Here is a 288,358-nt window from a genome sequence, read left to right on the forward strand (position 1 = left end):
ACTCAAGTTATAATTAAGTCAGTAAAAAAGAAATTATCCAGTGTATAAAAACTAATTATTTTTAAGATATTGATTACTGCTCAAGTCTGGGTTTAACAAATATTTTTTTTAGTCAGAAATATCTATCATTTACATCAGGTAAAATAATGAATTAGAAAAATTATAATTTAGTCGTAGTATGTGCGCGATTTTAATGAAATTAGGTAATAAATACCTTATGTGTTCTGTGGCTAGGTAACTATTTGTCAAACAAAAATCGAGCGTATAACGGGTTTGGCATTCTCAACCCCGTTATTAGGGTTAAACCTAATGGAATCATTCATTAGGGTTACCCTATCACAGGCTTAATCGAACAAAGGGGATTTCCTAGATTAGTACGCCGTTTCAGATATATGAAAAACCTTATTCCATTCCGGGACATCTGGGACTAAATATTTCCCATTTGTTACAAATGGGAGTAGACTATTTTGAACACTGAAACGGGTAAAGTAAACGCTAAAATATTAAATTGATTTTGTATCTCGATGCTAGCAGCTGTGTTACATATACTAACTATAGACGCCTTTTGTTATAATATATTAGTAAATATAATTTTAAGCAATAAGTGATAGTGTAAAATAACTGTGAATAATAATATAATTATGTAATAATTACTGTATGTTCATTGTGTTGTTGACTTTGTTTTTAATTTTTATTTATTGGGTATCCAATACGTTTATGTTCGTATTATTTTGAGGCATCGAATAAATTACAGATTTTAATTATAATTAGTATGGTCGTTTTCCTTATCCCACTTATCTCAAGCCCTATCAAGAAGTTAGGTAAGAGTTCCATATGTTACTTTACTCTGTGGCCTAAAGCTAAACACCGCAAGACTACAAGACACAGGTATGCGTTAGAGAGAGCTAGATAGAGCATTATCGGTTTTGTTCCACCGCATAATTGTGCCAAAGAAACAAAAGATAGGAGATAAATAATTATAAAGATTCAGGAAAATATACTCCTCCGAATTTGACAGCAGAACTAGATGGTGCAAAAGCCGCAGCTAATCATAAGGTTTTTACCGCGTTATGTACGGAACCTTACAGCGCCATCTAGACTAGCTATCAACTATCAAATTCGTAGCACGAATTTGTTTTAGGGTTTACATATCTTATACTATTAATAAATCTTTGGTTGCGTCTTACGACTCGTAGAAGTTAAATAATCTCCTTATTGATTTAAAGAAAACCAGGAAGGGATGGTGCTTAAAAGAAACTTCAAAATAGGCAAAATATATAATATTATATTTATAATTAGCTAATAGGTACATCCACACAAAGCAGAATCAAAGATAAAGAGCAACAATACATTTTTACGCACACGATAACGTTTATCGACAATCCCTTTCTAATGGACGAACGCTAGCAGGCGTGGTTTGTATGGAGCGGATGAGCGGGTTAGCGAAAAATAGTATAATATGAGCAACGATAACTGGCTCGGACGCGTGCGACGGATTTTACCTACAACCACAGAATAAATAATAGTACTAGGTACAGAATACTCACTATCTAACAAAACGCGTCTGTAATACGATCAGGACACATATGGCCGCTTGGTGGCGACAGCGCCACGCGCGGCTTGTGGCTAACCTGCTACTACGGCACCCGCGTGCGCCCGCTCAAAAAACCAGGCGTGGCTCACTCCGCGGTTTCGTCGCTTTGCTACAGGTACGTAGCTAAGCCGCGCGTGGCGCTGTCGCCACCTAGCGGCCATATCTGTCCTGATCGTAACAGACGGGTTTTGTTAGAGAGTGTGTCTTCTGTACCCAGTACTATTATTTATTCTGTGACAAGACGAAATCACGGATAGGTCGTTATTTTATCGCCTGTCGTGTTGGTAAAGTCGATAAATGCTACCATGACAGTTATGTTTCACTTCTACGTAAAAAGTAAAAAAATACGAGTACATCTTAATGTTGCTAATGGAAATTTGGACATGTGATAGAAATCGATAAAAAAGCAATTTCATAAAACATAGGAAGGTCAATCTAAAACTAGCAGCATTGAAGTGACTAATGAAACTGGGCTATAACCGCGAAAATCGAAGTTCGCAAATTGCGGGGATGTTTCTCTGTCACTCTACAAGTTGCCTCCAGAAACTCGCGAACTAAATTGACAGGTCAATGTACACAAATGATACCACAGTTTGGCCAGTGTTGTTCATATCGATATTTTCAAAAAAGTTTGAATTAGAGAATGTCGGTATTTCCAAAATTGTGCAATTTTATAGTACCTAATAGAGACAAGGATATTGAATAAACATATTGTAATTAAATAAATATTTTATTATATTTATTTTGTTTTATTTGTTAGGAAAACTTACAGCTAGAGTAACAATTAAGTTGTAGGTGATAACATAGAAAAAGTGATTTTGGCTCAAAATACAAAAAAGGCCGGCCCAGACAGGGAAATATTTCGTATAATGTGATTAATTTCTCATTTAATTCGAGTGGTGTGGATGCAAAAATTAAATCGCCTCGGTATCCCTATGGCTTCGATTGTGAAGACCAGTCCCTAAACTGGACGTTTAAGTTGACAATTAGGTCAAGATTTATAGATGGTCAAGCAAATCTTGTCAGTAGACAAAGGCGCGAAATTCAAATTTACTTTGAGACGATATCCCTTCGCGCCTTCATTTTTCAAATTTGCCGCCTTTTTGTACTGACAAGATCTGCTTGACCAAGTATAAATAATTATGGATTAATCTCATCTACCGGCCACATGTATAAAATTAAATCACCAATTTTAGATTTATGGCGACAACCGAGCTCTTGAAATAAAGAACGGCAAGTTGTTGCACACTAACATGACACTGAAATTTGTCAGTTTCTCATCCGCACCTCCTGATTTGATTGGTAACGACACAATCTTACAATCGAATTAACCACTTTTCTCGTCACATTCAAATTAATCGAAATCGTTTGTGACCCCTTTATAATTATGACATGGGTAGTAAGTGCAATATTATACTTATCGATATCATTTTATCGACATATACCCGTGACTATTTTTTCTTTGCTATTCCTGGTATCATTTTATTTGTCAAACTCATGTCAATTTAGTTCGCGAGTTTATGGAGGCGACCTTAATTACGCCGTCATTGGAGTAAAAGAGAAAGATCCCCGCAATATGCGAATTTCGCAACACATGCTGCCTGTTTAGTATTTCATAAATTGTGACTTTGACTGTGAAACGGGCTAGAAGATTGAGAGCATGTTAACAAAATCATTTTAGGATTAACTAAAATCTATTGAAAAGTTTAAACTTTAAAATTTTTACGGTTATTTATATAATTAAGATTATTACAATTATATCACTTAACACAGATAACGTACGTAGGTATACGAAAATAGGTACAAAGTACACCGCAGACGGCAAGATGATACGATAATTAATAGGCCTTGTACAAAGAAATATGTTCACTCTAGAGGAATGCCTTTGGAATGCTATAGGTAGGTAGGCCTACAAATTAACGTCATGTCTAATCCTCGATTATTAAATTATAATACGTAACTAGGTAATACAATTTTTAAATTAATTTGGTATTTATAGCTTTGTTTGACTTTAAAAAGTACAAAGAAAAAGTAAAAAAAAAGAAAAGTACAAAGCACACCACACAGGATCCTAAAGGTCTACCGTCAAAATCGAAAATTCGAAAAAACGTTATCCGCTTCTTTATCTTCAAGCGATAATGAGGCAGAGAAAGAAAAATCGTTTTTCGCGGTAGAGTCTCTTCACTCATGAGCGCCCTTTTTACAGGTGTTCTGCCCTGCCCTTAGACTTATAAAATTTAGCCTAATAAAATGGGGCCCGGGCCTTAAACGATAGTAAAGGACGAATTAATAGCACAGAGTTCATATATTATAGTTTCTTAACTTAATAATTAGCGTTACAAAGCAACTTTACTTTGGTAATTACAAAACATATCATATTCATTATAATCTAACTAAAGTAATTATTATTAGATCAGCAAGCCCATAATTTCATTTAGCGATAAATTAAAATGCTTTGGAGGACTATGATAATTTTACAAACATTTTTTCCTCAAACTAGACTATCTTAATAGTTAGTATAGATCGTGTCATTCACGAAGACGCATGCCTTGACTCGTATTGTCATGTTATTAAAAGTTGCCAGCGTCTACGGTACCTTGCCGAGGGGCGATTTTTTATTGTAGTTTAGGTTTTATTTTTATTTATTTAGTATAATTTTAGTTTATAAGTTTTTATACAACATCTATGTGTGCTTGTCTTTATGAGAATAAATAATAATCAATTTATTAAAAGTTAGATTTGACAAATCTGCGCGTCACAGTGAATGACACGAACTATAATTTTAACATGATGCCAAAACAAATAGGGTAATTCGTCAGTAAATGGCCACCTGTTAGTAACTGGCCACCCTAAAATAAAAATGAATTCTATTCACCTATAAACTGAATTCATTTTAGTAAGTTTGTATAAGGTTTTAATAACTAGCTAGCTTTCAATAACTAGCCACCTTATTCTAAAATGAATTCTGATTATAGGTGAATAGAATTCATGTTTAGTTTAGAGTGGCCAGTTATTGGCCGGTGGACAGTGACTGGCGAATTACCCTACGCATTTTCAAAAATCATGTCCATATATGGCCCATGGGCCTTAAAAATTGTCTTTTTCTAATTTTACGTACAAACTTTACAAAGATTATAGTATACAATAACAACTGCTTTTGCTTACAAAGCAGTATATAAAATAGCTGTTTATTCCAAGCGAGTGATTTATTATTCAAAGGTGTACAAAATCTACTGTTCACGTCATTGTGAGCAATAGTTACAATTTGAGCTTCAAACTTTACGTCTTTTTTTACTTTTAACGTTACAATCAAAACTTTTTAAGGACAAGAAACCAAAGATTTGTATAACACGTCTAAGGGTGGTATTCCATCTGTCCAATGTCATTGCGTCTCACTGTCTCATTGCAAAATGTGAGACGCAATACCTACATAGCGAAGATGTTGTTTTGTGGTAAATAAGGGCTCATTTAGACGGCGCGCGAACTCGCATGCGATTTTAGTTAAGTACATTGCGGACCATTTAGGTTAAAATTACAACAATTCAGCCGACCGATCAAATAACGCAATGTAATGAAACTCGCATGATTCGCATGCCAGGGCTATATAAACCGCGAAAATCGAAGTTCACAAATTGCGGGGATTTTTCTTTGTCCCTCTAATTACGCCTTCGTTGTAGTAAAAGAGAAAGATCCCCGCAATTTACGAATTTCGGTTTTCGCGGTAGCCCCTCAGAGCCGTATGGCGCCATCAACTAGCTTTCAAATCCGAAGCATGACTTTGTCTTAAGACTCTACACATCTTACACAATATTTCAATCTTTGAGTGGCAACACTGTAGTGTCGTCCCGTTTTCTTATATAAATTGGTTTGAAAGGGACGACACTACAGTGTTGCCACTTTTTAATTTCTACTCTTTTTTGCCCGACTGTAAATAAAGGACCGACCACACGAAACGTGCTACAGCGTTAACGGGTTTTATGCTTCACGTTATCGCTATACATTTTGTCCTATAATCGATGGATTACGTTTTTAGCTTTGGTGTGATCGATCCTTTATGTTAGACATGTTTTTTTTTTTATAAATTGTGGCCAGTACCGAACCACAACACGGTTAGTCCATTTGACATTTGTAAAATAACAATAGGTATAGAGTTAGACCAAGAAAAGTTAGCAACGATTTTGATAGCACACGCAGTGCAAGTGTTATTTATACGTCATAATTTCACAGAAGTTTGACGTTTAAAATAACACTTGCACTGCGTGTGCTATCAGAATCGTTGTAGACTTATTTTGGTCTAAATCTATTTACATTCAAGGGATATTATACTAAATCAATTTCTACGAGATCAAAGTTATAAATGTAAACATTAGTATGTATAACATGATTAAGTTGTCGTTGCAAAATTCGCTACTGAACCATTAGGAAAAAAACTTTAGAATAACTTATGTTACGTTATTATTATGTTTATAAACATAGCGACTTGATGCAACGACGAATGGCTAATATTCGTTGTTAATTAAAAAATAAAATAATGTACTTTGTGTATACTATTTCTGAAATAGTATTTCATATAGGGGGTTGTGCACAAATCACGCGAGGTATTCTTGACTACTTTTTGACCCCCCCTCCCCCTTGGTGATATTTGGTGAGGTTTGTGGCTACCCCCCCTCCCCCTACGCAACCTCACGTGTATTTTTTTCATTCGTCCTAATTTTAAGATAAATAGTGTTGTATTTAGAAAATATTGTTTATTTTTCTATTTTCGTTAAATACATTCGCTATTTTGAAGTGCAGAGTGACGAAACCGAGAAAAGGTATTTACTCATGTGGTTGGTTTTTTTTCTTAGTTTCGTTTACTGTAGAAAAATACACGTGAGGTTTCCTTATACCCCCTCCCCCAACGTGATCTATCGTGAGTTTTTCGTGACCCCCCTCCTCCCATCGAACCTCGCGTGATTTGTGCACGACTCCTAGGTAATTCGTTTTTTAGCATTAGAAAGAAGGTAAGCGATCTTGACAAGTCTTTTAATAGAAAAACGCTTTTTAAAAATCAGTAACTATTACTTATGAAAGCAGAAGAATATAAATGATCGTATTACATTCATAACTGTTACATATTTACTGTGAATTATTTTTTAAACGTGTTTTTCAATTAAAAGACGCATTAAGATTGTTTACTTTTTTTCTAAAAGACGAACTGTAGTAATGTAAAAGTGTATGAAACGCTACTTCCTGATAATATTTAATTATTTATTATGCTACAACATATAAACAATGATACAGATACGAAGATATCATATCTTACTGAATCCCTAATATAAAGCTACGTCAGCCAGAGTCATATAACTTAAGTCCGACATTTATTGACAGTCAATAAGGCGTGTGCGTAACGGCTCGATTCGGGAAATGAATTAGAGATTAACTAGATACGATATAGTAAAGATATGTGACGCTCCCCCTGCAAAAGGTATCTCTTATGGCGGCTGGCGCCGCGATTCGGGAAATGACTTAGAGATTCACTAGATATGAAATAGTAAAGACATGACGTTCCACGGCAAGAGGTAGATACCTTCTGGCGGTTGGCGCTTACGCTATTATTAACGGTCACGCTATTATTGCGGCGCTATGCGACGTAAGCGCCAGCCGCCATAAGGTACCTTTCGCCATGGCACGTCACAGTCTTTGCTATTTCGTATCTAGTGAATCTCTAATGCATTTCCCGAATCGCGCTGTAACTTACTTTCTATGCATCTCGCTCGTACTCGCAATACTCGCATATTAGTGCGAGCAACATGTATAGAAAGTAAGTTACGTAGACGTTAGCGAATATGTCAGTTTGACACTGGTAAGGCAGTCGTGGTAAGGCTACTGAACATCAGATCTCCAATTTGTAACTCTAGCTGACGCAAGAAGGCTACGTATGATTTATGGTATATAAAAAGGATTCTGGAAAAAAATACGTAACATAATACTGCATATTGCATTGGCAGATTAAGTTTTCTACGAGACGATATCCCTTCGCGCCTACATTTTTCAAATTCGCCGCCTTTTTTACTGACAAAATCTGCTTGACCAACTTTAAAAACATAATTCTGAACGTAACCTAATTATCACTTTTTCATCTGGCAATGTCTCGAATATTTTGACCTGGCAACATTAAGGTAGCCCGTGGAAGTCAAAGTCTGTGTAGAGCTGTTCCACACGGTTGTAGACTTCGTCGCAAGACGCGAGAGTCTGTGGCAGGATGGCTAGCGCCGCTGTGAGGCTGTCTTCGGAGCCGAAGATCTGTGGCAAGAAATAAAGTAAATTTTATGAAAAAGGATTTTTAATTTAATGCACGTTAGTGATAAGATTTATAGAGCAACGAAATCCCTCTAGTTAGTATGCCATACTATCATTATTAATTAATCCGGGCGTCTGGCAGCTGTTTACCGGTGGGTGCGGGAGTGGATGGACAACAAAGGTTGTAAAATCAATTAAAGGTCTGCAATTTATAGAGCTCTGTTTGGTGTGATATAATAACTAATTATGTATTTAATTCAAATACATATCAATGCTAGGCGTTTTATTTGGGTGACAAGTAGTGCCAGGTGATGACAGTACACAATCACTTGGCATAGGCCTGTGCCTATTTAGTTGCGACGTCTTTAATTAGCATTAACTTTACCGTGTCCGATAATCAGAAGCACTTACAGTTCAATTTACTGCCATATCTTTTATCAGCCAGTATTAACTCTTATCAGCATGAGAGATCGGCATACGGCGTGCGATATTATATAGGTAAGTATTTTTATTTAGTGTCACGATTTCTTTTTACTGCGAAATAACGGACGGTACTACTAATATAGGTACAACAATAAAATTATCGCTGATATTTTACAAATGTTAAAATGTAAAGGTGTATTCGGGTAACTTCAATTCGCTTTCGAATGTCGAGTAATTCCAAAACTCATCCATAATTTCAGAGTCCACAATCGGAATTTCGCGAACATCTGCCAGGTAGAGGACAGTTGGTTCCGTAAAAATTAGTGCCTGGTTTAATTTTCGATATTAGGTTTTCAAATCGGACCCGGAATTCTTTAGGATGCAACCGGGATAACGCTAAAGATGAGAAGGACCCATTGTCCAATTGCCGTAATTGATATAAGGTAAAAAGGTAAGTAATATTAGTTACTTTATATACATATAAGTACAATTACTATTTCTAAGCCATATTTATCTATGTCTTCCAACTCGTCCAAGGTTGACCGGATTCCTCGATAATATAGCGTAATTTTTGCATAAGCATTGCAACTATTTAAAAATATACCTTAACTCATTAAAATAAGGTTTTAAATTGCAACACGGTGTCTTCATTCATACGATAAAAGGTTGGTCACGATTTCAGTTTCCGTATTGTTGAATGTTGTTAGATGCACTTTATTGTTACGAGTATAAATATATCTATACGTACGTTTAAACTAACATTATCAAAATAATGTTTTGAAAAAAAAAGGGCATGGGCAGTGGGGAGACACTCCTTACTTCGGGCAAACTCGGCTCCGTCCGACTCAGCATTGCTCCGAGCAATTATTAGGGTTGACACAACTTGACGTCCCTTTGCGTACACGACCACAGATAAGATAATGACTTGAATTTTGACAACCCTAAATATCCGAAAGGGATAGTGCCATAAGTTAGAAAGGGATATCATGATTCGTTCCTGAATCGCTGTCAAACTTCAGTTTTGTAGGAAGTGTCCCTTCTGTACGGTAGACTATTACTTATTCTGTGGCATGGGTTTGTAACACTAATATAGGTACGAAACAGTTGCTTATAATTTACTGAATGCGCTGGATTGTTTCTGGTCGTCTCCTGAATCATGTAGGCATACCACGAGAGGAACTCCGCAGTCTGTAAGCGTTGAGTTGACTACGGTCTGGCATTCTGTACTGTAGGGACATGGCGGTGACGCGGATTAGAGTCAGCATTATTGGTATACAGTTCGAAGGAGTGAAGGAGCATTTTGTCCAGTCAGTCGCTTAGCACACTGTATAGTGCGCACATATACTTAACTAACTAGTACGACACCGCGGCGCCTGGTTCTGGTCCCATCCTTGTGTAAATATATTTTCGTAACCTTCTGAGATATTTGGAGTCAGAATAAATCGGTGTTATAAACATTAACTTTGTTTACCTCATCTCCTCAATAGGGTCACCCATACCTAAAGTACCTACACGTGTTATCTGTTAAAGTTACCTTCTTAAGTAAGTCGGGCCGGTTGGGCAACGCATGCATCGCCAGCGTGGCCGCTTTCCGGATGTACCACGGATGGAACTCGGCTAGCGTTGAGTTGTACGCGTGCTGGCATTCCGTACATGTGTTGACCGCGTCGTCCGACTCGCCTAGCTTTTTGAGGAACAGTCTTATAAAGTCTGAAACAAAGATGAGATAATGGAATATTTATAGTTGGTCAAACCAATTTGTCAGTCAGTAAGATCCAGGAAAACTATACACATCCTTTTCTTTTGCTAATTTCTGGTGCTAGTACTAGTGTAAGACAAAGATAGTATTATTCTCTATGTCTATGTTTGAAATGAGACAGTCCTTTGACAAACTATATTTCGCTTACAAAAACAATAAGCTGTGACATATAATACGTCATAGTATTCCCCCTACGGCTTTTTCATGTTATGTTAAATCTAACAAGAGCATGTTTAAGCAAAAATTTAAGAGAAGAATGGCTCATATAGCCATGGTCACTTAAAAATCGTAGTTTTCAATTATTTTGTTACTCACATTAGTTTTCAGTGCTATTTGAATGTTATTTATGTTTTGATGACTAAGATAACTTTCAGTATTCATAGTTTCATCTAATTTTATTCACAGAAAATACAGTCTGACGTGGTTTTTCACGCTAACGATTTAGAAAAACCCCTGGCAAAGTTTCAAAACATCCCACAAAAGAGAAATTATCTTAATAGGTATATGTAGAAGGAATATATCGAGTAATTTGTTTTTAAGTGACTTGAACTTGACCCAAATTAATAATATCGTATATCATATGAGTAAATAAATCTTATTAGCAATTGACACAATTAGTTGACTAAATTAATGACTTTGAAATTGATCAAACCTTAGAGACAAACTACTTTTAATAATACAAAAGTAGGTGACATGTAGGCCCCATTCGCACGGCAGCTTTTTACACGCGTTAAAAAAGCGTTTGAATGACACAAATAGATAGCCATGTATGTATTCACACGTCAGCGGTGGCGCTTTTTATCAAGCGTTGTTGGATTTTCCACTTTAAATTATGTCATTAAATCGAATTTAGAGTGTGGACAGATTCAAGCGCTTTTTTAACGCGCGTTGATAAAGCTGTCATGCGAATGGGGGCTTATTCTTTTAACTTACCTACATAAATTACTTCACAAGGCCATTAGTCTAGTTGTTAATGACTGTGCCTGGGAAGCTGGTGGTCTTTAATTTAAATCCCTAATATTGTAAATGCGAAATTGTCTGTCTGTAACCTCTAAACCGATTTAGATAAAATTTGGGAAGGCGATAGTTTGAGGTCTGGGAAACGACATACAACAGTTTTTAAAAACTTTTAGACTTCAATAACTAGCCACCTTATACTAAAATGAATTCTGTTTATAGGTAAATAGAATTCATTTTAAGTTTCGGGTGGCCAGTTACTAACAGGTGGCCAGTTACTGTATTTACCCTACTATTACTGCCTCTTCTGGAACTACAAAAGGATAAAAGGAATGCAATTAAAACTTGATTCACTCTGTTGTGAGATGACCCTACTGCATTCCACAAGCTCCATTATAGTGACCACTTATCACATTCATAGAGTACATGATGGTACATACATTGTTATTTCTATTGTGTGTGTCCAATAACCATGAACATGTTGATCCCCACACTCACACATCAAACTGCTGGGTTAGTTTTGTGATAGTGTAGTTTTTAGGGTTCCGTACCCAAAGGGTAAAACGGGACCCTATTACCAAGACTTCGCTGTCCGTCCGTCCGTCCGTCTGTCACCAGGCTGTATCTCACGAACCGTGATAGCTAGACAGTTGAAATTTTCACAGATGATGTATTTCTGTTGCCGCTATAACAACAAATACTAAAAACAGAATAAAATAAAGATTTAAATGGGGCTCCCATACAACAAACGTGATTTTTGACCAAAGATAAGCAACGTCGGGAGTGGTCAGTACTTGGATGGGTGACCGTTGTTTTTTTGCTTTTTTTTGTTTTTTTTTAATTATGGTACGGAACCCTTCGTGCGCGAGTCCGACTCGCACTTGCCCGGTTTTTTACTTAAAATATGTACATGGTATTGGATTTTTTTTTTACTAATAAGCATTACCATTTAAAATTATAAAGTTAATAATTAATAAGGCTTCCAGTGCCCAGGGCAGGAATCAAACCTTAGTCTTCAGCATCCTCACACAATAATCCCTAGATACTCGTAGATCTCATTTAAATCTCTCAGTATATGCAATCTTGACAATGTTATAATTAAATATCATTTATTATTATCAGGCAACTAAGGCCCTAAGTAATGGTTATGATTACCGTTTTTTTTTTTGGAATAATAGATTATATTTTTAGTTGATATAATGTTGTATTTTCATAATAGACTAGCCTTGTATTTTTGCCTCTTTTTCTTTCTTTTTTGGTCTTTGTATGTTTTTTCGCCATATATGTGAATGTGTTTTGCCATTTGTGATAGTAATCAATAATTTTTATTCAATGTTTACAAATATTTTTGTAAACAATCACAGCATAAATATAAATCATAATATTCTGGTATACTCATATGATTTAATGTCATATTTATTCAATAATAGACCTTATTCCACAGTGATAAGACCCCTCATTCTTATCAAACGAGGAAAAAGCAGTTAATATTATTTCATGGCCAAAATAATGTCAGTTATCTAAAATTATTACTCCAATTCAACACGCTTAAATACTCAAGTGTTATCTTGCAAATTAATTATTTCTGAAACCTCGTATCTCTTTAAACAATGACAATGCAATATAAGTTTTAACCCATTCAAATAAGGTCTATATTTGTAAGACCAAATGAGTGTGAAATTATTTTCCGAAAGTTATACATATAGAAACAGACAACATAGAAAAAGTACTGACCTAAACCTCTGTGGAGCCTCAGCATCGTTCTAGAGCCAGAGACGAACCCGCTTTTCTCGTGTAAGTTTGTTTCCTTCTCGTACTTCATCATTTTCTTAAAAGAATCATAGTACACAGCGTCTTCACCATCCTTGTGTTTATCCATCACCTTTATTTTGCTTTTGACGTCGCTGCTCACGAATGAGAACACCGAACCGATGAGATTTAAGAACCTGGACAAATATTCTCATTAATATTTTATAAGTAAACCAACTACAAAGTTTCATAATAAAGAAATTCGCTTACTTGACTAGTTCATTGTATCCATCAATATACGCTTCCACGACAACATCGTCGTCTTCTTTTAGGCTTCGTTGGAAGCTTTGGTGTACGTAGTGTAAATCCAAAGTGTTCTCGTTGGACATTTCTTTTAAAAATGTACAAAAATATAATTGTTTGTACTTGATGAGCCAGCTGGCTGCTTTTCCTTTCAACTCAGACTGATTGGATGAGGATTTTTCATTCATTTGATTTGACGCTGACAGTCCAGCCAGATGTCAAAATCAGTGTTGTCACTATATAAAAATGCAGGCGTCAATAATCGATTTTTTTTCAATCGATTATTACGATTTTTATCTTTACCGTGCACTTCATGAATGGGCAACTTGTTTGTTTGCATTTTTTTTACCACTCTGTGGCTTCCCCGCGGCACGTCATTCTCGGAATTTCAGCCCCGTACTCATATCATATGTTGATTATTTTTTGTGTATTTTGCGGCGTTAATAAAAATATTCTAGTGCATTTCAAACTAAATTGGAAGAAAGTGTCGACTGTTAGTCACACTCCGCATTTATTTACCTAAAACCACCGGTAAGTCTATAGACATTCATCATAACTAAATAAAAAATGTCAAGTGGGTAAGCGTTTCGCAATTTATTTTTAGGCTTATAAAAATATTCTTGCACTAGAATTTTAATAATAACCTCATAACTCTCTTCATTAGCGTCTAGGTGTTCAATAACGCCTCGTTACTGATAATTTGATACGCCGGTCTGTATGTAATTGTGTCGCAGTTCTTTCAAGTTTGATTATTCTAACGAAATTGAGCGATTATTCATCATCAATCATTATCTACGGCATTGAATTTATCTTATGTTCGTTACATACTCATTAAGGCTTATAAATTTGCAGTTAAATGTGTGAAAATGGCCTTGAATCCTGAGACAATTGAGGAAGACTCGTTTATAATCCTGGGTACTTCCCCCGGCACTAGTTTGGACATAAAGTGCAACGGTAATGGCATAGTGAGCGATGGGCCGCTGAATAAGTCGCAGATCGAGGATGCCATGAAGGACCTGTCTGCTGAGGCCAGCATGGCATTTAAGGCCACATTCAAACTCGGTGATTGTGTGAGTATTTTTACTAGTTTTCAAAGTGAAAGTTATTTTGCTGGTTTGTTTTGGGTATGTAGTAAGATTGTTATAGAAAATAATTTTGCATGCAATCAGGTTTTGTTGTAGTTAGTTGGTAATGTTTTTAACCCTGAAATTGTATTAATAGTATATGAAATACTGAACATAACCTTTGAATCTCATTTTGAGCGTAGTAGCGAACTTATTGAGTGTCAAAATAAGCGATAAATAATTTCATTTCAATATACATATTATTACGATATTATAATGTGTTTGTTAGCAGTGTTTTTAATTTGGTACTTGATATAAGAGCACATTATTTTATGCATTTACATGTTACATGCATTATCTGTAATGTTTGCATAACACCAATATTTGTTTACATAATTTCTTTGCTTAAAAGCCAATCACAACAATCTTAACCAAATATTGACTGATATATATATATATATATACATATATATATATATATATATATATATACTGTCATTCATTCATTCATTTTATATTGTGAAGCAAATGATTAGGCTTGTGCCTGCTCTTTCACTACAGAGAGTGCTCCACTCTTGGTCAATTGGTCAAAAGAACTAGTTCGGTCTTTTAGATCCTTTAGTTCAGTTCTATTATTGAAAGCCGGGAATGAATAGGAATCGGGTTTACATTAGTTTTGTTTTTCCAATCTTTGGTAACTGAATATAATTCAAGTTGTATGATATGTTGCTATTGAACATTAAAACACCTTAACACAATTAAAAAATACAATATGATGTATAAAAAAAATATTTGATTTTCCTTCATACTTTTCGGGCTTTGGCGTGTCACATAGTTCTTTCATCTCTTTTTATATAGTATGCTACAAACATATTTTCTAAAAATGACCTCAATTTTTTTCAATAGATATTTCAGGATTGGGAGAATTGGGACCAAACAACTTGATGTGAAATACACAATCAATACATTTCGTTTCTGTTTTAATTATTAACCACAACTAGGACTGTTAACTCAATCTGTTTAGCTCATAACTACCTCAAGCCTTCCAGAAAACATATTTGTCAACAAGTTTTGTTAAGTGGTCATTACCATTGGCATTCAATATTAATTACACACACATTCAACATTAACAGTTATTTTACAAGCATACTATTAGGTATTCTAATAACCAGCTGTTTGAAGGGGGTTATTACCGATGTGATAATGACAGGATAAGTCTGTCTCTTTCGTGTGCATCTATCGATGGTAATAAGTGACGTTTCCTTTATCATGCGATAACCGCATCCATCATGCGTCCGCAGATAAGATAAGATTATCGATCGCGATATATCACGCATGAAGAATCACAGAATTCATAAGATCATTAAGGTGGAAGATAGCTAAAGTCTGACCAGTAATATATGATCATTGTCAAGAGGGCGCTGTTACTCTCATGTATTGGGTGACAGTTGAAAAAATTAGTTCCAGTGAAATTCCGCAACATGGCGCGTGATCATCACTAGTCAGGCTTTTATAAGTATCTATAATGAATAGCCTCTGAATAGCTGACTATAAAATCATTCTTTTAATTCATCTCAAGAATCACTCTATTGATTGGTGAAAAATTGAAAACTGCATGAAAATCCGTTCAGTAGGTTTTGAGTTTATGGCTAACAAATAAACAAACACACTAACAGACAGACGCCGTGGGGGAATTTGTTTTACTATAAAGTGTAGTGATTAGGACAAATCCCTATCTAATATAGGTGTCTATCAGTGGCGGCGCGTCTAGATTGTTCGTAGGTAAGCCGTAGCTAAGTTGCCCTTCCTTTTCTTCATAAGTTTAAAGAAAATGGCCTAAGAGCCTGGATATCAGACAAGCCGATGGGAATCGAGTTCTATGGACGCTCCGCCACTGGTGTCTATCTAATACCTTTAAACGAGCAATTTTTGTTTTATATTTCGGGGATCTCTGAAATGGCTCTACGAATTTCGATGAATTTTGCTATATGGGGGTTTTCAGGGACGATAAATCGGTTTAGCTAGGTCTTGTCTCTAGAAAACGCGCATTTTTGAGTTTTTATACGTTTTATTTGTCTCCCAGATATTGATTATATTAGATCGTCTTAAACATTGTAGGCTTATTAACAAAACTTTATCACCTACTCATTCCGTATTAATTCCAGCCATCACCAGCCTCCCTAATGGTGGCCAGCACCATAATCTCCGAAGACAAAAGCACCGAAGAACTCCAGAAGCGTTTCGGAGAGATCCTCGACGAGAATGTGCTTCTCAAAGAAACGTTGAAGCAGAATAATGACTCCATGAAGGAGCAGTTCTGTCTGATAGCGTCGTGTCAGGAAGATATGATGAAGACGCATTCCCTGCACAAGGAGAAGTTTGATGAAACCAGGGAGCTGGTGGAAAAGGTTGGTTATAATTATTGATTAACATCAAAAATGAAATTTCTGTTTCTTTTTCGATTGTAACTCACAACGCAAAAAAAAGGGGCGTTAGGTGTATGTTTGACGCCAATGTCTGCAACATCAAGCTGACATCGTAGCTTTCCAGCGGATATACCGATTTCGATGCGGTTTTTATTTACGTGGAAGCACGTTTTCTTGCGGTGGTTCTTAGTTATATTTCAGAAAAATCGATCTAGCAGTTTGAAAAGTGTCAGCTCTTTTCCAAAATGATGTGACAATAAATAAACCCTAAGGTTTTTACAACAATAAATAAACCCTAAGGTTTTTTTATTGTTCTTAGGGGTCACATTTGGGTTAGGTTAAATAAGTATGTCAGGATCAGATGATAAGATCCTAAACAAATTGAGGGAGCTCTTGAAATATAGGAGAGATTCTTGACGAGAATGTGCTTCTCAAAGAAACGTTGAAGCAGAATAATGACTCCATGAAGGAGCAGTTCTGTCTGATAGCGTCCTGTCAGGAGGACATGATGAAGACGCATTCCCTGCACAAGGAGAAGTTTGATGAAACCAGGGAGCTGGTGGAAAAGGTAGGTTAAATATATATCAAAAATGGAATTCCTCTTTTGTTTTTAACTCACGACGCAAAAAGAGGGGTGTTAGGTATATGTTTGACGCCAATGTCTGTCTGTGGCAACGTAGCTTTCCAACGGATAGACAGCGTTTGATGCGTTTTTAGTGTTCCGTACAAAACTTTGTTTACGGAACACTTATGGGATCACTTCGGTCTTGTTTTACATGAACGCGAGTTTTCTTGCGGTGGTTCTTAGTTATATTACTTATATAAAAATCGATCTAGCAGTATGAAAAGTATCAGCTCTTTTCCAAAATGATGTAAGGCATGTTTATGCCTTACAACAATAAATAAACCCTAAGGTTTTTACAACAATAAATAAACCCTAAGGTTTTTACAACAATAAATAAACCCTAAGGTTTTTACAACAATAAATAAACCCTAAGGTTTTTACAACAATAAATAAACCCTAAGGTTTTTACAACAATAAATAAACCCTAAGGTTTTTTTATTGTTGTTAGGGGTCACATTTGGGTTAGGTTAAATAAGTATGTCAGGATCAGATGATAAGATCCTAAACAAATTGAGGGAGCTCTTGAAATATTCGAGAGATTCTTGACGAGAATGTGCTTCTCAAAGAAACGTTGAAGCAGAATAATGACTCCATGAAGGAGCAGTTCTGTCTGATAGCGTCCTGTCAGGAGGACATGATGAAGACGCATTCCCTGCACAAGGAGAAGTTTGATGAAACCAGGGAGCTGGTGGAAAAGGTAGGTTAGATATATATCAAAAACCGGGCAAGTGCGAGTCGGACTCGCGCACGAAGGGTTCCGTAACATAAAGCAAAAACAAAACTGAAAAAATGTAAAAAGATAACGGTCACCCATCCAAGTACTGACCACGCCCGACGTTGCTTAACTTTGGTCAAAAATCACGTTTGCTATATGGGACTTACCCCACCCCACTTAAATCTTTATTTTATTCTGTTTTTAGTATTTATTGTTATAGCGGCAACAGAAATACATCATCTGTGAAAATTTCAACTGTCTAGCCATCACGGTTCGTGAGATACAGCCTGGTGACAGACAGACGTACAGACGGACGGACGGACAGCGAAGTCTTAGTAATAGGGTCCCGTTTTACCCTTTGGGTACGGAACCCTAAAAATGGAATTCCTCTTTTGTTTTTAACTCACGACTCAAAAAGAGGGGTGCTAGGTATATGTTTGACGCCAATGTCTGTCTGTGGCAACGTAGCTTTCCAACGGAGTGACAGCGTTTGATGCGTTTTTTTACATGAAAGCGAGTTTCCTTGCGGTGGTTCTTAGTTATATTTCAGAAAAATCGATCTAGCAGTTTGAAAAGTGTCAGCTCTTTTCCAAAATGATGTAAGGCATGTTTATGCCTTACAACAATAAATAAACCCTAAGGTTTTTACAACAATAAATAAACCCTAAGGTTTTTACAACAATAAATAAACCCTAAGGTTTTTACAACAATAAATAAACCCTAAGGTTTTTACAACAATAAATAAACCCTAAGGTTTTTACAACAATAAATAAACCCTAAGGTTTTTACAACAATAAATAAACCCTAAGGTTATTACAACAATAAATAAACCCTAAGGTTTTTACAACAATAAATAAACCCTAAGGTTTTTACAACATTAAATAAACCCTAAGGTTTTTACAACAATAAATAAACCCTAAGGTTTTTACAACAATAAATAAACCCTAAGGTTTTTACAACAATAAATAAACCCTAAGGTTTTTACAACAATAAATAAACCCTAAGGTTTTTACAACAATAAATAAACCCTAAGGTTTTTTTATTGTTCTTAGGGGTCACATTTGGGTTTTTACAATCTTCTTAACCTCCTTAACCTTTTGAACATCGCGCGTATCGTGCGCGCCGCGTCATCGTGAACCTTGCTGGAATGCACGAAGGTTGATATTGGGCTGTAACCGCGCGCGTCAGTTGACGTCTTTGGCGGTCATAAGGTTAACCTAACCTTTTATTTATTCATTGTCGTCTATGTGGAGCAGGTATCTGCACACAATAATGCAAACAGAGGACGAATAGCCCATGGACCGTCCTTTAAGCTATCTTAAGCAGTTATTTCTAAACCACTGTGATTGTACATTTATAATATTTAAGTAACTATTTAAGCGTATTATGATTGTTTTAATTTTTGGATATTTTTCAATGAAATAAATTTTATCTTATCTTATCTTATCTTATTTGTGACGTCCCACGGGTAAAGGTACCTTATGGCAGTTGGCGCTTACGCTATTATTAACGCCGCTCCAATATTATTGCGGCGCTATGTGACGTAAGTGCCAGCCGCCATAAGGTACCTTTTACCGTGGAGCGTCACATTTATATTACGTTTATTACGCATATAATTCTCAGCATTGATCAGTTACGCCCGCCAAGAAATTGCTACGCAGTATCTTAAATTACTTACTTTGATAGAAAGTAGTACATAATTTCCTTTGTTTATGTATGGGCTATTTTTATACATGCAGAGGTCTTAGAGTATTAAATAACCGGAGTCGTCTTTAAGAGCTTTACCCCACTGCCGAAAACCTTGCGCAATTGTGCAAACTTTAATATATGGACTGACGTTTATCTGACACGGCTATTTGTACGTTGCGTACAAATAGCCATACATTTGATGTGCCCCTCCCCCGCAAAAATCAGCAGACTTTGTACAGAAATTGACAAACAAGGCGTCTCCAGTTACTAAATGCTCTAAGGCTGAAGTGAGGTATATTATAGACTAGAATAATATGGTTTATGCTTTTTCACCACACCAGCTCGGAATGGCTTACTTTGCACTTCAAAAACGGATTGCAAAGTTGCACTTTGCTGTCAGTAATTCACATGTGAGCCAAAGTAATACAATGCAAATTTTGAGTTGTTTTCGTATGTTCGCTGGTAGAATAGACTTTTAAATGATGATTTTGGATGATCAATATTTAATAACATTTATTTGAATTTGATTTTAGTTGATAATTTACATTTAATATTTGCTTTGGTTTTGTGTGGTGAAAAATTTTGTGTTCCACTTTCGTGCTTTGAAACCCTCGCAACGCTCACGATCCCATTTTTTCCCATCCCATCAATTTTGGAATCTTTCGCTTGCTCGGGTATCAATATTAGCACGAGCGGTTAAACAACAACTTTGGCCCCTTGTAAAACGAATAACTATTGCTATACAACTTATTATATCTCAACAGCTGCGCCAAGAAAACAAGAAACTCAAACAAGAGATAGTCCAGCTAAAAGAGACCAAAGTTAACACTGAGACCGGAGAGGAAGACAAAGTGAAATCGGGCCCTCCGTCCGCTGTGGAGTTCGTGACGTGCCCTGATGATGACACCATTAATAAGCTGACAGCACAGTTAGAGCTGGTCGAGAAGCAGCGACGTCAGGTACGTGCTGTAATCGTTTTAAAATTTGACATATATCTGTGGCCATACCACATGTAAGCCTTAGAGAATAACATATATACCTTACAGTGTAAGGTATGTATCTTATGTAAAGACCTTGACAATTTTTTTTATTGCAGGTAATAGTTGACAACGAGAAACTGACCTGGCAGAAGGAGTCCTTGGAACACATTGTGGACGCGACATCCAAAGAACGAGACGACCTTAAGGAGAAACTCAATAACGTCGAGGTATAACTGCATATTTTAATTATTTTACTACTCATTTGACCATTCAAATTTAATATAATAATATATTGGTTATCTTTAAAATGTATACGGTGTCACACACCTCAGTTATCACACCACCATTTAAATACCAGAATGCGGAGACACTACTGACTTCGGACAACGTTGGGCTCAGCATTGTTCCGAGCAATTATTAGGGTTGGCACCACTTGACGTCCTTGGTGCGTGTACGACCACGGTTAAGATAATCACTTGAATTTTGACAACCCTAAATAGCCGAAAGGTATAGTGCCATACATTAGAAAGGGATGACATGATTGGACTCTGAACCGCTGTCAATCTTCGGTTTTGTAGGAAGTGTCCTTTCTGTATGGTAATGCTATTATTTATTCTGTGATTATGCTGTAGTAAGGTTACATTCCCAGTATGTCGTAACGACAGTAATCGCACCGTCCTATACAGGTTGTCCCAGAATTCGACGTCAAGCCGTAAACGGATGATAGACCAAGTCATAACAGTTATCATAAAAATAGTTACAAAAAAAACCAACTCATGTTCTTTAAAAATTATGGCCACTTTAAAAATTCACTAAAAAATCCACACCCTGTAATTATTCAAGATTGCACAACAATAAAAAAATTAGAATAATTTATGGAATTTGTAGTAACAAGAGTTAAAGAACCATTACAGGGTGTGGATTTTTAGTGAATTTTTAAAGTGACCATAATTTTTAAAAAAACATTAGTTGGATTTTTTTTTGTATTTTTATGATAACTGTTATGACTTGGTCTATCATCCGTTTACGGCTCGAGGTCGAATTCTGGGACACCCTGTATGTGAACACCTCCGTTTAAATATACAGGCCACGACGCACGACTATCTGTCGTCAGGACTACAAAATGTAATCTTTTATTTATTTAATTTATGTTTTATAATATTTTATTTTTTGTAAATGTAATATGGGTTTTTAAGACTGATATAAATGTTTTTTTTTTTTAACTTTATTGCACAGTAATAAATATGTACAAATGGCAGACTTAATGCCATATGGCATTTTCTACCAGTCAACTATAGGGCAAAACAGAAATTCTCGAATATGGGTGCACTGAGAAAAATAATTCGAAAAACAACAACACAACTTTGGACAACTATTAATTTTATTTAAAATTGTTTTAAACTTATATTTTCAGTTGCAACTTTCCGGCAAAGACAGCGAGTACGCCGCAGAGATGCACATATTAAAGTGCACCATACAAGATCTCCAGGGCCGTCTGCAGTCTTCCAGCAGCATTGTGAGTGCAAATTTAAACTTTATTACAAAGGGACTGGGTCTATTTTCAGTTGCAACCTTAGAGCATTTAATTAAGGAGTCGCCTTTACGAGCTTACCCCTCTGCCGAAAACCTTGCACAGTTGTGCAAACTTTTGTGTGACGTTTATCTGACATAGCTATTTATACGTTACGTACAAATCATGTACAAATAGACATACATTTGATGTGCCCCTCCCGCAAAAATAGGCAGACTGTTTTGTATATAAAATGACAGCCAAGGCGTCTCCAGGTACTAAATGCTCTAAGGTTGCAACATTTCGATACAGACAGTGACTGCGCGCACATGTTAAAGTGTTCAGATTTCCGGAGGGTAGCAAAGATGATAATCGTCAATAGTACGACAAACCCCAAACTACGAAAAATCGATTCGATTGGCGTTTTCCATCAACAATTGACATCTTGGCTACCCCAGGTCAGACTGCCGTTTCCAGTAGCATTGTAAGTTCAAATATATTCTTTATGACTAAGAGGATAAGTTCTATTTTCAATTTCAACTGTCCGGTACAGAACACGTGTTAAAATGCACCAATCAAGACCTACTACAGTCTTCCAGCAATATTGTAAGTGCTGGTGAAAGGTTTAAATCTTAATACAATGGGATAAGATCTATTTTAAGTTGCATTTTTTCTGTAAAGACAGCTACTACACTACGACCGCATTTTGAAGTGTAAGTAAGTTAAGTGCGAAATAAAACCTTATGGCTGTGAGTATAAAGTCTATTTTAAGTTGCACCCTCACGGTAACACACAAACAGCCTTTGTCATTTGATAAATATAAAAAAAAAATGCTTTCAGACAAGTCAATCTTCGGAGGAGATCAAAAGACGCGACGCCTTGATTCTGCAGTTGGAAACCAAACTGTTAGCTTTGCAGAGCGAGTACAAAGCTTCGCAGTTGAAGGTCCTCGAACTGGAGAACGTTAAGGTAATAATGTAACTGGGTTGAGCAACATACAGGAACAGTGTAAAAAGTAACAGTGGACCGACGCCTTTGATGTTTGCGTGAATGCCGACACCGCAGAAGAACACAGTAGGGCTGTCACAGATTTTTGTACTCCAACACAAACATTTCAAATAAGATACGCTGGCCCTGTAAGTAGTACCGAGCTACTAACAATGGCGATGTATGCAGCTCGGGTGCTCACTCTCTCATTAAGCAAAATGTGAGACGCAATACACATTGGACAAAGAAATTGGAGAGGTGGAATACCACCAATTTTTGACATATATTGGATATTTAAAGGCTCACATCCGCGAATGCGGATGCGGATGTCAAGATTAGGTACTTAGAAAACGTCAAATATTACATTATAATACTTTTTTATAAAACGAAACGTTTAGTATTTGAGCAAGAATATAGGTGCGTTATATTTAATAAACAGTAACTTGGCCGACTTTTCTGGATCTAGACGACTTCGTTATAGGTAATGACGAAATTACCTAGCACTTACGCCGCCGGTAAGACGTTCCTGTACCGATTTGTTCGACATCCGCATCCGCATAAGCTCCGCATCAATTTAATGCGGATGCGGATATTGAAAATAATGCGGAAGTTCCGCGGTTGCGGATGCGGATGTTCGCAACATCCCTGAATAAAATATATATCATTCTACATACATTTTTTGTACATTTAGTTTTGTTACATATTCATGCATCTCTTTTCAATGAATGTTTTTTTTAATGAATGTACGTCATATTATGTAAATTTAAATGAAATTTTCATTTTCAGATGGAATTTTCGAAACACAAGTCCGGAATGGCCGAGATAGTGAAAATATACAAGGACCAAATACAAGATCTCCACAACAGGCTTAAGGATGCACAGATCACTGTAAGCACAACTCATTATCTAGTAATTAGCCTCCTTAATTTTTACATTAATGGAAGATTTTATGTTACTGGCAGGACTTGACCCGCGACCTCTGCAATTCGTGCATAGCTCTTAACCTATTGAGCTATGGAAGCCTACCAGAAAAAACGTTTTTCCTTTAATATGCAAATTATTTGTCTTCTCAATTTATTGGATTTCACTTTAGCTAATTATTGCCTTATTATTACAACTGGCATATTTTTGGTATTATCTTTTGAACGCCACAGACGGCAATTGACGTCAACGCAAAATCGTGACATTGACGCCAAAGACGGCATTTGACGTCGATCGTTTTTTGATGAAAATCTACTGAAAAACACCCTTAGGTTGGCATTATTTATTCACTAAACTAAATTTAACCCCCGTGGCGTCAGTGACACGGCAAATGGATGCGCCGTTTGGCGTTCAAAAGGTTAATATAGATTTTTGTCTTCTCTATTTATCTCTCTCTAGTCGGTAATGCCATCTCTCTCCCTCAGCTGTTCCAGCCAGTCCGTCTGTCCATCAGTCCGGACTCGGAGAGCCCTGGCGAGTTCAGCAGCTATCTCGCCAATGTCAAATTATATGACAGGACACTGAAGCATTTAGCCGAGCTGCTAAACGGCTTGGTTCATGGGTGAGTATTCATTTTTACAAATAAATAAATAAATATTATAGGACATTTTAACACAAATTGACTAAGCCCCACGGTAAGCTCAAGAAAGCTTGTGTTGTGGGTACTCAGACAACGATATACAATAATATATAAATACTTAAATACATAGAAAACAACTATGACTCAGGATCAAATATCTGTATCATCATACAAATAAATGCCCTTACCAGGATTTGAACCCGGGACCATCGGCTTCATAGGCAGGGTCACTACCCACTAGGCCAGACCGGTCGCCAAACAACAAGCTTACAAGCTGTACAAGCTTTTATCAAAGAGGATTTTTAATAGAGAGTTACTGTCATGGTAAATTATGTAGCTACTGTACATTTACTGCCATCTTTCAACGGACGATTAAAACTGTTAGAACGCCATTTGACTTTGATCATTATTCTTTCACTGATATGTGTTAACTTGTTAAATTATTATAAGCCTATACGGTGTCCCACTGGTGGGCAAAGGCCTCCCCCCTTGATTTCCATTCGTCTCGATGTTGAGCAATCTCCGGCCAATCGTTAAGATATGCCTCCAGGTCGTCCCGCCATCTCCGTCTGGGCCTACCACATCCTCGCCCATCTTGCGGCACCCATACCGTGGTTATTTTGGCCCACCTCTGTGGGTGCATGCGGCAGACATGGCCGGCCCAGTTCCATTTCAAAATATTATTTATTATATTAACGCCACGCCATTTGGAAGTCCTTCAATTATTCTTTGGTGGCTTCTGTATTTATTCGTAGGTATTTATTTTACAACTGTTTTACGTGTAATTATGACTTTAAATTGTTTATACGACAACGGTTTCACTCACTTGAATTTTTAGTCGCTATTGGCGACATGTTTCGGGCCCGTCGGGGGTCCTTCCTCAGGCTCGAGTGTAATTTAAAATGTGTCTCACGAAAGTTTAATATCGATTAATTATGACATTTTTAAACAACTTTTTTTTATAAATCCCCTGTTATTTTCAGTGCATCGGACAGCCTAGTGCAGACAATAGGCGTTGTTGCCAGCCTGCACGACTTCAAGCTAGAGCGAGCGACCGCCGACCAGGTCCGCGCCGGCCTGGCCGATGTCAGTCAACAACTGGACAAACAGTACAGCAACGCGCTCAACAACATGTCAGTATTCTATATACACACATATAATATAAGGCTACGTTGGTCACAGTGCATCGGACAGCCTAGTCCAGACGATAGGCGTTGTTGCCAGCCTGCACGACTTCAAGCTAGAGCGAGCGACCGCCGACCAGGTCCGCGCCGGCCTGGCCGACGTCAGGCAACAACTGGACAAACAGTACAGCAACAGTCAGTATTCTATATACAACATGTCAGTATTCTACATACAACATGTCAGTATTCTATATACAACATGTCAGTATTCTATATACAACATGTCAGTATTCTATATACAACATGTCAGTATTCTATATACAACATGTCAGTATTTTATATACAACATGTCAGTATTAAAAATGTGGCCTAAGATGTCACCCGCCATTCCCCAATATCGGCTTCGTAGTTTTGACGCAAAGGTAAAGTAATATTTTTAGTGTCCGACCGAAGGTTCGGTTTCGGTTTCGGTTTCGGCCAGTTTCGGCCAAAAAATCATGTTTCGGCTGTAGTTTCGGTTTCGGCCAAAAAACGGCCGAACCTTTCGGCCGGGCCGAAACTTACGAAATGGTACTTCGGAATAAGACCAAAAGTTGGGGAAGAAGTAGGACAACAATATTAATACCTACATATTATACTGATTCATGTATAGGTACAGAAATTAATTGGTTTATTATTAAACACGATTCCACTAATGAGGGCGCCACTGGACGGTCGACGCAGTCTTAAGAGGCTGTCAATACCTATAACGCACACACTGTCTAATTGTTTCGGAGTGAATGAGTGATTTTACCTCAATTTACTATTGGTTTGTGTTCCACAATCCACATGTCCTCTACTTCAGCTTAGCCTTTGGCCTCGCTGCGCCATACTCGGCCTGCGGTCTCGCTTTTTAATACAATGGACATTGGTTGGAGTCTGTGCTCAACTATTTATCCTGAAGCCTGAAGCACGGCTTTGACTTCGCATGAAAGTTCGCCTCACTGGGGCACTTCGGACTTTTAGGCCCAGGTGAAGATTGGTATTGGTGGGGCCTTGCGATATTGTCAACAAAAAATTTCGCGCTCGCGTTTTTGGTTTGTTTTTGGTTGACCCTGTATATACATGTTAACTTGACTGGTGAATGAATAGAGTTAGACCAAGAAAATTCTGCAATGATTTTGATAGCATACGCAACTAGTGCAAATGTTATTTATACGTCATAATTTCATAGAAGTATTGACGTTTAAAATAACACTTGCACTGCGTGTGTTATCAAAATCGTTGCAGAATTATCTTGGTCTAACACTAGTAATTTTCTTAAAAAACTGCTTAAGTAACATCAATTTCAAGGATATTGGGTGTTGACAGCCCCATAATATGTGTATAAAGGGGGTTTTATGACATTTTTTCAACGACTTTAACAAGTCTGCAAAAGTTTCGGTTTCGGTTTCGGTTTCGGCCGAAACTAGAGCCAAAGCCGAACATTCGGTTTCGGTTTCGGTTTCGGCAAAAAAACATGTTTCGGTCGGACACTAAATATTTTTCTAATTCGTTTTCGAAAAATCGGGGAACACACGAAAAAAGGTCCTGCCGTTTTGAATAACATCAATAGAAATCGACGACGAATTTCAACGAATCTTTCCTAATCTAAATAGCGTATTTTTTTTTATTTTTACATACTGTTGTAAAATAAAATAAATTTATACTTATTAAGAAATTTGGTGATGTATGGACTTTTATAATTTCAGTGGCCAAGTAAGAAGCACGTTGACAATATTTGAAGGCATCTTCAAAGACTACAACGAGTTGCTGAAAAAATCGGTGACAATGCAAAATGTAAGTAGTAGACTTAATATTGTAGAATTAATATTAACGCCATCTACTCGACTGCAAAGACATATGTAACTTCGTGTAAGATGAATAAAGTCTAAGGAAAAAACGTGCTTCGGAAAACTAGACAAAGTCATTCTCGGATAGATGCCGCACACACCTTCAGCCTATACTCGGCTAGATGGCGTGACGACACCTCATATTTAACAATTTTAACACAGATATCAGTGAATGATCATGGATCAAAATGATATAAAAATAATAAAATCATTTATCCATATATACACATTTTTTTGATAATTTTATACGTTTTCATTTTGAGTTTTAGTCGTGTGTCGATATATGGCAGTACTGTGACTACATACTATGACAGGACCCCTCTATACTATCTATTCTTTTTGTCGACTGTAAGCCAAAGGTATGGTGCAATCTTTTCGAGTGATGGCGCTATAACCTTCAGCCTACTCTCGAGCAGATGGCGTTAATATTAAGATTTAACAAGTTAACACATATCAGTGAAAGAATAATGATCAAAGTCCAATGGCGTTCTAACAGTTCTAATCTTCTGTCGAAAGATGGCAGTAAATGTACTGAAGCTATATAATTTACCGTGACAGTAACTCTTCTTTCTGCGTGCCTTTCCCCATTTCATTTGGGGTCAGCCCTCCGAATAATTTTTAGGGTTCCGTACCCAAAGGGTAAAACGGGACCCTATTACTAAAACTCTGCTGTCCGTCCGTCCGTTCGTCCGTCCGTTCGTCCGTCCGTCCGTCCGTCCTTCCGTCCGTCCGTCCGTCCGTCTGTCTGTCACCAGGCTGTATCTCACGAACCGTGATAGCTAGACAGTTGAAATTTTCACAGATGATGTATTTCTGTTGCCGCTATAACAACAAATACTAAAAACAGAATAAAATAAAGATTTAAGTGGGGCTCCCATACAACAAACGTGATTTTTGACCGAAGTTAAGCAACGTCGGGCGGGGTCAGTACTTGGATGGGTGACCGTTTTTTTTTGCCTTTTTTGCATTATGGTACGGAACCCTTCGTGCGCGAGTCCGACTCGCACTTGCCCGGTTTTTTTTTAATTTACCATGACAGTAACTCTCTATTTCAAATTCTCTTTTGCAGAAACCTTCAGGCGGTCCTAACGTAGAGGCGCTGACAACGGCTCTGCTCGCCAGAGGGCAGGAGGTGTCGGCTCTTACCCTGGAGCTGAATACTCTGCGAGAGCAGAAAGAGGAAGTCGATGTGCTGAAAGCTCAGCTGGATCTGTACAAGTAAGTTTTTATAATATCTTATACTTGGATAATGGTAATTAATGCATCTCTTGAACCGTGATAGCTAGACAGTTGAAATTTTCACAGATGATGTATTTCTGTTGCCGCTATAACAACAAATACTAAAAACAAAATAAAATAAATATTTAATTGGGGCTCCCATGCAACAAACGTGATTTTTTTGCCGTTTTTTGCGTAACGATACGAAACCCTTCGTGCGCGAGTCCGGCTCGCACTTGGCCGGTTTTTTCTTACAGTCACCTCTAATAACCTTTTCGATGCCGTGTCGAACACAAAAGCTGTCACGCGGACGCCACTTCACCCAAGTGTCAAAACTGAAATTGAACTTTATGCATATGCACGTAGGTCTAAGTTGCACTGTGGTCTGTGACCGATTAATCGGTCTTCGTCGTTGGACCTGCGGTGCGGATATATCGATCATTGGCGTCCAAAAGGTTAAAGATAGGTTGATTTGGATTAATCAGCCACTATATGTATGGTTCGTTTTTTTAGCAGTAGAAATAAGGTAAACAATCTTGATGTGTCTTTTCTAATACGATCATTTATATTCTTCTGCTTTAATAGTCTTTTTGATTTTTAAAAAGCGTTTTTCATTTAAAAGACATGTCAAGATCGCTTACCTTCTTGCAAGTTCTTTCTAATGCTAAAAAAACGAACTATATATGTAAATATGAACGTGTCAACAGGAGCGACTTCGAAGCGGAGCGCACGGCGCGCGAGATGATGGCCGTGGAGAAAGAACACATCCTCACAGACCTGCGCACCAGCCAGCGCCGCAACCAGGAGCTCATGCAGAAGCTCGAACAGGTCGGTACTGGGCTATAACCCCGAAAATCGAAGTACACAAATTGCGGGGATTTTTCTCTGTCACTCTAATTACGCCTTCGTTGGAGTAAAAGAGAAAGATGCCCGCAATTTACGAATTTCGGTTTTCGCGGTAGCCACTCTGAGCTTTATTTGTTACGAACACTTGACCCTTAGGGCTGATTTAGACGGAGCGCGAACTCGCATGCGATTTTAGTTACATTGCGGACTGTTGGTTACGTTCCATTCAACCGACCTAGAATCGGCAAACAATTCTGTGATACATATATTAATTTCGGGCAAAAAAGAAAAAATCATACATAAAGGGTTAAAGAAGTATTTAAAACAAGTACCGTAAAACGGGGTGAGTAGGTTTCGCGGGGAGAGTTGGGTTATGAATGGGGAGAGAAGGTTTGAGAGGGGGGGTGAGAAGGGATTTTAAGGCTACTGCTACAAAAATAATGTATTCCATTTTAAAATGTGGTAGTAATACGCATAATAAAAAAAATCGATCCAACAATCTTCCAAAATCACCTTTGTATGAAAAACCCTCTCACCCCAAATACGAGGCACTACGGGGTGAGGTGGGTTTTCCTCTTTATCGTCAAAGTTATGAAAGGGAACTACCCAAAATAAAATACAAACGTCCGAACCACTTATTAGATACACCATTCAGTTTTCACATGTAAAAATAAAATTTTATCGAGGTTTGAAAGTCAAATTTCACCCAACTCAGCCCATTTTGGTACCCTCGGACTTATTGTCGTGTTTTGTTTAGTTCCGCCGGAGACGGGGCGCCGCCGACCCGGATCCGTGCGACGTGCAGTAACGAGCGAGGCTAATATACCAAGTGACGTGGCTACTACCAAATTAACAAGAGGCGTGACAACATTACCAAGTTGTGTGGTACAAACTACCGCAGCATGGCAAGATTAAGAAAGGGGTTGGCAACATTACCGAAACTTGACAAAATCAACCATGGTCATGAAAAAAATTAATAAAAATTGGCGAAATCAACTGATTGACGTGGCTTGGACGAAAGGCAACTGGTATGGTGACAGCATAGACTAGGAATTCTCTAGACGGAGTTTAGAGCAATTATTTCATGAAACCGATATGCTGCCAAAAATACAGGTGCGGGGGACGAGGTGAGCGAGTCCCGTGCCGTGATTGGTCCGTTCAAAGACGAACGTCACACAAAGACACTTTGAGTCGAAAATGAAGTAAAACTACCGTATATTTGTGGCAGAGTGGTAGCGTGACTATGCTCAGTCTGGAGGATGTTTTGTCTGCGGGTGACAGTATCACTACATTACAACATCACCATAGCCACATCGAAGTAATCGAGACAACAAGTAATATTGGCAGCATACCCTTTTAAACGGTAAACTTTTGTCTAAAATTATACTTATTTAGAATTGGCATTATCAACTTATAACATGTCATTATTTATGTCGAAGCTTTTTACAAGCATCTTGTTTAAAAATGTGATATTTATATTAAAACTTAAAATAAAAATATTGTGTACTAATTTTATTTTTATTTCATGTTTAACTTGTACTTATAAATCTTATAATCCAGTGACGTGATCTTTTGTGATAGAATAGCATTTATCTCATTGAGGCAAAAGCCTCCACTCTTTTATATTATAACATTTATGTGATATTTACGAGTTTGCATTTTATGTACGGTCAGCCAAGAAAGTGATTGATAGAGTCGAAAAGTGGTAGACCACTTTCTTGGCTGACTGTACCTAATGAATATCTTCTTAAGGCAAAATAAACGTTATTTTAATTAATTGGTTTTTCATTTAGCATATCTTCATATAAAGTGCCATTCTATGGAACTTGCTAACTATTATGTAAACAAACCGCCATATTGAAATTGTCAAAGAATGATGAATTTACTAGTGACTTTTGTTTACATAGTTAGCAACTTCCATATAATGACTACCAACTATAGTGTTAAGAAATTAGTATGTATGTATGTATGTATGTCACTTTATTGCACATAAACAGGTTTACATAAAATAGACAAAAACAAAACAAAAATAAAAATGTTATGTACAAAGGCGAACTTATCCCTAAAAGGGATCTCTTCCAAATTAAAATTAGTAAGGGATAGGAGCTACGATCTCAGGCTGGTTCTTATTCAATCCAGAAAATATCTTTAGAAACATTCCATGACATTGTCTACCGTTTGTCCGGTACAAACGCGAATTTTCTGAAGATTTGCAGGTATAAGAGTTTCCTTTTCTATGACAAATGGTCAAAAATATGCACAGAAAAATAATCGCCTGCTTTAAATGCCGAAAAAAGTCACAACACAGGAAATAAAATGCGTTTGTACGGGACAGCCCGTGGAATGCTCCTTTAGCCTTTCTGCGTTGTATTATCACTAAACCTTATAAAACAAAGTCCCCCGCCGCGTCTGTATGTATGTTCGCGGTAAACTCGGATTTTCATGCGGTTCTTGAAGTTGAAGGGTCAGATGCTAGTTTCATTCGTAAAAATATGTGCCTGTGCCATTTTTAGGGTTCCGTAACTCAAAAAGAAAAAAACTGAACCCTTATATGATCATTCGTGCGTCCCTCTGTCTGTGCGACCATTCCCCTCCCTTTATCTCCCAAATTACTGGGTCTAAACTTTTGAAAAAAATACACAAAATAGTTCTTTACCTATAGATCACAGAAAACCTATTAGAAAAATGCAGTCAAGCGTGAGTCGGACTTAATTAAGTACTTCGTTTTTGATCCGACCCCCACGGGTTTTTTACAAAACATTTCATTCACATTCCGCATAAAAAAATACATTGTTAAAAATTGGGTAATGTACGCGTCGCGAGTCCGACTCGCACTTGACCGATTTTTGGTTTAATTATCAAATAAAAATTAATGCGTCGTATGAGGAAATTAAAAAAACTGGCACAAGAAAGAAATGAGTGGCGATTACTCCACCGACAAGAGCAAAGCTCTTAAGTTATGATGATGATGATGATATCAATTAATCGGGACAATTTAGTATGCAATTGCTAGTTAAAGTCAATTTACATTGTCAGCAGAAGCCGGCCGTGGCCAGCAACAGCACGAGCCCTCAAAACAGACCGAACACACGCCCCGCCGGGTCTCGCCCGACCACTGTCATCCGAACTGCGACCTCCAGCTCGCCAACTTCCATTTCTACGCAGGGCAACACTACCGGCAACATGGTAAGACTGGCTAAAGTGTCATTCTATTGAACTTGTTAACTATATAAACAAAAGCCACTACGCTGGCCCAATATTACATGTTACATTTTCAAAATAGTTGAAATTTGACTTAATGTCACTATGACAATGTTCAAATTTCAGTTCGATAAAAGTGAACCCTGTAATATTGGGCCAGGAACTAGTAAATTAATCATTCTTTGACAATTTCAATATGGCGGTTTGTTAACATAGTTAGCAAGATAACATGACACTGTACGAGCAATGATTCATTTATTAGTTAGTAGGTACCGTGTCACCGTGACAAACATGAATATCGTTAGAGGTCTCATAATATTGTCACTGCGACAAAGTACAAAATGAGCAGGAAATTAAATTCTTTGCTAAACATTATGCAGTAGTTCAAATACTTAGGGTCCAAAATCTATCTGTCGCTTGAACTTGTGTAATACTCACGGTCCGGTCCTGCATGAGACGGTGTTTCATAAATATTACCCTTACCCTTACCCTAAGTTACCCTTTTGGTTTTGACGGCTGCAAGCAGGATCGTGATTACAATTGTTTAAGTTTCAATTGCAAATAGAATTAGAATAATATATATTTATTTATTTTAATGTTAGTGTGCATTGTATTGTTAAGGATCATAGTATGTTTTATTATAGAAATGTGTACATTATTTATGTATTTTGTACATTCGATTTGTCATTAAGTATACTGATGGTATATTACCACGAAGGTCCGGAAAAAGAAGAAGCTATCGAACGAGCCACCAACGCCAAAGGAGCCTAAAGAAGTGACCCCGCCGCCGCTGCGTTTCGACTGCCCCGTCTGCGACGAGCCTTTCAAGACGCTCGTATTATTACAGCAACATGTTGAGAACTGCTTATTGTAGGACTTAAGCTTTGGATTCCTAGGAAAGCGGTGCCGTCATATAGCGGCCGTCATGTAGCGTACGCAAGAAGACGGCCGTCTTTAAAAGTAACTTATACATACTGTGCCTTAAACTGTTTTTTTGACAAGTTTTTACAGACAATAAAATATGCCATTGATGCATCAAGGCGGTTTGTTAACAAGGGCCTACCGGGAAAATCGAAAATCGAAATTAACTTTGATTCAGACCAAGAACAGTCTGCAGCGGATTTGATAGCCCACGCAGTGCAAGGGTTATTTTGAACGTAAAACTTCTATAAAATTATGACGAATAAATAACACTTGCACTGCGTGGGATATCAAATCCGCTGCAGACTTTTTTGGTTTTTGGTCCGACTCTATATGCCTCTTTATTGCTCGTCTATGCAAGAGTGATAGAGAGGTTAGATAACGATATTTCGTTACTAAAACTATTACTTATGAAAGCAGAAGAATATAAATGATCGTATTAGATTCATAATTGTTACATATTTGCCATAACTTATTTTTAAAATGTGTTTTTTCGATTTTCTTGTTTCGCGGTAGACCGGTTGTGATGGATAGTGGTTGTGGCGCCCCCTACGTAGAGGTTTCCATAATATTCCCTATTAAAGCACAGGCTAGAAGTAGTGAAGATTGACAACCCATAATGGACACCCACATACAACGCCGAGGAAATCGTCATTGTTCAAGATGGCTATATATGGAATATTTTTACGTTTTAAAGTTTGCATTTGTTCCCAGTGGTAGAAGGTGAGAATAAAATTCTCAGTTCTCAGCACTGGCAGTCTAGCATAAGTTGCGTTCTCGCACGCGAGCCCATACTTGAAGCCGCGCTTGATGTATGGAGTCGCGCGAGAAAGCAACTCATGTTAGACCGCTTGGTAATGACTTGGTGGTAACTAATGGGAATAACCCTTTTGAACCAACTTTATTGTCACAAAAATATAATTGGCAATACACTGCCATTTTTGTTGTCATTTAGAAAATGCATTTAGAAAAATATACACATTTATTATTTGTATATATTTATTACAAAGTTTTTTATACATATGAATTACTTTATAACAAATTATAGGTACATTAGTTAAATAAATGACTTTTAGATGAATCCAAGTAATCTTTATTTATCTATGTCGCTTATTACTTTATTTATATGATAATGGTGAGATTTTTATTTATATCCTTGAGTGTTTTAGATGTGTTAATCATATCTAACGTCGATTAGCAGACATAGGATTCTATGGGGCAAAATTTATTGACAACTAAGGAGCGCTTATATCGATAAACTCAATTATCGATGTTTCTCTTATATACTAGTGAACGCTCCAAGTTTTGTTTGTAAAAACATTTTTAACCAAAGTATTGACTTGAAACAAAGAATAACTAAATTCCCGTTTTCTTTATTTTAAAGAGATTCTTGAAGCTTCACTTATCGTAATTTTTTTTAAATCTAGTGGTCGTATAAAATAGGCTTTGTGTAAAGTTTATCATCGACCCCGAAATAATACACATTTACAAACGAAACTGAAGGCGGTCACTAGTACATATTAGGGAAAAGTATCCATAACTGAGCCGTGAATAGGAACTCCTTAGCTGTCAATAAATTCTGCCCCATAGAATCCTATGTCTGTCGATTAGTGCCTAACCTACTCAACAATTGCATTGCTGTGGACAATTAACATGTATGGTATGAATTATAAAAATGCATTTGTTTTTATGTTGATCTACACTTACGCGCAATGAAAACGGGATTTGTAAAATCTGGGGTCCCTTTGTTTCATATAAAGTTTTAAGTCATAATGTATTGTTTGTCATATTATCATTAGTCATAAAACTGAAACCACACCTGGACAGCTTCTAACACTTTACAAAGCTCAAGTCCGGTCGTGTATGGAGTATTGCAGCCACCTGTGGGATGGCTCAGCTAAATACCAACTCGCCGCTTTGGACTCAGTGGAGCGCAGAGCCAGGAGGATGATTGGCGACAAGAAGCTAACGGCTAAGCTTCAGTTTTTAGCCCATCGGCGGAAAGTCGCCAGCCTGTCGGTATTCTACAGGCTGCACTTCGGGGAGTGTGCCCAAGAGCTACATGAGCTTATTCCACCGTCCCCATTCTACCATCGGAGTTTTAGACGCACGGCCGGTTTCCATCCTTACATGGTAGGTATTCCACCAATTCGCACGAAGCGCTTTGCCTTATGCGCACTGTCAAGGAATGGAATTCCTTGCCGGCGTCTATATTTCCGTGTTCTTATAACCCGGCAACCTTCAAATCAAGAGTGAACAGGCACCTTCTGGGCGAGCTCGCTCCATCGTAGGCCACTTCTACGCCTCGGCTAGTCTGTGGCCATGAGTAAGCCCATTCATAATAAAAAAAAACCGTTAATTTTTCAGGATTTTCGTAAGGTTATCCTATAGATAGGTTTGGTTAGGTTTGTGTTATGGTAATCTTGAAATACTTATTTTATTACCCGTTTCTGAACCAAACAAATTATGACTAACGAAAATGCGGACAAACAATACATTATGACAAAACTTTTTGGGGAACAATAGAGACCCGTAAAATCTTCCTACAAAGGTTTGATAGCTCGTGATCGTAAATGCACCTAAATTCAAAATTGATGGACTAATTATCGAAATAATCGAAAATAAAAATTATTTGACCAGTATAACACTATAACCAATTGCTTACCGTGATTCCATTGTTGTAATTATGTATGTACCTACTCCTAATTACAAATGTGATAATTATTGAAATAGCCGCATGATTTTCTTAGGGTTCCGTCACACAGGCGATTTGTCGGGCGGGGCTTGAGCGTTTTATATATAAAAGCGGCGCGCTCCGCTCACGCGCCTCCTGGAAAACGCGTCTGTGTGAAGAAGCCTTTACGAAAATAACTTGGTGTGTTCGTGTGTCATAGTCATAATAGAGTGTGACTGAATAAACATTAATCTAATATTCTCTTACAGGTGTACAAGTGCCCGAAATGCCTGAGATTCTCGAGCGAGCAGTACAAAGCCATGGAAGACCATTTCGACTTCTGTTTGGACGACTTTTAAGTTTCATGGAAACTTCTCTCCTTCAAGACTTTTGGTATGTTGGCCCTGTATCTTCGTTAGGCTGCCTTCCCACTGCTGTAACTAGCGGAGCGGAGAAGACAACTAAAGCTATTGTAGTTGGATTTCCGCACGCCTTCTCTTATCTCCGCCTTAGTGGAAAGGCAGCCTTCGACGATATTTACGTTTTCTACGATTAGAAGAAGAATATAGGAATTAAAAAAAAAACAGTTTTACAAGAAAATAAGAAGCATTTAAAAAAACTTTTTCTTAATAATCGTACGGCGGAACATTTCTTAGAAATTAAATCGAGGTATTGGTTTTTCATATCTTTTAGAGACACAAATTTAAATTAAAAATGTGGGTACAGTAAGATTTACTGTGATTTATTCCATTTTGTTCCTTTTCGGTGCTTTAATTTTTGGCTAAGTATGTATAATATATTATTACCACAAAGACTAAAACACAACATAAAAGCTTTTGTTGTATAAAAAATAATATTTTTGTAAAAAATTTAGTACAAATCTTCGTAGGCAAAATTTATAAGGATAACCAATGGGGTTGGTTATACTTAAACGGAAGGATCTGATTGGTTGATAAAACGTGGCTGTGATTGGTTGGAAATGCCAACCTTTTCCGTCTGGTGAGATATCAAAAAGACAAAAGAAATGAAATTGTAAGTAATATTTAAATAAAATGTAGAAAACTACTTATATTATAATAACGTTGTAACCTCATAGTTGCATTACGAAATTACATTGTTTGATTATTAGTTTTATTTTAACCGCCTTTTCACTAAGTATGGCGTTTAATCCAACGTTTCTATGTATACTGGGAAGTGGAAAATAGGTATAAAATATTGTGATTAAAAAATGTTTTTACTGGTAATTTGGATAGAGAGGCTCACTTTTTCTTTCAATTATTTTATTTCTTTCTATATACATATTATTTTATTAGTGATAGAAATTATAAAATACAAAAAATAAAATGTATGTTAGTGAATCATGTATACGCAAACATAAAAAAATATTTTTATAAAACTTTTTTATTAACATTGTATTTTATTTTAAAAATGCTCTGTTGACATCCGTCTATATGTTGAGGTAAATCGTAATTTAGGAGGTATTTTATTGTTCTATTGGTAAAGTTTATTACTGAACATTAATTAGTTAGCATCAGAAGTTGCTAAACGGGCGAGGAGTTCAAAATAAACTTAACACAGCTTTATTATTTTAGACGACCGGTCTGGCCTATAATAGTGGGTAGTGACCCTGCCTGCGAAGCCGATGGTTCTGGGTTCGAATCTCAGTAAGGGCATTTATGTGTGTGATGAACACTAATATTTGTTCCTGAGTCATGGATGTTTTCTATGTATATAAGTATGTATTTATCTATATAAGTGTGTATATCGTCGCCTAGCACCCATAGTACAAGCTTTGCTTAGTTTGGGGCTAGGTTGATCTGTGTAAGATGTGTACCAATATTTATTTATTTATATATTTATTTATTATTTAGAAAAAAGTGCGTGTTCAGGTAATTTTGAACACCTCGCCTGTTTAACTACTTATGCTGCTGATTTTACCTAGGTATATGTTTGTGTTTAAGATGTCACCACATTGTAGACATTATATTGTAGTTATCATCAGTGCCATTATAATATTTTTAGTTGATGTGTAATTGTACCACTACAGACTTCCAAGATGGCGGCGTCATTCCCAAAGATTTCGATTTACACCTTATTTCATTCTAATAAGGTATTTATTCGTGTAATACATACCTTGTTTTTGCTGAAAATTAAGTATTAAAAAGTTCTTATTCCGTTGTGGTATCCACGTTTTAATGTTTATTGGAATTTATATAAATATCATTCTATTTCTAGAACACCCTGCCGCCAATAATTTTCATGACGCGGGCTAATTTTTACTACCATAGTATTTTAAGTTTTCGATATATGGTTATTTTATTATAGCGATGTAACAATATATTGACTTGTTAGCATTTAAGTTTAATGTGGGACTTATTTTATTAATTTCTGTAAGATTTTTATAACAAAGAGATCAAAGGAAGCAATATTCAGATATACAATAAAATAAATTAAACTTAAGCAATGACTCACGCTCGGCACTTTTGAAAGCATAGAGAAACATACTGGATGGCTCAAATATGCATTGACTAAAACTTTTTAGGAATATTTTTCTTACAAGTCCCTTATTATAAGTTTTGTTAAAATTATCGACTATATGCCACAGTTAAAAAAAGTACAACGTATTTTTGGGCTTAAGTATCATGTAAAGGCAAAAATACAGCTTGAACAGCAAATTTTAACTAAACTTATTAGGTAATTAGACTGGGTCATATTTTGCGTAAATATCTTAAATTGTCAAAGCAAAATTTTAAGTAAGTACCTAAATAAAAATTTCTGGTGTCGGTAGTTAGGTACACATTTTATTTTATTTTACACTCCTGATATCAATGTAATAAGATTAGGTATTTAGAAAATTGTTAGTTTAATCACACTTGTTGTGGTCTCCCAAAGACCTCTACACAGAACAAAATCACTTTATTATTGTAACTTTATCTGTAATTATCTAATGATAAATGATTATGTCCTTTCTGTGATTCGCACAATGTGTTTAAATGTGTCAAAATAGATTAATTGTATTGTTTATAATAAATGACTATGACTTAAATTTCGTATTTGTCATTTCAAATTATCTTATCTATTATTCCTCATGATAAAAGAGGCAATGACATTTCCAAAATGCATGTTTGGGAAAAGAGGCATTCTCTATCAAACTCTGTCTGTAGTTCGATTTTTTTTAGCATTAGAAAGAACTCCACAGAAGCAAGCGTGCAGTTTTTATCAGGCTCGTTAATTGTTAATAATTATTGAATTATCTAATGTAGCATGGTCAATACATATAATTTACTTCAAATTATTACCGCTAAAAGTGCCGGATTTGGAACCACAAGCTTACTTCTGCGAAGTTCTTTCTAATGCTAAAAAAACGGACTATAGGCATACCTATCTGATTACTTTAGCTATTTAATTTCTTCCATTATTCGTACCTATTTCATTGCTTCATTTTCTTCTATCAGTAATAGTAGATATATTTTATCATCTTTATAATATAAACACCAAACTACAAGTTTATAAACCAAAAAAGAAAAATAGAAAGATAGACAGCAATCCATTGGTAATACATATCGGCACTATGAAAAAATCTCGTATCTACTCAAAGTTGAAAGGCAGTAACTCTGAATGCATCACATACATACATATTCTTTTATATTTTTCTTTTGATTGACAGAACAAGATATGAATTTTTTTTCAAAGTAGTGCCGATAATAGGGTTCTGGGTTAGGGCTGCCCAGTCATTAAAGTCAAATCTATTCTGTGTCCCACGGATGCACATGCTAGTGGCTCTGATTATTGCTTGTAATTTTTGATTAAATGTAGGTGGAGGGATGGAGGTGAAAGGTGTAATAAAATTCACATATGATATTCGAAATGAAATATATTTCACGGAACCCGTAGCGTTTCTTGGCTGTTTTTATAAAATTAATACAAATAGAGTATACTTTACTAAATTTATATTCTTTACATTAATACCACAGGTCCTCTACATATCTCTAACCAATATTAACTACGGTTATTGGCACCTCGGTCCTACATATACGCAATGCGCAAATCTAACTATATAATGTATTTGTTGAGTTATCAATAAATACATTATTTTATTTATTTAGCTAATAGAATTAAAGTGAGATTCGGAGACACAAGCGAAAGTTTTGTTAAATAAGTATAAACCGCTGTATAGATCAGTATATAAATAGGTGATAGTAACAATTCAATTTCAGTTTGATTTGTTTAAAAATTAAAATGCTGTTTAGTTATTATATTTCCGCATAGTTAGCACCTTGTGAAACGAAATACAGGTTTTACATTAAAAAAAAAATATTTTTTAAATAATACCGATTAAAATACTCCGTCAACTGACATCTATAGCTGCATATTCCGTTGTGCAAATAAATAAAATCATAACAATAAATAGTTCGGAAGTATATAAAAATAAATCTTTATAAATACTTAAAACTAAATTAAATAACTAAATAAATTCAACCTCGCCCCCTTTAACACTAAACGGTTAAGCGAAGAATTTTATTACAGCGAAAAATAATTATTTCCAGTACAAAAGCAATAAACAGACAACAGTTTTTTTTTAAATACTTTGTGATGATTATAACGTCTGTATGGAGTTTATCTAATGTATTTAAATATAATATGGTATGTGATATTGGGACATAAATAATTTATTTTGTTCTTTATACTTATAAAATCTAAATTTAAATTGTAAGTTAGTAATGGGAAAATGTTGGGGCGTTAAAAATGTAATACCTAGTTGACAATATAAAATTTTAAGCCACATGTGTGATCCTTATCACTACAGCGTACATGTATATTAGGTCTATGTTTAGTCATTTAAACAGTAAAAAAAGCGTAGGATTTTAAAAATACTGGTTTTGGAATGCGTCGCGAATTCGTTCGAGTCAGATGGCCAGCATCGTCGGGAAGCTGTCAGACAGTACCTAGGAGGTGGACTGATTTATGTACTACTTCTTGGCTAAGCTTACACACAACACTTAATAAAATATACATTTCGTTTAATAAAATACATAATAATAAATGTCCTTAAATACGAATTATGATAACATTACATTAGTTGCAAACATAAATAAATTTATGCCGCATAATAGACTAGAATACGTTGAGGATAGAAAGCAGGAGGAACGTGACTTTCTGCTTCTGCGGTGGCGACCGCTGTGACCGCCGCGGTTGCGTTGACCGCAGTGTACGCAAGGTGGTAGCGTCCGCGCGGCCAGGGATTGCGATGGTGACCGCGGAGCGTGTGTGGTGAGCGCTGGTTGACCGCTCCGCGCGCTAGATGGCGATAGTGACGACGGAGCGTGTGTGATGAGCGCTGGTTTACCGCTCCGCGCGCTAGATGGCGTTGAGTGCGTTAGCGTCCGACGAAGTCCACCATTTGATCTATTTGTTCCTCCTCGTCGTAGAGGTACAGAGACTCCATGCAGCCCTTGAAGTAGGGCGTGGTGAAACATTTGGCCCTGGAACGGCAACGAAATATAATTAGTATCGGGATAGTAAGGTTTTTTTGGGTCTGGTTTTCTAATCACCGTTTTTCGTAACTTAAAAAAAATATTCAAACTTTAACGGACAGTGGACTGAAGACGAAATTTAATGCTAAAGATAGATTTTCGTTCGTCCGTGATGTATAAAATGCATTTTTAGATAAATAGGTACACAATAAATATAAATAATAAATTTGTATTGTTTATAAATATTTGTTACTTTACTCAAAATAATTATCATCTACTAAGTCCAATTAACAATTTAGAACCATGGTTATTCAGTAGATAAACAAATAGTAAAGTTAAATTAAAAATATCGGACGTTGTAAGAGTATGGACTCAAATGTAATAAGTAGAGTAATAAGTTCTTAAAAAGTAGTAGGTAGATACTTAAATGTATATTATGTAGAAGGAAATAAAATACTGAGAGCGAAAAGTTAATAAAAGGCTACAGAGTAGATAAAAGTTCAGCTTAATCAGAAAGGAAGTCCATTAAAGCCTACACAAGCTTTTAAGCGGGGCTTAAGGAAAGGCTTTGGTGAGATCAAAACGCCTACTCAAACGATATCAGTTTTAATTTTTTACTGCAAAAGGTTAACTCACATACCTATAATAAATTGGAGTTAATGGGTTTATTGTAGTTTGTTTGTAAACCAGATTAAAAGTTATTTTTAACTTTACCGTAAAATGGTCCTACTTTGTTCCTTTGTGGGTAACTATGCTCCAATTCAAAAAAAAACTTAACGGTTAATATATCCAAACATAATATATCTATATTATTATTTATATACTCAGATAAAAGAAATTGTATGTATTCTTTGAATTGCTACTTTGGTCATAAAAATAATTTACTTTTCTTGGCGGGACCTATTAATTTGGCGCACAATGTGGTAACTTTGCACCCCTGAGTGATCTATAGGTAGGAGCAAAAATACCGCCAACAATGGGTATCTTGTGCCCTTTATTCAGAGCTTCGTTTTATATAAAACAACATTTCATAAAGTTGATTTACCTATAAAATATGTCACATGAGATGTTCTTCTTCATATTCAATTTGTCTAAATATTTAAATGAACAGTTTAAAAAATATTCAAAATTTCCTTAAAGTGGAGCCAATTTTGGAGCAAAGTAGGACCATTTTACGGTATTTATGTAGGTACCTACATTATGGAGCTTATACAGCGTGTTAGTCTACTTATTGCCTGACCTAAAACTTTGCATGCCCGTGATATCGACTTGCCTTAGTCAGGGGTTTTTCCCAAACTGCTCAAACGGGACTGGAAGATGAATGTCCTAGGTTTTTAAAACCATAAATCACGTGGTTGCGTAACCGAATAATACAAACTTTATTCATTACGAAAGTACAATTAATTGGACTTTTAGTAAAAAGATCTTTACCTAAATAAAACTTAGATAGAAACAACTTGACGATTACGATTTGCAATAATCTTAGCATATAAATAATCATACTGACGGCGCCCTAGCGTAAGTAGGGAAGAATAATTAGTAAAAAAATTAAGTAGGTAGGTACCTATCTCATAGCTTAGTTAAAGCTAGTAAGGTTAGAGACATGCGATTAGGTGTGTTAGAAATAGGTGCTAGAAACTAGACCAGTGCAGAACCAGCGAAAGTGCATGCTGTTAAGTGTTAACCCCAAGAAGAAAAATAATTAGAAAAGGAAGCAGCGCCACCCCATACTAGCGTCTTTTGAGCGTCGACGTCTAGTCAGCGCTATGGAAAATTACGTCGCTACGCAATTGCGGCAACGTTGCGTCGAGCAGCAGCCATAGAGTTGACTAGACGCCGACGCTCGGGAAACGCTAGTGTGGGGTAGGCCCTTAGTCTTTATTTAGGCTGTAATCTGAGCGTTATTTCTAACTATGTCTCAGATTTCACCTCGTAGAGAGTAGAGACCCCTCATACTAGCATCTTTTGAGCGTTCGCGTCTTGGTAGCGCTATGGAAAATGATGTCGCTGCACAGTTGCGTCGAGCAGCAGTCATAGAGTTGACAAGAAGCCGACGGTCGGGAGACGCTAGCGTGGTGGGTCCCCGTAAGAAAAGGAAGAAGGAGAGGAGAAAACAAAATAAAATGTTCACCTAAATCCCTGGATCCGCCCCATGTAACTGTTTTATATATGTCTTGAAGAGCTCTAGCTGGTCTTGTTCTTGTAACACCTCGACGCACCCCTTGAAGTACTCTGTCGTGAAACAGTCTTGCCTGTTCCCCAGGAAAACATATTATAACACATATACAACAACATATTGATGTTTGAACGAAAGAGGATTCAATCAGGAAAAAAATCTAATGAGATAAACGTACTGGTGCTCGACGCGGTCCCAATACATGTCATCTTGAAACTTAAGTCATTGTCAATAGAGGTGACAGCAAGGTGTCATCTATTGGGCATTAGCATGTCGAGCACTAGTACATTTACCTTACAGTCACTAAAGTTTGGCCTGTAAATTAACCCTCTTTCGTTTTAAAGCTATTTAACTATGACTAATGTGGGTAGTAGTAAGAGCGTCATCTGTTGACACCTTTTTAATGTTGTCATAATATTTTTTGAGTTTGATTGTAAGTAACTAAATGTTTTTTTGTTACATAAAGTTAATCACAAAAACGGCACAACATTCACTACTCCCTGAGGCAATAATATTTGTTTATTTTTTATTAATGTCTCAAAATTGAAAGCGCAATCCGCAATTCAGTTACTGTATCGTATTACAGGTTGGGTCTATTTTAATATACCTAAATCTGATACACCAAACAAGGCTAGCTAAGATAAGCTGATAATGTTTAATTAAAAAAATAATAACTCGAAAATTACAATAAATGACTAGCGCCATCTATTGTGTAATTTGTGTAATTTAGTTACTATTTTCACACTGTGCGAGTGTTGACTCTGAGCTCATTTGATGTATCCTCGCTACCACAGACATAAAAATTCAAATTTCGAACACACCTGCATAAAGTATAAAGCTGCGCCTCCCTAAACAGATTATAGCAGTCGTCACAGATCCTGTCAAGGCGAGCGAAGATGGCAGCGTCATAGACGCCCTTGCACTGGAGGTTGAAGAAGGAGCGGCGGGCGACGTGGTGAGGCGTCGCCGCGGGGGGCGCGCCCGCCGCGGCGAGCGCCAGCGTCAGGAGCGCGCACGCCAATTGTACTGAGCTTAGATGCATCTGTAACAGAGAGAGAAGTGGATTAGTAAATGGATTTGACAGTAGATGGCGCTGCCGGATTAGAAATAGTAACCCACTAACTGCCAAGGGTACCAAATATTGTCTGCCTAAAAACAACCTTGAAGTTTTAAATTTAGAATTGATCTGAGGGGTTTGTTTCGCGATTTCGTGGTTGGTCCCATAGTAAAAGATGCTCAGTGTAATCCCAAAACCTCTCTGGCAACGGGAATGCACGTATCATTTAGCCACCCCGTAAACTCAACTGTACCTCCCTGTACAGTTGAATTTAATAGCTAAGTTATCTTATCAAGCGTTATCATACCAAACATCGGCTTTTCTGGAAGCCCCTGCATCGTATCGTTCAACCAAGTATGAACGCATATGAAGAAACCAAGAAGGCCTATGAAAGAAGGTCATATCATATGTTGCAAGATTGTTTATTAGACTCTTGTCTCGCACAAGGACTTTCAGGAATAATTATCATTGGTTAATGTTATTACCTAATTACCTAATGTAGCAGCGCTGGTTTACAAGTGACCACCTAAGTCGCATAAATATGGGATAGAAATGATATATCTGAGCAGAAAACTAATTAACCTAAGGTCCTATTAACTTGTTACGCTTAACGGTTACGTTTTAAACTAACTCAATTTCCTGTTGCCAAGGTCTAACCCGGCCCTAGCGCTAATCGATTTTATAATAATTACGTCGGTAAATCGAACATTCGATACTAAGACCGAGTTTAAGGCGCTTAGCGACTCCAAGCGAGTCTCGAGACCAGAAAAGTTTGAGCTAGAGATTCGTGGCAATTACGCGGTGATTGAGGAGTGCAAATATACTGGTTCTTTGGAGTATTCTACTATGTAAGCGATTGAAATTACATTGCAGTGTCGCAAGCGCAACTCTCCGCGCAATCGCCATCTGTCGGGCGCGAGCCGTCATATTTGCATTTATCACGTGCGCAGGAATTACAAAATTTTGCTGCGAATTTATGTAAAATAGACTTTCTGTGAAAGGCATAAGAGTGTTGCAGAGTCTTAGATAAAGTTGTTATCTGCAAGCTGTTAAGTGTGACGTGCATCAAGGGAAAATATACCCTATTACATGGGACCAGAGTGTTATTATAGAGTGCCAGGTAAAGTGATAACGACCTGTAAAATCCTACCGTGGTAAAGTATAGTGGAAACTTGTATTAAGTCCTTTGAAACTGGCAGCTCAAGTGAGTGGCTAGTGATTAAGCAAAGTGGACTTGTAAAGTGTTAATATAGTGCGATGGTGGTCCCACTAAGTCTGTTGGCCGATTATCTAGGAGCCGTGCAGAAAGTATAGGTGCAGTAAGAGGCTCTCTCGTTGACTTTTCGAACTAGGTTTCTCAATTTCACACTAGATAGCATTGATATCTCTTAAAAGGTATGCGAGATGCCGAGTCACAAATGAAAATGATACAGGTAGGTACTTTTTAATCGGTGGAACTTAAAGGTGATGTATTAATGCTCGCAAATCGCAGGTAGATACCTATCTGGTATTTTTGTCTTGTTATTGATGAATTTACAAATATCTTAAAGTGCACTTACTGTATAATTAATATAATTATCATACTTTAGAACTTAATTTTGTAGGTATCTGAGATTACAGAGAAGAATAACAATAGGATACTTTATAATTCAAATTCAGCATCTATAGGGCCTCACCCCAAAGAGATAAATCATGCTACGATTGCGAATTTTACTCGTACAAAGGCAGAAGTCAAAGCTATCGTTGAATGCTTAAACGTCTCAATTGTGTCTTAAATATGTAAATAATTGAATTGGAAACACACAACTCTTTTCATAAACAACAAATCATCCGTTAAATTGACGTTGACGATGAAACAATCGCAACGGAACCGTAACCCGTTTCGATTCGATTCGATTTTCACGATCGTAAAGATCGGTCTCTTTGTTCGTAACGAGCTTGAACTACCAACTTAACAAGGAGCCGAAACAAGCGATAATAGCCCGTTTATCCGTGGGATAAAAGCTTTGTTGTAGACTAAATAAGTTGGCAAATCTGAATGATGTATGTAATAAAGTTAGTCCTCGCATGAGAACCGAGTCCGTGTATTCCTTTAGAGCAGACGGTTCGAGTTCATAGAGCGCCAATGTAATGTGACCTATCGAAATTAGTATAAGCAGAGGGCTTACCGCGAACCACGTTCGACGTGTTGCCTCTTTATCGCACTTGTAAATTTGTCCGTAAGGTTGACAGGGAGGCAACACTTCGAACGTGGTTCGCGGTAGGCCCTCTGAATTGGGGTAGCATCGAAAACGTAGGAATCTCTAGTAATTTTGTCTTTTTCTAAGAAATGGAATTGTCAAAATGCCAGATAAGGACAAACGATTATAAAAAAAAATTCTCTACTAAAACGAAAAGGAATAGTCGCTAATCGGAAAGCAGTTAACCTACCACCAACCATTTTCATATCGCTCAAAAACGCAAGAGATTTTTGCGGTAGGCTCTCTGGGCTATAACCGCGAAAATCGAAGTTCGCCAATTGCGGGGATTTTTCTTTGTCACTCTAATTACGCCTTCGTTGGAGTAAAAGAGAAAGATCCCCGCAATTTGCGAATTTCTGTTTTCGCGGTAGCCACTCTGAGTCGCCTTGGTAAGCGTTTGCAACGACTCTGTTTAACTCAGCTGTCGATCAGCGGCCGACATTTGACTATACTTTTAAAATACGGGGAATTGCGAACGGCGGCGTCGTATATGGCTGCATGGTCATCAATTAAACATAAGATTCCACGGTTTCTATGTGCATAAGGAGTGAACGCACTCGAGTCGAGGCCTGTATCTACCGCAGTAGGGCAGTTAAGTCAGTAACGTGACTTAATGTCGGTTGCACCAAACTGTCTGACATCGTTAAAGCGTTCGCTAAATTTTATTGTATGGGAAGTTTCATAGATCTCTGCTGCGTGATGTTGATCAGTCTGTTAACTGTAGTTGGTGCCATTGGATGGTGCTTTATGTGAACATCAGAATCAGAATCCTGAAGAAAAATGGTACTAGTTCAGCGGTGCCACTCACAAATTCGAGCCAATCGTGCAGTCTAACGCAAGTAGTTGCGACCAATCGTGCGCGTGATGCGAACTATTCAACCAATCGCGTTGTAGCGGTGTCACACCGCTGTACTAACCCCATTCATGCCCCATTCTTATTGCCAGTAAGGCCAGTCCTTAGATATTATACGTCAAATGAATCCAATCAAAAGAGCGGACTGGGTTGTGAGGGGTAAAACTTGGAGACGGTGGATGTGCAGGTTGGGGAAAGTTCCAAAAAAGTGGGAAAAGTTTTCGGATATTTCGGGAATATTTAATAAGGAATTAAGGAAACTTGAAGGAGACAAATCCATACAAAAATATAAGAAGTTTCCGAAATTTAGTTGATCTACGGATAGGCGGCTTCTTTTCCGAACGTATTTCACCCCATCGCTAAATTCTCCCGTGTTTAAAGTGACAGTCCATTTCCAACGACATCAATTACTGTTGCGACGTTAGTCATTCATTTTGCTACGGAAATTGACAATAACATCGACGTGTCGGAGCAGTAATGCAGCTGCGGTCAGAAATGGAATGTTACCTTTATTCAAACAACGAAGTCAAATTACTGTTGAATGCATTCGCTGCGCCTGCTGCAATCTGTCTTGCGCGCACCGCGAATAGTAATCATGCAGGCTAGACTGCCCGGCTGCCACCCATGAGATAATGCCCCGCATTATTGAACGATTTATAAACAGGCCTTTTTAGGGTTCCGTCCTACGTAAAAAAACCCTAAGACTTGTAGGTCTTCACGTGATTGTACAAGCACAGAATAAATAATAGTACTAGGTACAGAAGATTCACTCTCAAAACGCGTCTGTCACGATCACAGATATGGCCGCTAGGTGGCGACAGCGCCACGCGCGGCTTATGGCTTTCCCCAAAATTGGGGCGGAACGAATGTACTTTCAGCTACCTGTAGCAAAGCGACGAAATCGCGGAGTGTGCCACGCCTGGTACAAGTAGGTATAAATTTAAATCGAATTGTTTTTATAACGACAACAGGCTAATATCACATCGTGGATGTTATGATTATGAATTAACCCTTATTATAGTCATGGCATGACATGGCATGAGATGATTTCATGAAATGACATTTTAGAATTGTTAGGCTAGGTTTGACTTTTTCATGACATGGCCAACCGGAGATGATAAATTATTATACATATGTTGGGCGTAAAGTAGTTAAACCCATCATAATTATGTATGTATAATTTATGTTATGTAATAGTGTGAATAATTCGTGTTGCTCGCGTGCCTAGTTTGTAGGTACTTACGTACTTGGTTACACGTAATGAGTTAACAAAACACTCCGTGAGAAGTTTTTTTTTTTATTTATTTATTATGAAGTAAGTTTTTAAATTAAACCTTATTACGCAGCTGACTGCATAAACCCGAGTTTCATAGTATTAGTCTCCAAATATTACACACCATTATACTGCATTTACATTAATATGTCGGCCTCACCGATAAAACGCCGAGTTTATTTTGTTTACACCAAATCGTACTTGCATTACTTGTATCCATGTCAGACGGGCCAGCGTAAGCTGATCCGCCGGTTACCTCAGACAGTTGAGGGCAAACACGTAATGGAGATCAAATTAAAGTGGTCGTTGAGGACAGACAAAACGGCACCACGCTCGTGCAGAGCTGAAATGCAGTAAGAAAGTTTTGACTTCGTGTGTTTTTAGGACTTTTTCGTCGTGCATTTGAGGTGACTTTGCCCATATACTTGTAATGTAACGATCGCGATTGCAAGTATTTTTCCGTCAGCCTAACGTTATTTAAGTACCTACAAGCGACTAAAACTTACACCTAAGATTGCGTGGCAATGTTGACCTTTTATATATTGCAAATCGTTTTTACAATGCATGGTTAGAAACCGCCACTTTTCCGTACAGATGGGAATGGAAAATTCGCCGCGAATTTTATATTCTAAGCCTCTCTCATTTCTGCCTAATTCCTTTAGAATTTACGACATTGCATGTAGAGATTTGCATAAGCGCAAATGTTGAATATTTAACACACGCCTGCGTTTAAATGGTCTGATATGGTTAACCGAATCACTACACCTTATAAAACAATCGCCCGCCGCGTCTGTCTGTCTCGGAACGGATTTTCATGCGGTTTTCACCTATCAATAGAGTGATTCTTGAGGAAGGTTTAGGTGTATAATTTGTTAACCCGCGCGAAGCCAGGGCGTGTCGCTAGTTTAGTAATAAGGCCTACGTTCACTGTAAATATTAATGGTATACATGATATCTTGTATAATCGTTGACCACTTGTCCATAAACACAAGCCGTTGAACAAAATGGCCGCCTGGGACAATGGATGGTATCGCACCATCTCGCTCCATTGTTGTAACCTTCGCGCGACCTCACGTTGGCCTTAGCGCGAATTCGGATATCGCTTCCTAGTTTCCCTGAATTGGCAGGTTTGCAGATTTATTTATGTGAGAATTTCCCCCTTTCATTAGCGAGTTTGAAAAACTAATCGTACCTATAAGTAGTTGGGTAACCCAGTCAGAATTCGATAAACGTTTTCCCTATTTGCTCACCGAGGGTTCCGTTCTTTTTAGTTAATATTTGTTGTTACAGAAATATACCATCTGTGAAAATTTCAACTGTCTATCTATCACGGTTCATGAGATGCAGCCTAGTGACAGACATTATAATTAAGCAATTAAATTTACAGTACCAAACCAACGTCCTACAAGATGTACTTTTGATTTTCAGTTGTGTAAACGTATGGGATTTTGTTATTATTCCGGCCACAATTTATTTTATCAAAATCGGATTAACAAATAGGGCACAATTTTGAAAAAATTGGCGCGAGTATTATCGTTCGATCTCAAACACAAAATGTAATTTTTGCACCTGATTAAGACAAATAGGTTTGTCAGACAATAATTAAATTCATTAATAACCCTATATAGTTTAAAGACCGACTGTACCTTAGGTATGCGGAAATAATTTGGGGTAATTATTATTTACTATCATTCTCGAACATAACATTTTGAAGCATAACAAAAATTAATGACTTTGTCAACTGACATTAGTATATATACGAGGGTTGCACTGAAAATGTCGGGAATAGAGAAAACTGTCGCATCTAGACAGTAAATTTTTATTTTAATGCATACTTAAACTCAAACTGACCACGCATATAAATTTTCTTTTGAAAGTAATCATTCTGTAATGCACACGGCTCATAATCCCAAAGTCCTTTTTGTATGGCGATTTTGGGGCCTTAGTGGTTTTGTATGAAATTCGTGGAGTAGCCAACGGAATTGAAGTTTTTTTTACATATATATGTATATAAAAGATTTTTTTACTGTTGTCATATGAATATTTAGGAATGTCGAAATCTGCCGATATGCAACTTTTTTGGCAGTCTTTTTAATTAACAGCACAAATGCGATTTTAATTTTTGACGTCGCTTTGGAATGACATGCTTCTTTAAGATCACCCATGGGATAAAATGAAAGTGACTTTCATATTTAATTTTAACTGCAAACGAGCGTACGATGAACTCTAGTTCATAAAAAAATAACAGAAGCCCTTTGTAACTTTTATTTGTTCGCTGAGGGCATATTGAAAACCGTTTAAAAATATGATCTGAAAAATCACTTGGTCAAAAATTCAAATAATGTTCGACATACAATTTTCAAATTGCCAGTAATTCTTAAATACAAATGACAACCAAATGGAATATACCTTAAAAGTTTTATAAAGAGTTACATTTTTATAAATTATATGCCTCTTTCTATTATGTTATTTCTAAGTGTCCCATTCCCGAATCTTTCAGTGCGACCCTCGTATTTGTGCGTTCCTCCTTTCCTTAATAAATGATTATTCACGATAAAAACTGCCTGTACATTAAAACAGTTCAAAGGTATGTAAATAGATACCTACTAAGCATTATTCAAGTAAAATTGCAGAATAATTGGCAGCAATGGTGCCAGCGTGGAAACCCGCCGTGTGAATTGATCATCATCCTGTTATCTCTACTAATGGCTGAATACTAAAAGCCTCCGTCTGCCTACAGAGTTGGCTGACAAGATCTTATTCTCGGGAAGGTATTAAGTAGGTACCTGTTACCTATCTCAAATCTCAATTACTCAAGTGTTTAAGTTTTTATTGAAGTTTACCATATCATAAGCTATTGCTTTGGTAATTACTGGTAACATTTAGGGTCGATTTTTAGGGTAGGTATGTTTGTTAGCAATAAACTCAAAAACTACTGAACGGATTTTCATGCGGTTTTCACCTATCAATAGGGTGATTCTTGAGGAAGGTTCAGGTATATAATTTGCTAACCCGTGCGAAGCCGGGCGGGTCGCTAGTATCTGATAAAATAGATATAAATAATATTGTATATCTCATTAAAATACCTTGTTTACAATATTGTAAACAAGGATCGGCCCTAAGAGGACTCAATAGAGTCAACGTTCTTGAATGCATCGGGCTGCATGCCATCGGCCTCACTCTTAATAGCACCCAACTCCAAATACATCTATACACTTTTGTATCTTATGCCATTGTAATAAGACGAAAAATGCATACATTTAATAGACTTCAAGCGAACTAATGTGCTATGCTAGTCACATAGTGCGATGTGTTGTATTGTACAGTCGCCATCAGATATATCTGAGCGGCCAAGGTGTTCACAATATCTGAACGCGCACTCTAATGCCTTGACAATAGAGGCGTGTTCAGATATTTGTGAACACCTTGGCCGCTCCGATATATCTGATGGCGACTGTATGTATGCATATTATCGTATCATATTGGACCTTGCTCTTGTTAAGTTAGTTAAGTGCCGACTAAATGCAAAGGCGTGGAAAGCTAGGACGTTCTAAATTTAGAAGGTTTCCTATTTCGTATGGAATGATGGTGGAAAACTAATTGAGCTCATTTAAACGTATGTTACACACTTTAGGTTATGAATTGGATGTATGTATACATATATGTGTAGGTACCTACTCTGAAGGAACTTACTACGCAGGACATACATTCCGCTTTAGTGGCATTTAATTATTAATCCTTAAATCACGCTCCCGACCGAAACTTCGGCCCAGACCCGAACCGTTCTAATCTGAGTCATCCTCTACTTGTCACTTTTCTAAATCGAGCCTAACTCTTTAGGTATTTTCTGCCTTTATTGATTTGATTTTCTTGTTCGGTCTTTTTTCTCGCCTTTCACTGGCATTCATTCATTACTATCAAGAGGTTCATAAAACTTTCTGGTTTTTTAAAGATATGGGAGGCAAACAAGCAGGCGAGTCGCCGTATGGTAAGCAATAACCATCGCCCATGGACAGCTGCAACACCAGAGTGGTGTCAAGTGCATTGCCGGCATTTACTTAAGGTTTGAAGGTTGTGTCGGTTCGGAAATACCGCGGGGACAGTTCATTCCACTGTTTAACTGTGCGAGGAGTGCTTGAAGGGCAAGGGGCGCGATTCAGGAAATGAATTAGAGATTAACTAGATACGATATATTAAAAATATATTATTTTCACTATTTCATATCTAGTCAATCTCTAATTCATTTCCCGAATCGCGGCGCCAGCCGCCAAAAGGTACCTTTTGCAGTGAAACGTCACATATCTTTACCATTTCATATCTAGTGAGTCTCTAATTCATTTCCCGAATCGAGCCGAATGTTGTAGTTCCTGGCATAGTCATTGTAGGTAGATTCCGTCTTATAGACATTAAGAGAGAACTAAGAAAACTAGCCAGAGGCACAGAATAATTAATAGAACAAGGTACAGAAGCTTCACTCTCTAACAAAACGTTTCTATGACGACAGATATGACCGCTAGGTGGCGCAAGCGCGAGCAGGCGTCCATCCTGTAGCGGTGCGCGGCAACTACTACCGCTAGACACCAAAATTGGTGTGGGCCGCATTTACTTGTAGCGACGCGATGAAATCGCGGAGTGAGCCACGCCTGCCTGATGCCAAATATAGTCGACAGTATGGGCAACTCTTTAGACATCATGTCTGCGTTCAATTAGCGGCTAGGCCATCGCGTGACGTCTCAACCAATGAGAGACAATTAACCACGTGTCCGCTGAAACTGGGTCAGCTGAAGCTGAAGTGACGTTCGTTTTGATTCGCGATTGTTTTATTGATACCAGTAACGCTACTCGGAATAGGTCTAATGGGTGCCGTGCGATTATTAATGGTTTCTTGTTACGTTATTATTAGTTTTCGATCGTTGATGCGTAATAGTCAATCAAAGAGCGATTGACCGAGTACTTTACTTCCTTTATATCATCTTTAATTTACTAGGAATGAGTTTGAATTAATGAACTGGGTTCAACTGGGTTGTGAGCAAAATGGCAAGCAGGAAAGCGAATTTTGGCAAATGCAGGAAAAACGATAGACAGAAGATAAAAAATGAGAAAATTAATATCGAACTTAGAATTTAGAATAGTCGCTAAGGTCTATATTGTGTTGTGGCATTATTAGACAACTATTATCCTTATAACGACACTATGCAACCTTTGATGGCACCAATATAATAAACTTATCAAGGTTTAAAAAGAATTACGAGTAGGATCGTTATTCGGTATCTAAATTACTGGTAACCGAAGAGCTGGCGGCTACCTCGCACAACGTATCAACATTACGATACGGCGAGGAAATGCTGGCGGCATCCTTGGTAAAATGCCTCAAGGGCCTATTTAAGATTTAAGCTAGTTATTAATTTCGTTTAGTAGTACCACTGTATATATTGTATGTAAATAAATAAATGATTAACTATTACATCAGCATGTCACCACGATGTCTGGCCGTCTCGTCGGTAAGGGTTGGTGCCAAAACTAAATATAACTTTTTAAATGTAATATCAATCAAATCCAAGACGTGTCGAGCGCGCTCATCGATTTTCTAAATAAATCAATTAAAATAATACATACGATTATCGAATTCGAATCGAATACAATAATAAATAGGTAATAAGTACTCGTAGTAGTAGCTCTATCCCATAAAAGGGTTATAAAATTTATAAAATTTATGGCATTTGTATTTCGCTCCTAACTCTTTTATTAATCAAAAATGCGAAAAAGATCTAATGCCCTTTGCATTAACCAGTTATGGTTAATCATAAAATAAATTGTGTAAACATATTTTCACCACACCAGCTCGGAAAGGCTTACTTTGCACTTCAAAAACTGATAGCAAAGGTGCATTTTATTCACATGTGAGGCAAAGTAATCAAATGCAAATTTTGAGTAGTTTGCTTATGTTTGCTGGTAGAATTGACTTTTAAATGATGAATTTGGATAAAAAATATTTAATAACATTCATTTGGATTTGATTTGGTTGGATTTTGTTTGATATTTTACATTCAATATTTGCTTCGGGTTGGTGTAGTGAAAAATTTTGTGTTTCACTCGGGGGCAAATTTTGTTTAACCCTCGTGCTTTGAAACCCTCGCAACGCTCAAGATTTCATTTTTAGAACCACTCGCTACGCTCGTGGGGCAATTTTGGAATCTTTCGCTTGCTCGGGTATCAATATTAGCACGAGCGATTAAACAACAACTTTGCCCCCTTGTAAAACAAATAACTATTTCCATAATGTCAATATACAGGGAGGAAAATGGAAACTACGTTTAAGCAGCCGTCCTCAACTACTTATGGTAGTGGACCCTATGATGGACGTGGAACCAGTAATGGGACAAAAAACCACAATTCCTCTAAAATAAGTATCTAAAAGTAGTTTATAAACACTGGACATATTTTTATCATAAATAAGAGTCCTAGAGCTGTTTATGTTTCAATTATTATTAAATTCGGTTATTTTTTAAGAAATGTGCGTCAACCCAAAAGTTGTCGTGTCACTGAAAAAAAATACCACTACGAATTCTTAACAACTTCGCTAAGAGAGGTGAGTTAATTTATAAAATTTTAATTAATTAATACTTGATGAAAACTAGAATGTGTTTTGTTTATTGCATTTACCATGAGATAAGGTATACAACACACTATGTTGTGACTCCACAGATGTAAAAAAATTGTGGTATTTAGCCCAATCCCATTATAGGAGCTGTAAAACTGCATACCTCCTATGATGGGACAATTGACATAATGATGCTTGCCATGCCATAATTTCATGTTTAAACAATACAGAAGTAAAATGTAGTTACAAAATATGTCAATCTGGAGGTATTCTCGGACTTCAGATAAATTAATATCGTTTTCCAAACTTTTATTTAACTTGCCCTGTTAGTTAGTGTGGGTCAAATCTTGGTAGCTGAATTTGAGCCACTTTTCGATTTTCGATTCAGTTGAAATTTTGTGTAAGTACGTAATTAAGTATGCAAATCGGATGATAATGCAATATTATGATAACATGGACCTGATCTGATGATGGAGACAGGAGGTGGCCATGGGAACTTTATCGCAATAAACCCTAACTAATTGTGTTTGGGTATAACTATTAGAATTGTCTCGATGGATCTAATACAATAATAATTGGCTGTGGAAAGAAAAATACATTCAGCGATAAAAGCTTATATCAAAAATTTATTTTTTTGCCATAACTTATTCCCCATTTCAATATTTTATACTGATAGAGCAATGTCCATTATAGGGGGCCCATTACTGGATCCACGTCCATTACCGGGGGCCCATTACTGGAGCTTTGGTGTCCATGACTGGAGAAAAAAAACATAGTTTTAATTTGTTAAGTATGTGGAAACTCATTGCAGTATCTTTGATACAACACGCCTAAAACATGAAAGACGGATAGGACTTTCATCTTTTAACACGCTAAGCGGTAGAACATTTACATTTATAAAGGAAATATCATAAATACTCCAAATTTCCTCTTAAATATCCCATGACTGGTGCTGTTACTATATCTCCTCAAACTGGGCATTGAAATGTCTGATGTGGAACAAACTACAGTTTGCACAGTCGTGCTTTCACTTCGTGCGTGGCGACGTATGGATATCTGCCTTATTGCTCGTATGCTTTTAAATTAAATGTCAGTTAAAGTGCAAGGTTTCGCGTAGAATGGTTCAGTGAAATATAAATTGTTAACAAACGTGTCATAATGAAATTAAATAATATAACATGGTAACTTTATGAGAAGCAAATGTGTTTTATTGACAGATTTTCTCATGCTTTATCCAATTCTCTAAAGGACAAATTACAATTGTCTTTGTTTATGTTATTGTATTGTTATTGTTATTTGTTGTAAACTATGTGAGGTGCAATAAAGAGTATTGTATTGTAAACTTTATATTGTCGCTTACTTGAACAGGAAAATGACACGATTCATGATTATAAAAATAAACAGAAAATTTTATCAATGTTTCAATATTTGAACAGTAAAATTTCACTAAATAATTGAACGCAATGAACTGGCAAAATACTTATGTATAGACAAATAGTGTACAAATTACGCGAAAGATAGCGCTATTCCCCGAATGTTTATCGTTGTTAAATTGGGACGTAAATAGAAGTTTATTTGGATATTGGATGTATTAAATTTGAATATCAGAATTCTGAACGCGAATTAAAATTCCGATGCTCAATGCAATCCTACTACAGGAAATATATAATTTTAAAATACTAAAAACAAATACAGCTTCGAAAACGGTTCTATGTAGTGATGGTACTTACTAGTAGCAAAAAGAATAGATAGTATAGAGGGGTCCTGTCATTGTCAATTTTGTAGTCACGGTACATTTACTGCCATCTATCGACAACCGATTAAAACTTAAAATAAAATTGAAAATATATAGAATAATCAAAATATGTTTACGGATAAATGATTCTTAATTTTTATTGTTCCCTACGGACCCATGTTCTTTCACTGATATGTGTTAAAATTGTTAAATACCGAACGGTGTCGTTAACGCCATCTAGCCGAGAATAGGCCAAAGGTAATGGCGCCATCTATTCGAGAATGACTTTTCCTTGGCCGTCCGAGGCACGTTTTTTCTTAGACTTTATTTATCTTATACGGAGTTATATATATCTCTGCTAGTAGTAAAAAAAACTCATAAACAAATGTCAAAATATAACCCTTCCTTCCTTATGTGAACCTAATATAATGTGATCCTAACGCTACGTCTTACGTAGGCGAACAACGCGCGAACGCGGCGCGGCGCGGCGCGGCGAAAGCGGCCGCTGCCGCGCCGCCTGACATTCGCGTGCAAATCGCGCCGCACCGCGTTCGCAACGAGATCGCTTACGTAGGACACTTCTATGGGCATCAAAGGATTGATTTCGCCGCGCCGCGCCGCGCCGCGTTCGCGCGTTGTTCGCCTACGTAAGACGTAGCGTAAGAGTAAGAAGTTAAGAACCCACCGCGCGCAGGGCCGGGCGCGAGCGTCAGCGCCGCCCCGCAGTCTGCGCGAGCGCACACCGCCAGTTGCGCAAACTAGGCTTGTGAAATTCGTTTCCCCTACTTATCATTTCATTATACGAGTCACTTTAAACCACCACAGACTACACAAACATATGTAACGAATTCGTTTACTTAAAAATTTAGTATTAGTTATCCTTTAGGTTAAAACAATTACTGTAAAGAATCGCACTGAACATTACAATCGTGGAGTCACGGGGCATAGAGTCTACCGCGAAATGAAATAATTTGTCACTCTATTCTATTGCTCGAATATGCTACTCCATGTCATAAAAAAAACAGAAGTAGTTAATAGTTTTAAATAAGTAGCACAGATGTAGTTAATTGAGAGACTAATTCACGTGTGTAAATAATTGAGAAAACCTTCCACATGCAATTAACTGACCATTTGATTAATTATACTGATTAAAACATACCGCGTAGAACTTGCGGACCTACTTCACGCTGTAAATCATGCGCAATTATGTCATTAAAATAGCTTGGGAACTTTAGTTTAGACAGTTATAAAACCTAACTACATACATACTAATAAGGTTCTATGTAAATATACAACACAGGTATACAAATAATTAGTACAAATTTTCACCACGGCAGAAATTTGAAAAGTTTAATTTGGTTTTGATGAATTTCGCGCCCTTTTCTATTGACAAAATTGGCTTGCCAGAGTAAATTCCACGTTCTTCGCAATTTGCCTGCGCTATTTAGTATCTACAATTAGCTAAACCTATTCAAAGAGGTCGAATGCATCCTCACATGTGTATGTGTGCGTGCTCGTGTGCACACGGTGCACTCGGTTTCGTTTTCATCAATTGATCATAAACGTATTGTGTGGTGCAACGCGATCGTGGTGCCGTAGACCCGCATTGCACTGTCACTATTATCGTGTGGTGTGTCAGTATTATCGCGAATTTTAATTTCGATAGGGCATTCAATCGAATTCAAATTTGAATGCTTCTGAAACGATTTGTTGTGATCAATTATTTTTGTTACTGTGTTTCTTGTATTTTTTTTGTTTTGATGAAGTACATCCAACTGAAATTCCATTTATAATGTGTCCATGCAATTTTACAATTGGCGGAACAATAAAGCATAATTAGCTTAATATATGGAAATCTGTCAATTTTAAAATACACATTTTGAAGAGCTGAAATTCTTAATTTTAAAAGATAAAGATAACAGAATCATTAGACATTCAGATCGGAATAAATATTTATTATTTAATAATGCGGTAAGTAGGTACTGGGTCAATATGGTAGTAACGCGTGATAATAGTGATAGTGTAATACAGGTCATAGACAACTTGATTTGCATTCAGCCAGTGACTAACGATAAAGGAATTCGTTTGGTAACCAATCGATAATCGATACAGATTCAAAGGCGTATTCGAATTAAAATTGATTACATTCCTTTTAGTCAGGAGTGGAGGAGTTTCTTAAAACTAGACAAGGTATCAAGTAAAGACCAAATAGTTAATTTGCATTCACAGTGTTAATAAATAGCATACAGATATTGAGAATTTGATATTGGGTAAATTCTCAGTTCTTGAATAAATGCATTAAACTGACAGAGATAGGTTATTAAAGCACACTGAATTGAATAGGTATTGTATTATCTATTGTACCCTGCTCATGAAATTATCCCTGAATAGTTATCAAATAAATTTGACAAATAATTTATAAAGGGAAGGAACTTACAGTGAAATAAAACGTACAAGTAATTCATATTTCAAGTAAATTATTAAACTTTGTAATACAATTTCACAGCATAAGTGTAACTGTAATTATTTTTACACTTTATGATGACATTTTTATTCTAGGCAGTTACTTAAACGCGTAGGTATACAAACCAGTCGAGAGTATTTGTGTAAAGTACTCGCAACCGGTATGCTCGATGTACTGGCAGGCAGGTAACCATAAAAAACCTATGAGGCCAACTATTGGAAAATTGTCGCTGAAGTACCTAGTTGGGTAGGAAAGCCGCGAACGTTCGAGAACGACTGTCGTTTACATAAACTACGCGCAACTCTTGCACATGTAGAACGATTGCGCTGTGCTAAATCTTCTAATTTACAGACTTGACAGGGAAAAAAGCAAAAATTAAAGTTTCCTTGTCCGCCCTTTCAATCCCCCTGAACATAATTTAAAATTGTCGGCTCGATATAAATTATTTTTATTTCTCTCATTACAATCCTGCATTATTTGAACTATAACATCTCAGCCCACCCTGAAAAGGGAATAAAAAAAGACAAGAAACTTCGCGAACAACTGGCATTAATCGCGGTCGTCCGGGCAGATACAGTTTAAAAAACAAAATTAAAAAAAATAAACATAAATGGCGCTTTGGCGGCAAACGTCATGTAACTATAGACCGTTGGTTTACATAAGGTGTACGTCGAGTTGGATATAATTCTTGGCAATAAGGTCGCGAATCGTGTGCGATTGTGGTTGACACGTGTAAATTTATATTGGCCGGTTAACCAGACGGACTGGTTGCGTCTAGTGCCGTTGAACCGCTCAGGTGGGCCTTGGATTACGAGAGATAAATTTAATACGGCATAATAATAGAGTGTACCGATTGATGCACTCGTGGCGCGCGACGAAACTGAGAGTTGCGGCACACAGAAAGGGAAACAACACTTGAAAATATTTAACTGTCGATTAATAAAAAAAAATAAGATAATAACTCTGTGGATTTTCAGTAACAAATTTCACATTTTATCGAAATCCCATTATGTAAAAAGTTTTTTTGTAAATAAAACGTACAATAACAAGAAAATCTAAGATGAAATTATTATAGATAGTCAAGCAAATCTTGTCAGTAAGAAAAGGAGCGAAATTCAAATTTTCTACGAGACGATATCCCTTCGGGCCTACATTTTTCAAATTTGCCGCCTTTTTCTACTGACAAAATCTGCTTGATCTCGATCAAGTATATATAGTAAGTGGAGATTGTTTACTATAATATTTCTTAAAGGCAGTCATAGACAACGCATGTGACGGAAGTGCTGCAAACAGGAAGCGGATGTAATATGGCAATTAAAAACACAAATGCTAATGTAATATGCCTCACAATATTACGCATTATAGAAACTACTACGATACCTTAAGTGGCTGAGAATATGGCGTACAAGTTGCTAATAAATACACCGAATCGGTTACAAATAAAAAAGTCTCAATTTACCCAAAGAAAATCATAACCTAATAAGGTTACGTTACCAAATCTTTGAAAGGAGAGTTTCTAAATATATCTACCATATCCACCGAAAACAATTTCAAACAACCTTTACTAAATATCGTGATTCGTCATTATAGGTTTATTTGTAGCTAAAGAGCGTTTTAAAAATACCTGTAACTAACCATATCCACAAGTCTTTTTTTCCATTTACTATTACAAGAAAATCTCTTACTTATTAACTTAAATCGCTAGTTACAGGAGAGATTTACAAGGTTAACCGAGTAAAATTTATACAATAAGCTTAACTACTTATCTGTATTATAAAAATTAAAAGCAATAACATGAATTTGATTAGGGATTTGACCACTAGATATTTACCACTTACTAGAAACTGGAAAATAACTAGCGAAACCAAACGTAGGTAACATAAAAATAAAACCGCTATAAGAATGCCAACAAAATCCATTTTAATAAATAATGCCAAAAATGCCTTATGTCATTTTGGAAAAGCGCTGATAATTTTCAACTCCTGAATCGATTTCTATGAATCATAGTTAAGAATAAGAACCACCGCAAGAAAACTCGCTTGTATGTAAAAAAAACCCGCACAGGTAGACATTGCCGTCAATTGATCTATATATAAATTGATTTTATACATGTCGGTACATTGTCCACAATAATATATGATGTAACTTATGACAATTTTCCTCATCATGAATGAATTTAAACAATTGTAGTGACTGTCGCGTGTCATTTACCTCAAGCTCGTACGAGGAAATTATAATTACATATTGTCTATGGTTAAATACCTACTCAGCACTAAAATATACCCCAGGGTCAATTTCTGAACACGATTTTTTTTCTGTCCGTGATGAAAATCGCGGGTTAGCATCAAATAATACTTACCATTTTTTTTTTACATAAAGAAGCCACACTTTCACACCGGGTTCCATATGAGTTCACTGATTAATTGGTTTTTAGAGTACACTTAAAAATACCTAAAGGCTCAAATTACTATTCCCGTGCCCTGTCCGGAATCTACTTTTGAGCATAATGAAAAATCCTACGAAAAATTCTACATTAGTATCACTAATTTAGTGTCAAATACTTAAACTAGATGATATTTACTATCACTGAGCACATACACTATTAACTTCATTGTGGTAAATAACTCGTGATCGAAGTTTAAATTTTGTCCGAGCGCGCGAGTAAAATTTCGTCGGCAAAACTCAAAGGGCTCTCACAGCCGACGTCTGTATCTGAACCGCCTCGTGTCCCGCCTCACCTGTACTGGCAATATTCGGCTGATCCTCAAAGCAAGCGGATGTACGTCAAGCCGCGGCATGTTCGAGCAAATCGCATAAGTATTTCGGAATCCGGGTGGGCGACAATTTTTTTCTAATTTCGATGCCCCTTATAAATTTTATTTCCCACATAGCTTTTCAAAAACAATTATCATATTTAGGAGCCCTTTATGTATCTTTATGTAAGCGATAACATAACAGTTTGGTTAAACACGATTTAAATTTTTGGCGAATTTTTTTATTACGAATTCTAATTTCCGTGCCCTAATTCCCATAGAATATTTACCTAAAACAGCTGATTAAGTGGCATGGGAATTAGAAAGTATTACATTTATTGTCAACAAATTTTTAATTGGGGGCACTGTAAGTTAATTGGCAATGTTTACGTCATATTATTATTACATATATATATATTGGCATTGAATATATATTATATGTAATAATAATATGACGTATATCTTTCTATTTTACATTTAAGGAAATCTCAGAGAATGCACAAAAATCTATGAACGGTTTTTTAGTATAAGTACTATAGTACATACTTACAGGGTGGACCCGAATAACCCGGGCAATTTTAATACGTAAGGTAAGGTGGGGTAAGACGACACTGGGGTAAGACTATCACTTGTATGGAATCCTCGTACTGTTAGTCTTGCGCCACCTTACCTTATTCATTTATCATATTATAATATTAAAATATTATATGAACATAAAACTATTTTTGGAATTATTACATATTATAATACCCGTGCCTAAGGTTACATGAAACAAAATGAATCAAATTTACAATGGTTTTATTTTGTAAATTTGACAGCTGACAGCGTAAGCCGTATAAAGTTTAAATATCTGGGAGACCGAGCTTTTCTCGGAAAACATATACCTACCTAAAAACTCAAAAATGCGCGTTTTCCCAGAGACACCCAGCTAGATCGATTTTTCATCCCAGAAAACGCCCATATATGATCCAATTTCATCGAAATCGTTAGAACTGTTTCCGAGATCCCCGAAATATATACAAGAATTGCTCGTTTAATAGATTAGTTGTTATAAATTAGCTTTTCTAATAGGTACAAAAAAAATTAAATATATCCTATTCTTACTATATTCATCATCATCATCACCATCTCAGCCTATATACGTCCCACTGCTGGGCACAGCTGCTGGGCTTACTATATTATAAATGCGAAAGTATCTCTGTCTGTCTGTCTGTTATCTCGTCACGCTTAAGCCGCTGAAACAATATCATCTTGATAATACATATTTGGCATGGAGATAGTTTGAGGCCTGAAGAAGGACAAAGGATCTGGGGGCACGGCAGTGCCGCCGCCAAGTCGAGCAAAACAAAGTGGCACGGCCGTACCATCAAATCTCAATAACATTCTATCTAAATAACATTTAATTTGAGCATGTAGTCTAAGAATGAATACACTTTAAAATACCTACCTACCTAGTTTTGTCACTGGCACAATCACTCTCAATCAATATTATTTTAAGGTACTTCTAGCATACCCACAAGTTCCAAATTTGAAACGTAATTAGGTTTTAGCTTTTTAAGCCAATAAAAATCTAATAATACTGCAATATTAGTCACGTTCTAAAGATAACTGCATAATTAAGTTTGTAATCCTATAGAAATATATGCGATAGCAACGTTACCTTTTAGTTCTTACAATTAATAGGGAAAATAAAGGTACACTACGATGGACGATGTGAGTATGAATAAAGATGTATTATGATATGTATATACATAGTATCAGTATGGTATAGGTATGTTTACCCGAAAAGAAGGACAGCCTACCAAAAGAGATGGGATCATTTGAATTCATGTAAAAAGATGCAAATCTCGCAACGCAGTTCTTCTACTCTACTACAAAAAAGTTTTGGGATGTAATATGAAACCAAGTCGGTTATTTTAGTCAGTGCCAGGGGGTATTTTGTAAGCAAGTTTTTTTAGGAAGATTATGATATTTTTGAGAAATTACTTAACCAACCTACACTTTGAAGATTTTCCCGCAGGGCAGGGACACCCCGTATACCTATGTGTAAAGTAAGGCGGGGTAAGACTAACTTAGTTTATTTTGATCGGGGCAAGACTAACAGTATGAGGATTCCATACAAGTGATAGTCTTACCCCGGTGATAGTCTTACCCCACCTTACCTCATATGTGTTCAAACAATTTTTTGGGTTATTAATTTATGAAGGCAGCATATTCGATTTCTACAGATTAACTTACACAATAACTTCTTCTCACTGTGCCCCTATTTATTTCTTAGTATCGTTTCCTATAAGACCATATACCAGATCATACACCTTGTACCTATCTACATGCAGATACATAATGACACTTTTTAATGAATAGTTTTGTACGTAAAGGCGGACACTTTTACGAAACTACTCAAAGTATTGTTTTGAAATATGTACATTTTACTAAGAAAGAGAGATTAGTTCCCATTAAAATAAAGGAAAGGATTAGTCAAATACGTAGTTTTTAGTGTAACATACTTTCGTAGATTTGTCGTTCGAAAATAAAATTAAAGAAGGTAAATATGTCCGATGCCACTTCAGTATGGTTGCAGTATATTATTGTAGATTAAAATATACATAAATAATAGTTTTAAGTACCAAAATAAGTTAAGAAAACAATTCCCGTGCCGTGTTTTAATTTCCGTCCTAGTAAAATCTAATTTCCATGGACACACTAATTCCCGTGCCCTGACCAAAATTTTAAATTTAAATAACTTTTATAGTTTTATGAATATTTTTATCCCATAAGAAAATTAATATTTATTATATTTTTTATCAAATTCTCAGCATATTTTTTTTGTGTAAAGTTGGTATTTCAAAATTCCATGGAAATTAGACAAAAATGCTCGTTTGGTGAAATTGACCCCCCACGACTCATCGATATTTTCCTGACTGACCATTTACGACACACATATGTAGGTAAAATAATGAGTTACAAAGATTTATGTAGCTTGTACTTTTGGGATTTTGTCAGCCTCAGCGAAAATCAATATAATTTCAATGTAATTACAGGACGTCAACTTTTCATTTAAGAATTACGTTCTGAATTCAAATTTCATCTCGCACGTGATTAATAAAATAATAAATTACGAATAGTTCCGGAGTTTAAGTCGGAGACATCATAACAATCTTATTGATATAATAAAGTACCTACATCCTGGGACGAATAAATTGCAACAATGTTTAGAACTGGCCTAGATTAAGAATAATGTATCTCTGAAATTATTTTGAGAGTTTCGCTTAAATTATTTCGAGTGTGGCCAATTAGACCGTCCTGTCTTTTCTGCTTAAATTGCGAAAACTAATATGACAAATATTAAAGTCAGGGGATTTTCCACAACTCTTCTGCGGTTACTGGTACTAAAATTAGAGTATTCGCTGTCTTATTTATAACTACGTAATAAAACTTGGTTCCTTAAATTTTGCGGTGGTTTCTAAGATCCGAACTTTTACAGAATCTTTTCCGACATAGGACCTCATTTGTTTTATTTAAGTGTTGTATATAAATATTTATTTATTCATAACAAACAAAATTAAAAAAAGTAACTTTAAAATTTAAACTTAAATATAGCAAATCTATTTTAAGATTTGTTATTAAGTGTTGTTGCCTTTACATAAATATAAAGGTTTCAATTATATACCTACATAAATGTAGTATTTTTATTAATATTGTAGCATAATATTTACTATAATGTTGTAATGCTTAGTATGCTTAGAGTCTGTGCGGAAAAAGAAGAGTCGGAGAATATAGGAACCAATATTGCCAATAATGCGAATCAATATCTAAAATTGGAACTGAATAAAAATAATGTAAAAATAAATAATGTAAAAGGTATTTTCTAATACAAAAGACGTAAATTCCGTTGGCCGATTGTCCTTAAGTATTATTTAAGAACTTGAATAAATTATCCGCATTACATAACAAAAACCGAGCCTGTTGTCTGCGTACATTGACATTGTCTGTCAAGATATTTTTAGAAGAAAAGGTTTTTGTATACCGATAGTATACCGTAGTTGTCAAGGAGAGACTTAAAACCAAACTACAGTTTGATAAATATTATTGCGGTTTGCAAAAATAATGTGTTAAGTACCTTTTATACTTAATGAATTTCCTATTTATTACTTAGCCAAATTGATAGTTAACGTAATTGGACTATTGGTTTCGCGGGCTTTTCCACTGCTGATTGGCGATTAAAGTCATTTTACAAACTATAAAAAGGTACTTAAAAACGTATTAAACGAGATTATGGAACCTAATTTCGTATATCCTTCTTAATAAACCTGATCGTTCCCTCTTGTAATAAAATTCAAATGATTTATTTTCTGTTTCAAGTAGGTACATAAAAAAACTAACTTATCTATAACTTATCTATAAAGTAAAACGAGATTATAACTAAAAACGAATACTAAATAAAATTAGAATATATCTAAATTTAAATTATTTAGCTAGTTGAAAGATACACGATGTACACGCCTAACTAGCATGATGTTACGTGAAAGTAAAAATTAAAATGTGAGTTTTTTTTTGTACCGTCTGGCCGCAAAGTAAAGTTGTCAACGCCGTCTGGGAGACCAACATTAACCTTTATTTATCGTCGAATGAACCCTGATTTTCCTCAAGATAAGACTGACGTGTGCTGGCCAAAATCCAAAAGCAATAAAGTTTAATAATTATAAACATCCTAATATACAACGTTCATTCAGAGATTTCCGTTTGATTATCTCAAATATTATTTAAAATAAAGTTAACACGTAACTATTATAGATTAGTCACAGCTAATTAATCGCAAATCAAATCGTAACCGTGACTAATTCTTGGCGCCAAAAATTGGCGCCATATTTCCTTAAACAAATTAAGTTGTTTTTTTTGCACTGTCCAAATGTCCATGTCGCTAGCAAAAAACCTGTGTATACGTATACTGAAGGAAAATTAAGAGGTAAATTGAACAATAGGTATGCTATTAATCGTATAAGTTAAGATAATTATTAACATTTCGCTTGTAATATAATAAGACCCATCAAAATAGCGCTTTTTGAAAAAAACACGGAAAAAAGAAAGAGCGCGCCGCTCTCTAAAAAAATCTATGTTTACTTTTTATTTCTGGCTCAAAATCAGTGCGTCATCTGGCACCGAGTTGAAAGTCAGGACAATTTAATATTTTATCGAGCTTTGAATCGATTTAACTAGCTGCGAAGAATCGAATTGGCAAGGCATCGGACGGAAGTGTTTGAAGTAAAAAAAAATGTGTCTGGTCTGAATGGATGCAGTTTAATTTTAGCTGTGAGTTTGTTTAGCTCTGAGACGGCTGTCTGCCTTCGCGACCGCAACACGGGAGATATAGTAACACAATATTTATACTATAGAGACTAACGCTGGATATTCTTGTATTCAAACATTATGTACGTACACACAGTAAAAACAGTTACATACAAGTTGCTCCATGATAGTACTTTGCTGCGATGTGGGTTTGGATTTTAAGTTGAGCTAACGGCGACGTCCAAATAGGAATATACCTACAGATTTTTATTTATACATTCACAGATCCGAGCGCTAGAAAATTCATTTTCTATTAGTTTTCACGGGTTTCCTCATTTTAAGCAGTCTAATGGCGTTGCTATATGTTTACTTTGATTTAATTTTGATAAAATGTAAAAGAAAAGACTGAGCGTGTACCCTTTGTACAAATTTGTGTCGTGTTCAAGCAAAAGGTCTACTACTTTGTCTAACTTATGGTTAAATTTGCAACAAAATCTCAAAGTAAAAGTAAGTGCGGCCCGAAAATAAAGCAAGACGGCTTGGCAACTGCAACCAACTGCGAAGTCTTAAAGCTTTATTGTATAATTAACATCACATTTCACCTAATTTTATTGCACGCGAAGCGGATGCACTTTAATCCGCTAGTAAATTTTGTTAAACTGTTTCTTAATTAACTAATATGAGCTCACTTGTGAAGTCAGAAAACTGGAAATACGTTTAAGTAAGTGTATATTTATAGTTATGCATCACAAGGTAAATAAGACCTACAAAAAAACAATAAAAAATGGGCCCAGACGCTCTGTCTCTGCTAAGACCTCTCAAAGTGACTCAGAGATGCCACAGGAGATCGGAGGGCTGGCTGCTTCGTAATGCAGGGAGGAAATGATACCAGCAATCATCATCTTTGTTACCACTTGGCAGTAGCCATTATTTTAGTGTCCAACCGAAACCGGATTTTTTGCCGAAACCAAAACTTCGGCCTGACACTAAAAAATAGGTACAGCTTTGGCATGGCCGAAAAGTTCGGCGGTTTTTCGGCCGACACCGACCCTTCGGCAAATAATACTTATCACAAAAAAATGTGAATATCCTTTGGTTAGCAACAAGTGAGCTAACACTTGACAGCAATGCTTAGCATTATTTATTTCCACTTTTTCTGTGTCGGTACAGTTACCGTTTTCAACAGGCAACGAAAATAGAATAAATATTTCGCATCAAGTGTAACGCGGGTTTATTTTTAGCAAGGCTATCAAGTTACAATTTACACATGTCTAGGGGTCTCGCCCTAACATGATAGCCATAATTTCTTGCCTCTCGGTAACTTACTCGGTAAATTAAGATTTGTACACTTCTAATGTCTATAAGCTTAATAAATATTAGGTAGGTATTTTGTTTGGAAATACAAAAAAAACGAATCCTTAAGAGATTTGACGTCAAGTTTTATGAAGCCATTTGGAACTAAACGAATCAAAAGCGCACATACTTTTTTTTTAAACTATGTATTTTTTGTGACAGTTCTATCTTAGCGAAGATAAAAAATATTTAGACTTGCGTAATTTTTCTAATTATTAACTTTTATCCATTAAGGGGTTTCAAGAGGTAATCCCTAACCGGACCCAGCCGCCGCCGCCGCCACTGGAGGGGTTGGTGACTCTTTCTTTGGTATAACACATCTATTTTAGTTTATAATTTATAGTATTAGTACTTAAAAAACACAAATCAAAATATTCAAAAAAATATTAATTGAATGAATAATTGTGCCATAGGCTTAGTTGTGGCCTTCCAGCCAAAACGTTTGGAGATCACTAGTCTATGTAGGTATTATATTCAAGTATATGTAGTAATATATTGTCACATGGAAACACATGACCACTTATGTTATTAGTAAGGCGCGTCAAAGTATGGCCTGAGTCTCCACGGAGTCTGCTCCGTCGTCACTTGACACCTGCGATTTGGGTCAGATTCGATCGCGCTAGATACTCGATCCGTCATAATGTAAATACATACATAGCTTTGTTAAATGTGTTACACTGGGAGTTAATTATGCAAAGTTACAACTTTAACTATATATTATGTTTCAACAGCAAATAAACAGACGCGCCGCCTGATGTGAAGCATTCATCGTCGCCCAGTAGCCACAACTGCGTTGCCGACCTTTGAGAACTCTATGTCGCAGCACAAAATACCTGAGAAGATAACTCGACCTACATTCCGCACACAGATAGGCTACTTTAAATCATGCGTAGGTGTTTCGGTTTCACCCAAATGTCGGCAAAAATGTTGCCGCCACCCACAAAAGGGTTGAAGTTACGGGTTCGGTTTCTATTCTCGGTTTGCTTTTGATTAAAGTCTTCTTTGTACCGTAACGGTACGGACAGGAATGCTTGTGATACCAGGGTGCCCAAAGGATGATCGAAAGTGCTTGTTTCTAATAGGGACAAGAATGATAAACCTACTCGAATAAAGAATGATGTACCTACCTATATTAAGATATACATATTTATCAAGATAAATACATACTTAGATACATAGGATAACATCCATAACTCAGGAACTCAAATTCCTCAAATTCAGGAATTCGTGATAAACTACAAATAAATCCCCATACCGGGATTCAAACCGTCACTACCGACTAGGCTAGGAGGTCGTCGATTCATAAAGATACGCACGAGTAATAATTAGCAAAACGGCTTCTACAAGATGGATACCTGTTTCTACCGTCGCTAATTTCTCATCTAGAACATAAAAATTTGCATACCATGAAACCAGACATTTCGTTTGACGTAAGTACGTAAGTGCACATACGTACTTAAGTATGTGCATATCTTGCATTCCATACCGGTAGTCCGAGTACTTATAACACATACACGACTAAGCCATTATACTCATTCAATCTTACTGAACAAAACTTCAATTATATCAATAAATATTATATCAATATGGAAAATGTTCCGCGTATTTTACTACATCCAATTAAGAACTAATCCGTTTAGGGCATTTAGCGTTTTTCGAGCGTCGGCGTCTACAACTCTATGGCCGCTGCTCGACGCAACGTCGACTCAACTGCGCAGCGACGTCATTTTCCATAGCGCTGACCAAACGCCGATGCTCGAAAGACGACGCTAAATGTGGGGTGTCCCTTAGTTCGGCGTGACAATGACGCACGCACTTTGGTCATATTGAATTGAAACTTGACACACGCCTCGGTTGAGTGCCGAATGGAGCGTCCTCACTGAAACGCAAGAAAAAAAACGCTACGCCTAGGTACTAAATATTTGCAGTCCGTAAACATTTGTGCCTTTAGTAAATTAACCACTTTAACAAGTATTAAGTAAAATTAGGATGCTGTCGGGAATCAAGTACCTACTTTATTCAAAAATTAATAAAAATAAAATTAGGTAAGTAACTAATAAAAAAAAAATCCAAAGAAGAAAAGTTATTTTTGAAAAGTGTGTTCTTCAATTGTTCAGTTCAAGTAAGTACCAACTCGTCGCCATGTATGTATTTACTTGGAACTTCAATATTTATCCATAAATTGACCCTAAAGCTTGCGCATCGCGTCCTAAGCATGCTTAACCACCTCAGATTATACCAGTCTGGACGGCAACGTGTCACTTCCTCGGGTTATAATTAACTAGAATCCGGTATGAATAAATATGTAGCGGCCACCGGGAGAGCTGGGAACTGAGCGCGAAATAAACTAAATAAAACTGAACTTCCCTTGCAAAACAACACGCCAGGGACTGAGATAAGTTCGCAGCGATAAGATGAGATAAAGATTGCATGAGAAAACGCAAGATGATAATTATTATTCAGATGGAGACGTTAATGGAGTTGTTGGCAGTGGACAGGTGTTTTTAGAGTCATTATTTGTTGAGCGAATTTGAGCGGAGATTAGTCAGGTATCAAAGGATATTTAAATATTTTAATTGCCTAAATGTGAAGCCACAGCTATATTTTTAGCTTTTTGGTTATCTTTATGTGATACCTATATTGTACTCGTATTTCTTTCTAAAAATGAAAAGTATTTGTCATATAGAAGACCAAAAATTGCTTTAAGGCACAATCGGCTAAAACAGTTATAAAACGATTTGCAAACGTTTTTATTTTGTTGTCAACATAATAATTTGTTTATTTAATCTACAATTTTATAATTAACACTCCTCTACGAAGGGGAAAATCCGCATTAGACAGATCTTCCTTTCAGTTTTATTTATACTTCATATTTTCATAGAAGATTGACGTTTAAAATAATACCTGAACTGAGTCTGCCCTCAAGATCTCTGCAGACTTTTCTTGGCTTAACTCTATTCTAATATTGAGCTAAAATCATCACTCGGATGCTTGTTTATTCAGATCGGTCTGACTGTGCCTACATAATCATCGCTACCCATTAGCAGGTACCCTTCCGGGAATGCACTAATGTGTCACAACTGTCAGCAGGTATTTAGTGTAATGTCAAATTAAATGCACACAGGTGATACCGACACATTACTGTAATGGTCGCGATAACGCTTGACCTACCTGTACACTGGCTGGACGGCAAAGATATGTTTACACTTTTGCACCTTACTCCTTTGTAATAAGGCGAAAAGTGTAAACATATTTTTGACGTCGACTGCACAGTGGACGGCAAACATATACTTACATTTTTCTCTTATTACAAAGGAGTAAGGTGCAAAGTTTAAACAGATTTTTGACGATTGTACATAGCAACCGTTTTGTTTTTATTACTTTGTTTGTAGTTTGCACAATAGAAACAATGGAGAACAAGTATTTAATTGGAGAACATATCGGTGTATCATTTCACTTCCCTGCAACTAATAAAAGCCACTTAAGGAAGTTAAAGTTTCGTAAAAGCTTTCCGAGCCTTTCAAAGTTTCGTTGGACAACACGGTTTCAAGGAATTTCAAATAATTTTCAAGGTGGTCAGATAGGGGTCACAAGCTCATGGTGAAAATTTTAAGGTTTACATAATGGAATATCAAAATACCCATGGGACGCTACTTTGGGAGAAAAAGCTGTCTCTTTCAAAATAGATACTTTTGAGTACATGCCGACATGATAGAGATTAAAGTAAAGTACCGTGAAGGTCTCACTTTATTGATGAGGAGTTATTAGTAGAATAGGACTTCTTTACTAAACTTGGTCACAAATATAGTTAACTTTAACATTTAACTAACGTAAAATTACTTAAGTATTGTCTCTATGGGTACTGAATCACTGATGGCAGTCGATTTAGACGTCACTTCACGGAACCTTCGGATAATGTTCTAAGAAAAATGTGTGTCAATCACGACGCTCCTTAGCAACGCTCACGATAATCGTTGTCGTTAACAAGTGAGGCTAGTTAACAAAATATGTGGAACAGGGACAGTATTACCGGGTGTGTTTCTTACACATGACACACAACACAGACATATAGATTGAGACACGGGGTCCCTTTGTTTCCCATAAAGTTTTAAGTCATAATATATTGTTTGTCATATTATCGTTAGTCATAAGTGCGGGCAAACAATACATTATGACTTAAAACTTTTTGGGAAACAATAGAGGCCCTTGAGAGACATATGTAAAAAAAGGTTAAAAGACATTTGTGCGTGATGAGCACAAAACAGAAGCAGAAAAAACAGAACCTTAAGCGTGCTGGCATGATCAAGTGATGCTACAACAGATAACATATAAAGATACATATTAAAACATAAAGAATCCCGCAAGACAAATGAAAAAAAAACAGAAACAAAACTGTAACATAGAATTAGTTTAGTTTGCATATGTTATCGCACACGACACTAAAAGAATAATAAAGTTTCATAATCGCTAGATTTTATAGAAAGGAGATAAATAAAAATAAAATATTTTAATTAGGAAACAAATCGATTTACTTTATTAAAATATTTTTCTGAGAAACGCTACCACGTTACGGCACGATACTTTTTTTTGAGGTTTCGGTCAGTTTTTCTTTTAATTGTAAAATATGTATATTAGATATATTCGATTCCATATTCTTCACACGCCAACGGAATAATTAAATACGAGTATATAGACAGTTTAGTAGAAAAAAAAATTAAAGTTAAAAGTTAAATTAAACATTTATAATAGCAGGCCGTGTTACCTTTTTTATACGTCCTTAGATACAAATTGAAAAGAGATTAAATATCTAAGCATTTATTACAAAAAATGACAAAAAAATGCGAACACATCTAATGAACACGGTTAGGATGAGATGACCATAAAGTAATCATCGGTAACTTTTACTTTCAATGACAATTATTTATTGTATAGTTATTATAGTAATGTAAGGAATAAATAATATATATACCTATTATTTTTTAAATATGACACACATTTAATGCATGCTATTTTGTGTAGGTACTTAAAAAACGTTTGTGTTAAAGAAATTAACACATGTATGTTGAAGCTTATGAATTATATGAATAAAAGACTACTGTTCACTGGAGTCACATAATTAGTATGACTTTGTAATAAGCGACTGTTTTTTTTTCTAAGTCTTATATGTGTTTATTAGTGCATACGAACTTAATATACATACTTAAAAAAACATAGTTAAATAACTAACCTACAAAACTTAAACTAAATCTAAAAATAAATAAAACTAAACTTAAAATAAATGATTACAAAATATCCACCTGTGGCATGGTGCCGTAGGTCCTGGCGACTGTTTTTACATTTGCATTTGTACTTCTTTTTGGTAATTTATTTAAATGATTAGGTACCTGCCTTATTTTTATTGTAACCACTTAGGTATCTTACAAGGGTTTATAAAAGTTGCCAACTTATTATTTTAGACGCCAACCTATCACTTCAAGTTCCCTATAATTTATTTGGGTGGCTTGATTTTGCTGCCAGTATTTTAATAAATTATGCTTATTAATTTGAGACTAATATAACCTTTCTGAACGCCCTAGAGGAAGAGGCATGCCAAAATCCACGTGGTGGTCCAATATTAGAAACGACCTGAAGAACCTGAACATCGAAGAACAGACAACCCAGAACCGACCACTCTGGCGCAAATTGACAAGGAGACCTGACCCCACATAGGTGGGATAAGGGAAGGAAGAAGAAGAAGAGATTTGAGACTAATAAAAAATTAGCGTTAAAATATTAAAACAGCCTAATTATTTTATTACATGCCCAATGAAAGTTCCGGTTTAATATTTTAGATGCGAACAATTAAATAGCCTTTATAAAATGTAAAGTTAACTCGTGAGCCGCTCATTCACTCGCTGACCGGTGCAGACGGTGCAGTGCGCAGATTGCGATGCTAAATGTGGCGCGGCGTCGCCTGGTCTGCGCTTGCGATGCAACTGTTCGTTAGGCCGGGGCTAGGGCTGTACGAAAACTTTTTTTTTATGAAATAGGAGGCAAACGAGCAGACGGATCACCTGATGGTAAGCGATTACCGCCGCCCATGGACACCCGCAACACCAGAAGGGTTGCATGCGCGTTGCCATTGTTTTTACGGTCCTGTACCCAAAGGATAAAAATGGGACCCTCCCCAGTAGCATTTCAAGCTGTATACATATAAGTTTGTTTGTATACTATAAGCTGTACAATTAGGCTGTACAAAGTCTGTATTAAGCGCTTATACACTTCTATAAATTAAAAAAGGGCCCAAATTATACAACTTTTTACGTTATTGGATCTGTAGAATCGCTGTAGAAGCAATAGATAAGTTGTATAGTAGATGTAATTCGGTGTAAAGGAAACCTTAACACTACAGATAATATCTTTATAAGTATGAATTAAGAACAAGTTGTAAATAAGTTTTTAAAAAGAATTTTGTATTAAACGTTAAGTCCCAGTGTGCCTCTGCCGTAATATCCTCCGGTTGCCAAGAAGTCTACCGCGGCCACGCACACACACGCACGGAACTCGATCTCACGCACACGCGCGCGCGGGAAATCACTCACACTGCCGTAGCGCAGATATAGCCAGGCGATAATTGGTACTTGCTAGTAAAGGTAGTACTGACCCTTGGAAACTAGGCGCCATTTTACATAGTTGGGCAAATATTTTGAAACCATATTCAGACTAAATGTAAACATATATAGTAACAGCACCAGTCATGGGACATTTAAGAGGGAATTTGGAGTATTTGTGATATTTCCCTAATACATGTGAATGGTCTACCGCTTAGCGTATTGAAAGATGAAAGTCCTACCCGTCTTTCATGTTTCAGGCGTGTTGTATCAAAGATACTGCAATTAGTTTCCACATACTTAACAAATTAAAACTATGCTATTTTTCTCCAGTCATGGACACCAAAGCTCCAGTAATGGGCCCCCCAGTAATGGACACTGCTCTATCAGTATAAAATATTGAAATAGGTCATCAGATCTGGTCCATGTTATCATAATATTGCATTATCATCCGATTTGCATATTTAATTACGAATACAAAATTTCAACTCAATCGGAAAACGGGAAAGTGGCTCAAACTCGGCTACCAAGATTTGACCCACACTAAAAAACGATATTAATTTATCCGAAGTCCGAGCATACCTCCTGGTTGACATATTTCGTAACTACATTTTACTTCTGTATTGTTTAAACACGAAATGATGGCATGGCAAGCATCATTATGTAAATTTCCCATTATAGGAGGTATGCAGTTTTACAGCTCCTATAATGGGATTGGGCCAAATACCACTATTTTTTTACATCTGTGGACTCACAACATAGTATGTTGAATACCTTATCTCATGGTAAATGCAATTAACAAAACACATTTTAGTTTTCATCAAGTATTAATTAATTAAAATTTTATAAATTAACTCACCTCTCTTAGCGAAGTTGTTAAGAATTCGTAGTGGTATTTTTTTTCAGTGACACGACAACTTTTGGGTTGACGCCAATTTCTTAAAAAACAACCAAATTTAATAAAAATTCAAACTGAAACAGCTCTAGGACTCTTATTTATGATAATATACAGGCAGTGTTTATAAACTACTTTTAGACACTTATTTTACAGGATTTGTCGTTTTTTGTCCCATTACTGGTTCCACGCCCATCATAGGGTACACTACTATATATGTAGGTTTTGATCAAACATGAAAACTTAAGACATAAAATAAGCAGTTTTGACTTATTTACAATATGATGGGGGTAATTGCTATAACTGTTCCAAATTTTAGGTATCTACGTCAAACGGTCTCTGAGAAAAACGCATTTAACTGATTTGCAAGACCGAAGTGATCCCATAAGTGTTCCGTGAACAATGTTTTGTACGGAACACTAAAAACAGTGTTTTGATCTGCTGGTCCTTTGTTCTATCGAAGATTTTCCACAATAACAACTCTCAATGAAATGTATTTGTCAATTTATGTCTGTACGCACGGGTAATGTTAATTTCATCAATAATAATTTTGGCAACAGTATCAAAATGCCTTATGACTTGCCTTCAATCAAAAGCCTTCAATCTTCGATCAAAATGCCTTAGACTATACAGTTATAGGTAGGTAAATTAAAAAAAAATATTACGCAACCGGTAACTTTTAGTGTGAGAGATTGTAAGATCCAAGCACTCACTTTTTTATTGAACATTGATGTAGGAACATTGTGAAAGTGGTTGGTTTATTAATTAGGCTTTTATCACATGTCCGTAAAGTAAATGGATACTTTATAGCTGAAATACGATCGTAAGGAATTTCAAAATATAGTAATCTTCTCGCGAGCGCGACCGTTTATGTTTTTTGTAAGCCAGTAAATGGGCGATTCTCAGAGATGACATTCGGTGCCTGACTTCGGTGCCAAAATTTTTTTTTAACTTATATAATATGCGAGTTTATTTCCTAAAATCTACCCTTAATATAAAAAATATTGGTAGTGGAGGCCTCCATTAGAACCTTATAGTGTTCAAGATATTTGAGATTTAAAAAACACCGAAATCATGTGCAGGCACTGAAATCAATTTGCGTCACCGAATTCAATAATGCTTACACCAAAATCACATTTAGGTTTTATATCTCAATTATATAATTATTTTAATCATATTTTTCAATCCTATTTGTTGATAAGCGATGTAACAAGGCTAATGATCTCGAAAGCTTATATAAATTTAATAGATATAAGTAGACTCAAGATTTTAAAATAACCAAATTACGGCTTGTAAATCAACATCTCTAGAAGATATCCCACACTTTATGACTGGCCTCATATAATAGGGTGATGTGTGGTCCTGAAACGAGTTTCAGACATGTCGACATTGTCGACCACAAATTCGCACATTATAATCATTTATTCGTTGCATTATTATATCCATGAAGGAGAAGATGTTTGTTTCACGCAATCCGACCGCACACGCATCTAAAAAAAACTTATGTTACCTGCACCCGATAAACAATACACTCTTGAGTGGTGTTCAATGCTCATTAAATATTTAATGTACTTATAAAGCAATGTGATGCAATACGGAAAACAAGTATTTTATTAATAAAAGAGTTTAAAAGCGTAAACTCCGTCAATTTAAAACTATAATATTTGAAGTAGTCGAGTAATGCTTGAAGATCCAATTACCAATTAATTATGATCTCCAGCACCCTCAAACACTTGAGCTAAATTGTAACAAAGTTGTTGACAAAGACATAAGACATTGAGGATTGTTAAAACATTTGCTGTGTTCAATTTGTGTCTATGGCTATCCTTTAGAAATATCGATCAGTAGGTACGCTCAGTGCCTTTGAAGCGATCTCGACATTAGAATGCTATTTTATTTTTAATCCCTTGTTCTGTACATCCTGTCCCTTGGGTTCACCTTGCATAGTACTTACATACACAAGTTATTTTAAAAGAAGTGGGATCTAATTGACTACATTTATTTAACATGGCTGACACGTTTAAAAGTATCGAGGTGTAGGGCCTCCGGTGATACAGAGGACAACGAACATAATTTACTTAATTGGTTGGAAAAGAATATCAAGACAGAGAAAGAAACATTGGGTCTATACGTCTGGTTTAAAAAACTACTCATAGTGAACTAGTGATTTTGTGTACCTACTATGACATAATTTACTTACAAACATGATTTTACGTTTGTACAACGTATCTTTCACTTTTTAGACATGATAAATTAGTACAACAAACTAGTTTACAAAGCAAGATTTGAATTCAGTGATCACTTTTTTGATATCGGTGGTCAAAAAATCCACCGAAACCAGGGAAATCAACACCAGCGATATCAAAATTAATCGCTTTTTAGCAATTACAGAAATAGCATGAACGATACAGAGGAGATGTAATAATGGTGGATTTACGTACTTTCGATGACTTCTTAATCACTTACAAAACGATAATTGCACTAAAACTTTCGGAGTAAATTGCACCACCGATCTCAAAAAAACATAGGACCAAACCCAGCGAAGGACGGAGAAACGTTTAAAAAATCACTTTATTGTACTGTGACTGTACCTCTACTTTATTGAACGGTTAAGGCACAACTAAAGCATACTATGTTTGAGACACTGAGTTCCTGGTCTACAACTTTGAAGGAGTACTGACATGTTTTGCAAATTACACCGATATCAGTCACTAGCCCGGGACACATCGTAAATTTGGTTTTATTCAATGTGTTGAGCAAACACATTATTGTGATATAAAGAATATGATAAGCTAACTAATACCCTATGCGTGAATACCCATAATAACTCCGATCTAATGCCCCATCTTGAGTAATAATTTTTTGTTTCATAAAATCTGGGTGCGGGACACGTCCACCGAACATTATTTTTGCCATTTGAATTTCTTTTTCTTGTATTATATAAATAATAAATAAATAATTTGATAGTGTCCCAGACAGAATATAAGCTGAAGATCATGCCTAAATTAATTCAGATTTATTGAACAGTAAATTCAATCAATTACTGCCCCGGACACGTAAAAACGGCCCTCCTGAGAAATGCCCAAATGTACTTTGAAAAGTTGTAAACTAAGTTATATAAAATGTAAACTTCAAGCCGGTCATACCCGCACAGGAATTAATCGAACCCAAGGAAATCCACATCGCGATACAATTACAGATACCGCCTTTCACTGCGCGCGCGCCGCCGGCCCGATCAAGGGATGTGAGCACTTGAGCAGTGCATACCTACATCTACCACAGAATAAATAATAGTACTAGGTACAGAAGACTCACTCTCTAAAAAAATGCGTCTGTTAAGATCAGGACAGATATGACCGCTAGGTGGCGACAGCGCCACGCGCGGCATATGGCTAGCCACCAAAATTGGTGTAGAACGGATGTACTTTTAGCTACCTGCAGCAAAGCGACGAAATCGCGGAGTTAGCCACGCCTGCCACTACCTAATGCAGATAGCCCTATAAAATGTTAAGATAGGGCTAACGCGAAATTGAAGTTTTTTTATATTACGTCGGTGGCAAACAAGCATGCGGCCCGCCTGACGGTAAGCAGTCACCGTAGCCTATGGACGCCTTCAGCTCCAGAGGTGTTACTTCTGCGTTGTCGACCCTTTAAAAACCTGTACAAAATTGTTTTAAAGAACCCCATAATTTTAATATTGAATTTTTACACGTTGCACGTCAAAGACAAATGCTACGAAAAAATACACACAAAAATGGACTGTATACAGGGTTCAGGGGACTAACGGGTCAAAAATGACCCTGTATAACAAAGGGCTAACTTCAACCAAAACTTTAAAAGGTACATACCTAAAAGTTGGCTCGAGAAAAACTAAAACGAAGTGATATGTAATATAAGTGTTCCGTGAATAAAGATTTGTACAGTCAAGTGTAAAATGGGTGTAGACAACTTTAAACAAAAAAGTATAGTTCTTAACTTCATTCCCTGACATAAGAGCTATGGGAGATATTTTTGACCTGATTTGTGCACCCATATTTTTACACTTGACTGTAGAAAACACTAAAAACCGCGAAAAAATTTCTAATTTTTAGGGTTCCGTACCCAAAGGGTAAAACGGGACCCTATTACTAAGACTTCGCTGTCCGTCCGTCCGTCCGTCCGTCCGTCCGTCCGTCCGTCCGTCCGTCCGTCCGTCTGTCACCAGGCTGTATCTCACGAACCGTGATAGCTAGACAGTTGAAATTTTCACAGATGATGTATTTCTGTTGCCGCTATAACAACAAATACTAAAAACAGAATAAAATAAAGATTTAAATGGGGCTCCCATACATCAAACGTGATTTTTGACCAAAGTTAAGCAACGTCGGGAGGGGTCAGTACTTGGATGGGTGACCGTTTTCTTTTTGCTTTTTTTTGTTTTTTTTTTGCATTATGGTACGGAACCCTTCGTGCGCGAGTCCGACTCGCACTTGCCCGGTTTTTATTTCAACCTAAGGTTAACCAACCTGTTAAGGTTTGGATTAGAATCTGCCCTTAGAAATAAAATCTAGTTTCTGAATGAAATTTGTTCATGGCATTTGCTTGTATAAAAACGTGTACCTAACAGTTAAAAACTTGAATTTTGTGTTAGCCCCTTAATAATGTTTATTCAGTTATAATTTCATCGTCACCTCTGTGTTTACAGATGTTTTGTGGGATGTTCTCCAGACGGAGATAATTCAATGCACAGTGGACTAAACAATAATAAATATTCCTTAGTCTCCTGACAAAAGGAGTTAAATTAGAAGAATATCAAAACCAATAAGATTTCAATTCAATACGAATGCGTCATATTTATTTTTAATTTAATCAATTTTCCAATGAAATTGTGACACCAAAATGATTTAAAAAGCGAGGCGAACGAGGCAGCATCCTTGGTATACAATGCCCCAAGGGCCTACTTTAGATTTCACAGTTTAGGTTAGGTGCAACGTAAGTAACATACCTATTTGCTTGGCCTTATATTATTTAGTTTGCATGTAACTAGCAAGCGAGTTGGTGAATTGAGTAATATCAACTACATTTCCAATTTTTAAGCTTCGACGTCGCTTTTATGTCGTGATTCGCGAACGCTGGCTTTTAAATCAACTGTGAATCCGAGATCACTAAACACTACGTAATCGAACTTCGTTTATAGCCAGTATCGGCTTTGATCGCCTGTGATCGGTAAGCCTTCGCAACAACAGCGTCGTCGAGTCAAAGAGCGCCGGCGGCCGTAAATAGTCCCCAACACGACTTTTATTCCGTATTTATTGACCGAAACAGTCCATAAGAATCGATTCAACATCCGATACCCCGGTGTCACGTTACCACAGGTGTTCGGCCGAATTCAAATTTAACGACTTTTATTGGTTTTTAATTAATTTTAAATGTCGAATATGAATTATTTTAATATTGTCTATGGTCGGATTATTAAGGTGCTATGTACAGAAGTGGTTGGTGCTAATCTAGAACTTTCTGCGTTATAATTATGGTTCAATTTTAGGATGGCATATTTAGTCGGTAATTTGATACTTATTAATATAATCAATAACGTATTAAGGCAGGTACCAGGTGTTTACCTACTAACAGCTGTTTAATGAATTAATGTATTCATAGCTTAATTTTCACCTAGTTTCGCATAACCATTATTTAATTTTGTAAGTTTATTATTCCTGCGAAACCAGGAAAATATGACTAATAGTGACTAAAGGACCATCCCCCACTCTTCTCTTCTCTTTTGAGCCTTGGCGTCTAGTCAGCGCTATGGAAAATAGCGTCGCTGCTTGGTTGCGCGAATGTTGCGTCGAGCAGCAGCCATACAGTTGACACCGGCGCTCGAGAGACTCTGGGCCCTATTCGGATTTTGAAATAGCCATCTATTAAGGGGCCCACTGATTAACAGTCCGCCGGACGGTATCGGCCTGTCAGGTGTTCGGAACTGTCAAAATTTTGTTCCAACTGACAGGCCGATACCGTCCGGCGGACTGTTAATCAGTGGGCCCCTTTAGACATCTTTTAAACATCACCAAGATACGATAACGATATGTTTAAGATCTAATCTGTCAAATTTGACATTTGCTCGATTCTGGAGATACTCTTGAACGATTTCCACAGGATATGACTTAGAGATCCAATTCACATCTAATAGATATCTTACTCTATCTAACGTAAAAGTGACATTGGTTGCTCGAATTGCGCTGCAAAAGAGAACTAGTTGATATGTAAACTATTACGTATCTAGAATGGATCTAGTACGTGTCGTCTCACTTTTCGGCCATTAGCTTTAATGGCAGCTTGTAGCACGCCCTCGATCAGTTTATTAATATGACTATTATGACTCATCGTCAATCAAAGTAATTAAAATAAGTATAAAATTAGATGATACAGGATTTACTGGAGTTTTAATAGGCCTTTTAATATACTAGTACTTAACTATATATACCTAGCTATTTGTTTTTGTTTTTGTTTGAACCATACGTAGATGTCGTAGATATAGCCTGTCAAGCCATGTCCTTCCATACAAAAGTTTGCACAATTGTGCAAGGTTTTCGGCAGAGGGGTAAGCTCTAAAACACTCCGGTTATTAAATGCTCTAAGGATAGTCATGACAAGACTAAAGTGGCCCATCACGTAGAGCAATGAAGATAAAATTTATCTTATCTTATTATCCGATAGCAGGGAAAGTTTGCGGAATTGCAAGCGGTTATGAAATATCAGATTAGATGAAACGCGGGACGTTATGCCGGTTTGTTCAAATCTAGAATGCTAACGAGTACAGGGGTCAAAATGAGACCTAGATTTTGTAACTTTCAAAAATACTCGTAGACATTTTGTAGGCGACATTTTAGCCAATTTTATAATTTGTAATTTTGAATTTTTTTAATAAACGCAAGTACATATGTAGAGTTATACCAAGAAAGGTCTACAGCGATTTTGACAGTCCACGCAGTGCAAGTGTTATTTATACGTCATCATTTCATAGAAGTTTGACGTTTAAAATAGCACGTGCACTGCGTGGGCTATCAAAATCGCTGCAGACTTTTCTTGGTCTCACTCTACTTAGTCGGACTAATCTAAATCTTCATGGACTTTGACGTGACAAATTGCATTTTAAATATCGGCAAGAGTGGAAAACTAAAGTAATCCAAATTTTGAGTAGGTAGTTTCCTCAATTTGGCTGTTGGAATTAATTTTAAGTGACAATTTTTAATGATAAATATTTCAGTGATTTTATTTATAAACGGTTAGCTTGGCCTGCAGGCGTATTATGGATTGATTTATTCACGTGATAAAATAACTGTCAGGTTTTACTAAAAACCATTTTTACAAGATGACCGATCTGGCCTAGTTGGTATAGTGACCCTGCCTGCGAAGCCGATGGTCCTGGGTTCGAATCCCAGTAAGGGCATTTATTTGTATGATGATACAGATATTTGTTCCTGAGTCATGGCTGTTTTCTATGTATTTAAGTATTTGTATATTATATATATCGTTGTCTGAGTACCCAAAACACAAGCCTTCTTGAGCTTACTGTTGGACTTAGTCAATCTGTGTATCTGTATCTGTGTATGTGTGTCTGTGTGTGTGTGTAGATTGGCGTAAGAATAATTTATACTGTAATTTATCATTATGAAATAAATAAACTAAACCAAACTAAACTAAGAATGTCCTATAATATTTATTCATATAAAAAAACAAGCTTTTATTTATTTTCACCTGACCGCTGTCTAAATTTGATCCACTTCCCGGTTTCCGATTGAGCTGAAATTTTGCATACATACGTAAGTTGGGTGACAATGCAATATTATGGTGTCATCGAGCTGATCTGATGATGGAGACCGGAGGTGGCCATAGGAACTCTATGATAAAACAACGAAAACTAATTGTGTTTGGAGTTTTTAGAATTGTCTCGATGAGTATTAATTGCTCGTGGAAAGAAAAGTAAAGTCAGCGATAAAAGCTTGTACCAAAAATGAAATGTTTGCCAGAAACTTATTAATACCGCGGGATAGAAAGTGACGAGTGATGGACACCGTTTTATCACGCTGTCGCGTAGACAAGAACGATCATCGCATCCGTATAGACTTTATTAAAGTTATGATAATTTTAATAGTCCTATTTAATTTTGGCATTTTTAAAAGTACTCTAGCATAGTCCTTTTCTTCCCCAGCTATTAACGTTATTTAAAGATTCATCAACATAAATATTCTATAATAAATCATTTCTTTTGCAAACAGTACAAAACCTCAGACACGCAAATTTCTCAGAAACATCGTGATCAAAGCAGTTCATACAGACCGACATCGCAAAAGAATCAATATAAAATTAGCACTAAACTTAAATATGTCTTATTTCTACTCAGCTCTCATTCTAATTTCAATCTTATTGTCAGTAGCATAAGGCTATAATTTGCAATAGCTTTTTGATAATTTAATCTCTTTTAGGGGTAGTAAGGGAAATTCCCCGAAGGTCCAAATTGTGCCGTTGATGTCTTTTGTATGGGGATGATGCATGCTGACGTTTAACGCTAAATAATTAAAAAAAAACCGGACAAGTGTGAGTCGGACTCGCCCACCGAGGGTTCCGTACTTTTTAGTATTTGTTGTTATAGCGGCAACAGAAATACATCGTCTGTGAAAATTTCAACTGTCTAGCTATCACGGTTCATGAGATACAGCCTGGTGACAGACAGACCGACGGACAGCGGAGTCTTAGTATTAGGGTCCCGTTTTACCCTTTGGGTACGGAACCCTAATTAAAGACCTTAATTCTATACAAATAGGTCGTCTAGAGGAGGATTCAAACCACTAGCATAGTAGAATTTATCATTTACTGGCAACTCGCCCCGGATCCGCACGGGTACAAAACCGTAACAAATTACACACCTAAGCGCCTTTTGCACCACCCCACTAACCAGGGGTTAACCCGTTAGCCCAGTGGCATAAATTGGGGTTTATCTGGTAACCCCGGGTTAGTGAATGGTTGCAAGAGTGGCCCTAAACCTTCCTCAAGAGTCACGCCCTCTTTTTTTTGTATAACATTTTTAATATTAAATACTAGTAGGTACCCTACAGACATACATGGTACAGTCGACGTCGATATGTTTACACTTTTGCACCTTACTGCTTTGTACATTTGTGCTTTGCAGGGACGAGTTGAAGGCAAGCGGTCACGAGGTCGGTCACCTACGCGCTGGACAGACCTGATAAAAGCTGCGACACAAACCACCATAGTCCAATGTTCCCGTAACGCCGAAGACCGTGGCAAATGGAGGCACATTGCGAGGGCTGCGTTATCCACAATAGATACGTCTCATCATACAACCACGACCACTCTGTCAAGAGTGAACGACTGAGGAGGGGGCTTTGTACATAATTAGGCGAAAAATGTAAACATCTTTGACGTCGACTGTACATAAATGTCCATGGCAAGCATCATGTAATTTAAGCATGTCGTTTTAAAATGAGAGCGGTCCTTCAATTGTATGGAAGCGGCTTTCCCGGTGACTCTTAAAGTGCGTGTTCAGATGTATTTGAATATCTCGGCCGCTCCGATATGTCTGATGGCTGCGCAGTGCCGGTTGGAGGGAAAGTAGACAAGTAATGTACTATGTAGGGCTTTCATTTCGCATAAGGTTTGCATTGTTCTACGGTGGAATGCAATATGTAAGATTTCTCTATATGTAAGAGAATGTAGGAGATTTTGTACCACGCGTTACGAAGTAAGTAAGTATATGAAATGCAAATTTTATGTGACTTTAGGTAAAGTACGAATAAGTAAGTACGATAAAAAAATATTATTTTTTGTATAAGGTTTCAAAACATCTTCGGGGGTTAATTTTGAATACAAATAAATAAATAAATATTATAGGACATTTTTTACACAAATTGACTAAGCCGTGGTAAGCTCAAGAAAGCTTGTGTTGTGGGTATTCAGACAACGATATACAGGGCGTCCCACGGCGATGCCACATGGAGGGAAAGTACCTTAAATATCATAGATAGCATATTTTGCTGAAAGAAGACTTCATTTTATTTTTAAAACTTAGTAAAGTTGCATTCATACTTTTTTAATTTTTTTTGAAAAAAAATGTATGGAAAAAATTTATCGCGTCATTGGAGGAAAAGTACCTTAATTATTGTAAATGAACATCTTACTGAAAGAAGACATTATTTCGATTTAAAAAAACAAGTTGAATTGCATTTTAAATAATTTCATGGTTAAACCGGGAATCGAACCCGCTACCCGAGAAAAAAAAATACCTTGTACCAAAAAAATAATTCTCACATTGAAGCCTTTCGATCGGTATGACAAAGCTACAAGGTATTTTTTTTTCTCGTGTAGCGGGTTCGATTCCCGGTTTAACCATGAAATTATTTAAAATGCAATTCAACTTGTTTTTTTAAATCGAAATAATGTCTTCTTTCAGTAAGATGTTCATTTACAATAATTAAGGTACTTTTCCTCCAATGACGCGATAAATTTTTTCCATACATTTTTTTTCAAAAAAAATTAAAAAAGTATGAATGCAACTTTACTAAGTTTTAAAAATAAAATGAAGTCTTCTTTCAGCAAAATATGCTATCTATGATATTTAAGGTACTTTCCCTCCATGTGGCATCGCCGTGGGACGCCCTGTATATAATATATATATAAATATTTAAATACATAGAAAACAACCATGACTCAGGAACAAATATCTGTATCATCATACAAATAAATGACCTTACCAGGATTCGAACCCGGGACCATCGGCTTCATAGGCAGTGTCACTACCCACCAGTGACGGCGCGTCAAACATATCCATAGGCAAGCCGGGGCTAATTTAGCTTACATATTTACTTTACAACTCTGCTCAAATGTCCAAAAACAGGCAAGCCGGTGGGAATTGGCTTTTATGATGAACCTTTTCAAGATTCAGCTTGTAAAAATTGGTAACAATACCATAAGGTTGCTATAATACTCTTATTTTTATTTTCATCTTTTTTCTTTTTTGTGTTTTGTTTTTGCACGCACAAATAGCTCTGTTTTATGTGTAGAAACTACTTAATAAACATGATGTTCAAATATTCTTATTAAGGAAACTGTAAGTCTAGTTTTAATAAAAGTTCCAGTGTTATAACTATGAAAGACTGTTTGTTTCTTAAATAAAAAAATTAAATAAATTAATTAAAAATTTATGGACGCGCCGCCACTGGTACCCACTAGGCCAGACCGGTCGTCAAATATTAGTAACAAATACATATCTATTAAACTACAAACATTTTCACCTGTTGAGGAGATAATCCGAACACACGAAACCATGTTTGCCTAAGCTGAAAGAGACACCTTCGCTAACGCTCGGTCAATTACTTAGATACGCGATTAAGTTTTATTGTCAATTTGTTTTAATATGATACTCTTAATTATCCCTATTTTAATTTTTACATGTCGCATTCTTCAGTGTATCCCCTACATTTATATGTTACACAACGAAGACCGCAAAAATATCTGACACGATCTTATTCGAGGAACCATAAGAACGTGTCACATCTAAAATCATTTTAATTTATGATTAGTAGGTACTTTTTTTATGAAATAAACAGATTTTGTTTAGCTGGTCAAGCAAATCTTGTCAGTAAAAAAGGCGCGAAATTAAAATTTTCTAAGCGACGATATCCCTTCCCGTCTACATTTTTCAAATTTGCCGCCTTTTTCTACTGACAAGATCTGCTTAACCAGCTGAACAAAATCTGTTTATTATATTCTATTATACATTATTTTTGCGTCCTTCGAAGATTAACATATTATTTCAGGTGATTGTACGGCGACCCTTACAGTTACGGTGCAATGAATTACTGCCTTGGCCACTAAACGCCAGTTAACATCCCCTTAAACGTCGTTTAGCTTAACGGCCGGTTAAGTTAAGACGTTCATAAAACGATACGCTGGTTTCACGGCAACCATTTTGTTGCAATACAGTTAACTTTAATGTTTCTTGAAGCGAATGAGTTGGGATTGGATTGAGAACTTATGTAACTATTATAATATAACAATCCCTACCGTAAAATGGGGTGAGTAGGGATTACGAGGTCAGTTGGGTTATGTGTGGTGTAAGAAGGGATGACCGAGGGGTGAGTTGGTTTATACAGGCTACTGCTACGTAAATTATATATTCTAATAACAAATCAAGCTATTATAATGTTCATAATCCCAAAGTGTCGATCCAACAATTTTCAAAACTCACCTTAGTAGGAAATCTCTCGTCACCCCAACTACAGGGTGAGCTGGGATTTCCTACTATTACGTGTTTATCTCTAAAGCTATGAAATGAAACAACAAATAAACGTTGACAAACTAAAACTCATACATCCGGATCACTTTTATTGTATATAAATCAATGTGCCATATATAAAAATAAACTTTTATCCAGGTTTGAACTTGAACTTCGATTTCGTCCCTACTCACCCCATTTTACGGTACTTGATGAATTACTAGTGGCTCTGGGAGCTGTATGTAGACCTCGCGTTAAGCTTACAAATGTAGAAGTGAAAAATCTTAGTTCGTTGAGTCGTTATCACAGTAAACTCACAAGTCTTAAGCGCCATAGACGCTATTGGCGCTTAAGGCCTTTATGCCGAATTCCGCATTAAAAAAAACAACGGGTTGCACTCCGAGAGTGCCGACAGAAGTGAAAACTCAATGACTAGTCCAAAATGTCTGCAGCACTATGTATATTTTTCTATTGAAAAACTTTAGTTCCGAAATTCCTGGCCAGTGAGCTTAAATTTGTAGCGTTAATTGTTTAAAATTCGAATAGAAATTGTAAAGTTACCTTGCAGACCTCGCATCTAAATATATCTTAGGTCATGATATTTTGAGTTTTATTCACCAGTACTAGAGTTTTTTTTTTTTTTTTTTTATTATGCATGGGTTTACTCATGGCCACAGACTAGCCGAGGCGTAGACGTGGCCTACGATGGAGCGAGCTCGCCCAGAAGGTGCCTGTTCACTCTTGATTTGAAGGTTGCCGGGTTATAAGAGCACGGAAATATAGACGCCGGCAAGGAATTCCATTCCTTGGCAGTGCGCATAAGGAAAGTAGAAGCAAAGCGCTTAGTGCGAATTGGCGGAATATCTACCAAGTAAGGATGGAAACCGGCCGTGCGTCTAAAAGTCCGATGGTAGAATGGGGACGGTGGAATGAGCTCGTGTAGCTCTTGGGCACACTCCCCGAAGTGCAGCCTGTAGAATACCGACAGGCTGGCGACTTTCCGCCGATGGGCCAAAGTCTGAAGCTTAGCCGTTAGCTTCTTGTCGCCAATCATCCTCCTGGCTCTGCGCTCCACTGAGTCCAAAGCGGCGAGTTGGTATTTAGCTGAGCCATCCCACAGGTGGCTGCAATACTCCATACACGACCGGACTTGAGCTTTGTAAAGTGTTAGAAGCTGTCCAGGTGTGAAGTATCGCTTCACCTTATTTAGGACGCCCAGCTTTCTGGCCGCAGTTTGTGCTTTAGACTCAATGAAGCTGCCGAAGCCGAGTACTGAACTCAGCTCCATGCCGAGGAGTTCCAGGCTGTCGGTAATAGGTACAGATGCACCCCGGAAAGAAGGAGTCAGGTCGAATGGACTCCGTTTAGCGGAAAATAGACACGCCTGCGTTTTGGAGGCATTGAACGTGACCAGATTGTCATCACCCCACTGGGAAACGAGACTAAGGGTCAAGTTCATTCGCTCAACCATGGCCTCTCTCTGTGAACGTATATCCTCCCTGCTGTCCCTTGCACTAGCCAAATATCTCTCAACAACCGTACTGTCATCTGCATAACCTACAATGCTGGGTTGCAGCATGTCGTTAATGTGGAGCAGGAAAAGGGTTGCGGAGAGAACAGACCCCTGAGGAACACCGGCGTCAATGGCCATGAGGTCCGAAGAGCAGCCATCAATAACTACTCTGATCGACCGTTCACTCAAGAAATCAGATAGCCAGCTACAAAAATCAGCAGGGATGCCGTAAGCAGGAAGCTTGCTAAGGAGACTTGCGTGCCAAACCCTGTCAAAGGCCTTCGAGATGTCCAGTGAAACAGCAAGCGCTTCACCGTTCCTCTCGATGGCCTCGCCGCAGCAGTGCGTGACATACGCTAAAAGATCCCCAGTAGACCGACCTCGGCGAAAGCCATATTGACGGTCACTGAGCAGATCATTTGCTTCGAGGTATGCCAGCAGTTTGCCGTTAAGTACCCTTTCCATGACTTTACAGAGCATGGAGGTAATGGCGATTGGTCGGTAATTGCAGGGATCAGCACGACTACCCTTCTTGGGTACTGGCTGCACGTTTGCAAGCTTCCAGGATTTCGGCACCGTTCTTGTTTGGAGAGAGAGGCGGTACAGGCGTGTCAGTACAGGAGACAACTCAGGCGCACACTGCTTTAGTACACGTGCAGGTATACCGTCTGGTCCATTGGCCTTATTCACGTCAAGATTCAGCAGAGCTCGGCGTACCTCTTTTTGATGTATAGCAATTCTCTGCATAGAGGAACTGCAATGAGATAGCGTAGGTGGAAGTTTTGAGCCTGCATCTAGACGTGAATTGCTCGCAAACAGAGAAGCAAACAAGTTAGCTTTCTCTGTCGCGGAGTGGGCCAGTGTCCCATCAGGTTTCTGCAGAGGTGGCAATGTGGGTCGGCAGAAGTTGGATTCGACCGCTTTCGACAGGGACCAGAACCGCTTGCTACCAGGAGGGTAGGAGGCGAGTTTGGCCCCTATTCGACTGACGTGGTCGAATCGAGCCTTTCGAAGCACCCGTTTGCAGGACTTGGCAGCTGAGTTAAAGGCTTTTTTCTTCGCGCGAACCCTCTGTGCTCCAGCTTTGGTATCGCGGGCTAGTACCCAAGCCTGGTATGCAGACTGCTTAAGAGCCTCGGCTCGAGCACAGTCCGAACTGTACCATGCTCGGGTCTTGTGATCGAGCGATAGGTCGGAGAACGGAATGAAATATTCCATTCCCTGCCGAATCACATCCGCAACAGCCTCAGCAGAACACGAGGGGTCACCCGAAGAAAAACAGACCTGCTGCCAGGGGAAAGACGCAAAGAAATGCCGCATCTCATCCCAGTCCGCTGACTCGTATCGCCATACTCTCCTCGTGCCCCTAGGGCAGAGATCAGGAGGAGAGTGGATCGACACGGATTTCACCAGACAGTGATCGGACGATCCTAGCGGAGCTGAGACCGAAACCGAGTGCCTGTCTGGATCAGTTGTCAGCAGAAGGTCAAGGCAATTGGGTGTATGGTCAGTAACATCCGGTATCCGCGTCGCAACATTTACCAGCTGGGTAAGGTTTAGGGATACAGCAAATTTGCGCGCTTCCCTCCCAGCGTGGCAAGTGTTCTTGTACGGGAACAGCCACTCCTCGTGGTGGGCGTTAAAGTCCCCAAGGAATACGAGTTGAGCCGCGGGGTACCGCTGTTGGGCTTTATCTGCCATCTCAGTAAGGTGGTCAAAGAGCCTAGTTGTCTCCTGGTTTCCGCTGTGCGATCGGTAGACACAGGCATACAGAGGTTTCTCTGAGCCCGAGTCGACCATAATCCACAAAGTGGAAAACCCGGCAGCCTCAAAGCAACGGAGACGCTTGCAGCAAATGTCGTCGCGGACGTACACACAGACCCCAGCACGTGCTCTGAACTTATGTTCCAGTGAGTAGCCTGGGTAGTTGAGGTACGACGCGTCCGCTGGGGTTTTGATTTGCGTCTCCGTCAAAAAGAATAGGTGCGGTTTTTCGGTTTCAAGATGGTGGTGGACCGGATCGATATTTGAGTGCAACCCCCTGATGTTGGTGAGGTGCACTTTTAATGGGAGGAAGTGCAGCCGGTGTTTAACCCTATTCTTTTTCCTTTTTGTTTTCATATTTGTGGAGTGTGGGATGGGTGAAAAAATGCCTGTCGAGGTGTTGCGTTTACCAATTGGATCACTTGAGCTAATCCGGACAATGAGGAGCTCACTTGGAGACTGCGGGGACGCCCGAGCCCTCCTGAAATAACCCACCGGGTCCTCCCGTCCAGTCGCCAACTGGCACGGTGGAGCTATTCCAGGATTTTTCGCTAGGTGGCGGGGCAGCCTCTCGCACGTGGCTGTCGTACAATTGGGCCCCCAACTTCCTGCGGTCGGCCACCGGCAAGACCGTGCCTCGGATCCCGCTACCCTCCAGCGAGAGCTGCTCGGCCCGACGTCACTCAAGGATCCAAAAACCGGCATTATGCAACACAACTGACAGCAAATCATCCCCCAAAGGCACTGGTACTCCCGCTCATAGACGAAACGCAGCAAGGCTGCTTGGCGCCTGACTCCGGCGGGAGGGTGGTAGCAAACCAGGCGGCCCCTTGCGGGACCTACCACCGCTGGTTTGGACGTAGTTTAAGGACATACCCGGGTCCAAAAGTAGAGTTCACTTTAATTAGCGATTTCATCAAGATGTAGCTTTATTGAATTATATTTGAGTGATATAATTCAATCACAGTTACATTCTAACTTCTATAACGTTAGAATGTAACTGTGAGATCCTCGTATTTCAGCCCGTACAAGATTAGAACATTGAGCTTTATTGCTTAATATATAAATCCAGTTTTAAATAATTGACCTGATTATGATACGTTATGACTAAAGTTCTTTGGTGAATAACATTGTCCGTGACACATGACGTCAGCGTTACGTTACGCGTTACGCTGAATCGAGTTTATCATTTCCCCACCCCAAAAAGTGCTCAGCGCCGCTAAAGAAGTTTTCACTTCAAAATTCCAAAAACTGGAGTAACAAAAAAATCTTTGCAAGGATCGTGTAGAAGTGGTAGAAGTCATCCACATCACTTGCGACAGTTGTGACATTAAGTGCGAATAAAACCAAAGTAATTAAGAAAGTCAATAAATTATTTATTTTATAGGTTAAAATAAAAATAGTAGGTACTTTTTAATAAACCTATGGAATTTAAGTGTGTTCATTTGGGCCTACACTAACCCTTAGAATATTTATTTATTTACTTATTTAAACTTTATTGCACAAAATATATACAACAATGTACAAAATATCCAATAATATATATATATATGTGAATATCCAATCGTATCAAAAAATATGCGCTATACTGCCCGATTTTTGAAGAAACGTCACTTTTGACACTGACATGTAATCCATATCGTATCTAGACGTAATAATAGACGTATATTAAAGTTCGAATCGGGCCGGTAGACATACGGCATTCGTTACTCCTACAAGCCGGTAACCCGATGCTGTGGTTACCCACGATGCAATGGCGTGACGTTTGCCTTATCTTATCTATTACCATCTTGGCAAACTGACGAACTTCACTAGGAAATGGCGGACGATACGCCATTTTGGAATTAAGGCCGGCTTATCAGCTGAAAAAGTGTATAGGCGAATGTGAAACTAGATATGCGATGGCGATTTTTTGAAATACGAGAATTTAATGTTTAAGTGGCCCTGAAGGGACTTTTCACGAATTGAAATAAGATGTTTTGGTAAATGGCCCAATTGACAATTAGGTAAGTTGTTAACTGCAATAAATTGAAACCATCATAATAATTAATTATTATTTTAGTCTCTATCAATTAAATTATACCTAATACAGCAAATTGATTATATATAGATTTTAAACCTAATTCATTGAGTGCGACAGATATGCATGGTGTAAAAACGTTATTACCGGTTTATTAATACCTTTTACCAGGTTCGATTACTGGCAATTCTTTTTGTTAGTTTTTCTTATCTCCAAAATTTCTAGTTTCACAGTCCCGTTGAGCTTTAACATCCTGTATAAATAATTAAATACATCCTTTGGCCACTAGCACTAACGTAGAAAGTTATGAAATGACTTCGTTGCATCAATGTGTTGCATGTAGGAATAAAATGCAGATGTTTATCTTAAACATCAAATGAGTTTGATAAGGTGCTAATGTTGTAACAAGAAACAGCACTTTATGTATAGTTACTTGTATACATATAGTTAGTTATATGTCTACTTTCTGACAACACTTTTAAACATCTTAAACTGCAAAAAGTACAGTATATGTAATTGCAAAAATATCCTCGGTAATTAAAAAATGTCCTTGAGATATGTTACCTTTTAATGGGTAGGCATTTGAAACTGTTATGTATGTATGTGTTCTTAATTATTAAGAGGTAATAGTATAAGTACTTGTAAGATTTTTCTGTTTACATTTTATAATATCGATGTTTGTTTATCCGAATTGTCTTTGAAGATTGTGAGAGGAAAGCAAATATAAATTACGAGGAAAATAATCGCGATTTAAATGAGTAATCGATAAAACTGTAATTATAATAGTTACTTTACGAAACATCCTATATAAATGTCAAAACTGTGTCAAAACGCAAAAAAAAGTAGCTCAGACTTTCAAAAGTAACTGTTATTTACAAACTTAATCCGAAATACTTACAGTTATATCCGAAATGTATCACAATCACAAATGTAACTACGAAAGTTTGAGGCGTAACTCGCGATCGTGCGTGCTGAGTGCGGAGCGCGGGAACATTGCGCGCGGTCGGCGGCCGTTCGCGTATATAGCCGGCGTCGAGGGCTGCGATTGGTGGAGAGCCGGCGCGCCCGCCTGACTCACTGGTACGTCATGGAGCTTGGAAATTTGGGGGTTGGACTGTTGAAAGTGGGGTAAAGTTTCGGAAAGTTTGTAGCTAACTAGAAAAGGGGGCTAGACGGGTTAAAACGGCCTCCTAGCCTAGTCGGTAGTGACCCGGAGGTCCCGGGTTCGAATCCTGGTAAGGGCATTTATTTGTGTGTTCATCACAAATATTTGTTCCTGAGTTATGGATGTTTTCTATGTATATAAGTATTATATATGTGTGTATTATATATTATATTGTCGTCTAGTACCCACAACACAAGCCTTACTGCCGGATTCGAACTTTAAGATACGTCAATTAATAGATCTGGAAACGATATGGATTAGATGTGTCCGTGTCAAAAGTGACGTATTTGTTTGAAGAAACGTCACATTTGACACTGACATATCTAATCCATATCGTTTCTAGATCTATTAGTTGACGTATCTTAAAGTTAGGATCGGGCCGTTATTGAGCTTACTGTGGGACTAGGTTGATCTGTGTAAAATTGTCCTATAATATTTATTTATTAAAAAAAAAAAAAAAAAGTGGGGTACCTTACCATAAGGGTTTTGATAAACGTTGCGGAGAGATAGAGTCGCATCAGACCACACACGCTCATAACAGTTTGGAGTATTTCAGGACAGCGAATAATATATTACACAACGAAGGCCGCAAAAATATCTGACACGATCTTATTTGTAGAGACATAAGAGCGTGTCGCATATTTTTGCGGCCTCTGAAGAGTAACATATTATAATTGCAGGTGACTGTACCTTACCGAGGGGCGATTTTTTATTGTAGTTTAGGTTTTATTTTTATTAATTTAGTATAATTTTAGTTTAATAAGTTTTTATACAACATTTATATTTTACATTAAATTGACGCTCAGAGAAATGAGTCTTGCTGTTTAGAAAATAGTATCCCCGTGTTTATTAAACTTCATCCTTAAATACTTTACTCTTCACCAGCACCACACGAGCATAATGAATGAATGAATGAAATGAATTTATTCCAGGAAATATTTCCATATAATAAGTTTTGGATATTTTTTTAGCGGCAATGTACATATTTCGAACATCGCTAGGTATATCACTTGTGACAATAGTGATGTCGCTTCAGAAAATGTGACGTTATTAAATTTTTATACCGGGTGTGGCCTGTAATATGAGCAAAAAATTAAATTGTAGGCTGTACTCCTCATACTGACCAACATTTGTTCAGCAACTTTTAAAAATAACTTGTGGTTTGATTTTTAATACACTTTAAAGTTTATTCTAAGACGCAATGTATTGCAAATTTTGCTATGGTTAAGGCGTGACAAGCAACGTCAATCACAATAATATGGCGTGGCGATGGCGTCCATTGAAGATAATATTTATTTTGTATAAAAAATAGGGAGTCTAAATACTTCATAATTTTTAAAAGTTGTGGAACAAAAGTGTCACCGTTTGAGGAGTACAATCTATGTTTTAATTATTTGCTCGTGTTACAGGCCACACCCGGTATAGTTAAGTAAAACTAAGTTTTGAGTAAAATGAACTACCCTATTGATTATGTGATCGTTTTTCGATATACACGCTCTATTATAATTATGGACTACTTAGACTATATAGCGCTTAGAGTTACAAGTTTCCATCTAAAAATCAACCTGGCCCCTATTTCACCAACGTGACAGGTGCGACAATTCGACAAGTCTCATTGTTGCTGCCGTCACAGGCATCCATGGGCTACGGTTATCGCTTACCATCGGGTGGGCCGTATTCCTGTTTGTCACCATCATTATATTATTTAAAAAACTTTATTATATCGGCAAAAAACAAGAGAAATCTCTTGTGACGTTTATGATGATAATGATGACAATTGTCACAAAATTTCAAAGAACTTTCGGTAATTCTTGACAGCAAATGAGTTCTGTGTCGGAATTTCGTGACAATTGTCGTATTTCTTGTGACAATTGTCATTAGCTTCGCAAAATAAATACTTATTTACTGGCGATATAGTGGAGTATTTTTTTATTAACATTTTGGTGGCGAACAACCACACCATCCGCCTGATGGTAAGCGGTTACCGTAGCCTATGGAGGCCTGTGACGTCAGTAACAGTGATGTCGACAAATACGACATTTGTCACGTTGGTGAAATAGGGCCCTGGTTATTTCCCATTCCAATAAAACGACATGTGACATGACACATGACAAACCATAAACATGACCAATTATAAACCGTCTAGACAGTAGGAATACAAGGCAGTATTTCCCGAAGTCCGGTTACAAGTATATCCGAGAATCGTGGAATTATGCAGTAGCTGCTACAATTATTTTAATTATTGAGAATATTTCCGCGGAAGGAGACGACTAGTGGATGTCTGGTTCATAGAGCACGCGGTGGCTGAATGGACAGACAAATAATACACTGTTCTCAATCTGTATAGTTTTATATATTTTTTAATATAGATAGATAGAGTACCTATTCTTTATTGCACACCTCAATACCTAAGAGATACAGCTTCAGGAAAAAACCTCTCGACCAGACAATCTACAAAAAAAAAAGAAATGTTTCACGGAATAAAATACATAATTTATTTACAAACAAGATACAGTGTGACCGAGTTGACAGCTACAATGCCTCAAGGGCCTATTTTAGATTTACGGAATTAATACAAAATGTACATAGGTAACATAAATGTAGATGATGCCTACTTTTTTAAGGCATTTTTTTCGGTTAGAAAAAAAGTAGAAACAATTGATAACCCAAAAAAAGCTTAAAACCTAGGAGTAAAAAGTAAGCGGCCTGAAAGCCAAATTCTTAAATGAGCACAAAAATATTTTTCAAAATTACTGTAGGTATATTACATCCTCAAACTAACTGAAAGCATTAAATAAACAAGACAGGTCAATGCTCCATAAATAACTGATACAAAGTTGGCTCACACGTGCAAATCCACGAGCTTTGACCCAAACTACCTTACACACGTAGACACATTGTCTACTTTGTATTGGACATAAACCTATTGACGTAACAGAATCAATGGGCAACATTGAACTATTATTACTAGAGTCGGACCAAAAAAAGTCTGCAGCGGATTTGATAGCCCACGCAGTGCGTCATTTATATGTCATAATTTCATAGAAGTTTGACGTTTAAAATAACACTTGCACTGCGTGGGCTATCAAATTCGCTGCAGACTATTCTTGGTCTGACTCTACGTATAGAACCGACACAGAGAACCTGCAGTATTTTGCGCGATGAGTTGATGTTGACGACAAACCATAGAAGCGGAGCGTGAGTCTCGCGACCTAAACGCGTAAGCGCCATGAATATTACGGCAGTTACGACGTTTTGGTCGAGTGGTACAGGTTGCGTTTCGACAGTTTCATTGTTTGGTATGGCTTCTCTATTCTCTAGCCGCCCATACGTCAAACCTTGCCAAGCAAAATTAAATTTTATTTTGTCAACACAAAGTTCAAATTGGAATGGAATAGGAGACCTTTTTATAGGTCTCTGGGCGGCTAGAGGCTATAGCAATAATAACTCAATGGTGGATAAGTCGCTATTTCGTAGTCTATTGAAAAGGAGTTGGAGAAAGGAAAAGTTTTCTCGAAGGGCTACAGTATGAATTTCTTCAAAAAGAAGTATATAGGTTTTAAAGGGTCGGCAACGCGCATGCCGGTATTTGCAGGCGTCTATAGACTAAGGTGACTGCATACCGGCGGGCCGAATGCTTTTTTTCCTACGATGTGGTATTTAAAAATACATTTTCTAGTGAAATAAGGCTCTCGTCAGCCACTGATTATTTTTGTAAGCTCTCTATTCGAAGACACACTTTAATGAAATGTTCCCAAACATTATCTACGTAATAAAGGCCACCATTCCTAACCCGAGTTTAACCGGTTAAATCTCTTTACCATGGTTACCAGTACAATTTGACACTAGGTTAACGGTTTCATCGGTTAACCCAGGGTTAGTGGGTTGGTGCAAGTGGACCTAACACCAATAAGTTATCCTGCGGGGTGGTAAAAGAAAAGTCACAATTCAACGAAAAATTGGTGAAAACTTAGAATTTTAATTAAGGGTGCTTCTTGGAAAATATTAATTAAGTTACGGAATCAATTAATTGGAGTATGTTCACGTAACCTTAATTAATTAACCGAAATATTGTTTTCTGAGAAAACTTATTGGTTTTTCAACGGACTGTTTTTGTAAGCTTTCAGTTTGAGTCAGGAAATGATGGAAATATTTTCTAGAAAATTTGATTTACATGACTAGGTACAGTCAGCCAAGAAAGTGGTCTACCACTTTTCGACTCTATCAATCAGATAATAGAGTCGAAAAGTGGTCGACCATTTTCTTGGCTGACCGTACCTACAGTAAGTACATGAACACCTGTTTAGTTTATTTCAACATATTTAAAAGCTCAAAAACGCCTTATTTAGAAACGTGATTAATTATTGCTATAAGCTAAATTAAATAGGTATACAAGTACAGTCAACTGTAAAAATATGGGTGTAGCCAACTTATTAAAAAATATGTCCCATAGTTCTTAATTCACTGACATAAGAGCTATGGGACACATTTTTGAGATGATTTGTGCACCCGTATTTTTACAGTTGACTGTAGGTACCTATTTGGTCTATTGAAATATTGGGGATGGGATGCAGTTACAGATCGAGGAGTATTGTCCCGTAAATATGCGAATATTCTGAAGATTTGCAGGTATAGGAGTTTATTTTCATGTGACAAATGGTGAAACATACTCCCAGAAAAATAATTACAAGCTTTTATTTAGTTTCACCTGACCTTTGTCTGTCTGTAATCAAATCTTGCAAGTTAAATTTGATCCACTTCCCGATGTCCGATTGAGCTGAAATTTTGCATGCATAATATAAATCGGATGACAATGCAATATTATCTGATGATGGAGACAGGAGGTGACCATAGGAACTCTGTGATGAAACAACGCAACCTAATTGTGTTAGGGGTTTTTAGAATTGTCTCGATAAGTATTCGTTGTCTGTCGTAAGAAAAGTACAGTCAACGATAAAAGCTTGTACCAAAAATGAATTTTTTGCCAAAAACTTATTATCGGCTTTAAACGCCGAAAAAGGAGTTGTACGGGTCAGCCAGTAGAATGCTTTTAAAGCTCACTTCAGCCATCTCTGCTAGCTTTTCGTGGAGCGGCGCGTGCGCCGGCTGATGCAACAGTAGCTGCGTATGACTCTAGCCACCCGATAATTGCTGTAGCGATCCGCGATCGGCTTTCCCTATATCACATTCTTTCGCTTAAAGGTTAACTGGAGGAGATCCCTTAAAGGGATAAGTTCGCCTTTGTACTATTAACGAATGTTATTTTTCCTGTTTTGTTTTGATTTTTGTACAATAAAATGTTTTACTACTACTACTACTACATTCAATGGGAGTGCCTTTGTTTCTCATATAATTTTAAGTCATAATGTTTTGTTTGTCATATTATCATTAGTCATAAAACTGAAACCGTTAACTTTTCAGGATTATCGTAAGATTATCCTATAGATAGGTTAGGTTAGGTTTATTTTATGGCAATCCTGAAAAGTTACCCGTTTCTGAACTAAATAAATTTTCGAAAATGTGGACAAACAATACATTATGACTTAAAACTTTTTGGGAAACATTAGAGATCTCATTCAATGCCATGGGAAAAAATTCAAATATTTTATCTCTGTCTTTTTGTTAGTCTGTCTGTTTGTTATTTACCAACGGTTTTGTAGGTATGTAATATATATGTTCGAGTTACTTTTCTTCCGTATAAGATACAGCTGTCTTAACAATTTGACAGATTTTTCCAGATAATAAAGAAATTACGTCACTCGTTAAAATAACACTGCCTATTTTCGCTAACAACTATTAAATAGTATCATTATATCACGACATATCACTTTATCACATCTAATATTAGAAACGTTACAAATCTTTTTTAAATATTTCCTTATTGTGAATTAACTAGGTAAATTGTCATATAATGTACCTAATGTGATATGTGATATGTGATATCAATGTTTTTGAAGCAAAGGTGTTATATAGTCGCACCAATAAAAGTCTGCAGCGGATTTGATAGCCCACGCAGTGTTAGTGTTATGTATACGTCATAATTTCATAGAAGTTTGACGTTTAAAATGACACTTGCACTGCGTGGGCTATCAAAATCGCTGCTTTTTACGGTCTGACTCTAACGCTACGTCTTACGTAGGCGAACAACGCGCGAACGCGGCGCGGCGCCTGACATTCGCGTGCAAATCGCGCCGCACCGCGTTCGCAACGAGATCGCTTACGTAGGACACTTCTATGGGCATCAAAGGATTGATTTCGCCGCGCCGCGCCGCGCCGCGTTCGCGCGTTGTTCGCCTACGTAAGACGTAGCGTAAGCGAATAGTATTGCTAACTGTACATTGTACCTATTTCCATGGATTTACCTAGCATGTTCAGGACGGGGAATAATTCGTATACATTTATTTTATGTTTAATTTATTTTGCTCATTAAATAATCTAGGAGTTTAACAATAACAAAACCTATTTTAGGTACCAATCAGAGGTATTCGCTCTGAAAACTTGAAAAGTTTGTACCTAATATGTTTTTAGAAAATGCAAAATTACTAATTAATAAATAAACTTTTAATACGTAACTGCATTTTATATAAGTGGTAGAAAATATTCAAACACGTGTTGGGCACCCTCCCGAGGGCACCAAATTTTGATAGGTATTTTTAATTTTTAGTTTTAATTATTTTAATTCTAGTTAGTTTTAGTTTTATATTCCTATTTATGTCTTTTAGTAATTTATGTAATTTAATATTTCTTATAATGTTGTACATACTTCCTTATTTAACTTGAAAATATATGTCAATACATGTATATATATCTGTCACGTATATAAGTATCTGTCACGTATCTGTCAATAATATTTTGAAAACACTGTCAATAAAATTAAATTTGAGGCATAATCGAACTTAGTCGCGATGCATATTGAATTAGGTACCTACTTAAATAGGTACCTAAATACTCGTAATGTGAATTTTAATGCACGTTGTAGGTACCTACGTCACATAAGTGCGCTGTTCCATTTCGTGTTATTTCCCGTAGATTAAAATCAGGGAACTCCAAAGATTTGACGCAGTTCACTAAAAAGGGTCCGCTTATAAAAAAAAGATCATTTTCAGTAAAAACTTACAACAAAAAACAGATCACGTCAACAATTAACTTAATTTAATACTCTCGAAAACTACGTCAGGGCCAATTACGAGCAATGTATATTATGTAAGTCACAACAATAAATTAGGTTCTATATATACATATTTTTTGTGCATAAACATGTTTTTTTTTATTGAAAAACACTTGAAAAAAAGTCACATTAAAAATGTAACTAACAATTATACAGCAAGAACATTATGATCTGCCTGATCTTAAGGGGCCCACTGATTAACAGTCCGCCGGACGGTATCGACCTGTCACTTAGAATAAAATTTTGATAGTTCCGAACAACTGACAGGCGGATACCGTCCCGCGGACTGTTAATCAGTGGGCCACTTTACGATCGGCCGCCGACATTTACATTAATTATTAGGTTTCATAAGTAATAGTTACTAAGTTTATTTAAACGTATTTCAAGATCGTTTACCATCTTTCTCATGCTAAAAAAACGAGGTATATAGGTAGAAGATTTAAATTTTTGCTTATCTGAGCTATACATACTCAATCAAAGAATTGAAAAAAAATCATTATGATCTATAACAGCCATTCTCAAAGTGTGTTCCGCGGAACCCTAGGGTTCCGCAAAGCCTCTGTTGGGGTTCCGCGAAAATATACTTGTAATAATAAGAAAAAAACCAGCTCTTCTATAGATATATCTGGTCCACAGTGATGAACGAAAATTTTTAATTTGGGGTTCCGTCAAATATTTTGCTTGCCGAAAGGGTTCCGTCACCAAAAAAGTTTGAGAACCGCTGATCTATAAGAAGGGGTTCAAAGTCCTACTTTGAACTCTTGGTTGAAGATAAAGGTAGCGTCACACTTATACTTATATTATGTCATCATCTAATCTGTTTGAATCTCGACCGCGTCACAATTATCAACAATTCTTATCAGCGCTATTACTTATCAGATTAAGCGTGTTGGCGGAAGATACCGCCGCATTTTTAACAAGTCTTCTCAAACATGCGTTCTCAGAACTATGCTAAAAAACCGGGCAAGTGCGAGTCGGACTCGCGCACGAAGGGTTCCGTACCATAATCCAAAAAAAAAGAAAACTAAAAAAAAACGGTCACCCATCCAAGAACTGACCACTCCCGACGTTGCTTAACTTTGGTCAAAAATCACGTTTGTTGTATGGGAGTCCCATTTAAATCTTTATTTTATTCTGTTTTTAGTATTTGTTGTTATAGCGGCAACAGAAATACATCATCTGTGAAAATTTCAACTGTCTAGCTATCACGGTTCGTGAGATACAGCCTGGTGACAGACGGACGGACGGACGGACGGACAGCGAAGTCTTAGTAATAGGGTCCCGTTTTACCCTTTGGGTACGGAACCCTAAAAATGACATTGAGTGAAAAATATCAATGTTAAAACTGTAACTGTAGGGAAAGGCAAAATGGACTAGGGGTTAAGACATTTAAAAAATTTAAACAGTGAGGGATTATACAGTGTGGAAAAAATTAATGGGCTAATACCTAATAAATATTTTTTTTTTTTAATGAATGGGCTTACTCATCTGTTTACTTATACTTGGTCAAGCAGATCTTGTCAGTAGAAAAAGGCGGCAAATTTGAAAAATGTAGGCGCGAAGGGATGTCGTCTCATAGAAAATTTGAATTTCGCGCCTTTTTCTACTGACAAGATTTGCTTGACGCACTATATCTGTTTTTTTACAAACAATAGAATGTTCTCTTTAAGTAAAATGAGCTAATTTAAAGTTTTAAGGCGCTTTTCCTCCGGCTCATTATTTTTTCCACACTGTATATAATAAGTTAAAAGTGCAAAGCTTCACATCATACAGAGTAAACAAATGCCCTTACCTGTACAACAGGTGTCACAGACAGTCTCCTATGCCGTGGATCCATTGAGAAAGAAGAAACAGCCTCTCACGTGGTATTGGAATGCAGAGGAGTGGCCCCATACAGAGCAAAACATCTCGGATCCCCGAGAGACCTCCCCGAGGTCCCACTCAACATCAAAGGTCTAATAGGATTCCTCGAGGAGCTGGGCTGGTAGGACTATGCAAAATAGGCGCCAGTCGTTGTGAGTTGTGGAAAATCGCCCGAACTACAATACAATACAATGTCCTTACCAGGATTCGAATCCGGGACATTCTACTTCGTAGGCAGGGTCACTACCGACTAGGATCACTTGGAGGTCGTCACGTGGATTGGTGCGGGAGAGAAGAAAATCAGCCATTTCATTGACCTGTAGGCACGCGTGCATCGGGGCACGTAGGCTCTGTAAAACTTGCCAGCCAGGCATAGCCTACCACGAACCACGTTCGACGTGTTGCCTCTCTCTCGCACTTGAAAGTTCGTACATAAGTGTGACTAGCGATGGGCAATACACTCTATTCTTTTTGCTTTAATCCATTCGATCTCATAACGTTTTAAGGTACAAATGGTCAGTTACCAATGACGTCGCTGGTACAAGGTACAAGTACCTACACCGTGGGAATACCCCACGTAGGTTAACCTTTTGACCGTCAAAGACGTCACCTGACACGCGTCTTCAGCCCAATATTAACCTTCGTGCCTTCTCACAAGGTTCATAAAGGCGCGCCGGCGCCGCGCACGAGGCCTGGCGATCAAAGGGTTAATCAGAACCGCTTTTAAGTATCTGCCTTTTAAAAGGCGGGTTTTTCCTTCTGCCTATATTTTGGAATGTTTTCTTTTCAAACTGGTGGCAATTAAATATTTTAATATTGGCCAGTTGTGCTTTTATTAGCATGGAAAACCGCAAAAGCCTAAAGTCAAAGGAAACATTTGAATGTCGAGAAGTTAACTGATGAGTGACCGAATGTTTTTTTTTTTCAAGAACAATAATAAATCCCTATACCTATAATTATTAAGTAGTACTGTACAGGATGGGCGCAAAAAAGTACTTAAAATGATTTATCGCCAACATAGGTATCATATTACATTTTTATTAAGTAAATTTAATTGTTAGAAATAATATTGTTACTTTAGCTACTTTTTAGGATTCCGTACCCAAAGGGTAAAACGGGACCCTATTACTAAGACTGCTGTCCGTCCGTCCGTCCGTCTGTCACAGACAGTTGAAATTTTCACACATGATGTATTTCTGTTGCCGCTATAACAACAAATACTAAAAACAGAATAAAATAAAAATTTAAGTGGGGCTCCCATACAACAAACGTGATTTTTGACCGAAGTTAAGCAACGTCGGGCGGGGTCAGTACTTGGATGGGTGACCGTTTTTGTTTTGCCTTTTTTTGCATTATGGTACGGAACCCTTCGTGCGCGAGTCTGACTCGCACTTGCCCGGTTTTTGTACACATGACTAGGTGCTACGGTAATAACAATTAACAAATGATACAGTGTTGTGTATCAAATTCAATTGATTACCTGAGATTTTTTGACAACAAAATTTTAGAAAATTAAGAAAATAGCTAGTAAACATAAAACATATTATATAGCCGAGGAACCTGACGAGCAAAATTTTAAACAGAAGTATATTTTCAGAGATATTGAGATAAAACCTTTAAACCGATGCGATGGCCATTTCTTCCGTCTCAAGTATTTTGCACTTCCAATTTCCTGGTGATAATGCCAACTCTTAAAATAAAAATAAATCTATATATTTAATCTATATATCTATATATTTATTTATTTATTATAATAAATAAATAAATAAATAAATAAATAAATGGATAAATCCATTTTTAAGGGTCCCATAACATAGCCAATAAAAAAACTCTTAACGTCATTAATTAATATCTTGGTAGGTAATAAAATGCGTTCTTTTCGAAACGCTACAGAGCTATAACCGCGAAAATCGAATTTCGTTAATTGCGGGCATTTTTCTCTGTCACTCTAATTACGTCTTAGTTATTGAGAGTAAAAGAGAAAAATCCCCGCAATTTGTGAATTTCGGTTTTCGCGGTAGGCCCCCAGTTGTCTCGTAACCGCAGATGTCAAGTGTGACTACCTATATGTATACACGATATTATTTATAACTACCACTTAACCTGGTTTTCCCTGGTCACTGTACCTGGTTATGTGGTTATTGAGGTTTCTCCACAAAAAAGGTAAGTATATAAGGACGAATCTAATTCTGTAAGTTAAGATAAAGTATGGAATGGAATCGAATAGAAATCAAGGGGGGAGGCCTTTGCCAAGCAGTGGGACACAGTATATATAGGCTTAAAATATAATATAATATAATATAAGATAAAGTATTTAATGCATATGCAGCCGTGGACACTTACGTACCTCATGCAGTCACCATCAATCGTAAATAATAACCGACCAAGTGCGAGTCGGACTCGCGCACGAAGGGTTCCGTTACCTTTACGCTAAAAAATCACGTTTGTTGTATGGGAGTCCCACTTAAATATTTATTTTATTCTATTTTTAGTATTTGTTTGTAGCGGCAACAGAAATATATCATTTGTGAAAATTTCAACTGTCTAGCTATCACGGTTCATGAGCTACACCCTGGTGACAGCCATCAGACAGACGGACAGAGAAGTCTTAGTAATAGGGTCCAGGTTTTTTAAGGTTTCGGGTACGGAGCCCTAAATAAGTATCAATAATTTTCTAAATGAAGTCGCTTTCGTAAAAACTACTGCCTATGTCAATTCATGGGATTACTTATCAAGCGGACCCCATGGGCCTTGGCAAAATGCCGGGATATCGCGACGAAAACTGAATTCAGCTAGGCCCTAGCTTGTAGCTTGCGCCTAATCCCGAACGTTTTAGATAAAATTCCTTTCTCTTTATCTGTCCATGCGACAATTATGTGCTATAAAAAGAGATCAAACATAATTTAACAATTGGCGATTGTAAATAACTATGGCAGTAAACGCAAAGGCGCGTCAAGTTGTGCCAACACTAATAATTGCTCGGAGCAATGCTGAGCCGAACGGAGCCAAAAATGCCCGAAAGGATCAGTTTCGCCCCTCTGATACATAATCATCATCATCATCATCATATCAGCCTTTTATCGCCACTGCTGACCAAAGGCCTCTCTTCAAGTACGCCACATATCCCGGTCCAGAAGTGACCCACAATCTTCCGAATGTCGTCCACCCAACAAGTACGCTAGGCACTCCTTTCGTCAGTAAGCGGTCACCATTCCTTGATAACAGGTTATGAACTGCTGCCAGCCAACAAATCTTATCAATATCAAATCCAGATGGATTACTTCAAGCCTCCCAGACCCTCCTGGAAATGATCTTTCGCCGTGCGTTTAAACACCCCGAATTCCTTCCCAGTTATGCAACCAGTGACGTCACACGGTTGTTTCATTTTTCTCACACATGCACCTATAATAACATAATAACATTCGCCTACGTGGTTGAACGCAACATTAACTGCCGGTGAATCATCGTTGTGACGTCACGGCTCTATTTCGAGGTCCAAAATGAGGGCCGATTCGAAACAACCTGTCGATTTCATCTCATTTTGAAGTCATTCACCTTTTCATTTCTCTCGTATGAAATATTGGTGCAAGCAAAATGCATACATATGAATCATTTTTTAATTCGAATGCCGCTTCCGATCGGTGAATGTTAATTTGTCCGGTAAGGGCCGGTTCACAATGATTACGAAACACCTAATTGAATAAATTATATTTCTAACAAATTATACACCTACTCCTTCCTCTAAAACCACTCTATTGATAGGTGAAAACCGCATGAAAATCCTTTCAGTAGTTTTTGAGTTTATCGCGAACAAACACACAAACAAACAGACGCGGCGGGGGACTTTGTTTTATAAGGTGTAGTGATGACACCGATGACATCATTTATGCCTTCCATGTAAATTTTATTTACTAGCAATGTCGTTGACCCCATCTACTAATTAGGGTTGAAACATGTACCTAGTTGATAACATTTTGAGAAACTGCACCTTAAAAAGGTGCTGAATGCTCTACCTACCTGGTTCAGAATACATAGTTCCAAATGGCAATCGGGGGTGAAATTGACTATGAAATTGGGGTGTGGAAATACTAATTATACGCTGACAAAATTGCAGGCAGAAGCTAGTAAAATAAATAATTCATTTTTTTAAACTCTTTTTGAACGAGCCTTTACTAGTCGGTATGCATTCGTAGAAAAGTTTCAAGGGATTGAATAATTTTAGGGCGTTTATTTTTGAAATACCGTTCTTGGAATAAATAATTGGTTCTTTAGAAAATAATTAAATGTAGAGTTGTTCTGTTCTGTTAGTTCCTGTTAATCGATTGATTTAGTAGTAGTAGTAAAACACTTTATTGTACAAAAAACAAAACAAAACAGGAAAAATAACATTCGTCATTAGTACAAAGGCGAACTTATCCCTTTAAGATCCTTTGGGTTATTAGCCTTACCACGACGACTGCCTTAGCAGTGTCAGACTCACATATTCACCAACGTCTACGCGTAACTTCCTTTCTATAGATCTCACTCGCACTAATAACGCTAATATTAGGGAGTGCTCCCGGTACTGGTTTTCTATACAAATACAGTACCGGAACCGGGAATTCCCGGTTCTCGCCATACAAACTCAGTACCGGGAGCATTCCCTAGCTAATATACGAGTACAAGTGACAAGCAAAGAAAGTAACTAAGGTACGTACCTACACCCTAGCGAAGTCAAACTGGTGGTAGCCGGACAGGTGGATTTTATCAAACTGCACAACGGGACTTAATCGCGTATTTAAGTTTTAAGATTTACCTCCGACGTTTCGAGGACGGCGTTGTCCCCGTGGTCTCGGAGAAGACCACGCAGTGGAGTGGCGTTGTGCAGTTTGATGATGTTTAATAATCGTGAAAGTTTAAATCAGGTGGATTTTGTATTCAAATCATTTAAATCTATGTAAGTAGCTACCATTGAGATCACAACTATCAAGAATATTAATAATAGGTACTTAAGTCATTCAATTTGACTATTTCGTTGAAAAATGTGACGTCACACCAGGGGGTAGGGGTTTGCCAAATGTGACCAAGTGTGACGAGGAAGGGGGGTCAAAAACCTAGAAATTCGTGTGACGTAATGAATGAACCAACAGAAATAAGCGGGCATCTCGCTCGTTTCTTCCCAGAACGTGCAGAATGTGGAATGACTTGCCTCCTGAGGTATTTCCTTTGCGCTACGACATGGGATTCTTCAAGAAGCGGGTATTTAGGGTTCTCAAGGGTCGGCAACGCTTAAGTGGCTCCTGTGGTGTTGCTTATGACCATGGGCGACGATGACCGCTTCCCATCAGGCGGCTCGTCTGCTCGTTTGCTGACTATTACATAAAAAAAAAACATATTTTTCAAGCTTCGTTCGGCACAGTGCAGCGCCACATGCCCATGACCGGTTGCATAAGCGGGTTGCGAGCCAAGGCGTCAGTGATGACGATTCGTCCGTCATTGCATCAGTCTAGTCATGCTGACGGGGCATAGCAATTAGTTGCATACCGTAAAATAGGGTGAGTTGGGTGAAATTTGACTTTCAAACCTCGATAAAATTTTATTTTTACATGTGAAAACTGAGTGGTGTATATAATAAGTGGTTCGGACGTTTGTATTTTAGTTTGTATTTTATTTTGGGTAGTTCCATTTCATAACTTTGACGATAAAGAGGAAAACCCACCTCACCCCGTAGGGCCTCGTATTTGGGGTGAGAGGGTTGTTCATACAAAGGTGATTTTGGAAGATTGTTGGATCGATTTTTTTTTATTATGCGTATTACTATAGCCCCATTTGAAATTGGAATACATTATTTTTGTAGCAGTAGCCTTAAAATCCCTTCTCACCCCCCTCTCAAACCTTCTCTCCCCATTCATAACCCAACTCTCCCCGCGAAACCTACTCACCCCGTTTTACGGTACTGTGCATGTTTTACAAACAGGTGCTGTTGATTATATAGTCACAGGGGATGTAGCCAAGACAAGATGACTACAGTTTATCGACAAACGCTAAATTAATAGGTGAGGTAATTAGAAGATTTACAGCGCTATTCGGGAAATGATTTAGAGATTCACTAGATATGAAATATACTAACTAAGCACTTACGCTATTATTAACGCCGCTCCAATATTCAGTATGGTACTTTTTGCCGTGGAACGTCACATATCTTTACTATTTCATCTCTAATTCATTTCCCGAATCGCGCCGTTAGAAGAAAACAAAAGATATAGCGTACCGCGCGGGGTTTGCCTTTTATCTCAATTACCTACTCCGGAAATAATTCTGTATGATATTTTGGTAATCGAATGCCTCATATGTCTAAGGGGTATTTTATACTAAAGAGGTATATATTATAACAATTTTTATAGCAGTTTGAAACTATAGCTACGTTAACTGCTCGAGTTTCTTAACTCGCAAATCTAAATGGCCGCCCGTCATAAACCTGATTTCGTCACGTCATTGGGTCACTACATAACCGTCAGAAAAGTCAACGACACAGGAAATGGCTGGAGGAAACTGCCATTCATACTTTTTTACACATTTTTTTTACGGAGAAGCAGAGATTGATCTTCAACCAGTCAGCAAAAAACCCATGTGATTCTACCTATTATAAATATAATAGATAGGTAGCAGATTTGCCGACGAACTTCCTAATCTTCCTATAGGTATCTACGTCATGTCAAAATTTGATAACTGACCGAGCTTGAAGCGCGAGCGAAGCGTCTCTGTTTTAGCTTGCGAAAACGTTTTTAAATGTCTCTGCGGTTGTTTTCCTAGATCGTATTTCTCAGCCAAATCTTGTAAAGTTTTAAGAGCAAGGGCCGAGTCAAAATGACAATCGTTGACAAAAAACGCTAATAGAAACTTAAATAATGTATGGAAATAGTGACGTGACTTTTCGTGGCATCTATCATCCTGGTACAATTTTACTAGAGTTATACCAAGAAAAGTCTGCAGCGATTTTGATAGCCCACGCAGTGCAAGTGTTATTTACACGTCATAATTTCATAGAAGATTGACGTTTAAAATTACATTTGCACTGCGTGGGCTATCAAAATCGCTGCAGACTTTTCTCGGTCTGACTCTATACGTTCGGCGTCATGCAGTAAACTTATCCTGATCTAACTCTAGCTCTACAGAGGATACTCTAGCTGCTGCTGCTGCTGAGGGTGCTCTAGCTTCAGGGGATAGGGATACGTGGAGAAATAAGAGGGAGGCCTTTGCCCAGCAGTGGGACAATATAGGATCATAATAATAATAATAACTCTCGAGGACAAGTCCAGCAAGTACCTAGACTTAGTTAGCTCACGAGATAACCGCCATGTGGGATGTTGACTCGACGATCATTGTTCCTATAGTCGTGTCAGCGAACGGTCTCATAGCGAAGAGTCTCGACCAACACCTAGAGAGACTCTCGCTAGGTGGTTGGATCAAGGGTCAGATGCAGAAGGCGATAATTTTGGACACGGCGCGTATAGTACGTCGATTCCTCACTCTGCGGCCCTGACCACCGGCAGCTTGGGCCCTGCCCCGCTGCCGGCGGCACCCTAGGTTAGGTTTTTTATAATGTGTTTATAATTTTTTTTTATTGTTTTGTAAGTGTTTTTATATTTTACTTTTATATTCATATTATAATTAACCTAACTTAAGAAGAAAAATAAATAAAGAGAATAATAATAACTCTCGCTCTAGTAGCTCTAGGTGCTTTTAGGCTTTAGAAGTGTCACTGTTTAGCTACATTTATATTGCAAAGTTTTCAGTACTACTATAAGAATAATTGAGATTCTGACGTATTCGAACTTCAAGATATTCACAAGAGACGACACGTACTAGATACGTTAAAGTTTAAATATCAACTAGTTCTCTTTTGCAGCGCAATTCGGGCAACCAATGTCACTTTTACGTTACATAGAGTAAGATATCTATTAGATGTGAATTAGATCGCTAAAGTAATATCATGTGGAAATCGTTCAAGAGTATCTCCAGAATCGCGCAAATGTCAAATTTGACAGGTTAGATCTTAAACATATCGTTATCGTATCTTGGTGATGTCTAAAAGATGTCTAATAGATGTCTATTTCATAATCCGAATCGGGCCCATTATCTTTTCGCTACATCAATCATGTCCGTTCCCATAGCCAGATCGCGTTTTTGCGGCGTTGCAACTTGACGTCATCGTCTGCGCGCGAGCAGGCCCCGCGGCGTCTGCGTCGGCGCACGCTGAACATGTTAAATGACCGACTCGTAACTATTGGGTGTATTCGGATTTTAATAGATCAGATCCATAAATGACCTATTATTAAAAACATTAAAAAGAAAAATAAACTAACTTATCTATGAAATAAAACTAATACTAAATAAAATAAAATTAAAATTAAAATACGTCCAAGAAATTGGGCCCCATTGGCATGGTGCCGAGGACGCTTGGAGCATTTCCCCGCTGTATTGTGAAGCTAATACGTTTGAGCGAGAAAGCTGCCAGCTCTTCGGTCACCAGTGAAGTCGATAAGCCTTTTTGAAAGCTCTTTAAAAAATTGGATACGAATATGCCTGTACATATATGTGTAAGTTACAGGTTACATTAGTAATAGGTATTGGGTGAAAGTCTACCGTTACACGAAATTATTCCCAAAGTTTCATAGAAACCATTAAAATTACCGACGCACAGACATTACCTATTGATATTTTGCGTCATACTTGACCGCATCATTTGAATGAGAAGAGGTACAAATTCCAATCTGATTCTAATAGGAATATCAAATTCTCAAGCAAGTAATTGACCCACGTACGTCTATCGGTGGACCTTATGCCTTTTGTAATAAGGTTTACGAACTGTCAGTTAACAGTGAGGACGATGGTACTATACTAGAACATATTACGTCTGTGTATTTAAAGAATTCGTCGGCAGTTCTTTGAAGAGCCGTGGCTAATCCACGGAATACCGATCGCCTCCACTCTTGCTACTGAAATGAAACACTTTTCTAGAAAACACCCCGGCAAGCTAATCTCAACTTTAACACTTCTACAAAAAGTTGAAATTAGCTTACGATCAAAAGAAGTTTAATAGGTGCGTAGACGCGCTGTCTGCGAACGCATTGCGTGTTCCAAATTTGAAAGGTCGACTTTTTAAAACGCAGGCTTTTCATTGCTCGCTTTGAGAGTTAACGCTTGAACAACCATATAGATGTGAAGCAATGGATGCATAATTAAAGGAATTTGACGAGGAATTAGTTTGATAAACAAGAAACGATCGTCCATTGAGGGATTCCTACAAGTGGAGTGTAAACAGAGTGGGATAATGTGACTATTGTGACAATATTGTTTTAGATGGTTTTGAAGCGGCATTCTTAACTTCTTATTAGTAGTGGTATTTACTACTGTTTCCTATAATTTTGTTTAGCTTGGCGTTCCAATATGCTATAGGTATAGGAAGGTACCTAAGGTATTGTTATGTCTAGCCGTTAGCGATGGCCACCCGATTGAGCCGCTAGCCGCGTTTTATTAATTTAAGTTTTATTAAATTTATTATTGGTATTCATTTAATTAAATAAAAAGGTACTTTATAAAAAAAACTATCAATTCTAAAATTTCCTGACATTTTCGTGTTCCGTCCCCATTCCTGACAAAAGGCCAAAATTCCTGACATGTCAGGAAAATTCCTGTTATCTGTAACCCTAAGTCTAAGAGCCTGTTTTATTATTATTAGTTCCGTGGTCAAAAACCTAATAGGCCCCAACAGATGTAGTGCATAATTATTTTCCTTCGTATTTTCACGGAAACGCACGAATCTCTTCGTGTCTTGCCATTTCAGTCAGTCTCGGTACAAAAAGTACTGAGGTTGACTGAAATAGCATGACAAATACGAACGTTTCCGAGAAAATACGAAGAAAAAACAATTATGCACTACATCTGTACCTATGCTTTTTAACTGTGCATAAATTTAAGCTTGGATGGAATGGAACTGATGCATAATGGAAGCAATAATCAATATGGGATCAATTTATTCAATTAAGGGCCACTTGCACCATTCGACTAACCCGGGGTTAACAGGTTAAACATTGAGTTACCATGGTTACCAGTACATTTTGACACTGGATTAACGGTTTAACCGCTTAACCCCAGGTTAATGAGCAGGTGCAAGTGGCCCTAAGTGTATTTACCGTTTTGAAAGGCCCACGTTGCCGGCCGCGTGAGCCTTTAACCGGGTGACTTTTTGTCATTATCATTAAACATGTCAATACTCGTATTGTCAATGTCATCATGTCATCCAAAAAACTAATGAGAACAGTTTTCGCGATTCGGACGCTAAATTGTCGTGTTGTGTTTAGATTGAAATTGCATTGATTTTTAGCTAACGTATCCTTCTATGTGTGAGCGCGATGCAATGAAGATTCGTAAAGGGGCCCACTGATTAACAGTCCACCGGACGGTATCGGCCTGTCAGTTAGAACAACATTTTGACAGTTCCGAGCAACTGACAGGCCGATACCGTCCGGCGGACTGGTAATCAGTGGGCCCCTTAAGGTTGGTTGCAGGTAGAGTCTGTCTAACTACTCTAAACTAAGTCTATATATAATCAAATTATTAATAGAATATTTACTTTATATTTTAGAATATTTTTGTTTTTACTGACTCTGTAATGATTTTGCAAGTGACAGAGTGTGGAAGCGCTACTAAAAACTTCTCATTCCTATAAACATAATGTACTAAGTACAAATAAAGACTGCATTGGAAATGCGCAAAAAGGCGCCTTTGTACACCTCCCTTGGATTACACACATTTAATAGAGTCAGACCAAGAATAGTCTGCAGCGGATGTGATAGCCCACGCAGTGAAAGTGTTATTTTAAACGTCAAACTTCTATGAAATTATGACGTATAACGACACTTGCACTGCGTGGGCTATCAAATCCGCTGCAGACTTTTTTTGGTCCAACTCTAGGACAGGTATTAAAACGATTCTTCTATTCTTCTACAAGATGTCATTAAAATGTTATATTTTCATAGAAATAAGAGATTCGTGATGACATTCCCTCACTTTGTCTTTGTAAATGCTGGCTATTTACCTATCTAAGTATCTGAGTAGAAAAAAGAATAAAGCAATTGCACCATCCCTAATAGATAAGATAAAAACTATAAAAATATTATGTGTAATATTGAAACACATAATTCTTGTCTCAAGCGGAAGCAGAGATAATTATAAAGGAAAACTGTAGTACCGAGAACTGTCATGCCTTAATCTTGAGATCTTTTACAAGATCTACCTAATCTACCTACCTATATTAATAAAGCTTAGTCATTTATATAATGGTTTCCTCCGAAAAGTATGGCGTGGTTAAGAGTATACCGGGAACCGGAGGATGGAAATATTTATAGTGTACTTTGTATAACCTTCACTAGGTAGGTATACGTATAACTATACCGGGTGTGGCCTGTAATATGAGCAAAAAAATAAACTGTAGGCTGTACTCCTCATACTGACCAACATTTTGTTCAGCGACTTTTAAAAATAACATGTGGTTTGATTTTTAATACACTTTAAAATTTATTCTAAAACGCAATGTATTGCGAATTTTGTTATGTTTAAGGCGTGACAAGCAACGTCAATCACAATGATATGGCGTGGCGATGGCGTCCATTGAAGATAATACCGATTTATTTTGTATGAAAAATAGGGAGTCTAAATACTTCATAATTTTTAAAAGTTGTTGAACAAAAGTTTCACCGTTTAAGGAGTAGGTACAATCTATATATGTTTTAATTATTTGTTCGTGTTACAGGCCACACCCGGTATAATAACTACAGGACCCCTAGTGTAAATTTAATTAGATAGGTAGCGTGATGAGCGTTCGCGTTTGCGTTATATCTATTTTTGTATGGGTTCTAAAAACAGCGCGCCAAGCGGGACGTTATGGAAACTCAAAATCCCATACAAAATGACACTTAACGCAAACACATACGTCACGTGTCACGCTATCTAATGAAAACACAAGGGGTACAGTCACCTGCAATAATATGTTACACAACGAAGGCCGCAAAAATATCTGACACGATCTTATTTGTAGAGCCATAAGTGCGTGTCACATATTTTTGCGGCGTTCGAAGAGTAACATATTATTGCAGGTGACTGTACACTATCAAAAGTAGTCTCATTCGCTACTTTTCATTGAGATTAACACCAGACAATGACGAATTTACTTAATTACTGTAAAATTATTGTAATATTTGTTACGGAACTTTAAAATCCGTGCTAAGTAAAATGGGCTTAAAGGAACCGTCGCAAAGAATGCAGCGCGAGTCACGTTATAATTCATAAACGGAAGTTTTCCCATCACAAACTTTAATGCACTTATTTGAGATGCATCTCAAGTTTCCTTGAAACTATTAATACTATACTTCGTTTTTTTTAGCATTAGAAATTAGGTAAACAATCTTGATGTGTCTTTTAATTGAAAAACACATTTTAAAAATAAGTTACGGCAAATATGTAACAATTATGAATCTAATACGATCATTTATATTCTTCTGCTTTCATAAGTAATAGTTTTTGATTTTTAAAAAGCGTTTTTCAATTAAAAGACATGCCAAGATCGCTTACCTTCTTTCAAGTTCTTTCTAATGCTAAAAAAAACGAACTATAGGAGATATAGGGAGCGTGTTTGTACTGTAGGGGGCAGCACCTTAATGTCAAGTTTATGTTTCCGATTTTGGCCACAAGATGGCCGATCACCCAATACGCGCAGGCTCTCTATTATCTAATAGTTAAAGTCTAAGAAAAACGTGTGCGTCGAATTGGACAGCTAAAATAGATGTCGCTCTACAGCTAACTGCAAAATTGCATGGACAAATGGGGTTGGCCGCTCAAAGTATTTTACAGATGGTGGATGGTGGAGCACAGAGGTCCTACCAAGCATTGCGTATGCTATCAAAATCGCTGCCGACTTTTCTAGGTCTTACTCTAGAAACAGGTAAAATCCATGCTAGCGCCATTTATATAATCCTTGACAGTTGCCAACCTCATTACCTAGTCATGCAGTTTTGCGGCTGGATGTACGCTCGCGTACATGTATGTGTATGTGGTAACCCTGGCTGCCAAAAGTTAACCTAGTTTAATAAAAAAATATTAACGAAGCTTAATAATTTCCAAATTAAATACAATTAGGTACCTATGATTGAAAGTAAAACCAAAGTCTTTTACCAATGAAAAAGCAAGTAATTAATATCTTGACCTTTTCTGCCATTCGAGTAATAAAAGTAAGCAATAAAATAACAATCATTCACTAAAATCAAATTTAACCGTCTATTATAATAATGGATTGGTTCCAAAAGCGTTAGGTACAGTCAGCGGCAGAAGTTGCTGAGCGGGCGAGGTGTTCAAAATTACCTTGACACGCTCTTATTCTCGTAACAATAAAGTCGCGTCAAGATCATTTTGAACACCGGCCCGCTTAGCAACTATTGCTGCTGACTGTAGTACGTTTAGCCCATTTTTATTAACGTGCCGAAGAGTGACCGAAATACATTTAATTGGCAATTACAATTTATACAACTTCTACTTTGTTTGAACAGGAAAACGATTTTTGTTAATTATACTGAACTTCGAAATAACACCTACATTGTTACGTAACGTAAGAAATATCGCTCAATATTGGCTGGCAAAAATATAATAAAAAGTTTCGAAGGGTGACCATGATTGCAAAGATTAATTAAAGGACAAAAGGCAGGAGTATTCAACTTTATAAGTTTTATAACACTTATAAAGTAAAAAAATCATTAAATAAACATACTGATAACATCTTCATTTTAAATGCGTTGATATTAAAATTTAGAATGTTGATTTTTAAATTATCAATAAGGTAATAAAAGTGAAAGATTAGGTAGTATTTTTTAAATTTTTATGTTTGCGCCATCTAGCGGAACTGTTCGGAACTGAATCGTAAAGCAGAGAACTAAATGTATACCGTGAATTGGATGAATGGCTTTGAAGTTGGTTCATTATCACTCTGCGTAGTAATTGGTGATAGGGGCTATAGTACAAATAATATGTACTTGGAAAGTACAATAACCAGCTGATAAGTGAATAAATAAAACTATTTCAGCTTGAGTAATATTTATATTATTATACGAACTGTCAAAGCAGTAACGTGTTAGTGATGTGTTTGGTCTAACAATAAAATATTTGAGGTTATATTTTGAGATTTAGTTTTGTTTTTGTGAGTTAACAGTTTGTAAACACAACATAACCTCTACACGTGTAGGATCAAAGGTATGCATATCGACATTTACGTAAGTACTTTATTTATAAATAGAAGAATATAAAGTATTTATTGATTGAGAATATTGTAAATATTATTACACTCTTATATGAGTAATAGGACTTATTATTATAAGAGTAACAAGTAGCGGCATTTGTGTGATAAGGCCCTACATTATTTTGTTTATTGCGAGACTATCTCAAGTATCTTTATATTCGGGAATTTTCCTACGTTGTTTAGGCGCACAACGCACAAACAAGCTTTAGGGACATAATGATGTTTCTAGGGCACGAAAAAACTTAAAATTCTTACCATAGCTACGGCAAAGATAAATCGGGACAGTAAACCACAAGATAAATAACGACACACCTGTTCACTGGCGGTAAAATATCCATTAAACTGGCCTCTTTCCACTAATGGCTTCCACTACACTCACCTAAAACGTTATCGCATCAAGTAAATGGAACTGTGCGACTGACTCAGTAACTGAGTCGGCGAAAGTGACTTCTTTTTCTTCACACTTGATGCCAGCCGTCGGAACTCAGGCATGTCCGTCACTCTGCACAGCACTCAACCTCCTATAGAAGACACTGGCGCATCCTCAACACTGCATCCGTATACTGGAGTTCGGCAAGAATCGTTTAAGGCTAAATGTTATCGTTTTCGTTTTTCGCACGCACACATCGTTCGTTGCCGACAACCGTCGGTCTTTTAACGTCAAGGTGGACAAAACTACCCACGCGAGGATGTCGTTAATAACGCGAAACGTGATCTCGACTTCTGGAAACACGACAAACCTCTAAAAGTGAACGTACGAACGTAGAGGAGCGAGGGAAGCGAACTCCTGACTGGACTGCGCCTGGGCTGTGCAGGATGCGACCCATTAGGCAAAAAGAGCGTCCATTATTGTATTGTCGTGGGCTTATCGTAACGCCAGTGGTTCTGTCTCAAATTGCCGACCGGGAGCGATAAACGTGTGAGTCGCACTGAATTTGGGGGCGAAGGTATGTCATTTGTAAAATCTATGTCATTTAAATTCTAGCGCGTCTGATGATGATATACACCTCTATTTATATGCAGTATGACTAATCCTGACACTCATAGTGACCTGGGGTTTGATTAAATATGAGGCTAATTAAGTTTTAATTACGTGTGTTTTGAAATTGAGCCCCAAATATGGTCATTATCATAAGAAGCTGTAATAAGCGGCGAAGGGAAGAACCCCGTCACGGGACCGGATCCAGGGTTACTCACGCTCGTTTGTTCAATTGGACAGTTAATTTGAAGCTCTGAAGCCGGCCGCTTCCGTTCATGGTTCACACAGGAACCAAATCGAAATTTATGACAACGACAAAGCGATCTGAGAAACAAAAGCCTATGAAGAAACATTGAAAACTAGCGATACGGATGAAGGAAAACATCATTCCTATAATGATCCTTGTTGTCATCAAGCAAATCTGTTTTAAACTGCAATAAGGATGGAAGCTAAAGATTTCTGTAACTCGAGATGATTTAAAATCCGTGTCGCGCCACTTGCATCTCGATTTATCCGGTTTTGGTCCTCAATTCGATGTATAGGGTTACAGTCCGAACGTACCTATTGCTTTAGACATCATTACAATTATGTTTATTGTGTACTCCTGTTTCTGGTATTTCAGGAGGATTGGATTTTAACTTGTTGGATTTTATTTAGTTTGCTAGGCGAATGACGCAGTCTACAAATTACATCAATTTGCAGCCTACTTTCTTACTTATCGACCTATATAACATATGTTGAACTAAAGCCTTTATATAGTATTATTTGTATCTAAAAAAACAACGGGTTGCACTCCGGGAGTGCCGACAGAAGTGAAAACTCAATGATAACTCAATATTAGCGATTTCATCAAGATGTAGCTTTATTGAATTATATTTGAGTGATATAAAGTTAGAATGTAACTGAGAGATCCTCGTATTTCAGCCCGTACAAGATTAGAACATTGATCTTTATTGCTTAATATAAAAGTCCAGTTTTAAATAATTGACCTGATTATGATACGTTATGACTAAAGTTCTTTGGTGAATAACATTGTCCGTGACACGTGACGTCAGCGTTACGTTACGCGTTACGCTGAATCGAGTTTATAATTTTTTCCCCACCTCAAAAAGTGCTCAGCGCCGCTAAAGAAGTTTTCACTTCAAAAACTACTTGTATTTTAATACGAATTTTCCTTCGCATAAAACCTTCGAAACTCACATCTGATCTTGACTCCTGTAAGCTCTTAGATTATAAATTAATGAAATCGTTTATAATAAATAATTTATACAGGTTTTGAGAATGCAATTACAAATATCCAAAGCAATGTAGACATACAAATTGTTAGGTTGATATACAGGATTATATTAAAATTGGCTTATTGTAAGGCAAATTGTTGTTTAGGAGCAGCTGTTATAGGCCAGTGCCCGATTGCCGTCGCGAGCAAGGATGCCGCAAGTGCCCCAACGAGCTCATAAGGTCACAGTAAGGTGTTCATTTATATCAATATCAAGACATATTGGGAGCATTGGTTCCTTTCTGTAATTTGTTAGCTTGAAACAGTGATCAAGGACACTAAGATGCATATAGAAAAGTTGTATATGTAATGAGTGTTCAGCAAACCGTTACTTTATTGTCAGTTAAATCGTATGGTTCAAAGAGGCACTATGTTTATTTTATGAATTTTTGGATCTATATATTTACACTATAAATAATATGGCTGCCTGTGTTGCTATCAACTCATAATTTCGTATATATTTATTATCCGATTTTAGTCTGACGCGAAAAGAAATATTATGTCTTAAAAAAATCTTGTCTTTGTATGAACTAAGTATATACCTACTTATTAGTGAACTTTAATGTGTGCCAACGTTCAATTCTCTCTTCTTCTGTATATCATATCTTCTCAAACCTTAGATCGACGGAATCATCGATTATATCGATGGGGCCATAACACAAACATTTATTGATTAATTGTCTTGCAAGATTATTTAGGAATGTCTAAATTATAATGTAGGTAATTAATAATAAAAATTGTTTTATTCCTGCCAACTGGCCGACTACTCACAAAGTAATTTTCATAAATCACACTAGAGTTGTGTGAACATACTATTTTAAATAGTTATGCGGTTATGTACCGCTATGTTTAGGCATTGTTTAACTTGATATACGGACTGAAACATAGGTATTGTTCTGTTAATAAACTAAAAAGTTCACTGCATACCTGAATGCTAATATGACTTGCTTCTGCAGAGTTCGAAAGTAAAATTTGCATTGTTAATTTAACAATAGGTACAGAATACAGAATTTATTTCTTATTCTTTCATTTAGAAAAAATGCTATTTCATCTCAGGTTGTTTTATGCGGCGAAGGTTATTCTCAAAATATTTTCTAGCGTCCTATTGTATTTATTTTATTAACCTACTCTGCCGTAGCAAATTGTACATTGGAACGTCAAGTATGTCACAGTAGTCAAATATCTGTCTGTCGAGGCTGACTGTATCTAACTTCCTCCCATTAACATTACGATACAAACTAAATTCCTGCTAATCGTGTTTCAAAAAACCAGGTGTGTGGTAACGGTGTACAAACGTCGAGGCGCGGCGGTCACACCACCCGTCTCCGCCAATCACGGCGGGGGACTTACTCCAGCGTTCTACGATTCACTTTCCTCTTGCTTTTACGTGCACTGTCGAAATGGTTGCACCATCGTATCTGGCTTGAATCTTGAAACGATGAGTCTTTGTCTCACAAAAAAATAGCTGTCATTATAAGTATGGCTGTCATGTTTGAACTGGATTATTAATTTTAAACACATCTATGGTTAGAAGTAGCTGCTAAATTAATTTTGGTAACTTATTGATTTTTAACTATTTTGTATATAAATTTACAATCCTCTATTGAAAAAATGATATTAATTACTTACACACACGCGCTTCTTAATATTAATTACACGCACTCTTTAAAACGAAACTAGAGATTCTGAATTGTTAAAAAAATACCCGTTTATAAATATAAAAACCTCCATTTTTCGCTGTAGGCACATTAATAGTTAACACACAGTTTATGCGCTAAAAAAATATACTTAATTAGGTTTATTTAGTGTTAGCAAAGATAAATTTGTCAATACGATAAATTAATACTAGTATAAATTATTTGTACTAAAACTAAACGAAGATGCAACATTTATTTTGATGCAATATTAATTACGTATTTATTACCTACTACTAAATAGTGAAGTTATTGTTAGTCGATGATATATGATGTGTTGCATATACTACAAACGTGTTTCTGTTACAACTGCAATGACATTTGCTCCCTAAAACTGGTTAGAGAGATAACATTTCAACTAATAACTTGACTGAACCGAATAAAAGTAATATGTATTTGAAACAAATAGCGTCAACTGCATTGAACTGGTATTTTACTAGACGGAATCCTATCTAATGCGCTATGTTATCTTCGGGAACTATGCCGCATTCTAGCGTAATGTTACTTAGTTTCACTACTAAATTAGTTGTACATATTTGTATGAACCTAAGTATATATATTTTAAAGTGTACTTATAAAAATGTTTGTGTTTTCAGTGTATTGAATTACTGCACAGAATGTATATCGGCACTATTCATTCAAAGTTGTAAGCAAGTACGTAAATAGTTTGCTGTTATCCTGAGGTTGTCTGGAAGACATCGCTGTTTACCGATAAGACCGCCTGTTGTTACCTAGTCTTATACTTGCATTTGATTTACTGTGTATTTTTAACTTTATGGTGCACATTAAATTATTTATTTAGTTAGTTTATTGGTACAATTTGTATAATTGGTATATAAAAAATCATACAAAATTAACTTAAATAATATATATCTAAATATTAAATAAAATAAAATATATAAAAAATGTGTTACTTTATTTTATTATACATATTAGGAATCAGTAGTAAGTTTTGTTATTGTCTGAAATGCAATTGTATCTAAACGTTTTTAAAACATTGTATCTGAGTGGCTTAGAGTAATAATACAAATTTAATTACTAGGTCTCCACAGCTTTGTGGAAAATGATTCCCATCATAAACAGCAATTTGCAATTTTGTCACACAATCATTAGATACGCAATTAGTATAATTACTATTATAATAAACGTTCTAAAAATAAAACGTAATCGGCTATTTTCGACTGGACAATTAACACTGTTCGCTGATCTCAATTTATCATTTAATGTCATTGCCATTATATTTAGTCACTATCTCAAAGGTGTTTCGGGTAAATTTGGGTCAAACCGAGTCAATAATTCGGGCGAACAACCTGGTTACAATAACATTGATAAGATAAGGCAAGTAATAAAACAGTGCGAAATATTGAATACCTACTCAAGTATTTTGTAGGTATTATCAGTTGAGGAGTGTCTTTTCAAAAGGGCAAATTTTTGCATGTATTCATAGAGAAATAAGCCCTTTTGAAAAAACCCTCCTCAGTTATTCATTTACTCTCGTAAGGCCTACCATGAAAGTTATTTAATTTCAACCTTGTTGTAGTAAATTGTAATGAATTTCGTATGTCTGAGAAAACAATGAAACAAAAAAAATGCTATTTTATTTGCTATATGAAAAACGCTAATTGGATTGAAATGGAGTGGACATTATAATACATTGGGCCTCTCGAGGCCTGTTTTAAATTTTAAAGATCGATACTTAGTAACGAAAATAATGTTGTAAAATGTTTTTAATATGTTTCATCCAAAATTGTAGGTACACCTGTCCGTTAATTATCATTAAAACGCTTAGTCATCCTACAATTCAGTTGTAAAATGTCAGGAGACATGCCAAATTATTAATTGCAGATAGTAAACGGTAATTTCAACCCCAGTCATAAGCCTTCGATAGCTCAGTTGGTAGAGCGGTGGACTGTAGTAGGTAATCTGAAGTCATCCATAGGTCGCTGGTTCAAATCCGGCTCGAAGGAAACTTTTTGTATTAAGACATGTATTTTAAATGTTTTTTGTTATTTAAACAATTTTTTGTGTATTATTTATATAATATAAAGGTATACTTTCGTTTGGGAAACAATTATTTGAGTAATATTAATAGCTCGTATAAATTATTACTAAATAGGTATTTTAATTTTAATTTATGTGATCTCCTGCGTTTTAATACTAAAGTTTCTTGAGTTGTATAGCGCATGTATAAAAACGTGACCGGATGATATATTGAGGCACTCGACAGAAGCTAAATGGTACGGAACTCGATATTTCCTTATCGTATTGCTAAGTCCCGTGGCTTAAGTATTTTCTGTGGTATAACATTTACATATTCATCCACGAATGTGTCTAAATAAAAAAAGAAAAGAATAACCTGAAAAAGTATAATGAAAAATTAAAAAAAGGAACACTGTTTCCGCCCGGGATCGAACCGGGGGCCTTGTGCGTGTGAAGCACACGTGATAACCGCTACACTACGGAAACTTGAGAACTGATGGCGAAATTTTTAATCACATCACAATCATAGGCTCCTTTTTAAATTTCCACTTACCTTAACCACAGCCACGAGCGCCAAAAAACCAAAATAGCAAACAAAATCCACGGAAAAAAAAACCCGAGCCGCGGGCGCCCTCTACAACGGCGCTTGGAAGGCGTTTGGCCCAACACGACGCATTTCTCTTTTATACCCTAACAAATTGTATGGCGCGGTGACCACCCGCTGAATGCGTTCATTACATTCGTATTATGGGAGTGTTTTATGTTCCGCAAATTCGTAATAGAGATCCGCACCCTGTCTGTCATTTTTATACCCCGTACTACAAACACAGGACTACGACTTTTATATCGTTGTACGCTGCATCCATTGACGCTTGACGCTGAAATATACCAATACATTTTGAGTAAAAGCAGCAATGGATATCGTGCTTTCCGATTTAGTAGCTTACGTTATGTGTCTTGGTGCGGTCTCAAGGAGACGTCCTGCGTCAGTGGACTGATTATTCCATGTTAGTCAAAGAAATGTGTAGCAAAATTACTTTTCATCATGTTTTATTATCAATCTCATACGTTTTGATGTAGCAAATTGCTTGAATATTTTTATAGCTGTCTATGATAAATATTTTTAACCTTCAATGCAAGGGCGGAGCGATGTTTTAAATATATTATATATATATATATATAATATGAGGCTTGGACTACAATACATATGTATAGGTATGTTAAACTTATCTCAATTTTAAGCTATCTAAGCTGGACATAACTCATTACTAAAAACGATTAGGCTTTAATACTAAAGGATAGCATAGCTTTCAGAAACCGTAGAGATTTTACCTTTTTTTGCTGTTGTGTTGTACAGTCAAGAGCAAAATTATGGGTGCAATTTGTGCCGGAGCTATAGAAAATATTTTTGAGTAAGATTATATATGTACCTAGTAGTAAAACACTTTATTGTTCAAAAATCAAAACAAAACAGGAAAAATAACATTTGTCACTAGTAAAAAGGCGAACTTATCCCTTTAAGGGATCTCTTCCAGTTAATCTTTGAACAATTTAGGGAAAATTGGAGTCCCAATTGGATTGGTTACGCTGTGCACCCTTATTTTTGCACCCTTTAATAGTTTTAAAAATGTATAACGCAGATATAATTAGAAAAGGAAGGATAAAACAGACCCCACATAATGTATTTCAGTCAGATGACATGATCATTATCATCAACAACATCAATGACGAGACGAACAAACAACTTTATTTACCATTTCCTTTATCGATGGCGCCACTGTCTACGTACAACCATGATGTCTGTACGCGGCGCCGTTAGTTCAAACTTCGTCCGCCGGCAAAAGTAACGTAGTATTCAGTTTATGTACTATTTCCCTTATCGGTGGCGCCACCGTCTACGTCTAACCATAGTGTCCGTACCCAGTGCCGTAAGTTCCAACTTTGTCCACCCGCAATGGTAACGTGGTAGTTATTGTGTTTAGTAATTTATGGGCAATTTTCAATTTTTACTGGAATGACGGATATTGTGGCGTCCTCCGGGTTAAGGGGGAGTTGGTGAATACATAAGTAGGTACCCTTGTTCCATTTTTTTAATTAAACTGTACAAAAGGAGTGGTTGCATTCTCTATTGTCGATCCTTCAATTTTGGTCTGATTATTGAATGTAGGCACAGAGTCGTACAGCGCCATCTAAATGACGAATTCGTCTTAGAGCTGATTTATCACTGTGAGAGCCTTTATACACGGTGTAACATGAGTCAACCGAATAATTTTAACAGCGTATTCCTGATCATATTTAGAGACAAAAATGTCCTATAAACTTTTTAAAAAAACGCCTAGTTTCAGAGATAACATTAATTTAAAAATAAACAAGTTTTTGTCGTTACATAATGTAAAAAGCCTTTTTGATGGTAATGTTGCTGCTATGGGACGTAGTCTAAACATCCTTATTGATAGATGTCAAAAAGTGACAAGTAACACTTTGCAAAAAGAAGGTTTTACGAAAAAAAAATGTAAAAATCAATTTTAAGTAACAAGTTTACAAATACATTCAAAATATTTAAAAAACAAAACAAATAAAAAATTTTTTTTTTTGCGAAATTGACCTAAACTCATATTACATTTTTTCCTTCTTTTGACCTCAGAAATGCGTGGTTAAAATTATTCGGTTTCCTCATGTTACACCGTGTATAATGTTTATAGAAATAGAAATGTTTATTTGCCAGAATACGTTACAATTAGGTCTTAATACAGTTTTAGTTTCAGTATTCAGTCGACATAAAGCCAACATGCAAAATGTTTGTAAATTACATTTACTAGTAAGGTACAACATCAGGTACATGCATAAAATGTCAATAATCTTAATAAAACAATGTCAATTCATTACAAATAAATTATAGAATAAATCACTGATAAAACTAGGGCCTATTTGGCGTTCTGTAAACGTTTACAACACTATTATAGTCCTAATCATGAACACTAATTAGCACGCTCCAAAACGTTCTCAGGCGGCGTAGCACGGCGGCGTTTTTATCCCTTGTCACCATACCTGTCACGTTCTAATAAGTATGTAAGTGCGAAAGGGACGCGCATAGTGATAGTCGATAAAAATGGAACCGTGCTGCGCCCGCAGGACTTTTATACAGTACCAAATGTTGTTACTTGGGCTCTAGGTACTTTCTTTACTGGGCAGGTATTTAAACAGCTTAACCTTAAGCTATTTATAGTGTCAATTCGCTGACATTCCGTGTTTTATTGTCTAATGCGCTATCGGCGCACGAGTGGGTTTCTAATACTACATTCTAGTGGCAGAGGTATACAGTATGTGTCTGACCATGGGGCTTTAATTCCAGGGCTTGATTTTACTCTCTAAACTGAGCTACTTTTACTATGAGACCAACCCTAAAATCGGAGAAAATTTTTTGGCTTTTCCATAGAAAACGTCGACATCTGATCAGACAAAATGTATGAAAACGTAAAAGATTTTTTTGGGATTTCGGCATTGGTGCCATAATAAAAGTAGCTCAATTTGGCGAGTAGAATCGAGCCCTGGATTTAAAGCCCGATGGTCAGTAACACCCTGTATACTTAGCAAATTAGTTTCAGTGCTCCAAGTGCTCACGCTCTATGGCTAATTAAGGTCTAAATTTGGATTTTACGAGTATATTATATATGGATACAAAAATGAAAGTTCGTCATTTGATACAATCAGTGAGTCCGACTCAGATTTGCCATTTTGTTATAGATTTTAACTCGTTTGACTTTGAAATTGCTCACGTACGCCGATTGGTGTAGGTACAGTCACCTGCAATAATATGTTACACAACGAAGGCCGCAAAAATATCTGACACGATCTTATTTGTAGAGCCACAAGGGCGTGTCACATATTTTTGCGGCCTTCGAATAGTAACATATTATTGCAGGTGACTGTACCTATTCGAAACAAACGGTACGGGAACATCTTAGCGGCGGCGTAAATGCTAGGTAATTTCGTCATTACCTATAACGAAATCTTCTAGATCCAGAATAGTCGGCCAAGTTACATTTATTAAAAATAACGCACCTATATACTTGCTCATGCTCAGATACTAAACGGTTCGTTATTAAAAAAAAAAAACTAAAATGTAATATTTGACGTTTTAAAACAACCTATTCTTGACATCCGCATCCGCAGATGTGAGCCTTTAATGCCGCGGATGTTAAAAAATCTGCACCCGCAACATCCCTGGTTCGTACCTACGAGCTACGTGAAATGCGCGGCAATCACCAAGACGATGGTCAAGGTCGCATCAAAACCAGTTTACGACCATAACAAATTGCTAAAATGAGCATCCACCTCCACCAAATTTCAGGACTATTGTGATTTCGACCTTTATCCTAGTTCGATTTTATTAGTTCCATAGCATGGACATATATATTACTTCGTAAGGACGCGGCTAACGAGCACTAAAAAGGGGGCCGCTACATGGGTGTGATATTTGCATTTATCACACCCCGGCGCTCAGTCGTGTGGCGAATTGCGCAGTAGAAAGTTGTCACGCAGCATAACACAAAAATGCCTTATTGCGTTGTAAAAGGGTGCAAAAACCATTATAGGAAGTATAAGAAAAAAAATGGGATCTCATATCATCGGTAAGTAATTTCCAATTAGGTTTATTTATTGCTTAAAACCAATTTTAAACGATAATTTTATTTCATTCTCACGAGCAACTGATGTTCGCTCGTACGTCATAGCGCTAATGCATTAACCTTGTAAGGACGTCATTTCTCTTTGGAAGTTATTATGAAGTAGAAATGCATACTGCGTGATTTGTATAGGTAAATCTACTTAAATATGATTAGTTGATTACCTACCGGATATAATTACCGAAATTAAAGTACCTATTGTCTGTCTTACAGAGTTTGTTCCCGTTTCTTTTACATAATTATTAAAAACATTCGAAATAACAAGATCAAGTATTTGTTATTGTTTTATTCGTTGACTTAGGTACCTAGTATATTGATTCTTGTCAGGTATAAGTTTTTAATTAACTGTAGGTAAAACTCAAAAAAAATTAACAGGTGAGCGCTAGAAACAAAGCGCGCATTTTCAAACACCGATTAATTCACATCGCTGTATTTAATACTTTCCATTACCTACTTATATTTTTGCATCATATTTGTGGACAGGTGGCACGCTCTCGTTTCGGAGGCCAAGATTCTCTTTGGATCACTGAGCCAAAATAGTTAGTTTGTATTGCTGTTTCCTTCTTTTTTACTCTACCTGTTTTGCAAGCAAGAAACTAACAGAAATAGTTGTTCGCCGCATTTTACTCGCGAAAGCTCGGGAGGTACTTATCGAACTGTACTGCTGTAGCTAATAGCTCGGCCAAATTGTCGACCTTGACAGAGCCGGCTTACACAGGACGGCACACCGTACTGCGCGAATGTTTAAAATATTGCATTGCCGCCTGAGACGATAATGACATCACGAAATAACGTAGAAGAACGGAAACTTATAAGGATAAGTTCGCCCATTTTAATACAATAAATATGTTAACTAAAGCATTTATTACGAGAATCATAAGTAATACATAGGCAAAGGGTTAGGTTAAGACATATGTAGGTAGGGTAGAAAAGGGGTTTCAGTCGATGTGTGGAAGGGCGGCACCGTCGTCGAACCCAAGCCACCTGGCGGGGGACTTAAACCGGTGGCGTGTGCCTCGGATGCACATGGTGGTGGCACGTATAACGGCGTTACTGATCCTGCATCTCAGCCAGCCCAGTACAGTACTTAGAGATCGGTTCCAACGTTGAGATATGGTTTCTGTCATATGTTTTATAACGGAGGACATTTGGGGTGCATAGACGCTGTCAACAGATGTTACAAGTGGTGTGAAAGTTGCATGTCGCATTTCACAGGCCGTGGAATATTTTCTCTGTTTTTCGTCTTCAGCTGATTTTAGTACAGATAATATGTCACGGGTCTTGAGAGGTAAGAAGGAGCGTCAGTGTCGACGACACGGATATCAAACAACGCCAACAAATACAACAAATAATTTTGATTAACCATAAACTTAATCGACGCTCTTCTGATATAAACCGCGAATAAACTTAACAAGCCTTGTACGCCCGTACAAAGTTATCGCGAGAGTCGAGCTCACGTAGTTGTACGCAGTGTGTAACAGATGGCGCTTTTTTGCTGACATGAAGATCGCAACGGGCAATTCGTATGCATGCGCTCATCCATAGTTTATATCTATGTTCCATAGCCACTTTGAAGGGAAGGCCGGGTAGCAGGAGTAGACATGTGTAAGTAATGCTCGTAATATCACAAATGAGATATCTCTCGAACACGTAATATGCCATTACTCGTCACTCCGAGAAATCAACCATTACTTCAAACATTACGCATCACGCGAGCCGAGCGCCGAGCGCGCGACCACGCGAACGCCAACGACCGGCCGAAGCGCGCGAAATGGATTCAATTCCACTTAGGTTGACGCGCCGATATGAATGGTCAGTTAAAGTCTACTCACAGAGCGCGTAATGTGTAATGCCACTTGTGATAGTGTCATGTTTGTTCGCCATGCCATGATTGCTTTGTTATCTCACTCGCACTCGATCTCAGCGCTCGGTCGCTCTCGCTCTGCGATGCTTTCGGCTATCTTCGGAATAATTCGGATCGGTCCGCTCGGCCGATCGCCGCTGTGCGTTTAAGTAGTCGCAAATTTCACTAATATTCTTACGAATAAGATTTTCTGCATCTGCAATAGATTTAAAACTCTAATGCGTCCGCGTAGAGTTTAAAATGTTTTCTTATAAGAAGAGAAGGACGCGGCTAAATCGAGTAATTAATTTGAGATTTTGAAGTTGACGAAAACAAAACCGTTTTTTATTATTGTTGTGAAATGTTTGGTTGACTTTCGCGGTTCGCGGCGCTAAGTACGACTTATTACTTGTTTATCCCGTAATTTAATTGTGGATTAGTGCATATGAGTGTAGAAATTTGATTTGTGTATATACTGTATATAGGCTGTTTATTTATTTATTTATTATATCCGAGGCGCCATAGAATCACTAGAGTGCCGTGGATGCGCTGCGTAATTGAGGAGATAACTGTAATGTGGCCATCTCGCGCGCGCCCGCGCGCTGTTTCACGTGCGGGTCATGTTTCGAGTGATGAGTGATGTGATATCTCAGTGTACCATTACGTGTTCGGAAAAGTGATGTGATATAGCATCACTTTTCGAAGCACTGTTTCGCGCATGTCTAAGCAGGAGTAGTGGTCTAAAAAGCTAGACGTGGCCATAAGAGTACCTACCGATGTGCAGTCGAAAAGTTTCCGAAATTGCAAAATTTTTACATAGTAAAATTTCGAAACCTCTAATTTATTAGGTAATCTATTAATTGTATGTACCGATCTCGATCACAATGAAAAAATCAACGATGAACAACTCTGGTGAAAGTGGGACTCGCTCGAACCCACATCTTTGGATTGCCGGTCCAATGCCTTAGCAATCTAATTTAATATATTTTATGGTGATTGCAATTTTTCATTTCCAAAATGAGAGTTTCCTTTGTTTCCTGTGAAATTCCGATTGTTTTTCGAACTTTTTGCAAACTTTCATTAGGTACTGCGAAGTCTGTACCGAGTTAGCTTGGTTTAACCCTAGTAAGGTAAATAGGTACCGTAAAATGGGGTGAGTTGGGTGAAATTTGACTTTCAAACCTCGATAAAATTTTATTTTTACATGTGAAAACTGAATGGTGTATATAATAAGTGGTTCGGACGTTTGTATTTTATTTTGGGTAGTTCCATTTCATAACTTTGACGATAAAGAGGAAAACCCACGTCACCCCGTAGTGCCTCGTATTTGGGGTGAGAGGGTTTTTCATACAAAGGTGATTTTGGAAGATTGTTGGATCGATTTTTTATTATTATGCGTATTACTATAGCCCCATTTTAAATTTGAATACATTATTTTTGTAGCAGTAGCCTTAAAATCCCTTCTCACCCCCCTCTCAAACCTTCTCTCCCCATTCATAACCCAACTCTCTCCGCGAAACCTACTCACCCCGTTTTACGGTACCTAATTTAATTATAAACTCTCTTTACAGCAACCATGTCCGTAGAAGGCGTAATGGTATCCTACAACTACTCGGAGGACGGCGAGCACTCCAACATCATCACCGTCTCCGCGTCAGGAATGAAGTTCTCCAAGCGCTGGGTCCTCACCCACGGCTCCATTCTGTCGCCCCTCAAACAGGTCACATTTACACTTATCCTTCTCTCTCGTTTCACTCTGGACAGAGTGAGAAGGCGTGAGGGTGTCCTACTACTCCGAGGACGGCGAGCACTCCAACATCATCACCTTCTCCGCGTCAGGAATGAAGTTCTCCAAGCGTTGGGTCCTCACCCACGGCTCCATCCTGTCGCCCCTCAAACAGGTCACATTTACACTTCTCCTTCTCTATCGTTTCACTCTTGACAGAGTGAGAAGCCGATTTGGTGACAAGCTTCGCAACCCGCTGCCACCTTTCTCCGTGTTGGCTGCCTTCCGGGCACATTCATGTGCCCAAATTTTGCGTTTCACTCGATAGCAAAGTTTGTTTAAATCTCGCAGCGTTAAAGATTCCATTTTTCGAGCCACTCGCTACGCTCATGGTTAAATTTTGGGATCTTACACTTGCTCGGGTATCAACATTAGGAGGAGTTAAACAACAACTTTGACCCCTTGTAAAAAAAATCAGTAGGTATTATTACAAGCTTTTATTTAGTTTCACCTGACCGTTGTCTGTCTGTCTGTCTGTAATCAAATCTTGCAAGTTAAATTTGATCCACTTCCCGGTTTCCGATTGAGCTGAAATTTTGCATACATACGTAAGTCGGGTGACAATGCAATATTATGTTGTCATGGAGCTGATCTGATGATGGAGACCGGAGGTGGCCATAGGAACTCTGTGATAAAACAACGAAACCTAATTGTGTTTGGGGTTTTTAGAATTCTCTCGATGAGTATTAGTTGCCTGTGGAAAGAAAAGTACAGTCAGCGATAAAAGCTTGTACCAAAAATGAAATTTTTGCCAAAAACTTATTTATATTATTCCTGAGGTTTCAGAAAACTGATCACTCATTATTAATCTTACAGGCACAAGCCATCAACCACGCGAGAGGCAACCCTATATTGAAAGAGGAGTTCTACGACAACCTGCCGGAGATATACGTGACGTGCGAGAGAGAGACAAAAGAGGGGAACGTGTACGACGACGTGGAGAGGCTTAGTAGGGAGAGGGATGATGAACTGGAGCATAGCAGTTACCAGATTAGAGTGCTTACTGGAAGGTGAGTTTTACCATCATCATCATCATCATCATCTCAGCCATAAGACGTCCACTGCTGAACATAGGCCTCCCCATTTTTTGGGGGGTGAATGCCATAATCGCCACGCTTGGCAGGCGGGTTGGCGATCGCAGTCGAGTACTTACACCGAATTTGAGGGACGCTGCTGCCCGTCCACCGGTGGTCTTGGACGTGGTTTAAGGACATACCCGGGTCCGAGTTTTACCATACAGAAACATAAGTGACAAAACAAACAAGAGTGATAACTCTATACCACAGAATAAATAATAGTACTAAGTACAGAAGACTCACTCTCTAACAAAACGCGTCTGTTACGATCAGCACAGATATGGCCGCTAGGTGGCGACAGCGCCACGTGCGGCTTGTGGCAAACCCCAAAATTGGGGCCGAACGGATGTACTTTTAGCTACCTGTAGCAAAGCGACGAAATCGCGGAGTGAGACACGCCTGTCTATACATCAGTTCTTACCAAAACGCGAGTCATTTCGTAGACGACATCTAGCGTCAAGTAATAGTTGACAATACGAGTAGGTACATGTCGCGACGACCGAAAATTCTAATGCTCAACAATAGGGAATATTACGCGAAACTCTGCGTAGGAGGCGCCACTACCACCATCCGTCACAATCTGGGGTAGAGATGCACCGGATATCCGGTTACTATCCGGTATCCGGCCTATCCGGCCATTAATTTACTATCCGGCCGGATACCGGATAGTGACCCACTATCCGGCCGGATACCGGATAGTGACCCACTATCCGGCCGGATACCGGATAGTAACATTGCTTGATTTCGGAGTAAACCAATTAGATTTAAGAAACAAACACGGTCATATTCATACCTATTTATTATTTTAAAACAATTTAATCATTCCATTGACTTGCACGCGCACTCATTTCGTACCTAGAAATGAGTCCGCGCGAACGTTTACTAGGAAACAGGTCAAACCTGCAGAATGCGCACCTGAAAAACCGAAATGTAGGTATTGTTCCGCTGGCCGAATATTCGGCGGCCGGATACCGGATATCCGGCCGATGTATAGGCCGAATATCCGGTATCCGGTATCCGGCCAAACAACTATCCGTTGCATCTCTAATCTGGGGTCTACCGCGAAACAAGAAAATTGAAATTTCGTTACCTAATCTCTATCACTCTTGATTATTCGAGCGATAAAGAGGCAGGCAGGCATGTCGACTAAAAAACCGGGAAAGTGCGAGTCGGACTCGCGCACGAAGGGTTCCGTACCATAATGCAAAAAAGGCAAAACGGTCACCCATCCAAGTACTGACCCCGCCCGACGTTGCTTAACTTCGGTCAAAAATCACGTTTGTTGTATGGGAGCCCCACTTAAATCTTTATTTTATTCTTTTTTTAGTATTTGTTGTTATAGCGGCAACAGAAATACATCATCTGTGAAAATTTCAACTGTCTAGCTATCACGGTTCGTGAGATACAGCCTGGTGACAGACGGACGGACGGACGGACGGACGGACAGCGAAGTCTTAGTAATAGGGTCCCGTTTTACCCTTTGGGTACGGAACCCTAATTACGCGAAACTCTGCGTAGGAGGCGCTACTACCACCATCCGTCACAATCTGGGGGTCTACCGCGAAACAAGAAAATCGAAATTTTGTTATCTAATCTCTATCACTCTTGATTATTCGAGCGATAAAGAGGCAGGCAGGCAGGTCGACTAAAAATAACTCGCGTTTTGGTAAGAACACTTATGTAGATATGGAGTTACCCCTCTTAGGCCTAAGTCGTTTTCACCCGCCGCCCGCAGCCGACAGCGGCCAGCCTCCCGCGGCGTCTGAATGGTATGTTCGGAAATGCTCGGGAGTGGTCGTTTTCGGGGGGACGCCGCACGCGGCGGGCGAAGTGAAAACGACTTAGGCCTTATCCTTACTTATATGTACTTCTCTATGACTATAGCTACCCCATTCTACGTAGATAGAGTCGGACCAAGCTAACTTTGCATTTCATTTCCAGATGTGGCAATGTCATCATTGATGTCAATTTTTTATGAAAGTAGACGTTTAATAATAATACCCCCTCATTGAATAATTTTACGGTTTAGACTACTTGTATTAAGTCACAACACAACACAACACAGCACAATCTCAATACAAGTAATACAGTAAGTAAGTATAAGTAGTAGTAGGTACAGTCAGCCAAGAAAGTGGTCTACCACTTTTCGACTCTATCAATCAGATGATGGAGTAGGTACTCTAGAGTCTAAACCGTAAAATTATTCAATGTTAGTATGTCTAAAGCCTCCTCCACACTCGTGCGCGAATCGCGGCGCGAAGCCGCGAACGCGAGTGTGGCGTCGATTTTCGCAGACAGCGAAATCGACTCCACACTCGCGTTCGCGGCTTCGCCCGCGATTCACGCGCATAGTCTGGAGGGGGCTTCACAACAGTTTAAATTCGAATACCTCACTTTGGTCGGTTCAAATCGGTGTAAAGTTAGCCTAGTCAGCCTCTATCAAACTCGGGTTGAGCCGAGGCGAATTAAGAAAGCATTTCTCAAATTGGTCCGAAGGGGAATAATGGCCTGTTAATTGTTACGTTATTGATTTTACTATAGGTACCTAAAGATAAATATACGAAGGTGATTGTTACCATAGAAACAACCTAATTTTCGGGAAATGAATTTCACTAGATATGAAATAGTAAAGATATGTGACGTTCCACGGAAAAAGGTACCTTTGGCGGCCGCAATAATATTGGAGCGGCGTTAATAATAGCGTAAGCGCCAACCGCCAGTCCGCCATAAGGTACCTTTTGCCGTGGAACGTCACATATCTTTACTATTTCATATCTAGTGAATCTTTAATTCATTTCCCGAATCGCGCCGCTAGTTTAGTAATAGGTATAGTGTGTGGAGAGAGTGTAGTGTAGTGTGTAGTGTGTAGTGGTGTGTGTGTGTGTCTTATAGTTTTACTATACCTTATTAGTAAATTTACTCAAGTACCTATTTAATATAGGCATTTGAGTGAATTCTGGCACAACCACTTTGTTCAGTTTGTCTGTTTGTTGTGAGAAAAAGGCGGTAAATTTAAAAAACATAGGCGATGTGTTGATATCCCATAGAAAATTTGAGAATCGCGCCTTTTTCTACTGACAAATTGTGCGTTTGACTCATTGACTTATATCTCAGGACGGGTCTTGCGGGCACTAAAAATGGCACCTATTGTATACTAGTTCGGCGGTGTCACTTACGACTTCGAGCCAATCGTGCAGTCTAACGCAAGTAGTTGCGACCAATAGCGTTGTAGCGGTGGCACACCGCTATACTGGCCCCATTCATGCCCCATTCTTGTTGCCCGTAAGCTGTAAGTTGCTGAGATATAGGTACGTGAATGGTTTGAGTATAATAATTTATAATGGTTGGTCATAATGATTGTTGCCAAAAACTTACCGTGTTTTAGGGTAGTCCACGTCTGGCAATGCCCGATCCTGAGCCGCTGCGTTGACGATATCCTCTACAGTTGGACCATCGGGCACCGCGACGGCGACATAGAGAAGCAAACGCAGCTGGGCAAGGCCCTACTTTCAGTGTTCGTTCTGGTAGACTTAGAAAGCGACGACCGAGGTAAGTCACCTTTTAGCCTTCGTTCATGTCTGGCTGGCTAAAGCGGACAGTCCTACGTATTACCACAGAATAATTAATAGTACTACCGTACAGAAAGGAAACTTCCTATAAAACCGAAGTTTGACAGCGGTTCAGGGTCGAATCATGCTGTCCCTTCCTAATATATGGCACTATCGCTTTCGGCTATTTATTAGGGTTGTCAAAAATCAAGTGATTATGTTATCTGTGGTCGTGCACGCAAAAGGAAGTCAAGTGGTACCAACCCTAATAATAGCACGGAGCAATGCTGAGCCGAGCGGAGCCGAGTTTGACCGAAGTCAGGAGTTTCGCACCCCTGGTATTAAAAGTTTTTATTTAACTTGCAATGTACCTAATCTATGTTTGTCCGGGTCAAATCTTGCAAGTTCAATTTGACCCACTTCCCGGTTTCAGATGAAGCTAAAAATGTGCATACATAATGTCGGGTGACAATGCAATGGTATACCATCGAGCTGATCTGATGATGGAGACAGGAGGTGGCCACAGGAACTCTGTGATAAAACAACGAAACCTTGTATTTAGGGTTTTTATAATTGTCTCGATGATCTAATTGAGCGATAAAAGCCTGTACCAAAAATGGACTTTTTGCCATAAGCCAACTTAAAATAGTACTAATTATTTCATTCGGAATAGAGTTGCATTTATTTGTTTCATAACAGAAAACATTCAACCATATCCTACATTATTGATTTTAAATTCAACTGCTAATTTGCCTTGGACAGTCACCACACCTTGCTAAATTGGAAATTCTATAGGGTAAGTATTGAGCAACCAATTCAGCTAGGACCCTAAATATCGCAACAATCGTGGGGCGTGATCGTACATAAGATGGGCCTTAGAGTATACTGTATAAAAGACGCCGCGAGGCGACAGTGTTTAAACAAATATACGACAGGAAATCCCACGTGGAAAACTTTCGGAAATTACTCATAGGTATTTTTGTATGTGAATCGAAACTTCAATTTCGATAATGAAAGTTTCCTTTCTTTCCTGTAAGATTTTACTAAAATTTTCGTCAAATTTCCGATTTTTTGGATTTTTTCTGCCACTTGCACATCTGTATATAGTCGCACCAATAAAAATCTGCAGCGGATTTGATAGCCCACGCAGTGTAACTAAGTGTTATGTATACGTCATAATTTCATAGAAGTTCAAAATCGCTGCAGACTTTTTACGGTTTGACTTTATTAGGTATTAGTTACTACATAGTTTGATAACGCAGCATGAAGATGATGCTAGACTAAGGCCACCTTGCACCATCCCACTGACCCGGGGTTAAGCGGAGTAACCGTCAACCCAGTGTCAAATTGTACTGGTAACTATGGTAACTCCAGGTTTAACCAGGTTAGTGGTATGGTGCCAGTGAGCTTAGGAGGGTTAGAAATAAAATACTTTTAAGACAGTATCGAAATCGTAATATTATTTAATAATTTGTAGTAGGTAGTTCAAGTTTATGTTGAGGTGTTTTTGCTCAGTCCGGACAGTCCGGTTCCTGTTTTTGTGCGCCACATTTTGCACGCCCATGGTCATGCTCTTCAGCACATATTTTCTCCATTTCTGGAATAAACGATATTTAAATAAGTAATATTTATTTTTCCAATATAGGTAGGTACATACTTGTATGCAACAAACAATAAAAAGCCTTAAAATTAAAATTAAAAAGTAAGCTTAAAAATAAACTATAAATAGAAAATTTGCCCCAAATCGCCGTCTATTGGCAGCATTGCCACGTTGTATGGCAATGCTGATCCGCTGCGCTAGAAATGACCCAGCCCTCTGGTTACGCGACCATTCAAGTATTTTGTTACACTAACCTCATTTTAGAGTCCGCTTAAGCTAAATTTTCACAGACTTGAATATAACGAAGTGAGAGAATGTCATTATAAACGTCATATTTTTATTAAAGGCTTTGCTACACTTTGTCATTGAAAATACTACACAGAGTTAGTTTGGTCCGACTCAGCGACTCTACATTTTTTGGCAGTACTTATACAATATCAACAGCTTCATTATTTTAATTAATAAACAATCTCAAGAATTTATAAAAAAAGCTCTACAAGTTTTGGCTAGGCGCGAGTGGACCACGTTCGCATTTTTATCGCACCACATCCCTGGCACAGGACCTGGCCTGAAAGTGACAGGCATAGTGACAAGTGATAAAAATGCAACCATGCTGCCATCGCAGTTTAGTATAGGTATATCGATGCGCACCGTGATAAGGCACTCACCCTTCCTCGGGTCCTCAGATAGTGTGAAGTCATTCCTCCACTTCCACACTGTCAGCATGTGAGACCTGGGGGCTGGTAGCAACGTGTAACATTGTCGATTGCGTCCTTCTTGATCATGACGGCTATGCCCAGCGCTATGCCGCCGAAAAGCATGGCGTGCTTCGAGATATATCGCTGTGCACCGTGATAAGGCACTTACCCTTCCTCGGGTCCTCAGCTAGTGTGAAGTCATTCCTCCACTTCCACACTGTCAGCATGTGACTCCTCGGGGCTGGCAGCAGCGTATAGCACTTGTCGATGGCGTCCTTCTTGATCATGCCGGCTATGCCCAGCGCTATGCCGCCGAGGAGCACGGCGTGCTTCGAACCGAGGTAGTGCGCGAGGATTGGGCCGCAGGCGAAGCCTCCTGAAATTGACCATGACGATAAGGCGACAACGATCGAGACTTCATCAACAATAGGACGAGAATAGAAATTCCTTTACAGGATGTAATGCATAATTGTATTAAGTACGTCGTATTTTCTCGGAAACGTTCGTATTTGTCTTCAGTCCACCTCAGTACTTTTTGTACCGAGACTGACTGATATTATGTAAGGCCTAGTTTCCCCTTTGGGTTGGAAGGTCAGATGGCAGTCGCTGCCGTAAAAACTAGTGCCTACGTCAATTCTTGGGATTAATTGTCAAGCGGACCCCAGCCTCCCATGATCCGTGGTAAAAATGCCGGGATAAAGCGAGGAAGAAGAAGACTACCTACCTAGGAAATAGTTGTAGACATCATCCTGCTTCCTGTATATCAAAGCGCCGTTGGCGACGGCAGCGAACGTGGCTCCCATCAGGCCTAGCGGTATTGTGTGGACTGCGTACCTTTAATAAACACAATCATCATCATCATCAACATCATATCAGCCAGAGGACGGGCCACTGCTGGACATAGGCCTCTCTCAAAGAGTGCCACAATTACCGGTCTTGAGCCACCCATATCCAGTGGACTCCCGTGACCATGGCCGAATTCAGCCCGCGAGCCTGCTAATCTGGCAGAGCTAAATCCATAGGCCTGACTGCCGAGGTTTTATTTAGTTATTTAAATTGGGCAATAAGGCCCATATAAGTAATATGTACCTTACAGACGAACATACATATGCATTTTATAAAATTAAAACTAAACACTATGGGCCCTTTCTGTCTTCCCGAAGGTCTACATTATGGGGTTCTACAAAAAAGGATCACGTTTCATGAGATACAGCCTGGTGACAGACAGACGACGGACAGACAGACGGACAGCGGAGTCTTAGTAATAGGGTCCCGTTTTTACCCTTTGGGTACAGAACTCGAAACATCTGGTTCATCACGAAACTAATTGCTAACAGTAACCTCTTCAAAATAGGACCCAGTCCCGAGGCGTGCGAGTGCAGTAGGACATCGTACGTAGACAATACCAGTCCTGCTATCACTCCGTAGCGCGTGGTCACCATAATCTGTCAACGAAACGACAACCTTGTCACTATAGTTTGTCAAAGGATTGTCTTATTTCAAACATAGACAGAGAGAATCATACCATCTTTGTCTTACATTAGTACTAGCACTCAAAAGAAGGATGAGAACCTATATATACTTAGTTTTTTTTGTTCTTATTTACTGTGACAAGTTGGTTTGACCAACTGTAGTTTGTCTGATAATGTAAATGGCTAAGTTACGAATAACTCATACAAACATACATAACTTTGCACGTGAAAATAGTTTGAAGCGCACGTGCTGAAAGTTCAAAAAACCCTCTGCGTGCAAAGCTCTTAAGTTGTACCTTTTATTTACTAGTCTATGGTAATTTTTAGGTTTTTCTCTATACTTTATTATGGAACAACGTTTCCTTTAAGGATGAATATTGAACAATGTCAAATTTCACAATGTTAATTGTTTGAATAAGCTTCATACCTCGTTCTACGCCCTGCCGAACTCTTAGCTGGCCGCTCGGTGAAGCCCTGCGCTTAGAGAAACCCCAGATAGCGTCTCTCGAGCGTCGGCGTCTAATCAACTTACTTGACGCAACTGCAAAACGACACCATTTTCCATAGCGCTGACTAGACGCTGACGCTCAAAGAGACGCTAGTGGGGTCTCTCTTAGATAGTGTGTTTTAATATTTGTTTGATAAACATTCACGGTATTCACCTTTTTATCAATATCGCATCCTTCGGGCGTGTCATAGTAACAATAGTAGTTGCGGATACGCTGCTCAGAGCACTGACACGACGATGCCGGCATTTAACACCAATTAAATCAAAGAATAAAATAATTTATTGAAAATATTGTAGTAACCAGACAATGACAGGCTATGACAATGTCAATGCTGTCAGGTTGTTTATTTAAAGGTCTTGATTGATAAAGTTTTTATGACAATTTATTTGTATTTGTGTGGTTTACGGTAGATAAAATGTACAGTCAACTGTAAATAAGTTTTTACAAGCACAAGTACAAGCTTTTATCGCCGACTGTACTTTTTTTTCCACAGGCAACTAATACTCATCGAGACAATTCTAAAAACCCCAAACACAATTAGGTTTCGTTGTTTTATCACAGAGTTCCTATGGCCCCCTCCGGTCTCCATCATCAGATCAGCTCGATGATACCATAATATTGCATTGTCACCCGATTTACGTATGTATGCAAAATTTCAGCTCAATCGGAAACCGGGTAGTGGATCAAATTTAACTTGCGAGATTTGATTACACACAGACAGACAGACAGACAGACAACGGTCAGGTGAAACTAAATAAAAGCTTGTAAAATACGGGTGCACAAATCATCTCAAAAATATGTCCCATAGCTCTTATGTCAGTGAATTAAGAACTATGGGACATATTTTTGAATAAGTTGGCTACACCCATATTTTTACAGTTGACCGTACCTATAGTTCGTTTTTTTTAGCATTAGAAAGAACTTGAAAGAAGGTAAGCGATCTTGACATGTCTTTTAATTGAAAAACGCTTTTTAAATCGATAACTATTACTTATGAAAGCAGAAGAATATAAATGATCGTATTAGATTCATAATTGTTACATATTTGCCGTCACTTATTTTTAAAATGTGTTTTTCAATTAAAAGACACAATACATCACGATTGTTTACCTTATTTCTAATGCTAAAAAACGAACTATAAATACTGACAAATCCATCACTTTATCACCATTTTATCCTTCGGAAGCCGGTGTTGCTTGAAGATTTTATCACTTTAGAAATAGCTTAAACCACAATTGAAACATGTTGCTTTCAGGTTTTAGAACGCTTAGGCCTCTTTCGGAGCTACTAGACTTGGTGAAACCACCGCCTGACAGAGGGTCGGCTGTAGAAGTCCACTCCACACCCTTCGGATGCGAGGTAACTCTAGAAACCAAAATTAATATCTACTAGTCCATTTGCGAAAGTAATATCGTGTGAAGTTGCTAAGCATAGGAACGGACCATGTTGGATGTTGGCTCTCAATCGGCCTAGAAAAAGAAGTAACAGGCGCGTTCTGTAAGACCCTGCCTCAAGAAAAAGCGGAGTGATCTCTGAATTTGGTGATACATATACCTATACTTAAGTATACATTGTTTTAATGTTTTTAGATGGCAGTAAATTTACTGTGACTACAAAAATAAATGAACTCTGCCAGTAACTCTCTACGATACACTCTGGAATGTTATGAATGAAAGTGAAGGAAGCGAAAGTGGTATGTCAGGATCATAACAAGTGGAAATCCGTTGTCTCTGCCTATCCCTCCCTATTATATGTATGTATGTATGTACTCTATTCTATTTGTCCACAGGTGTTCCTGAATGCTGTAACTCGTGGATCGGTCTGCGGTGTGGTGGGGCGGCGGCCATCATTGCTTCTTACTGACGCAGCGACTGCGCTAGGGTCGGAAGGCGGCCCGGTCTTCACAGAAGGACCTAAGTACATTCGAATAGTTCTTTACTGCGTCAATTGGCTCTTCTACACGATCGGAGTGGCCGGCGCTGGCCCATCCTGTAGAGGAGCCATATGTGTCTGGCCACTCTTCACAAAGCCGTGTCCAAAAAAATAGTTTCCTTTTCGAATCAAGTCAGAAGGCAAGGTTCTCAATTCGTGATCACTGATCACAGTTAGTTCTTTTATTAGGTCCAGCCAGCGTATCCATCTTTATCCACCTGATACAATAACTGTCACTTTTTAACACCGTGGGATGGAAAGTGACGGACACTGTTTTACCACGCTGTCACGTAGACAAGAACGACCATCATATCCGTACAGGTAGAAGTCTGATCTGAGAAATCGGCAGAACTTTTAAATTTTAGTTATGTAGGGATTGGTTTTCTGATTAGATAATTCCAGCATTTTCGCTCGAAAAGCAGAAACTCTTGATGGCATATCTACAGTTTGAATAGTTTTTTTTATAATAAATTATTTATATCTAATTTGGTTTTGGTTGTTTTGCAGCAAAGAGCTGATAGGCGCAGTGGTTTGCAGCGTATCATGGTGGCGAGGGGAATGGGTGGGGCTGACGCTAACGGCGCCATTGGTGTCAGTGCTGAGCGCCAAGCTGAGGGTGTCTCCACCAGCGGTGCCACGTCAGCCGCCCAGCCAGCAGTATCAGGAGATATTTAGTGAGTTGGAACTTGGATATCATTTTGTACGACTTATTTACTTGCGGGACACGTTTTCTTTATGCAGCAATACAGACATGTGTTTCGAGAATGCACTAGCTATTGGTTCCTGTTCTAAAACACTCAGCAGTACCTACTTATCTGGAGATATTTAGTGTGCTTAGTGGAGATTTACCAGCTGTTTAACATGCAGAGTTAAGTCTCCGTCCATCCGTAAGGCGCGGCGTGAGCGTTTTACATGATTGTATTAAGCGGTGCGCCCCGTTCACGCGCCGCCCGCATAACGCGTCTGTGTGACGTAACCTTTATTCTGGACGGCATTTAAATTTATGTCCTGTCCAACGGACATCTAAATTATTGTAGATAATAATCGTAAGTAGTGGTTCTTGATCTTATTTGGACCCCGTTTTGCTATGCTTGTTAAAAAATACTTAATAGGTACTCATTTACCTTGTGGAGCTACATAGGATCTGAAAGGAAACGTGATGGTATCTGGTAGGGCTAGAGAATGTAGGTGCTGCAAGATTGTATTGTGACCTTAGTGATAAACAAGACCGAAGTGATCCCATAAGTGTTCCGTAAACAAAGTTTTGTACGGAACACTAAAAATTAAGAATTTGATAATTAAAGTACCAGGCATCCATAACTAGCGCGGGGTTGTTGCAGACAGGATCGACAAGACGACGGTGCTGGTGCGGTGCGGGGGCGCGTGGGGCGCGGGGGTGTATCTCGGCGGCGGCCATATTGCGACGTGCGCGCACGTTGTTAAACACGTAAGTCCTAATTCTCATTACGTATACCACCAACGAGTTCAAATCAGATTAATCCCTTATGTCAGGCATACCGTCAAAATCCTTAGAATCTCAGAGGCTTTTGACTTTACATAGGTAATTTTAGTTTAATCGCATTCGTGTGACGTCGATGTGACGTCCTAACGAATAAAATGTAGAGCTCCAAGATGCAACTAATTAAGTGGCTCAATAACACTTCAAAAACCTTAAAACACCTTAACAAAGTTATTTTTTTTTAGTACGCAAGCCACAAAGTATCAGTATACTGTCAAGGCGTAAGCGAAACTGCGATAGTTCGGTACAAGACTCGCGATGATCGCGCGTACGATTTAGCTCTTCTCTACACGAACCCTGAAAACTGGACGCATCTCCTGCCCGCACTGTTTGCTGACAAGCCTGCTGAGAAAGGTTAGTTCTGTTGCCATTGATTTCTGAATATTAATGTTCTGCCTGGACCTAAGTCCTTGAACCTAAATCGTCGCGAACTGTAGGTTGGGGTTTTAAAGAGGAATTTCATCCCGCGGACGCTTCGGCTGTGGAATGAGCTCCCTGTCGAACTTTACGGTTTACAGCTCGAGGATCTACAATAAGGGACTTCAAAAGAAGTGTACAGGTTTTAAAGGGTCGGCAACGCGCATGCAACACCCCTGAAGGTGTCCAAAGGTTACGGTAACCATTTATGATCAGGCGGGTCATATGTTTCTTTGCCACCAACGTGGTGTAAAAAAGATCACGTCCCAAGAGACTTAAAATCGGACCAAGTGAACTGTGCATGGCATTTATATGAATGACAAAGTGGCATTTTTAATGACACTCCTTCTGTTTGTTCTGTTCAAGTCGGTTCAAAATCTCAATCATATTATAATTTCCAGGTGAATCTGTACTAGCAGCCGGCTATCCGTACTTCAACGAAAACATGTTGGAGAACTTAAAGCCAAACGTGACCGCTGGCCATGTGAACAGCGTCTCACCTTCCATGATACAGAGCAGTTGCTGCGTGCAGTCAGGGTTCAGGTAAAGTCATACATTTGTTCCCTAGTTTCCAGGTCGCTAAACGCGACCATCGCGACCACGCGTCGCTAAGCACGCCAGCCTGCTTCCATTCACTACCAGTATGTGGGCGGTGTTCTCACGTGGCCTCAATTTGCGCGGGGGTTCACCTCAAAAATCAGCTACGTCAGTCTTAATTCGGGCGCACGAGCGCCGAACTAACTAAGAGTCGAAGTGGTCGCCATGGTCGAAATCGGCCGGAAGGATCATCATCATCATCAACATCATCAGGTTCCAGAGCAGCTTGTAAATTTAAAACAGTAACTTCTACTTGAATGTCAGCGCAAATTACTGCAAATCCACCTTTATTTTCACTAACCGATTTTGTGTCCCACTGCTGTGCAAAGGCATCCCTTTAAAATAGTCAATCTTTAAGGGGCCCACTGATTAACAGTCCGCCGGACGGTATCGCCCTGCCAGTTAGAACAAAATTTTGACAGTTCCGAACAACTGACAGGCCGATACCGTCCGGCGGACTGTTAATCAGTGGGCCCCTTTAGGTTTTTCTATGTCTTTCCCATCACGGAACGATGTGCCATGGTGTTCCGGACATTAACCAACCTATGTATTTATATATTATATCGTTGTCTGAGTAAGTAATGTAAGTACATATGTACCCACCACATAAGGCTTCTTTAGTTTACTGTGGGCTTCGAGCAACACCGGCTTCCGACACGTCGGAAGGGAGGGGCCCAAGCGATATCTCACCGTACAAATCTTTCTGCCATTTTTCGCGGGGGGAAAGGTGCACACAGTCGCACTTCTCACACACTTACATACAAAATCCAATCTGTAATGACGTCACAAATACATAGAAAATGACACACGTCAAAGACAAATCTTGCAAACCTCGATCTCTTTTTGTGTACTGACGAGTGACTAGTGTTACAACACGCACACTAACACATTTTCTTTGAAGTATGTCATTGTATTCTGATAGATGAGAAGTCGGATTTGTCGCTCGACCGATCCGCAATTTGTACTGAGCGAGCAAAATCGATAAATCCAACAATTACTTGAGACTAAAATATAATAATTGTATTTATAAATGTAATTAAACGTATGATATGTAAAAAAAAATATTACATGTGAAATGTAACACTTTCTTTTTGTAAATTTGATGTCCCCGACCTCTTTTTATAACAAAAAATCGAGCAAACAGGCATTTTTGTGCAGCAGTGTTCACGCTCGCATCTGGACTCGGTCTAGTGAAAAATCCAAGTGCAACTAGTTTTATTACCCGCGCTAGATTAGATTGACGCGCTAATCTTGTACCTCGGCAGAGGGGAAATAGTGCGAATGCCGCCTCCCTTCACTGTGGGGCTTAGTAAATTTTTGTATGAATATTAAATTTTTGTATAACATTTTTATTTTTGTTTTTATCCGTTTTATGTAAACAAAGTGCAATAAAGTAACATACATATAGTTGGTCAAACCAATGTGTCAGTCAGTAAGAACCAGGAAAACTATACTCATCCTTTTCTTTTGGGTGCTAGTACTAGTGTAAGACAAAGATAGTATGATTCTCGCTATCTATACCGATTGAAATGAGACAGTCCTTTGACAAACTATACATACATACTTACAATATTCTATAAAATACATTTATTTATTTACAGCGGTGGACCAATCTTCAGGATAATTGACTCCAATGTGGAAGTTCTGGGCGTCATAGTCAGCAATGCAAAAACCAATACAGGCGCGTGCTATCCCTACATCAATATGGCGGTGCCTGCTCGAGCATTTGTCGATTCCATGCTACAATACATCACTGATAAAGGTAAAATATCTGGGAGACCGAGCTTTGCTCGGAAAACATATAAAAACTCAAAAATGCGCATTTTTCCAGAGATACGACCTAGCTAGATTGATTTATCGCCCCTGAAAACCCCCATATATCGAAATCGTTAGAGCCGTTTCCGAGGTCCCCGAAATATATAAATAAACAAGAATTGCTCGGGATTAAAAGCAAAACACACGCTGAAGGTATTATAGTTATTTATGCTTTTTTATACTACGTTGGTGGCAAACGAGCACACGGCCCGCCTGGTGGTGCAGTCTCCGTAGCCTATGGACGCCTGCAATTCCGGAGGTGATACATGCGCGTTGCCGACCCTAACACTCCGTACCCTCATTGAGCTCTGGGAACTTTACTCATTTAAATGCATAAAACATCCACAACCCAGGAACAAATATTTGCCCATGCCAGGGTTTGAACCCGGTACCTCCTGCTTCGTAAGCAGAGTTACTATAGGAGGCTGTTAAATAAAATAGATCTTTATGTTTTCAGATGGCGACCACCTGAAACCGATTGAAAACCACCAAGAAATGATTCAGTCACAGTGGAGGCTGCTACCCTATAGGTCTAAGATATGATCTTAAATTAATAAGATTTAGATTAATACTTCTACTGCTAAGGTGGTGTGTACTGCTACGGTTGTACAATAAAGAACTATCTTATCTTATCTTAGACGGGAGAAACACTGGGGCAAGAGAAAAGAAAAGACTATCTTGCCCCGAGCAATATAAACTATGTTTTTCTTACTCGACATGACCTTATAAAGCCTGACTAGGAAAATATGATCACGCGCCATGTTGCGGAATTTCACTGGAACTATTTTTTCATACTATACCTGTCCCTCTATACATGAGAATAGCAGCACCCTCTTGACAATAATCATATATTACTGGTCAAGCTTTACGTATGTAGAGTTAGACCAAGAAAAGTCTGCAGAGATTTTGATAGCCCACGCAGTGCAAGTGTTATTTTAAACTTCAAACTTCTGTGAAATCACGACGTATAAATAACACTTGCACGTGGGCTATCAAAATCGCTGCAGACTTCTCTTGCTCTTGCTCTGCAGAATTCAAATATTATCAGTTTAACAGAGATAGTCCAAATATAAGTTTAACTGTCGTGAGGTAGTTTAAAAAGAAACAGGTAATCTGATACATAGGTACGAGTTTAATGTCCCTAGCTATGTTTAGGTCATTGAGGTATAGTATTAAATTAGTGCATATAATGTAGTCAATGGTTTCAGTGGGTACTTGCTACCTGGCCCAATATTACATTTGATCCCCTTTTCCGTACTTGTATCGTAAATAAATAAATAATTAATATTATAGGACATTTTTACACAAATTGCCCTAAGCCCCATGGTAAGCTCAAGAAGGCTTTTGTGTTGTGGGTACTCAGACAACGATATATATAATATATAAATACTTACATATGTATATAGAAAACAACCACGACTCGGGAACAAATATCTGCATCATCATACAAATAAATGCCCTTACCAGGATTCGAACCCGGGACCATCGGCTTCATAGGCAGGGTCACTACCCTTTAGGCCAGACTGGTCGTCAAATAACTATTATTTATATCTACTCTACTCTTTATTCCCTTATACTCTCTATTCCCTACTCTATGGTGCTGTGAAAATTGTTATTTTATCACATTTATGGTACGTATTATGTGTTGTTTAATAAAGTTGTAATTGTATATTTATATTAAATTACAATTGTAATTATTGTTAATGGTTATTAATTAAAGGCTGCAATTGTGTTATTGATATACGTATTGTTTGTTTTATTGAACGCGCGCACCCGAGCTGCGTACATCCCCATTGTTAGTAGCTCGGTACTACCTTCAGGGCTAGCGTGTCTTATTTTAAAATGTTTATAATTTTTGGGCAGTTGTGTAATAGTTATTTGTTTTACAAGGGGGCAAAGTTGTTGTTTAACCGCTCGTGCTAATATTGATACCCGAGCAAGCGAAAGATTCCAAAATTGAACCACGAGCGTAGCGAGTGCATGCATAGAGAACAAAATTTGCCCCCGAGTGAAACACAAAATTTTTCACCACACCAACCCGAAGCAAATATATGTAAAATATCAAACAAAATCTAATCCAAATGAATGTTATTAATTATTTATCATCCACAATCATCATTTAAAAGTCAATTCTACCAGCAAACATAAGAAAACAACTCACAATTTGCATTTGGTTACTTTGCCTCACATGTGAATAAAATGCAACTTTGCTATCCGTTTTTGAAGTGCAAAGTAAGCCTTTCCGAGCTGGTGTGGTGAAAAAGTCTGTGACAACCCCACTGTGCGGTGTCGGCATTTATAAGGTATAAGCAAACAGCATAGGCGTCGGTCCACTGTTAAAAATCTTTAACCTCATAAAGAGTGATTATATTTGGATTATAATTATATTAATTATGTTCTTTGCTATTACTTAACCAAAATAACAGAATGGTAGCCGCTTACAGAAGAAAGAAGTGCCTGGCGTCCGTTGACTCGTTGGGTGGACGACATTCGGAAGATTGCGGGTCACTTCTGGACATCTTCTGGATGAGATTGGCTCGGGACCGGGATAAGTGGCGTACTCGAAAGAGGCCTATGCTCAGCAGTGGGCGATAAAAGGCTGATAGAAAGGCTCTATACTCTTTGCTCTTTGCTAGTAGAACTAGGTAATATATTACTCTATGAAATTTCTATGCTGTCATTTCCGACTGTCAAGCGAATATGTCTTGTTTACTTCAAATGTGCGCTCAAATTGAAATACTTACCAATTTTCTTCTTATTCAATAATTGGTATTTATTAAATTTATATCTATAATTAAAAGTTTAGTAGCAGTTGATACCTAATTACCTGCTAAAAAATATGTACCTATGTTAATTATTAACTAAGCATTTTTTTCTGGTTGATCAATCCGAATCCAAAGTGTAACAGTCTGCAAGCCCAGCTTTTCCAGGAATGAATCTTCTGTAAATTACCAAGGGATTCATCTCAAGGTAACTGGTAAGGCTCAAGATATCGTTCTAGGGCTTATTTGTATTTTTCGTTTGATTTGGTTAAAATTTGGCTGATTTAAAGCTCATTCTGTGAGGTATTAATACAAAATCTGAACCGGTACCAGCCCGGAAAAAAAATACGAAATAGTAATCGTCCCCTTAAATAAGAATTAATCCAAAAGGTTATGTAGAGTACCGTCTTTACCATAAGGGCACGGGGCCTGTGTCCAGGGCCCCTATATCCTCAGAGCAGACAGTAACAAGTACACTTGATTACCCATAATTTTAAATAAGTGCATATAGGTAGAAAACATCCATAACTCCGGAACAAATATCTGTACCGTCTTTACCATAGCTCATCACACAAATAAATGCCCTTACCGGGATCCGAACCCAGGACCGTAAGCTTCGCAGGCAGAGTCACTACCCGCTAGGGCAGACCGGTCGTCAAATATATAGGATATATTCTTATTAGCATCAATTGGAAATCAACCTTATCAACGACCAACCATGTGGTAAGGGTATCTTTTGTAGCACCACCCCATCTCGTCCCGTGGGTGTCGTATAAGGCGACTAAGGGAAAACTGGCGACAGATATGCATATGAGCAAGGCTCGCCCGTATCCTTAGCGGGGTCCTTGCTCACAAGAGCTGTGCGCGCGCCACATCGAAATTAACTGATTTGCAAGACCGAAGTGATCCCATAAGTGTTCCGTAAACAAAGTTTTGTACGGAACACTAAAAAAAAGTGGTACCTTTTGTACTATGAAGTATTTGAACAAATTACGCCTCCGCCTCCTTCGCCTCCTACCCTCCTGGTAGCAAGCGGTTCTGGTCCCTGTCGAAAGCGGTCGAATCCAACTTCTGCCGACCCACATTGCCACCTCTGCAGAAACCTGATGGGACACTGGCCCACTCCGCGACAGAGAAAGCAAACTTGTTTGCTTCTCTGTTTGCGAGCAATTCACGTCTAGACGCAGGCTCAAAACTTCCACCTACGCTACCTCAATGCAGTTCCTCTATGCAGAGAATTGCTATTCATCAAAAAGAGGTACGCCGAGCTCTGCAGAATCTTGACGTGAATAAGGCCAGTGGACCAGACGGTATACCTGCACGTGTACTAAAGCAGTGTGCGCCTGAGTTGTCTTCTGTACTGCCGGCCTAGCCAAGGTTACAATCGCTATCGCTTCGACAACGAAAAGCATTATCTCTCTCTATCACTCTTCCATATTAGTGCGACAGTGACAGTTGCGTTTCGATCGCTACGGAGCGAAAGCGATCGGCATCTTGGCTACGCGGCCTGACACGCCTGTACCGCCTCTCTCTCCAAACAAGAACGGTGCCGAAATCCTGGAAGCTTGCAAACGTGCAGCCAGTACCCAAGAAGGGTAGTCGTGCTGATCCCTGCAATTACCGACCAATCGCCATTACCTCCATGCTCTGTAAAGTCATGGAAAGGGTACTTAACGGCAAGCTGCTGGCATACCTCGAAGCAAATGATCTGCTCAGTGACCGTCAATATGGCTTTCGCCGAGGTCGGTCTACTGGGGATCTTTTAGCGTATGTCACGCACTGCTGCGGCGAGGCCATCGAGAGGAACGGTGAAGCGCTTGCTGTTTCACTGGACATCTCGAAGGCCTTTGACAGGGTTTGGCACGCAAGTCTCCTTAGCAAGCTTCCTGCATACGGCATCCCTGCTGACTTTTGTAGCTGGCTATCTGATTTCTTGAGTGAACGGTCGATCAGAGTAGTTATTGATGGCTGCTCTTCAGACCTCATGGCCATTGACGCCGGTGTTCCTCAGGGGTCTGTTCTCTCCGCAACCCTTTTCCTGCTCCACATTAACGACATGCTGCAACCCAACATTGTAGGTTATGCAGATGACAGTACGGTTGTTGAGAGATATTTGGCTAGTGCAGGGGACAGCAGGGAGGATATACGTTCACAGAGAGAGGCCATGGTTGAGCGAATGAACTTGACCCTTAGTCTCGTTTCCCAGTGGGGTGATGACAATCTGGTCACGTTCAATGCCTCCAAAACCCAGACGTGTCTATTTTCCGCAAAACGGAGTCCATTCGACCTGACTCCTTCTTTCCGGGGTGCATCTGTACCTATTGCCGACAGCCTGGAACTCCTCGGCATGGAGCTGAGTTCAGTCCTCAGCTTCGGCAGCTTCATTGAGTCTAAAGCACAAACTGCGGCCAGAAAGCTGGGCGTCCTAAATAAGGTGAAGCGATACTTCACACCTGGACAGCTTCTAACACTTTACAAAGCTCAAGTCCGGTCGTGTATGGAGTATTGCAGCCACCTGTGGGATGGCTCAGCTAAATACCAACTCGCCGCTTTGGACTCAGTGGAGCGCAGAGCCAGGAGGATGATTGGCGACAAGAAGCTAACGGCTAAGCTTCAGTCTTTGGCCCATCGGCGGAAAGTCGCCAGCCTGTCGGTATTCTACAGGTTGCACTTCGGGGAGTGTACCCAAGAGCTACACGAGCTTATTCCACCGTCCCCATTCTACCATCGGACTTTTAGACGCACGGCCGGTTTCCATCCTTACTTGGTAGATATTCCACCAATTCGCACGAAGCGCTTTGCTTCTACTTTCCTTATGCGCACTGCCAAGGAATGGAATTCCTTGCCGGCGTCTATATTTCCGTGTTCTTATAACCCGGCAACCTTCAAATCAAGAGTGAACAGGCACCTTCTGGGCGAGCTCGCTCCATCGTAGGCCACGTCTACGCCTCGGCTAGTCTGTGGCCATGAGTAAGCCCATTCATAATAAAAAAAAAAATTAAATTATTTTCAGAAAATATTTTAATTTGTTTTTTTATCAAGTAGAAACACTACTATATAAATTATAAACTGAAATAATTGTCATATACTAAGAAAAAGGTGTTCAGGCACCTGCCGCGATAGCAGAGGACGCTGGTTCGATTCCAGCCTGGGGCAGTGGAGGCCTTGGTCACTTTTTCTTGGTACCTTTTGGTTGAGAACATTTATTTAACAGTGATCATGTGGCCAATCACCGTGCTGCTGTGGAAGCAATCCTTGGTACGTGTAAGGAACGTGTCCTCTATATGCGAATACATCACGCCTATAATAATAGTTTTATTTATACACTTCATGGCTCGAAGAATCGATGACGTTCACAAAGATGTTAAAAGGGTAAGTTTGAACATGTCACTAGAATTTGTAACGTCTTTTTTAGGGTTCCGTATCTCAAGAAGAAAAAACGGAACCCTTATAGGATCACTCGTGCATCTGTCTGTCTGCCACAGCATATTTTCTCGGAAACTACTGGAATTAGTGACCCAAAGATGGACAATGTTTTTTATAAGTTTAAAATATCGAGCTATTATGTTCGATGTTATTTAAGAAAATAGCCAAAAAATGGCCATTCCCCCCTTTATCTCCGAAACTAACGAATCTAAAATTTTGAAGAAAATACACAAAATAGTTTTTCCTATAGATGACAGGAAAACCTGTTAGAAATATGCAGTCAAGCGTGAGTCGGACTAATTAGGTACTTAGTTTTTGATCCGACCTCTACGGGGTTTTAAAGGCAATTCACTCGCGTTTCACATATAAAAAATGTTGTTAAAAATTGGGTAATGTACGGAACCCTTGGAACGCGAGTCTGACTCGCACTTGGCCGATTTTTTATAAAGTAAGGACGATAAGCACGAAGAATTTCGTTCATTATCATGCCTTTTTCTATCTCTATCGCACTGGCATAATTGTATTGCTGTCCCGGCGATGATGCCGCTATCAATGCCACCAAAGATAATTTGAAATAGAGAGTTACTGTCATGGTAAATTATGTAGCTACAGTACATTTACTGCCATCCTTCGACAGAAGACTAAAACTGTTAGAACGCCATTTGACTTTGATAATTATTATATCACTGGTATGTGTTAAGTTGTTAAATATTAATATTAACACCATCTACCCGAAAGTAGGCTGAAGGTTAGGGCGCTATCGCTCGAAAAGATTGCACCATATCTTTGGCCTAGTGTCCACCAGTCTTTGGGTTAAGGCCAGCGCAAACCGGCGGAGTGCACCGCAGATCACCGAGGAGCATTTATGCCGCGCAGCGCACACCGGCGAGGTAAAATCCCCCGACATACCGCGAGTGCCCGCACAGCCCGGCGCTGGCGGTCGGCGCACCAGGGAGCACTTCGGCGCAGGCCGGGGGACGCCGCGGCATGCCGCCGCGTGTACTCTATCACAAGGGATTAGTGACTAGTGTGCACGAGTTCTCCCCCGTCGTCCCGGCGCTACTCCGGCTCACTCGGGAGGCCTCGGCGCATACCGCGGGATGCCGCGGCATGCCGCCGCGATGTCCTCTGGCGTGCTCCTCGATGCCGCCTCCGTGATGCTCCGAGGTCGGTCTCAAAGCATTTAAATTTATATCTGAAAGATACCTGAAGAAAGAAAATACATTGGCAATTTTAAAGTGATCTGCGCTGCGCTCCGCCGGTTTGCGCATGCCTTTAGAATAATATTTATTGCACAACCTCAATAAAACATTTACAGAGAGACACACATAATACATGAAGACAGAGGCAACAACAGGTGGTTCTATCGCTAAATACCTTCATGTAGTGGAGAAATGATAACGACACGACAATTAAGAGCTGTTTTCAACTGACGTCCAGTTTTCTGCGGGTACGGTTTTTTGCAGGATCCCGTTTTAGTAGTATAGGTGCTAATATGGTAACTTTCACACGAGGATTCTGTTTGCGGGATCCTGCATGCATACAGAAACTGGAAACAGAAAACTGGATCCTGCAAAACACTGTACAGTCGCCATCAGATATATCGGAGCAGCCAAGGTCTTCACAAATATCTGAACACGCCTCTATGACAATAGTGTCAAGGCGTTAGAGTGCGCGTATACAGATATTGTGAACACCTTGGCCGCTCCGATATATCTGATGGCGGCTATACCCCATGAATCTAGTATTAAACTGGATTGGGCATGAGTGGTGGGGGTAATTTACAGAATGAGTCTTATGTATATTTCAGTAGGAGTACCAGCGAAAGCGCTATTATTGTGTGTTCTTGTCACAGTGTCACATATTTTTTGTTTCCCACCGTAAATTTAGTATGGATTATGGTGGGCAACAAATAAATTCGACCAATCATAGTGTCACATTGCGTATGTTTTGCCCCTCACGGAGGCACGCGTATACCACTTCTATAGAATCCTACCTTCTATGCCGTACCCGTAAAAAACGGACGTCACTGGGAAACACCTCTCGAGCATAAAAGTAGTTTCAGCAGTTCAGTGACGAGAAGCTGCACCAAAGTTCAGGAAACGTCCTGTACTCTCCGGAATCTGAGCTTACGGACCGACTCATGCACGAAGTCGGGGCCAAGTTGAACCTACAACGATTGGATCATCTGCCAAGTAAATCCTCAAAAATGGCTGAAACGAAACTGCTTAGCCAAGGTTACAATCGCTATCGCTTCGACAACGACAAGCATTATGTCTCTCTATCACTCTTCCATATTACGACAGTGACAGTTGCGTTTCGATCGCTACGGAGCGTAAGCGATCGACATCTTGGCTACGGCCAGAGGGCCTACCACAAACACTGATGTTCGCAAATTGCGGGCATCTTTCTCTATTACTCCAATTAAGGCGTAATTGATATTGAAGTGATAGAGAAATATATCCGCTATGCGAACATCGATGTTCGCGGTAGATCATCTGATTTCATAATGTGCCGATTTCCTCGTACCTACCTATTTACGAGTGACACGCACACATTTGTAACTTGAGAATCTGGAACCCGATAAGTTTATAATGTACATAATGATGTGTGCGTGCGAAAATCGGCTCGTTATGAAGTCACAGATTTCATATTGTGGCGCCCTCGCGGTGTCACGCTACGTCTTACGTAGGCGAACAACGCGCGAACGCGGCGCGGCGCGGCGCGGCGAAATCAATCCTTTGATGCCCATAGAAGTGTCCTACGTAAGCGATCTCGTTGCGAACGCGGTGCGGCGCGATTTGCACGCGAATGTCAGGCGGCGCGGCGCGGCGCGGCGGCGGCCGCTTTCGCCGCGCCGCGCCGCGCCGCGTTCGCGCGTTGTTCGCCTACGTAAGACGTAGCGTCAGCATTGTGTTATTTGTATCCGTTGAACATGAATCTAGTATATAACTGGATCTGGCATGAAAGGTGAGGGGAAGTGACCGAACATGATAGTCTTAATGTACCTATCTTTCAGTAGGAGTAGCAGCGAAAGAGCTATTATTGTTTGTCCTTGTCACAGTCTTTCTATTTTATTTGTTCCCCACCTGATGTATGGATTATGGTGTGCAACAAATAAATTCGACCAATCATAGCGTATGTTTGGTCCCTCACGGAAGCACGCGTATTATAGTACTTCTATAGGATCCTATACCTTCTACGCCTCGGCTAGTCTGTGGCCATGAGTAAGCCCATTCATAATAATAAAAAAAAGATTCGTCCATTTTACTCTCGTGTGTGTATTTTTAGGTAAACAAGAGAGAGGCTACTTCCCATTTTCAAGAGAGACGTCATTAACAATGATGAAGTATACGAGGGATATAATGAGCTCGAAAGACGCTATAGTTATATTTGAGGTATTGTTGCGTTTTTAACCCCCGACGTAAAAAGATGGATGTTATATATGTGATGTTAACATATGTCTGTCTGTCTGTGCTGTCTAACTACTCTAATGCTACTAAAATCGCTGTTAGTAGCATCAGTTGGAGCGATTTCGATGCGATCCAGCAGTTTGAAGTGGTACATTTAATTTTTTAAATTTATTTACATATTATATTCCCTAAATTTTCCCCAGAAGCCATATTTATTTTATTTATTTATTTATTTATGTTATGGAGATCCAACAGCTATCTATACAGGGTATGCCACATTAATAAGAGATGGAAAGCCAATTACAGGATCACACATGTAGCTACAGATTGTACATTCATATTTCCATAAGAAAATTAACAAATTTTGCACAAAAGCTAAAAATAACAAATTGCTTCCAAAAATCTGCAATAATTCACGTTTGAGGAGCTTTTTTTTAAATTAAACGTGCATAAAAAATATAACTCCAACTCCCTCGTCACGCTTACACTCACTAAGAGTGAGAGAAGAACATGAAGTTACGGGGACTTCATCTTGTATTATTATAGGGAGGGGGGGCGGTCTAGGAGGCGATTTTTTATTATAGTTTAGGTTTTATTTTTATTAACTTATATATAATTTTAGTTTATACATTTGTATACAATATTAATAATTATCTTTATTAACAGAATATGAACTCGTACCCGTGGCCGAGCACACTGAACTACACCATTCGGATGAAGACATTGAAGACGGATTACACGACCACTACATCTTTATTAGAACCAGAAGCGGAACCGTACGACACGTACAAACGCGGGTCGCTCCATATGCCCAACTTAAACACTGGCGAGAATTATGGTATGTACCTATGTCGGCGGCCGATCGTTAGATCAGGCATATCGTGAAGCGTGAAAATCTTTGACTCGTTCCCTGAGTCGACGAAGCCCCGCGCGCGGGGCTCCTATTTCTGGGCAGTTTGCCCTTCGGGCATCTGAAGCAACCTAACGAACCTATCTTACCTATATATTGGTTTAATGTGACTATCCTCAAAACAATACACAGGAACATTACGATCTGCCTGATCTTACGATCGGCCGCCGACATGTATACAGTAGTTAACCTTTTTCCAAGCATAGTGCACGCAGCGCCACATTCTCGCCAATAGAATTTCAACATTAGGAATCCGATTTAAGGTTCATATTCGATTGGTCTTTCGGGAAAAGTTACTTATCATTAAATAAATCAATCATCCAAGCTGCATAAACTTGGGTGGACCTTCTGTACCTAAACGTGACAATGTTGCCATTGCAATAATTTGTTTGTATAATAGTAAATTCCTTTTGATAAATAATCACGCTAAGATAATTTATTTAGTAGTAATTTTACTCCTACGATTTAAAAAAGTACCTTTATTTACTTATTTTTACATAAATACTATAGACGCGCTAGTAAAAAGTGGCCACATTTTCTTACTTTTTTTGGTTTTGAATTACGTTTTGCAGTTTACTTGGTCGTACACGGCGCTAAATTTTATTTTTACATTTTAATTAGCTTTACGATTAGGTCCGCAAAATTTTATTTTTACATTTTATTTAGCTTTACGCAAATTTTATTTTTACATTTTAATTAGCTTTACGATTAGGTCTAAATGCATGCATACTTCATTCGCATGTCTCGATAATTTTTTTTGTGTTTTGCTCCATTGTAATGCAATGCATTATTCCCCTATGCAGATATGCAGTCATTCTTGCGGTTACAGTGGGCTATAGACACCAGCTACCTCCAATTGACCACTAGATCCTATGTTGACCAGGTAAGTTGGGTACCTATTTTAACCTTAAAATTGATATTTACCGACAAACGATTTTTATTTTGGCTAAGGCGCCTGTCGATGAAGAGCGTAAAGTAATGAGTGTAAAACTATTTTGAGAATTCGGTTGTTGTTTTGTTAAAATGTTTTATTTCTTCCACTTCGTCGGTATATTTAGAGATGCACTGGATATTCGGTTACTATCCGGTATCCGGCCTATCAGGTCAGAATTTTAATATCAGGCCCGATACCGGATAGTAATATTGCTTGACTTCGGAGTAAACTAATTGGATTTAAGAAGCAGTCTTGATCATAATCGCACTTGTTTATTATTTTAACTGACTTGCACGCGCACTCATTTCGAACCTAGAAATGTGTCCGCGCGAACGTTCACTAGGAAACAGGTCAAACCTGCAGAATGCGCACCTGTAAAACCGAAATGTAGGTATAGTTCCGCTGGCCGAATATTCGGCGGCCGGATACCGAATATTATCCGAATATCCGGTATCCGGCCAAACAACTATCCGTTGCATGTCTATATATTATAGAACATTATAGAACATACCTAGGGAGCTGAATTCGTAAATGCATCGCAGGTGTTTGTGTGTTGTGTGATAAATATGCGATCTGGGGCTTTATGAATTACCGCCCGTGGTTTGTCTAGTTTTACGTCTTGCCTTGGCCAGGAAGTGTGATTTTCTTCTCGCGTAGTAGCAAAGTGTAACTTTGCTATCCGTTTTTGAAGTGCAAAGTAAGCCTTTCCGAACTGGTGTGGTGAAAATAAATGTTCATTTGTCATCTCTTCAGACACTGGCCCTGCAAGAGTTCCCTTTCAGCGACGAAAAATTCAGACGTACACAGATTGCTGTGTTTGTTTTCGCCGCCGCGTTTTTGCCTTTGGTGGTTACTTTACCCATGATAAGCTTAACTAAACGACTTTTCGGGGAAAAGATCAGCGGGATCCACGTGAGTTCATTCAATATTCTGTACCTAGGGGAGACCGAGGTGAGTTGTGACAGAGGAGAGTTGATACATCGTCGATTTTTTGGAATCTATTAAATAGAAACTAGGTCGCAATAACGCGCGTTTCTTAGTTCAAGTTACGTGCTAACAAACGCACACTGTTGCGACCTAGTTTCTAGTTAATAGATTCCAAAAAATCGACGATGTCACAACTCTCCTCTGTTACAACTTACCTCGGTCTCCCCTACCTATGTTTATGTATGTATATATAGGTATATCGTCGGGTGGCAAGCAAAAGTCACTAACACCATTGAAATTATGGGATAATAAACCGTGTTACAAGTGTTATAAAGTGCATTGTTAGGTACTTTAATTTTTTGATAGTACTTAGTGACTTGCTTGTCACCCGACGATATGCACCACTTATCTCAGGTGGTCAGACCTTCAACCAGTTTAGCTGACTATAATATTAGGCTAGATGACAAATCATTTATGGTATCAATCGATCAGGTTTGTTTTTAGGATGAAATGTATTTATGGGACCCATTGCATTAAAGCAATATAAAAGTTTACTTATTTCCTTTATGGAAATTATAAAAAACTTTAATTTTGAAACCTTCAGGTCCCGTATTTTTGAATTATTTAAATATATTATTTTAATATCCATATTATTGTGATAAATTGCTCATTTGCAATCAATTTACTAGATTTTGTTATAAAATTTAACTTGTTTTCAACAGTCTCAGCTACAGCTACCTCCAGAATCTTGTTTAGTTACAATTAGTGAGGATAAAGCTTGTCCAGGAATGTATGATCACGCGCCATGTTGCGCAATTTCACTGGAATTATTTTTTTTATACTATACTGAACTGTCACCCTATACAATGAGAAAACAGCGCCCTCTTGACAATGGCTTTGGCAACTGTCAAAGGTTTGCATAGATGGCGCCGTCATAGCTTGCCCCTTTTTCTATGAGATTTGGCTTAAAAAGCTGGCATTCAGGGCGTTAAAAAAAACAAAAATTTTACACAATTCTAGGGATTGACAGGGGAAGCTATGATGGCGCCATCTGCTTAATACTTCGACCGGCTAACCCCATTATCATTATATTACTGGTCAGGCTTAAATATAATAGGGTATTTTCAGGGTATTAGGGTATTAAATCAGTTACTTTTTTAGAACTGTCAAAACGATGTGCTAATATAGAATTTATATGAAACATTACATCGTGACGTCACGGTAAACTCACCTACTGTTTATATTCCGATTTATTAAAATAGAACATGTGATTAAAAGTAACTCCTATCTGTGTTTATCTAATAATTATCTGGTGCTTTATTTCATGCATAGTGTAAAATAATTTACTTTGAATACCTTATTTTATAGCTCCTCGTTCTGTAACATTATTATGATTACGCGCCATTTTGCGGAATTTCACTAGAACTATTTTTATACTGAACTGTCACCCTATACCAAAGAGTAAAGTAAGTATATACAGGGTGGAAAGATAAGTCGGGCCTGGGAGGGAAACTACCTTAAATCCTTAAGCTGGCTCATTTTACTTAAAGGAGATATTCCATTATTTTTAAAAAGAAACAAAACTGCATTCAAAGATTTTCTAAAACTGGCTTGCCTCGCCCGGGACTCGAACCGACTAAAAATTCCAAAAAATAAAAACTCGCAATTTTATTGTACTAGTCGATACAATTAATGTTAATGATAACATTTCTCCAAGAAACATTAGGCCTTATACTCGTCTGTCGTACAAAATTTCTATAAAATCTAATATTTAGTACATAAGATTTTTTTTAGACAAGCCAAATTGAAGAAGAAAGGAAAAATACTTTGAATGCAGTTTTGTTTCTTTTTAAAAATAAAGGAATGTCTCCTTTAAGTAAAATGAGCCAGCTTAAGGATTTAAGGTAGTTTCCCTCCAAGGCCCGACTTATCTTTCCACCCTGTAGATAGTCAGGCTTGAATATAATTGTGTTAATACCCAGGAACTACAGAAGATATCGGGTGTGTCAGCAGAAACGATAGCTTTCTCTTACGTGCTCGACCTGCTCTCCGTATTATTGGTGAACTTGTTGGTTTACATCCTCTACTTCAAGCTAGCCGGCTATTTGGTCCACACAAGCTGCTTCTACCTCGCCCTAGCTATAGCGCTGGGTTTCTTCTCCGTCCTGGCGTTCACATTCATCGTATTTTACGTTCTCGATGTCAGCACAGGTAAATAAATATGCAAGACAATTTGAGAGTAGAACGATAGTTTAAAAAAAAACATATTTTTTTAATGGCACGCATTTAACCGGTCATCTAATTAATCGAATTTGAGTAGTTTAAAAAAATATAAATGGGTACTAAAATTAATAGAGTGGCAACAAAAACAGAGCCTATAAATATATCAATATGAGACAACATTATAATGCCGTTACAGCTTTTGTTTATTTTTAGGCAGGTACCAACGATTTATTTGGCAACTGAATTATTATATTGGAGACCATTTATAAAGCACATTTTAAAAGAAAACGGCTATCTATTTATTCAAAAATTAAGTTCTTTTAAAATATTTTGTTTGGTCACTACATGGTCAACCTAACACGATCCTCCTCGCTTCGCTCGTCGTCGCACCTACCTTTTGACTCTTGCACAAAACCGTGATAAACTATTGAAATTATTAATTAAAAATTTAAAGACTTAACGGTATAATGGAATTTCGACTATAAGTATAGGTACTGACCATTGGTAAATAAATTTGTGGCGTTTTGTGGATTAGGAAATTTGTCAATTTAAAGCACTAGGTATGTATATGTTTAAATTATTTAAAAATTGAGTACTTAAAGCATAAGTATATATGTATCTTAGGTATTCTGTATATGTAAATATATAAACAATCAAATTTTATGATCGCTTTACGCTCGCGCTCGGCTAGTCTGTGGCCATGAGTAAGCCCATTCATAATAATTAAAAAAAAAATTAGTTGCCAACTTATTATTTTAGACGCCAGCCTATCAATTCAAGTTCCCTATATTTTTTGGGTGGCTTGATTTTGCTGCCAGCTGATGATGCTTAAATTTGAGGCTAATATAAATTTATTAGAGCTAAAATATTAATGCACAGCCAAATAATATTATTATATGCCCAGTGAAAGTTCCTGTTTAATATTTTAGTTGCCCGGTTAATAATAAGCCTTTTTTAATTTTCTTATTCACCCCCCAAAAGTAGCCTCCATGTTTAATATTGGCACGTATTTAACCGGTCAACTAATTAATCGAATTTGGGTAGTTTAAAATAATAGAAATGGATACTAAAATTAATAGTTTGGCAACAAAAACGGAGTCTTAAAATATATCAATATGAGTTGTATTTTAAGGCCTTTACAGCTTTTGTTTATTTTTAGGCAGGTACCAAATATTTATTTGGCAACTGAATTATTATATTGGCGACTATTTATGAAGCACATTTTAAAAAGAAAACGGCTATCTATTAATTTAAAGATGAAGTTCTTTTAAAATATTTTGTTTGGTCACTACACGGTCAATCTAACACGCTCCTCCTCGCTTCGCTCGTCGTCGCACCGGTCTATCTTTTGACTCTGTGGTAACTATTGAAATTAGTAATTAAAAATTTAAAGACCTAATGGTATAATGGCCATTAGATGTTTCATGATTAGAAATTTCGACTATAAGTATAGCAAGTATAGTAGGGTATTATTGGTAAATAAATTTGTGGTGTTTTATGGATTAGGAAATTTGTCAATTTAAAGTACAGTCAAGGAATTTAAATTCCGACCCATTTCGTACTTTGTCACAGTGACAATCAATATGAAAGCCGCTAGAGACCTCATACGGTTGTCACTGTGACAAAGTACGAAATGGGTCGGAATTTAAATTCCTTGACTGTACTAGGTATGCATATGTTTAAATTTAAATTATTTAAAAATGGAATATTTAAAGCTTATGTGTATAGGTATCTTAGATATTCTGTATACAATGTACAAAATATATAAACAACCAAATTTTATGATCGCTTTACAATATTAGTTGCCAACTTATTATTTTAGACGCCAACCTATCAATTCAAGTTCCCTATAATTGTTTTGGGTGGCTTGATTTTGCTGCCAGTTTTTTAATAATATTATGATGCTTAAATTTGAGGCTAATATAAATTTATTGGTGCTAAAATATTAATGCACAGCCAAATTATATTATTATATACCCAGTGAAAGTTCCGGTTTAATATTTTAGTTGGCCGGTTAATAATATGCCTTTAATATTCATTTGTTTACGTAAGATGTCCGTCTTTGGGTCACAAATTTATATATTCTGTTAGTGATAGTTGTTTTTTTTACTTCTTAGTGAGAGTTGTTTTTTTTCACCATGTGTTTTATTTCAGCCCAAGTCGCCGAAATGCTGATGTTATGTATAATGTTGGGGTTTGATTTCATCATATTAGCCTCCCTTAAATTGAAAAGTCGACCATTGAATCTGTTGTTGTATTTTATACCGCTCCAAGCGTATAGCGGGTTTTGGATGAACCTTGCTCTTAGAGAGCCAGCAGGTAAGTGAAAAACCGGACAAGTGCGAGTCGGACTCGCGCCCGAAGGGTTCCGTACCACCGTTCCGGGTTAGGCAAAAAAATCACAATTGTTGTATGTTGTATAAGCCCCTCTTAAATATATATTATATTCTGTTTTAAGTATTTGTTGTTATAGCGGCAACAGAAATAGTTGTATAAATACGCAAATAAACATAACAAACTACCACCAAAATAACAATACTCGGCATGTGTTTGGCTTCTCTACGAGGCATCTTCAGGAGTCGTCCGACAACAACTCCTGAAGGTGCCTGGTAGAGAGGCGAAACACGTGTCGAGTATTGTAACTTTTCTGTGAGTTTTCCACTTCAATTCTATTTCAGGTGGTATAACGATGTCTAACATGTGGTCACATCGTGACGAGATGAGGAAGGTGTCCGTGGGGGAAGCCTACATGGCTATGGCATTCCAAATACTTCTGTTTTCTGTTATCTCTTGGTACTTGTCTAAGGTGCGCCCGGGCAAATTTGGCCAGCCGTGGCCCTGGAATTTTCCGTTTAAAGTGAGTCCATTCATTTTCTTCTCCAGCTGGACTAGCACATGATTGGAACGACAGTATCTCGCGAGATAGACTACCCGTCCCTCTTTATTTAATACAGGGCGAGATACTGTCGCGCCAATATACTATACCTACTATTTCGATAGTAATAACGATATTAGGTATATTTTTGTACTCTAATTGTTTGGGTTTACGACTGCGTTGACCAAATAAACGCATGTTTTTCTATATGTGGGGCTTTCTATGAGTTGTCCTGTACAAAGGCTTTTCGTATATTAAGTATTAATGATTAATTAATAATTTTATTGAGCATTTTTCACATATCCAACGAATCTACAGAAAATTCGTGCTTGTACGGGACAATGGTAGACAATAGAATAGACTCCCTAGGGAGTTCGCGCAATGTCGTGACCGGGCCGTTATATTATTTGGCTTATTCCAGCCAGAGTATTGGAGTAACCAGCCACCAGCAGAGGCCGTGCAGAGAGGAGTCGAGACTATAAACCCGAATGACAAACAATACTTCGAGAAGGCCCCTGACGGCCTTCCGGTAGGAATACAGGTCAATAATGTCTACAAGGTACGAACAAGAACTAGTACGGCTGCCACTAGTTTGACACTGACATTTTCGCTGACGTCTGCGTAACTCGCACTAATATGACAGTACGAGCGAGATGCATAGAAAGTAAGCTACGCAAACGCTAGCGAATATGCCAGTGTCAGGTCAGTGTCAAGTTCGCGGTAAGGTTATAAGGTCCCTTAATGTCTGCTACTATGTCCGCTACATAACTTATGTACCCTATTGTATAGTATGATTCATAATTTATAAATATACCAAATGTATTTCCTAGACCTAAGCCTGACCTGTAACTTGGTGTTATAAATAAATTATTTGTATTTGTATTTGTACTAGCTATACCATTGACCGGGGTGACTTTCAATTGCAGGGGCGACTTTAAAATTCTAGTTTTTAAGCCATAATATATATTTGTGGCTTTATTTAGCTTAGTTTTAATTTAGTTTAATTTAGAGTTAATTTATTAATTTAGTTTAGTTTAGTTTTAGTTTAGTTTTTAAATCTTTAATTTATAGTTAGTTTTAATGATATTGTTAAGTATTAGTTTTTAATCGGAAATATGATTGGGACTTATCAATAAAATTATTCTTTGTGCGAGATTTTTACAGTAGGTGAATATGAATACATAGTAATCTAACTAGTTACAGGAACATTTTCAGTAAATAATGAATAATGGTAATTCTATGGCCGTTTTAAATCTATCAAAGTAACCCCAAATTTTCCAAAGTCACCCCGGTCTACGGTACTCGCGATTGTTACTTTCTAAATCCGCACCCCCGAAAAGCTATAATACATGTCCGCCATCTTGCCTTCCGAAATGGTTAAGTTTTTCGAAACGCCGATTTTTGCGGGGCAGGGGACGTCAAACGTATTACTATCTCTACATGATTTGTACGTAACGTACAAATAGCCATGCAAGTCCATACAAAAGTTTGCACAATTGTGCAAGTTTTTCGGCAGAGGGGTAAGCTCTTAATGGCCACTCCAGTTATTAAATCATAGTACCTACAGCTTGGCAAAAAAAGAGTAGGAATTAAAAAGTGGCCAAAAGTGCGGCGTCTCTTTCAAACCAATATATGTACATATTAAGAAAACGGGACGACACTACAGTGTTGCCACTTTTTAATTTCTACTCTTTTTTGCCAAACTGTAAGGCCCCTGAATGTTTTCTCCAGGCGTTCGGCAAAGAGACGGTACTGCACGGAGTGAACCTGGACGTGTATCGCGGTGAGATCACCGTGCTGCTTGGCAACAACGGCGCCGGCAAGACCACTCTCCTCAACATCATCACTGGTCCGTGAACTATGTAACACTTACCCACTGTGCTGAACAAAATACATCAACGAGCCTTATAGGTTATAGGTTTTCGCAGGCTTGGTTTCCGCAACTCGACGTCATATTATTGCGCCTATTTTGCGTGATGGGTTGGCGGCACTATTCTTGCCAACCCAACTCTACCTAGAAGCCTAACAGACTCTTGACATCAACGAGCCTTTAACCCAACTGATCTAATCTGTCAAATTAAAACCAAAATATTACTTTGCTAATCCGCGAAAAGATAACGTGCTAATCAATCAGTGCTAACCCGTTATACTTACTTGCGTATTTTTACATGCAATTAATGTTCCCGGCCTTCCACCGCAAAAACAAATACGCAAATAAATATATATTTTTGAGGCGCAATAAGGCCCTTAGGTAAAAAAGCTTGGAGACCCCTGGACTAGCACGTTATCTTTTCGCGGAGCTTTTTAGCCAAGTAACGACTGATTCTATTCACTTATTTGTCAAATGAAAATCTAGCATAATATCACATTTTTATTTGATTTCTATAATATGCACCATAGTTCTAGACATTTTTAATCTGATACTTTTTAACAATTACTTAAGGCGTTTTTATCGTAAAGACCAATATGTAGGATTTTTACCAATGATAATGCTTCTACCAATGGTTATGCTGGACTTATATATATGTATTTTACTCGTAGCATTTACTTACAGTACACAAGACATCAATGATCGACCCTTTAACCCCACAGTTCTGCCTTTACTGTTAGGTTACTTTTACGCTCACCCTCAATACCCAAGGTTAGCTTGGTTAATAATGTTGATGATTGACCCAGGTCTCCTCAAAGCGTCGTCGGGCACCGTGCTGATTGAGGGCAAGGACACCATGAAACACTCGGTGGAGACCCGCAAGCTGATCGGACTCTGCCCGCAACATAATATGTTCTTCGAGTTCCTGCGTGTTCAAGAACACGTTAGGTTCTTCGCTATGGTACCGTATCGACACCGTCTGAATACCCATATATATAACTTACAATAATACCCAATCACCACATACCACATACAATGATACACCTGAAAAACTATAGGTAAATTAGTCAAAAGATCAATAGCATGGTATAATAATATACTCCGCCTGGTACTCTCCTCCCGTCTTTTCTAGGTCACCTGACTGACACAAGCCTACGTCATCATGCGACAGCGCTATATGAGAATATGCGATAGCGCTATATATAGCGGCCATGTTATTGTGACGTAGGCTTGTGTCACTCTGGGAAGAGAAGACCATGTTTTATTAGACTATGATCAATAGCAAACACTTGAAAAAAAAGTTAAGTTAGCAACTCAACCTAACCGAACTCGTGATCCGGAGACTTGAAATTTCACGTCCCTGATCGTTAATAAATAAATAAATAATAATAATAAATAATTTCTTTATTCAGACAAATACAGTCCACATTTGTTAGTCTGTTGCTTATAAACTAGGTTAATTGTACTTGTAATATTTTTTACTCTTCATCGATTACAAACTAAATTGTGAATTAGGTAGGTACATTGTTATTTTTGCGAATATCATCAGAGTAAAAACTAGAATTTTCGTATCATTAAAATCGGAAGAAATAATAATCTGCTTATCGATTGACGTGTTATAAGGCATCACTTTTATATCCAATAATAAACTTACAGCTTAAAGGACAATCGTGCGCAGAATCACGCGCCTCAAGCGCCGAACTACTCGCCAAACTGCAATTATCTGACAAGCTGAAAGAAAAACCTACAACATTGTCGGGCGGCATGAAGCGGCGCGTGCAGCTGGCCTGCGCTGTTGCTGGAGGAGCCAGGGTTCTGGTGCTGGATGAGCCGACCAGCGGGCTGGACGTGGAGACGCGCCGGGAGCTGTCCAACGTGCTCCTGGTTAGTATATACCTGCTGGATAGCCGTTCGTTGCACCTGTAAAGTCAATGTAGGAAAACAAAATTATATAACAGTTCGTTGGACATAGCAGTGGGACACTCACTTAGGCTAGGAAAAAAAAAGTTGGTTGTAAAGACCGTCACATAAGACAAGAAATCTAGTTTTGTATACCTAAACGTGTCGCTTAGATACAAGAAAGGCAGTGTTTCACTGTTTCTGCTCTACCTACCATCTGTAAAATTCGAGTACCTATGTGTAGAAACGCAAGGGTTCAATTTAGAAAACATCTTACCTTTTACGAGTTTTACGGTCGGCTACCGTTTTTAGACCCTGTGTACAAATGTTAGCACATAACAAAGAGTTCAAATTTTCAAAACAAATAGCTTCTGGAATGTTTATATGATGGATATGAGTGGATATGATGTTCGCCGTGAGCACTCGAGCCTGAGGAAGGACCCCCGACGGGCCCGGAACATGTCGCCAATAGCGACTAAAAATTCAAGTGAGTGAAACCGTTGTCCTATAAACATTTTAAAATATGTCTCACGAAAGTTTAATATCAAATAGCTTCTGTGTCTCAGGAATCTAAGGGTTGACCTAACAAGTTGAGTTTCCGTAAAATTGGTTTTTAACTAGTTTTGTCAAGGTTGGATAAATACATAGAGACTAGAACCTCTCCTGACTGCCAGGGTCTCCGTGGGCAGCACACGGTGTTGCTGACCACACACTTCATGGAGGAGGCAGACGCGCTGGGCGACCGTATCGCCGCGCTGCACCACGGCCGAGTGCGCTGCCACGCCTCACCCATGTTCCTCAAACGAGCCATCGGTCAGCAAGATGATATAATGCCCCTGTACACAATGGGCCAGCGTGGGCCAGTCTGGGGGACGCATTAATGAGTTAGGCTAGGTTCACACGGCGTAATTTTTTCTCGTATACCGTATACGGGATTTTATCGAATACCGTAGTGACAGCCAAATTTGTAAGGAAACGTTCAAAGTCGTTCACACGAATCACACGGCGTCTATGCGGGAAAGCCGTCTAGCCGTCTGAATGATTTTGAACGTATCTATACAAATTTTGCTGTCACTACGGTATTCGATAAAATCCCGTATACGGGAAAAATTAACGCCGTGTGAACCTAGCCTTAAAGGGAGCAAGTGATATTGCTATCTCATTCTACCGCATGGCTGCGTCCCTTGGACTAGCCGGCGCTGGCCCATTGTGTACAGGGGCCTTTAGAAAGATTCAAGCTTATTTAGCGTAATCCAGTTTGAAGATCGAGTTTGCGCGTGTGTAAATCCCCAAGGTAAATGCAGGCCCAAGGGTCAAAGGCGCGCTTTGAGACTAAGTAAAAATCTTAACACCTTATACAAAGTAATAGTAAGGCCCAAAAGCTAGAGTTTCGTGGTTCAAACTCAAACCCTTGCCTCTCAACTTGAGACCGGCGGGACCATGCATCTTTACAATACCTCTTTATTGCACACCTCACATACACATATAACATAAACAACGACAATAGAGGTAGCAACAGGCGGTCTACTATACTACCGCGATATTTATCGCACGGGATACTTATCGTTGGGTAAATAAATGCAACCTTTAAGTTTTAATCTCATTACTCTATTTCCTAGGCACTGGTCACCGTCTCACGTTCACGACGTTGGGCGCGCCGAATGAAGAAGCAATCACGAGGGCCATCACCTCCGTCGTGCCGGACGCGACCGTCCGCGACCGCCGTCCGACCGGTCTGACCTACAATCTGCCGTCGACGGATACGTCACGATTCCCCAAGCTCTTTACCACACTGGAGCAAAGGCGCTCCGAACTGCAAATCGACACCATTGGAGTCAGTAGAAGCACTCTTGACGAGGTGTTCTTGGAGTGAGTCTTATCTTCAAAAACACTTTGGCTATTCATAAAATCTTACTGCGATCAGTACTCATATTGACTGTGACTATTTTACCAACTGGCGACAGATCATAATGCTATCTCCTTTACCCTTTTTAAGACCAATAAGCAGCAAGTACATATAAATAAAGCCGCTTGGATTTTCGATATTGTAGACATTATAGACACGACCATAAGGAGAGGCTGTGGTGACAGCGGTTTAAGTATTTAGAAATGATATTTCTAAACCAACACGTCCGACACCTAATACCTGATAACCATCCAGTTAAAAGGCTGTTTATTTCAGGCTGTGCAGCGACGAAAAACCAACATATGAGGAGAAAGAAACCCCAACTATAGGTAAATTATCATTATTATTATTTGTTTGTCCTTTCCATATCTCGGGACCATGGGGTCCCGGACCTTTGGGAGGCGTGCGTGGGGCCGAAGCCAACAGAGCAGAGGCCCTTTAAGATAGTTTACTCTAAAAGCAAGGGATACACATGGCGGATACCATCACTGAGCACACAATATGATACATCCGGAGATGGTCTCCGCTAGGTGCAAAGACTATTGCAGTGCAGCACTTTTGTGCTGCGATGGGAACTAAGGTCATGGGCTATTGATATGCAAGTTGGATGGACTGGATAATGAGCTATGGGAGGAGTATTATTATATTTAGGTTATTTAATTATTATAGGTAATTTTAGGGTAATTATTACTAACTATAGATCTATAATGTTTACCACTACCTTCAGCACAGCACATCCTTGCCTACAATACGTTTCTAATAGGTCTTAAATGTTGTAAGAAATGTATCGCTAGTAAATGTAGTGTGCAGTAGACTGCAAGTGCCATATAGTCTTTCATTGAATGCCCTCATCATTTGCAATCGAATAGTTTAACCCCCTAATTCATAAACGTTTGCTAAAGTTGACAAGCCGATAAGTCGTTTGTCCCTTTCCATCATACCAATACGTCGGAAAGGGGCGGTTATTATCGGCGTGTCAACTTTAGTAAATGTTTATGAATAAGGGGGTAAGTCCCTAACATGAGATGCTCACGATACCCGAGATACATTTTATTTATTTCATTTTGTACAGATCCGGGGCTTGAGAAGGTGACGGGTTGTAAGTTGCGTGCTCAACAGTTCGTAGCACTCTTCCAGAGGCAGTGCTACTTTGTCAAGCTTCTAAACTTTATCATCGTGGTAAGTAACAGTCGAATTAAATGTCTGAACGGAAAATGGACCAAACACTGTTTTTTGATTAACTGTGCTCCATCAAACTACCTAATCTGCCTATTCTTTTCATCGACTTCAAAAAGGAGGATGACCTCAGCTCGTTGGGATCATCGTTTATTTTTTATATAAGGACATACTGTATGTTCCACAACTTTTCGAAGACGCATAATGAATTGAAAATGTATAGGTAGGTAAAATTATAGATTTCACAAATTGGTCCTATTATTACCAGAAATACATAATGGGGTCTCGGAAAACCCGAAGAAACTCTTAAAATATTGGCATACCTTCATACAAATATTATGATTTCGATCGGTAGAATATTTCATGATGGAACGTCTTGATTCGATAGGGCTTTCCTAAGTCTGGGAAGTAGGGGGCAGGAAGTGCAGTAAACTCCCTCATTTATGGCCCGAGAAATGGTGCAGTATATACACATATTTATACGGCACCATTTCATTTTAACAACATTTGCAACATCGGATACCCTCAAAATTCAGGTTATCATTATGGGGGCACTGGCCTGCTTCGTAAGCCTTGCAGCCAACAATGATCCCGATGCGAAAAAGAAGCCAGACCCTGCAGTCCCTAAACCGTTGAATCTGGATCTGTACACCGAGCGGCCGCAGCGCCACGTGCTCGTCAAAGCGGATGAAAGCACCCTGCAGAGTCTGAGAGCGGCCTTCGAAGGAGTGCAGTTCGAGAAGGTTCCCGACGTTGCTAATGGTTAGTTTATCTTTCCTTTTGTACTGCGTAAGTTGGCCTAGGCTGTAGGGCCTGTAGGCCTAGCAGATGATTGGCGCGACTAGGGTTACCAGATGTCAAGAATTTTCCTGACATGTCAGGAATTTTGGCCTGGCTGGAATACGTAAATGTCAGGAATTGTAGTGAATTACCAGACTTATATATTATGTACCTTTTTAGGTATATACATAGATATCGCTTAAGGCTAGCCGGAACTCCCCCCTCCCCCCCTCCCTCGCTGATATGAGCATCAGGAAAAATATTCGCAAATTAGGATTTCTCAGGAAATCCCAAATTTGTATCTGGTAACCCTAGGCGCGACAGCATCTCGCAGCGGGATAGACTACCCATTTTTTTGTATGTTCATAAAAGAGGGACGCCGGACGGGCAGCTGTCGCGCCATTTAAATTGTCATTTTAATATTTAGTCTGTGAGAAAGTGCACACAGCCCTCCTGGAAATGATAGCTTGATCAACAGTCAGTCACTTTCTTTTTATACATTCTTTGACCCTTCTTTTTCCTCACTGACTCTATCATCGTTTCAATCTCGAATAAAAAAACTTGAGGTACTAATATTTGTTTCAGCCGTGTTACGCACCCGTCGGGAGAACATGGAAGAGTATAAAAAATATCTAATGGGGATCGAACTTAACGATATCAGTGCCAAGGTACCTACCATCAACACAGCCACCCGTACCTGCAAGAACGGCAGGCAGCTATGTGTTAGGGCTCCTCTACATGATGGGCCAGCGCCGGCCACTCCAAGGGACGCAGCCATGCGGTAGAATGAGATAGCAATATCACTTGCTCACTCTAACGCATAAATGCGTCCCTTGGAGTGGCCGGCGCTGGCCCATCGTGTAGAGGAGCCATTAGAGTGAGATTATGGGCCATCCCAAGCTAGCGTCTTTTGAGCGTTGGCGTCTAGCAGCGCTATGGAAAATGACGTAGCAGCGCCAACATTGCGTCAAGCAGCAGCCATAACTAGACGTCGACGCTTGGGAGATACTAGTGTCGTGGGGTGGTTCTATACCGAGTGTGGCCTGTAATACGAGCAAAAAATTTAACTGTAGGCTGTACTCCTCATACTGACCAACATTTGTTCAGCAACTTTTAAAATAACTTGTGGTTTGATTTTTAATACACTTTAAAGTTTATTCTAAGACGCAATGTATTGCGAATTTTGTTATGTTTTAAGGCGTGACAAGCAACGTCAATCACAATGATAAGGCGTGGCGATGGCGTCCATTGAAGATAATATTTATTTTGTATGAAAAATAGGGACTCTAAATACTTCATAAAGTTTAAAAGTTGTTGAACAAAAGTGTCACCGTTTGAGAAGTACAATCCATGTTTTAATTATTAGCTCGTGTTACAGGCCACACCCGGTATACGAATGCCCATATCTGTTCCTAGGCGCTCTACACGCCATCGCTGCGCAACGCGGCACCAGTCGCGCTGAACGCGCTGAGCAACGCGCTCGCCGCGCGTTTGACAAGACTCGACCCGCTACGATCGATGGGCGCACGCACAATCAATGTGCGCAACCGTCCTCTGCGCGGCGCCTACGTGCCCTACGACGAAGCTGAACTACGGCAGCCTAAGAAGGACGATAATATAATGATATGGAGCAGTTTCACGGCTATGAGTGAGATTATTTTTAATAGAGTCGGACCACGCTTAATTTTCATGCCAAGGGCTACGTCAAGAATGGAACGTATAAGGGATGTAGATGTAGATGTAGTGTAGGGACGCCCGGCCAGAAGCAGGCGGGCTGTCGATCGCTTGTCACGTTCATTCAGCCCAATTCCCTGGAGTTGGAGCTGCAGGTTACTGTCCCGGCGGCATTCCCACACTATTCTCCTCAAGTCTTCTTGTTTTCCTGCAGAACAGAAGGACATATATCTTTGAGTTCGACGTCCTTTAGTTCGTTTTCTTTTAAGTAGTGTGTCTCTACCGAATGTATTATATCGCGGTGCCGCGTACATAGTACATTCTGCTAGTAAGTGTAAGCTAGTCTCCTCCTTATGGGCAGGAGGCGTCTCTACTAATTTCCATTATCTTAAGGTGTCTGTTGAGAGTATTGTGACCTGTAATGATACCTGTCAATAGTCTCAGACTGCTCTTACCTAGTTTCAGAAGATACCTGGTTCTCCTGTGGTCTATACCTTTGATCATCATCTTCGACTGTCTGCATCCAGTCTCTTCTTCCCATTCTCTCTGTGCTTCCATCTCTTTTACCTTCTTTATGACTCCCTTCGTGATATCCGCTGACATAGGCAGAGCCGGTTCCGGACCTATGTATTCCGTCTCCGCCCCTAACCTCGCCAGCTCGTCTGCTTTCTCGTTTCCCGTTACTCCCTGGTGTCCTGCCGGCCTAGCCAAGGTTACAATCGCTATCGCTTCGACAACGAAAAGCATTACGTCTCTCTATCACTCTTCCATATTAGTGTGACAGTGACAGTTGCGTTTCGATCGCTACGGAGCGTAAGCGATTGGCATCTTGGCTACGCGGCCTGGTCCCCATGCCACCGTGACACTTCTTTATTGCTTGCCTATCAAGTTGAGCTCCTCTCGACATTCTCTCACGAGAGAGGAGGTAACTGATATTTTCTTTAATGCTGCCTGGCTGTCTGTGTATATTACGACAGCAGCACCCTCTTGTTTTACACTCTTCCTGATTATCCTTGCGCAGCGCGTTATAGCACATACCTCGGCTTGGAACACGCTAGTAAACATATAAGGGATATTAGAGCCAATTAGAGGTACATCCACGCGATGCAACGGGCCTTCCGTGCACAATTCGCGCCCGAACTAGAGTATTATTCCGTTTCACGAAATATCAACACATCGTTAACAATACATATTTGAAATGGGACGTCTCTGAAAACAAGTCTCTATAGTCCGTTTTTTTAGCATTTGAAAGAACTTCGCAGAAGTTCGCTTGTGGTTCTAAATCTGGCACTTTTAGCGGTAACAATTTGAAGTAATTATATGTATTGACCATGCTACATTAGATAATTCAATAATTATTAACAATTAACGAGCCTGATAAAAACTGCACGCTTGCTTCTGCGGACTTCTTTCTAATGCTAAAAAAAACGAACTATAGGCGGTCAGTTATTTCTGCACCTTACTGTTAACTGCACTTTAACCATTTTTTTTACAGTATTTTGCAGTTACCTGAGCTCGTGCGTCCAACTGCCGTCCCTTGAGCGCGCGACAGGCACGCGGCACGCCTACGTAATGACTGGCACCCCGCGCTGGCTACACTGGGCCGCCTTGTACGCGGGACGTGTCAGCTTTACACTAATCATCGTGTTAATCATCGTCCTGTTCACTTTTCTGTTGGAAAAGGATCACACGTTCAACCAGCTCGGATTCTTAGGTGAGTCTCGGTCACACGTTTGGTTTATCAGTTGCCGTTCTGACAGTATCTTTAGTACTAGTAGAAGAGCGGGCCGCAAATTTTCTAACCGACTTGATACCACGATGAAATGCACAATGGTTTCCCATAAAAGTGATGCTAAGTCCGAATTCGATAGTCTGCCACGGCGGAACTTGCCGAAAGTACGAAAAAGAAGGCCACTTCCGGTGCCAAAAAAGGGGGTTGATTTAACCCATCTGATACCGAAATAATAGTTATGGCAGCAGTTAGAAATTTACATGTAGACACATAAAAGCGAAGTCTGCCAGTATTTTTTTTGCCGGAAGTGCTTGGCAGACGCTCTCAAAGGTGGCCACCGGGACCCCTAATTTAACCCATCTGATACCACCATGAAACCAATTCCAGTCGGTAGGTATGAGCCCTCATGTCAGGAATATATAAGTCTGCCAAGGCTTTTCCTGCCGAAACACCTTGGCAGACGAGATTATATGAGCAAGGTAATCATCGGTTACCGTACACTAACCCATCTGATACCACCATGAAACCAATTCCAGTCGGTAGGAATGAACCCCCATTTTACGAATATATAAGTCTGCCAAGGTTTTTCCTGCCGAAACACCTTGGCAGACGAGATTATAAGCAAGATGACCATCGGTTACCGTACACTAACCCATCTGATACCACGATGAAATCAAGTCCAGTCGGTAGGTATGAACCCTCATTTCAGGAATATATAAGTCTGCCAGGGCTTTTCCTGCCGAAACACCTTGGCAGACGAAATTATGTTAGCAAGATGTACATCAGTTACATGAAACCAATTCCAGTCGATAGGTATGAACTCGCATTTCAGGAATATATAAGTCTGCCAAGGCGTTGGCAGACTTGACTTGGCAGACTGGACTTGTCAAACAAGGTATCAGATGGGTAAATGTAGGGTAACTGATGTACACCTTGCTAACATAATCTCGTCTGCCAAGGTGTTTCGGCAGGAAAAGCCCTGGCAGACTTATATATTCCTAAAATGGGGGTTCATACCTACCGACTGGAATTGGTTTCATGGTGGTATCAGATGGGTTAGTGTACGGTAACCGATGGTTACCTTGCTCACATAATCTCGTCTGCCAAGGTGTTTCGGCAGGAAAAGCCTTGGCAGACTTATATATTCCTGACATGAGGGTTCATACCTACCGACTGGAATTGGTTTCATGGTGGTATCAGATGGGTTAGTGTACGGTAAACGATGGTTACCTTGCTCACATAATCTCGTCTGCCAAGGTGTTTCGGCAGGAAAAGCCCTGGCAGACTTATATATTCCTGAAATGAGGGTGCATACCTACCGACTGGAATTGGTTTCATGGTGGTATCAGATGGGTTAGTGTACGGTAACAGATGATCATCTTGCTTATAATCTCGTCTGCCAAGGTGTTTCGGCAGGAAAAACCTTGGCAGACTTATATATTCGTAAAATGGGGGTTCATTCCTACCGACTGCAATTGGTTTCATGGTGGTATCATATGGGTTAGTGTACGGTAACCGATGATTACCTTGCTCATATAATCTCGTCTGCCAAGGTGTTTCGGCAGGAAAAGCCTTGGCAGACTTATATATTCCTGACATGAGGGCTCATACCTACCGACTGGAATTGGTTTCATGGTGGTATCAGATGGGTTAAATTAGGGGTCCCGGTGGCCACCTTTGAGAGCGTCTGCCAAGCACTTCCGGCAAAAAAAATACTGGCAGACTTCGCTTTTATGTGTCTACATGTAAATTTCTAACTGCTGCCATAACTATTATTTCGGTATCAGATGGGTTAAATCAACCCCCTTTTTTGGCACCGGAAGTGGCCTTCTTTTTCGTACTTTCGGCAAGTTCCGCCGTGGCAGACTATCGAATTCGGACTTAGCATCATTTTTATGGGAAACCATTGTGCATTTCATCGTGGTATCAAGTCGGTTAGAAAATTTGCGGCCGGCTCTTCTACTATACTTAAAATGTTTATTGTGACTTTGGAGTCCATCACAAAGCATGATCTTTTATAAAATCTTATATTAAGATAAGATCACGAACTCTAATAGCCTGTGAGCCTAAACCTCGATAGGTTCTCGATAGGATCTTCACTTGTACACGGTTTATTTATAAAGTGGTATCCAGACGGGACTGATGAAATCGGTTGATTTGATCAGAAATGAAATTGGCGTCAATCTCCAATTTTAGCTTTATGGTGATATTAAAGCCCTCTAAATTGAAAAAATGCCCCAGAACGAAAATACTGGCCTCACAAATTGGTATTCTTGCATACACACCTCATTTTATCGGTAATATCGGTCATTACCGGAGGTTGAATTCGGCGAGCCAAATGGGTATTTGCGACATTTGCGTTCGCGCCTCCTGATTCGATCGGGCAATTCAATCAGATTGGCGAAAAATTTACTAATCTGGATACGCCTTAATGACTCTCAAGTTGTGGTAGTAATTGCGGAGTTTTAATCGTCACTAGGCCTAGCACATGATTGGCGCGACATTATCTCGCGGCGAGATAGACTACCCGTCTTTTTCTAATTATGTTAACAAAAGAGGAACGGGTAGTCTATCTCGCCGCGAGATACTGTCCCGCCAATCACGTGTTCGCCCGGCTGAAGATATTATGTACAATAAAGTCAAAAAGATAGTGTAGAGATAGTTTAGAGGGGTCCTGTCATTGTAAATTTTGTAGTCACTGTAAATTTACTGCCATCTATCGACACACGACTAAAACTCAAATGAAAACGCACAAAATTATCAAAAAAATGTATTTATATATATGGATAAATGATTTTATTATTTTTATTTCATTTTGACCCATGTTCATTCATTGATATATAAATTAAATATGTTAAAATTGTTAAATATAAAACGCTGTCGTCACGCGATCTAGCCGAGGATAGGCTAAAGGTGTGTGCGGCATCTATTCGAGAATGACTTTTTCTTGACTTCCGAGGCGCGTTTTTTGCTTAGACTTTATTCGTCTTATACGAAGTTACATATGTCTTTGATAAATGATAAAGTTTAAATAAATATAAATGTTTGAAGTGGCGCTGTTGGTGGTGCTGATGCTGGGCATCCTGGCGGTCCTGGGGCTGGTGTACTTCGTCAGCACGCTGTTCACCCTGACGACCGCCACAGCCGTGCTCTTCATAGTCATCGTATTGACCAGTTAGTACCATCGTCATTTTTAGGGTTCCGTGCCGATAAAGGGTGGTATCGTCTTGGGCCGTCCCATTCATTTTTCGTCAAGTTCTTAAATTAGTCCTATTCTGCTTTCAAGCTTAGAATAAATTTAAAAGTGGAAAAATTACTGTCTTGGGTGAGACTTGAACTCACGGCCTCCGGATCGATACTCCAGCGCTCTGCCATCTGAGCCACCAAGACCGCAACCCTAGCCTGCAAATCTTTCCACCATATTATAGGTCAAGGGGACCCTTAGCGACATCTACCGTAAGAGTGTTACACTTCTTAAACGGCTACCGGAGTTCCAATAATAATATGCATGCTTAATAATGTATGCTTAATAGCATCGTTCGCAGACGTTTCTGCTTGTTAAAAAAATTAAAACTATTCTGCTTTCGTCACCCATTCTACATTCGTCACAATCGTCGGTAGCTTTCAATGTAGAATGCGTGACGAAAGCAGAATAGGACTAATTTAAGAACTTGACAAAAAACGAATGGGACGATCCAAGACGATACCTAAAGGGTATAAAACGGTCCCATTACTAAGATTCCACTGTCCGTCTGTCTGTCACGAGGCTGTATCTCATGAACCGTTAGCCGATAATCATTAGCTAGCTAGACAGTTGAAATTTTCACAGATGATGATAGAATATTATAAGGGACCAAACACATGCTATGACTCTTCTCTTTCCGCACAGTTTCTAGATAAAAGATTTTAAAAAGTCATTGGTCAGTAGGTATCATTAGTATCAAGTATATTATATTCATATTTAATTACACAAAAAGGTCTACCGCAATATAATTTCATTTCATTTCAAGACCACAGCTGGTGCAACTCAGGTGAAACGTCGGAATTTAAGGTAAAAACAATGAAATTATATCGCGGTAGACCCGTTTGTGTAATTAAATAAGTGTACAAAACGCGAGAGTTTAATATTGTTTTCTTGATGTTTCAGCTTTCTTCACTGCTAATGTTAAGGAGTCCGAAAAGTTTTTTCATACGATTATGTATATTCCTTACGTTCTGTTCCCGCCGCACGCCCTCACGGTCGGGCTGATTAAGTCGGCGAACGTGGCACAAGTGAACAGCCACTGCAACTTGAACAGAGGCAGGTGCCCCGAACTGACTGGGCCCGGGCCGTTTAAAGCGGAGACATGCTGCGGTAAGTTCCATAAAAGCTGGCGCATGAACATTCAACAGGATGCCACAAATCGTGTTTAACTCATAAACGGTATCCAGACGGGACTGATCAAATCGGTCGATTTAATCAGAAATTAAATTGGCGTCAATCACCAATTTTAGATGTATGGTGATAGTAGATCCCTCTAAATTGAAAAAATGCCCCAAAACGTAAATACTGGCCTCACAAATTGGTATTCTTGCGTCCGCACTTCATTTTATCGGTAATATCGGTCATTTATCGGCGGTTGAATTCGGCGAGCCACACTGGCGGTTGCGTCCGCACTTCCTGATTCGATCGGGAATAATCAGATTGGCAAAAATTTACTTTCCATCCAGTATTTTGGTTTGGGCAGAGCTTGAGCTCAATAGACAATGTTTCGTTAGGGACTTTGAAATTTACCATGGAGGGAATTGAGATGCTGGTGACAATTCCGTTACAAACATAAGGTAAGTACCGTACAGCGCACAGCGTTCTCTTTTTAGCTGTCAAACTCGAGAACAAACACGATTCGGATATGAATGATTATTGATTTATGTACTTGCTTACTTCGCTGGCTTAGCGACCGGAGGCCTCCGACACTACTTTCCGCCATTTATTCCTATCCAGAGCGATCCGACGCCATTCAGCCGCTTTGATGTCACACAGGTCTTTCTGGATCTCATCTATCCATCGTGCGGTACCTAGGCCATCCAACCGGACGTCTCCCAGTTGGTCGCCCCAAATAATATCTCTTGGCTGCACGATCCTCTCCCATCCTCTCCACATGGCCGAGCCTACGAAGTCGGGCCAGAGTCGGGCAGTCTTGCTCTCGCCGATGATGTTAGACTCGCCCACCAGTTCTCTCACATCTTGTAGGGCCTAAAATCTTTCTAAAGATCCTCTCTGCCACCGAGAGCTTGTTTTCCTCCATCAGGGTCAACGTCCTAGCTTTGCATCCATGTACCAAGATCGGTCTTATCACGATCTTCTAAACTACTCGTAATCTTGGTTATGAACTTTGGATTTAAGTACTGATATTGAATTTAAGTGTATTTATATTTGCGTTTTATGTCGATCAGGGTCACCTTCGGGTTCGGAGCCATGGAGCTATTGGTCTATTAGCGACGCGGCCGGCGTCCCGATGCTCGTCCTCGTCTTCCAAGCAGTCGCGTACTTCGTAAGTATTATATCAGCCGACATCCACTAGAATAACTATACAAGTCTAACTAAACTGTATTCTGGCAAATAAACTTCTATTTCTATAAAAAAATAACCCTACGGGAATTGTGCCGCGAACTTTTCAACTGTACTGCACGCATGTTCACAACGTCAAATATTCTAATGCTGCGCAAGAGGTTTGACACATGAAAATTAATTTTAGCCAATAAAATGGTTTAATGACTAAAGACAACTTTTTTTGAATAGCGTCAAATTGTGCAGGTATTGAGTAATAATACTAAAAGCTGCGGGCGGGGGTTTTTGAAGAGGTCAGGGGTCTTGGAGGGGTCAGTCATAATATAGATTGTTTTTCGAAATCTAAAATGTACTAAGAGGTTCGTCTAGATATATATACTCCGTCACTGCATCCACTGCATGGAAAAAATGGTATAGTGTATTGTATTTCCGTAGCTGGTCTACATTTTATCTCACCTTTATCTAGTTCACATGCCAAACACAGTGTCGTATTTACTCATTCTGTTCCTGTGGATCATTAATGTCAAAAAGACCTACCTAGGGCGACACGAACCTACTGCAACCCTATGAGGCCCAAAGAATCTGGAATTTCCTGGATTCAACGGGCATTATTATTATTATTAATTTATTTGATACACTAGCAGCTCTTAGAGCTGATGCGTGTATTTGTATATCGAAGTATATACATACTTCTATTATATTTTGCATTTTTTAATGTTCTAAAATGTGTATCCAGTCTATTTTTTAAAGTGTTGACCGACGGGGTGCACTAACAAAAGTTTCTGGTAGAGAACTTTAAAAAAAGTAGTAACTTTAAAGTTTAAAGGAATACAATAGATCACGATCACAATATGTCGACGTGACACTCAAAGGCCCACAACACCCCAATAACATAATACTCGTAGATCCTGACATACCTTTCGGATAGCGGCACACTGGAGCGACTGACGTCCTCGGCGGCTGCTCCGCCGGAGCTACGCTTTAACGATGCCGCGGTCCAGGCTGAAGCCCACTACGTCGAGGATACCATTAAACTGCGTGAGTAGTTGAGTATAGTCTTTCGATTTGTAGCTGGCCCCGACGGCTAATCCTTTGTCTATTGTTAAGTAAAAGAGTCACGTGCGCTTTACTTAACAATAGACAAAGGATTAAACGTTGGGGCCAGCTACGAATCGAAAGACTATACCTGTGTGGAACTGAATAGGTAAGGTCACTTTATGACCCACTTAGAAAATATAAAACATATGCTTTAATTTGTCACTTTATAAGTTTTGTAATTAATACTTCATAATTAATAATATTTTTTAATTTATCTTATAAATAAGAAGCAATTATGCATTTAATTTCGACTTAAAAGATAGAGTTTAATTAACTCCTTATTTATTAATTGAAACCATCATGTGATGTGATGTGTGTCTTATGTGGAGTTGTTGTTGTTTGCTACTTACAGCTAATAATCAGATACCAGACGCTGTCTTGGGCTACAAAATTCAGAAGAGGTACTCAAAATGCTGTAAGAAGCCATATCAAGCCGTCAAGAGTGTCAGCTTTTCTGTCAAGAAAGGTCAGTCCCGTTTCATGGATTTACGCGGCCGTATTAGCGACTAAGTAATTAAAAACTTACTCACCGTGCATCTTACTTGCACCGATTAAGTATAACAATATAAGCGAAATGCATTGCGAGTGACTTTAGGTACCTATGTAGTCGCTAGCGTAGCAGCAGCCACCTAATGGTAAGACTAGACCGGTACAGCCAAGAACTAAATAAATAAATAAACATATTTCACGTCAAGTAGCAGAACGAAGTTGCACGCGCTGGGTTTTATGTAATAGACATTTTACCACGTACCAAGACTGATTACGTATCCCCCAGTCTGCGTGGTTCTTAAATACTTAATAGAACATAATCAGGCGTGGCTCACTCCGCGATTTCGTCGCTTTGCTACAGAAGTTCATCCGTTCCACACCAATTTTGGTGGCTAGCCATAAGCCGTGCATGGCGCTAACGCCACCTAGCGGCCAAATCTGCCCTGATCGTAACAGACGCGTTTTGTTAGAGTGTGAGTCTTCTGTTTATTCTGTGACATAATAGTGAAACGCTTTTACTTTAGGGGCATTCCACGAGACTGTCGCTTACATAACGCTTTTGCCTTGTATGGCAGCTACCTCAATAAAATACGTGAATCTCGAGAATATACTGCCAATTTGTTAGCCAAGTCATGAAATATTACCTGACCCAATATCGCTTACTCAGCATTTCCAGAAGTATTAGAAGAATTGCGTTATGTAAGCGACAGTCTCGTGGAATGCCCCTTTATCGTGGTCTCCAGGAGAGTGCTTCGGCCTGCTTGGAGTGAACGGGGCCGGCAAAAGCACGACGTTCAAACTGCTGACGAGCGAGACAGCTGCTACGGGAGGCCAAATCTTCGCCAACGGGTACCGTTCTACTGAGCGCAGCAAAGTACGTGCACCTAAAAATAAAAATAGCGGCCAAGTGCGAGTCGGACTCGAGGGTTTCGTACTTTTTAGTATTTGTTGTTATAGCGGCAACAAAAATACATCATCTGTGAAAATTTCAACTGTCTAGCTATCACGGTTCGTGAGATACAGCCTGGTGACAGACAGACGGACGGACGGACGGACAGCGGAGTCGTAGTAATAGGGTCCCATTTTACCCTTTGGTACGGAACCCTAAAAACCGGTATCCGACTTAACGATTTAATATCACTCATAGGGATACCTTTTCGTCAGACACTTATTTCTACTATCTTGCTGTTATCTTGGGGGTATGTACGGTACATTAACGTACATATCTATGGACTGGCCTTACGGGCACTAAAAATGGTAATAGTTTAGCGGTATGACGCACGAATTCCAGCCAATCGTGCAGTCTAACGCAACTAGTTGCGACCAATAGCGCACGTCATGCGAACTTCATCAACCAATCGCGTTGTAGCGGTGTCACACCGCTGTACTGGCAGGGGCCATGCCTCATTATTATTGCCCGTAAGGCCAGCTTGAGATATCTGTCAATGGTACGGTACGATCTCGTGGCTACCGGGGCAAAGCTTTATTTGACCTAAGGAACATTACCGTACACGGCGGGAAGAAGTTGATAACTCGCGGCAAATAATTGAAGAAATTTGAACCTTATGTAATTTAATTTTAAGTTCAAATTACTTTGGTAGAATATCTCGAGTTATCAACTTCTTCCCGCCGTGTACGATAGTGCCAAGCGGCATCGCCTGAGACAAAAGTGCATGCTGCTCCATACATTTGTGCTCCTTACTAACCCTACTATATTGGTTAATTTAATGTGATACACACGTACATGTTTTCATTCAAATCGTTCATTCCATTCGCGCCAGAGGGGCTACCGCGAAAACCGAAATTCGCAAATTACGGGGATCTTTCTCTTTTAATGAAGAAGTAATTAGAGTGACAGAGAAAAATGCCCGCAATTTGCGAACTTCGATTTTTGCGGTTATAGCCCAGCTATTGTGAATCGATCTGCAGATGTTGCTTGCTGTACGGCGCGGCGCCGTAAGTTTTGTGGTAGCTAAATTGTAACATTTGTAACCCCCTTACCTTATTCATAAAGCTTTACGGGCCTAATTTAGTTAAATTATGTTTTATCCGTTTCTCACAAACATATAAAGGTCTGTCCAGACGGGAACAATTTTTCGCCACTGATTAAATTGTCCGATCAAATCAGGTGGTGCGGACGCAAACGCCAATTAGGCCACTTTCACGAATTTTAAATATTGATATTTAAGCGTTCTAAATTTAAAAAATGCCCGCATGCGCAAATCTAGCGTCACAAATTGGTATTCTTGAGTCCGCACCCCATTTTAACGATAATATCGGTCATAATCGGCGAGCTAAATTGGCGTTTGCATCCGCATGGCCTGATTTGACCGGACAATTTAATCAGATTGGCGAAAAAAATTCCAAATTGACAGAAAAAGACAAACCATAGGTATAGTTAATTAAGGCTAGTAACGCGTATATGAATATATAACCTAACCTAACGCCATTAATCTTCAACTTTCACAGTACATGCCCACATTAAGTTACTGCCCGCAATTCGACGGGGTAGATGGCTTCCTGACGGGTCGTCAGAACCTGACCCTGCTGCTGAAGCTACGTGGTCTGAAAGCTCCCGATGCGGCTGCCCTAGCCACTGCCTGGATCAAAGAAGTCGGTTTGTACCTTTTAATGCCGCGATTCTCAACTGTTTTCTTATGAGGGCTACAAAGATGGTTTTGCCTTGTAGCCCGGGCCCGCAATATGAATTTGCTTAACGCATCACTGCCAGGGGACGTGGCCTAGGAACTTGTATGACTTGTATGAAGAAGAAACTTGTATGACGGTGAACGCACATGTGCGTCGGGGGCAGTGAATGTGTTAAAGGTGACGTTCAAATGGCAAGGATATATGTATCTATAAGTACCTTGATCACCTGGCGGGCCACATAAAAATAGAAAAGGGCGGCAGAATTAAAAATGTGGGCTCGAAGGGTTATCCTCCAATAGAATATTTGAATTTCGCGCCTTTTTCTACTGGTGTGTTTTCTAGTGGGTTTGCCAGAGTATCGTCCGAAGCGCAAGTATTGATCAGTGTTTAAACTTATTAACGCTTAGAACGCACCGCAGGACTGGCACTGGACTGCGCAGTGGCTGCGATTAATTTCTTGCGGTTTTAGAACCGCAAAATGTGTAACGTACCTATACGGCATGCTTCATAAGTTCATAAGCGTACGCACTTGCAAGACTGAAACCGCAGTGTGTTCTTAGCCTAAAAGAATAGAATATTACGCAAAAACTCTGCGTATGGGGAGCGCCACTGGCACAATTTGAGGACTGAGAAACACGAAAAATTGAAATTGTATGTATAAATAAGATGGTTTACAATATGGGCCCGTGCTACGTTCTGGCACCAGAATATGCAGTAATACCCCCTAGGTATTTGAAAACTTGCATTCTCGTTCTCGATTTTTGAAGAAAACGGGGACATTTCCTAGTTTGTTTTAGAAGACACCTTTCCACAGATCTGCTTCAGCACGCGGACAAACCCGTGTCATCATACAGCGGCGGAATGGCGCGGCGCCTGACGGCGGCGGCGGCATTCTGTCAGCCCGCGAAGACCGCCATTCTTGACGAGCCCACAGCCGGCGTGGACCCGGTCGCGCGCCATCACATGCACCAGGCGCTCATGAGCATCAGGAGACAGAAATCTATCATTATCGCCTCACACAGGTAACAGGGGGCCGATTTTTGAATTTTGGTCACTCGATTTCGTCACTCGAATATCGGTGGAAAACGGCGAACTGCAAATTTTTGAAATACGTGCGATCGAAATTTGGAATCTAGTGGTATTGACCACTCGATTTCAATTCTATTAGTAGAATTTAAACGCCTAGTAGTGGAGATATCATTTAACAAACTACACGAAATCGAGTGGTCGAATTTCAAAAATCGGCCCCCTGTACTGTTTAAACAGACGCTCGATCGAAATTGTGCTCTTCCGCGGTAGACCAAAACCATGAGCTTCCAATATTGAACTGCCCCCGACCCAATCGTGGACGTTCGGTGCTTTTGTGCTGGTACGATAATGCGCCACGCACTAAGAATATCAGATTCTTGAGCAGATCATGAGCATACACGGACACATTTCAGACAACCATAGCGAAGTTCTCCCGAATCAGTTTTTTCTATCGGCAGTCTGGACGAGATGGAGACACTGTGCCACCGCATCGCCATCATGTCTGGCGGCGAGCTGCGAGCGCTGGGCTCGGCGGCCGCGCTCAAGATACAACATGCTCAAGGCTACACCGTTGTCTTCAAACTGGCCACCGAGAAGGGTGAGGGACTGAGGGACATCGCATAAAAAAAATATAGTACCTACTTACTTACGAACAAAAGTAACTGAGGCCTTTAATTTACCTATGCGATATTTTCAGTCCATTGAATAAACTGGAATGAGAAATACATAAAAGCCTTGGCACTACTGGCTCTAAGATGCCTTGATAACTTTAGCTTCCGTATGTAACTAATCTATAGTCTGACAAGAAATTGTAGAAAATGATTGAGGGCGCCACCTCCTCCTACGTAACCGTCACATTTTCAAATTTTTTTTTACATTTTGATTTAATTTCTACTATTTTATGTCACACTATATATGCTATCCATTTCAGTATATAATATAGTGTTTGTATTTAGGTCATTAAGCAAAATTTTAAAAGTGGCAGATGATGTATAAAATTTTCTTATAATATGTATTTGTATTTGACAGTTAAAGATGATGTCCTGCTGAACGAGTTTAAGGAACGGCTGAATAACCGCTTCGACTGCCAGCTCAAGGACCAACACCGGGTTAGTTTTATAAATAGAAAGCTTACACATGATATCATTATTGCCGAGTCGATTTTGACAAGTACCTAACTCTATATGATCATCTTACCTATAGTTGGGATATAATATTTAAGACTCTAATTCCCTTCCACTAGCTATAAATTATGGCCATGCTATGGCATAGCCTATAATCATTGATGGGGCCTACTCTTTTCGCCTTTTCAAATTAGGTCTACCCAAAAGCTATTTGGAGAAACTTTCATACGGAATACGTAACATCATTTACCGCGTCACGTATAGAACATGGTTATTTATATTGACAAGTCTGTTCATGTTTCAGAACATGCTGAGCTACCACGTAAAAACCTCGGTCGGCTACAGCACCCTGTTCGCTCTATTAGAGGAGCAGCGAGCACAGTTCCCGGAATTAGTGGAAGACTACACTGTCTCGGACACCACGCTTGAGGAGGTGTTCCTCGTGCTGGCTAGAGAGGCTAAAGAGGCCCAGCAACCCCCGCCCACTGTCTAAAACGTATCACAAGCAAGCTGGCTGGAGGACTATAAGATGGACACCACGCTTGAGGTGTTCCTCGCACTGGCTAGAGAAGCTAAAGAGGCCCAGCGATCCCCACCCACTGTCTAAAACGTATCAAGCAAGCTGGCTGGAGGACTACACTGTCTCGCGGACACCACGCTTGCGGTGTTCCTCGCGCTGGCTAGAGAGGCTAAAGAGGCCAATCAATCTCCGCCCACTGTCTAAAACGTATCACAAGCAAGCTGGCTGGAGGACTACACTGTCTCGCGGGCACCACGCTTGCGGTGTTCCTCGCGCTGGCTAGAGAGGCTAAAGAGGCCAATCAACCTCCGCCTACTGTCTAAAACGTATCACAAGCAAGCTGGCTGGAGGACTATACGATCATGGACACCACGCTTGAGGAGATGTTTCTCGTATCGGCTAGAGAGGCTAAAGAGGCCAATCAACCTCCGCCCTCTGCCTATAACGTATCACAAGCAAGCTGGCTGGAGGACTACATTGTCTCGGTCACCACGCTTGAGGAGGTGTTCCTCGTGCTGGCTAGAGAGGATAAAGAGGCCAATCAATCTCCGCCCACTGTCTAAAACGTATCAAGCAAGCTGGCTGGAGGACTACACTGTCTCACGGACACCACGCTTGCGGTGTTCCTCGCGCTGGCTAGAGAGGCTAAAGAGGCCAATCAATCTCCGCCCACTGTCTAAAACGTATCACAAGCTGGCTGGAGGACTACACTGTCACAGACACCACGCTTGAGGAGGTGTTCCTCATGCTGGCTAGAGGCTATAAAGAGGCCAATCAACCTCCGCCCACTGTCTAAAACGTATCAAGCAAGCTGGCTGGAGGACTACACTGTCTCGGTCACCACGCTTGAGGAGGTGTTCCTCGTGCTGGCTAGAGAGGCTAAAGAGGCCCAGCAATCCCTGCCTACTGTCTAAAACGTATCTCAAGCAAGCTGCGATGTTCTAAGTGCAGTATGTTGGCGTGTTGGGGCAGTTACTTTTTTATGGTGATTAGAGGACTAGATAATAATCACGGAGATTGACTCGCGCTAAGGAGCCTGAGGGCCTACATCGAACGTCGAAGTTTGATTATTCTGCCTCTTTATCAGATTAAGAGCGATAGAGAGGCAAATAACGAAATTTCTTTTTTCCATGTAGGCCCTTGACGCTCAAGTTCTAATTGTTTTTATAATGGCAATAACGGTTGTTACTCGTATGCGTAGTGTTGATAAGTATGATATAATTAATATTATGTCAGAGAATAAACGAATCAAAGAACATAGTTTTTGAAATAAATATACTTACTCAAATTGTTCATCTTGGCCAAAGTGGCCAAATAAGGAAAACGTGCATGTCAAAAACATAAAAATTAAATCACACACACACCTAAAACTAATTAAACCTAAACTTGTACATATAGACACGTCAATTAATAAAACAAAAAATAAAAAACGATTACATGATAATAATAATGACAAAATAAATTAAAAATTAATGAATACTCATAAAGTTCATTAATACTATAAAAGGCCTTATCAATCAAGTATTTTTTTAGTTTATGGACAAACAACTCGTAAGAAGTTGCCTCTTTGATTTCCGGGCTCAAGCTATTATATATTTTTACACCTACTACGCTCAATGAGTTGGATGATTTCGCTAATCGCGCAAATACCGCTTTAACATCTCTTCCCGTACTTCTCTGTTCTGGGTGACGCATTTTAAAATCGCTCTTGTGCTTCCACATATAATCATAGCGGCCAAAGTAACCAAATTTATGTACCGATATATTTGGTTACTTTGGCCGCCAATATCTATTTGATGCTGACGCTGACGGTACCTACCTTTATATTGTAATACCTTACTTATATGACCGTCTCACTCCGCAACAACAAGCACACATTCACTGTCCCAATCTGAATTGTCAAATCGGTCGATTTGATCAAAAATGAAATTGGCGTCAATCTCCAATTTTAGATTTATAAATATAAATCCTCTAAATTGAAAAAATGCCCCAGAACTAAAATACTGGCCTCACAAATTGGTATTCTTGCGTCCGCGCCTCATTTTATCGGTAATATCGGTCATTATCGGCGGTTGAATTCGGCGAGCCAAATTGGCGTTTGCGTCCGCATGTCCTGATTCGATCGGGCAATTTAATCAGATTGGCGAAAAATTGACTAGTCTAGAGACGCCTTTAATTCAGTCATTAATAGTTCCTAGCAAGGCCCCTACCTTTATTGTTCTATTTGACGGCGCAGCAACTAGTATCATTTCTCTCTCCTCGCTCTTTTAAAATGCCATTTGTCAAAAAAGGACAACTATACTGTTGACAAGATGGACTTCAAATCCAAGTGGCCCCTTTTTAGGCGACCCGGGTTGTGCAATGTGTGCGTAAAAACGTATATGTGTGCTCTTTTAGGCATGTGAAAAGTCGATTTTAATCATGTTATATATCGATAAACGCTACACAGCGGAACCAAATAGCGATTAATTATTGAAGTTTCAATATCTTCGTTAAACATAAACATAATTGAAATGCTAATGGATAATGAATATATTATAATGTAATAAAATAATTCAATTATTGCGGACCACCTATTTTAATAGGTTTTTATGTATTTTAATTAAATATCTGAACTTTCCCTTGGTTCTCTCCTGGGGCGTGACTACAAAATTGTGATCTGATAACCACAATAAAGAAAAAAAGCGTTTTTGTTCATTTTAGGTATAGTTAAACCTTTGAAGTAAAATTAAAATTGCAAGAAATGTCGGTAGTTTATCGATATGACTTTATCGACATGGCTACAGCAAAGTGGGTCGCTTTGTTAATCGTACACTAAACAAAAAGTGGTCCCACTGACAGCTCGCTTGGAAGGCATCTGTATATATTCTTATATCTATGGTTCCTAGTTTATGCAATCGGACTTTTCTTACTAGGCTACTTTTTAGGATGCTTACCTACTTACATTAAGTAACATGTGTTAAACGCTTAAAGCGATTCTCACTTCTGACATTTTTACATGCTTAAGGCCTAAAAGGTGTAACCGCGTTTAGTAAGAATCTGACTGCACTATATAAATTATTTTTGGGTCCTCTCCGACGTGCGAATCATATGCAGTGCACTAAACGCCTTAAGAAACGGGAATTCCTACAAGAAAAATGTTACCATACACATCTTTTTCAGACAATATAATTATTTGGCGGATAACGGCCAAGGCTGCATAAAATGCGTGTAACATTTAGAATACAAATGATTTACATAATTTACACCTTTTACAAAATGCGAGTCACAAGCCCGCTCCACACTCGTGCGCGAATCGCGGCGCGAAGCCGCGAACGCGAGTCTGGAGTCGATTTCGCATATCAGCGAACTAGACTCCACACTCGCGTTCGCGGCTTCGCCCGCGATTCACGCGCATAGTCTGGAGGGCGCTATACATCCATTACTCAAATTGTGCTCGTTTGTGCTACGCATAGATATAAGAATATATACAGATGCCTTCCAAGCGAGCTGTCAGTGGGACCACTTTTTGTTTAGTGTACGATTAACAAAGCGACCCACTTTGCTGTAGCCATGTCGATAAAGTCATATCGATAAACTACCGACATTTCTTGCAATTTTAATTTTACTTCAAAGGTTTAACTATACCTAAAATGAACAAAAACGCTTTTTTTCTTTATTGTGGTTATCAGATCACAATTTTGTAGTCACGCCCCAGGAGAGAACCAAGGGAAAGTTCAGATATTTAATTAAAATACATAAAAACCTATTAAAATAGGTGGTCCGCAATAATTGAATTATTTTATTACATTATAATATATTCATTATCCATTAGCATTTCAATTATGTTTATGTTTAACGAAGATATTGAAGCTTCAATTAATCGCTATTTGGTTCCGCTGTGTAGCGTTTATCGATATATAACATGATTAAAATCGACTTTTCACATGCCTAAAAGAGCACACATATACGTTTTTACGCACACATTGCACAACCCGGGTCGCCTAAAAAGGGGCCACTTGGATTTGAAGTCCATCTTGTCAACAGTATAGTTGTCCTTTTTTGACAAATGGCATTTTAAAAGAGCGAGGAGAGAGAAATGATACTAGTTGCTGCGCCGTCAAATAGAACAATAAAGGTAGGGGCCTTGGTGCTACGTATGGTTTCACGCATGGCAAGAGTTAAAAAAAAAACTATAGTCTATGGTTACCGTGATCTGTCAATGTCAAGTGTCAAATGCCATTGTCAAAGTTTTAATGTCAATCAGTCAAACTCCATGTCCCAGATTGTTTGTTTCTCGCAGTTCGATTTTCACAGGAATTATGAGTCACTCCATTGTTATTAAATGTGAATAGTTTATTTCAAACACTGTAACGTGTAGTACAATGTCGTTTCAAATACTTACGGTCTAGGTGTCTGTGTAACGTTGTGAAAAATGGCAGAAGTTTATGCTCATTAGAACATTGTATTTCAAATAAACATTTTAAGGAGTTCGCTATCTTTTAATGTGAAATAGTACAATACGGTTATAATGTGGTCCGTTTGGGTATTGCTGTGGAAGCACAGCCTTATGAGAAAACGGAGATATATTAGAACATTTTTCGACTACTTCTCTCCGTTATTATATTTTGTGCTCATACACCTAACTACTGGTCCAAGCTTACTCGGAAGACATGAGAATGTTCATTATACGGTAAGTTTGTTTTATTATTATACGGTAATTTTCATGAAGTACTTATTCATGTCTGAGTATTTATGACTGTCAACTGCCATCTATGTCCACGTATTTATTTTTATTTGCCGTTTTCAAGCAAAATGGGCTCTTTGTGTTTCACTTGGGGGCAAATTTCGTTTAACCCTCGTGCTTTGAAACCCTAGCAACGCTCAAGATTCCATTTTTAAGAGGCTCCTAGCCTAGTTTGTAATAACTCTGCCCAGGAAACAGGAGTGTTTGAATGCTGGTGAGGGCATTCATTTGTGTGTTTATTAACAGAAATATATTTTCCTTAGTTATGGGTGTTATTATGTATCATACATATTTATTTATCTATATATAATTATGTATATAATAACCTAGTATCAGCACCACCCATAGCACCATAGCATCAAGCGCACAGCTGTGACGCACGCATTGCATCTAATTGTTGTTGTTCCATATCTAATACTTTTGACCGGCGCGTAAGTGTCGTAAATAATGTCGGCTACAGTGAAGTGTAGTGCCTGTAATATCGTGATAGACGAAATGTTGTCTTACATACAGAATAAGTTATCAGTTATAGACGAAGAAACCCTAGTGCGGTTATGTACGTCATCGTTCACAACGGCGGAAATTCAAAAGTCCAAGTCATTACTTTTTGAGGCAGTCTCAACGAAAAAACAAAGTGTTAATCGTAGAGGAGAGAAAAAGGATCAACGCGATATAAATGACATCATTAACGTATTTAGAACTGCAGATCCCAGTTCTATACCAGTATTTGTGGCTCGCCAGTTAGAGAAATTACCACCGATTTTATTTGATCACCTAGATTGTACCAAATTACTAAAGGATATCGTGCGACTTCAGGCTGATATAGACAGTATTAAATCGACTTATGCCACTTTAAACGAAGTTGAAGACCTTAAAAAGGAAATCCAATCGATGAAAACCATTGCACCTGCCAGGTTATCGATTTGTAATGTTAATGGAAGACGAGGAGCGTGGTGTCTAGATAGTGGACCTGTAGGTATATCTCATTCTCACAACTCCACATTACGCAATAGTGAGAATTACAATACAGAGACCAAATCGTCACCTGGAAGCGAAAATATGAACGTAAATGAGCAATGCTCATATTTGTCGATGTCGGGTAGTCAGCCTACCGCGCAAAATATATCGCAGCCACCGGCCGTTATCACTGCAACAAGGGAGATGAGTCATCCCGTCGAACAGCTGATTCCTCCTGCGCCGGCCGTGGCCGCGCCGTGTACCGCTATTTTGGACTCGGTGGAGGTTGCCCAGGATAAATCGTATGCTAAAGCGTTAATTACTGATATGGAATTGCTGCAAAATAATGAGTCGAAAGACGGAAAATGGGAGTCTGTGCAATATAAAAATAAAAGAAAATCTAATCGTCATAACGGTAAATTTGGCACCTCCGATGAATCTTGCGGCACTTTTAGAGCGGCTGAACGAAGGATCCCGATGTTTATAACGAGAGTAAACAAAGATGTGATTGAATCGGAGATAACAAATTACATTAGACAAAAAACGCAAGTGGCTGTGTCATTAGAAAAGATTAAGATTAGAAATGAACAGTATTACAGCGCTTTTAAGTTCTTTGTTAATGAATCAAAGATACCGTTATTTCTAGACAGTAATCTATGGCCCAAAGACATAATATTTCGTAAGTTTGTACATTATAAATACAAGCAATCAGTCAGAGTAAGCTCTGGAGTCGGCAATGTACCTACCCACTCGTAAATAAGTAAATGGCTGTAAATAGATGTAAATTTGCAAGTTTCAATTGTAAAAACGTGAAACGCTGTGTTGATAGTGTTAGGGAGCTATGTCAAACGTGTGACATCATTGCTCTGCAGGAGACATGGCTGGTCCCTGAAGAAATTTCCTACTTGAATAATATCGATAGAAGGTTTAGTGCTACAGGTACATCGGCCGTGGATACGTCGGCGGGCATGCTGCGTGGGAGACCGTACGGCGGCGTCGCCTTATTATGGAGGAGTGCGGTGTTTAGTGATGTATCGGTAGTGCCGTGCGTTAATCCGCGAGTATGTGCCATAAAAATAATGACAGCTGATCGCCCTATTGTAGTGATAAGTGTGTATATGCCAACGAATAGTACGGATAACCTGCCAGACTTTACGGACTGCTTCGGTACGGTGAGTGCTCTTGTGGACGAGTGTAACATCGAATCGGTATACATACTAGGTGACTTCAATGCACATCCAAATGAACTTTTTTACTATGAACTAATTAACCACTGTAATGAATTGGGATGGTGTTGCATCGATGTTAAAAAGTTAGGTGTTGACTCGCAGACCTATACCTTCATAAGTGAAGCGCATCATTGTAAGCGTTGGCTGGATCATTGCCTTATAACACAATCTGTTATGTCATCAATATGTAATGTGTATGTCAAATATGATGTTACATGGTCTGATCACTTTCCCCTTATGCTAGAATGTGATCTATGCTTAATAACACCTAGATTAGTCAATTTACCTAGTATTCATAATCAACGTGTGGTATGGGGGGAGAGAGGGGCGGATCAGGTAGCTCGCTACAGTGACGAATGTAGTAAAGGATTAAAATGTATTGACTTTCCATCTGAGTTTAGACTTTGCGCAGATAAGTACTGCAATGAAACTAGCCATAGAACAATAATTAATCAATTATACAAGAATATTGTGTCAGTGTTATGCGCGGCGGCTATTGCCAGTTGTAAAAGTAGGAAACGAAAGTCTAAAAATCGGGTGGTGGGATGGAATCGACATGTCAAGGGCGCTCATGGGGCAGCGAGACTGAAGTTTCAAGAGTGGATTATTAATGGTAGACCCTCACATGGAAATTTATTTAACGAGATGTGTGAAACGCGTAAAATCTTCAAATCTCGCCTTAAATGGTGTCAAGATCACGAAACTCAAATTAAAATGGATTATATAGCGTCGCAACACTCCAAAAAAGATTTCCGAGCTTTTTGGAAGGCTACCAATAACACAAAGCTTCGGCCTGGCTGTCCTGTAAGCGTTGGAGGCAAAAGCGATTTAAAAGACATCGCTAACAACTTTAAGGAACAGTTCGTTGTAAAATCGCCTCTTGGACCATCGCAGGAGATGGACGGTGCTGAGGCCATCACGGAACCGGTGGGACCTCGTTATACGGCTCGGGAAGTAGCTAAAGCTATTCGCTCGATCTCCCGAGGCAAGTCCCCGGGGCATGATGGCCTCAGCATTGAGCATCTTCAATATGCGGGTCCTCATATCTCAAGGACGCTAGCGATGTTTTATACGTTGTGCGTTAGACACTGCTACCTACCTGAGGACTTAATGAAGACTATCGTAGTGCCGGTCGTTAAAAAATAAAACTGGTGACTTATCCGATTCCACTAACTATAGACCTATTTCCCTTGCGACCATTGTAGCAAAGGTATTTGACAGTTTGCTTAACGCACAGTTAAATAAGTACGTGCACCTTAACCATAATCAGTTTGGATTTAGACCTGGGCTATCCACTGAGAGTGCGATACTGTGCCTTAAGTATACTGTCAAATATTACGTGGATAGGAAAACGCCAGTCTATGCTGCCTTCTTAGACCTTTCTAGGGCTTTTGACCTGGTCTCCTACGATGTATTATGGAAGAAGCTGGAAGCTATTAAACTACCCTCTGAGACAGTTCGCATACTTAAGTACTGGTATGGGGGCCAGGTCAATAGCGTTAGATGGGCTGGTACACTGTCGGACCCGTACAGGTTGGAGTGTGGAGTGAGGCAGGGCGGATTGACCTCGCCCACACTCTTCAATCTGTACGTAAATGGATTACTCGAGGCGCTGGGTAAGATGCATGTCGGCTGCTATATAGACGCAGTGTGCGTAAACAATATAAGCTATGCGGACGACATGGTTTTTGCTCAGCGCATCGGCTTGTGGCTTACGACAATTGTTACATGTATGTGAGAAATACGCCTTTGAACACGGACTTAAATACAATGTAACTAAAAGTAATTTTATGGTATTTGACCCCGGCAAAAATAGGGTTAATGAGGTTCCTCCCATATATCTAAATGATATTCCACTAGAGAGGGTGGGAAGCTTCAAATATTTAGGTCATATTGTTACGTCTGACTTAAAGGACAATCTGGACGTAGAACGAGAACGGAGGGCTCTGTCGGTTAGGGCAAATATGATTTCCCGTAGGTTTGCGCGATGTACAAGGGAGGTAAAACTTACCTTATTTAAAACGTACTGTACTTCCCTGTATACGTGCAGCCTATGGAGGTTCTATACGCAGCGGGCCTACGGGGCCCTCCGGATCCAATACAACAACGCGTTCCGGGTATTGATGGGGCTGCCTCGTTTCTGCAGCGCATCAGGGATGTTCGCAGAAGCGCGCGTGGACTGCTTTTATGCGACTATGCGCAAACGATGCACATCCCTGGTGCGCCGGGTGCGGGCCAGCCCCAACCCTATCCTGTGTGTGATAGCGGACAGACTTGACTGCCCGTATATGAGACACTGCTGCGAAATGCATGTTTCCAGCAGTGTATATATATTGTAATAGTTAATTAGGTACTAACATTAGGAACGTAAGTCTACTAACAAATCTGTATGAGTCCATAGTTGCTCGAAATAAATATTTTTCATTTCATTTCATTTCATAGCACAAACTTTGCTTTGACTAGGTTTGATCTGTGTAAGATCATCCCTAAATATTTATTTATTTATAAACTTATTTAATTAATAATGCCTGTTGTTAAGAAGGAAACTGCATAAAATTACAATTAAACTTTACTACAAATTACAATGTTTTTTGCTAACTTAAAGGATGAGATGGCCTGGGTGAATCAACTTTTTCTTGTCACTAGTTGCCATGGTTAGTCTCCTGGGTCACTCTTAAAATACTAGTTATTTCATATTGAAATGAACCAAATTTAAATTTTTTGGTAGTTATAAGGCCTTTCCATAATGGGACATCTACTAAGCATGTTTGTAGAACATGGTACAGCAGCTCTTCAAAGAAACTATGCTACTATTGTCTCCTGGCTGATGGGACAGAATAACAACAAGAAATAGTTGATCGACCCGCCTGCAACTAGCATTTGAATATATATGTAGCTGAAAATGATAAAAAATGGGAAATTAGGTCTAATAACAAATGGTCACCAATCAGTACATAAATTAATGATTATATTGATTACTTCCTGAGTATAATTATTTTTCCCTTATAATCATAGTTCTGTCAGTCATGATAGATCAATCCCAATATTAACTATTACTATCAGCAGTTGATTCATGAGCAATCAATCTGTGTAAGCTGGCACAAAATACCTAAGCACATCTTAGGTATAAAAAGTTTTAAGGAATTAAAAATTTCAGTCTGCCCCAAATAAATTACGAGTATGTATGCTTTATTGAAGTTTTAAATGGATACATTAAGGGTTGGTTGCTCCAAACCGTCTGTCACTGTTAAAGTGTTCGCAAAATTGATTTATATGGGAAATTTCATACCACCCTGCTGCTTGACGTTAATCAGTTTGTTAAATGTGGTTGGTGCAACTGGGCCATTATAGGTTCTCGCGGGCTTAGTTTCCGCAACTCGACGTCATATTACTGCGCCTATTTTGCATGGTGGGTTGGCGGCACTATTCTTGCCAACCCAACTCTACCAAGAAGGCTAGCAGAGTCTTGATGTTGCCGACGACTTCTGGGAGAGACCCCGGTGAGCCGAGGTGTTGTGCCCGCTATTCTTCCACTGGGCCTTATTCTAACCAACATTTTTATTGAAACACACTTAAAGTTAGCGAACCAATGCTTGCATTTTTAAGTTAATTATTGTATAATTTGTAAACAGTGGTTTCCATCTAACTGGAATGTGGATTGTAACTGTACCATATAATTTTAGGAGCCATTTAGTCTGGAGAAGGCTGGACAGCACCGAGTAAGAGTGCTGTTCACACCGGACACGGAACACACCAACAGACTCATGGATGAGGTTGGCGCTAAACTCAAACTTAAACGGCTGGATCATCTACCGGGTGAGTTTATACTTTCTTCATCAATATTATCTCACTATAGTAAAATCAAACACCCGCTGCACGCAAATACAACGTACTGTGCTCTCTGACACACCTACCTACACCGGGTCACAGAATAATTAATAATACTACCATAAAAAAAGGACACTTTCTACAAAAATGAAGATTGACAGTGATTCAGGGTCGAATCATGCTATCCCTTTCGAATGTATGGCTATTTAGTGTTGTCAAAATTCAAGTGATTATCTTATCTGTGGTCGTGCACGCAAAACGACGTCAAGTGGTGTCAACCCTAATAATTGCTCGGAGCAATGCTGACCCGACCGGGCCGAGTTTGGCCGAAGTCAGGAGTGTCTCCCCACTAACCGGGTAGGTAAGGATTTTACTATAGTTCAATAACTATAGTCCACTCCGTTACTTATCGTAAACCAGTGGTTCCGAACCTAGATGTAATTCAGAGGGGGTAAAGCAGCCAACAATGTTAGCACTAAAGGTAGAATGACTATAGAACTTGAATTCCACTGGCTTAGGTACCTGCTTTTCAGACAGTGAAACAATTTTTATACAACTCATGAAGAAAAGGGTATTTAAATAAGGGATGCGAGCGCCTATGAATCTTAGGTTTGACACGCTGCCACTATATTATTGGTACGCAATTTTTTTTAATGTAAATTACAATATTGTAATAAACAATAAACAATATTATATTATAATGGTTATGTTTTTTATGGATGTCCTGTAACATTTATCCATCAAATTATAATGCCCTGATCAGTGGCATTGTATGTAAGGCATGTATTCAGACATGTTTGAGTAACAAACAAAATACTTGTGCTAATCTTGGAGCAGTCAACTGTAAACATCCTACAAAACTTGGAACACGATGGCTTCGAATTCTTTTCAAGTTTACGCGCCAGTGTAAAGTGTAACTCAATATTCGCAAACATGTGTGGGGAGTGGGGAGTCCGTTTTTACACAGTAAGGGCCACCCCACATTTAGCGTCTTTCGAGCGTCGGCGTCTTCAACTCTATGGCCGCTGCTCGACGCAACGTCGACGCAACTGCGCAGCGACGTCATTTTCCATAGCGCTGGCCAGACGCCGACGCTCGAAAGACGCTAAATGTGGGGTGGCCCTAAAGCAGTGACTTGAGGGAAGAGCTGTTCTAAGTCTACCTCACTCGGTGAAGCAGTACGACTGACTCGAAGCGCGTCACCTACTGTGGAACACATACGGGCTGAAACAATGCCACATACGGGCTCAAACATGTCACATACGTGCTGAAACATGCCACATACGGGCTGAAATATGCCACATACGGGCTGAAACATGCCAAACACGGGCTGAAACATGCCACATACGTGCTGAAACATACCACATACGGGCTGAAACATGCCACATACGTGCTGAAACATGCCACATACGGGCTGAAACATGCCACATACGGGCTAAAACAATGCCACATACGGGCTGAAACATGCCACATACGGGCTGAAACATGCCACATACGGGCTAAAACATGCCACATACGTGCTGAAACATGCCACATACGGGCTGAAACATGCCATTAACTGAGCACACGGCTCACACGCAACTAGCTTACAGGGTTAAGCATTCCCTAAGCTACAAACGAATCGCAAACAAACAAACGAAACGAATCGCATTATGTATGTATAATTTTATGTATAGTCAAATGTACAGTCACCTGCAATAATATGTTACACAGCGAAGGCTGCAAAAATATCTGACACGATCCTATTTGTAGAGCCATAAGAGTGTGTCACATATTTTTGCGGCCTTCGAAAAGTAACATATTATTGCAGGTGACTGTACTACGATCGTAAAATAGAACATAAGTACTTATTAGGTGTTTCAACTAGTGTTTAAAAATTTAATAACGTTACACAAGTTACATTGTGGAATGCCGTAAATTAATAACTAGAAAATTAACATCACCAACAATGGTTACCAAGTACAGTCAGCAGCAGAAGTTGCTAAGCGGGCGAGGTGTTCAAAATTCCCTTGACACGCTCTTATTCTCTTAACAATAAAGTCGCGTCTAGATCATTTTGAACAGCTGGCCCGCTTAGCAACTTCTGCTGCTGACTGTAACTACCTACAAATTGTGACACTGGTAAAATTATCCATCTAAATGCCAAGCTATATCGATCTACGAATGCCGTTTGAAAGTACCTAAGTACCTATTTAATCAATATTTTAAAGTTCACAAGGTTATTAACATTGGGTGGGAAGGAAAGCAACTGGCTACCTACGCATTTTAAAATTATGCCCATTAAACCACCCATTAACTCGTTTTACGCAAAGTCAATAATATCATCACATGTGCATCCTAAAAACAACTCTAAATAGCTATACAACAATAGATTATTTACTAATCGACGAAATTTACTCTGTACGAAACGTTTAACCTTGAACGTTTTTAGGTCAACCGTTTCAAATGATTTCGTTTGGCGACTTTTTTTCGTTTCTATTCTATGGAATATAATTAGCAGATGGTTCAGCCAATGGGCGTCGCAACACCGATTTAACATTAATTTGTACGTGTAATAATACGAGTAAAGGTGTTGTTTTTGCTGGACTCGTCCCAAAAACCCACATTTCGATTATCTGAACTTCTGATTATTTGAACTAGTCTCGGTCACAATCACAACTAGTTCGGTCTATCCAGGTTCTACATAGAACAAGTTAAAAAAACCGGATAATGGCGAGTCGGACTCACCTCAGCCATCGAGGTTTTTAGTATTTGTTGTTATAGCGGCAACAGAAATACATTATCTGAAAATTTCAACTGTAGCTAGCTATCACGGTTCACACGGGGACAGCCGGACAGTGGAGTCTTAATAATAGGGTCCCGTTTTTACTCGTTAGGCACGGAACCCTAAAAAAGATGATATACTTAATGTTTTTTTTTCTACAGGAAGCAAAGAGTATGGCTTCTTCCCGTTCTCAAATGCGTCGGCTCTATCAATATTGGAATACTCGAAGGATATGAGCCAAGAGGACGCAATCATCATATTTGAGGTAAACCATCATATTCATCATTTTCCTGCGACTTTTTATGATATAGGTGGCAAACTATCAGACGAATCGCCCTATGGCAAGCAATCACCGTCGTCCATGAATACCTGCAATGCAACACCAGGTGGACGATTTTAGAATTTCGATTTTCGATCGCTCGATTTCGTCACTCGAAAATCGGTGGAAAACAACGAAATGCAAATTTTTGAAATACGAGCGATCGAAATTTGGAATCTATTGGTACCTATTGATGTCCGCGGCCGATCGTAAGATTAGGCATATCGTAAAAACGTGAAAATCTTTGACTCGTTCCCTGAGTCGACGGAGCCCCGCTACGCGGAGCTCCTATTTCTGAGCAGTTTGCCCTTCGGGCATCTGAAGCAACCTAACGAACCTATCCTACCTATACATTGGTTTAATGTGACTATCGTCAAAACATTACACAGGAACATTACGATCTGCCTAATCTTACGATCGGCCGCCGACATTTACCACTCGATTTCAATTCTTTTAGTAGAATTGAAATGCCTAGTGGTGGAGATATTAACAAAATACACGAAATCGTGTGGTCGAATTTCAAAAATCAGCCCCCTGAGGGGTTGCAGTTTCATATTTTTAACTGAACTGAACCGTATCACAACCTACGAGTATTTGCCTATCAAATAGAAATAAACTTTCAGTTTCATCATGTCGTTCCATTTCATGGTAAGTAATTTTATAGGGTATTTGACTGTATTTAAAATAGATTATTTTATTTTACACCATGCATTAAATAAAGCAGCAGAGACAGTAGTCATTTTACAAGCTTTAATTTAGTTTCACCTGACCGTTGTCTGTAATTAAATCTTGCAAGTTAAATTTGATCCACTTCCCGGTTTCCGATTGAGCTGAAATTTTGCATGCACGTAGAATAGAAATCAGATGACAATGCAATATTATGGTACCATCGAGCTGGTCTGATGATGGAGATAGGAGGTGGCCATAGGAACTCTGTGATGAAACAACGCAACCTAATTGTGTTAGGGGTTTTTAGAATTGTCTCGATGAGTATTAGTTGTCTGTCGTACGAAAAGTACAGTCAGCGATAAAAGCTTGTACCAAAAATGAAATTTTTGCCAATAACTTATTTAGAGACAATTTATATTTTAAAACCCGTATAGAACTATAAAGAGTAGGTAATTGGATCGTGACGTCACATGCTAGTGTTTCATATACATTCCTTAGTAGCAAATCGATATGACAGTTTGAAAAAAAGAAACTGATTTGACTAGTAGTCAAATACCCTATTGTGAGTCATTTCTGTGATATGATTCGCTGGTTAAAGGTTATAAGGTCGCTGTTATGTTTCTGAGATAGACCACCATACATATCCATTCCTACAATGTCTTACATATCTAAATGGCAAGACAGTACATGCTCACATTGTACTATCATGTACCTATGAGTAATAGCTACATTGTGGCTGGGTGTACTTTAAAAAACATTACTACAATATGCCGTATGCCGGATGATCTGTGGGCCAAAACATTCACCTGTTGGGTCCCACAGTTTGCAAGGCGTCACGGCAACCTCGTCGGAGATTGCGGGACGAGCTTGACGCCTTTGACAGAGACTGGTGGGAGACTTCAGGGGATAGGGATACGTGGAGAAATAAGAGGGCGGCCTTTGCCCAGCAGTGGGACAATATGGGCTCATAATAATAATAAAAACTACAATATGATCTTGGACACGGCGCGGATAGTCCGCCGGTTCCTAGTCTCTGCGGCCCTGACCACCGGTAGCTTGAGCCTTGCCCCGCCGCTGGCGGCACCCTAAGTTAGGTTTTTTATAATGTGTTTAAAAGTATTTTTTTATTGTTTTTTGTATTTTACTTTTATATTCATATTATAAAGGACCTAGCCTAGGAAGAAAAATAAATAAATGAGAATAAAAACTACAATATATTATACTTCCTCATATCAATTGTTCAGTCGAAATACAAAATCTGTTTAAAGTATCATATCGTTGACAAAACACACGGTACCATCGCCCACACTGTTAACTGTACATCGACCTTATGCCTTTTGTAATAATGTCCACCGATGTACAGCTAGGAGTGTTGCGGATTGTACGACCGTATGTAATTATACAATCTCATACAGGAAATTGATAGTTTTAAAACTGAACAATACTTCGACGCGGTATTGTTGTACACGCTGAAATCAAAAGGGCGTTAGTGCCACATAGTTTCTTATCAAAACTGGACCTTAATGTTAAGCGTACATGGTTCATTTTCCTTATGATCGCTATTTCTCTAATTAAGTGTCGAGGACTTTGACTTGAATCCGTGTTTGAGGACATATAGGTACATTTTTGGTTAGATAAATAAAATTTACGTAAATTTCGAGCAAATGGTAACTTATTCGTCTGTCAATAAAGTGATAATGCCATAGAGACGCTATTAGATATTGTCTCTCTATATTATTTTTCAAACCCGATGGGTATGATGACAGGTGTTATTTCCATAATATTTATAACCTAAAAGCCAAATGTCTCAAAATTGTATTGAGATGACCAGAGTTCGGACAATCTATCGCAAAAATAAATATGATATTGAACACGCGATACAATTTTTTTAACAATTCTGAACTGCAATTTTTTAAATATTATCTGGATAAATTTTAAATTTTATAAAGATACTGTGTACAATTGTACATAATATGAGTTTAATAAATATTGTCCTATTTTGAGATACCTATAAATTATTTTTTATGGTTTTGCGATGATTTGTCAGACCTCTGAACAATGTTAAGATATCATCATCAACACCGGACTTTTAGGTAAAAGCCCCAAATTTAAACTTAAGAAGAGAAGTAATATTTTATTCATTTTCGTATATTAAGCCTACATATATTAACCACCAGAATTGTTACCTACAGAATATGGAGTCGGAAATGTGGCCGAATAAACTGAACTACACCATTCGGATGAAGAACAATTACAGGACCAACCAGTACGAACCCGAGGACCCGTTTGATATGGGCCACCATGAGTACTTTGGTAAGTTACCATCGTCAAACCCTTTCACCTTGAGAGGAAAGGAGACAATCCTCCTCATTTTCTTCCCTGGATATGGGCGTTGTATAAGAATATTTTTTCACAATTTGATGTATTTTAATCATAGCTATGCCTGACCGTTTGGTTTTTTTCGATTTTGACTTTATTATAAGATATAGATGTATTGAATCTCTTTTTCGCTCCTAACTCTTACAAACTTATTATAATTAAAACATCGAAAAAATCGACGGTCGGGCATAGCTATGATTAAAATAGTACATGAACTTGTGTAAGAATATTTTCTATAATGTTAATTTCTAGAGAGGTAAATGGGGAATACATTTGTATGTTAAACCGGTTTCGAGTCGGTTGTCCCCTTTCGTCTTAAGCTGGTCACAGGCCAACAACTCGGCCTGCTGCGTTGGAATTGATAGCCTGCAAAGAATAGGACATTAAAAGCCAGAGCAGACCGGCTGTATGTGCATAGACGTGCACGTACGCGCGTGCGCTAAAACGTTAGAGCCGTGCACGCACACGTCACGCAAGCGGTGTGCCGTCTCTCATAAGGATCTGTATATAACAAAGGGCACATGGACGTAAACGCGTCCGATATGCCTTAATTTCAATACATCAATTTATTTATTATCTGTTACCACAATTTACCCTTTAAGTCCCACGACGCAATGACAATCAAATTTGAATTCTGAATTTGTAACTTAAGGTCGTTTTATGGCTGACAAATTGCTTAAAAATGAATTTTTATGCAGGTATTCAGTACGAGGAGTTCATGCGCCTGCAGTGGGCCATAGACACCAGCTATTTGCATCTTCTGACCGGCGCCAATATAGACCAGGTTTGTTTTTTAAAGGCCCCTTTCTAACATATATTCAGTTTTTTATTCATAATAGAAAATTAAAAGTAGTTGGGTAGATAATTATATCCATGATATAGAATTTTTCCATGCACTTTTGACTTGTCACTCTTATTTCACACTAAGCACCACTTGCACCATCGTGGGATGGCACCGGTTAAACCGTTAATCCAGTGTCTAATTGTACTGGTAACCATGGTAACTCCAGGTTTAACCGGTTAACCCCGGATCAGTGAATGGTGCAAGTGGCCCTTAGTCAATCTAGATCCTAATTCACCAAGTATCTATCGTTAATCCATTTTTTCTTCACAGAACCTAGAACTCCAAGAATTTCCGTTTGCGGCCGCTCACTTCAACACCAACGTGGTGGCCGTAAGCCAGCTATCGGCATTCTTGCTGCCGTTCGCGCTCACGCTCACTTTTGTGTTCCTCACGGGAAGGCTTTTCGAGGAGAAAAACAGCGGGATGCACGTGAGTGGACCTTATATGTAGTGGCATAAGGATCTGATTACAACACCAACGTGGTGGCCGTGAGCCAGCTATCGGCATTCTTGTTGTCGTTCGCGCTCACGCTCACATTCGTGTTCCTCACGGGAAGGCTTTTCGAGGAGAAAAACAGCGGGATGCACGTGAGTGGACCTTTTATGTAGTGTCATAAGGATCAGATTACAACTCCAACGTGGTGGCCGTGAGCCAGCGATCGGCATTCTTGTTGCCGTTCGCAGTTTCGCATTCATACTCACATTCGTGTTCCTCACGGGAAGACGTCGAGGAGAAAAATAGCGAGATGAACCTTATGTCGTAGTGTATAAAAATCAGATTATGTCTGCATCTTAAGATAGCTAGAGGTCATTAACGTAACGTACAGCGTAAGCCTAAATCTGTAAGTTTAGATGATGCGTCAGCAAACGAATATATTTTTGTAGTATTGTAATCAAATCGCGCGTTTTGGGTGCATATTCCCATGTCACGCCTAAATATAGAAGAAAGTTTATGTAATAGTACATTTCGATGCTAGTGCGGAAGGTATGTCATTACTTCACGAGTACCGAGATATCTATCTAGACTCGGGACGAGTGAAGAATGACATTTCCGCACGTGTATCGAACGACGTTTTTTAATACAGTTGTGAAAAAATAAGAAAAACATTGTTAATCGTACACTAAACAAAAGTGGTAACAGTGACAGCTCGGTTAGACGTCGTCTTTAAGTATATTATATCTATGGGCGTTTGGCTGGTTGATGCGCTGCATCCGGAACATATTGGGCATATCTTGGAAGGACAGGGTCACAAACGAGAGGGTTCTTGAGATTGCTCAGCTGCCCAGCCTCTTTGCGCTGCTAAAGCAGAGACGCTTACGCTGGCTGGGGCATGTGCATCGAATGCAACCTTCTCGTTTGCCGCGGCGTGTTATGCTTGGCGCCATAGCTGATGCCAAGAGAAGTGTCGGTCGGCCGATGCTACGGCATAAGGACTGCGTCAAGCGAGACATGAACTCCTTCAACATCCCGGTTCATAAATGGGAGGAGCTTGCTGCGGAAAGAGATAAGTGGCGCAAACTGGTGTTCGATGGTCGTAAAATCCACGATGACGCTTGGTTTAAGACACTGGCAAGTAAGCGAGCCAAGCGTCATCAGCCCGACATGTGTTCGCCACGGGCACACTACACCTGCCAGTTTTGCGGTCGTGGTTGCCGCTCCCGTATTGGCTTATACAGCCATGAAAAACGTTGTCGCCCTGCCTGACACTGTTTGTATAGTCTGCAATAGACTGAAAGGCCTATGATGATGATCTATGGGCGTTTGGCAGCTATTCCGTTCCATTCAGTCAACTTATTAAGAACGGAATTTTCAATATTGAATATTAAAAAATAAACGTGTTATAATGATGAAGAGGTAAGTAATTAAATATGAAATATGTAATATTTTTCGTATTCTTACATTAACGGTAGGTTTTTATGCTGATTACGACGTTTAAAGGAAACTAATATTAACACTCATCAATAAGTAGTCGTGAATTGGAACAAGTATAAATTTAAAAAAAATGGAAAAGTAAAAAGCACTAGTTCGAGATAACCAACTTTCCGCACGCTAAACAGCTACGTAAAGTAGCACTTTTTGAGCAACTGTATTAAAAAAATATTAAACTGACGTTTCGTTCGCAGGAACTGGTGAAAATGGTAGGCGTGTCCTGGGAAGAGCTAGGCGTCTCCCACGTCCTAGACCTGGTACCCCATCTCCTTCTCTACGCGGTGGGCGGCGCCTTATTCTACAAGATTGATGACCTCATTCCCGTTACGTGCGGGTTCTATATAGCACTAGCGATGGCGCTGCATTTCTTGACTGTGGTGGCGCTGGCGTTCGTCACAGTTTACGTATTTGATATGAGTAAGTATTAAAGTATTAAAAATAGGCCTAGAGAGCTCTACATATGACTCTACGCGGTGGAGTCCTATTCTACAAGCTAGACAACTAATACCAACTACGTGCTACAGAATGTAGGAAAAAAGATATTTTACATAAGATAATCTAATGACACTATATTGTCTTACGCGGTAAACGCAGCGGTCGCTTACCGTTGACATTTTTCATAAATTCCATTAACGCATACGTTCAATGCTGTGTTTATCGCATAAAAAAACCGCTTGCTTTAATTATGCTAGCTACAATGACCTCCATTGATTTCTGACTTAGTGAAACATGCTTTTTCTTTCAGCTCAATACCTGGAACTGATCACCATGTCAGTGTACACCGCATTCCTAGTCGCCAGCATGCTGACCCAAAAGCTCAAGAGTCGCGCCTTGTCTCTCCTGTGCTGTTTACTACCACATGACCCTTTCATCCGATTTTGGAGGGCACTCGGTTCTAGAGAAATGTTCGGTAAGCTATTAATGAAATTAAAGGAATTATTTCACAGCTGAAAACAAGTACTGCACCTGGCTAGGATGGTATCAGCAGTGACCTAATCAGATCTGTCTGTCACCTTGTTCTAGATCCACTAATACATATATATAATCTGAGCTTAGGTACTGGTATTTTTCCAGAGCAGTGGAAAATAGTAGCTGCCACTCCAATTCATAAGGGCGGCCTCAAGACTGAACCTAGTAATTACAGACCCATATCCTTACTTAGCGTTCTGTCGAAGATTTTGGAAAAACTTGTTTCTGGAGAGAAGTAGAGTCCTGTCGGAACGGCAATTTGGCTTTAGAGCACAAAAATCAACTGAGGATGCCATCTCACTCTTAGTCAAACTTATATCCAGCTATTTAGATAACAACATTAATTGTATCGGCGTATTTCTAGACTTAGCTAAGGCCTTTGACACGGTGTCGAAACCAATATTGCTTCGAAAGCTCGAAAAAATTGGAATTCGTGGCGTGTCACTGGCCTGGTTTGACAGCTATTTAACTGACAGAAAGCAACTAGTCAAAGTGGATTCTCACAAGCGGTTTGGATAGCTTAGATTTCGGGGTTCCACAGGGCAGCGTTCTAGGCCCCACATTGTTCTTGATTTATATAAACGATATACACTGCCTTAACCTCCCCAATGCTGAAATTATCTGTTACGCGGATGACACAGTAATTCTTTTCATTGGAGACAGCTGGGAAAAGGCATACGCAGCAGCTGAAAAGGGTATAAGTTGCGCTGCAAATTGGTTCCGTAACAATCTGCTAACACTAAATAGCAAAAAAACTAATTTTGTATGTTTTCATAAATCGGCTGCTTCCAGTCCTCCTAATTTAACTCTACCAATTAAAATCCATACCTGTAAAGATGCTGGTATCTCACCATATGTCCTTGTGAAACCATAGGTCGCATAGAAGTCATTAAGTATCTCGGCTTGCTCATTGATGAAAATCTAAACTTTAAAGCCCATATCTCCTGTCTCTCCAAAAGAATTAGGAAAACAATGTACAGATTAAAAAAGCTACGGCACTCCCCGGATCTGACTCTTTTAAAAACTTACGCCATATCAGCGTGGGGCAGTGCTGCCAAAACCTCTATGTTAATTGTCGAAAGAGCTCAGCGCACTGTCCTAAAAGTTACACTCAAAAAGCCCTACAGATATGCGACAAAAAGCCTTTACGCCGAAGCCGAAGTCCCAACGGTCCGTCAGCTCTACATACACAAGGTTTGCCTCTCAATGCACAGATACGCATCTAACCTGGAAAATTACTCTGAATTGCTCTCTAAACGCATTTTTAAATTACCTATTCCAACAGTCAACACTGCATTTGGTAGGCGTTTCGGTGATATTCTTAGCTCTAGGATTTACAATTCTGCTGTAAAGTTACAAAGTGGGTTGATACGTTGCACGGTATTGGAGGCTAAACGGTTTCTTTTTAAATGGTTACTATCACTGGACTACCAGGAGACTGAAAATCTACTTCTAAGGGTAGTTATGGTTAACTCTATAGTCTATCTAAACTTGTGTCCTCTAGGAAGGTAGTTTCTGTAAAACTGTAATGTTATTTATTTCACTAACAAACAAATCAAACAATGTACTTTTAGTTTATAATTTATTTATTTTCTCTATTATTCCAACTGTCACTCATGACATACAAATGCATACTTGGTCTCCCGCGGACCCGCGGTACAGGCCTAGCCTAGTGCGGGGACCCCTGCACCCACCCGATGTCTGTTTTGTGCGCAATAAACTTTTTTTTTTTATTAGTTATTAGTCGGTTCGGTAGGTATTCTATTTGTAATTTGTTGTGTACATAATATGGACTATTTGTCTGCAATAAACGTTTACATTACATTTTATTTAAACCGTGTTAGTATATGGGTGAATCCACTTTTTCTTGTCACTCCCTGCCATGGCTACGCTCTGCTGGGTCACTCTCAAAACCATCGTTTTCAAATATTCAACCACATACATTTTTCTTCTTCTTCCTGGCGTTATCCCGGCATTTTGCCACGGCTCATGGGAGCCTGGGGTCCGCTTGACAACTAATCCCATGATTTGACGTAGGCACTAGTTTTTACGAAAGCGACTGCCATCTGACCTTCCAACCTTCCACATACATTTTTGTGGTACTTTATTAAATGGGCCATCAACTAAGCATATTGGTATATTATGAATGTTCAACCAGCAGGATTACGACTATTACGAGTTGAGGTTTAACTTATCGTATACTGTTACAGGTGGCGGAATATCGATCACAAACATGTGGACGCGGAACGCAGCCGAACAGACCGCCGTCGCCGAACTGTATCTGTTTATGGTGCTGCAGATAATCCTGCTGTCTATGATCGCCTGGTACCTCTCCAGAGTGCGGCCGGGGAAGTACGGGCAAGCGTTACCCTGGAACTTTCCATTTTGTGTAAGTCTAGTTATTCGCCTATATCTCAGCTCAGATCTGGGGCAAAGATCCAATGATTGTATAAAATATATGTAAATCCCGTTGGATTCATGCTACTACCTGTTCGCTTCAAATTGGGCGTTACCTCCCGGCCCGCTTTCCTGCGTCATCCCCTCTGACGCTCATCCACTCGGCTATCACATCTTTACAACTACTTACATTTAATACAATCACAAAAGCATTATGAGCAGTGAGCATTAAAAAATAAAGTATGAACTTATTTAGTACTTGTACTTAATAGTGAGTGTAGTGACGTTATCATGTAACGGTCGCCGGCGGCCGACTGAAGCGAACGGGTAGTATCAATGTTTTACAATGATAGATGTACATTGGAATTTACAAAATCGAATGATTGTCTATCTATTTCACTCTTCTCAGAAGGATTATTGGTACATGCAGCCAAAAGTAGAGGCCGCGCCGGAAGAAACCCAGTTCGACCCATGTGAGGCCGACCCGCGCTACTTCGAGAAGGCCCCCGCTGGCCTCCCGGTTGGCATACAGGTCAACGATGTCTACAAGGTAAGAAACTAGACCTCTATCGTCTAATAATGATACATGTTAGCACTTAGATAATTCATATAAATAAGGAAAAAGTTTGGCCCCATGATACTCCCTTGTGGAACACCATAATAAGGAGAGAGTTTCCCATTTCTACGTTTTCAATCGATACATTTTCCATAAAAATATTCCAACATAAACAACTAAGTATTAGACCTGACTCATTCCTCATTATTCGATTTTATTAAGTAGGTACGGGATCGTCACGGTATCAAACGCTTTTGCATGGTCCAAGAGTAAACAGGGCACTTTTTTGACTAGTCGAGATGTCAACGACGTACCCCCTTATTCATAAACGTTTACTAAAGTTGACAAGCCGATAATAATCGTTTGTCCATTTCCATCATACCAAGACGTCGGAAAGGGACAAACGATTATTATCGGCTTGTCAACTTTAAACGTTTATGAATAAGAGGGGTAATCTGCAAAGACGGATAGCCTCATGCACTGGATTGTTTCAGTCGTTCGGCAAGGACCCGGCATTGAGTGGCGTGGATTTAACCGTGTATCGCGGCGAGATCACAGTGCTGCTCGGCCATAACGGCGCCGGCAAGACCACACTCATCAACATCATCACCGGTTTGTAATTTATGCCCATTTTACAAGCTTTTATTTAGTTTCACCTGACCGTTGTCTGTCTGTCTGTGTGTAATCAAATCTTGCAAGTAAAATTTGATCCACTTCCCGATTTCCGATTGAGCTGAAATTTTGCATGCATGTATAAATCGCATGACAATGCAATATTATAGTACTAATCGAGCTGATCTGATGATGGAAACAGGAGGTGGCCATAGGAACTCTGTGATGAAACAATGCAACCTAATTGTGTTAGGGGTTTTTAGAATTGTCTCGATGAGTTGTCTGTCGTAAGAAAAGTACAGTCAGCGATAAAAGCTTGTACCATAAATGAAATTTTTGCCAAAAACTTATGTCTATTTATGCTCAATTTAAGGCATAGAAGGTAGGATCCTATAGAAGTGGTATACGCCTGCCTCCTTGAGGGACAAAACATACGCAATGCGACACTATGATTGGTCGAATTTATTTGTTGCCCACCATAATTCATACTAAATTTACGGTGGGGAACAAATAAAATGTGAGACTGTGACAAGGACAAACAATAACTTTTTCGCTGCTACTCCTACTGAAAGATACATAAGACTATCCTGTTCAGTCACTTCCCCCCACCTTTCATGCCAGGTCCAGTTATATACTAGATTCATGATTTAAGGCTAAGTTATCAAACGCGTAAATAGCATTACGTATCCGACACTTTTCTGGAATGCCCCTACAGTCTACAGGTAAACAGTCTAACCCCCCTTATTCCTCAGGTCTGATATCCGCGTCGTCCGGCCGCGTACTAGTGGAAGGCAAGGACACAGTCAAGCAAGCAAAAGAAGTCCGCAAGCTGATCGGCCTCTGCCCCCAAGAGAACATCTTCTTCCCACATCTTACGGTGCTGGAGCACGCCATGTTTTTTGCTATGGTAAGATTTAATCATGATCTTTGAAGTAATAATTGTAATAAAAAAAAGAAACTTACAATATATGACGTCCCACGGGTAAAGGTACCTTATGGCGGTTGGCGCTTACGCTATTATTAACGCCGCTCTAATATTATTGCGGCACTATGCGACGTAAGCGCCAGCCGCCGTAAGGTACCTTTTGCCGCGGAACGTCACATATATTCTTAACTTTTGTGTTTTGGATTTCCAAATCATAACTACATAAACAAGTCATATTAAAAGGACTTAAATGAAATTTAGAGAATCCTATTTCTCGGTTACTGCGATTTATTACATATTACATATAAAAAAAAACTTACAGTGGACTCAAGAACTTTAGGGGTTGCAGGATATATTGGGTCCGAGAAATAGTGTAGACTAAAACGTGTTTTTATTTTTTGAAGCTTCAAATATTTCCGGAATCATTAGTTGAAATAAGTAGTATTTTCATTTACACAAAATATTTTCATTTCTTTGGAAATCCGGACAGTTCCTGTTTTCAAGATTAGTTTCAAATATTTTTTCACCACATCAGCTCGGAAAGGCTTACTTTTCACTTCAAAAACGGATAGCAAAGTTGCAGTTTGCTATCAGTGATTCACATGTGAGGCAAAGTAATCAAATGCAAATTTTTAGTCAATTGGTCAATTTCATTATAGTTGACTAAACTGTATCGATATGAATATTATAGTTGAGTTGGGAGCCCATACATTAAAAATACCCAATTGAAGTTTGGTATAAGAAATCTTAATTCAAGAATTATAGTCGACGAGTAGAAAAAGATATTTATAACACAGGTCAGGCTTATGCAGGCAATTATGCAGTACATTTCATCACTATATTTCCAGCTCAAAGGCAAATCGTACACCCAAGCCCACACCTCAGCCACGGACCTATTCTCCAAACTCCAACTATCGACCAAGGCCAACGCGTTAACATGCGCGTTGTCGGGTGGTATGAAGCGGCGCGCGCAGCTGGCCTGCGCCGTGTCTGGCGGCGCTCAGGTGCTGGTCCTGGACGAGCCCACTAGTGGGCTGGACGTTGAGACTCGTCGCGAGCTGTGGGACTTATTACTGGTCAGTATTACACTATAAAATGCAGGTAGAGTGGCTAATAAATAAGTAATAGACGGATCTCTCTTTTGTACATGTGGATAAATAATTTGGTTAATGGTGGAGAAAAAACAATATATAGTGATGTGACGAAACACCGCCGACACTGACATTCGTACGATTACGCTTACATTTGTAGAGTCTGTGCGGAAAGAGAAGAGTCGTGGAATGTATGGGGCCCAATACATTCCACAACTCTTCTCTTTCCGCACAGACTCTAAACATTTTATGTGTGGACCAAAAGCAAATCGTGTTGATCATACAACATCTGACAAAACCCATTCGCGAATTCTTTAGCGCTCGGCATTGAATGAATATCTCAAACACACACACCCCACCTATATATGTAGCTTCATACTTCGCACAATTTGTACGATATTAAGTAGCCGGTCAGGTCACCCGTTGACAAGTTTTGCACCCTTATGTGTTGTTTGGCTGTCAAATTGTTTGTAAAAAAATAATCGTTACAAATAACAGAGTCTCCGCGGCGAACGAACGGTACTACTAACCACACATTTCATGGAAGAAGCGGACGCCCTTGGCGACCGCATCGCCGCACTGCACCACGGCCGAGTCCGCTGCCACGCCACATCCATGTTCCTCAAGCGAGCCATCGGTGAGCAATATTAACTCTTAACTGGTGTATATGAGGTTCAAAGTCCTTTAGCTTCTAAAACAACCCGGTGTTACACCTCATGAGTGGGTAATATCAACTCTTTGATACTATGTATAAGCTTCAAGTTCTTTTGGCATCTAGTTGTGTGAATTCTCTCATATTCGCAATACCTTGTGAAAAGAAAAAATATAAAGTTTTTATAAAGTTATAAATCAAGCGATTTTCTATGGTAAGATTAAATCACTGGTCGAATCTGACGGTCTGAAAAGAGTTGCGTTCTCGCGCGCGACTAAATAAGCGCGACTTCAAGTTCGCGCGAGAACGCAACTTATGCTAGACCGCCTGGTTTACGTAATTCTAGATAGAGAAGTACCGAATTCTACGTCTCTAAGAAAAATTAAGTAAATTAGCTCCATCTTGCCTGAAGCAAACTTCGACGGTTGGATAGGAAAAAACATTGACACATTGCATAGGTATCGATCAGCACCCGTTATTATCAATAAATTTACTTGTTCACCAGGAACCGGCTACCGTCTCTCCTTCACAACAATCGGCGCCCCCAAAGAGGCTGCCATCACGTCGGCCATCACCACCATCGTGCCCACCGCGACCATCCGCGACCGTCGCCCGAACGGCGTGTCCTACAACCTGCCCGCTAAAGATACGGCGCGTTTTCCTGAACTCTTTGCGTCGCTGGAAGACGCGCGATCGAAATTGCAGATAGATACTATAGGAGTCGGGAAAAGCACGCTTGACGAAGTGTTTTTAGAGTAAGTATTATTTTTAATAACAAAACTTACGTAAGACACACACATATTAAATATCTTAAAAACGGGTCACTCACGTATTTTAAGTCGAAAAACGGCTGCATCACCTCCGTCGTGCCCACCGCGACCATCCGCGACCGTCGCCCGAACGGCGTGTCCTACAACCTGCCCGCTAAAGATACGGCGCGTTTTCCTGAACTCTTTGCGTCGCTGGAAGACGCGCGATCGAAATTGCAGATAGATACTATAGGAGTCGGGAAAAGCACGCTTGACGAAGTGTTTTTAGAGTAAGTATTATTTTTAATAACAAAACTTACGTAAGACACACACATATTAAATATCTTAAAAACGGGTCACTCACGTATTTTAAGTCGAAAAACGGCTGCATCACCTCCGTCGTGCCCACCGCGACCATCCGCGACCGTCGCCCGAACGGCGTGTCCTACAACCTGCCCGCTAAAGATACGGCGCGTTTTCCTGAACTCTTTGCGTCGCTGGAAGACGCGCGATCGAAATTGCAGATAGATACTATAGGAGTCGGGAAAAGCACGCTTGACGAAGTGTTCTTAGAGTAAGTAGTATTCATTCTCTTACAGTCGCCATCAGATATATCGGAGCGGACAAGGTGTTCACGATATCTGAGCACGCGCTTTAACTCCCTGGCAATAGAGGCGTGTTCAGATATTTGTGAGCACCTTGGCCGCTCCGATATATCTGACGCCGACTGTACAATGTACATCATTCAAGCGAAAGACATTGCAAGATTCCCTGAATGAGCGAACTCATTCGTAATGTGTCCGTGCAATTTTACAGCTGCACAATCGCCATCAGATACATCGAAGCGGCCAAGGTGCTCACAATATCTGAACACGCCTGTATTGTCAAGGCGTACAGCAGAGATTTTCAACCTTTTTTTGTATCAAGTTCTCCTTAGGCCCACTTGCACCATTCCACTAACCCGGGGTTAACCGATTAAACCTGGAGTTACCATGGTTACCAGTACAATTTGACACTGAGTTAATGGTTTAACCGCATAACCCCGGGTTAGTGGGATGGTGCAAGTGGGCCTTAATGGAAAAATTTAATATTTAGTGGCTTCTATTCTTCAGTTTTGCCTCTACTCACAGCTTGGTGGCTTCTAGTATCTTCTAGCAAGTATAATGCTTGGTTTCAGACTGTGCAGCGATGACAAACCGGCATACACGGAGGAACCAGGCAACACCACAACAGGTAAATTTATAACTGCTGGCTAGAGAAGACTAGATTTATAGCTAGAGAGTGTACACGTAGGAGGGCTTAAGGTCTCTCTTTCCGTAACTGGCGTTTTGTGTCTAAGCTTGTGAGGCGGTTATCCTCAAACATTTTGACACCGAATTAAAACCAAAAATATTACTTTGCTAATCCGCGAAAAGATAACGTGCTAGTCAACCAGTGCCAACCCGTTATACTTACTTGTGTATTTTATACATGCAATTAATGTTTCCACCCTCCCACCGCAAGAATAAATACACAAATAAATATAACAAACCACCACCAAAAGAACAATACTCGACACGTGTTTCACCTCTCTACGAAAACGAAATCGTTTATTAATTGCATGTAAAAAATACACAAGTAAGTATAACGGGTCAGCACTGATTGACTAGCACGTTATCTTTTCGCGAATTAGCAAAGTAATATTTTTGGTTTTAATTAATATGGATTTCCGCAAAGTAACGCCTGATTCTATTCAATATTTTGACACCGTTATGGATTGTAGAACGCCAAGATAATTCTTCCAACAAGCTACTCCCAACGCTCAGGGTTGATGGCGCTAGCGCTCAGGCCGCGTAGCCAAATTGCCGATCGCTTACGCTCCGTAGCGATCGAAACGCAACTGTCACTGTCGCACCAATATGGAAGAGTGATAGAAAGACATAATGCTTTTCGTTGTCGAAGCGATAGCGATTGTAACCTTGGCTAGGCCGGCCGATGCCGTTTCCTAACCTAACCTAACCTATGTCTTGTGATTTTGTGCAGAGCCAGTTCACGGGACAGTGAAGGGCCCGATGTTGTACGCTCGCCAGTTCGCTGTGTTACTGTTGAGACAGTGGCGCTACATCACATCTCATCTGCTTTCTTTCTTGGGCATCGTAAGTAATTTATGTTTTTAAAATAACAATACAATACAAATACTCTTTATTGCACACCTCATTACAGAAAACAATACAGGAAGAAGAGGTAACAACATAAGTATTAAGAAATACATAGCAATAGAGTAGATCGACGGTCGGCTACAGGCGGCCCGCGAACCTCTCGCTTGCGGCCCGCGAGCCTCCCCGGCTATTTTCCATCTAATATTCACAATGTCTGCTGAAGTCACAAATATTACCAAAGTGCGGCCTCATAACTCTTTACTTAATAGAAAATTTTAAATGTGCCACACGGAAGATTCAGTCTCGTAACATGTGTTCAAAACCCAATTCCAGATAGTATTCGTGACATTACTCCTCTGGGCGTTCACGGCCGTGGCCAACAACCACCCGTTCGGCATGCAACAGACGGAAAAGCCGGACGCCGACGTGCCAATGAGTCTGGAGCTGTACTCTGCGCGAGCGCAGCGCCGCGTGCTGGTGAACGTGGATAAGGACACGCTCGACACTCTGCGGGTGGGCTTCAAGGGGGTGCAGTTTGAGGAGGTGCAAGATGTCGTTGATGGTACGTTTTTAGTAATATGCACCGGATATTCGGTTACTATCCGGCCATTATTTTAATACCCGGCCGGACACCTGATACTATGTATGTATGTATGTATGTAAACACTTTATTGTACATAAGACAGGTTAAGATACAATTAAAAGAAAGTATATAATGTACAAAGGCGAACTTATCCCTATAAGGGATCTCTTCCGGTCAACCTTACAACAGTCGGTCAGTCAGTTAATACTGAGTGACTATCCGACCGGAAACCGGATAGTAACATTGCTTGATTTTGGAGTAAACAAAATTGGAATATATCCGGTATCCGGCCAAACAACTAACGGACGCATCTCTAGTTTTTAGGGTTCCGTACCCAAAGGGTAAAAACGGGACCCCATTACTAAGACTCCGCTGTCCGTCTGTCTGTCACCAGGCTGTATCTCATGAACTGTGATAGCTAGGCAGTTGAAATTGTCACAGATGGTGTATTTCTGTTGCCGCTATAACAACCCAACTAGCAAACTAAGTCGTATAAGCTTCACTCTTTCAACTGTTTAGTCGAAAAAGAATCGTAAGGAAGATAAAAAAGCCGTTTAAAAGCAACTCTCTCGACTGTTTAACATGGAACGCTTTTTTGCCGCATAAACTTGTCGAGTCGACGTGCTCTCGATCAACTCATATCGCTTTTACTCGATAATTGTATAAAAGACTCATATACGCATAGAGATAGAGTCGATAATCCGTTGGACCTTCAAGATAGTTCTAACGACTATACTACCTTTTAACTAGTTTGAAATCTTAAATTATTTGTTGCAGCTATAATTCAGATTGGCAAAGAAGACATCGCGGCGTATAACAAGTACCTTGTGGGAATCGAGATCAACGACACAAATATTAAGGTAAGCATTATACATTTTATATTAATTCTTTTTGATAATGATTGAAATTAAATTTACTGATATCTTAATGAATATCAGTGTCTACAAACTTTTTGAACAGGTCACGTGACTTTAAGATTCGTAAGACGTACACATGACCTGATCCAAAAACTGTTACAATGTCATTGAGTTTTCACTTCTGTCGGCACTCCCGGAGTGCAACCCGTTGTTTTTTTTTTTCGCTCATACAAATATCATTACAGGCAGAAACCAATGCGATATTGTAGCAATAAAATAAATACATAAACAGACAAAAAACAAGTACCTATATCTAAAAAATCAGTAAGTCTAATACTGACTATACATTTTCTTTACCAGGCTCTGTACACGACCACAGTCCGCCACGCCGCCCCCGTGGCCCTCAACCTGCTCAGCAACGCGCTCAGCACTCGCCTTGTAGCCGGCGCCGACGCACACGCCATTACCACGCGTAACCATCCGTTGCGGGGCGCCTTCGTGCCTTTCCAGGATAAAATCAAGCTGCCCAAGCAGAATGAACAGAAGTTTATATGGACCTGTAACATCGCTATGGGTAAGATTTAATAATACTTAACTAAAGTTCCTTATAGCCCTTAAGCTACTTAACAAACTAAACCAAAAGTATACAGCTTAATATAATATGCGAGCAGCCGCGATACCTTCATACTGCTACGCGCCCCGGCCGCCGCGCCCGGCGTGTTGGTCAACGACACCTTCTCGTAACTCATGAGGCCCTGGTACTTGCTCCACGCTAAATTCAATTTTTTTTTTCTCGATTGTGGCCACCGTAGCCTATGGAGACTAACAAGCAACACTAAGGGCCAGTTGCACCAACTACATTTGACAGACTGATCAACGTCAGCCGGCGCGGCCCGGCGCTTTACTATGAAACTTTCCATACATAAAAATTTAGCGAACTCTTGAACGATACGAACAGTTTGGTGCAACCGACCCTAAGTGGTTTTCGTAGCCTATGGAAGTTGCTATATTAAGGGTGTCACATGCGCGTTTCTGACTTATAAACCAATTATTTCTACTATACAATTTAAAATAAATAATTAATTTGAGCTTTGGTTTGGTTTCGTCCTTTTGATCGCAGCGAGCTGTGATTGGTCAATTTCATTATAGTTGATTAAACTGTATCGAAATGAATATTATAGTTGAGTTGGGAGTTGGGAGCCCATACATTAAAAATACCCATTTGCAGTTTGATATAAGAAATCTTAATTCAAGAATTACGAGTATAGTCGACGAGTAGGAAAACCCATTTGCACGACTTATCGGGTTTTATCGCACATGCACGTATCGACCTGTAACACTACTATGGTTGAAGTCAGAAACCTATTTGAATATATAATATATCTGTCTGTAACAGGGTAGATTTTCTCCGATTGTTCAGATAGTTTTGTTGAGGTAAAACGAATACTAACAAAATATAAAGCATTATAACAAAAGCTAGCGAAATGCGTTACTAACAATTTCATGCAATAGAGACCGTGCGTGCGAGACTGCCATCTCGTGACCTGAATCGAAAGTGAAAACAATTCACGCTTCTAAGCATAGGAGGGTCTGCCATCTAGTGGCTTAAATCTAAACTTAGAAACTTGACATAATGCTTCGCGCCAATGAACAGGGGGCTTCTGTGCTGCCGTACAGTTTATGCACGTTCTCCTTATTACGTTATGTCATTGTCGGCAGTGGTTCTGTTCTACCTGTGCACGTTCTCGAAGCTGCCGTGCGCGGAGCGGCTGGCGGGCGCGCGGCACGCGCACGTGGTGGCGGGCGCGCCGCGCGCGCTGCACTGGGCCGCCACGCTGCTGGCGCAGCTGCTGCAGGCGCTAGTAGCGTGCGTGCTGCCCGTGTGCGTGCTGGCGGCGGCCGTGGACAAGGACGGCACGTTCGACCAGCCCGGCTTCATATGTGAGTAACAATATCCGTGTATGTTTACAACTACTGCGTGCGTGCGTGCCTGCGTGCGTGCGTTATTCCGACGTTACGACGACAATGAAATTTTATCGCGGTAGACCCGTTTGTGTAATTAAATAAATTATTATATTGTTTTGTTTCAGGGGCGCTCTGCGTGCTTCTAGTGCTAGGCATACTGGCATTCCTTGGTCTGGTGTACTTGGCCAGCACGCTGCTCAGCTACACGGCCACCTCTACAGTCCTCGTCGTCATCGCCTTCCTATTCAGTCAGTACCCTCCATTTTAGAATTTTATTGTTTTTTTAACCCATCAACTGAACCCGTTTATGCTAAGAAAGAGTATTATAAGGACTCATGAAAAGATGCCACCAGTTTTGGGGTGTCCTCAACTTTTGACAAGCAGATTTGCCACATATTGTAGGGTACCGTACAGCGCCATCTATATCATTTAGAATCAATAATTCTTTGATGGTAATCTCTTACCAGTAAAAGGACTTCAAGCTTCCGCTTAGTACTTATGCTCCTAAGATTATCATTGCCACTGATTTAAAATTAATCTATACAGTTAAAAAGCTTTCACGGTTTAAGTCTCGTTGCGACTTGCCTATTTCTCGTTGCAAGACCTAAAAATTCAGTATCTAGTTTTTACGAAAGCGACTGCCATCTGACCTTCCAACCCAGAGAGGAAACTAGGTCTTATTAGGATTAGTCCGGTTTCCTCACGATGTTTTCCTTCACCGAAAACCAACTGGTAAATATCAAATGATATTTCGTACATAAGTTTCGAAAAACTGATTGGTACGAGCCGGGGTTTGAACCCGCGACCTCCGGATTAAAAGTCGTACGCTCTTAGCCCACCAGCACCTCACCTAAAAAAATCTAACCAAAAATTCAGAATATTAAAAAAAATTACCTATGTTATAGGATGTTCATTTTTGCTTTACAATACAGAAAACATTTCTTTAACAAACTTTTCCCCTCAAGGTCAAATAACCCCCAACATCCCAGAATCCACGAGCTTCTGGTACAAACTCCTGTCCGTCCCGTACGCGCTGGTCGCGCCGCACACGCTCACGGCGGGCCTGGCGCTAGTGGCGACCGTCGCGCAAACCAACGCCTACTGCAACCTGAACCGGGACCGCTGCCCGGCGTTGGCCGGCCCTGACTACTTTGAAACGGCCAAGTGTTGTGGTAGGTTCTAGTACCTTACATTATCCATAGGATAGTCATCAAATAACCCCCAACATCCCTGAATCCACAAGCTTCTGGTACAAACTCCTGTCCGTCCCGTACGCGCTGGTCGCGCCACACACGCTCACGGCGGGCCTGGCGCTAGTGGCGACCGCCGCGCAAACCAACGCCTACTGCAACCTGAACAGGGACCGCTGCCCGGCGTTGGCCGGCCCTGACTACTTTGAAACGGCCAAGTGTTGTGGTAAGCTCTTATAACTTACATTTTGCATAGGATAGACATATAACCCCCAATATCCCTGAATCCACAAGCTTCTGGTACAAACTCCTGTCCGTCTCGTACGCACTGGTCGCGCCGCACACGCTCACGGCGGGCCTGGCGCTAGTAGCGACCGTCGCGCAAACCAACGCCTACTGCAACCTGAACAGGGACCGCTGCCCGGCGTTGGCCGGCCCTGACTATTTTGAAACTGCTAAATGTTGTGGTAAGTTCTTATATCTTACATTTTCCATAGGACAGGCATCAATAGATTTTGAAACGGCCAAGTGCTGAGGTGTATTTTATCGAAGTAATATGATTAAGTAAACAAAGAAAACTCATGTATGGAGTCATCAGTTTCCTTACCAAAACGCGCGTTATTAACAATGGATGTCGCGGCGAACGAACACTCTAATGCTCAACAATTTTCAGCTAACATTATATAACCGGATTAACTGGAAGTCTATTTCCAACTCCTTCTGCTTCTAATGTTAGCTGTAAATTGTTTTAGCGGTACATTTTCGTCAGTAGCGACACTTTTGCCTTTTGGTGTCAAGTGGCGGTACTGATAGTTCCACTACTTAACATTAGATGTCGAATACGAAATAATTTGGTGTTTTGGGTAGTTCATGATGTAAAACATGTTGACATCTGGCCATTTTGTAAACGGATTAAAGTATTGTGTAATATATTACTCGTAATATTGTGATTTATAATAATATTTGCCCCGTTGTACATATAACGATGTGTTTTTAACAGATTCCCCTCCTGGTTCGGAGCCGTGGAGTTACTTCGCGATGGAAGACGCCGCCGGCTGGCCGATGCTCATCCTCGCCTTACAAGCTGGCGCATATTTTGTGAGTATCATCATCATCATCATAGCAGCCAGAGGACGTCCACTGCTGGACATAGGCCTCCCCCAAATAGTGCCACAATGGCCGGTCTTGCGCCACGCGCATCCAGCGGACTCCCGCGACCTTTCCCAGGTCGTCAGTGCACCTTGTGGGGGGTCTACCCACGCTGCGCCTTCCGGTACGTGGTTTGTGAGTATATCCTTTATTAATTATAGTAAGAGGCTTTTTAATAAAATAAAATAAAATAAAAATCATTTATTTCAGGTTACCAGGACCCATATTACATTTACAAAAAATAATTAAATTAAATTAAATACATTTACAAACTAAGTACGCTACAAACATTTACAAATAACAAACAACATACAATACAAATTACACATTATTAGCGACACTGGGTAAAAATCATCACTTTTTTATATAAACTACACACGTAAATATTGTTCGGATCCTCAGCTCAAAATACATTTTTAACCAGAAGAAATCTACATAAGGTTGGTATTCCACCTGTCCAATTTCTTGGTCCAATGTGTATTTTCGTCTCACATTTTGCTTAATGAGGTTAGGTGGAATACCATCCTAGGTTGCATGCATGCCAAGTTTCATGATTTTTCCAAATGGGACTACACTTTTGAAATAGTTAGAGAATTAGTTACTAGTGAAGTCGTATATGTACTTATATTAATACAACGAATAGACTTTTAGTCACACCTGTCCCAATTAAAACTCGAAATAAAGAGGCCAAGAAATGAAAAGTACAAAACGATTTTATTAACAGTGTAACCGAGGCCGGGACGGCCGCCGCAGCGGCTGAGCACCTCAAACGGCGCAAATTTGCAGCCATTGAGACAGACTTTCGGGCCTTGGGGACCCGAAGCAGATTGCATATTTAGGGAGCTAGCGAAGCGTCTCAATGATGCTACGGGTGACCAGAGGGCTGGTTACTTCGTTGCCCAGCAAATTGGCATTGTCATTCAGCGCGACAATGCCACCAGCCTTCTGGGCACCCTACCAACCGGCGCGGAGCTAGCTCCCATCTTTTATTTGTAAATATGTGTACATAGTTTAGCTTTAGTTTTAATTTTATGTTTAGTTTATTGATTTTTTTAATACTGTTTTGCTAAGATAATATTTAATAAACCAGTGTATTTATATTAAGGTCCTAACGCTGCTATCGGACAGCGGGTTCCTGGAACGCGTGTTCGCTCGTGTGAGCGCGCGCGGCGCGAGGCCGCCGCGCCGCCTCGCGGACCCCATGGCGCGCGCGGAGACCGCCTACGTCGAGAAAGCTATACAACTGCGTACGTACCAGGGCGTTTTCACAAATCGTTGTTCATACGAAAAAGTCGTGTCCCATGATTTCCTTAGCTATTTTCTTGAATATTACCCAGACGTATGATAAAATGTTATACTTTTCAATTAAACAACTCATTAGGCTTTTTATTGGTCCTAAAATGACGCATTTAGCATTGCAAAATTTTAAATAAAACCGAAAAACCTTAAAAAAGTAGTCCAATTTTGACGTGTCCCATACTACCCAGGCAAAGATCAGAGTAAGAAAAAAAATATTATTCCAAGACTATTTCAAAGTAACGGCTATTTTTCTGATCAACAATAAACTAATCCTCAATTCTAAACCTTAAACTCGAGTAGTACAGTACAAATTTAATTAAAAACAACGTATTTTGTCCTGTCCTGCAGAATAGCGTACAGCGGAATTTCCATACTACGCCACCGCAGTTTTAAAGGCTTGGCAACATTTTTTTAAACAAATACGATCTGATTTTGAATTAAGGCAACATTTCAAGGCAATAGCAGCCGCCATTTTGTAGAAAACTACGGCAGTTGATGCGCATTATGAGTTTAGAGTGGTCGCGTGGCATTCAGTCAAAAACAAAACTTCCAATACGACGCCTGATTTTAATAAGGTAAGATAATCCTCTACTTAAAACTTTTTAATTTGTTGAACTTGTTATTTATTCGTTATTCCGAATAAATAACACATTCAATTGAAGATCTAATAGATAATTTGCAATTTACATTTTAATGTTGCGTTGTCGTTAATACGTTACCTCCATTACGCCACCATAGCGTGAATGGAAATAAAAAGTGACGTAATGGAATTCTTAGGGTCGTTTCATAACGAAGCTAATTTGCTAAAGGTAATAAATTTATATATTGTGTGCGTATTATAACCTCGTCAGACCCACTGTACAATGTAAAATTACAACATGTACAGTCACCATCATAACATCGGAGCTGTGGAGGTGGTCACAAATAAAATAATTCTGGTAGTTTACTTTATTTTTTGAAAATGCAAAGCAGTATGAACATTGCCTTATAGTTCCTAAACGCCATTTTGTGTTCCAGCTTACGCCACTGGGCCGACTGGCCTAATATGTCCTGCTATGGCTGTGATGTATTTCTTAAGATATTATATACAATATTCTAACGATTTTAAGATGTTAATTTATAAAAGTTATTTAACTTTATTATCAGACATCGGATTCCGTGGGGCGAAACTTCTTGACAGCTAGGGACTTCCTACGTCGATAAACTCATTTATCGATACTAGTTCTATATACTAGTGACCGCCCCCAACATTGTGTGTTTTTCGTAACTATTGTTCTGAAGACCAGTATGAAATTCATACATAGCGTCTAAAATAATCGGTAGGTTACACATAGATAAGGCTAGTACCGATTGCATTATAAAATAGTTGATACCCATTATCTTAACCTCTTCAGATAATTAAATAGAAGTACCTTACCTACTTAGACACTCACTATGAAACAATACTTGTCAATGTCATCAGACACTGTCATTCTCATTTGTAAAGACGTGCTATTTATTACAGATTTTATATTTATGAGTGAAAATAAATAATGCCTCTTCAAAAAATAGAAGACTTGCTTAAAAAGCATCCTGAAATAATTAAACGCGGGTCTAAGCTACGCTGTAGCCAATGTCAAGTGACCTTTCATCGCAAAAATTATTCTCTTGCTACGCACTTGAAAACCGGAAGACATACAAGTATTCAAGAAGAAAAATATAAATTCTACAAAGAGCTTACTATGTTCATGGTGGCCTGCAATATATCGTGGTATCAATTAGAAAATCCAAATTTTTATGGTTTTATTCAAAATTGCATTTCTGGACGATATGGGAAGTTTTCAGTGCCTTCGGAATCTACTATCAGAAAAAATTATCTTTCTCCAATTTATAATGAAACGTATCAACAAATTAGGAACGAAATTGGAAACAATTACATCTACGTGTCGGTAGATGAAACTACAAATTCTAACGGTGACCAAATTGCAAATGTTGTCATTGGCAAACTTTCTCACAGCACACCAAGTCGGCCGTATGTTATTGCAAGTAAATGTTTACAGCAGACAAATAATGAAACTATTGCAAATTTTATTATAACGTCCCTATCAAATTTTTGGTGCTGTGATTCAAATAGCGATAATTTCAAAAAAGTGCTATTGTTGGTGACTGACGCAGCACCTTATATGATAAAAATGGGTAAGAAACTGGATTCAGTTTTTCAAAATATGACTCACGTAACATGTGCAGCTCACGGATTAAATAGGGTTGCTGAGAAAGTTAGATATCTGTTTCCAAATGTTAATAACTTGATATCATCCGTCAAAAAAGTATTTTTGAAGTGTCCCAAGAGAATCAATGTATTTAAAAATATGTTACCAAATGTACCTCTACCGCCGCAACCAACCATTATAAGATGGGGCACATGGTTGCAAGCAGCAAACTATTACGCTAAATATTTTGAAGATATAAGACGAGTTCTGCATACATTTTCTGCATCAGATGGGAAAGCAGTTAAAATGGCCAAGGCTGCACTAAATAAATCTTCTCTTCAGGGTGAACTTAAATTTATTGCCGACAATCTAAATATCATTCAAGAGTCGATAAAGAAATTACAAGCAACAAATTTGTCTCTAGACTTTGGTGTGCGAATAGTGAAGAAGGTACAGTCTGCATTATCTAAAATATTTTTGGACAAAAAGGGGAAAATCGTATACGATAAATTTAAAAACGTTTTTTACAAAAACTCCGGGTACAACACAATGGAAAAAATCAATTTGTTATTAAAAGGTGAAGAAGTTACATTACAACCGATAAATAAACGAAATACCATTGATCACTTTATGAAATTTTGCTATGCTCCTATAACCTCCACAGAAATTGAAAAGTCTTTTAGCCACCTGAAATGGATTTTTCAGCCAAGACGGAGACGCTTAACGCCCGAAAATATGGAAAAAATTCTGGTAGTTTACTTTAACAACAATAGATGGGACAGTCATGAAGAAATAAATTGTGACGAGTAAACTTTTAAAAACGTTTTAAAAAAAGAAGAGGAAAATTTAGTTCTTATTTTATTATATAATACTCTTTTAATAAAAAAATATTTTATAAGCAAACCTTTGTGTGATCACTAGTATTTAGAACTAGTATCGATAAATGAGTTTATCGACGTAGGAAGTCCCTAGCTGTCAAGAAGTTTCGCCCCACGGAATCCGATGTCTGTTTATTATGTATCAGAGATTTATTAATATTTCATTAAAATATTAGTCATTTGTCAAGCTGTAGACAATAATATATAGTAAAAAGTACTGAAAAGTAGCGTAAGGGAAAGTTTTTTGATAAAAACGGGGTTGTTTTGTTTTATTTAGAAGACGTTTATATTTTTTTTTTGAAAGATTCTATTGTTTATATTTTGATGAATAAAAATTAAAACACTTTAACCCTTCCTGTATTTTTTTTATCAATCGCAAAATCAGTGACGTAATGGAACCTTGACCTAGCCTGACACGAGATTAATTGCGATTATTTACTGGAATTGTTAATATATCTCAATAAATTTAGTATTTTTATGCACCTCAAACAATAAACTATCTAATTAGCTATACCATAAAATAATTTAAAATATTTCCCAAAGTGGAATTCCACATACGTCACCAACAACGATTTGTGAAAACGCTCACCAACCCACTTTGCTCGACCAAAAAGATTATCAAATAGAGAGTTACTATCATGGTAAATTATGTAGCTACGGTACATTTACTGCCATCTTTCGACAGACGATTAAAATTGTTAGAACGTCATTTGACTTTGATCCTTATTCTTTCACTGATATGTGTCAACTTGTTAAATATTATTATTAAAGCCATCTACTCGAGAGTAGGCTGAAGGTTATGGCGCCATCGCTCGAAAAGATTGCACCATACCTTTGACATATAGTATACATCATTTTTTGTAGCATTAGAAATAAGGTAAACAATCTTGATTTGTCTTTTAATTGAAAACACATTTTCAAAATAAGTTACGGCAAATATGTATCAATTATGTATCTAATACGATCATTTATATTCTTCTGCTTTCATAAGTAATAGTTACTGATTTTTAAAAAGCGTTTTTTCAATGAAAAGACACGTCAAGATCGCTTACCTTCTTTCAAGTTCTTTCTAATGCTAAAAAAACGAACTATAGTAGTGTTTATTTAACTTGCAGCTAAACAACAAATCACGGACGCTATCTTGTGCCACAACGTACAGAAGTTGTACCCGGGCTGCTGTAAACGGAAGCCTTTCTTTGCTGTCAAGGGCGTCAGTTTCTCCGTCAAAAAAGGTAAATACTTAGGTATTACAATAATCTAATATCGACCGGTCCTAATTCCGGCATTCAATGTTAAAGTGTCATGAATAACTTCTAATCTATTTATCATTAAAAATTATGTTTGACTTTTTGTCAATGAACAAGTCAAGTTCATTTCATATAGTTTAGATGCGATATAGTTTGTTAGCAGACTAATTAAATAAAAAATAAACCCTTTATAAGTTACCCGCCTTAGAGGATATAACCAATGGAGACGCCATGTCTACAATTTTCGGTACAAAATAGTCTGCCGTTTTTTGCGGGGGAGGGGCACATCAAATGTATAGGTAGGACATGTCAGATAAACGTCAGTCCATACATATGGTTGACATGTGGTTGACCATTGGCCGCCTATTTTCGACAGAGGGGAACGCCTGTTAATGGCGGCTCCATTGTTAATTACTCCGAGTTACCCGCAATGGCAGGCGTGGCTCACTCGCAAAAAGTAGCTACAAGTACATCCGTCCCACACCAATTTTGGGTGGCTAGTCATAAGCTGCGCGTCGCGCACCTAGCGGTCATATCTGTCCTAATCGTAACAGACGCGTTTTGTTAAAGAGCGTATCTTCTGTGCCTAGTACCATTATTTATTGTATGGAAATGGTTAAAATTCATTTATTTACATTACACGCCGACTTTGGCTAACCAACCCACATCGCACCTACCAAATTGCTATTCGATCGACCCAGTATTTTCGAAACAAATTGGCTGTTACAGACAGTCGGACAGATGGACACAAATATTTATCATAATAATTAAAAACTATTTTTGCAGTAGTATTTTTTAAATACTTTTTTACCAGGTGAATGTTTCGGCCTACTGGGAGTGAACGGCGCGGGCAAAACTACGACGTTCAAAATGCTGACGGGGCTGACCAGCCCCACTGGGGGACAAATATTCGCCAACGGACACTACGCCACGGACCGGAACGCGGTGAGTTTACCAGTTTTACCACAGATAAGGGAAATTTTATATAATAAATTAATAAGTAAAATGCTACATCTAAAAATCAATTAAGGTAGAAGATGTCAAAGTGACAAGGATTAAATTTGAATACAGAAAAATCTTTGCCTTTCAAATTTAACCTATATTACTTTGAAATAAAGCGCCCATGTCGAATACTAGTGCAGCGTGGAGCACTAGTACTTCCACCTTAGCAGTTATCATAATTTAGATTTTGAAAATGTAAAACTAATGGCAAAAAAATGTTTGTTGATGAGTATTTATTATAGTTCGTCTTTTTAGAATTAGAAATAACGTAAACAATCTTGATGTGTATTTTAATTGAAAAACACGTTTTAAAAATAAGTCACGGCAATTATGTAACAATTATGAATCTAATACGATCATTAATATTCTTCTGCTTTCCTAACTAATAGTTACTGATTTTAAAAAAGCGTTTTTTAATTAAAAGACGTGTCAAGATCGCTCACCTTCTTTCTAATGCTAAAATAACGAACTATTTATAAATAAATCACAATCAGGTACCATCGCCCACACTGTTAACTGTATATCGGTGGACCTTATGCCTTTAGTAATAAGATCCACCGATTTACAGTTGCTGTTTTTTACAGCCCGTGTACTCATGATGCTTTCTGTCACACTTGCATTTTTTTACATTTTAAGCCAAAAGAAATGTGAAATATAGTTGGTCAAACCAATTTGTCAGTCAGTAAGTACTAGAGATGCCCCGAATAGTGAATTTGGCCTAATACCGAATATTCGGCATGACATGCGTACATTTTGAGTCATAATTATTACGAAAACTGTTCGCCAGCAAAGCACAACGTTTGCTAAGATATACTTCTATGTTGAACAGAATTTAATGAATGTAGTTAGAGTCAATCAAATCAGACCCATGATAAAAATAAAATATTTAAGAATCAAAAAATGCTGTAACTAAAACGTGCCTTCGTATTTAACCACTTTTTCCAAGAGTACATTTTAAATATTAAAAATACCTAGCTTTTTGTTACTTTTTTGTGATTTTTTTTTAGGTAGGTGCAACAGATATTCGGTATTCGGCCGAATTAGGCAACATTCGGCCGAATACCGAATATTCGGCAAAGTGGCCGAACACCGAATAGTTGCCGAATATTCGTAGCATCTCTAGTAAGAACCAGGAAAACTATACTCATTCTTTTCTTTTTGGGTGCTAGTACTAGTGTAAGACAATGATAGTATGATTCTCTCTATCTATGATTGCAATGAGATAGTCCTTGTAAAACTATACAATTGGCAGTTAAAAATAAAATCAATCTTTTTTTGTCCTCAGTACATGCGTACGTTCAGTTACTGCCCCCAGTTCGCCGGTCTGGACGACTTCTTAACCGGTCGCCAGAACCTTTCTCTGCTGCTGACGCTACGTGGCCTGCAAGACGAGGATGTTTCCACCGTCTCCAACTCTTGGATCGAGGAAGTCGGTACGTATTTATTGAGCTGTAAACTTCGCCAACAAACTTGACCATTTTTAAAAACTTAATCGGCAAAAATATTCACTAGAACTCTGCCACGCATACGGTAGTTTTACTCCATGTTCGAGTCGAAAGTGTCTTTGTGTGACGTCCGTGTCTTTGAACGGACCAATCACGGCACAGGATTTCGCTCACCTCGTCCCGCGCACCCCCGCATTTTTGGCATCATCGGTTGCATGAAATAATTGCTCTAAACTCGGTCTAGAGGATTCCTAGTCTATGTATAAACCCTTCTATAAAATTTTGGTTTATTTACAGATCTGTCACGGCACGCAGACAAACGCGTGTCATCATACAGCGGCGGCTGCGCGCGACGTCTAGCCGCAGCCGCGGCGCTATGCCAGGCAGTTCGCACTGCCTTACTAGACGAACCCACCGCCGGAGTGGACCCGCTGGCTAGACGACGGATGCACCAGGCCCTGCTCCGGGCCAGGAGACACCACGAGCTCATTATCGCCTCCCACAGGTACACCCTTATAGATTGATTTCAAATCGAAGGAAATTCTCAATCCGATATTTTCCTATATTTGTATATTCCCTGGCCGCGTAGCCAACGTGCCAATCGCTTACGCTCCGTAGCGATCGAAACGCAACTATCACTGTCACACTAATATGGAAGAGTGATAGGGAGACACAAAGCGTTTCGTTGTCGAAGCGATAGCGATTGTCACCTTGGCTAGGCCGGCTGATTTGGCTGACATCGAAGGTGATTGAACTTATTCATCAGAACATCCTTTTTGATCCTGTTACCATTACGTCAAGTTCTGAAGATTGCATCATGAGTAAATCGAGAGAACTCTTCACATACACATATTCTTATACTAACTCGTGCATTTGCTTTCTATTTGTTGACTTGGTGTACATCAAAACGACGGCATGTTAGACTTTTTTCTGGAATCAACCGACTGTTTTAGTTTAAAATTATTTAACCTTAAAGCTTATTCAACACACATAATTATTCCCGTGCATGAACTATAGGAGCTGTCAGATTTTTGGCCCGAAGCGTAAATGTGTCGTTTATGCAGTGTTGCCAGATGAAATCTGAAATATTCAGTAGAAAAAAAATCGGTTTAGCAGTAGATAGGGGAAAAAAGCAGTAGATTTAGAAATTGATGTCTGCAATAGGTAAAATTGAACAAAAAAAAATTATGCTCTGACCTGACACTAACCTCCCATAAAAAAGTTGTTTTTTTTTTCCTTTTTAGGCCCCAATTTCGCACGGGAGCTTTTTCAAAAAAGCGCGTTTTCGCGCGTTAAAAAAGCGTTAGAATGACACAAATGGATAATCATGTATAGCTGGTCAAGCAAATCTTGTCAGTAAAAAAAGTCGAGAAATTCAAATTTTCTATGGGAAGATATCCCTTCGCGCCTACATTTTTCAAATTTACCGCATTTCTCTACTGACAATATCTGCTTAACCAAGTATATGTATTCACACGAAGGCGGTTTTTAAGCGCGGCGCTTTTTTATCGAGTACTGTTCACTAGACGACACGATACGACGGTATAAAGTAACTAGATGATTCGGTCACGACGAATAATCATTCGTTTTCGAAAAATCAGTAGCTTAGCAGCAAAAAGCAGCAGATCAGTAGATATTTTTAAAATCAGATAGATCTACTGCTTAATCAGTAGATCTGGCAACACTGCGTTTATGCTTCCGATGTAGCCCACATGATGGCAGAACCTACTAGGTATGTGGTATGCACAAGGAAACGATACGACCGACGAGAACGTTAGATGGTAGCACTTGCTTTGTACATGTGCACATATTTTTCCGGTTCAGGCCACAAGATGGCAGACCCTCCAACGCACACGGCCTGTGCACACCGGCTGCGTGTGCGTGACGTGCACGTGCGCGTGCGGCGTTGTAGTAAGGATCTGTATCCTTGAGAGACGGCACACCGCTTGCGTGACGTGTGCGTGTGCGGCTCCAACATTTTAGCGCACGCACACGCGCACATCACGCACACGTAAGCCGGTGTGGCTCGGCCTTAACTCTCTCCTGTGTGCCTCGTTTTACTGAAGTATATAATGTGTCCCGCAGCCTGGACGAGATGGAGGCGCTGTGCCACCGCATCGCCATCATGTCGGGCGGCGAGCTGCGCGCGCTGGGCTCGGCGGCCGCGCTCAAGGCGGAGCACGCGCAGGGGTACTCCGTCGTCTTCAAGCTCACCCACGCGCAGGACGGTGAGACACTTTATCATCATCATTTTAGCCCACATTCGCCCACCGATGAGCATAGTGTTCGTACGTTCGTACACTCATCCGAAAGTGCTCCGCGATTTTTCGGACGTCATCCACCTAACGAGCCAACGGACGCCGCCGGGCGCTTCTTTCATCCGAAAGCGACCACCAATCCGTCAAAATTTTGGACCAAAATGTTGCCATCACTCTGCCTGGCAGATACTTAAAGTAAACTGACAATGAAAATCTGTGCGGGTTACTAAACTCGTGGGTTCAAACATCGGTCAAAATTACTTGGTTGATAGCCGCAAGTTAACCAAGTAATTATAACATTTATTTCGTCGGGTGACAAGCAAATGTCACTAAGTACTATCAAAAAATTGAAGTAACAATGCACTTTATTACACTTGTAACACGGTTTATTGTCCAATCATTTCAATGGTATTAGTTAGTGACTTTTGCTTGTCACCCGGCGATTTATAAAACTCTTCATGTTATTATTATTAATGCCTTGTTTTCAGTGACGGACGGAGTCTCCAAGCTGGATGAATTCAAGGGCGAGCTGAACACGCGCTTCTCATGCGAGCTGCAGGACCAGCACCAGGTATGCTAACACTGTCTAATAATACAAACAATAGTTATATGTTCAACTAAAATCTTCTTTACCACACACTAACATACTAGCTGTAAAACATAATTCAAAGTTACATACAAAAGTTTTAAATCGCGAAGCGTCTTTGGGTGGATGCCGTTCCTCATCCCACAAACGGAGCGGCAGCTGACATCCACGAGGGTTCATTACACATTGTCCTTAACCACTTTACTAGTCGGCCAGTATGCGATGACTGACGAAATTTGCATCTACTTCATCATATAGTCAGCAGCAATGCTAAGCGAGCGAGGTGTTCAAAATGATCTTGTCGCGATTTTATTGTTAAGAGAATAAGAGCGCGTCAAGTTAATTTTGAACACCTCAACTAGCAACTTCAGCTGCTGACTGTACCTGTTGTTATTTGCAGAGTATGCTGAGCTATCACGTAAAGGACTCTCTCCGCTACAGCGAGCTGTTCTCACAACTAGAGCACCTTCGAGAACAGTTCCCTTCTATAGTGGAAGACTACACGGTTACAGAGACCACGCTCGAAGAAGTTTTCCTCGCTCTGGCTAAGGAGGCGCGCGCTGAGACCGTATAGATGGCACTACTAATGTATTCAACTGTGTAAGGTTAGACTTTTGCTATAATTGTTGCAAGGAGCTTTCCTTTATATGGACACAGTTACAAAAGTGGCGATTGAGCCCCGCTTTGCGGAATCCTAGGTATAAAGCTCCGAAAAGTTTTGAAATAGAGGTTAAGTACTGGAGAACGCAATGTGGAACAGTGAGCTGTTCTCCCAGCTAGAGAATCTTCGAGAACAGTTCCCTTCTATAGTGGAAGACTACACGGTTACGGAAACTACGCTCGAAGAAGTTTTCCTCTCCCTGGCTAAGGAGGCACGCGCTGCGACCGTATAGATGGCACTACTATATTCAACTGTGTAAGGTTAGACTTTTGCTATAATTGTAAGGAGGAGCCTAGCTTTGCAGGTCCTTTATATGGATACAGTTTAACAAAAGTAGTGTCGATTGTGCCCCGCTTTGCGGGATCCTTTATATAAAGCTCCGAAAAGTTTTGGAATGGAAGACGCAATCATTGTGCAATGTGGATAACACTTAACCCAGCACTTCAAAAAACTGTCACATCTTCAATGTCCCAGGGGTTTTTATATTTCCTAAACTTTGTATGAAATCGGAAAACGCAATATCGCGTCCGTCGTTCTCAAGGGGTTAAGACTGGATACCTCACTCAAGTAAACATTCCTTCATGCCTTCATTTTGAGTGCGAGTCTGTTTTAGCACGGACCTTGGACCGTGTGTTATCCTGATCATTAATCATTATCATTTATTTATTGCACTTCTTAGAATATATTAAATAAATTAGAACTTCCGTATGTGGGTATCCGCTAGCTAGCGCGGTTGCAAGGAGCGGGTGATCGGGTTAACGAGACATAGTTTGAGCAACTCTAACCGTCGCGGACGCGTGCGATACGAATTTTATAGTCTGTCGATTCGTAGCAGGCCCCGAACTTGTCATTCTATGTCTATTAACTAAAACCGCACGTGCTACTTACCTGAAAAAAAGGGTCTTAATTATTCTAAATGACACCCGAGCGCGGGCTAGTCCAACGCTCAAAAAACCAGTGTAGGTGCGCTCTCCGATAACGCGCCTTTGTTACGCATCTGAATGACACATTTTAGACTGGTTCGACTCGTCAGCACTCAGTAACCGTAGAGAATTACACGACCCTTTTTTACAGGTAGCGGCACGTGCGGTTTTACTTAACAATACACAAAGGATTAGCGGGTCGGGGCCGGCTACAAATCGACAGACTATGCCTATGCGTGCATCCGATTTGTGCACCTGCGCCAGCTAACGGACGCCCTGAACCGTATACTACATACTCTCTCCACATACAGACGGACATATTACTAGTCTGTTTTTTTAAATATGAAGTACCATATAATAAATTTAATAATCTCCAAATATAGAGATTGTAACTGAGATTGATTGTACACCGAACCTATTGATTGAAATAAACAGATTAAAGATTTTTGTTTTTTAAAGAAAATTGCATGGAACGCCCATTTTTTTATTGCTACGTAAATTATACCATCATACGACCATGACGATTTTTAGTAATAATTTTAAACTCAGTAAATAAAAAAGCGAATAATTTATTATAAGTGTCTTAGTGTGTAGTTGGCTTGGGTGTATCGTAAGCAACATGCATATGTATAATATTATACAGAAAATAAAATAGACCTACGTGACCTACGTAATGCTATAAACAATAGTCTCACAGTCTAAATTAAAGACAATATCCAAAAAAAAAGAGCGTATGTGGGGCACCCGGGCGGAAAACGTCCGTCTGGGCGTCCCAGATACCGCTGGAGTGACGAAGCCCAAAAAGACCTGTCCGCCCTCGGAATACCCAACTGGCGTGAAGTGGCGCAGAATAGGGCAGAATGGCGCTCTCTTGTGTCAGAGGCCAAGATCCTCTTTGGGTCACTGAGCCAGTGATGTATGTATGTATCCAAAAAAAACGGATGTTTTACTGATAGGTGTAAACAGGTGCTATCAGTAATAATAGAACTTGTCATAAAGGTTGTCACTAGTCTATGTATTTTGTAAGAACTAAATAACGAAAATGTGGCCTTGTTACTTCCGACCGATTTTTGAAATGCCTAGCAGCATTTTTTTCTACAACTAGTAACCCTAACATAACTTCTTTCTAGCAAAGGATAAAAACAAGGTTTAATATATACCGGTTAATACCACATAGTTAACAGATCGGGTAAGAGGTAGGGTCGCTAAGGCAAAATTGTAACTTCATGACAAGCCGATTTCCTTGCCTTGCCCCGAAGGACAGACAGTAACAAATTTGACTACCCATAATAAATAGAAGACCATAGTAGAAAAACTTTAGTTTAATTCGCTTTCTTTACTTTCCAAAAGGACCCTAGTATAGTTTAAGATGGCCCTGCATGGCCCGTGGTAAGTACCACCAGAGATATATATAACTCCGTATAAGATAAATAAAGTCTAAGAAAAAAACGTGCCTCGGACGGCCAAGGAAAAGTCATTCTCGAATAGATGGCGCCATTACCTTTGGCCTATTCTCGGCTAGATGGCGTTAACGACACCGTTGGTATTTAACAATTTTAACACATATCAGTGAAAGAACATGGGTCAGTAGGAAACAATAAAAATTAAAAATCATTTATCCGTAAACATATTTTGATTATTTTATACATTTTCAATTTTATTTTAAGTTTTAATCATGTGTCGATAGATGGCAGTAAATGTACCGTGACTATAAAATTGACAATGACAGGACCCCTCTATACTATCTATTCTTTTTGGTACCACGTATGAGCCATTCGCGGCTCGCTCTTGATATGTGAATTTTTGCGTGTCGCACGTGAACACAAAGAAATAATAGTTTATAAGTTTTGTTCTACAATGTTCTCATACTTATTAGTTTAATATTTACTTACTTACTTATGCCAGAATTATATTTTCTTACATTTCATGTTTTGAATAAAAGAAATCGGCGTGTTATGAAATCACGGTTTTGTTTTAGCGACCCCAGTTGACTCTGCCTCTCTCTGCCTATCTTTCAGTTCCATAGTATTAACCAGTAAAGTATGCCGGTGTATTTTGGTATGGGTCCGACGATTTACTACACCTTAAGCTTAAGGCGAAATAATAATTATGGTACCAACAACGTTTTAGGTTCTAAATTTAGAATATTGTATTGTAGTATCCTAAAGTTATTTTTTCCTTGTTTAGTTAAGGCTTAATATTTTATTTAGCACCATGTAATCTCAATGTTATTTGCACTTAGATTAGGGTCAGGCTGATATTCCACCTGTCAAATGTGTATTTTGTCTCGAATTAGGCTTCATGGAAGAGAGAGACGCAATGACATTGGACCAAGATATTGGACAGACGGAATACCACCCTTAAATATATGGGCATTATAGGTTCCCAAGGGTAGACCATAAAGTATTGAAGCAGCAGAATAATTGAAGTATAACTTATGGGATGAATTGTACTGACCTTACCATTGAACTATTATTACTAACGTATAGAACCGACACAGAGAAGCTGTATTTTGCGCCATGGCGACAACAACTCATGAGTTGCTGTTGTTTTGACAACAAACCATAGAAGCGGAGCGTGAATCTCGCGACCTAAACGCGCGTAAGCGCCGTGAATTATTAGACGCTTTGGTCGCGTGGTACAAGTTGCAATTGCGACAATTTCATTGTTTGGTATGGCTTCTCTATAGTAATAATAACCTCGTGCCGCCCACCATACAAAATTATAGCCAAGGAAATTACAATCTTTTTGTATTTTCAATTGGGTTGAATTTCATTTGTTCGAAAAATTTACGAGACAAATGAAATGCTGCCTAATCTGTTTTTCATTAAGGTTGATTCCACCGAAACTGATTGTACATCCTAATGTACATTGGGCGGCACGAGGATAACTCAATGGATTTTTATAGAGACTTCTTAAATGCTTGACTGTTGTACATTCCCGTATATATTTAATTAGGCTTTCTATATATGTAGTATTTTGTATAGGTAGTAAGATATGATTAAATAAAATATAACCACAGATACCGGGATTGCTTGGTTTGAAAACTAAGTAAAAATAAATCCTAAAATTGCAAATAATAGGCAAGAATAGTATTTGGCTAGGCTATGTTACAAATGGATTAAAAATATATTAGTATTATATTTATAAGCAATATAGGCAGGTCCTAAGAAGTGCTCAAGGTAGCTCTCTACATAGCAGCTTAAAACTAATATAATCCCGCATAAGGCTGCATACCAAAATAGTATAATATACATAATTAATGTGTAAAGCAGGTCTTTGACGGTCAAAGGGCTATGCTTAAGAAGAGAAGGAACCCTAAAAAAATTATATAAACGATTAATTTTGTAGGCTTTCGTTATATTTTAATTAATATTACTATTTTTTTCCAAAGGTATAGAAATATAAAAGGCTTGTAGGTTTATAATATAAGGAATGGAATATGATATTGATCATATATGTGTATATTTGAAATACGTGTGTAATTTAATTTCATTCATTTATTCCTACATTTATTTATAATCACATTTATTTTAAGCCTTATAAGAACTAGGGAATGTAAACCGGTAATAATTGTGTAGACCGTGGAACCGGTAAATTGCCAATTGTTCTCATTTTAAATATGTATTTTGTACCGATTGCATTCCTTAATTAGAACCCTTTCATCAGAACCAATTTTGGATTTATTTAGATGGATGTGAAGGGGCTCTTACATGGTGGATCCAGATATGGAAAATGCACCGACGGCGCGCCACTCGCGAACCATTTTGCCAAAAGATCGCTATTGCTCACATGCATTTCATTGTACCAAAGACAGTTAATTACATTATGTAGTCAATACATTTACTGCCATCTTTCGACATAAATGAAATGATCAACACTTTTAGAACTCCATTTGATTTTTATCCTTATTGAAATATACTTATATCAGTGAAAACTGATAAAAGTATCGCCATCTACGACACGCTACATCTACTACAAGGATCAAAGTCAAATGGCGTTCTAAAAATGTTAATCATTTGTGCCGAAAGATGGCAGTAAATGTACTGACTACATAATTTACTTTGACAATATTCCACTAGTCTAAATTCTCTTTTTTGTTGTGTCAACTAGATACTTATTTCCGTGAAATGTCAAAACACTCCAATACAATAGTATTGCAAATTTTTGAAAAGTGCCCCTGTGGCCTATTAGCTGAATATATGTTTGATGTTTGTCATGCAGCTAATGATCCAAAGACCCTTTTAGCTCTTTTTTTTTTAGGGCTCGCCTCATCTCTTGACGCCTAAAAGGCTAAAAGCCTATTTAACTAATTAAAGCTTTTAGCCTTTTAGGCGTCAAGAGATGAGGCGAGCCCTAAAAACCGGGCAAGTGCGAGTCTGACTCGCGCACGAAGGGTTCCGTACCATAATGCAAAAATAAAAAACAAAAAAAAGCAAAAAGAAAACGGTCACCCATCCAAGTACTGACCCCTCCCGACGTTGCTTAACTTTGGTCAAAAATCACGTTTGTTGTATGGGATCCCCATTTAAATCTTTATTTTATTCTGTTTTTAATATTTGTTGTTATAGCGGCAACAGAAATACATCATCTGTGAAAATTTCAACTGTCTAGCTATCACGGTTCGTGAGATACAGCCTGGTGACAGACGGACGGACGGACGGACGGACGGACGGACAGCGAAGTCTTAGTAATAGGGTCCCGTTTTACCCTTTGGGTACGGAACCCTAAAAAAGAGCTAAAAGACTCGAGTCTTCTGGACCACTGCTTGCAGCGCGTATGCAGTTACAGTTCGCAAGAGGTTCGCTAATGGTGCGATAGCGGCGCATTTGCTAGATGTGGACGCACCCATTATTTATGTACTTACGTTAGCACGATATTACAATATGTAAAAAGACTGCATGTATACACTGTAACTATTTTGATTTTTTGAATAAACACCTATTGTTGTACTCTAACTTTCTTTGTTTTATTTTCTTAACAAATGCCTTATCTTTTAGATAATATGCTTTCAATTCATAACATGTTAGACATTTTGATTGTCGTGATAGGTGTGTAGAAACCGGGTAGGCCACTACACGTAATCTTTTGTTTATGCGAAGCAGGGCGACAGCGTAGAAGCGATGAAATGATAAATAGCAACTTCAACTTTAAATTAAATATAATGACAATAGAAACTAATGAGAAAGCGTTACAATTTGAATTTGCGTAAGCGGCAGCTATATAAAACAAGTGCGCGGGCGCATGCGAACGCGGTCTGAGAGCGAGTGGTAGGTGCCGATGCGGTGAGGGAACCGGCCGTCGAGGCGACGGCGGGTGATGCGCGCGGCGTGCGGGGCGTGTGACGTATGCGCTGCTCCTTTGTGTCCGCGCGTCTAGCCGATGGTCCAAGTGCAATAAACGGAGCGGAGCGGGTAGCGAATTGCCGCTACAGGTGTACCATCGCTAGGGCATGCTCCCGGGAATTCCCGGTTCTCATATTCCCGGGAATTCCCGGGAATTTTATGGTGTTAAAAGAACCGGTACTGAAGACCCGGTACCGGTACTTCCCGGTTCTCATCATATGACTATTTATTCTCATTTCAATAGTAGTAATGTTTTAGTACTTTAGCTCGGGACATTATATAACATTTAATAATGGTGCTATGAAACGAGGGACCCAAATAACCCGACAAACTAACCTAGTAAAGTAGGCATTCGTGCAGGCAGGCCGTGCCGTCATAGTGCTGACTGCTGAGTGCATCGACTACGCTACGGCCGTGTGGCTCGACCCAGGCGGAGGCAATGTGTGCCGGTTAATTTCGTAAAATAGATTGGAACACCAATTAAGTGTTTGTTTATAATAAAATAAGTCATTTATTAATTCTTATGCAATTATTTATATGAAAATAAGTCATTCATAAATATTGTACGCTAACAGAAACAATTTCTTATAAAAGTAATCAAAATATGTCTTGAGAACCGGGAAGAACCGGGAATCCCGGTTCCGGCCATGCCCAGAACCGGGAAATTAAATTCTTGGTACCGGGACCGGTACTGCATGCCCTAACCATCGCCCAAATTGTTAACTGACCATCGGTGGACCTTGTATTGTAGCTCGGGCGATTTTCCGCAACTCGACGTCTTGCGCCTATTTTGCGTGATAGGGGGTGGGCTAGTCTTGCCAGCCCAGCTCCTCGAGGAATCCTATCAAACCTTTGATGTTGAGTAGGACCTCGGGGAGGTCACTCGGGGATCCGAGATGTTTTGCCCTGTATGGGGCCAATCCGCTGCATTCCAACACCACGTGAGAGGCTGTTTCTTCTTCCTCCATGCATCCACGGCATAGGGGACTGTCTGTGACACCTGTTATAAAAAGATGTTTGTTAAAAAGTCCATGACCTGTTATGACACTGGTTACCATACTCAGTCGAACCTTTCCTAGTTGAAGGAGCGCCCTTGTGAGCTTACCGTTCATGCTAGGCATGGCCTGCTTGGCCTGTCTGCATCCAGTTTGGTTTAGCCAGTGCTCTGTGTGTAGTTTCCCTGTACGTGCCAGCAGCATTGAGCGTACCTTACTAAACGGTATCGGGAGGATCGGTTCCGGGCCTATCGCCCCCGCACCCGATCCTTGTCTGGCGAGCTCGTCCGCGGCGTCGTTACCTCGGGATCCACTGTGTCCTTTGATCCATTGTAAGGTGATCTTATTGTTCTGACATACCTCCATTAGTCGTTCGTGGCATTCGTGTATAAGTTTGGACGTGACTATATGGCTTTTTAGGGCCATTAAGACTGCTCTGCTGTCGGAGAGTATGCGGATGGAGGATCCTACTACCTTCCTTGCAGTGATGGCAGCCGCCGCGTTAATGATGCCCATGCACTCAGCCTGGAATACCGAGTTATGGGCTCCTAGCGGAGTGGTGATTGACATGTTCAGGTCTTCTGAAAAGGTTCCAGAGCCTGATTCGCTGTCTGTTTTGGACCCATCAGTGAAGATTCTCAGCTCCCGGGGATTGAGTCCTTCGTAGTTGTCGTCCTCAAATAATTGTATTTTGTACCTTTTGTCAAAGATGGCTTGTTTGTGAATTCGATCCGTGCCCGCCATGAGCACTGGAAATTCGCTGTATACTTTTTCCAGGCATGCTGTGTGAAGAGCTCCTGTGGTGTTAGACCATATATTGAGGGTTCGTAACCTTACCGCTGAGAGACTGGCCTCTTGTTGTATGTGTAGGTGCAGCGGTGAAAGGTTTAGCATGACCTCCATGGCTGCAGTCGGAGTGGACCTCGTGCAGCCAGTGGTGGCCGTGCATGCGAGCCTCTGGAGTCTTTGTAGCTTGTCTCGTACGTTGCCTAGGTTTGTTCTTGGCCACCAAACCAGAGCACCGTAGCAGAGTAGGGGGCGGATTATAGTCTTATAGAGCCAAAGGGTAATTTTCGGGTTGAGTCCCCACCTCTTACCAATCATCCTTCTGCACTGCCAGAAGACTACTCCCGCCTTGTCTATGCGTTTGTTGATGTGATTGTTCCAGTTGAGTTTACTGTCGAGCGTTAGCCCTAAGTACTTAACTTCGTCGGTCAGCTGTAGCTCAGTCTGGAAGAGTGTTGGTCTGGTAAAGTTGCCAAGTGCCCTTTTATTGGTGAACATTACCATTTCTGTTTTGGTGGGGTTAACTGATAGGTCAAAATCTCTACACCAGCGTTCTACGATCCGAAGAGCTGCCTGGGTGAGGTCGCATACTGTACTGGCAAATTTACCTCGGTGGACCTTATTACAAAAGGCATAGGGTCTACCGATGGAGAGTTTATAGAGTGTTGCTCGCAAATTGGATCGAAACATGTCGAGCTATTCAACTTCATAATACGTGACTGACTGACTCGTTTAAAATAATTTCAAGTGTCACTATCACGGATCAGGCTGTATAGCCTGGTGACAGACAGACTGATAGACGGAGAGTGGAGTCTTAGTAATAGGGTCAGTTTTTACCCTTCGGGCACGCAACACTGAAAGTACCGAGGTTGACTGAAGTAGCATACGAACGTTTCCGAGAAAATACGATGGAAAACAATTGGCTGGCCCAATATTACAGGGTTCTATGTTTCACTTTTACTTTTATCGAACTGAAATTTTAACGTTGCCATAGTGACATTAAGTCGAATTTCAACTATCTTGAAAATTTAATATTGAGCCAGCAAATTATGCACTACATACCTAATGTAAACTGTATTGACAATAGGTATGCAATTTATTATTGTCCTAAACGAAAGCTTGACCGCGTCTGATGCCCTCTTGACTTTAGGCATGACAGTCGCGATAACACAGGATAAATACCAAAGAGTTATTCATTGTATAAGAGGTTTAAAGTCTAAAAAATGTGCCTTGAATGTCAACTGAACTGAATTATTTTTCAGGGCCTATTTATTTAGACGGGCGGTGTAATAAGAATAAGGAAGTTGGGCATCGGGAAAGGTTCAGTACAGTCAGCAGCAGAAGTTGCTTAACGGGCAAGGAGTTCAAAATTATCTTGACGCGACTTTATTGTTAAGAAAATAAAGTGTCAAGGTAATTTTGAACACCTCGCCCGCTTAGCAACTTCTGCTGCTGACTGGCCAGGAGAAATATTGAAATAGTGCACCTGGCCTAACACCCGTTTGTGTGCTAACTCTGGCTGTGAAACTGAAAAGTGACGTTTTACAAGTCAATTACCACAAAGCATAATAGTTTAGCACCATCTTAGCCGTCAAACTCAAGGGCATGATTTTTTGATCGAGCGTTAGCGAAAATCTCCGTTTCAGCTATGGCAAAAATGCTTTCGTGTGTCCCGATGTTCTCCTCTACAGGTCGCAATTCTCAACCGATTCTCGTGAAATTTAGTGAGCAAATTCGATGAGTATTTTTTTAATGATTTTCATGTTTTTTTAATTCCTCAAAATGGCGGAGCCATACATTAGTTTTAAGTAATCCTCCGAGGTCTATAGCTCAGACCCACTTTACGCCTCTTCCACAGTAAATAACTCTTTGCCAATACCTACAACACAAGGGCCTCGGTCCCGTATCAGTGTCATTCGGGCAGTCGCACCGCCACTGTGCACTGCTTACAGTTAGCTCATTTGATAGCCAATCAAATAACAATTAATTATCATTCGGTTATTTGTTCTAACATTAGGCAGTATCGGTTGTCGTTGCCATATGAAGAGGATAAAATGGGTAAGTTATCTTTTTTTGTATTTCTTATATTGGTATCGTCTTGGGTCGTCCCGTTCGTTTTTCGTCAAGTTCTTAAATTAGTCCTATTCTGCTTTCGTCACTCATTCTACATTCGTCACAATCGTCGGTGGATTTCAATGTAGAATGAGTGACGAAAGCAGAATAGGACGAATTTTAAGAACTTGACGAAAAACGAATGGGACGACCCAAGATGATACCCTTATATTGTGTTGTGTAAACCGTCGAGCCCCAGGGGTTTAAAAATGTCAGTCAAAAAAGACTTAAGGTTTTAAATGTAGGAGTGCATTTTGTTTATCAATTCGGACGGAATATTGTGTCCTGTGTCCGTGAAACTCAAGTTAATATTTACATACTATATATTATAGTTTTCTCTGTTTCTTCTTTTAAACTGCTGGATCTATTATATAGGTATACCTATACTACACGGGGAATCCCCGATTGTTGCGACAGAAAAGTCTTTGTTTGACTTAAATATATAGCTAAGACTCTGATTTTCGAATACGAATACCCATATATACCTACTCTAAACACAGTGTAATATTTCCTTTTTTAAACTCAAGACTATTTTATCAAATAATTCAGCGACACAGGCACAAAATGATAGATGTTCCTTTCCTTTGTCTCAATTTTATCTTGGGTCGGGCACTCGGGTCTCATCACTTACCTACTATTTGATCGGCTCGGTACATGATGTGATTTAGATTATTCTGCGAAGTCTCCCATCTCATCTCACACCGATACGGTAAAAACATGATGATTAATATTCCAGATAACACAGCCAAAGCGATCTTAATACTGACGCTCCTGGTCGCTACAGGCCCACCAGTGAACAGCGACTGCAACATCCATGAGATCGGCAACGACGCTCCCTGCGGCGGCCGCCTCGTCTGCACCCGCGACCTCAGTGATGCCGTCAGCCTCATAGTCCAAATGCCCTGCTTGTACTTATACAACGATTACTCAGAAGAACATATATTACATCAGAACTTCAGTGTCTCTGTAGAGGCAGTAGATTTCGACTACACCACCAATGACTCTTCAGTTATAAACGAGCTAAAGGACCATATTAACGCCATCTCGATAACGAACGGAAGAATCAAGAAGTTTCCAGAAACTGTTTTAAATCTGCGACAAGCGACGATAGTTGATCTCTCCAGCAACAATATTGACTCTCTAAATCTAGCGGCATTCGCAAGACCGAGCATGATAAACGTGCTTAATGTGTCCTATAATAATATAGAACGTTTAGACGCCCAGATAGGTTGGCCTAGCTACTGGCAGTTACCGGTAACTACTATCGATTTTAGCCATAATAACATCCAAGGTGTGCTACAGAACGACATCGCACCATATGTAACATTAAGACATTTGAATTTATCTTACAATTACATAGAATCGTTCAATCAAGACACGTTCAGTAATCTGACAGGATTGCTAACGTTAGACATTTCGAACAACAAGATTTTCAAGCTTGACTCTTCTTTAGCTGGTCTAGTAAGCTTACAAGAATTATATTTAGATCACAACGATCTAACACATCTAAATAAGGATAACTTTCATAGCCTGTTCGCATTAAAATATCTTAATATCAGCTCCAATAGTTTAAAAAGTATTGATAGCTCTTCTTTCAACTCTTTAAGTTCTTTAACGCAACTGGACTTAAGTAACAACAATATTGAGGCTATTTTAAAATCAACCTTTCAGAATAACAGTCTTCTTTATTCACTCGATGTGTCATTTAATAAAATTTCGAACATAGAGTCGGGAGCATTTGCGGGCGCCCATATCACAGATCTAAAACTTCACAACAACACTTTAGCAGGCTATCTCGACACTGACGCATTTAATGGTCTATACTTTGAAAAGTTGGACCTCAGTGACGCGGACATAGGAGAGCTGGGGCCGGATCTATTCGGACCTCATCCTTCTTTCCGATCGCTAAATTTCAGTAAAAATTTCATCTCCAAAATAAGTAAAACTACATTTAGAAACCTCGACTATTTAGAAGAACTAGACCTATCGTTTAACAAGCTACGAAGCATAGATTTTGACACAACAGGTCTGAAGAACTTAAGTCATTTTTATATCAATAATAACGCCATAAAGCAAATCCGAAGGGATTCTTTCCAACCTCTCACTTCGCTGCAAGTTATTGATCTATCTAATAACGCCATCGAAAATATACAAACTCTATCGTTTACCAATTCAAAAATTCTGCTAAAATTAAATTTAAAAAATAACCCTATCACTGACATCCCTCAACGAACGCTGAATGGATTGTCCTCATGTTACGATTTAGACCTCTCGGGATCTAAAATCAAAACCCTTCAGAATGACTCATTCTACGGAATGAGATCATTAAATAAACTCAATTTGTCACACAGTGATATACAACTATTAGATTTTAACGTTTTCAATGGCACAGGGGCAATAGAGTTTTTAGATTTATCGTTCAACCGGATTGAATCATTTTCCATAAATAGTACAAATGTAAAACTACAACGGATACAGCTAACTTCCAATGTTATCACGTCCATAAACAAAATGTCTTTCCAAAAGCAGCGTAGTGTTACCTCAATTGATATCAGTTATAATAAAATATCATACATTCAGCCAGGATCCTTTATTGACTGTGAATTTCTTTTTAGTTTAAATTTAAACAATAATTATTTGTCATTCCTTCAATTTGGCGTATTTGAAGGTATGGAAAGTGTAAGTAGAATTAACTTATCAAATAACAGATTTCACAGATTTGATGGTAAATTATTTTACGGTTTATCAAATTTGCAAGTCGTTTACCTTGACAACAATTTCATAGACAAAATTAATCTCACTGAATTCACATTATCTAGAAGTACCATAACCACTTTATCTATAGGAGGTAACCCGCTAATATGTGATATGTTGGTGAAATTTATTCATGAAGGGCTCTCCTTGAGAGCGGAATCCCCAAATTTTGACACAGAAAATGTAAATGGAATAACATGTAAAAGTGAGACTGAGATAAACAATAACACTCAAGATAATGACAATAAAATGTTGCTTTCGGGAAATAACAATCTAGAAAAACTTGTCAATGTCACAAACAAGTATTTGGCGGCCAACTTCGGGACCCTTCTTTGCGCAATGCTCGCAGTGTTATGTTTTTTTGTTTATTTTAAATTTAGAAATAAGTTGACACGCAGTCGCGTAGTTTCATCTAGTAGAGAAGTGTTGTCGAATGCTATGGAATTAGAGAGTAATCAGGATTAATAATTAGGTATACATATTGTATATCTTGTGATGATCAATATAAACCTAATTTCCGTTATGTAGTAGGTAATGAGAATGAAATTAGCAACAAAACAAAGGCAGATACGATAAGAAACATTAGTCATTCCGACATATGATGACATTGGCTGTAAATATGCCCAACGATTTTTATGAACTACCCACTCGCTCTAGACTGATTGTGAGTCATGTAAACTTTAGGCACATGAAAGTTTTATGTGAAGTGTAATATTTTTAAACTAAAAAAAATTCATTAAAAATCTCATAAGTAAACGTCGTTTCCTTTTTACAAACATAGAAGATGATTTCAAACTATTATTTGCCAATGAGGTCTCTTTGATATACGAGTACCGTACCTAGGTAACTCGTTTCTTGCCGATCTCATATTGGTATAGCTTCCTCCAATGTAGAAGTTTTCACAAGTATGGAGTTTCACGTTCATAAGCGCATTGTAATGTGCCTATAGTTCGTTTTTTTAGCATTAGAAAGAAGTAACTACAAAGAAGATAAGCGATCTTGACATGTCTTTTAATTGTAAAACACTTTATAAAAATCAACTATTACTTATGAAATTGCTGTGACTTATTTTTAAAACGTGTTTTTCAATTAAAAGACACATCAAGATTGTTTACCTTTTTTCTAATGCTAAAAAAACGAACTATAAGCTTAAAAAATAAACTATTTTTATCTTAACTTTAAATAAAATTAAGTAAGTAACGTTGAAACTTTTAAGGAGCTTTAATAAGTATAACTCTGAATACTAAAACTAGGTACTTACGAAATATTATATATTGAATCCCTAAACAAACCGAATACATTTTAATCCTCTTCCTCTTCTTCATCCTCGTCGCCTTCTTTCTTCTCTCCTGATTCAACCTGCCAATAAACATTTCATATTGAATTCTAGTCACCTGTTTATGTAAAATACCAGTACTTTATACCTAAGTATATCAAGAAGTAATTGTATTATTATAGTTACCTCAACAGGTTCCGGCTCTGGTGGCACTTCCTGAAAATAACAGAACAATCAAAATCAAATCATATGGGTACAATTTATATCAATAGAATATCAGAAATGTAGCCAATTAAAATCTCCTCGACAATGCTCTCCTCCTCATAGTAAGAGTAAGAGGGTAAGACAGTCCCTCACGGCCGTAGGAGGATCAATGCTGATGTAAGTCGGGTTGAACATGCCTACCACCGGAGTAAAATAGGTAACTAACCACAATCTCCTCCTCAACTACGGTCTCCTCCTCCTCATAATCGTCTCCGTAGCCCACAGGGAAGAGGGTAAGACAGTCTCGCACGGCCGTAGGAGGGTCGATGCTGATGTAGGTCTGGTTGAACACGGCTACCACCGTACTTAAATAAGTAACTAACCATCACAATCTCCTCCTCAACGACGGTCTCTTCCTCCTCATAATCGTCTCCGTAGCCCACAGGGAAGAGGGTAAGACAGTCTCGCACGGCCGTAGGAGGGTCGATGCTGATGTAGGTCTGGTTGAACACGGCTACCATCGTGCATCGTACTTAAATAAGTAACTAACCACAATCACCTCCTCAACGATGGTCTCCTCCTCCTCATAATCGTCTCCGTAGCCCACAGGGAAGAGGGTAAGACAGTCTCGCACGGCCGTAGGAGGGTCGATGCTGATGTTGGTCGGGTTGAGCACAGCTACCACCGTACTTAAATAAGTAACTAACCACAATCTCCTCCTCAACTACGGTCTCCTCCTCCTCATAATCGTCTCCGTAGCCCACAGGGAAGAGGGTAAGACAGTCTCGCACGGCCGTAGGAGGGTCGATGCTGATGTAGGTCGGGTTGAGCACAGCAACCACCGTACTTAAATAAGTAACTAACCACAATCTCCTCCTCAACTACGGTCTCTTCCTCCTCATAATCGTCTCCGTAGCCCACAGGGAAGAGGGTAAGACAGTCTCGCACGGCCGTAGGAGGGTCGATGCTGATGTAGGTCGGGTTGAGCACAGCTACCACCGTACTTAAATAAGAAACTAACCACAATCTCCTCCTCAACTACGGTCTCTTCCTCCTCATAATCGTCTCCGTAGCCCACAGGGAAGAGGGTAAGACAGTCTCGCACGGCCGTAGGAGGGTCGATGCTGATGTAGGTCGGGTTGAGCCCGGCCAGCTGCAGCAGCGGCAGACTCCTCTTACGGGACACCATCACCGCCACGCGGTCTTTTCTATACAACGAATAATTTACTTAGTTGATCTGATCTTAATCCTGCCTATATGAAACTTTCTATAGTCGTATCATGTTCGAGCATCGTGATCATATACAATTTCTCTCTATGTACCTAAGGCTACAATTAGCAGCCCTCTTGATACAAAAATATTATTTTGTATTGTAGCTATTTGGTTATTTCATTTTGTATTACGTCTGGCGCTGAAAGTAGGTATTAAAAATTTCTAATCAGGAAGTGGTTCGATCATTTTGTCAATAACACAATATATTAGTATACGACTTACGATCTGTAGTAATAGTTTCGCTCCAATTTGTCATACTGCTTGATTGTGTAAGCCACGTGCTCCATCGAGTACAAATCTTCGCCGTGGAAGATCCCCATCTGAAAAAAAAACCCTTTTGCATCTAAAACCAAGGCAAAGTATTTAAGGCAAGTTGTTTAAGGCAAAGTATTTCACAAATATTTCGGAGAACAAGTAATTTTAACCCACTTCAAAAAAAAAGAGGCTCTCAGTTTGACCCGTACCTATTAGTTCAATTCATTCTCACTGGTGATTTATCACAATGACCTTCATTTCGTATTATCAGTAGGAACTTAGGAAACTATAATACAGTTGTAAATAATCAGTAGGAAACTCTTATGCAGTTGACATTGCAAGTATTATCTGTTATTGACATTTTAATTCACGCTACAAATACCGTCGGATACGACTACATAGTTGCATTATCTAAATAACTACACATCTCGAATACCGGGTCAGAGGTCAGCCAACATATTTCTAGCGTAATCAACAAATGGATTTATACCTAATTTTAGAAAGTAAATTCCCTCCCTTTGGCCATTATGACACATACAGTATCATAGCAACAGTAATAGCTAAGCAACTGAGGTATTCAAAATAAAATAAATTCTATTAACAATTTCGGAGAAGATAAGAAATTTACGGGTTTGGCCGACGATATGTGCCAATTGAATCCCGTGGCAAATTCATCGAATGGGAGCAATAACTATAAATGCTCACGTAAAATAGATCAAATCTTCTTCGAACCCCTCTCAGGCCAGGAGCCCATGGCGTTTTGCCTGATTTGCCACTCTAGTTTCGCCACTATAACGGCTGCTCAGTTCGTATGGTCTTTTTTAGGGTTCCATACCCAAAGGGTAAAACAGGACCCTATTACTAAGACTTCGCTGTCCGTCCGTCCGTCCGTCCGTCCGTCCGTCCGTCCGTCTGTCTGTCACCAGGCTGTATCTCACGAACCTAGACAGTTGAAATTTTCACAGATGATGTATTTCTGTTGCCTCTATAACAACAAATACTAAAAACAGAATAAAATAAAGATTTAAGTGGGGCTCCCATACAGCAAACGTGATTTTTGACCAAAGTTAAGCAACGTCGGGCGTGGTCAGTACTTGGATGGGTGACCGTTTTCTTTTTGCATTTTTACCGTTTTTTTTTTTGCTTTATAGTACGGAACCCTTCGTGCGCGAGTCCGACTCGCACTTGCCCGGTTTTTATACAACGTGTCCCAAAATTCAACGATAAGCTGGCACTAGAAGATGGACCTCGACTAGGGCATGCACCCGGGAATTCCCGGTTCTCATATTCCCGGGAATTCCCGGGAATTTTATGGTGTCAATAGAACCGGTACTGAAAACCCGGTACCGGTACTTCCCGGTTCTCACCATATGACTATTTATTCCCATTTCAATAGTAGTAATGTTTTAGTACTTTAGCTCGGGAGATTATATAACATTTAATGGTGCTAGACGTGTGCGCCGATTAAAAAATGATCGGCGGCGGCGTTTGCCAAAAAAATAGCGGCGGCGGCGTGTTTTCGGCGTGAAATCGGCGCGACCTTGACTTTTAGGTTTCTTAAGAAACATCATTAATTCGTTGTTTGTCTTGAAAATTTTATCAATGCAGGTTGCTGGTCAGTGAACTACGTATAGTTTGAATATGTTTTGAGTAAAATAGGGTTTGTAAATGAATATAGGATAGGTGTAATAACTTGATTTCCCTAGTAACTGGCTTGCATTAAGAGGTTACCTAGTCCCAATGACCTGCGATCCGATCTATAACTCCGTTTTTTCAAGCTGTCCATGGCTTATCCTATTAAAAATGACGTACTTTAACAAAACAGAACTCCACACATCCTTGACATTTGCTAGACATAATGGACTGCTATGACATGACATGACTTCTTTTTAATGGTTTTCTTCTCGTACAAGCACCAGGCTCACTGAGACGTATCTTCTTTCTCGTTTTCTTATTGCTGAGGCTTGCGACCACATGTAATTTGTTTCCATTTCGCCATTTTCCAGACTGCCGCAAGCCGACCTCTTCATAGCGTTCGACCATCTCACACATGCTCCAAGCATGTTTGCCATTCATTCGGATTAAATTCATGTGTTTTTCCACATCATGCGTTGGATAATATGTCCGTAGAATCTAAGGGCTCAGCCATGGCATATTAGGAAGAGATGAGTGGCGATATAGAACTCTTTGAGAATGGAGGGGTTTGTTCTTCTAGCTGTCCAAAGTATAAGCAGCACTAGCAGCAGTCTTCGTACGTTCGTTAACAGCTGACGGTGAATACTTAGGATTACTCAGTTACTTTAATTGGTGTGTCAAATAGTTTCTGCAACTGGCTATTCAGTTTCATTTAATGAAAAATTGATGTATAGGTATTTGACAACTGTAACATAAATATTACAAAAAAAACCATAATGTAATCCAAAAACCAACTTGGAATAGCTAATTCACAACACTCAAGGTTACGCCGATTTCACGCCGATCATTTATCGGCGGCGGCGGCGTGGTCAAAAAGCCCGGCGGCGGCGGCGCGCCGGCGCGGCGCACAAGTCTAAATGGTGCTATGAAACGGTGGACTCAAATAACCCGACAAACTAACCTATAGTCCGTTTTTTTTAGCATTAGAAAGAACTTCGCAGAAGTTCGCTTGTGGTTCTAAATCTGGCACTTTTAGCGGTAACAATTTTAAGTAAATTATATGTATTGACCATGCTTTAATAGATAATTCAATAATTATTAACAATTAACGAGCCTGATAAAAACTACACGCTTGCTTCTGCGGAGTTCTTTCTAATGCTAAAAAAAACGAACTATAGAGTAAAGTAGGCATTCTTGCATACAGGCCGTGCCGTCATATAGTGCTGAGCGCATCGACTACGTTACGGCCGTGTGGCTCGGCCCAGGCGGAGGCAATGTGTGCCGGTTAGTTTCGTAAAATAGGTTGAAACGCCAATTAAGTGTTTGTTTATAATAAAATAAGTCATTTATTAATTCTTATGCAATTATTTATATGAAAATAAGTCATTCGTAAAGATTGTACGCTAAGGGTCTCCCCAAATATATCGACGCGCATTCGGCAAAAGCCGATAGGAAAAAGCTTTATGTCCGCGCAATAAGAGCGAAAAAGTCGTCGTTCGGCTCGGCTCGCATCGGCCGGCGCCGGCCGACGCGTCGTCGGCTTCTTCGCTCTTATTGCGCGGACATAAAGCTTTTTCCTATCGGTTTTTGCCGAATGCGCGTCGATATATTTGGGGAGACCCTAACAGAAACAATTTCTTAAAAGTAATCAAAAGATGCCTTGAGAACCGGGAAGAACCGGGAATCCCGGTTCCAGCCATGCCCAGAACCGGGAAATGAAATTCTTGGTACCGGGACCGGTACTGCATGCCCTAACCTCGACTGACTGATGGATGACTACTCGAGGAAAAAAAAAAAATATATATATATATATACTCGTATCTCAATTTATTACGGAATTACAAAAAAAATCGAATCGCTAATGGTATTTTTAACGACCATGTCATTGACATGGTCGATGACAATTGAAATATTTTATTTTTATTTTTTTTCTTCGAGTAGTCATGAGCAGGTCCATCTCTGGTGCCAGCTTATCGTTGAATTTTGGGACACGTTGTAGATATGTGAGTTACATGGAGTATCTCTTCAGGACATTGTTCGACGATCTCCTTGACGCCATCGCGCTTGTCAGCCGGGAACATCACCAGCGTGTGTGGCGGCAGGTGCTCCGACTCTATCTTAGTCAGCGATGCGATCACCTGCCGAATGTCAAATAACTATAGGATTGGGAAATTGCGGTCTCGAGAAATTATACTCTGTATCTATAGGGATGATGGTACTGTACTTAGGGCATGCACCCGGGAATTCCCGGTTCTCATATTCCCGGGAATTCCCGGGAATTTTATGGTGTCAATAGAACCGGTACTGAAAACCCGGTACCGGTACTTCCCGGTTCTCACCATATGACTATTTATTCCCATTTCAATAGTAGTAATGTTTTAGTACTTTAGCTCGGGAGATTATATAACATTTAATGGTGCTATGAAACGGTGGACTCAAATAACCCGACAAACTAACCTATAGTCCGTTTTTTTTAGCATTAAAAAGAACTTCGCAGAAGTTCGCTTGTGGTTCTAAATCTGGCACTTTTAGCGGTAACAATTTTAAGTAAATTATATGTATTGACCATGCTTTAATAGATAATTCAATAATTATTAACAATTAACGAGCCTGATAAAAACTACACGCTTGCTTCTGCGGAGTTCTTTCTAATGCTAAAAAAAACGAACTATAGAGTAAAGTAGGCATTCTTGCATACAGGCCGTGCCGTCATATAGTGCTGAGCGCATCGACTACGTTACGGCCTGTGGCTCGGCCCAGGCGGAGGCAATGTGTGCCGGTTAGTTTCGTAAAATAGGTTGAAACGCCAATTAAGTGTTTGTTTATAATAAAATAAGTCATTTATTAATTCTTATGCAATTATTTATATGAAAATAAGTCATTCGTAAAGATTGTACGCTAAGGGTCTCCCCAAATATATCGACGCGCATTCGGCAAAAGCCGATAGGAAAAAGCTTTATGTCCGCGCAATAAGAGCGAAAAAGTCGTCGTTCGGCTCGGCTCGCATCGGCCGGCGCCGGCCGACGCGTCGTCGGCTTCTTCGCTCTTATTGCGCGGACATAAAGCTTTTTCCTATCGGTTTTTGCCGAATGCGCGTCGATATATTTGGGGAGACCCTAACAGAAACAATTTCTTAAAAGTAATCAAAAGATGCCTTGAGAACCGGGAAGAACCGGGAATCCCGGTTCCAGCCATGCCCAGAACCGGGAAATGAAATTCTTGGTACCGGGACCGGTACTGCATGCCCTAACTGTACTACACCTTATGGAAGAACAGCTTCAGTCCGTTGGGTTTGGCGAGTACAGGTCCGGGCACGAACAGTCCACCCGGGGGGATGTACTCCTCATCTTCCACCTCCACGTCCAAGTGGAACTGACTCCTCTACAAGAGCTGGTCAGGCTGGTACTACACCTTAGGGAAGAACAGCTTCAGTCCGTTGGCTTTGGCGAGGTTATTGGGCGGCGTGTACAGGCCGGGCACGGACAGCCCGCCCGGGGGGATGTACTCCTCGCCCTCCTCCACGTCCGAGTGGAACTGACTCCTCTACAAGAGCTGGTCAGGCTGGTACTACACCTTAGGGAAGAACAGCTTCAGTCCGTTGGCTTTGGCGAGGTTATTGGGCGGCGTGTACAGGCCGGGCACGAACAGCCCGCCCGGGGGGATGTACTCCTCGTCTTCCACCTCCACGTCCGAGTGGATCTGACTCCTCACAGGAGCTGGTCAGGCTGGTACTACACCTTAGGGAAGAACAGCTTCAGTCCGTTGGCTTTGGCGAGGTTATTGGGCGGCGTGTACAGGCCGGGCACGAACAGACCGCCCGGGGGATGTACTCCTCGCCCTCCTCCACGACCGAGTGGAACTGACTCCTCTACAAGAGCTGGTCAGGCTAGTACTACACCTTAGGGAAGAACAGCTTCAGTCCGTTGGCTTTGGCGAGGTTATTGGGCGGCGTGTACAGGCCGGGCACGAACAGACCGCCCGGGGGGATGTACTCCTCGCCCTCCTCCACGTCCGAGTGGAACTGACTCCTCTACAAGAGCTGGTCAGGCTAGTACTGCACCTTAGGGAAGAACAGCTTCAGTCCGTTGGCTTTGGCGAGGTTATTGGGCGGCGTGTACAGGCCGGGCACGAACAGACCGCCCGGGGGGATGTACTCCTCGCCCTCCTCCACGTCCGAGTGGAACTGACTCCTCTACAAGAGCTGGTCAGGCTAGTACTACACCTTAGGGAAGAACAGCTTCAGTCCGTTGGCTTTGGCGAGTACAGGTCCGGGCACGAACAGTCCACCCGGGGGGATGTACTCCTCATCTTCCACCTCCACGTCCAAGTGGAACTGACTCCTCTACAAGAGCTGGTCAGGCTGGTACTACACCTTAGGGAAGAACAGCTTCAGTCCGTTGGCTTTGGCGAGGTTATTGGGCGGCGTGTACAGGCCGGGCACGAACAGACCGCCCGGGGGGATGTACTCCTCATCCTCCACCTCCACGTCCGAGTGGAACTCCTCGACTACCTTCTCGGGAGGGGCTTCTTCAACCGGCTGGGAAATACAGCGGCATGTTTATGTCTTAATATGAGGAACCTTGAACTATTTAACAACATTACACTCGTATATTTTTGTACGTAGGTTTAGTTGCTTAACATATTTGGTCCAACCAAGCTCGTGGCGGATTACAGCCATCCTCTGAGAATATGTTTGCGGTTGTATCTAATTGCCACAACTCTTTTCATACATTTTGTACCTATGGGTTGCGGCAATTAGACCGAAGACATATTTTTTGAGAATGGCCCATTATTACATTACTGTAGATTTCTGACCATGCCTGCCGCCCTCGGAATACCCAACTGGCGTGAAGTGGCGCAGAATATAGCAGAATAGCGCTCTCTTGTGTCAGAAGCCAAGATCCTCTTTGGATCACTAAATCAGTGGTGTATGTGTGTATTGTGGTATGTCTTACAGGTTCCTCTATGTCCTCCGTCTGCTCCGCCTTCTCTCCTTCAGGCAGCACCCCTTCAGGCAGTTCCCCCTCTGGTCGCTCCCCCTCTTCCTTCTCTGGCAGTTGCTCCTCCTCCGTCACTGGTTCGGGCTCCGGCGACGCGGGCAACTGGAATGTGTAAAGAGCAATAGAAAGTCATAGTGTGTGGTGTTACCGGGTTGATGAAGAAAACTGATACTTGTATTCATATTTTTAACTTTATTCGTTTGCTACAAACTATTATGTTTTACAATAAATTCACAATAAATATTCCAAGACGTTTTCACAAAAAATCTAAACATTTCCTTGCCTACATCCTACATCCGTGCAAAAAAAGCAATACAGTTGCCTTTTGTTTTTTCTAACAAACAAAATAATTATGTCAAGTTAAACATGAATGACGTCACTACCTAAGCACCACTTGCGCCGTCCCATTAACCCGGGGCTAACCGGTTAAACCGCTAAACCAATGTCGAATTATACTGGCAACCATGGTAACGCTAGGTTTAACCGGTTAACCCCGGATTAGTGATTCGTGCAAGTGGCCCTAAGTGTACTTTGTCTTATAAAACAATACAAACCCCAGCCGCGATGCGCGCCATTTTCTCCTCCTCCTTGCGCTGTTTCTCCTGCGCTAGGCGCTCCTCTTCGGCCTCCCGCGCCAGTCGCGCCTGCTCCCTCTCCAGACGCAGTCGTTCCTCCTCCTCTTCTTTCTGAAACCAATATCAAAAATCATTGGGTCTCCGGTTAAAACTGGCGGATACTGAACTGAAAGCTGTTTATTGAGGTTTTTGTTGAGGCAGGGGTGCGAAACTCCTGACTTCGGCCAAACTCGGCTCAGCATTGCCTATCCGATCCGAGCAATTACCTATTAGGGTTGGCAACAGTTGACTTCCTTTTGCGTGCACGACCACAGACAAGATAATCACTTGAATTTTGACAACCCTAAATAGCTGAAAGGGATAGTGCCATATATATATTGACCCTGAACCGCTGTCAAACTTCAGTTTTGTAGGAAGTTTCCTTTCTGTACGGCAGTATTACTATTATTTATTCTGTGCTTGAGGTTGGAGAGAAGTGAAGGCGGTTGAGTTAATATAGGACTTAGTTAGCAGTTAGTTTTACCCACTGACATTTCTACAGCATGGCGTTGAAGCGATCGCGCCGCTCTTCTCTCGGTGTCTTGCTGAAGGAGGCAATAGCGCTCAGTACGCCGGGATGGATGAGATGTTTCTGCTATAAGGTAATCACTAATCAGATGTCATTAACTAACCAGTCTTTTCAACATGGCGTTGTAACGGTCGCGCCGCACTTCTCTCGGTGTCTTGCTGATGGTGGCGTAGCGCTGGTACGCCGCCATGGATGAGACTTGTTTCTTATATAAGGTAATCACTAATCAGATGTCATTAACTAACCTGTCTTTTCAACATGGCATTGAAACAGTCGCGCCGCACTTCTCTCGGTGTCTTGCTGATGGAGGCGTAGCGCTCGTACGCCGCGATGGGTGAGACTTGTTTCTTATATAAGGTAATCACTAATCAGATGTCATTTTTAACTGACCAGTCTTTTCAACATGGCATTGTAACGGTCGCGCCGCACTTGTCTCGGTGTCTTGCTGATGGTGGCGTAGCGCTCGTACGCCGCGATGGGTGAGACTTGTTTCTGCTATAAGGTAATCACTAATCAGGTGGCATTAACTGACCAGTCTTTTCAACATGGCATTGAAACAGTCGCGCCGCACTTCTCTCGGTGTCTTGCTGATGGTGGCGTAGCGCTCGTACGCCGCGATGGGTGAGACTTGTTTCTTATATAAGGTAATCACTAATCAGATGTCATTAACTAACCAGTCTTTTCAACATGGCATTGTAACGGTCGCGCCGCACTTCTCTCGGTGTCTTGCTGATGGAGGCAATAGCGCTCGTACGCCGCGATGGGTGAGACTTGTTTCTTATATAAGGTAATCACTAATCAGGTGGCATTAACTAACCAGTCTTTTCAACATGGCATTGTAACGGTCGCGCCGCACTTCTCTCGGTGTCTTGCTGAAGGAGGCAATAGCGCTCGTACGCCGCGATGGGTGAGACTTGTTTCTTATATAAGGTAATCACTAATCAGATGTCATTAACTAACCTGTCTTTTCAACATGGCGTTGTAACGGTCACGCCGCACTACTGTCGGTGTCTTGCTGATGGAGGCGTAGCGCTCGTACGCCGCGATGGGTGAGACTTGTTTCTTATATAATGTGATCACTAATCAGATGTCATTAACTAACCTGTCTTTTCAACATGGCATTGAAACAGTCGCGCCGCACTTCTCTCGGTGTCTTGCTGATGGTGGCGTAGCGCTCGTACGCCGCGATGGGTGAGACTTGTTTCTTATATAAGGTAATCACTAATCAGGTGGCATTAACTGACCAGTCTTTTCAACATGGCGTTGTAACGGTCGCGCCGCACTTGTCTCGGTGTCTTGCTGATGGAGGCATAGCGCTCCTACGCCGCGATGGGTGAGACTTGTTTCTTATATAAGGTAATCAGTCCATACCCCGGCCGGCGAGAGCAAAAATGCGCCTGCTCCTAGTGCTTAATTAAATATCGACTATTCTATCGACATATGGATGTCGATAGAATAGTCGACTTTTAATTAAGCACAATTTTTTTTTTAAACTGAGCCATTAGTATTTGTTATTTATTTCAACTTGATACCTCCACGCGTTTCTAAGAATAACCCTAAAACAATTTTCTATCAACATAAAATTATTATTATTATAAAGTTATTCACAATAAGTATCAGAATGTGTTGAAGAAGAACGTTGGCATTTTAACTTTAAACAATTTAAATAAATTGATATCTGGCAGAGAAGTGGAACTACCTAATACAGAACAAATTCATAATAACTATTTCGTTTTGCTCCGATTACTACAGTAGATTTAGAACGGTCCTTTAGTTGGATGAAATGGATTTTATCGGCAAGGCGAAGGAGTTTAAAATCAGAAAATTTAGAAAAAATGCTAATTGTATATTACGAAAATTACATAAAATACTGAATAAATACAAACACTTTGTTTTAATTTTGTTTACAACAATAATTAATACTTCTGCATATCATAACGGTGGTCCAGTACATCGTGTTGTTTTTATCGACATCGACCAAAGTGTGTGTCCTCGCACTATTAAGCTGTCAACGCATTTTTGCTCTCGCCGGCCGGGGTATGGTAATCACTAATCAGATGTCATTAACTAACCTGTCTTTTCAACATGGCATTGTAACGGTCGCGCCGCACTTGTCTCGGTGTCTTGCTGATGGAGGCGTAGCGCTCGTACGCCGCGATGGGTGAGACTTATTTCTGCTATAAGGTAATCACTAATCAGGTGGCATTAACTGACCAATCTTTTCAACATGGCGTTGTAACGGTCGCGCCGCACTTCTCTCGGTGTCTTGCTGATTGTGGCGTAGCGCTCGTACGCCGCGATGGGTGAGACTTATTTCTGCTATAAGGTAATCACTAATCAGATGTCACTAACTAACCAGTCTTTTCAACATGGCGTTGTAACGGTCGCGCCGCACTTGTCTCGGTGTCTTGCTGATGGAGGCGTAGCGCTCGTACGCCGCGATGGATGAGACTTGTTTCTTATATAAGGTAATCACTAATCAGATGTCATTAACTAACCAGTCTTTTCAACATGGCGTTGTAACGGTCGCGCCGCACTTCTCTCGGTGTCTTGCTGATGGAGGCGTAGCGCTCGTACGCCGCGATGGATGAGACTTGTTTCTTATATAAGGTAATCACTAATCAGATGTCATTAACTAACCAGTCTTTTCAACATGGCGTTGTAACGGTCGCGCCGCACTTCTCTCGGTGTCTTGCTGATGGAGGCGTAGCGCTCGTACGCCGCGATGGGTGAGACTTGTTTCTTATATAAGGTAATCACTAATCAGATGTCATTAACTAACCAGTCTTTTCAATATGGCATTGTAACAGTCGCGCCGCACTTCTCTCGTTGTCTTGCTGATGGTGGCGTAGCGCTCGTACGCCGCGATGGGTGAGACTTGTTTCTTATATAAGGTAATCACTAATCAGATGTCATTAACTAACCTGTCTTTTCAACATGGCATTGTAACGGTCGCGCCGCACTTGTCGCGGTGTCTTGCTGATGGAGGCGTAGCGCTCGTATGCCGGAATGGGCGGGATTTGCTTCTCCGGGGGCAAGTCTTCTTTAGGCTCTGGGATCACCTCGTACAGAAAGTGGCGAAGCACATCTGTAATCATTATTTTGTATAATATCAATTATCGAGTAACTGCCTCTTCTTTCCTTCTTACTCGCGTTATCCCGGCATTTTGCTACGGTTCATGGGAGCCTGGTATCCGCTTGACAACTAATCACAAGAATTGTCGTAGTTTTTACAAGCGACTGTCAATGTCATCTGACCTTCCAACCCAGAGGGGAAACTAGGCCTTATTGGGATTAGTCCGATTTCCACATGATGTTTTCCTTCACCAAAAAGCAACGGTAAATATCAAATGATATTTCGTATATACGAACTTATATAAGTTCCGAAAAACTCATTGGTACGAGCTGGGGTTTGAACCCGCGACCTCCGAATTGAAAGTCGCACGTTGTTACCGTTAGGCCACCAGCGCTAACTTTCGAGTAACTGCCACTATAGGTAAGTAAATGACGATAGCCTGAGGTTTGACGAGGTTGGCCATGCTCAAAGGTCTCTTGGTCGCGTCTACAGCTGTCTGTGTGTCTGTCTCACTCACTCACGAAGCTCCTGTGGTCGTTGTCAAAGAACTTGAACAGCACGACGAGCGCCTTCCCGCTGCAGAGCGCGTGAACGCAGGCCTCGTTGGTCACGTCCACAGCTGTCTGTGTGTCTGTCTCACTCACTCACGAAGCTCCTGTGGTCGTTGTCAAAGAACTTGAACAGCACGACGAGCGCCTTCCCGCTGCAGAGCGCGTGGACGCAGGCCTCGTTGGTCACGTCCACAGCTGTCTGTGTGTCTGTCTCACTCACTCACGAAGCTCCTGTGGTCGTTGTCAAAGAACTTGAACAGCACGACGAGCGCCTTCCCGCTGCAGAGCGCGTGGACGCAGGCCTCGTTGGGTTCCACGTCGCTCATGTACAACACCTCGGGTACCATTTCCTCTGTTATCTGGATCTCCTCCTTGGCTGATACTTGTATGTCTGCAATTGGAATGTTGTCATAATTTCTTATACAATTTCGAGATCAGAAAGTGAGTGCCGAGCTCTCCTACATAATCAGGTTTTTCGCATATGGCTAAGAAAGGAGCTAGAGATTTTATTTAGGTACCGTTTTAGATGCAACTTTGAAAGATAAACGTTTATCTCATAATTCATTTTCATTGCCTGTGAAAATCTGTGGTGTTGGTGTCAGAGCCGCGTGGAGTCTCGTTTCTTGCTAGAGCGTAACGAAGGCCGCGTAGCCAACATGCCAATCGCTTACGCTCCGTAATAGCGATCGATACGCAACTGTCACTGTCGCAATAATATGGAAGAGTGATAGAGAGACACGAAGCGTTTCGTTGTCGTAGCGATAGCGATTGTCACCTTGGCTAGGCCGGCAGGTCCCAGTTCTCATAGAGATCGTAGTAAGCAGCTTGGTGGCAGTGTGGGAAGAACAGTATAAAGTTGAGGTGGGCCACGGACTGTGACAGCCTTTCGGAGACTCGTTTCTTGCGGGCCGCTAGTGTGGCGACTCGAATGCGCTCTTCCTCCGCTTTCACCTGAGTTTACTTACTGAGCGTGTCCTAATTCTCGTAGAGGTCATAGAAGGCCTGGCGGCAGTGCGGGAAGAACAGTATAAAGTTGAGGTGCGCCACGGACTGTGACAGCCTTTCGGAGACTTGTTTCTTGCGGGCCGCTAGTGTGGTGTCTCGAATGCGCTCTTCCTCCGCTTTCACCTGAGTTTACTTACTGAGCGTGTCCCAATTCTCGTAAAGGTCATAGAAAGCATGATGGCAGTGCGGGAAGAACAGTATAAAGTTGAGATGGGCCAAGGACTGTGACAGCCTTTCAGAGACTTGTTTCTTGCAGGCCGCTAGTGTGGCGACTCGAATGGCTCTTCTTCCGCTTTCACCTGAATTTACTTACTGAGCATATCCCAATTCTCGTAGAGGTCATAGTAAGCCTGGTGGCAGTGCGGAAAGAACAGTATAAAGTTGAGGTGGGCCACGGACTGTGACAGCCTTTCGGAGACTCGTTTCTTGCGGGCCGCTAGTGTGGCGACTCGAATGGCTCTTCTTCCGCTTTCACCTGAGTTTACTTACTGAGCATATCCCAATTCTCGTAGAGGTCATAGTAAGCCTGGTGGCAGTGCGGAAAGAACAGTATAAAGTTGAGGTGGGCCACGGACTGTGACAGCCTTTCGGAGACTCGTTTCTTGCGGGCCGCTAGTGTGACGACTCGAATGCGCTCTTCCTCCGCTTTCACCTGAGTTTACTTACTGAGCATATCCCAATTCTCGTAGAGGTCATAGTAAGCCTGGTGGCAGTGCGGAAAGAACAGTATAAAGTTGAGGTGGGCCACGGACTGTGACAGCCTTTCGGAGACTCGTTTCTTGCGGGCCGCTAGTGTGACGACTCGAATGCGCTCTTCCTCCGCTTTCACCTGAGTTTACTTACTGAGCATATCCCAATTCTCGTAGAGGTCATAGTAAGCCTGGTGGCAGTGCGGAAAGAACAGTATAAAGTTGAGGTGGGCCACGGACTGTGACAGCCTTTCGGAGACTCGTTTCTTGCGGGCCGCTAGTGTGACGACTCGAATGCGCTCTTCCTCCGCTTTCACCTGAGCTTCTTGCACTTCTTCTTCTTCGATTCGCGCCTGGGATTACAAAATACACCATGTAATCGTTATCTCTGCAAATTGCAAGCTAGTGCGTGAGAAATAAATAGGTATACACGTGTTTTCTTTTTTAATATCATCTATACTTGCCGCAAAACTAAGTGGCGAGTAAGGTATTATGCCATCGCTTTCACTCTTGGTTGGTCTCAACTGATAAAGGAGATAGCATTACGATCTCAGACGCCAATTTTATTGAGACAATTAACCAGAGACTGTGACAAGGACAAACAAGCTTTCGCTGCTACTCCTACTGAAAGATACATAAGATAAGACTATGCCGTTCGGTCGTTGCCCCCCACCCCTCATGCCTGATCCAGTTATATATACATATTAGATTCATGAAAGTCACTCACTGCCTCCTCAGGCAGCTGGTCAGTAATCTCCTGCTTAGGGCGCTCCTCGCCAGTGTCAAGCTCCTTCTGTGTCAGTGCCAGCTCTTCCTCGATGAGACGACACAGCTCGATCCCGTTCGCACCGAACAGCGCGCGGGTCAGCTTGCCTTTCTAAAACGGATAAGATAAAGATAGTTTGTTATTCAAATACATAGAAATATTACAAATATTACAATGCGGTTATGAACGTCAAATATAGCTACAGCGACTCCAACCCTACACCTCTGCCTCGAGAAGATTTAAATCCCCCCTCAATTGGAGGAGGGTATCCCAATATGATAGTGATTATGTATCATGATTTATGTTATCATCTGAATACGCTTCTACTCGCTAATCTATGTAACGTAGCTACCCAGCCCAGCCCAGCCCAGCTTTGCCACTGAGCTTTTACACTATAACTTTAGGTTAATAAAGTTTGTTAGATATAAATTTGTTTAATTGTTTCTCCTCTTAGCTTTCCTACAGCAAGGTTTCCATTTAGTTTATTTTATTAAATTTTGATTTAAATTTTATTTTGTTAACATGGCTGTTTCCATTTTAGACAAGCCGGAGCTTTCCATTCATTTATTTTACCCCCTTTCAAAACAGCCGTGTTACAATGGCGCCCAACGTGGGGCCCGACCCCACGACCCTGAGATCAACCCGTGTTACAATGGCGCCCAAGAATTTTTCAGGTTTCTAAATAATTACTTGCTGCAGGAAAAGTCTAGACTTATTTTTATGCACCAGAAAATAATTTTGTTTCACTCACCTTTTGTAGAGTATTTTGTTACATTTCAAAGATTTTTTGGGTATTGCATACCATAATTGGGGCATTTGCTCACATTTATGCTGTTTTCTGTACATTTACATGTAATTATTTTCGAAAATCATAGAATTTTGTATGATACATTTAGAGGTTATGAAATTTTGCTGACTTGACAGATGTCAATAACACGTGTTGCATTTTTAGTAAATTTGGATACTATTTTGAAGTTTTGACACTAGAATTTCGTTTGGTTCCACTTTTAACATTTAAATTTCAATGAAAAAATAAGAATTTTGTATTTTGTAACATAAGATAGGAGAACACAATTTTGCCACTTGTGATCACTTGTAGTAATCTATATTTAGTCCAGAATTTCATATTTAGGAGGAAAATATGTGAATTTTAGTAGAATGTTGTTTTGTGATTTTCATAGATTTGATGGAACTGCACTTTCATAAATGTTTTATAATGAATTTTGTAATTTTTTATGTTTTAACAGTTAAGCCGGAAGGCATAATAATTTCACCACATTTCAAGTTTGTTAAGGAAAACAATAGTTATGTTAACATTATTTTATTTTATTTTCTATACACAGCACAGTTTTTGTAAACATGAAGCACCAGAAATTTCAATGCAGTAGCATATTTAGTTTAATAAAGTTGAAACGCAACACTCAATTTCACAGCTTATGGATAGGTACATTTATTTAGGGTGGTCAAGCCAATCTGGAGATCATCCTAGGTCCAAGGAGCTGTGGAAGCGATGTCGGCATTTTGTTTTTCAGAAATCTCCGCATAGCCGCAGGGGAAACAGTTTAGTATGGAAGTCTGGTCTGGCAGTAGTGTCCGGCGAGATGCTTGTGGTGTTTCATGATCATTTAACTTCTTAAAGAATGAAGATATTCTTCTTCGGCGTGCTAGCGCTTATAGTTCCAGAACAATTGACATGATTTCATTTTCAAAATTATAAATTCCTGTGATCCGGCAGTCCAGTTGTAGAAATGGCTGGATGCCTTTTGTTTTGTAGTGGTAATATCCAAATTCAGCACGGTTTTGATGTAATCTGTAACAAGTTCACTTAAATTTTGAGGTATGCAATACATTTTTTGGGTTAGTTTAGTTTATTTGACTTTGAAATGACATTTAGCGTTGATTTTGAAGGGAGAGGGAAAATCGTGTGAAATAAGATGATTCCTGATCTCAAGATTTAGTGTTTTACCTGTATTTTTGGTAGTTTTCGGTTAACTCTGTGTAGTTTTGAGTCGCTGATTTAGCGTATTTAATATTTACCGTAATTCGAGTTTTTAACGGTACTTCACACAACGTAAGACTTGTGTTTCATATTAGATGGTAGTTTTCCAAATTAAAATGGTATTTGCAACCAAAGTTTTGTTCTTTGTAGATTAGTTTAAAGTGCAAAGTAAGGTTAAGTCATGGAATTGTTTTTTTTTTTGACACAGAGTAAGGGTGCGTTCGGAAACGCGTAAACTTTAGTAGTGTTTTCTTTAATTCGTAACGAGTTCAGCGTTTATAAAAACGCTCGTTTTGGAAAATCATTTTGTAATTTGTTTAAATATTGACATTTATTTAGTTAAATACAATATTACTATAGGATTTTGGTTTATAACGTTACGAGATTTGGTTTTTTAGTACTCAAATTTAATGTGATATATTAATTTGAAGTAGTTTTTTTTAATTTAGACCTTATTTCGCCAAGAATACAGTTTGTAATCTCGGTTTGAGAATTGGCGGGAATTTCGAATAAGGCTGGCATGTTTAGGATTTTGACACAAGTTTTGGTAGGTTTTCAAGAAGGTGGTATTTTCCAAGGCCTCGCCTACACGAGAACGTTGAACCGTTGTCTCGTTTGGAGTGTTGGATATTATGGTAAAATATCCAATCACGACTTTATGCACGGTACGTGGTGAACAGCACTGACTGTATTCACTACTAATTTTGTTGCGGAGATGGAAGAACAGGATTTGTAATGCGTGAAGTATGGTAGGGGCGACAGATGAGATATGAACGGTATGGTGAAGTGCGTGATGTATAGATGGGGCGAAACAACTTGCTCACTTTTTAAGGTCAGAGCGAGTCTTTAACATAGCCAAGGGTTTGGATTTCGGTAGTAGGTTTTGAGTGCTTACCACACTCGAGCACGGTTTTGTGCAATTTTGCGTATTTGTGGCTACGCATTTTGGTCGGTATGGGGTTCATACCCAGCAGTTACCATTTTTGAGGGGCTGTTTTAAATTGGGTTCTTGCTTTTTTGGACATATCGACCGCGGTACCCCTTTTGGTTTGGTACCTTTTGTTTATCGTGTTGACGATCCAATGAGCCATTTTTGAAGGCATTGGAACGGCACTCGGTGTCTCCGCCACCTTTTTCATGCCTGCTACCGCAATGCAACTCAGCCAAATGGTTGAAATTTTTTCGATTTAGTACGGTTTTAGAGTTTAGGGGAGTTATCCTTGGACGCACGACCCCTCGTCTTGTACCAGTCGTCGTGCCGCCAAGGACGACAAACCACTCACCTGCTATATACCTCGTTTTGTTTAGGTATATATATTTTTTGTTTTGGTTTTTGATTCCGGAGAGTTGGGGGGACAGGTGTGCCTCACCAACTCAAAGGGCCGTTTTGGATTTTTTGGGTTTAATTTGATGATTGTTGTCTACCTGAAGGGTTGGGACAGGCCTTAGTGTCCTCAACCGGTAGGGTTACAAAAAAAGGTTTTCGTTGAAGGCTTATAGTTAGGGGACTATTATGGGTCTCATTTTCGCCCGGTCTAGCTGAGTTTTATTTTAGGAATGCTGAACATCGGTCCTGGCGGTTGTTTTTTGGCTTTCTCAGCACAACAAGCTTTTGTCGCGTTGTACTGAGAAGGCCAACGGTTTGTTTACGGGTTGGAACATGGACATATATATTACTTCGTAAGGACGCGGCTAACGAGCACTAAAAAGGGGGCCGCTACATGGGTGTGATATTTGCATTTATCACACCCCGGCGCTCAGTCGTGTGGCGAATTGCGCAGTAGAAAGTTGTCACGCAGCATAACACAAAAATGCCTTATTGCGTTGTAAAAGGGTGCAAAAACCATTATAGGAAGTATAAGAAAAAAAATGGGATCTCATATCATCGGTAAGTAATTTCCAATTAGGTTTATTTATTGCTTAAAACCAATTTTAAACGATAATTTTATTTCATTCTCACGAGCAACTAATGTTCGCTCGTACGTCATAGCGCTAATGCATTAACCTTGTAAGGACGTCATTTCTCTTTGGAAGTTATTATGAAGTAGAAATGCATACTGCGTGATTTGTATAGGTAAATTTACTTAAATATGATTAGTTGATTACCTACCGGATATAATTACCGAAATTAAAGTACCTATTGTCTGTCTTACAGAGTTTGTTCCCGTTTCTTTTACATAATTATTAAAAACATTCGAAATAACAAGATCAAGTATTTGTTATTGTTTTATTCGTTGACTTAGGTACCTAGTATATTAATTCTTGTCAGGTTAAAGTTTTTAATTAACTGTAGGTAAAACTCAAAAAAAATTAACAGGTGAGGCTAGAAACAAAGCGCGCATTTTCAAACACCGATTAATTCACATCGCTGTATTTAATACTTTCCATTACCTACTTATATTTTTGCATCATATTTGTGGACAGGTGGCACGCTCTCGTTTCGGAGGCCAAGATTCTCTTTGGATCACTGAGCCAAAATAGTTAGTTTGTATTGCTGTTTCCTTCTTTTTTACTCTACCTGTTTTGCAAGCAAGAAACTAACAGAAATAGTTGTTCGCCGCATTTTACTCGCGAAAGCTCGGGAGGTACTTATCGAACTGTACTGCTGTAGCTAGTAGCTCGGCCAACTTGTCGACCTTGACAGAGCCGGCTTACACAGGGCGGCACACCGCACTGCGCGAATGTTTAAAATATTGCATTGCCACCTGAGACGATAATGACATCACGAAATAACGTAGAAGAACGGAAACTTATAAGGATAAGTTCGCCCATTTTAATACAATAAATATGTTAACTAAAGCATTTATTACGAGAATCATAAGTAATACATAGGCAAAGGGTTAGGTTAAGACATATGTAGGTAGGGTAGAAAAGGGGTTTCAGTCGATGTGTGGAAGGGCGGCACCGTCGTCGAACCCAAGCCACCAGGCGGGGGACTTAAACCGGTGGCGTCTGCCTCGGATGCACATGGTGGTGGCACGTATAACGGCGTTACTGATCCTGCATCTCAGCCAGCCCAGTACAGTACTTAGAGATCGGTTCCAACGTTGAGATATGGTTTCTGCCATATGTTTTATAACGGAGGACATTTGGGGTGCATAGACGCTGTCAACAGATGTTACAAGTGGTGTGAAAGTTGCATGTCGCATTTCACAGGCCGTGGAATATTTTCTCTGTTTTTCGTCTTCAGCTGATTTTAGTACAGATGTCACGGGTCTTGAGAGGTAAGAAGGAGCGTCAGTGTCGACGACACGGATATCAAACAACGCCAACAAATACAACAAATAATTTTGATTAACCATAAACTTAATCGACGCTCTTCTGATATAAACCGCGAATAAACTTAACAAGCCTTGTACGCCCGTACAAAGTTATCGCGAGAGTCGAGCTCACGTAGTTGTACGCAGTGTGTAACAGATGGCGCTTTTTTGCTGACATGAAGATCGCAACGGGCAATTCATATGCATGCGCTCATCCATAGTTTATATCTATGGGTTGGAAGGATAGACTGAGGTTTTTTTTCTATGTGCAGCGCAATTGGCCGCATAGTTTTTTTTCACCTTCCGTGGTACTGACGTGGGTTCGAGATGTTTAGATTGGTTTTGTTGTTCGGTCAGAACAGCAGTTATTTTAAATTGTTTAACGTTAGTATGATTTTACTTTTAGATTTTCTGGGGGTTCGTTTGAGCATTTTTGGTATGTTTTGAATCTCGAAGTTGCGTTAGACTTTTGTTTAGTTTCTAGGTTTTCTAGGTCAGATTTTTGGAGTAGGTTAGTTTTCTTGCCTTCACTTTGTTTTAAATTTTGTTTTAGGATGAAAGTCGCTGAGGACAGCGAGCGGTTCACCTACGTTGAACCTTAAAATCGGGGAGGGGGGTATTGTAACGTAGACATTTTCTTGGATTTTAAATTAATATTTTTGGGTTGAATTCTTTTTCTTCTTTCAACGTTTTTAACAATATCTCAAACTAACTCGATTGATTGCACTTCTTTGCATAATCTGTTGCATTCAGATGCACCCAGTGTTGCCAGATGGTCACAAAAGTCACATTTTTCGTGAATTTTGGCCTTCTCGTGTGACATGTGCGTGACTTTCGATCATGAGGCAATTTTTGTGACTTTTTAAGCTAGTCGAAGTTTGGACAAGTTTAATTCTGCAATTCGTATTATTTAGGAACGCAGTGAACGCACCCAAGTTGACACTTGCACTTGCACTTTTACATCCACCATCACGTTTATTATAATACTCGTGGCAAAATGAGACTTGTTACTTTGACATGACGGTGTTATTTAGTTTGATAGTATACCAAGTAGTTATCTATACGCCTCTCGCGGCCTCTGATTCGATCGGGCAGTTTAATCAGATTGGCGAAAATTTGACGAATCTGAATACGCCTTAAATCGGAGATTGACGCCAATTTTATTTCTGATCAAATCAGTCGATTTGTTCATCCCGTCTGGATACCGCTTAAAGGCTCTCGTGATTGTTCAAAAACTGATAAGAAAGTTGCATTTTATCCACATGTGAGGCAAAGTAATCAAGTGCAAATTTTGCTGGTAGAATTGATTATTTTCAGGAACAAAAATATCAATTGATTTATGGTGATATTAATATTAGTACCCCTAAATTGAAAAAATGCCCCAAAAAGAAAATACTGGCGTCACAAATTGGTATTCTTGCGCCCGTACTCCGTTTTATCGGTAATATCGGTCATAATCGGCGATTTAATTCGGCGAGCCAAATTGGCGTTTGCGTCCGCACGTCCTGATTCGATCGGGCAATTTAATCAGATTGGCGAAAAATTGACTAGTCTGGATACGCCTTAAAATTCATGAAATCGATCACAAATAGCATTAAGTATGAAAATGTGTGTTTCAAAAAGAAAAATCATATAAAGTTAGTACATTTTTTGTGAAATATATTATTTTCTGAATCTGAAAATCGATTTAAAGTTGGTCAAGCAGATCTTGTCAGTAGAAAAAGGCGTCAAATTTGAAAACGGATATCGTCTCATAGAAAATTTGAATTTCGCGGCTTTTTGTACTGACAAGATTTGCTTGACCAGCTATACCTACCCATACAATACAATAATATAAAAATGTGACTTAAGCAGCAAAAACGTAACTTTTAGGGAAACGAAACGTAACTTAGGACTCCAGAGCCCTGGCAACACTGGATGCACCGTTTGATGCTTATCTGTTGTCGGGGTTGTCATATGAGTAAAAATAATTAAAACTTGAGATGTTTATGTTGTCACTCCAGGAAAACTTTGTATGATTTAGGTATGACTTTTTTAGATAAAAAATAATATTGATGTAAAACAAAACATAGAAATTACAGACTGACAAAGTGGCTCTGGAATGAAACATTATTAGATTTAATGATAAAATATATTTCTTAGGCTCAAGAAAGAGTTCTTTAGATAAATCAGTTCAGAATTTTCGAAGGATTTGTGTCTTCAGGGATTGGCACCCTACTTTTGTTTTAGGCCTTTTGTTCTCAAGATATGAGGAGGTCATTCTAGCAGAAGTTCTAAGGTCCTGTTTTCTAAGGGGACCTTGCATTTTGGAGACAAAGCAAACCGCTTGGAACAGGTGTTTCTGGGGGTGATCTGAGCCGATTAAGCCCGGTTGCCAAGAGGTTCCACCCAGCAGGTGGGCAGGGGAGGGGGGGCAAATGTGGCTCCGGCGCGCCTCACTCTAAGCTATATATCTGCATACATCTAGCAACTATATCAAGTTTGGTGTCTTTTTCGTGTAATTCGAGGATGAAGAATTCATTTCTGTGACTAAATTTTCACTCTTCCATACAAAAAAATCGAGAAATCAAAAATTCCAAAAAAATCTTTTCACTTCTTTTTTCGAAAATCTTCTACAAAATTAAAACTATGAGGATTTGCTCTAGAAAAAAAAATACCTGTGAATAGCCCAGTTATCCTACTATATAGAATAGTAAACTTGTTAAACATTTTTTTTTCATAACTCTGATAAAAAAAATGTTTTGTGTCGCGCGGCGTACCTGCATTGTAAGAGCGGTATGCAGCGTTTAGGATTTTTAAGTATGTTTCGATGGTTTCTGATAAGTTGTTATTCTTCTGGTTGTAGAAAATTACTTCTGGACGTGATATATATACAAATATAAATTAAACGTATAAATATAGATGTTGGGAAAACTTTCGCCAATAGAGTTATTAGAAATGTGATAAAATTAACAAAGCAGATGTTTGATTAAAATGCGGGTTAAAATACGAGTAAGATATATATTGTTCGCAATTGCCACTACATGCCCATGGGTCCGTGCATTTTAGTTTTTTCTTAACGCAGTTGCACCTTCCTGCCCATTTTGTTTTGCAGCGGCAACGAATAAGCTCTAAACAAGCAGCAGCCGCCGCAGGTAGGCTTGTACATATGGGCTCCCAATAACCATTTTGTTTGGACCAGCTCCAGTCAGCAGGACATGGAAGCTGTTGCTGAGGGGCTATAATCTGTCCCCAAACATAGCCTCCTTGGTAAGCTGCACGGAGAAATATGTTTACGTGGGTAGGGCATCTTCCATTGGATGCAGATTCTCTAACTGAAGATTTTTTTTTGTAAAAAGTACTTTTCGGCACTCTTTTGCACTCGTACTTGTACCTAATGTACTCGTAAAATCAGTAACAAAATACTATGCATTTTGTTAAAATAACGTCTAGGGGCCAATTCACACCTCGTAATTCAAATCTGTCCATACTTACTATTGTAAGACTCTTACTTGCCATACAAGACAATAACAATTTTTATCAATATTGGCAATGCCTGCTCAATATTGCCTTGTTTGCCGTATTTAAACCCCTCCGTTACGGCAGGATATGCGCTCCAAGCTTGAAATACGCTTTTTTCCCTGTCCATACAAAAAAGAAACAGTGTCGCAACCTGAAAAGGTGTGGAAGAATGACAAGACTTCTGACCTTTCTGGTCCTGTAAAATAAATTATATATCTATGCGTTACAAATAAAATCATATATTTAAAGAAAGTTTGCAGCACTTGACCAATTGCCCTGGTGAGCTGTCTCGTATACTGCGGTGACATATTTATTTTATTTACAATTAATGGAGGATTGGAACAGGAAAGAATCACCTGTTCCTCTCGTGCCATGTTATTGCATTTTCTTAAGCTAACGTTTGTAGTTCTTCCATTAATTGTAAATAAAATAAATAAATATGTCACCGCAATAAGAGACAGGTCAACTGGGCTAATGGTCACGTGCTGCAAACTTTCTTTAAATATATGATTTTATTTGTAACTCATAGATATATGATTTATTTTACAGGACCAGAAAGGATAGTAGTCTTGCCATTCTTCCACGCCTTTTCAGGTTACAACACAGTTTCTTTTGTGTGTGGAAAGGGAAAAAAAGCGTATTTCAAGCTTAAAGCGCATATCCTGCTGTAACGGAGGGCCTTCTTCTTCGTTACACTCTTGATAGAGTGGTCGTGGCCATTATGAAAACTTTTGAGCGACTCATTTAACGACACGTCGCCATTCCTCCCGTAGAGCTGCTTTCCGTAAGCATTCGCTTACTGTGACCGACACACTGATTTGGTTTGGTCAGTACATCTCATTAGAGATCTTCCCCTAGCCCTGTCACCTCCTACTCTTTCTTGCACAACTAGACGTTCTGTAGAGGTTCCGTCTCGACGAGACACGTGTCGAAAGAAGTTGAGTACCGAGTTTTGCCCGTAGAAAGCAACCGCTCTTTAATGCCAAGCTCCTCAATAATTGATGCTCAGTCCATGATATGCCCAGCATTCGTCTCCAGCACCACATCTCTAGTGCATTCACTTTCTGTTTTTCGGATGCCCTTAGTGTCCATGTGAGACATACAGCATACAGAAAAGTGGGAAATATGAGGGATCTGACAATCCTGGTTTTAGTGGTCCTTGTAATGTTCCGGAGGGATTTAAATACGGTAAACAAAACAACATTGAGCAGCCAATTTTGGAAAAAAATGTTATTGTCTTGTATGACAAGTAAGAGTCTTACAATATTAAATCTGAACAGATTTGAATTACGAGATGTGAATTGGTCCTTAGACATTATTTTGATACTATGCATTGTGTTACAGTGTTCGGATCAGGTACAAGTACAAGTGTAAAAGAGTGCCGAAAAGTACTTTTTACAAAAAATAATCTTCAGTTAGAGAATCTGCCTCCAATGGAAGATGCGCTACCTACGTAAACATATTCTCCGTGCAGTTTACCAAGGAGGCTATGTTTGGGGACAGATTATAGCCCCTCAGCAACAGCTTCCATGTCCTGCTGACTGGAGCTGGTCCAAACAAAATGGTTATTGGGAGCCCATATGTACAAGCCTACCTGCGGCGGCTGCTGATTGTTTAGAGCTTATTCGTTGCCGCTGCAAAACAAAATGCGCAGGGAGGTGCAACTGCGTTAAGAAAAAACTAAAATGCACGGACCCATGGGCATGTAGCGGCAATTGCGAACAATATATATCTTACTCGTATTTTAACCCGCATTTTAATCAAACATCTGCTTTGTTAATTTTATCACATTTATAATAACTCTATTGGCGAAAGTTTTCCCAGCATCTATATTTATACGTTTAATTTATATTTGTATATATATCACGTCCAGAAGTAATTTTCTACAACCAGAAGAATAACAACTTATCAGAAACCATCGAAACATACTTAAAAATCCTAAACGCTGCATACCGCTCTTACAATGCAGGTACGCCGCGCGACACAAAACATTTTTTTTATCAGAGTTATGAAAAAAAATGTTTAACAAGTTTACTATTCTATATAGTAGGATAACTGGGCTATTCACAGGTATTTTTTTTCTAGAGCAAATCCTCATAGTTTTAATTTTGTAGAGGATTTTCGAAAAAAAAAGTAAAAAGATTTTTTTGGAATTTTTAATTTCTCGATTTTTTTGTATGGAAGAGTGAAAATTTAGTCACAGAAATGAATTCTTCATCCTCGAATTACACGAAAAAGACACCAAACTTGATATACTTGCTAGATGTATGCAGATATATAGCTTAGAGTGAGGCGCGCCGGAGCCACTTTTGCCCCCCCTCCCCTGCCCACCTGCTGGGTGGAACCTCTTGGCAACCGGGCTTAATCGGCTCAGATCATCCCCAGGAACACCTGTTCCAAGCGGTTTGCTTTGTCTCCAAAATGCAAGGTGGTGGACCTTAGAACCCCAGCTATTCTGAGGTGACATGCACTTTTGATGTGTGGACCCCTCCGGGGACGCACGCTCGCATGAGCCCTATTTTGTGGTAAGACCACACATTCCACATGGTGGTCAAAATGGTGGAAGCAGTTCGAGTCCTTCGGTGTGTTCCACTGAGTAAGTATAAATGGAATTTAGTTGTGATCAATTCCACAATGGCGCGAAACATTGTGGGTTTTTTCTTAACCAGGTTTTGGTTCTTTACAGAGTTGAATCCTGCTCGAGGGTTGGGAGTGCTCCGCGAGAAGTCCTAACAACTTCCAGTGCGGTGAGCAAAATTTCCAATTGTTTCATATTTTCTTTAGCGGCCATTAAGGCGTCGGCTAATGTATCCATTTCTCGCTTTGCAGGAGCCGGGATGTTTCTAGAAGCTTCCGATGTTTCTAGAAGCTTTTGATGTTTCTAGAAGTTTCAAGATGTTTCGAATTTGAAGTTTTAAAATGATGCTGTGGGATCTGTCCCACGTCATCTGCACTGGCCGGCTCCAACCAGGTTAGCAGTCAGCTTCCCGGGGATAGGCGAGGTCACTCCCCGCTGCTCCAGGTCCGGTAGCAGTTTTTGAGGTCGGTCCGATGCATCTTTAATTTTTAAATTGCGTCTGCGCTCGGCTACAAATTTAAAATGTGATTTAGAGCAATAGTTATTTTAATTTAAAGTTTTGAAAGTTCTGGTGCATAAAACTTAGGTATTTCGAAATTTAGTCTTTTAGTATTTAATTAATTGGTGTAAACCTTCATAACTTGAACCTGTGAAGCGACCCAGCTTTGCCACTGAGCTTTTACACTATAACTTTAGGTTAATAAAGTTTGTTAGATATAAATTTGTTTAATTGTTTCTCCTCTTAGCTTTCCTACAGCAAGGTTTCCATTTAGTTTATTTTATTAAATTTTGATTTAAATTTTATTTTGTTAACATGGCTGTTTCCATTTTAGACAAGCCGGAGCTTTCCATTCATTTATTTTACCCCCTTTCAAAACAGCCGTGTTACATCTACATTAGATTCAGCTGAATTTGATAATCCTTGTCGTTCAATGCATTTATGAAAACTGACAAGAAAAGTAAATATTCTCTTACTCACCGATATGAAGAGAAATAATGGTTCACTTTTGTATTTGAATCGAGAAAGTGCGGTGATATTGTCGGACATGGCCTGAAAAAGAAAATTACTATTTTTCATAATATTCGGGCTACTAAGAGACCTAATTGTCGATGGCGCTTACGCCGCACAGCGTCGCGCGGCATTGTATTTATAGTTCGTTTTTTTTAGCATTAGAAAGAACTTCGCAGAAGTAAGCTTGTGGTTCCAAATAAGGCACTTTTAGCGGTAATAATTTGAAGTAAATTATATGTATTGACCGTGCTACATTAGATAATTCAATAATTATTAACAATTAAAGAGCCTGATAAAAACTGTACAATTACTTCTATATCGGTGCATCTTTATTAAAATGGCGTAAGTTCCATCGACAATAAGGTCCCTTTTCATAGATAACATCACAAATGTAGTTGACCCAGCGAAAGCGAAGGTCTCCGTTTCAATTTGAGGGAAAAAATGCTTTGTACGTGTTCCGGGACATTCTACTCTCATTTATCTGCAATTGTACTTATTTCATTCGGAATTAATTACACCTTACCGTTTTACATGACTAGATGATCTATAAGTCCGTAATATACCTTGACCATAGCGATCCGGTCTTGCCCTATCTCCATCTTGCCCCTGCGCACGGCGAACGCGGTGGCGAGACAGGGGCCGCAGAAATCCGAGTACACTTCCATACCTAAAATATTACGCGGGTTCACTTGCCGTCATCGTCTCAATCTCAAGTCCTAATAGTCACAGAACTCACAGACAATGTGACTCTGGTGTGTGTGATTTCGCTGCGGTTTTTTTTTTACGTAAAAGAGAGTTTTCCTTATTACGGTAGTCCTTAGCTATGTTTATCCCACTCAGCGCTAATCACGATACGTTGTCATTTTACTTCTACGAAGCATTTTCGCTACATACCGGGAAATCCATGTTATCGGCTACGACCGTAGCTCAGCGATTCCCATAAAACAAACGTTTTTTTTTGCGTAATGGTACGGAAAACTTCGTGCGCGATTCCGACTCGCACTTGTCCGGTTTTTTGAACATGACGCGAGTAGGGCAGTGTGTGGCCGGAGCAGGCAACTTCGCGGCGGCGCGGGGAGGAAGTATAAAATTACCTAATACCGGCTACTCATAGTAACTACCGTCTTTACCATAAGGGCACACGGGGCCCGTGCCCAGGGCCCCAATCCTCAGGGGGCCCCGAAGGACAGACAGTAACAGTAAATTACAAGCTTTTATTTAATTTCACTTGACCGTTGTCTGTAATCAAATCTTGCAAGTTTAATTTGATCTACTTCCCGGTTTCCGAAGAGCTGAAATTTTGTATGCATGTCCCTATAAGTCAGATGACAATGCAATATTATGGTACCATCGAGCTGGTCTGATGATGGAGACAGGAGGTGGCCATAGGAACTCTGTGATGAAACAACGCAACCTACCTATAATTGTGTTAGGGGTTTTTAGAATTGTCTCGGTGAGTATTAGTTGTCTGTCGTAAGAAAAGTACAGTCAGCAATAAAAGTAGGGAATGCAAATCGGTTATTTTTTGTATGGAAATAATCGGTTATTAACCGAAACCGCGGTTATTTCCATACAAAAAATAACCGATTTGCATTCCCTAAATAAAAGCTTGTAAGTACCAATAATTTTTAAGAAAAAAAAACCGACTTCTATGGGGCCCGGTGAAAGATTATGGTAGATGGTGCACTATGTAGAAAAGGAGGTAAAACCAGTACCTACTTTCTAGTAGCATTTCGTTTCCGTAAGGGTCGTAGTTATCTAGCCTAACCTTTAACCCACTTCTCTGATAGCAGTTCGGTTCTGTGAGGATCGCAGTTCTAACCAAACCTAACCCACTTTTGTTCGGTTCTGTGAGGATCGCAGTTCAAACCTAACCTAACCCACTTAACGGCGCATGCGGTGCGGTGTACGGGAGTTTGAGCGGGAGGGGTTTGGCATCATCATACCCACATTTTATGGTAGGTAATCATAGTGGTTTAGTTAGTTTAGGTATCATAGTGGTTTTCCGGGTCAAGGTCCGGGTCTCTGAGTCAGAGTCCGGGTCCGAGACCCGGTCCAAGTCCGGGTCCGGGTCCGAGTCCGGGTCCGAGTCCGGGTCCGAGTCCGAATCCCAGTCCAAGTCAAAATCGAAATTCGAAATCACCAAACATGTACTATGCGTCGTTGAAGAGTTCTGTTCTGATCATTATCAGCAGTTCCACTTCATCAAATGCGACAGTTTTTAATGTCAATGCTTGATTTTATGATGAAAATACAAAAAATTCTATACGTATGCCTTTAAGATTTGAGGAGTTCCCTCGATTCCTTATGGATCCCATCATCAGAACTCGAGCTTGACAGAAATGTGGCTTAAAAACTAAACTTGCTTAACAAACATAACGAAGAGGACAAATCGCCAAAGGTGAACTATGCGTCGTTGAAGAGTTCCGTTCTGATCATCATCAGCAGTTCCACTTCATCAAATGTCACGTTTTTGAATGTATATGCTTGATTTGTTGATAAAAACACAAAAATCACCATATGTATGCCTTTAAGATTTGAGGAGTTCCGTCGATTCCTCATGGATCCCATCATCAGAACTGGATTTTGACAAAAACGGGACCAATCTGTATGCATATACATACAATCAAAAAAATAATTTTCAAAATCGGTCCAGTAATGACGGAGATATGGAGTAACAAACATAAAAAATAAAAAAAAAATAAAAAAAAAAAAACATACAACCGAATTGATAACCTCCTCCTTTGGGATTTGGAAGTCGGTTAAAAATGTAATTTTTGGCAAAAACTTATTTCATTACTCATAAAGATCGTAATAGAAAAATATTTTTCCAAATGGGCCCCAAATTCTTATGTGCCCAAGGGCCCCGCGTAGTGTAAGACGGCCCTGGCTACTCACATATCAACCTCAGCATATTTGCATTGAGATAATTCTCAAACTCCTCATCCGTTTCAACGGAGTCCTGGATAGCAACCTGCCCTTTGCGAGCCATGGTTTATTTACCCGTTATACAATTATTCACTGTTACAGAAATATAAACATCCTTACGGGTAAATAACAGATGACTTTTGTCCTATCATTTGTCAGTGTCAAATATTCATTTTTATATGCTTCTGCAGTAGAGTTCTGTAGTCTGTTCGGAAAGAGAAGAGTCTTGGAATGTAAAGGTGGCAGAAAGGTGGAGGTTCGCGCCGCGACAGAGACAAGCGACCTAGACAGATGACCGCGACCATCACTTGACCATAGGCAACACATAAGCGACAGTTCGTGAGGAGACAGACCTCTCGCGTCTCTGTCTCGCCGCGAACTGTCGCTTATATGTTGCCTATGGTCAAGTGATGATCGCGGTGTCCGGTCGCGGTCTTCTGTCTTCAGTTTTTTTTATATGCTTCTGTAGAGTTCTGTAGTCTGTTCGGAAAGAGAAGATTCGTGGAATGTAAAGGTGGAGTTTCGCGCCGCGACAGAGACAAGCGACCAAGACAGAAGAACGCGACCATCACTTGACCATAGGCAACACATAAGCGACAGTTCGCCAGGAGACAGATCTCTCGCGTCTGTCTCGCCGCGAACTGTCGCTTATATGTTGCCTATGGTCAAGTGATGATCGCGGTGTCCGGTCGCAGTCTTCTGTCTCGATCGCTTGTCTCTGTCGCGGCGCGAACCTTCACCTTAAGGGGCTCAATACCTAGTGAGTATTTAGACTGGTCATATTTTTCATCAAAACGATTTCGACTGGCAAAGCATATTACTTTTTGGCAACCGGGTTTTTTAACCAAATTAGACCCCGCTGAATCCGAATTTGCCGGTTGCTCAATCGAAACCTTGACCGGAAGTGAGATATTTGACATTAAAGTCCCTTTTTTTAGTTTTTCGTAAATAACTCTTAAACGGTGGCGCATAGAAAAAAATGTTCTGTTACATAAGTAATTTGCATAAAATTGCCTACAAGAAAGATTTAGTACAATTTTTCGCTAGGATCAATATTTAAAGAGATTTTAACACGGGAAATTTAATTATAATCACTTCTAAGGTCCCGTTTTTTAGTTTTTCGTAAATAATTCATAAACGGTGGCCACTATCAAAAAATGCTGTAAGACGTTAATAATCTACATAAAATTTTGAACAAAAAAGAGTCAGTACACTTTTCGCAGGGATCAATATTTAAAAAGATAATAAAGAGGGAAAGTTAATTATAATAAATTCTAACTTTCCTTGTTTTTATTTATTCGTTAATAATTTGAAAAGTATGACTCATAGCAAAAAAAACTCATACGTAAATAATAAACATAAAATTTCCTACAAACAACATATATAACACTTTTCGCTAGGATCAATATTTAAAAAGACAAAGCAGCGGGTAAGTTAATTATAAATAATTTTAAAGTCCCTTTTTAGTTATTTGTAAATAACTCGTAAACGGTGTCCCATAGCAAAATAGGTTTTTAAGAATAAATTATCTACATAAAATTTCCTCCAAAAAACATCTTGAACACTTTTCTCTAGGATCAATATTTAAAGCGATATTAATGGAAGAAAGTTAATTACAATCAGTTCACAGGTCACTTTTTATTAGTTTTTCGTAAATAACTCGTAAACGGTGGCCCGTTGCAAAATAATATTCTACATAAATATTAAACATAAAATTATCCACAAAAAAGGTTCTGTACACTTTTTCGCTACGATCAATATTTAAAGAAAGGGGGTAAGTTAATTATAATCAATTTCCAGGTCCCTATTTTTAGGTTTTCGTAAATGACTCGTAAAATAAGGCTCATAGCAAAATAAGTTCTTAATGTTCTTGTAAATAAAAAATCGGCATAAAATTTTCTACGAAAACCTCGACGAAAACATATTGAACACTTTTCTCTGGGATCAATATTTGAAACGATATTAAAGAAAGAAAGTTCATTACGATCAATTCACATGTCACTTCTTTTTAGTTTTTAGGGTGTGGATGTGACCATATTAGGGCCCGGCCACATGTCCACGGCCACCGTGAGACGGCACCGTACACGGCACCGTGCCACGGCTCCGTGCCACGGCTCGACGCCGTGCTGTCTCACGGCCACACATGTGGCCTATGGCTCCTCTACACGATGCGCCAACGTCGGCCAATCCAAGGGACGCAGCTATGCGGTAGAATGAGATAGCAATACCACTTGGTCCCTCTAACGCATAAATGCGTCCCTTAAATTGGCCGACGTTGGCGCATCGTGTAGAGGAGCCATCACGGTGGCGGCACCGCGCCGTTACACGCCGTCTTATGTTCAATTTAATGTTTTTTTGTAAAGTGTTTGATCATTACATTACTAAGTGAAAGGGTTTTGGTTTAGAAAAAAACTAACTAGGTAGTCATCATCATCATCATCATCTCAGCCATAAGACGTCCACTGCTGAACATAGGCCTCCCCCTTGGACCTCCATTCGTCGGTACGAACGGTCGGAACCGGTGTTGGAAGCCACCCGCATCCAGCGTCTTCCGGCGGCTTTAACAAGGTCGTCCGTCCATCTTGTGGGTGGACGTCCTACGCTGCGTTTGCTAGTCCGTGGTCTCCACTCGAGCACTTTTCGACCCCATCGGCCATCTTCTCTGCGCGCAATGTGGCCTGCCCATTGCCACTTCAGCTTGCTAATCCGGTGAGCTATGTCGGTGACTTTAGTTCGTCTACGGATCTCCTCATTTCTGATTCGATCACGCAGAGAAACTCCGAGCATAGCCCTCTCCATAGCTCGTTGAGCGACTTTGAGTTTTGAGATGAGGCCGATAGTGAAAGACCACGTTTCGGAGCTGTAAGTCATCGCTGGTAACACACATTGATTAAAGACTTTCGTCTTGAGGCACTGAGGTATGTCGGATGAAAAGACATTACGTAGTTTCCCGAACGCTGCCCAACCGAGTTGGATTCGGCGGTTGACCTCCTTCTCGAAGTTGGACCTACCTAATTGGACTACATGTCCTAGGTAGATGTACGAGTCAACACAACTTCGAGTACCGAGTTCCCAACAGAGACTGGGATGGGCACAACATTGGCATTTGACATAAGTTTCGTCTTGTCCATGTTCATTTTCAAGCCCACCCGTTGTGAAACTCGGTTGAGGTCATCGAGCATCATGCTGAGTTCCTCCATCGACTTTGCCATGACTACGATATCGTCGGCAAACCGAAGGTGAGTGATGTATTCGCCGTTGATGTTGATGCCAAGTCCTTGCCATTCCAGGAGCTTGAAGGTGTCTTCCATTACGGCAGTAAACAGTTTCGGAGAGATAACGTCTCCCTGCCTTACGCCTCTTTGCAATGGAATCGCCTTCGTGCTCTGCTCCTGTACTCGGACCGACATGGTGGCGTTACTATACAAATACTTCAACACTTCGATGTACCGATAGTCAATATGGCATCGCTGAAGAGACTCAAGCACCGCCCATGTTTCCACCGAATCGAAGGCTTTCTCATAGTCCACAAACGCTAAGCATAATGGTAAGTTATACTCTTCGGTCTTCTGTATAACTTGCCGCAGCGTATGGATGTGGTCTATGGTACTATAGCCTTTTCGAAACCCGGCTTGTTCGGGAGGCTGGAAGTCATCAAGTCTGTGTTCGAGACGGTTCGTGATGACCCTTGAAAACAGCTTATAGACATGGCTCAGAAGCGTGATGGGTCTGTAGTTCTTCAATAGGCTGTTATCACCTTTTTTGAAAAACAGCACCACCTCGCCTCTATTCCATGTTTCAGGCGTTTTGCCCTCGCACAAGACGGAATTAAAGAGCTTCTGGAGGACTTTAAGTACCGGTGTTCCACCCGCTCTCAGAAGCTCTGAAGTGATTCCGTCTTTGCCCGGCGCCTTGTTGTTCTTAAGCTGCTTCAGGGCCATCCTAATCTCGTACAGACTGATGTCCGGGATATCTTCGGTATAATGTCGGGACAGCTTGGCTCTTGGATCTCCTACCAAGCTGTCGACGGGCTTTGCGATCGAAGTGTATAACTGTCCATAGAACCTCTCGATCTCGCCTAAAACCTCCGCTTTGCTCGACGCTATGCTGCCATCTTCCCGTTTCAGCTTCGTCAGCTGGCTTTGCCCAATAGACTTGTCCTTTGCGAACACTTTGGAGCCTTGGTTTCGCTCAATAGTCTCTTTAATACGGTTAGTATAAACTAGGTAGTCAGTAAAGGAAAAAAAAATTTCAACCACCAACCAGGTAGACAGTAAGGAAAAAAAATTAACAACAAACAAACTAGGTTGTTGGTTACGAAAAAAATATACTAACCGTCCACCTAGGTGGACAGACTGGTTGGTCGGCTAGTAAGAGACGCTGGAAAATCGTTGATTATTATTGATTATTGAACTTACCCCCTTTAATACCTCTTTAAATATTGATCGTAGCGAAAAAGTCTACAGAACCTTTTTTGTGGACAATTTTATGTTTAATATTTATGTAGAATATTATTTTGCAACGGGCCACCGTTTACGAGTTATTTACGAAAAACTATATCGCTTTAAATATTGATCCTAGAGAAAAGTCTTCCAGATGTTTTTTGGAGGAAATTTTATGTAGATAATTTATTCTTAAAAACCTATTTTGCTATGGGACACCGTTTACGAGTTATTTACAAATAACTAAAAAGAGACTTTAAAATTATTTATAATTAACTTACCCGCTGCTTTGTCTTTTTAAATATTGATCCTAGCGAAAAGTGTTCTACATGTTTCTTGTAGGAAATTTTATGTTTATTATTTACGTATAAGTTTTTTTTGCTATGAGTCATACTTTTCAAATTATTAACGAATAAATAAAAACAAGGAAAGTTAGAATTTATTATAATTAACTTTTCCTCTTTATTATCTTTTTAAATATTGATCCCTGCGAAAAGTGTACAGGCCGCGTAGCCAAGATGCCGATCGCTTACGCTCCGTAGCGATCGAAACGCAACTGTCACTGTCGCACTAATGTGGAAGAGTGATAGAGAGACAGACATAATGCTTTTCGTTGTCGAAGCGATAGCGATTGTAACCTTGGCTAGGCCGGCTGAATCCTTTTTGGTCAAAATTTTGTGTAGATTTATTAACGTCTTACAGCATTTTTTGATAGTGGCCACCGTTTATGAATTATTTACGAAAATCTAAAAAACGGGACCTTAGAAGTGATTATAATTAAATTTCCCGTGTTAAAATCTCTTTAAATATTGATCCTAGCGAAAAATTGTACTAAATCTTTCTTGTTGGCAATTTTATGCAAATGACTTATGTAATAGAACATTTTTTTCTATGCGCCACCGTTTAAGAGTTATTTACGAAAAACTAAAAAAAGGGACCTTTAATGTCAAATATCTCACTTCCGGTCAAGATTTCGATCGAGCAACCGGCAAATTCGGATTCAGCGGGGTCTAATTAGGTTAAAAAACCCGGCTGCCAAAAAGTAATACGATTTGCCAGTCGAATCAAGAAGGAGAGCGATTTTGAATTTTTTTGTCTAGTCTAATTATATTCTTTGCTCAATACGCATTCCACTACTCTTCTCTTTCCGAAAAGTTCCGAACAGACTACTGGGGTAGTGCCTCCAACTTACAGAAGACCACAGCCACAATCGCTGCTACTTACCACTATTCTGTAGGTAGGTACACTTGTATCTACCTATATGGTGTTATTTGTTATGAGTCGCTTATTCCCATCTGTGTCCGGCGGGGACAAATGGGAAAAATACGTTTCCAGTGCTCCCAAGCAGTGGCGGATTTGCCCTAAGGCACAGTAGGCCCGGGCCTATAGTTCGTTTTTTTTAGCATTAGAAAGAACTTCGCAGAAGTAAGCTTGTGGTTCCAAATCCGGCACTTTTAGCGGTAATAATTTGTAGTAAATTATGTGTATTGACCGTGCTACATTAGATAATTCAATAATTATTAACAATTAAAGAGCCTGATAAAAACTGTACGCTTACTTCTGTGGAGTTCTTTCTAATGCTAAAAAAAACGAACTATAGGACGGCAAATACAGGTAGCTAAAAGTACATCCGTTCGGCCCCAATTTTGGGGTTTGCCATAAGCCACGCGTGGCGCTGTCGCCACCTAGCGGCCATATCTGTGCTGATCGTAACAGACGCGTTTTGTAAGAGAGTGAGTCTTGTGTACTTAGTACTATTATTTATTCTGTGCTGATGGTAACAACAAATAACTCGAAATGTAGGCAATATGACGGGTGTTGAGATAGGGGCGGCTGCAGGGCCTGGGGCCTAGTTCGGCAAAGACTGTGAATCCGCCACTGCTCCCAAGGGGACATCCTTATAAGCTTGAAGGGTCGGCAACGAGCTTAGGTTAGACCAAGAAAAGTCTGCAGCGATTTTGATAGCCCACGCAGTGCAACTGTTATTTATACGTCACAATCTCAAAGAAGTTTCACGTTTAAAATAACACTTTCATAGTCTGGGCTATCAAAATCGCTGCAGACTTATATATAGGTCTAACTCTTAACTGCATACTT

At 39.5% G+C, this 288,358-nt stretch overlaps 8 protein-coding genes, 2 long non-coding RNA genes and 2 other non-coding genes across 16 annotated transcripts; 7 read left to right on the plus strand and 5 right to left on the minus strand.

Moving 5' to 3' along the window:
- The first annotated feature begins 1,761 nt into the window (after positions 1 to 1,761).
- On the plus strand, positions 1,762 to 3,641 carry LOC134671654 (uncharacterized). Its single transcript, XR_010099241.1, has 2 exons — positions 1,762 to 2,114; positions 3,121 to 3,641. It is a non-coding gene; the product is annotated as an uncharacterized LOC134671654 (long non-coding RNA).
- Positions 3,642 to 7,248: 3,607 nt separating this feature from the next.
- On the minus strand, positions 7,249 to 13,221 carry LOC134672034 (ceramide-1-phosphate transfer protein). The gene is made up of 4 exons (XM_063529933.1): positions 13,035 to 13,221; positions 12,750 to 12,961; positions 9,834 to 10,009; positions 7,249 to 7,879 (listed from the first exon to the last, which is right to left on the minus strand). Exons 1-4 carry the CDS (start codon positions 13,151 to 13,153, stop codon positions 7,751 to 7,753), a joined length of 636 nt encoding a protein of 211 aa, XP_063386003.1. The 5' UTR covers positions 13,154 to 13,221; the 3' UTR covers positions 7,249 to 7,750.
- Positions 13,222 to 13,407: 186 nt separating this feature from the next.
- Positions 13,408 to 33,780, plus strand: LOC134672036 (optineurin). Its single transcript, XM_063529934.1, has 15 exons — positions 13,408 to 13,598; positions 13,920 to 14,137; positions 16,297 to 16,539; positions 20,351 to 20,545; positions 20,683 to 20,793; positions 21,981 to 22,082; positions 22,917 to 23,045; positions 23,850 to 23,951; positions 24,470 to 24,606; positions 25,608 to 25,757; positions 27,479 to 27,566; positions 28,689 to 28,837; positions 29,545 to 29,665; positions 32,723 to 32,869; positions 33,603 to 33,780. Exons 2-15 carry the CDS (start codon positions 13,934 to 13,936, stop codon positions 33,756 to 33,758), a joined length of 2,034 nt encoding a protein of 677 aa, XP_063386004.1. The 5' UTR covers positions 13,408 to 13,598; positions 13,920 to 13,933; the 3' UTR covers positions 33,759 to 33,780.
- A 6,555-nt stretch (positions 33,781 to 40,335) lies between these two features.
- On the minus strand, positions 40,336 to 120,113 carry LOC134672104 (CHH-like protein). 3 transcript variants are annotated; one of them, XM_063530018.1, is made up of 4 exons: positions 119,702 to 120,113; positions 44,951 to 45,171; positions 41,825 to 41,962; positions 40,336 to 41,764 (listed from the first exon to the last, which is right to left on the minus strand). In XM_063530018.1, the coding sequence occupies exons 2-3, from the start codon at positions 45,169 to 45,171 to the stop codon at positions 41,857 to 41,859; spliced, it is 327 nt and encodes a 108-aa protein (XP_063386088.1). In that variant the 5' UTR covers positions 119,702 to 120,113; the 3' UTR covers positions 40,336 to 41,764; positions 41,825 to 41,856. The 3 variants fall into 3 exon arrangements, with proteins under 3 accessions (XP_063386088.1, XP_063386086.1, XP_063386087.1); XM_063530016.1 differs by lacking the exon at positions 40,336 to 41,764 and adding an exon at positions 44,085 to 44,205 and having other exon boundaries at positions 41,823 to 41,962; positions 119,702 to 120,039; XM_063530017.1 differs by lacking the exons at positions 40,336 to 41,764; positions 119,702 to 120,113 and adding exons at positions 44,085 to 44,205; positions 95,699 to 95,787 and having other exon boundaries at positions 41,823 to 41,962.
- LOC134672077 (peroxisomal leader peptide-processing protease-like) lies at positions 118,983 to 150,465 on the plus strand. 3 transcript variants are annotated; one of them, XM_063529980.1, is made up of 13 exons: positions 118,983 to 119,276; positions 133,351 to 133,499; positions 134,382 to 134,575; positions 138,027 to 138,190; positions 143,724 to 143,827; positions 144,258 to 144,385; positions 144,908 to 145,074; positions 145,741 to 145,847; positions 146,105 to 146,273; positions 146,738 to 146,879; positions 148,535 to 148,695; positions 149,206 to 149,338; positions 149,387 to 150,465. In XM_063529980.1, exons 2-12 carry the CDS (start codon positions 133,356 to 133,358, stop codon positions 149,289 to 149,291), a joined length of 1,566 nt encoding a protein of 521 aa, XP_063386050.1. In that variant the 5' UTR covers positions 118,983 to 119,276; positions 133,351 to 133,355; the 3' UTR covers positions 149,292 to 149,338; positions 149,387 to 150,465. The 3 variants fall into 3 exon arrangements, with proteins under 3 accessions (XP_063386050.1, XP_063386048.1, XP_063386051.1); XM_063529978.1 differs by having other exon boundaries at positions 149,206 to 150,465; XM_063529981.1 differs by lacking the exons at positions 118,983 to 119,276; positions 133,351 to 133,499 and adding an exon at positions 133,516 to 133,680 and having other exon boundaries at positions 149,206 to 150,465.
- Positions 125,150 to 125,238, plus strand: Trnay-gua (transfer RNA tyrosine (anticodon GUA)). The gene is given in 2 exon segments: positions 125,150 to 125,186; positions 125,203 to 125,238. It is a non-coding gene; the product is annotated as a tRNA-Tyr (tRNA).
- Trnav-cac (transfer RNA valine (anticodon CAC)) lies at positions 125,665 to 125,737 on the minus strand. Its single transcript has one exon. It is a non-coding gene; the product is annotated as a tRNA-Val (tRNA).
- A 5,966-nt stretch (positions 150,466 to 156,431) lies between the features above and the next one.
- Positions 156,432 to 189,697, plus strand: LOC134672261 (phospholipid-transporting ATPase ABCA3-like). The gene is made up of 32 exons (XM_063530159.1): positions 156,432 to 156,518; positions 157,002 to 157,131; positions 158,228 to 158,334; positions 159,016 to 159,187; positions 160,063 to 160,142; positions 160,947 to 161,144; positions 163,103 to 163,331; positions 166,022 to 166,200; positions 166,640 to 166,777; positions 167,950 to 168,067; positions 168,895 to 169,049; positions 169,745 to 169,972; positions 170,662 to 170,800; positions 171,607 to 171,856; positions 172,170 to 172,222; positions 172,966 to 173,072; positions 173,606 to 173,812; positions 174,416 to 174,517; positions 175,266 to 175,594; positions 177,029 to 177,237; positions 180,307 to 180,429; positions 181,403 to 181,609; positions 182,689 to 182,786; positions 183,709 to 183,841; positions 184,254 to 184,367; positions 185,134 to 185,264; positions 186,860 to 187,007; positions 187,854 to 188,061; positions 188,527 to 188,686; positions 189,025 to 189,049; positions 189,098 to 189,177; positions 189,497 to 189,697. The coding sequence occupies exons 1-32, from the start codon at positions 156,432 to 156,434 to the stop codon at positions 189,683 to 189,685; spliced, it is 4,833 nt and encodes a 1,610-aa protein (XP_063386229.1). The 3' UTR covers positions 189,686 to 189,697.
- A 4,244-nt stretch (positions 189,698 to 193,941) lies between these two features.
- Positions 193,942 to 242,635, plus strand: LOC134672262 (phospholipid-transporting ATPase ABCA3-like). The gene is made up of 35 exons (XM_063530160.1): positions 193,942 to 194,384; positions 200,308 to 200,440; positions 203,378 to 203,481; positions 206,397 to 206,517; positions 207,282 to 207,367; positions 207,698 to 207,856; positions 207,889 to 208,014; positions 209,551 to 209,773; positions 210,102 to 210,266; positions 212,536 to 212,714; positions 213,132 to 213,272; positions 213,773 to 213,890; positions 214,643 to 214,797; positions 215,664 to 215,891; positions 216,405 to 216,543; positions 217,064 to 217,302; positions 217,398 to 217,597; positions 218,485 to 218,540; positions 219,330 to 219,442; positions 219,779 to 220,007; positions 220,806 to 220,888; positions 221,246 to 221,459; positions 222,605 to 222,826; positions 222,976 to 223,098; positions 223,816 to 224,026; positions 224,058 to 224,266; positions 225,041 to 225,138; positions 226,295 to 226,436; positions 230,671 to 230,787; positions 231,617 to 231,747; positions 233,090 to 233,237; positions 233,547 to 233,754; positions 235,335 to 235,477; positions 235,996 to 236,078; positions 236,494 to 242,635. The coding sequence occupies exons 1-35, from the start codon at positions 194,223 to 194,225 to the stop codon at positions 236,665 to 236,667; spliced, it is 5,382 nt and encodes a 1,793-aa protein (XP_063386230.1). The 5' UTR covers positions 193,942 to 194,222; the 3' UTR covers positions 236,668 to 242,635.
- A 4,075-nt stretch (positions 242,636 to 246,710) lies between these two features.
- LOC134672037 (protein artichoke-like) lies at positions 246,711 to 250,340 on the plus strand. Its single transcript, XM_063529935.1, has 2 exons — positions 246,711 to 246,861; positions 247,652 to 250,340. Exons 1-2 carry the CDS (start codon positions 246,858 to 246,860, stop codon positions 250,132 to 250,134), a joined length of 2,487 nt encoding a protein of 828 aa, XP_063386005.1. The 5' UTR covers positions 246,711 to 246,857; the 3' UTR covers positions 250,135 to 250,340.
- Positions 250,341 to 251,532: 1,192 nt separating this feature from the next.
- LOC134672263 (uncharacterized) lies at positions 251,533 to 281,916 on the minus strand (the record flags this gene model as incomplete). Its single annotated transcript, XM_063530161.1, has 14 exons — positions 281,790 to 281,916; positions 279,455 to 279,558; positions 278,859 to 278,930; positions 266,503 to 266,652; positions 265,930 to 266,128; positions 264,302 to 264,472; positions 263,379 to 263,542; positions 259,866 to 259,997; positions 259,267 to 259,413; positions 258,684 to 258,848; positions 256,324 to 256,449; positions 252,644 to 252,741; positions 252,189 to 252,357; positions 251,533 to 251,568 (listed from the first exon to the last, which is right to left on the minus strand). Coding segments are annotated over exons 1-14 (1,827 nt in total), but the record flags the coding sequence as incomplete, so codon positions are not given.
- LOC134671655 (uncharacterized) lies at positions 267,847 to 268,732 on the minus strand. The gene is made up of 2 exons (XR_010099242.1): positions 268,508 to 268,732; positions 267,847 to 268,351 (listed from the first exon to the last, which is right to left on the minus strand). It is a non-coding gene; the product is annotated as an uncharacterized LOC134671655 (long non-coding RNA).
- Positions 281,917 to 288,358: the final 6,442 nt, after the last annotated feature.

Source organism: Cydia fagiglandana, chromosome 16 (assembly GCF_963556715.1).
Source record: "Cydia fagiglandana chromosome 16, ilCydFagi1.1, whole genome shotgun sequence".
Taxonomy (NCBI): Eukaryota; Metazoa; Arthropoda; class Insecta; order Lepidoptera; family Tortricidae; genus Cydia; species Cydia fagiglandana.

Coding starts and splice junctions, on each gene's coding strand:
- LOC134672036 (XM_063529934.1), top strand. CDS start 13,934: ATGGCCTTGAATCCTGAGACAATTGAGGAAGACTCGTTTATAATCCTG. Junction 20,546..20,682: donor TCGAGAAGCAGCGACGTCAG/GTACGTGCTGTA, acceptor TTTTTATTGCAG/GTAATAGTTGACAACGAGAA. Junction 23,046..23,849: donor TCGAACTGGAGAACGTTAAG/GTAATAATGTAA, acceptor TTTCATTTTCAG/ATGGAATTTTCGAAACACAA.
- LOC134672077 (XM_063529978.1), top strand. CDS start 133,356: ATGTCCGTAGAAGGCGTAATGGTATCCTACAACTACTCGGAGGACGGC. Junction 133,500..134,381: donor TTCTGTCGCCCCTCAAACAG/GTCACATTTACA, acceptor TTAATCTTACAG/GCACAAGCCATCAACCACGC. Junction 145,075..145,740: donor GCAGTATCAGGAGATATTTA/GTGAGTTGGAAC, acceptor GGGTTGTTGCAG/ACAGGATCGACAAGACGACG.
- LOC134672104 (XM_063530016.1), bottom strand. CDS start 45,171: ATGCATCTAAGCTCAGTACAATTGGCGTGCGCGCTCCTGACGCTGGCG. Junction 44,206..44,950: donor CAGCTTTATACTTTATGCAG/GTGTGTTCGAAA, acceptor CCTGGGGAACAG/GCAAGACTGTTTCACGACAG.
- LOC134672261 (XM_063530159.1), top strand. CDS start 156,432: ATGGTAACTTTCACACGAGGATTCTGTTTGCGGGATCCTGCATGCATA. Junction 168,068..168,894: donor TCTCCTCAACATCATCACTG/GTCCGTGAACTA, acceptor TGATTGACCCAG/GTCTCCTCAAAGCGTCGTCG. Junction 175,595..177,028: donor GATGTAGATGTAGATGTAGT/GTAGGGACGCCC, acceptor AGTATTTTGCAG/TTACCTGAGCTCGTGCGTCC.
- LOC134672262 (XM_063530160.1), top strand. CDS start 194,223: ATGTGGTCCGTTTGGGTATTGCTGTGGAAGCACAGCCTTATGAGAAAA. Junction 210,267..212,535: donor CGGTTCTAGAGAAATGTTCG/GTAAGCTATTAA, acceptor ATACTGTTACAG/GTGGCGGAATATCGATCACA. Junction 221,460..222,604: donor GACCTGTAACATCGCTATGG/GTAAGATTTAAT, acceptor CATTGTCGGCAG/TGGTTCTGTTCTACCTGTGC.
- LOC134672034 (XM_063529933.1), bottom strand. CDS start 13,153: ATGTCCAACGAGAACACTTTGGATTTACACTACGTACACCAAAGCTTC. Junction 12,962..13,034: donor GGATACAATGAACTAGTCAA/GTAAGCGAATTT, acceptor ATATTTGTCCAG/GTTCTTAAATCTCATCGGTT. Junction 7,880..9,833: donor GGCCCGACTTACTTAAGAAG/GTAACTTTAACA, acceptor TTCTTGCCACAG/ATCTTCGGCTCCGAAGACAG.